The 288,358-nt window shown below is 43.6% G+C and overlaps 2 protein-coding genes across 5 annotated transcripts in view; both read right to left on the reverse strand.

Annotated features, from left to right (window-relative positions):
* Nucleotides 1-16,826: 16,826 nt before the first annotated feature.
* On the reverse strand, nt 16,827-157,780 carry CRMP1 (collapsin response mediator protein 1). Of its 4 annotated transcripts, none has more exons than XM_033949507.1 (14): nt 156,720-157,780; nt 112,982-113,070; nt 95,792-95,976; nt 91,124-91,288; nt 73,992-74,053; nt 71,755-71,835; nt 66,364-66,432; nt 63,057-63,177; nt 53,096-53,252; nt 46,173-46,314; nt 39,676-39,846; nt 31,498-31,677; nt 28,978-29,143; nt 16,827-18,138 (listed from the first exon to the last, which is right to left on the reverse strand). In XM_033949507.1, exons 1-14 carry the CDS (start codon nt 156,963-156,965, stop codon nt 18,047-18,049), a joined length of 1,926 nt encoding a protein of 641 aa, XP_033805398.1. In that variant the 5' UTR covers nt 156,966-157,780; the 3' UTR covers nt 16,827-18,046. The 4 variants fall into 4 exon arrangements, with proteins under 4 accessions (XP_033805398.1, XP_033805387.1, XP_033805416.1 ...); XM_033949496.1 differs by having other exon boundaries at nt 156,600-157,780; XM_033949525.1 differs by lacking the exon at nt 156,720-157,780 and adding an exon at nt 154,009-154,094.
* A 43,167-nt stretch (nt 157,781-200,947) lies between these two features.
* Nucleotides 200,948-288,358, reverse strand: part of C1H4orf50 (chromosome 1 C4orf50 homolog) — a 120,485-nt gene continuing 33,074 nt past the window's right edge. Inside the window, exons 8-14 of the mRNA XM_033959513.1 lie at nt 280,458-280,597; nt 271,873-274,635; nt 269,945-270,121; nt 247,082-247,448; nt 210,112-210,242; nt 207,232-207,285; nt 200,948-201,208 (exon numbers count right to left, since the gene is read on the reverse strand). Coding sequence (XP_033815404.1) covers nt 200,948-201,208; nt 207,232-207,285; nt 210,112-210,242; nt 247,082-247,448; nt 269,945-270,121; nt 271,873-274,635; nt 280,458-280,597 — 3,893 coding nt within the window. The remainder of the gene's footprint in view (nt 201,209-207,231; nt 207,286-210,111; nt 210,243-247,081; nt 247,449-269,944; nt 270,122-271,872; nt 274,636-280,457; nt 280,598-288,358) is intronic.

The following is a 288,358-nucleotide window of genomic DNA, read 5'->3' on the forward strand; positions in this document are numbered from 1 at the left end:
CATTTTAAAAGTAGCTCGCAAGCCCAAAAAGTGTGGGCACCCCTGATATAGAGCTTGCCAGGACAGGGAAAAATGCTTGAGTACATGAATAAATTCATGTAAACCCAGTGGTCTCAAACTCGCGGCCCAGGGGCCACATGCGGCCCCCAGGTACTATTTTGAGGCCCTCAGTATGTTTATCATAGTCACAAAAGTAAAATGAAACAGTTTCTTGATCATATGTCTCTTTAGCTATAAATTACAATATTATTACTATTATTATTACAAAATTATTATTACAATAATATTATAAATTACAATATTATTATTATTAACCAAAAGGAAAGATTTATAAACTATAAAGAGTTTTACCTCATGCAAAACTGTCATTTCTTTAATAAGACAACTATTTTTTCTGAGGCCCTCCGAGTACCTACAAATCCAAAATGTGGCCCTGCAAAGGGTTTGAGTTTGAGACCACTGATGTAAACCGGTCTGAGCTCCTTTGGGAGAATGATATTGAAAATTAAATTAATTAATTAAACAAACTTCACTAGGGTATGGTACCTTATAGTAACTGAGTTCAGTTACATGGTTTTGATAGGGAGCTTTGGTATCTAAAATGCTGACTCTAAGCTGCTCCATAGACTACTGTGAGGTACTTGGGCCCAGGGAGTCCTTCACATAAGATCCAGGACTGGAATTACCTTGTCTCGTAAGGTAAACTGATCCCAAAGACACACTCTCAGTATGTCAGTCAGATTCTGTAGTTGGTCAAAGGAGGACTCTAGGCAGGGCTGGATTAATGAATAGGCCCAGTAGGCACGTGCCTAGGGCCCGAAATAGTCAGGGGGGCCAATCTTCTTTTGTTTCATGTTGGATTCTTTGGTGGACTGCTTGCCTTGTTGTTTCATTGCAAGTTAACATACATGGAGTTGATACGTACTAGAGGAGTTACAGATTTGGTTGTTTATACATACATATGGGTTACAGTTGGTTGATGTAGAGTGAGGCAGTTGAGAGTTGGTTATTAATAGACTTATATTTTGGATAGTATTACTGCTTTACAAATATTTGAACACTTTTATATATGCATGGAAAGGGTTCAGAGTTAAAGTCCTGGGTAAGTAGGTGGGAAGGGAGGGAAAGGGGATTTGTTCAGAGATGTTTGGGGGTTGCATAGAAGAAAAACTGTGCATTGGTATGCTAATCTCTGTTTGTTTTGAATTTAAAAAAAAAGAAATACAAGTGGAAATAAAGAAGTAAGTAAGAAAACAGATAAATGGGGGTGGGACATGGGTATGGGTGGTGCATGGGTGGGGTAGGGGCAGGGCCAGGGGGGCCCAGTGTACTTGTGTGCCTAGGGGCCCTCGAAGAATTAATCCTGCCCTGACTCTAGGTACTAAAGCAGGAGCTTTACTAAAGTGGCAAGAAGAGGCCACAGGTTGATAGTACTACATACATACATACATGTTGAGATAACCTTTGCAAAGCTATGTGTTGCAGCAATTGTGAAGCTTGTAAGTGCCATAACTGAGATTTGCAGCAATTGAATTTGATTTGTGTTGCTTTTTACAGCTTTTATTTCCTTTTCCCCAATTCAGAATATCCAATGAAACAAAGAACCTAAGAATATCCTTACTGGATCAGACCAATGTCCATCAAGCCCAGTAGCCTGTTCTCATGGTGGCCATTCCAGGTCCCTAGTACCTGGCCAAAACCCAAGGAGTAGCAGCATTCCATGCTAGCAATCCAGGGCAAGCAGTGGCTTCCCCATTTTCGTGAGTTCTGATTAGGTGTCTATCTCCCCCAATTTCCTAAAGGATCTTTTTTCCTTTGTTAAAGTTTTCATTTACAGCACCAGCCTCTTTCCTGTACCTCTGAGGTATCCATTTGTGGCCATGCCCATTTGTGCCATAGAGGAGTGATGTTCTTTGTGCCCTTACCCCACGAGAAACTTAGTGCCCTGTGGTTCTGCTCAATACTGTGACTGGCAAGGGGTGACAAGGCAACTGACTCTGGCTGCACAAGCATGGGGGTTTCACTGTTACAAATAGAAAATAAGATTAGTGATTATGGAAGGAGGCCTGGTATCTAAAACAACTTGAAGCATTCAAACTGACAAGTTGTACAAAGAATTGTTTTAATTTACAGTTGTTACAAGTAGAATAGCTTGTCTGTGGTCCTCTTTCAAGCCATATGCAGAACAAATGCTGAACCTCAAGTCAATAGTGACCTCTTGTGGCTGCAGAGTTGGCTGACAACATTATACACCCAATCAGGATTTCATTCCCCGGATAGCATTTGGGTTTATTCATTCATATTTAAGGTGTCACAGATATATCATTCAGTATCAAATTAAGTTTGCAGTTTTGTTCTTATTGCCAGTGAAGTCCAGTCCTATACAATTGAGCTAAAGATTCTGAAATACTGTGTCTATTGCCACATCTAAATTCATGCTTTTCTGAAGTAGGCTGTGAAAACTGTAAGGCAGTTTACAGCTATTCTGCATGCTGTTTTAGATTCTTTAACGCCTCCCCCCCCGCCCCCTTTTACTAAGCCTTGGTAGATGATTCTACTGTGGCCCGGAGCACTAAATACTCTGACATTGCTCCGATGCTCATAGGAATTCTATGAGCATTGCTGTAGAGAATGACACGAACAGAATTTGTCACCATCCCCATCCTTGTGGTTAACCACAGGAAACCATCCCCATGTCATTCTTTTAGGAAATAGGGAAGAATCAGAGTATGAACTTTGCATTAAAGAATGCTGGTGTAGAAGGACTGAAGTTGAGATAGACACAAAAGAATGACTTGGATTGGTTTCCTGTGGTTATCTGCTGAGACAGTTCCGGGCCGCGTTAGAAATTTCTACCATGGCTTAGTAAAGGGTGGGGGGGGGATAATTTATAATATTTCAACTTGTATTTTGTATTCCTTATATTTTCAGTACTTTTTATTCATTCCTTAATTTTTATAGGGCTGCATTTTGATCAAAATCTGTAATCACAATTAATTGTGCAATTAAAGGTATGTTATTTATTTTTTTTCCCACTGCAGCTTTTTGTGACTGGGCAATGGAGAGTTAAGTGAGTTGCCCAGAGTCACAAGTGCACTGGGAAATAAATAAATAAATAACATACCTTTAATCTTGCGATTAAACACAAGCAACGTTATTCTCCTAACTCGGAATTCAGTAACGAAAGTGCTAAGCTGTGTGTTATGTTTTTGTAATTCTAGCAAAAGATAGGAGTGGAATCCTTCCTACATGTGTTTTTCGTGGAATAGTGGTTCTCTGTTTATATAAGGGGTCTATTGCATAAGGGGGGGTCTCCTACAAAACAGAGCAAGCAGAAGCAACTTTTTGCCCACTTTCACAGAGGTAATTTAATAACAGGGTATCTAGAATAAGTGAGCTGTTACCTATTAGTCATTTAAAAAATACCCTGCAGAAATTGTACTTACATTGCAGGTGTGTAACTTCCCCTGCTTAAAAGTAAGTAAGAGTAAATTCGATCACGTAGCCCCTCTGCTCAAGTTTGTAAGAACATCTCCTTCTCGAGACAACAACACGTTTTGGTTTTCATGATGTTTCTTGGGCTTTATTGGGCCTCCTTGAGCTTCATAGGCCCTGGAGCGATGTACCAATTGCAACTCCCTCTCCTCGGCCTGCTAGCAACTCTATTGAATGTCTGTGTCAAGCCAAACTGTCCATTATAACTTACTGGGTAACTGACCCAACCTCTTGTAATGTAATCTGACCTTGAACTGAATAGGTAAAGGTGGAACAGAAAACCTGATTAACATAACATATGGACTAAAATGACTTTATAAAATAATTGATGCTCAATTTGTTTATTCACTGTTAAGACCCAACACGTAAGTGTTTCGGCCGTAAGGCCTGCCTCAGGGGTCTTGTTTCCAATGAAGTACAACCTTTCGCATATATCTCTTATCTTAAAAGATGGTAATTAAGGCACTGTTAGAAACCTGATAGCTATACTGGCAACAATCTCATGCATACACTCAAAGTGAAAGTGGATACACATTTTTGTAGATATATTTTGTTTCATGAGTAAATTAAGGAAAATTTTTGTTGTTTACCTGCAATTAAGAACATAAGAAGTTGCCTCCGCTGAGGCAGACCAGCGGTCCACTCCCGCGGCGGCCCATCAGGCTTATTGCCTGAACAGTGGTCCCTGACTAATTTTATAACTTACCTCTAATCCTATCCCTATAACCTACCTCTACTCCTATCTGTACCCCTCAATCCCTTTGTCTTCCAGGTACCTATCCAAACCTTCTTTGAAGCCTTGTAGCGTGCTCCTGCTTATCACATCCTCCGGTAGCGCGTTCCATGTATCCACCACCCTCTGGGTGAAAAAGAACTTTCTGGCGTTTGTTCTAAACCTTTCCCCTTTCAATTTCTCTGAGTGCCCCCTTGTACTTGTGGTTCCCCATAATTTGAAAAATCTGTCCCTGTCTACTTTTTCTATGCCCTCACCAATCAGGAGCTGTTTTAATACGCAGCTCCTGATTGATGAGGCCCGACTTTAGTACAGGAAGAGGCAGTATACCGCGAGTATACCGCGAGTGTTTTCCTTCAATCGCTGGCACTCCGGCTGCCCTCTCCTGTCCGGTCATTCGCAGTTGGAAAATACCGCAAATGACCTGCACCGCGAATCATGGACCATAAATTTGCAGGGAAGCAGTGTATATCTGAAAAAGTTCCACAATAGAAAAGAAAAGCAAATAAATTAGAAGTAACTCAGATGAAATTTTTGATTCATCTGCATCATTATACACCACATCTGTGAAACACAATTTGTCAGAGCAGGTTTTTCCAATTAGGAAAGATTGGGAAGAAAGGGTCAGTAGCAGATTTACCTGAACCAAAACCTCAGAGACCTCAGAGAAGAAATTTACTGTACTATACAGGACCTGGGAGAGGGAGAGGAGGAAGAACAGTTCCACCGAACAATTAGTTAAGAGACCTCAACAGGCATTGGTAATAAATGAATCTCCCATACTCAGTTCTTCTTCACAAAATGAAAGTTTAAATGTTAATCCTTATTTACAAAAAGTCTTCAGTCTTTCAGATAGAGTTCTTACTTGTTCAGAAACCATGGTGTTAGAAAAAGACATGTCATATGTTCCTATGCCTAAATATAATGCACTTAATACTAGAACAGATTTATTCAAATTTACACGTAAATTAAGATTATGGACTATTTTTCGAACAATGGTGCACCACATGTAGACCTGTCTGTAGTTAGAAAGAATAGCACTTGGAAACCTCCAGGGTGTACTAATCCATTAATACAAGCTTATGAACAGATGGTCCTAAAAGATATAGGTCTGTTAGAGAAGGATCAACAACCTTTTTTTAACGAAAGGAAAGAAGAAAAGGTACCTTTATAATCTCTGAGAGAAGATAAAGATATTGAGGGGCATTAAAAAAAGAAAAAGTCTAAGGCTAACTTGGATGTTTCCAGCTGGACATCCCAAGTTGGAGGAACAGAAATGGCCATTTTCGAATGGCAATCTGCTGGACGTCCAAATATAATTATTTTTTTGAATATCATCTACTTAGATATCTTGGCCACTGGGACTTCTAACTAATCACTTTCTCCACTTGATTAGCAGTCTTCATGTCCTCACTGATGATCACCCCTAAGTCTCGTTCTGCTACAGTCCTCGCTAGGATCTCACCATTAAGGGTATAAGTCTTGCAGGGATTTTTGCTGCCAAGGTGCATGACCTTGCATTTTTTGGCATTGAAACTTAGTTGCCAGGTCCTGGACCAATGCTCCAATAGGAGAAGGTCATGCGTCATACTGTCAGGCATTAAGTTTTTGTCAGGCCCTGTTGTGCTCTTGCCTACTATATTGCATAGTTTGGCGTCATCGGCGAATAACGTTAATTTACCTTGAAGCCCCTCAGCCAAGTCCCTTATGAAGATGTTGAATAGGATCGGGCCTAAGACCGAGCCCTGAGGCACTCCACTGGCTTCTGGTGGGTTCCGTCCTTCATCAGTTGGTTCCTGTCTGTATTGCTGGGGATCCTGTACCTCCACCATCCTACAAGCCTCCTTGATGAATCTCTCGAGCTCCCTAACTTGCTCCTCAATGTGGTTCTCTCTGGTGGGGTCCTCAGTTGCCCAGCACGATTCTTCTGAAGTGCGGAGTCCCTCCAGCTCCTGGACCTTGACCTGCAGTCTCCCGACCTCCCTCCTCAGGCTTTCCAGTTCCTGACACAGACCGCATATGTACGCCCGCCTCCCGGAGGGGAGGTAGTCGTACATATGACACTCCGTGCAGTATACTGGAAAGCTCCGCTGGGTGCCTGCTGCCTCCATTTCTTTTTCTCCTTTCTTAAGTCTCCCGGTGTGTGTGATGCGTGGAAGTGGTGCCTGGCGTGCAGCTAGCTACTGTTCCTGCTGCTTTTCTTCCGCGCCCTCTGTGCCTGCCGCTTCTCCTTGTTCCTGTGTGGGTTTGGTCCCTCCTGGGCCTACCTGCTTCTTGTCTTATCGCCTGCTGTCTCCTTGCCCTGCTATGCCTGTATGTGGATTTTCTCCTTTGCGCCAACTACTCCTTGGAGGAGTTTTGTCTCGCGGCTACTTGGTCTTCCGAGAGTGCTTTATCTCAACATTACCGGTTGGATGTGGGGGCACATGCGGTGGATGCATTTAGTGCTTCGATTGTTTTGGAGGCGGTGTTTGCTTCCCACCCAGATTGAGGATTGCTTTGCTACATCCCATTGGTCTCTGGATTCATCTGTTGATGTTGCTAAGGAAGGAAAAATTATGTTCCTTTTTTTTTTTTTTTTTATAAATTTATTCATTTGTTACAACTTATAACAATTCCATGAAAAAGAATAATCAAGGAAAATACATCAAAATAAAAGAAAATCTAATTTAAGTCCACATTATATGCTTGTGCTATTGGCATCACCAAATCATAAGAAAAGATTAACAGGAAATAAATTATTCAATAATCTTCAAATCAGGCAAAAGAAAGAACTTCTATATTTCACTCAACCTCAATCTCTGTATTAGTTTCAGGTAAAATATTTACTTTGCTTTTATCTTGAAGAAAATTCTCTAAATGAGCTGGATCTACAAAAACATATCTAACATTTTGATAAGTCACCAAACATTTGCATGGGAATTTAAGGAAAAAGGAAGCTCCTACACCCAATACTCGAGTCTTGAGTTGTAGGAATTGTTTCCTCCTGTATTGTGTTTGTTTGGAGACATCTGGAAAGATGTTTATCTGTTGACCACAAAACAGGGCATTCTTATTTATAAAATATAATTTAAGAATGTCTTGTTTTTCTATGTCAGTTTTGAAAGTGACCAACAGTGTTGCTCTTTTGGCTATAAAATCCTTCGATGATTCCAAGAATTGAGAAATATTTAAACTGTCAGGAGACACTAATTGATCCTTATCCCCTTCTTCTGAAACCACTTTTACTCCACTAGGAATATAATAAAGATTATCTGGTATGAAAAATTCTATCTTAGTATAGGAAAGTATATCCTTTAAATACATTTTTAATAACTCCAAATGAGAAAGGTAATGAGATATAGGAAAATTCAGAAATCTGAGGTTCCTGGATCTCATAGCGTTTTCCATTTTTCCATCTGTAAGTGTAATAAAGTATTATCCTTAACATTAGAAACTGCACAAGATTGCATTACAGAAACAGATGCTTCCACTTTATCAATTTTCTTCTCAATTGAGGCCAATTGAGCATCATGATCAGTCACTTTACTTGTTATCTCAGAGGAAAATTGACATAATTTTACTACTGTGCCTTGTAATGAATTCTCAATTCTATTCACAACTGTCCAGACATCTTGAAGAGTAACCACTTTATTGCCCAACTCGGGCATAGAAACAGGAGATACAGATAACGATTGTTTCCCCTTTATTATGCTTTTGGCATCCAGTTCAAGTTCAAATGAGTGTAGAGGAGATGAATCCGAATCTACTATGGAATCAGAATCATCTTTCTCTAAGGAAAATTGAACAGGTTGAGGTGGAGGTGTGGGTTCCCCAGATGAGAGAGAGACAGATTGGGTCTGTAAATCAGGCTTACCTTCCAACACTGTTACAGGAATATGGCATAAATGACGATCCATTGGATCTAAATTTGTAGTAGAAATAATTTTTGCCTTTCGTTTGCCCATAACTTCTCTAATCTGCTCCCTGCTCCTCCTGTGCTCCGAAGGGGCTCAAAATGGGCGTGTCCTGCCCCTTTGGCCACGCCCCTTCGGACACATGGCCATGGGCCGCGTTCCGCGGCTCACAGCTGGTTTTAATCCTGGGAGCGAGGACCTCTCCTCCCGATGGCAGATGCCGGGTGGTGACTGCAGGGGTGCCTGACTGTAGGGAGATGTCGGCAACAGCTTCAGTCAGCCCTCTTTTCTCCGTGGCTCACAGCTGGTTTTAATCCTGGGAGCGAGGACCTCTCCTCCCGATGCAGATGCCAGGTGGTGGCTGCAGGGGTGCCTGATGAAGGGAGATGTCGGCAACAGCTTCAGTCAGCCCTCTTTTCTCCGCGGCTCACAGCTGGTTTTAATCCTGGGAGCGAGGACCTCTCCTCCCGATGGCAGATGCCGGGTGGTGGCTGCAGGGGTGCCTGACTGAAGGGAGATGTCTTCTCCCGATGGCAGGGTCCCTTGATTGGTAAAAGAGTTTTATTTTATTTATTTGAATTTTAATTTTGGTACAATAAATTTTTGCCTGCATCTTGTACACAGTCTGCAGTTTTATATATACTTATTCACAATAAACAAAAAACATATGTATGTACATAGCCAAGCCAATCTAGCAAGTACTTTTCTCATTTTGATCTGCATTAGAACTAGCATATCTATCCCATATCCTAATTAATCCGTGCTCCCCTTAGCTTGTACACCCCTTCAAGCAAATGACCACCTGAAATCTGACCATTGCCATGCTATCTGCAGCCATCAGAACTCCAGTCAGCATTAGTGCAACTCTACTGCTGGCTGTCTTGATCCATTCCCAACCGTCTGGGGTCCTCCCCCTTGAAGACTATAATGCAATGGAGAATAGCAATTATCAACAAGCTTTTCCTTAGCTTATGTTCCCTGCTACAGAGAAGAGGCAATGGACCCACTCAACTACTGATCCTCAAATTAAGCTTTAATTCTGTCTCTTGAACTAAATGCCAAGTGCTCTTTCTATAGACCCCTGAAGCTTGCCGGTAAATGTCAATCCCATTATTTAACAGGTAGTTTCTACCACGGTATGAGCTGGTACGAGCTTGTACAATTACTAAAGATCAGGTTGTGTGATTGTCAAGGCATCCAACAAAATTACTTTTTGTCCTGTGAATATTGATGCTGAAAAGTGTTTTTCCCTAGCAACAGCAGCGGATGAATCCAGAGACCAATGGGATAGCTCTCATCTACCAGCAGGCGGAGATAGAGAAACTGATTAACAGGTGGTCCTATTGGCTGGCACTCCTCCTGTTTATCTAGTATTCTCTATCTCCCAGCAGGAAAAAGTCGCTATTCAACTAGCTCCTGAATTCTGGCTGTGGCTGGAACTTTATTTTCTCCTGTTGAGGTTTCTCTTCAGCGAGACTGCCATTCTGTTTTTCCTGTTGAGATTTTCTCTTCAGTGAGCTGGCAATGCTATTTCTCCTGTTGAGATTTTTCTCTTCAGTGAGACAGGGGTGTCCGGCTGAACGGTGCCGGCTTTAGAGGTTACACTTGAGCCCCCCCCCCCTTGTCCCTGCCTCACCCTCCCTCCATTGCTAGAGGGTCTGACTGGGTCTCAATTTTTTTCTTCTTTCCCTTCTCTGTGTAAAAAAAAAAAAAAAGAGACCACAGTTGTTACATTCTGCCATGCTTTTGCTGCAAACTGGCTTCAACCAGCCCTAACAACTAGCTTGTGAGTATGTCTGGCTTTTACAGTTGTTTGAACTTCAGGTTCTGTTTGGGAGTCTTAGTACTGTGGGTTCGGTCATCGTACATTTAAGGCATGGATATTTTATTGAGGCTAAGTTTTATGACTAGAAATCCATGGAGGGAGCTGGGACTTCCCGCCCTTTGCATGCACGCGCTTGGTTTCTTTGTTGGTTACAGTACGGCAGTAGCGATGCGATTTCTTGCTCGCACTTGTTCTCATTGTTGGGTTTCAGTGCAGCAGTAGTCCTGTTTATTCTGAGGCTCTCTTTCATCGGTGTTTGTCACGGCCATGTGCAGCTGATTGTGCAGGTGCCGGTTTATAGCAGCATGAGATGGGACATGTTTTTTCCGGCGCTGTGGGCCGTTCTTCTGGTTATTCCCTGAGTCTGATTTTATTTCTATGCAAGCCGAGGCAGGGTAAATTTTGCGGGGCTTGAATCCAACTATGTTTCTAGGAGCACTGATGCAGCGGCCACGTGTCAGTGAGAATCCGGCGTGCGCTTGGGTCTCCGGCGATGGCGGGAGAGCTGCAGCGTTCCGGTAGTTTGTTTCCAGCTGACTTTGGTCAGGGTATGCCGGGGCTTCTCTCCTTTCCGGTTCAGACAAGTTGTATGTGTTGTCACCAGCTTTGGGACAAGCTTGGGCAGCTTTATATGTCTATGTCTGTGTTCCTGCTGTACTCCCTTGAAGGAAGCTGCTTGTTTAATCGGACTCTGGGGTTAGCACTCAGGGGGTTTACCAGAGAGACTCTGCCCTGTGCTAGGTCACCCAGTCTCGGTTTGTCTCTGGACTGGGGCGACATACGGCAACTCACGGCACGGTGAGATCAGCAGTAAGATAGTGCCCTGTATTTCACACAGGTATCTCATTGTCTCTCTTGGGGTCCCTGCAGATTGAGCCTTTATCTGTTGGTAATTGTCCTTATTTGGGCTTCTGTGCTGAGCTGCATGTGTCTAGTAGTGGCACAGAATATATATGCCTAAAGGTAGTACAAACAGTTTCCAAGTTCGGACTGTCTATATGGGCATAATGACACTGCGCATCTTCCTGCGGCCAGGACTCTCTTTCTCTATTTCTGAGGGGGCCTGGACTTCAGATTTCCATGCTTATCACGCTGGTTTCTCCTGTCACCATTTTCTCATGGCACATGCTAGACGGGTCCCCCGTCCAGACAGGAAGGGCTGTACAGTTCCTTTTAACCAGGAGCCAGTTACCTGTTCTATCAAACCTGCAGAGGATCACGCGCTATGTGTCTGTTAGCCTCATCCCTGAAGCTCTCATTAGCGATGTGAGCTTTGTCTGATACCTGTAAGGATGCTATTGTTTTCCACGGGGCGGTAGATGCAGCATCTTGATGAGTGTAGTATGTATTCACTTTAAAGGACATACGTATTTCGCTCATGTTACATGTGGTTAGTACTGTTTTCATGGTTCCAGTATATTCCTCTTTACATTGTGAAACTTGAATTTTCCTAGGAGAATCTTCTTGCAGATCCTACAGTCTCATCCTGCCATTCCCTGACCTTCTGCACTTCATTCTGAGGGGATCTTGACTTCTTTCAATGACTCTTCAGGCTTTCTCATGAGGGAGAAGACGCTATAATGTCAGGTCAGGGGGCTGTGAAGATTTTTTCAGGATGCTTGCATCTTTGCATCCTCCTCAGGTTTCCAGTTCGTTCTTGGAGTCTCTATGTTTTGTGTTTCCCTTTTCAGTGTTACTGGTCCTCAGGACAGTTCTTGTAGTTCTTCGGGAACTAAGGGACGTTGTTCCACTTACTGCATGGTGCCCGAGACGGGGGCATTGGGCAGGCTGGATCCCATTCTTCTGAATTAGTTTCTCGGGGTTACACATTTCTGCAGACAACATGGTAGTATATTTACATTTTCTCTATGGACTCCGAATCGGCATTGGGTTTGCCTGCCTCCCTTGGAGCAGCGCTTTCGGTTTTGGCACATGCCAAAGCCCAAGGCTTCACGAACGTTTTAGGTGATGTGGGCGGTGGTACCGTTTTGGCGCTACCAGGCGATTCATCTAATTTCTTCTTGACTGCCTGCTTGATTCGGACGACTTCCAGTCGGGCCATTTGACTGACACGAAAAGGGTGGTATCTTTTCCTCAGTTCTTTACACGTGCATCTTTGAATTTGCACAGCACTCTTTTCTCCTATACTATTTATAGGTATATCAGGGTAATGTTTTTATTCATATAGGAGAGACATGTGTTTCTTTCTGGAGACTTGGGCGTGAGGTCTCGGTCTCAGATTGGTATTCTTCTTCACTTATCATGACCAAGAGTATGGGATTCTGTACAGTTTCTGTGATCCATATTGCTGACTCCACTTGGAACTTCGGCTTGCTTTCCCCTTCTTATGCTACAGCAGTCGCTTTTGTTCCGGTGGTTCCCGGTATCTCAGGGCTCCAATTATTTGGTATGCTCCTCCTGCATCGCTCTGTATGATTTGGTGGCTCAGCGCGATTTCTCTTTTCAAGGCATGCCTCGTTCTTTGCTGGACTAGCTCATGACCACCGACCATCCCGGGCTGTCGGGTTAGGGAGCTCGGTGGCTTCCATCCTCAGCTCCAGAAGTCTGGTCTTCAGAGGCGACTCAGTACTTGTTCATTCTGCTACTCTTGAGTAGGGTCAGGCTACCTTTCTGGAGCTTCAGATCATTCTTCCGGATTGCCGCTGAAGGTCCTTTTGGTCAGTATTATGATGGGGGTATTTCTCTACATCTTGGGCAGTAGGTGTTGTACTCATTTGGCAGGTGAAGTTGGTCTGCTTCAATGGGTGGACTCTCATCTTCGTCTTCTGTTGGCAGATCCTTTTATGGATCAGGATAAGAGTTTGGATAGACTTTCTCTCCGCGGAATCTGAGGATGGCCCATTTCTTATATGTTACAGTGTACAGCGCTGTGTACGCTCTGGAAAGTGTGCATGTTAGTAATAGTGTAATCTGCATCCTGGATATTGAGATTTGTGGCTCAGGCGTTCTAGCTCTTTTTATGGACGTGAGATCTCCTTGACCTAGACCTCATGGCCTCGTCTCTCAAATTCTAAGCTTCCTAGCTTCTTCAGCGGGCCCAGGAAGTGGGAGTTAGAGGGGGTAGCTGCATGGCTCCTTTCTCGCCTCTGCCTTCTCTTTTTCAGTGTTTTCCGCTGGCTGATGATGGCTTGGATTTGCTATCTCGAGCTCGCTTTCCGGGCACAGTATTTGTAGAATCTCTGGATTGGCGGCGCCATCCTTACTATGCGGATTTGATGAGTCTTTCGACAGCCGGACTAAGAAGTTTCCTGGTATCTCCAGCTTTGCTCGCCTAGGGTCCGATCAACATGGATATTTGTACTACTTTAGTAATACGACCTAGTTTTTTGAAAAATCTTGGTTGACGTGTAAGGGTTATGCGAAGCAGGTTGTTTCTTCTCTTATCCAGGTGCTACAGACGTCTTCTCCTGTGGCTTCTGCTTCCTTTTGGAGGTTTTTCCTTTCTTGGGTGCTTCTTAACATTTGAAACACTCCAGAGTTCCTTTTTGGCACAAGTGTATTGCCGAGGGCTTAGCTTTCAATTCGCTTCAGCTTCTAATGCCATTCTTGGCTTATTACAAGGGCTAGGTATATTGCTCTTCGCTTACTTCTCAGCTTCATGTAGTTCAGTTCCTAAACAGAGTGCGGTATATTCATGCGCCTCTTAGAAAGCCCGGTTTGGAGTACAATCTTCACGTACTTCTTCTCAGTTTACCGAAGGCTTCATTTCATCCTTGTCTTTTGGGACTCTAAAGGGCTGTGCCGTTGAACATGGGGTTTCTTGTGGCCATGGCTTTAGCTCTGCAGTTTTCTATGTTGCAGGCCTTGTTTAACGGGGGATTCCTATTTCTGATTTCCGAAATATGGGGTATCAGTTCGGATGGTACCACTATTTCTTTCTAGGGGGGTGTCATCCTTTCTTTTATGTCATGCTCGCTTTTCCTTCCTTCTTCCTGGGAGGAGAAATTGGGAGCAGTGCTTTTATTCACTGCATTTTTTGATACGTACGTAGCGTTCTCCGCGAGCTCGGTTTCTAACGACTTTTAGTTGTTTATATCTCCTTTTTGTATTCTTCAAGGGACGCCTCAAACGTATGGCGGCATCCGAAGCCTCCATCGCTCAATGGGTCCACGAGGACATTCTTTATGCTTGCTTGCTGGCAGAGAAGCGGTTGGCGAAAGAACTTTATGACCATTCCGCCGGAGCGATGGCTACTTCTTGGGCTCGGCCCAGAAGTTTTTTCCTTGGAGGAGATTTGTCTCGCGGCTAATTGGTCTTCCAAGAGTGCTTTCTCTCCGCATTTCTGCTTGGATGTGGGGGTGCATGCGGTAGGGGCGTTTTGTGCTTCGGTTGTTGCGGAGGCGGCGTTTGCTTCCCACCCAGATTGAGGATTGCTTTGCTACATCCCATTGGTCTCTGGATTCATCTGCTGCTGTTGCTAGGGAAGGAAAAATTATGTTCTTACCTGTTAATTTTCTTTCCCTTAGACGCAGCAGATGAATCCAGAGCCCCACCCTTTCTGGATATTGTCTCTCGGTTTTTTCTTTTGCAACTTTCGCAGTTTGTTATTATGGCAGGTTGTTTTCTGCATTATTGCATTTTGAGATTTGTTATGGGAAAGAAGTTTTTTACATGCTATGCCTATTGATGGTTAAGGATGCTTGGGCAAGGAGCTATACTAGATAAACAGGAGGCGTGCCAGCCAATAGGACCACCTGTTAATCAGTTTATCTATCTCCGCCTGCTGGTAGATGTGAGCTATCCCATTGGTCTCTGGATTCATCTGCTGCGTCTAAGGGAAAGAAAATTAACAGGTAAAAACATAATTTTTCCTTTCTCCCTATGTTCAACAATAAACAAAGTTTTCTTTTTAAACTACTTATTGGTCCATTTTCCGCACACCTTGGTGTCATGAACAACCCCCTCTAGCTCACAGTTCAGTGCAAATGCTGGCTCTCCTTTCCAAGCTTAATGATTCCTCACATGGATGGGATTTGAATGCAGTTCCTGAGTCCAGCTCCTGCTGCTTGAACTGTGGATGCTGCAGAAATAGCAGATACAGTCCCTTTTTTTTTGGGGGGGGAACCCTACCAATCACTTCACATTGATGTCACACTTTGGACACAGTGGTCTCTGGCTGCAGGCTGTTCAAATATTCAGGGTAGAGACAGGAGTATAAGAACCCTGGGTAGTTGTAGATGAAGGATCATGATGCTATGTTGGAAGCCCAAAGCAGCAGGAGATAGCTGCAATACCAAAAATGTACGGTAATAGTTTTAAATAAATCCACATGGGCAAACAACTGTTTACATCATTATGGCCCTCTTTTATCATGCTGCGTTAGGATTTTTTTATCGCAGGCTGCTGCGGTAAAAGCTCCGACACTCATGGAATTCCTATGAGAGTCTGAGCTTTTACTGCATTACTGCAACTCGCAATAAAAAAACCCCTAACACAGCTTGATAAAAGGGGGCCTAAGTATGAAGCTGCACATTGGGGGGGGGGGGTGGCACAGTGGTTAAAGCTACAGCCTCAGCACCCTGGGGTTGTGGGTTCAAACCCACGCTGCTCCTTGTGACCCTGGGCAGGTCACTTAATCCCCCCATTGCCCCAGGTACATTAGACAGATTGTGAGCCCACTAGGACAGACAGGGAAAAATGCTTGAGTACCTGAATAAATTAATGTAAACCGTTCTGAGCTCCCTTGGGAGAACAGTATAGAAAATTGATTAAATAAATGAATCAATTTTGATCAAGTGAATTGAAGCCAGGCAGGAAAACTGTGGCACTGTAGGTATAAACCTTCCTGACAAGTGCACAGCCTTCATCCACATGCATTATCCTAAGCACAGCAAGAGAACATCAAACACAATCCTGGTGACCATCCTTCCATTTTTTTTTTTATTTTTTTTACCACCTTTGAATTGAGATTCACAACTAGTTGACTTAATACAGTATATAATAAGTAAAAATGCAGGTGATTAAAAAGAAAAAAAAAAACTTTGTACAAAACTTTAATCATACAGCAGCAGAATTATTTGCAAGTACCAAAATCCCTTGCACGTTGATAGCTCTGTCACCCAGATGCAGAGGAGAGAGAAAAAACCAGTAGTGAACGGGCATATTTGGATGAACATGCCTTGCTTTGACTAGAAAAAAATTGTAAAAACTCGTGACACGCTTGACATTTCCTGATGTACAAATAAGACACGCCGTCATTTTAGTTGTCTCTCACTCAGCCAAGAGGGGCTTCTCAGTTTATAACAAAGTAAACCCAGGAACCCACACTGCTTACACACGACTATATTCCTGCATATTGTGTAAAATAAAACTGTCCACATTCCTTCTCTTGCAGTGTTTTTAGTGGCATTTGTCACATATGGGCACTGATTGTGGCATTTGTAGCCATTCGGTTGGCAATTTACTCTAAATGAACTCACAAACTACAGTTTGCATTAACAACTCCGTATCATGCATTGACTAGGCTAGCACAACTAAAATGTGCAAAGAAAACCCCTTATCATTCAGTAACAAAACTAAAGCTAAAATCCATAGTCACTGAAAGCACAATTCTATAACAGGGTGCCACCAATGAGGAGCTTATTCTATATCAGAGCATGTGGTGGGTCCTTATTCTATAAGGAAAAATGAGCAACTAACTTCCTTCATAGAATAGTAGTATAACCGCGTATACTGTATATGAGTCGAGTCTCTTTCATTTGAAAGGAAACTACAATGAGAGGGCATAGGATGAAGTTAAGAGGTGATAGGCTCTGGAGTAATCTGAGGAAATACTTTTTTTTTACGGAAAGGGTGGTAGATGCATGGAACAGTCTCCCGGAAGAGGTGGTGGAGACAGAGACTATGAATTCAAGAGGGGCCTGAGTTAGGCACGTGGGATCTCTCAGAGAGAGACAGAGATAATGGTTACTGCGGATGGGCAAACTAGATGGGCCATTTGGCCTTTATCTGCCGTCACGTGTCTATATTTCTATATTTACACCCGTGCTTAGATGTGAGCAGATATGCCAGCCATATAGCTGGTGTAAATATTAATGCCTATGTGCTACAGATACCTTTGTACCTTATATTATTCTGTAAGTTATACAAGCAAGTTTCAGTCTTCTGATGTGTACACCCTCTTGCAAACACACAAGCCCTGATTCTATAAATGGAGCCCAGATCAGCAGCACCTAGACGATTTCTGTGCGGAACTTAAAATTTTTTTCATTGGAATCACAATTGAAAATGCCATTCAAAACCAATTCTTAAGAGAACCCTTAAAAATGATTAAGGTCCATGTGGAAATCAGCATGGCGCCTACTGGAAATGTAGGCATGGTTAGGGTTTGGAGTTTGGGCACGGAAAGCATTTGACTACTGGTATTTAAGGTCAGAAAAACCCTGGCCTAATATACCAGTGCTTATGTTGTAGACGCTTACCGATACCGAACTTGATTTAGGCGCTGGTAGGTGTGATTCTGTGTGTGGTGGCTAAATTTGATTGACATGTGCTAGGCACCATTTTCCTAGGCACCTAACAATTTAGGTGCCATTTATAGCATAACATCACATAATAGCCTTACTGGGTCAGACCAATGGGTCCCTCTAGCCCAGTAGCCCGTCTTCACGATGGCCAATCTAGGTCATTAGTGCCTGGCAAAAAAACCATATAGTAGCACTGTGTAAGTAATGTGGGTGTTTACAGAATAGCATTTAGGCAGGTAGGCAGGTATGCATTCATGTGCACACATAAATGCATAAAAGCCATTATTCCAAATATTCACATGCATAATTGGTCCATAACTGTTAGTATCTATGTTATAGAACTGCCCCCCAAAAAAGGCCATGGAAGCACCATGCTCAACAGTGACTATGGTGTGAAAGCACAATCGTGAGTTCCAAGCATTACACCACACTATTATCACCTTTTCCTATACAAAACAAAACAAACCCCCCTCCCCCCAGACAATTCATTTCTTTCTGTTTCATTTCTGCTATTGTCAAACAAACTGGGGATTTAAGAACACTGATGTGAGAAGGAGACTGCCATTGTTCCCACGATCTTTGCATCTTCTCTTCTGTCCATCCCATTCAGTCACCCAAGGCTGGTGATATTAGAGCGGCCACCAGGGGGAGCAACAATGCGATGTCCAGTGCGGCGTGGGTTGACATCATCTGCCTGAGCACCTGTAAGTAAAAGGGTAGTCAAACAAGGCTTCAGATATAACATATGAAAATAATAGCAAACCAAGACTGGTTATGTAGCATCTGAGAGACAAGTAAATAGATAATAATTATATTTTTATATCTGTTTATCAAGTTTTTATTAAAATTTGATATAATCGTTTATTTTGTTTTTCTAAGCGAAATACAATAATAATAAAAGTCATTAAAAGACACAAAAAAGAAAAAAACATACTATTACAATTTAAGAACTAAATATAAAATAGAGTAAACAAATCGCAAACCAACTAATATAGGGGCCGGAAGTACAATTTAGGGTTGTTTTTTTTAAAAAGTTCAAAAGAGTAACAATAGGGTAGGGGTTTGAAAAAGATTTTTAAAAAAAGGAAGGTAAAGAAGGAGAGGAAAGAAAGGAGAAATGAGTGGGAGAGAATAAAATATATTAGATTTAAAAAAAAATTAAAGGCTGAAAGCATCTTTGAATAAGAAATTTTTCAGGTTACTTTTAAAGCGAGTCAGGTGTTGTGGCATATATCATGACATCATCCACTAAATTATAAAGTTACAACTTTACTTTAAATAATGTTACTAGAAATTAACATCTTGGTGACATGCTGAAAACTCGCCACCTGTATCAAAAGTTATTTTTCTATTAATATATTAGATAAAGATGAAAGTGAACTAACAAATGTAGGTTAGTGAATGATATCAAAGTACTTGAAGTCACTCCAGCTAACTTTAAGCCCAATGAGATTTTCAGATGAGAACAGTGGCTTAGTTCAAAAGAAGAAATCAGTTGTATTGATCTCATCTGCCTTACAGCCCTATAAAGAGAGCAATTTATAAATGGGCAGTGTGAAGGAGTGTTTAGAAAGATGCTGGTCCCCAACTCTCCCTCACAGGGTCAATTTAAGAAGCCTTGGCCTAGGGAGCTCATCCTGGAAGGCGTGGTTTAGCCAGTGGAATTAAAAATCCAGTGCTAGCAGAAGACATCATAGCTCAGAGCAGGAAGAAGCAGACCTCTAAAATGTTCACACCAGAAGTATGTTAAAAACTAGGGTAACTGTGAGGTAGGAAGAATATTTTGTATCTAGTAGAGCTGGTGCACAATTGTGATTCATCTGTGGTCTGATAGGGACCAGACCTCATTTTTTATTAATTGAAATTTAAATTCATTTTTGTGTAATCCTAAAATAAGGGCATGTGAATGAAGCAGGCTTCAGTTTTTGCTCTCCTTAAACTCATGGCCTGGCTGTGTTTAAAGGCTCCCTGTCCTATGCTTGCTTGATCACCTACCTAAAAGGTAGCTTATAAATAGAATATAGAGGGGCATTTTCAATATGATGCCGAAATCTGATTTTGGACGTTTAGAGAAAAATGTCCAAAAATCCAGTAGAGAACATTACCATTTTCAAATCAGGAAAACGTCTTATCTTTTTTTTTTTTTTTTTCAAAAAATGGCCATTTTCTAGATGTGACTGTCCTCGGTGTGTCTATCTTTTTTGAACCATTTTTGAAAAAAACATCTAAATGAAAACAAAAAAAACCCCAACTTTTGGAACATAGAAAGAGCCATCATTCTTAGCAGACTGGTCATACAATCATCTTAGCAGAGCAGTGAGATCTCCAAAACAACCAAAACCTTCTGTAGCCAACAGTATAACACTTCAATACCCCTTTTCCTTGTCATCACCAGCAGATGAATCCAGAGACTAGTGGGATTACGTCCATCAACCAGCAGGTGGAGATAGAGAGAACTGAGTTGTCCTCAGCCTTATTGGATGCACAGCCTCCTGGCCAACCAGTATTCTCTATCTCCCGCAGGCTGATGGATGTGTTCTTCACAGCTCCTGGCTTCTGCTTGTGGATTTCGGTCCAGGCCGAGATATTTCAAAATGAGGGGTGTCTGGCTGAGTAGTGCCAGCTTTAGGGGTTACACCTGGGTCCCCCCAGGTCCCTGCCTCACTCTCTTCTGGGATACGCCTGTTCACCGCAGGTCCCTTTCCCTATCTGCTGTTGTGCCTTCTTTACTTATTTCCTTCTCCTTTCCCAGTTTAAAAAAAAAAAAAAAGAGAAGAAGAGGGACAGTTGGCTTTGAGTAGTACATCCACATCGGTTTTCTTCCTCAAGAGCTGGAGCTCCCTTTATTCTACCCGCATGTGTTCATGCTCCTTTGGTTGCCCTTCATTGTGGATTGTGGGTGAGTGTTTCAGTTCTCCCTTGCGTGGTGTCCATTTTCGTGCGGTTCGGTTTGGGCACCTGCAGGAGCTGACAAGGGCGCGGTTGAGCTTTTTGGCCTAGCTCCGTTGTAATTCGGGCGGGAAACTAGGCCATCTTTGATCCTCTATTGAGGGTGCTGGCGGGGGAGCTATGTGGACATTTCAGTTTCTCTACAACTGTCGCGTGGAGCGCATATTGTCGGCTGTTCACAATGGTGTTCAGGCTACTTTCCAATGGAGTGTTCCTGCCGGGATGCTGTGGTGGTTCACTTTCTAGGCGTCCTCGATGTACAGTAGTCAGGACACTAACTTGGGAGCTCTAGGGAACCGAGTATTCTCGGCCAGGAGTCCGTTTTCGGTGCTCTTTGGCACCGGATGTGACTTTGTGCCCTGACATAACAGCATAGTTTTCTTCCTCTTTGGGGAGCTGTTTGCTATGTTTCGGCCCTCCCTGTATTTTATACCGGGTTGGCGGTTTGTTTTTTGATTTTTATTATTCTTTACTGTCTTGACCACCAGGGTTCTCCTGTGGAGGTCGGGTGCTATTTCAGAGTCTCGGTGTGTGTTTTCACAGGTGGCTGGGGATATTTTTTGCTGTCTGCCTGGCCTCCTGCATATTCTGCACTTTTCCTGAGCCCATCCACTTCTTTTTGATTGTGGGGCTGTGTGAGCCCGTGACGGTCTTTTTATGATACTATGTGTTCATAGTTCGGGCAGGGACCGGCTATAAGTCTGGTCTGTTGTGACAACTATTGCCTGGTCTGGCCTTCATTGGGCCGCTTCCTTTCCGCTGCGATGTTTGCTGCTTGGAATGATGGCGACAAGTGGCCGGTTTTCCTGGAGTGGGGACCTTTATCCGGGGCACCCTTTGGTTTATGTTATGGTGCCAGGGGCCACAGTGTCGTGTCTCTCCAGTAGATGCGTTTGCTGGTTTGCTTCTTTCTGTTAACACAGAGAAGGGCCAGTTTCCCTCAGCGGTTGCTATTTTTCTGGGCTTTCTACCTAGCAAATCTCTGGCTGTTTCTGGGGACAGGGCTGTTTTCCTGTCTTTGCGGTTGTTGGCAGGGCTGCCTTGTGCACTGCGGGGTATGTGGCTTCCACATGCTGGCGCACTGCTGGCAGGTCTGTATATCCGATGGGTTAAGCCTTCCCTTTGGTCTTAGTTGTTGGTGGCGCTGTTTGGGGGGTCCTATTGTTTCCTCTTTTCTTTCAGACACTTGGTCCTTGGGGACTTTGGTGGATACCTTTACCCATAATTGCTCTGAGCACGCAGAGTAACTGGCTTTGGCATTTGCGCTCCCTTAGCGTCTATTTTAGCTAGGTGAGTGAGCATTTACTTTCTCTAACTATCGGCACTTTTCCGTATACTCTCACCTTTAATTATATTAATTTAATAACTTTATTCTTCTATACCACCCACACTCAAATGGCTTCTAGGCGGTTCACACAGAAGGGAATCTGCTTGGTTTACATGTGGGTTTCTTCTTTATGGTTTCCAGGGCTATTTTCCTTTGTGTCTTCGGGGGGAGCTTGGGCTGTCCTGTGTGCTGGTTTCCTGTTCTCTATTTTCAGCGTATCCCTTTTCTCTGGCTATATGATACTGCTCCTTTATAGACTGCTGGGTTCTAGAGCCTAATCGGGCTGCCTTATCAACATGGCACAGGAATGTCACAGCCTCCAGCTGTGGCCATGGTTGTATGCCGGGGACACCTAACTGAAAGGCCTGTAACTCAAGCGGTGTGCCTCAGTGGCACGCCAATGTCATAGTACGAGAAGAGGCATTGCAAGTCCCTGTTGCGGTGTGCCATCATACCCGTTTCTGACTCGATTACCTGTTACCCTGTATATTTCAACTTCTTTTGCCAGGCGCCGCTAGGCTTTGGGGTGTTCTGACTTCATACTCATTCATTGCTAAAAACAAAAACAAACCCCCCCCAAAACAAAACATTCTATTTTTCCCCTCCTGTCTTTCGACAGTTTTATAGAGGTCGTGGTTCCCATATAGAGGACTCTGAGATTGTTTCTCTGCTCTCGCATTGTCCCAGGTCTCTGTCTTTCTTTGATTCTGTCTAGTTGCTTGGTCAGGCAGTTTTCGCATATTGGGGTTTGGCTTTAGGTTCTATCCTTGTCTCGATATCGCCTTTCTGTTCTACCCCTTGGGTATTGTGGTTTAGTTGTAACTAGACTTCCTTGTTTCCTGCGATTGCAGTTGTTTCTTTCTGGCAGACTTATTTCTCTGTTTGCGTGCCTGGGGCTCGAGTGGTAGCTGTTTCTGATTGGTTTGTCTACTAGCCTGTTCTTCCTCCACCATAGGTGTGCATCTACCCTTATGCACATGTGGTCCATATGGGATTTCGTGGCTGGCGGTGACCTTTTTAGGCCACTGCCTGAGATCCACTTTCCCGTGCCTCATTTTTTCTATAGGTTGAGTCTCCTGTGCCACACTAGGTATGGTGCCTCATTTCTCCTTTTTCGGATTTGAAGGGGTTTCTCTTGAGGATGTGTCTCTTGGGACCAATCTAGGTGAGGTGCCTTGTTTCTTTCTTTTCAGGTATGAGGGGGATTCGCTTTTCGTCTCGTGTGTGCATTTTCATGGAATACCTGCAGTGCAGGCAGATGCAGAGCTATATAGTACGTGGACTGCATGTATGATTTGGCATGTCCTGTCGGGTTGCTAGCTAGCGCTCCCTCGACATAGTTGGAAGGGGAGGCAGCCTCTCTGGTTATTGCACATGTCGGTGGCTTTGGCTCTTTGTTTTCATTCTATCTTGGAGATATTCTTCCTGTCCTACCCTACTAGTCTGGTTTGCTTTCTTTTTTCCCCTCATACTCTGTTTTCAACTTTATTCATCGCATTAAATATAGGTTCATGTGTTTTGCTCAAATTTTCTTCATTATTTATTGAAAATTGTCCTTGTTGGCCTACCCTAGGGGTGGGCAGCGTAGTCCACTCTGAGTTCCGTGCTGACTCTTTGGGATGAGACCACTCAGGTGGGCTGGCGTCTTGCTTGGGTGACCCTACGTTCTCTTTCTTGCTCCAGAGGAAGTCACCACCACCGGTGTCGCTTTGGCCATCATACGTGGGGCTGTTGCAGCTCTGTAGGACTAGCTTGAATGGGAGCTGCTGGCCACTGAAGGGGACAAGGAAGATGATGTTATGTCTTCTGCAGCGGTTGGCCTCCGTTTATTCTTTCCACGCCTGTCGGGTGGTCTCATCTTTCTCTCTTCCTTTTATGGACTTCTGGTCCGTGAGTCTGGCTGGGTTTCCATTTTCTCTGCGGTTTGGGTCGGTTGCCCTTGGTTCCCGCATGTCTGTTACTATTTCGATGTGTTTTATGTAGGCCGTTCTATGGTGAGGGTGATACTTCCAGACTTTCTCGTTTCCTCTAGTTTGTCTCAGGTGATGGCCGCCTCTGCTGAGTGAGATTTCTCTGTCTGCCTATTGTCCCTTCCTTGCAGGGCAGTTTTTGCAGCATAGCCGATATCGGGGGACTTTCTTCTTCATTCTCACTAGGCTTATGGTCCAGTTCGTCTGTACGACTCTACTTGGAAATGCATTTGTTTCTCTGCAGTGGTGTTACCTGTTCACATTTCTGTTGATTTGGTTCCTCTATGTTCCTCCTGCTTTCTTCGTGATTTCTGGGGTCTGGCTTTGCACCCTTCGGGGGGGCCTCAGCTGCTAGAGGGAGGAGCCTGGCTTCCACCATGCCTCTTCTGTAGCATTGTATGGGTGTGTGCGTCTTTTCCTCTCTTCGGTGAGGATTTCTGCTTACATTTGTCCCGCAATTTATCTCTTTTAGGAGTACTCTTGGTTTGCCTTTGTCCTGGCTCTGTACTGGCTCTTCTTTAGGTTGTGGGCTTTCCTTTTTTGTGTTTCCAATCTCCATGCCCCAAGCCCTTGCAAGGGGTTGGGGGTCTGTTATGGTATGTTTTTTCATCCATGGCATGGCTTCCTATGGGCTAGGGCTAGGGGCCTTGCATGATATAGTGGATTCATTCCTCAGTAGATTTTTAAGTGTCATTGCATGTCATGCCTGTTTGGTGATTTGCACTCCTGCTATTCGTGCTCTTAGTTCCTGTTTGCGCCTGCTCACAGGTATTCTGAGCTTGGACCTTGTCTGCTTCTAGAGTTCATTCACTCTGTCCTTTTGCATTTCCTTGACATTTGCTGCATTGCATTGCTTGGAAAGGGAGATTTTTCATCGTTGCATGGTTCTCTGTCTATACACTATGGTGGTCTGGGTGTGGAGCTTGTTTTGCCATAGCTGTCGGTATGTTGGCATTTATGCAGTGGTGTTTGTTTCCCTCCCTCCGTTAGGACTGCTTTGCTACATCCCTCTAGTCTCTGGATTCATCTGCTGTTGATGACAAGGAAGGAAAAATTCTGTTCTTACCTGTTAATTTTCTTTCCTTTAGTCACAGCAGATGAATCCAGATCCCCACACTGTTTCGGTCTTCGTAGCTTTGTGCGTTGTTTGGATATGTTGATTATGCTGGATTTGTTTCTGTTTCGGTTGTTTGGGTGTTGGTTTTTCATGTTTCATATGTCTGGGAAAGGAGTTTCTTAAGTTTGAGTTTCTTTTTAGATGCTCTGAGATGACCTATACTGGTTGGCCAAGAGGCTGTGCATCCAATAAGGCTGAGGACAACTTGGTTCTCTCTAGCTGGTTGGTGGATGTAATCCCACTAGTCTCTGGATTCATCTGCTATGACTAAAGGAAAGAAAATTAACAGGTAAGAACATAATTTCCATGCCTGCAGGTGTCACCTATATGTTGATATAATAGGTTTTAGGTGGGTTTTGGAGGGCTCACTTTCCATCACAAGTTCGAGTGGAATATGGACCCCTTCTCTGCAGTCCACTGCACTGATCACAAGGCACTGCGGAGACCTGCTTTCTGCTGTAACATCTGAAACTATCATACAGGTTGGTATGTAATGTTTCATTCACATCCTTGGGGGGGTGGGAGGCGGTTAGTGTCCACTGGGGGAGTAAGAGGGCCATGCCTTCATACCTCCAGTGGTCATCTGGTCAGTTTGGGCACCTTTTGGCACTTATTTGTTATTGAAACAGGTCTAGCCTCAAACATCCAAGTTTTGCATTGGATGCTTTCTGTAAGGTTCCATTATTGCAGGAATACGTCCAGATCATAAGTCCACACTATTCCCTCCCAAAACATGCCCCTAACACCCCCCCCTCTTGAGATTTAGATGCACTGCAAACAAAAATGGCAATTGGATTTTGTTTTTAGCAAACAAAATAACTACATGCCACTTTATGCCATTTTTGGGACATTTTTCTCTTTTGAAAATGGGCCCCATAGTCACCTTTATGCCTTTACAAATTAGGCACCCTGAATCAGCCACAATAGTACATAAATCCTCGTATACAAATTTACACCTGCTCTAAGTAAGTTGGCCTGGGTTAGTTATTTTTTGCATATTCTCTATTCATGTATACATAAATTTTATAAAATACATGCAATATATTATAACTCAGCCCTCACTGCTCAAACTATGTTCTAACAAATGTCTATGAACAGTCACAGAAAAGTAGACAGAATACCAATATGCAATTTTGTAAGCATCCTTTTCTAGGTCTGAAAGCATGCTTTAGACATAGAGAAGAACTTTATAAATTGACGCCCCCACATCTGAGGATCCAGAATATTCTTCCATGGAAAGGTAATTTTATAACAGGGCATATATGTGAAAAGCCCCAAAAGGTACTTATTTTGTGAATATTTTATAAAAACATCATAGGCACCAATGTACCTTTACAAGAGACTCAGACAATGAAAATCATTCATATTCTCCAGAACAAATTTACATGTGCTCCAATGAAGAGCCCATTTGGGACACAGAGGGTAGTTCTATGTAGAGAATGACAGGGGGGGGTGTCAAATTTTTCCCCATCCCCGCGGGAACTCATTTTCTTGTCCCGTCCCCGTGAGTTCTTTTCCTGTGCCATTCCTGCAAGCTCCGTCCTCATCTGCACAAGCCTCAAAAACTTTAAAATCATAAGTGTTCAAGGCTTGTGCCATTAAGGCAGAGCTTACAGGAATTGGGCAGGGACAGCGACAAAACTCATGGGGAGGAATGGATAAATTGAGTTCCGACGGGGACATTCTCTAGTACTATGTGGCTAATGAATTAGTTTTGTAAATTGTAATACTCATGTACAAGCTGTATATCAAATACAATACAGAGAGGTACATGTACTACACGGTCTTAATGTTACAACTAGATGCCTTTGTGAGAAGTCTCCCCCAAAAAACAACACTTAGGGGGAAATTCTACAAATGAGAACTAAACTTAGGCCCCAGTTAATTAAGAAATGCCTTTTAAAACAGCAAACAAGTTAAAGTGCCTATTGGCACCTAAAAAAATCGGCAGCAGAATCATGACTCTATATAGACGCTGTAGGCCACCTAACGCCACTGTATGATTCACGACAAAGATAGGCACCAGAAATGTAGGCCTGAAAAAACCCTGGCTTACATTTCCAGCACCTATCTTTCCCGGAGGCACAATTCTGCATACGATGCAGTCGCTTGATATCGATGATCTTGGTGCTATATAAAGAAGCCGGGGCTTATTTTCTGCCTGTTTTATAAGGACAATATCAAGATTGCTCAAACATTTTCCTTTATTATCCTCCATTTTTCTTTTGTTGGATCCACCATTATATTTGATTCTTTAGGATTATAGAAATATGGATATGTTTTCTTTAACAGTGATGAGATTCTTATTTGGACTTCAAATTTTCCTCTTTTTTTGTGTTTCTGAATATAATCCTGTTGCTATTCAAAAGTTTCAAATCTCGAACAATATTACTGAAATAGCAGCATAAATCACTGTGAATAAATATATTAGATACAATAGAGGACCCACATTAACGTTTTTGATCGGGCAGGTTACACTCTGAGGCAGCCAAAGTGTGAAACGCTGGCCATCATTGGTGCACCGATCGTCTGTTAGAGTAAATTAAAAATGTCCTTACCTATCTCAATCATTGCACCGCACAGAGCCTTTAGATATGCCAGGGGAGGTTTTTTACACCAGTGTTTTTCAACCTTTTTTGGGCAAAGGCACACTTGTTTCATGAAAAAAATCACGAGGCACACCACCATTAGAAAATGTTAAAAAATTTAATCGTGCCTATATTGACTATATATAAAGTAATTCTCTTGAATAGGAATCAAATAAACACAAAGAAAGTATTTTATAATTACTTTATTATGAAATATTAAGTAAACAGAATAGTGAAAAATTATAAAATACTTTATTCAGTGCGAAACCTGGGCCTGTTTGGCTGAACACAAAGCTGATATTCTGGCTGGAATCGAAGAAAGACCCACACGTAGCTCTTCGTCAACAGCTCTCAGTCTCTCTCTGTATTTGGTTTTTATAGCATACAAAAATAGACAAATATACCCTCCATCCTTTTTATTAAACCACAATAGCAGTTTTTAGCGCAGGGAGCTGCGCTGAATGCCCAGCGCTGCTCTTGACGCTCATAGGCTCCCTGCGCTAAAAACCACTATTGCTGTTTAGTAAAAGGTGACCATATTGTAAAATATAGACAGCAGATATAAATTCAGAACTGTGCATAGTAAGTGAAGGGAAGTTTTCATCTCTGGGAATTTACCCAGTTAACTATTAAGTTATTTTGGGCAAATTCCTTTGAAAACTGTGGTAATACTGCCTCCACTTTGCTAAATTTAAAATAAAATCATTTTTCCTACCTTGTCTGGTGATTTCTGGATTGCACTTTCTTCTTCTGACTGTGCATCCAATCTTTCTTCCCTTCTATCAGCCTGTATGCTTTCTCTCCTCCACACCTCATTCCCTCCCCCAACTTTTTCTTCCTCTCTCCCTGACCTTTCTTTCTTTTTTTCTGTTTCTCTTCTTTCCTTCTGTTTCCCTGCCTGCCCCCTTTCTTTCTTTCTCCCTGCCGTTTCCCAAGCCACTGCCACTGCCATCGGGGAACAGGACCCACCAATGGATAACAGGCCCCAAAGCCGACGCCGACGCATGCTCTCCCTGACATCAATTCTGCAATCGGAGAGGAAGTTCCGCCCAGCCAGGCAGCGATTGGCTGGCCCGAACTTCCTCTCTGACTGCAGAATTGACGTCGGGGAGAAGAAGACTTATCGGCTCAATAGATTAGATCGCCAAGACAAAGTGAGTCCTGGGTGATCGACTCACTTTGCCTTGGCGAGCTACTGGCGCCCCTGCCTCGGGCCCCCTGTCAGCTCCGGGCCCCTGAATGCAGGACTGGTAGTACTGCCCTGATGGCGGCCCTGCGGCACACCAGGCAACATCTCGCGGCACACTAGTGTGCCGTGGAACAGCGGTTGAAAAACATTGTTTTACACCAATGAGGTTTTTGCCTGAACACCTTAAACCACTATTGTGGGGGTGGGAGAGTTTGTTTCTGAGGCTTTTTCCTCCCCTCCCAATCTTTGGCTTGTGCTTGTGTCTCTTCTTTTCTTCACCTTCCACTGTCCATGTGAAAGTGTTGTATAATATTACCATTTATGTGTGTTCCAGCCACCTAAAACTAGGGAGCTCCTTACAGAATTACTTTTCTGGCTTCAGTATTCTGGTATATCTTTACCTGACAAACTGAAATTGGATTGGTGAAGGTTTCTAATTGGTAGAGGCTGGTTCTTGGCAGGAGAAGATTTGGCTGAAGGTGCCGGAGTGGCGTATTTTGGGGTAACTGGAATTTCATGCACTGGGCCATCGTACATTCCTCTTGAGACCGCTTGCAATCCCGTTACCTAGTAAAGGAAAGCCATGGACGGAAGGGGAGCAGAAGGGAAGAGCTTAGATCACCATTGCAAATTTGAAACAGAAAAATCCTACTTCACATATTGTCTGCAAAACAGTTTAATGGGAAAATTGTGAAGGAAACAAGTAGAAAGAGCAAAATGTACTGGAAATCTCCTCTCTCAATCATCTGGTGAACTGATGCAGATCTGGCAAACTGCATGATTCTATTAAAGGCTACTGTGAATAAACTGGCAGGTCGGTGGATTTTTCCAGTTAATTGGACATTTTTTAATTTACAGGCAACACATCATTACTCCACAAGAATGACAACTTCCCAGCCACTGAGTCCCCAGCTCCTTACTCTTAATTAGTAGGGTATGCAGTATGAGCTTTCAAAAAGGACACAAACATGAAAAAAAATCTCTGAGAAGTAGAATGGGAAATGGTGGCTGGCCAAGCGTCACTTCTTTAAACTCTTATTTTGAGTTCAGTTTTTATTTATTTACGTGCTGCTACCATACACTATTAATTAGACGGGTTACAATAAAAAAAACTCATAATGAAATCAAATCTACATAACAATAGGCATACATACTGCTATCACAAAAAATCACTGCTCATGTCACTGGTTAAAATGTTTTAAGAAAAAGATATGGCTTCAATTATTTTCTGAAATGTAACAGATTAGGAATAAGTCTCAAGCTTTCAGGCACCTTATTCCATAAAAAAGGCCCAGCAATTTAAAAAAGAACAAGCTGTCTCTTACTCTCTGATCTAAATGCACAAGTTGAACATACGAACGCGATACTTACCATATATACTCGAATATAAACTGACCTGATTATAAACCAAAGTAATCTTTTCCCCCCCAAAAGGTTGACTCAAATATAAACCGGGTTGGGGAGGGTTAATATTCAAGTGCAGTGCCTTGTCTTGCACTGCCAGGCTCTACACCAGTGTTTTTCAACCTTTTTACACCTATGGACCGGCAGAAATAAAAGAATTATTCTGTGGACCGGCATCGGTCCGTGGACCGGCGGTTGAAGAATGCTGGGCTAAGTCGTGGGCCAGACCCCCCCATCTCTACCCAATCTCTACCCCAGACCCCGCCCTATAATAGTACTAATTGCACCTTGCACGTCCCATGCCTCATCTGGAAGCCTTTCCTCTGACGTTGCAATGTCAGAGAGAAGGCTTCCGGTTCAGGCGCAGGATGCCCATAGGAGCCACTGCCCGTGGCTTTGTACACTGAATCAGTTAGGAAGAGGGAGCTGGCTCAAAGATAACGCCGCATCAATCACACCGTAGACCAGCGGTTGAAGAACACTGTTTTGGGCCTGATGCACGTGCTGGCCCTGTGGACCAGCAGGAAATTTCTGTGGACCGGCACTGGTCCATGGACCGGTGGTTGAAGAACACTGCTCTACACCCTAATCCCCCTCCCTCACTGCTCTGCACCCAGCCCCATTCCCTCCCTGCTAGGTTCTGTACCCTGTCCTCCCCATCCTCCCGATGACTTGTAGGCCTCCACTGGGTCTGATGTGAGACCTGGTGGTCCAGCGGTGGCCGGGACAGGAGGGAGCCCTCCTGCCTCTTGTCCCAGCCAATTCCAAGGATTTTTACATCCCTCCCACCTCCCCTGTGTACCTTTAGTATCCCTGCTGGTCCAGCAGTGAATCGTGGCAAAAGCAACCTTTCTTTGCTCCTGCCCGTGCAAAGCCACTAGCTGACTGGCTGCTGTGAACTAGCGGTAGACAATCAGCTAGCGGCTCTGCACGGGCAGGAGCAACCTTCCTTTGGTCCTGCCCATGCAGAGTCACTAGCAGATTGGCTGCCACAAATTCTTATGAGAACTCGCAGCAGCCAATCAGCTAGTGGCTCTGCGCAGGCAGGAGCGAAGGAAGATCGCTTCTGCCGTGGTTCACTGCTGGACCACCAGGGATACTAAAGGTACACAGGGGAAGGTGGGAGGGATGTAAAAATTATTAGAATCAGCTGGGACAGGAGGGATCCCTCCTGTCCTGGCCACCTCTGGACCACCAGGTTTCAAGGCAGGCCCAGAAGAGGCCTGCATAAGGTTCAGGGGGGGGGGGGGTCAGCGCTGATCCAAATATAAACAGAGACATCCATTTTTGGGGCATTGGTAAGTTAAATAAAAAAGTGCCGTTCTAGCTAATACTTTATAAATCAAAAGTAATATCCTAAACCTAATTCTAGAAGTCATAGGAAGACAATGCAATCATTTTTACTTCCCAATTCCAATTTCTACAAAAACAAAAATTACAGAAAGCATGAATTTCCTGTATCCCATCAGCCTTCTACTCTCCGCAAATTTCATTTTCAAGCCAGCTCCGGTACCTACCTTGTTCCTTGTTTTGACACGCTGATAAATGTACTCAGGGAATGGTTTGCGAGGAATGAAACGTCCCATGCCTTGATTTACATGTAAATTCCCATCTTCAAACACAATTTTGCCCTGGCTTATGACCACTAGTGGAGCACCATGGCATTCCATTCCTTCAAAGATGTTGTACTCCACAGCCTAAGGGTAAGTGGTATACAGAATCACTGCAAAACGTTTTTGAGGATGTATGACATCATAATAGCAGGAGAATCTTTAATACATACTGGAGATTAACAAATACAAAGAGCATGCTATATGATTGGCTGCATAACAGTTTACATAGGGAGCAGTGCTACACATACTTTTTTATCTCTATTTAAAGGGGGAGCTCTGGGACTGAGCTGGACAGAAAACCACTGTTACACATATAGGACCAAATTGTATATATGGTGCCAAAAAAATCAGCACTGAAAAAATGAGTACTAAGATCCAATCTATATAATTGTACTCCAAGTTGGGTGTCATTTATGGAATAGCACCTAGCACAGGGATCCATGCCTAACATTTTGGATGCGAAGATTTACACCAACTGAAATTGGTGACCCATCAAATGCGCGCAGGACATACACACACAATGAATGGGAAGTTTGCCCCGACAGGATACTAATTTCAGATTTGTCGGTATACCACTGGAGAGGCATATATGGGGTAAATTCAAAGATCGGAACTGGGTAGAAACCAGCACACACTTCTTCCTATCTAGTGTTAGGGTTAGGTTTACAGCATGATTATGGGAACCTTTTTACTAGATATCTGGAAGGCCCTGATTTGCTGAGACTCCTCAGGCCCCATCATTTGGGAGGGGCTTGAGGTGCCTCAAGCCCCTCCTAAGGGACGGGGCCTGAGGAGTCTCAGCAAATCAGGGCCTTCCAGATATCTTTCACGGGTCGCAATTGTCCTGCACACACTTGTCCATGCGCAGAATTGTCGGGGCACATTTGTCTGAGCGGAATTGTCCTGCGCGGAATTGTCGGTGTACCACTGAAATCTGATGTAAACCCCCCACACTTAAATTAGGCACAAATCTGCCATATTCTATAACACTGAGTGAAAATTCTTGGACTGTCCATGACCCATTCATGCCCCTCCCTTTTCAGATCCATGCATTAGAATTTATATGTTCATCTTTATAGAATAGTGCCTATCAAACTGAGCGTGTAAATTCTAAATTTTATCAATTACCCCCAATTATCTTTTTTCTTGCAATTCTTTATAGAAAAATCAAATACATAACATGAAAGAAAGAGAACATTGCCCATAGTCATTATTACATCATGAGTAACAACACCACATGATATGCTCAATCAGTACAGCAGTTATCCTATGTTGCCAGCATCTAATAATACAATTGTAACTATACAAAATTTGCAAATTAACCCCTGTAGTCGTCCCCCCTGCTTCCCCCTCCCCAGTAACAGCTAATGAACACCAGCTTAATATAGAACATGTCAGACCAGAAGATATTTATATTTCCATACATTCATGGAAAAGAGAAAGCCGAGAGGGTAGAAGACAGTCCGTCATGGGGTACTAGGACTCTATGCAGGACTGTTAGCGCCCAATTATCAGTGCTAATTGATTCATTACTCAGTTACAGTGTGTTCACAAATTGAATGCAATTTTGTGAGGCTGATATTTAAAAGTATTTATCCAAGTAGCAGCACCTTCTACCCAGATAAATGCTGCTGAGACAGATAGTCAACATTACTATCTGGATAGTAATGCTGAAGATATCATCAGAATACCTTGTCGTATCCAGATAGTACCAGGATGGTCTTGGGGTGGACCTGGGTTAGAGACGCAGGTTATCGGGATAGCATCATTTTTTTCAGTGCTGCTATTTAGATAACTATCTGGATAACTTAGGATAGTGAAAACGCCTAAAAGTTAGGCGCACCGTTATGAATAGGCATAGGTATTTAGGTCTGGTTTTCATTGGCCTAAATGAGAGCACCTACATGTTAGTCCTGCGTACGGGCATTAAACATGATTCTATAAATTGCACAAAACCTCAGAGGCGTTTTATGCTGTTCTTTTTGGTGCTTTTTTAGGCCAAGGACACTGATCAAGGGCATTGTAATAATGGGATCGGGACTGAGTGGGAAATTTTGGGAAAAGGTCCTAAGGACGCAATGCAGATGCCCAGGGCCAAGGACATTGAACAAGGTCACTGTAAAAGAGGGCTCAGGGCTGAGTGGGAACTTTTTGAGGAAGGAGCTAAGGACAAATTGTAGGGGTCTAGGGCACAAATGAAATTGGCAAGCAGGACTAACAGAGAACAACGGAATCCAGAGGGACAACCAAAAATGGGGAAACAGGTTGAGGACGAAAAAGACACACCACAGGAGGAGGATGACCGAGACGAGGCTTGGGGACTGGCAACTCACGAGGGGGTCGCCAGGAGCGCCAAACCACGAGAGAAACCAGCAGGAAGGGCGAAAAACCGGGCCTTACATTGCCTATACACAAATGCAAGGAGCCTAAGGGCTAAGATGGGAGAGCTGGAAGTTTTAGCCAACAAAAAGGGCCTAGACATAATTGGAGTCACAGAAACGTGGTGGACTGATGACAACAAATGGGATGCGGCTTTACCAGGGTTCAAACTCTACAGGAGAGATAGGCCACACAAAAAGGGTGGAGGAATAGCGCTATATATAAAGGATTCCATACCTTCAACCAGGATGGAAACAACAGCAAGGGCAGATGACTTGGATCACTATGTGTTAAGCTATCCGGAGGAACTGGAGCAGACATAAAATTGGGTCTGTACTATCGCCCACTGGGACAAAAGGAAGAAACCGACCAGGAACTGGAGGCTGAACTGGGGCAGATATGCAAAAGCGGAAGTGTGGTGGTGATGGGAGATTTCAACTACCCGGGAATAGACTGGAATATAGGGCACTCAAACTGTATGAGGGAGACCAAATTCCTGGAGGTCACGAGGGACTGTTTCATGGAACAACTGGTCATGGAACCAACACGGGGAGATGCCACTCTTGACCTAATCTTCACCGGACTAAGGGGACCCGCTAAAGAGGTGGCGGTACTAGCCCCACTAGGAAACAGCGACCACAACACGATCCAGTACAGGCTAGAAATTGGACCATCAAAGGTGAAAAGAACTACAACGACAGCACTGAACTTCAGAAAAGGGGATTATGATGCCATGAGGATAATGGTGGGAAAGAAACTCAACGACACCGCAAGGAATATGGAGTCCGTAGAAAAAGCCTGGACCTTACTCAAGGGCACGGTGCACGAAGCACAAAACCTGTGCGTCCCCAAGTTCAGGAAGAGGTGCAAAAAAAATAGAGCAAAAAACCCAGTGTGGATAACAAATGCAGTGAAAAAGGCGATAAGTGACAAGAAGGTATCATTCAAAAAATGGAAAAAGGACCAGTCAGAGGACAACCAAAAGGAGCACAAAAAACACCAAAAGGAGTGTCACCGAGCGGTTAGGAAAGCAAAAAGAGAATATGAAGAGAGATTGGCGGGGGAAGCAACAAACTTCAAATCATTCTTCAGGTACGTCAAGGGGAAGCAACCAGCAAGGGAGGAAGTGGGACCCTTGGATGATGGAGACAGAAAGGGAGTGGTAAAAGAGAAAAAGGAGATAGCTGACAGGTTAAACGAGTTCTTCAGTTCAGTTTTCACGAGGGAGGACACAACCAACATTCCAGAATCGGAAGAGATCGTAAAAGGAGATCAGGATGGGAATCTGGTCCAACTAGAGGTGAGCAAGGTGGATGTCCTCAGGCAGATAGACAGGCTAAAGAGCGACAAATCGCCGGGTCCGGACGGCATCCACCCAAGGGTACTCAAGGAACTTAGGAACGAAATAGCTGAACCACTTCGACAAATGTGCAACCTATCCTTAAAAACTGGAGAGATTCCGGAAGACTGGAAAATAGCAAATGTCACGCCCATCTTCAAGAAAGGCTCAAGGGGAGACCCAAGAAACTACAGGCTGGTGAGCTTGACCTCAGTCCCGGGAAAGATGATGGAAGCGCTGATTAAAGACAGCATCTGGGAACACATCGAAAAAAATGGGCAGCTAAAGCCGAGCCAGCATGGCTTCTGCAAGGGCAGGTTGTGCCTCACAAATTTATTATACTTCCTTGAGGGGGTAAACAGCCAGGTGGATAAAGGGGAATCTACAGACATCATTTACCTTGACTTCCAAAAAGCCTTCGACAAGGTACCACACGAAAGACTGCTAAGAAAGCTATGGAACCATGGGGTGCAAGGGGAGGTCCACCGATGGATCAAAAACTGGCTGGCGGACAGGAAACAGAGGGTTGGAGTAATGGGCCATTACTCGGACTGGCAATGGGTCACGAGCGGAGTTCCACAGGGTCGGTGCTGGGACCGCTCCTGTTCAATATATTTATTAACGACATAGAGGCAGGAACAAAATGTGAGGTTATTAAATTTGCAGATGACACCAAACTATACAGCAGGGTTGAAAACACGGAAGACTGCAAAGATATCCAAAAAGATCTGACAGCGCTGGAAGAGTAGGCCAAAAAGTGGCAAATGAGCTTCAACATAGGGAAATGCAAGGTCATGCATATAAGGAAAAAGAACCCGATGTTCACTTATAAAATGGGGGGAATCACCGCTAGGGGTGAGTACCCTTGAAAGAGACCTGGGAGTGATGGTAGCTACATCATTGAAGGCGTCGGCGCAGTGCGCCACAGCCTCAAGGAAGGCAAACAAAATGTTGGGCATCATTAAGAAGGGTATCACGTCTAGGACGAAAGAAGTCATCCTGCCACTGTACCGTGCAATGGTGCGCCCGCACCTGGAGTACTGCGTCCAGTACTGGTCGCTGTACCTCAAGAAGGACATGGCAGTACTTGAGAGAGTCCAGAGAAGAGCAACTAAGCTAATAAAGGGTCTCATATACTGACAGATTGAAGAAGCTGGGGCTTTTCTCCCTGGAAAAGCGGAGACTTAGGGGAGACATGATAGAAACCTTCAAGATCATGAAGGGCATAGAAAGAGTAAACAGGGACAGATTTTTTAAATTATGGGGAACCACAAGTACAAGGGGACACTCAGAGAAATTGAAAGGGGGAAGGTTTAGAACAAACGCCAGGAAGTCCTTTTTCACCCAGAGAGTGGTGGATACATGGAATGCGCTGCCGGAAGATGTGATTAACAGGAGCACGCTACAGGGCTTCAAAGAAGGTTTGGATAGGTACTTGGAGAACAAAGGGATTGAGGGGTATAGATAGGAGTAGAGGTAGGTTATAGGGATAGGATTAGAGGATTAGTGGCAGTTACAAAGTTAGTCAGGGGCACTGTTCAGGCAATTAGGCCTGATGGGCCGCCGCGGGTGCAGACCGCTGGGCAAGATGGACCTCTGGTCTGCCCCAGCGGAGGCAACTTCTTATGTTCTTATATATAGAATATGGCCCTAAGGATTCCTGTTATAAAGACACGTTAGGCTTTTTTATCGCCAGCCACGGCGGTATTAGTTCCGGTGCTCATAGAATTCCTATGAGCGTTGGAGCTAACCACCACAGCCGGTGATAAAAAAAAAGTCTTAACTCGGCTTCGTAAAAGGGGGGAGGGGGTAAGTGAAGAAATATTTTATTCAATTTATTCTAAATGGGATTGCTTAGTGACTTCATTGTGTGCTTCCTTGTATTTTTAGAAAGAATAAACAAGTGATGCACATTTAGCCACTCCACTCCACTCATGAATATAGACATCTTTCATAACTCTTCTCCAAGCTGAAGAGCCTAGTCTCCTTAATCTTTTCTCAGAATGGAGATGTTTCATCCCCTTTATCATTTTGCTTGCCCTTCTTTGCACTTTTTCTAAATCAGGTATATCTTTTTGAAATGTGGAGAACACAATTGCAAACAGTATTTGAAGTGTGGTCACACCGTGGAGAAATACAAATGCATTATAATATTCTCTGTTTTGTTCTGCATTCCTTTCTAATAATTCCTACCATTCTACTTGCTGTCTTAAGTCACCTCTGCATACTGAGCAGAGGATTTCATTGTAAGAGTTCTAACTTTAGCACTGAAACCCTATTGATTTCTCTTTTTTCAAAAATTCAACAAATTCGTCTTCAAAATAAATATTCTATTCTACTTCAGTTTGACCTATTTGCAGCGCTTGATGTAGTTCATCATGATATTCTTCTTCAGTTACTTTCAGATATAGGTCTTCATCAGACAGTTTTGGATTGGTTTTCTAAATTTCTTTTGTATCGTTCCTATTCAGTGAACTTTGAAGGTAACATTTCCGACTTGGCAGCCTCCTTGTGGGGTTCCTCAGGGTTCCCCACTCTCTCCAATTTTATTCAATCTTTATATGACCACCTTGAACATCTTCAGGCTGTCAACTTGGGAAACTTTATTCACTTATGCGGATGATATCTTCATACTGATAGAGAGAGATCTGGCTATTACTGATCTAGTATCTAAAGTAAATCTTTGTATCTCTAAACTTCAAGCCTGGGCTCAGTCTGTCCAGATGACGCTTAAAACTAAAACTAAATTATTATGGTTAGGTCCAAAATTAGACTGTCTCCCTCTTTCTGTAGCACTGGTTTCTTGATTCTCTTTACAAATTGAGTTTTCTGCAAAGATTTTGGGAGTCCTTTTTGACTCCTCCCTTTCTTTTAAGGATCAAATTAACTCTGTGGTCAAGAAATGCTTTTTTAATCTACGTATGCTGAGGAAGTTAAGACATCTCTTTCATCAGCGATATTTTTCTATTTTAGTTCAGTCAATTATATTATCTCACCTTGATTATTGTAACGTTATCTACCTCAGCATTACAAAAAATTGCCTTTATATATTGCAATTGATCCAGAATACTGCTGCAAAATTGATCTTTGGGAAAGTAAATTTGACCATGTGACTCCGTTGCTCCAGAGCCTTCATTGGCTCCCGGTTTACTTTAGAGTTCAATTTAAATGTGCTTGTGTTGTTTTTAAAATTCTATATGGTATCTTTACTCCACTTATTCCATAATCTTGGAATGTTTATAGATTCTCTTTTGCAAGGGGCATACAACAATTTAAATTATCCCTTCCTTCCAGAAGAGGGATTACAGGAGTCAAGATTTTCAGTCAATCACTGATTTTTAAGTTTTCTCAACTTTGAAATGCTCTTTCATTCCAGTTCTGGTTCACTTCAATTTTTAGTAAATTTTTAAAGACCACTTTATTTGCTAAACACTTTGAAAATTAATCTTTTTGAAATTTTGTCATTATTTCTTAAGATTTTTTAAGTTAACTATTGTAAACCGAGTAGAGCTTTTTTGAATGATGACTTGGTATATAAAGCTAAGTTTTAGATTATATTAGATTACTAGAGAATGACATGGGGGCAGATTTTTCCCCGTCCCCACGGGAACTCATTTTCCTCTCCTGTCCCTGCGAGTTCTTTTCCTTTCCCTGCCCCATTCCTGCAAGCTTCATCCTCATCAGCATAAGCCTCAAACATTTTAGAACATAAGAATAGCCTTACTGGGTCAGACCAATGGTCCATCAAGCCCAGTAGCCCGTTCTCACGGTGGCCAATGCAGGTCACTAGTACCTGGCCAAAATCCAAGGAGTAGCAATATTCCCTGCTACCGATCCAGGGCAAGCAGTGGAGGAAAAGTCCATAGTCTGTGTGCTTGAAGCTTGTGTGATTAAGTCAGAGCTTACAGGAATTGGGCAGGGACAGGGATGGGGAAATTCAGTTCCTGGGGAGATGGGGAAAAATTGGTCCCCATGTCATTCTGTAGTGGGTACCTCTGAACTGGGCCATGAAGTCTCTTTAACATTACAACCATCACTATGCAAAATGTCTATTTTAAAAATATTTTTGCACATTATACTGCTAGGCATGTATGACATTGCCAGTTTTAGCAATATGTGAAATTGTCTTGTCTTGCAAAATTTAGCCTCAGAAAAACAGATAAGCCATAAATTCATCTGCTTTCCATAGCTAAATTTTTAAGAAAGGGTATAATGTGCAAACATTTTCACATGTTAGTACAAGAGGACCCGTATCATTTTTCATGATACCGGGTTAGAGGAGAAATACATTTCTGTAGTATTGTGGGATACATTTCTATGCCCCCCTCTCCCCCATTCCCCAAGAAACCTGGCTTCAACCTTACCGATTTATGGGTCTTGGCAGAAATGTTTTTCATCTTGTCAGGATCCCAGATGACCACATCAGCGTCTGATCCGACAGCAATCCGGCCTTTCCTTGGGTACAGGTTGAAGATTTTGGCAGCATTGGAGCTGGTGACAGCAACAAACTGATTCTCGTCCATTTTGCCTGTGGCCTGAAGTCATTAGAGAGAATGAGGTTAAAAATGCAGACACAGTACTGACACTGCCATCTTTTTCAAATTAAAACACTCATGTCCGGAAGAAATGCATTGGTGTTTTGCTTTACAACAATCACTGGTTATTATGATTTAACTGTAGATAAATCCAGGGAAATGTTAAATAGATTGTTTATATGCAACATCACTCTGATTCAAGGCCTAAGAGACAGACCTGAGAATCTCGGAGAGAACGTGAACTCGCAGGCCTTGAGCATGCACACCTGCTCAAGGCCAGCACAGAAGAGGAGGCCGACATGCCGGTGCTACATTAAAGTAAGAAGAGGGCTCTGGGGGACTTCAGGTTGCGGCGGGGGGGTGCCCGATCGCGGCGGGGAGGGGGTGCCCGATGGTGGTGGGGTGAGGGTGTCGGATCGTGGGGCCTTCGGGGGGAGCAATGCTGGTTCTCGTGGGGGGGAGCAGCGCTGCTGGCCTCGGTGGGGGGGGGGGGGAACCTATCAAAGCGAGTTTCCATTATTTCCTATGGGGAAACTCGCTTTGATAAATGAGCATTTTGGATTACGAGTATGCTCCTGGAACGGATTATGCTCGTAATCCAAGGTACCACTGTATATCAAAGCGAGTTTCCCCATGGGAACTAAGGGAAACTCGCTTGATATGTTCCCACACACCCCCACCCTCCAAGGCCAGCGGCGCTGCTCTACCCTCCGCCTCCCAGAACCGGCATTGCTCAAGGGTGCCGGTGGCCAGATGGGGGTAAGCAGCGTGTTTGGGTGGGTGCTGGGGGATTTCAGATCGCGGCGGGGGGGGGGTGCGACGTGAGCGGGGGGATGCTAGATCACGGGGGGGGGAGGGTGCCAGATCGCGGGGGGCGCCGCTCGCAAATCGAGGCAAGCCCGGTTTCCGAGGCGCCAATTTTGCAAATGTTTTGCTCGACTTGCAAAACACTCGCAAATTGGTGCACTCGTAAACTGAGGTACCACAGTATATGCTTAGTAACAGGCCATTTAGAGGTCAATCTACTCTACAAGGGCCTTCGGTGCCACATGACTTGGTTTACATAGCAATGAGATGTTTTGTAAACATTTGCATGCTTTGCATCTCATTACTATGTACCCCATGGTTCCCTAATATTAACACGTGTTTACCATAATATAATGCAAGTTATTGCCCTTTAACATGCACAAAGAAGCAAATAACATGTGTGAGAGCCCTAACACACTTTAATAATTACCCCCTCTTCAGTGTGAAACAGTGTGTGCTATCGGGACTTACATTGGTTCCCCATACCTGTTATCTCATTTCATGCTATATAATTCCGTAAGGGTAATCAGGAATTGCATACCCGAAGATTTTAGGCTGTAAAGTTAGGTCTTTTTTAGACAGGATGCTTGCATTTCAAGCAAGCAAACAACAGTCCTGGTTGGGTAACTATATTAGCGGAACCAGGTTATCTTATGGCACCTTCCGAAAATAAATTAAGATAGTGTTATTTGATAAATTTATCTCTTAATTCGATGTTTTTATTCTTAATAATAATTTTACAGTTTTTACTTAAACTTTTATTGTCTTTTTAGTTAATATGCTATATTCTCTTTTTAATATTGTACTTCGCTGATTGTCCAGTTTTTCTCTCTTGTGTAAACTGCCTAGAATTCTCTTGATTGTGGCGATATACAAAAGTAAAGTTATGTTATGTTATAAAGAAGAGAATATAATACAAGATAGCGTGCATGGTCCACAAAGCCATCTATGGCGATAACTCTGCAGGACTAAGTACAGACATTACCATTATTAGCTCCTTTTTCACCACCAGACCTCAAACTAGCCTTTCTCCCCCTCCCCTTCATACATACTTCGAAAGAAGGTGCATGAATCCACATTCACCAAGATATGGAACGACCTCCCTCTTCAACTATGACAAACACACACGTGCTTTATCTTTAGGAAAAGGTTAAAGATGCACCTTTTCTCCTCAAACCAATAACACAAACTCAGCACTCTAACTTTATTCAATGTTCATGTCCTCTGATTGAGAATCTTCTTGTTAACTGCATTGAATCCTAGTCGAAACTTGTGTTATAGAAGAAAAATGTATGGTAATGATATGGTATAACTGGGCACCTTTTTACAGAGACTATGAGTCTATTCTAACAGCAGTTCCATGTGTAATTACTATTATAGAATACTAGCATATTGATGGCAACAATACGCCAACATTTAGGTACTAACATTTATGTCTTTTCTATGGTTGGTGTAAATCTTAGCACCTAAATGTGGTATTTAGGTATTACACGTTAAGCACGTATATGTAGGCCATGTCCATGCTGTGGCAAGTCCGGCACTGCTTCCAACTTGCCCCATGGTAAAAGCAGGGAGAACAAGATTTCAGGTGGTAGTAAATTCCATCAGAGGAATTTCCCTAGCTTTGAGGCTGCCTATCCCAGTACAGAAATCTTAGAGGCCAGCTCTGTACAGAATGAGAGAAGCGGCTCTGCAAAAGGAGCCTATTTCAGACAAAGAATAAAACCTTTTAAAACTGCCTTTAAGCAGCATATGTTCCCTGACTGCTATTTTCATTATGGCCAAAGGGGGAGCCAAAGGCAGTACTGGCCCATTCCCATACCTCAGAGCCTGGGGCGTGGCTTGCCACAATATAAGCCAGAGCTTCAGACAGGGAAAGAGGAGGCTCAGGAAGGTGGATGGAAACCAGCCCAGCAGAAGGTGTCAGAGGAGCGGACCAGAAGGTGGAACAGTGCTCAGCCCAGGTCCAGTCCTGGTGAGGAATTAATGGAACTGGAGGAAACTGGACTTCCCACTCAGTCAACCTGGCCTACTCCTGAGGAATGTATGGAAGTGTGTGAAACAGTGCCTGCAGAAGGTGAGCTGAATGAAGATATGGACATTAGCTGAATGAACCCTGCTTATTGTTTTTCTTTTTCTTGGATAAGAACCCTGCTTATTGTTTTTCTTTTTCTCTTTTTGATTGCCTCATTGCAAAGGAATAGTGCAGGAAACCTTTATTGCTCTCACCTGAGAACAATCATCTTGAACTATGTTTTGTTTCATGGATGTTTTTTTTCTCTTCTTTTTGGCTGGGACTAATTGAAAGACTTTACTAAACTGAAACCTTTGCTGCACCCTACACACTGGGTGGACTTAACTAAGCAATACTTATATAGCAGTGTTGATAAATGAACCAGTGAAGTGGTGTTTGTATTTGGAACTTACTCAAGGTTATTTTTCTCCTCTCTTATGAGCCTCCTGATATCCTGGAAACAAGGCCTAAGCAGAATCTGGGCGTGACATCCAACCAGGCTGAAGAAATCCAAAGATCCACTGAATGCAAGCAGGCAGCCATTATCCATACCTGCCTATTGTTTTAGTGTTTGTTTCAAGTGTTGCATTATTTTATTCTTGTGCACTGCATATTTTCTGTTATACCTTTTTTGCTCTGTTTTGGAGGTTGATTTTGTCTTGCTGGAAAACTTGGTTTTTTTTGCAAAGACTGCATAATAAAAGTCTACTTTTGTTTACAACAATTAAACCTTGCCTTAGTGACTTCTGTAAGCTTTTCTGGGTGGTCTGTAAAGGTGCTTTGGCAAACCTTATTAGCCAGCACTGCCTGTAGGGCCTTCTCCCTATTGAGAGGCAGGCCTAGTACTGAGTGCCGCCTGGTGGTGGATCACCACTTTGGGACGGCCAGGCGCCAATGCCCCCTTTATGAGTGCCCCCCTTACAATTATGCACTAAGGTTCTGATTCAATCACCGTTTATGGCACCGTTAGGCACCGTTTATGGAATCACCCTTAGAGGCACTGGTAGACGTTAAAACCTCATGCTTACTTCCAGGCCTACTTTCTAGTAGGCACCTCAGAGTAGACGGCTACCTCAAAAGTGGTAGGTGCTTACAGAGTTAGTCGCCTACCAGATAATTAATTTGTTTAAACATTTTAAATTGTTTTTAATGGCACTTTCAATTAACAGCGCCAATTGAACTAATTAACCTTTTCCTATCGTGTGTCCCGGATGACGGGACATTCCAAAAATGTCATTGCCATCATGGATAAACAGTCTGTATGGACTAATAAGGAGCCAGGAACACAAAATATTTGAATTTACAGACTTATGACTTATTTACATTATGTTTACAATAGCCGTAAATGATAACGGTGAATAATACAAAACTTTGCTAAAATAATTACGATTGGAACCAGCGTAATGTAAAATTTATTACGATAGGAAAAGGTTAAGAAAATTAAGTTAGGCACCTAGATTGGCTAGGTGTGCCGATCTTGGCGCCTAAGTTCAGGTGACGTTTATAGAATCTGGGCCTAAGCCATTTTAGCATGTAATTATAGAATACAAGTTTGGTCAAACTACTGCCATTTACATGCACAAGTATACATTTATGTTCATAAACACTAGAATTCTATAAATCAGGGGTGTCCAACCTGCAGCCCGAGGGCCGCATGCAGCCCCGTTAAGTATTTTGTGCAGCCCCAGTCAAGGGCGATGCAGTGTTTTCCTCTGCTGCCCCCGGGTGTTTACCGTCTTGCCTGCTCCCTCCTCTGTCTTGCTGCAGCGTTTGCGCATTTGTGCGGCCCCCCGAAACAATTTTTTCAGCCAATGCGGCCCAGGGAAGCCAAAAGGTTGGAGACCCCTGCTATAAATTGAAGCAAACACCATGCACTTAAATTTGGGCAACCTGTTGTACAACCATGGGGTTAGTGTTTTGGCATGTGAAGCGCTATTAATGAAGTTTTGTGCTTGTTACTATACTGTCCTAGTATTCACCTAGGTTCAGGTGAAAATAATGACTAAGGGCTCCTTTTACGAAGGTGCGCTAGGACCTTAACATGCGAAATAGCGCACGCTAAATTGCCGTGCGCGCTAGCCGATACCACCTCCTTTTGAGCAGGCGGTAGATTTTTGGCTAGTGCGTACTATAGCACGCGCTAATCCAGTACATGCGCTAAAACCGCTAGCGCACCTTCGTAAAAGGAGCCTTAAATCCAGGCAACTAAAATCAGATTGCTAGGTCGGACTCTCAGCTGCAGCTGAAAATTGACTTTAACCCTTGTGAGTCAAATCAAGAATGATGTCTACTACTAGGGGAGAAAAAATCAGGAAGGGCATAAATTAGTCATAGTCCAGTTCTTCAGAAATCTTGGACTGTAAGTATTACTTTATGCATTCAAAAGCAGAAAATTTGCCAGTTAGCTTGGCCTCCATTTCAAATGTGTATGTAAGTCTTTTATAAGATATGATTTCCTGTTTTAAAATGCTAAACATGTTTACTCTAGGTATAAACTAGTTTAAATAAGGAGAAATTAAGTTCTTACCTGCTAATTTACTTTCTTTTAGCTTCTCCAGACCGGTAGAGGTCCCCACCCTGTCTATTGTTGTGTTGTTGGAGCTGTTGCGCGGGCAGTTTTGTTTTTTGCTGCGGGTTCTAGTATTTTTCTAGGGCCGGGGAGAATTAAAGAACAACGGCTGTGGCTCGGCTGGCGAGCTGTGGGGACATTTTCTTTCTGGTATCTCTCCTCTGCTTTTTCCAACAGCATTTGGGTATGTTAGTTATTGCTCCTGTTCGGAGTATTGTTTATTTCTGTTTCCAGTTCTTAGTTCTGCTTGGCTATTCGGCAGATTGATAGGAATAGGGGAAGGTATCTCTTATGTACTATTCCACAGTTTTGTTTTCAGTCTCCACCTGCTGGTCATGATTGGATATATACCCACTCGAAAAGATTAACCTCTACTGGTCTGGAGAGTGCTAAAGAATATAGATTTAATGAAAATCCAATATATAACACTTTCACATGGACAGTGCAAGGTAAAAGCAGTGAAAAAACAACACTGGCACAGGCCAAAACTTTAGCATGGGACTCGAAAACACATCTCTGTGCACAGTAAGACGCGTTTTCAAGTCCCATGCTAAAGTTTTCGATGAGGCATCAGAACTGTGAAACGCTGGCCACCGTTGGTGTACCGATCATGATGATAAGTTACCAATTTCTTTACCTACCTTAAATATTGCACTGCACAGAACCTGTAGTTATTCCAAGGGAGGTTTTTATGTCAATGAGGTTTTTGCCCGACCACCATTGTGGGGTGGGCGGGTTTGTTTCTGAGGCTTTTTCCTCCCTTGAGTTTAGTACTTTTGGCCTGTTGTTTTTTTATTATGCTAGGTATAAAAACACTTGACACCTTCCAAAGATTCCTCACCTCATGTACAAATTTCTATAACTTTCTTTTCAAAGAGAAAAGTGGTGATCTAATGAAAGATATTAATACTCAGCAGCAGTTGAGCAATCACTTACCACAGCCTTGTCCCAGATGATGGTCATTCTTTCCTCAATCCCATTGACCCCCTCTGGAATAAGAGTAAAGTTATCTTTTCCAATGGCTTTCTGTGCAGTGCTGTAGGAGCAATGTCCACTTCCTGTAACCTGCAAGTCCCCACTGAGAAGAGTTCAAAGACAGCATGTCAACATTTTTGTCTGCACTAAGGTCAGTCCATTTATTATCCAGTCTGGAAATATTTATTTCTGAAGCATGTAAAGCTAAATCCTATTTACGGGTATTAACACAGAGCAAGGGAAAATTGGTGCCTCCTGAAAAGTAGAGAATGACACGGTGACAAAATTCATCACCGTTCCCATCCCCGCGGATAACCGCGGGAAACCATCTTCATGTCATTCTTTAAGGAGAGAGGGAAGAATCAGAGTATGAATGGCCACAACCACTGACCCACAAACTTTGCTTTGAAGAATGCTTGTGTAGAAGGACTGAGGCTGAAATAGACACTAGAAAATGACATGGGATTATTTCCTGCGGTTATCCGCGGGGACGGGAACGGTGATGAATTTTGTCACTGTGTCATTCTCTACTGAAAAGTTAATAGCTTTCACTGTACTTTCTGATACAGCATGGCAAGAGCAGGAGAGAGAGAATAATTTTGGGCCCTGTATCTTTTTTGGAATAGAACTTGTGCAGCACAAGCAAAACTAGTGCAATGGTCAAGGTAGCAGGCAGGAAGCACTTCTTAGCACAATACTTGTTCTGGGCAGAGTTGGCCAATAAGCCACAAGACTAGAGAGAAGCAGCAGCATACAGAAGCTCCTCCTGCCCATTTTTACTGCTGCTCCAAATTTTGGATGAGAAGATGGAGATAGCAATGGAGGGAAAGAAGGTTCATCGGTGAGGCCCACATTGGGCATTATAATAGGCCTAGATCAGGTATTATATTAACTCTCAGAAATAAAAGCAAAAATGTTACCCCTCAAGGAGGTGTAGTTAAGTTTTGTTTTTTTTTGTTTTTTTCTTAAGAACATAAGCAATGCCTCTGCTGGGTCAGACATGAGGTCCATCGTGCCCAGCAGTCCGCTCATGTGGCGGCCCAACAGGTCCAGGACCTGTGTAGTAATCCTCTATCTATACCCCTCTATCCCCTTTTCCAGCAGGAAATTGTCCAATCCTTTCTTGAACCCCAGTACCGTACTCTGCTCTATTACGCCCTCTGGAAGTGCATTCCAGGTGTCCACCACAAGTTGGGTAAAGAAAAACTTCCTAGCATTCGTTTTGAATTTGTCCCCTTTCAACTTTTCTGAATGCCCTTTTGTTCTTTTATTATTTGAAAGTTTGAAGAATCTGTCCCTCTCTACTCTCTCTATGCCCTTCATGATCTTATAAGTCTCTATCATATCCCCTCTAAGTCTACTCTTCTCCAGGGTAAAGAGACCCAGTTTTTCAAATCTCTCAGCGTATGAAAGGTTTTCCATCCCCTTTATCAAACGCGTCGCTCTCCTCTGATCCCTCTCGAGTAACGCCATGTCCTTCTTAAGGTACGGCGACCAATAATGGACGCAGTACTCCAGATGCGGTCGCACCATCGCCTGATACAATGGCAGGATAACTTCTTTCGTTCTGGTTGTAATACCCTTCTTGATTATGCCTAGCATTCTGTTTGCCTTCTTAGCGCCCGCTGCGCACTGTGCCATCAGCTTCATTGTCATGTCCACCATTACCCCCAAGTCCCTTTCTTGGGTACTCTCATTTAATAACATGGCACAGAACAACAACAATAAAGAGGGTTAGTCGCCAGATCAGAATTGAAAAAAACCCCATATAAAAAAACAAAATGAAAAATAAGAACTCCGGAATATTATACAACAAAGCATAAGATGACCAGTAGAATGGTGGGGGAATGTAAATCATGTTTGTTTATTGGGATTAATTGACACTGTTTATGAAGAGATTCACCCAAGACAGACATGATTTCTGTTCGCCCCCACCCCCCCAGGGAAGATTGGCAGGGTGGTTCTGCTGGGTGTTGGCAGGAGGGATTGGGCATCCCTCCTATCGGTGAACATTGCGGGATGGTTCGAGGGATCACGGCAGGAGAGATTGGGAATCTCTCCTGCCGGCGATCATTTAGGGGGGAGAGGGGGGGAGTCAGTTCCACAATTATCTAACTGGTGCTTATGACAGACGCCGGTTAGAGCAGTGTTTTTCAACCGCTGTTCCGCGGCACACTAGTGTGCCGCGAGATGTTGCCTGGTGTGCCGTACGGTCAGGGCCGCCATCAGAGCAGTAGCACAAGTCTCGGGAGAGGGGCGGTCCGCCCCACGTGGACAGGAGAGAGCTGGACGGGGGACCCGCGGAGTTCAATACAACTCGAGCCGCGAGGCTCGTCTTCTGTTCCTGCCTGCCCTGCAGCTAACATATAGCCGATCGCAAGCGTTCCCCGATGTCAGCGCTGTCGTCGGAGGGAGGGCTTAAGCAAAGCCTGCCCTCCGACGTCAGCGCTGACGTCGGAGAATACTTCCGTTCGGCTATTTGTGTGCGGCAGGGCAGACAGGAAGCAGAAGACAAGCCTCGCGGCTTGAGCTTCGTTTTGCTGAGAAAGTTGCAAAGATGGGCTGGTAGGCAAACACGGAACACAAAAGGGGGGAGGGAGTGCGTTTTGGACACAAGGCATGTACTTGGGAGAGAGGAAGGGAGGGAAAGAGATGCTGAGGTGGGGGAGGGAATGGGTTTTTGGAAACAGAAGGCATGGACTTGGGAGAGAGGAAGGGAGGGAAAGAGATGCTGAGGTGGGGGAAGGAATGGGTTTTTGGACACAGAAGGCATGGACTTGGGAGAGAGGAAGGGAGGGAAATAGATGCTGAGGTGGGGAAGGGAATGGGTTTTTGGACACAGAAGGCATGGACCTGGGAGTTGGGAGAAAGGAAGGGAGGGAAAGAGATGCTGAGGTGGGGGATGGAATGGGTTTTTGGACACAGAAGGCATGGACTTGGGAGAGAGGAAGGGAGGGAAAGAGATGCTGAGGTGGGGGAGGGAATGGGTTTTTGGAAACAGAAGGCATGGACTTGGGAGAGAGGAAGGGAGGGAAAGAGATGCTGAGGTGGGGGAGGGAATGGGTTTTTGGAAACAGAAGGCATGGACTTGGGAGAGAGGAAGGGAGGGAAAGAGATGCTGAGGTGGGGGAAGGAATGGGTTTTTGGACACAGAAGGCATGGACTTGGGAGAGAGGAAGGGAGGGAAATAGATGCTGAGGTGGGGGAGGGAATGGGTTTTTGGACACAGAAGGCATGGACCTGGGAGTTGGGAGAAAGGAAGGGAGGGAAAGAGATGCTGAGGTGGGGGATGGAATGGGTTTTTGGACACAGAAGGCATGGACTTGGGAGAGAGGAAGGGAGGGAAAGAGATGCTGAGGTGGGGGAGGGAATGGGTTTTTGGAAACAGAAGGCATGGACTTGGGAGAGAGGAAGGGAGGGAAAGAGATGCTGAGGTGGGGGAGGGAATGGGTTTTTGGAAACAGAAGGCATGGACTTGGGAGGGAGGAAGGGAGGGAAAGAGATGCTGAGGTGGGGGAGGGAATGGGTTTTTGGACACAGAAGGCATGGACTTGGGAGAGAGGAAGGGAGGGAAAGAGATGCTGAGGTGGGGGAGGGAATGGGTTTTTGGACACAGAAGGCATGGACTTGGGAGAGAGGAAGGGAGGGAAAGAGATGCTGAGGTGGGGGAGGGAATGGGTTTTTGGACACAGAAGGCATGGACTTGGGAGAGAGGAAGGGAGGGAAAGAGATGCTGAGGTGGGGGAGGGAATGCGTTTTTGGACCCAGAAGAAATGGACTTGGGAGAGAGGAAGGGAGGGAAAGAGATGCTGAGGTGGGGGAGGGAATGCGTTTTTGGACTCAGAAGAAATGGACTTGGGAGAGAGGAAGGGAGGGAATGAGTGTTTGGACACAGAAGGCATGGACTTTGGAGAGAGGAAGGGAGGGAAAGAGATGGTTGTGTACACGGGGAAAAGAAGAAAGGAGAATTTTTGGTCATAGGGAGGGAGGTACAGATAGTGGAATACCAGGGGGGGGGGGGCGGTGTGCCCCACCCCGGGTTTACGTCCCAAGGGGTGCACAGCTGGCCACCCTCCAGTGTTGTCTCTAGGCTGGCAAACTGTGGCTCTTTAGCCACTTGAGTGTCACCGCCGCCAACGGTGTTGTTGGCGGTGGCAGCATTATAAAATACTTTCTTTGTATTTGATTCCTATTCAAGAGAATTACTTTATATATAGTCAATATAGGCACAGAGTTAAATTTTTTAACATTTTCTAATGGTGGTGTGCCTTGTGATTTTTTTTCATGAAACAAGTGTGCCTTTGCCCAAAAAAGGTTGAAAAACACTGGGTTAGAGAATCATGCTTTTAGGTGAAGGACTGGTCCCTCCCACACCTAAAAGGTCTAGTTTTGGGCGTTTGGGACTTGGTCAATTTTTTTTTTTTTCAAGAATAGGGCTTAAAGGTGGACGTAGTGGTGGTCTGGGCGATTAAACTCCAGAATGTACAGATAGGCCATTCTCGACCCCCCCCCCCACACACACACACACATTTTGGACATTTATTTTGAGAATGGACATTTCCTTGCTGCCTACTTTGTGCGCCTAGGGCCTTAGGCCAAAAGGGGACTTAGACGTTGTTTTTGATTATGCCCCTCCACAGGTTTTTCTTATTGGGAAGACTGGATGGATCATGCAGATCTTTATCTGCTATCATCTACTACGCATGTTACTATGTAATTGAGATGAAGAAACTAGCAATCAAAGGAGAAATAGCCACTTATCCCAGGATTCTAGAAAACCAGATGGCTTCAGAAGGGCTGACTTTCAATATATGGGCAATGAGCCAGCAGGCAATTGCATCCAAACAATTATTGAGGATAGAGAAGACGAGGACTCATGGTTAAAAGAATCAAGTATAATAATAATAATAATAACAGCTAATATACCGCAATACCGTGAAGTTCTATGCGGTTTACAAAGATTAAGCAAAGGTACAAATTGATTGACTTTAAGAGGGGAGGAAGAAAGAGGGTTAATAGGACAGGAAATCCATTTTTGAGGAGAGAGTGATCAATAGAACAAGTATCTGAATATAATCAGGAAATATATAGGCATTGAAACCTAGATCCTGGATCAGAGTAGCAAAGGAGGTAAAAAATATGGAAGACTAAGGGCCTGTTTTATGAAGCCGGGCTAGCGGCTGCGCTGCAGTAACGGCCCCGAAGCCCATAGAGATTTAAAGGGCTTCGGGGCTGTTGCTTAGCGGCTTCGTAAAACAGGGGGGTAAGGGGATGAAAATGGAGCCCTAGGGAATATCACAAGAGAACAGAGCCAATTAGAGAGACCATTAGACTTTTGAACTCTGAAGCTGTGTTCTGAAATGAAAGAGTACGGCCAAGCACCAATGCAAGAAGGAATGATCAATGAGATTGAAGGCAGGACTCATAATCCAAAAGAACTAAGAAAGCATGTCTCCCATGGACCAAGATACCTGAATTTTACTTACCTAGCCACTAAAGATGTTTCAGTACTATGCAATGCTTCACCCTATAACCAGACTTTGTAGGAAACAAGACACTTGTTTTCTCCAGAAAAGTGGTAATTCTTGAAAGATGATTTTTTCTTTAATTTTGTTAATACAAAGTAAATGTGAGATTGCGCACTAACAGGGCTGAGAGGGTCAAGGTTAGGTTTCTTAAGTTACGGCTATATCAAGGCTTCTTTCTATTTAGTGAGCAGACCCTGAGAAAGACTAACGTTAATGATGTGACAGACTGGAGGAAAGGCATTGGATCAAATAAAAATATCCATGAACAATAATTGTTATTAATTAGCACCAATAATTGCTTGTTAAAATGCCAATTTTAAGTGCTAATTAGCTTGATATTCAATTAAATTGCACATGCAATTTGGGTATGTGAGCATTTTTTTAATAGAATTAGAGGGTAACTGCTTAGCTAAGCACCTAAAACAGGTACCGTATTTGCCGGCGTATAAGACGACTTTTTAGTACCTTAAAATCCTCCCCAAAGTCGGGGGGTCGTCTTATACGCCGGGTACAGTTTACATGCCCTTACTTGCGGGGCTGGAAGTACTCAGTCGCGCGGCTCTTCTTCTCCCTACCTTCTCTGCTTGCAGCACAGAGCCGAACGGAAGTCTTCCCGACGTCAGCGCTGACGTCGGAGGGGAGGGAGGGCTTAAACAAAGCTTAAACAAAGACCTCCCTCCCTCCGACGTCAGCGCTGACGTCGGGAAGACTTCCGTTCGGCTCTGCTGCAGGCATGGCAGGTAAGGAGAGAGAGAGTACCAAGAGAGAGGGGCGGCCGCCCCGCCCCGGTTGCAGCACAGCCGGCCAGGTCCCCTTACTTTTGTGGCACTTCCCCGACCGACCGATAACAGCCCGGGTCCGACAATCCTCCCTGCCCTGTAGCCGCGAATCTAAATTACCTTCTTACAGCAGCTGTAAGAAGGTAATTTAGATTCGCGGTTAAGGGCAGGGAAGTTTGTCGGACCCGGGCTGTTGTCGGTCGGTCGGGGAAGTGCCACAAAAGTAAGGGGACCTGGCTGGCTGTGCTGCACCCGGGGCGGTAGAGAAGGGGGGGGGGGAAGGACTCTGAAAGCACTTGAAGACAGAGGAGGGAGAAGAACGCTGAAAGCACATGGGGGAATACAAAGGGGTGGAGAAGGAAGAAGGGGTCGTCTTATACGGCGAGTATAACACAAAACTCTATTTTTTAACTAAAAGTTGGGGGGTCGTCTTATACGCCCAGTTGTCCTATACGCCGGCAAATACGGTATATTCATGGATTCTGTCTCCTCTAAACTCTTGCACTGAGAGAATGCAGAGAGTTGCACCTGCATCATATTCTTCAGCATGTAGTCTTACAGTAATTAAGCATTATACCATGCCAGGAGGGAGTTCAGGTGATCAGGTGTGGTGGGATCAGGGCTCAGAGGCGGTGATGTCACAAAGGCTGCTGCCTTTGCCCAGTTTTTGCTCCAATAATGAGTCCCGTCTGTTCCCAAGCTTGCAGTGATCGGCTCTCCAAAAACCAACGCACCTTTCACAAACAAGAGCAGAGATAATTAACATTAGTGGGCATTAACATTTACCAATTTACCAAGCACGAACTGCAAGTCAAATCAGTGTCGCAAAGCAAATTACATCAGCGCAGTCACACCCAACCAAAGGTGTCTGTATTTTTACTTGACAAATAAAGACTACAAATGTTCAAATGAAAGATACATCAAAACCTTTACTATGGTTACAGAGAAAAGATCTTTGGGTCAATATTCAGCTGCCATGGTCAGTGATGCTTTTGAATGCCAGCCATGGTGGCTAGAACATTACTATGAATATTCAACACTAGATTGCTGCCAGTGCTAATTATCCAAGATAGCACCATCCAGAGAATGGCGATATTGAGTCCACTATCCAGATAAAGTTAGAACAGAAATTTTGTTAACCTCACTTTATTCGGGTCGTTATCCATACAGCAATCTGAATACACTTCTCCCTCCGTATTCGCTTATTATTCACGGTTTTTAGCTTGCTGACTCCTCCCCCCAAATGACATCAGCTTGCAAAGAGAAATCGCTGATTCCAAGCGTATACAGAGAAAAAGTGCCAGTCCACAGAAATTTCCTGCCGGTCCACAGGGCCCCAGACAGTGCTCTTCAGCTGCCGGTCTACGGTACGATCAATGCGGTGTTGTCTTCGGGCCGGCTCCCTCTTCCCCGGTGCTGCAGTGCACAAAGTTTTGGGCAGAGGCTCCTACGCGCATCCTGCGCCTGAACAGGAAACCTTCTCTCTGATGTTGCAACGTCAGAGGGAAGGCTTCCAGATGAGGCGCGGGACACTGCCCACGGCTTTGTGCACTACAGCACTGAGGAAGAGGGAGCTGGCCCGAAGATAACACCGGGGGGGGGGGGGGGGGGGGAAGGGGGCTGGCCAGAAGGCAAGGCACAGCATGGAGGGAGGGAGACAACAACGGAAGGGGGAATGATTTTATTTTTTAATTTAGTGATTGATTTACATCTGCTGTCTGTTCAGGAAGAAATGTATTTGTTTCTTTTCCTCTGGGGTTGTACTGCTTACAGAATCTTGCATCTTAGTGTTTGTAAATATTAGTACTTTTAGTTTTTGGTCCCGTATTTGCATGGGGTTATCTGTGTTCTGGTAGGAATGAATATTGAGAAGCATACAGTGTGCTTTGTATAGTTCAATTTTGTGGTTAACCATTATGTGTTGTTAATACGATTATATTGTGTGTGAGTGTGTGTGTGTGTGTGTATATGAAAAATGAGTGGAAAAAATGGTGTTACAATTAGTACTATTATGGGGGTGGGGGCAGAGATTGGGTGAAGATGGGCGGGGTCTGGCCCATGACTTAGCCCAGTGTTCTACAACTGCCGGTCCGCAAAATAATTATTTTATTTCCGCCGGTCCATAGATGTCAAAAGGTTGAAGAACTGTGGACTAGGTCATTACTGTCTGGTGGCTGGTGAGATTATGGCTTCTAATGTTAAGGCTGGTTGGCGGTATACAGTAACTGTGTTCAGATGTTGAATTCTGCTCATGCGTGTTGAAGTTAAAGTTAATAAAGCTGCAGCCCCTTTTGCTTTATAACCAACTTGACAAACCTTCAGTAACACTTTCTTTGCTTTCAAAGGACTCTCCAACTCTTCGGCAAGATTTTTTAAATATAAAAAATTATCAGGCCATCACTTTTGCATTCCAAGCTGTAAGATGTTGGAATACTCTTCCCCTTTTTATTAGGTCAGAGACATTTTATTTAAAGTTTAGAAAATTGCTGAAAGCTTTTTTATTTGGTAAGTTTTTAAATTATGATCAATTACCTTTTTTTTTTTTTTTTGTAAGTCACTGGAAATAGCTAGCTCCTTTTAATTATGATCTGCGCTGAGCCTTTTAGGTTTGCAATGCAATATAAATATTTTTATTGTATATTATTGTAACTGTTGTGGTGTGTCTAGTTTTTGCACTGATAAGGGTAAACTGTGACTGCCCCACATTATGCTAAATTTGTGTCCTGCACGCTTCACTGGCGCACCCAATCGTGCAGTTGTTAACTCTTTTTTTTTTGTCTTTTATATCTTTTGTATTTTTTACTTATATTACTTTTTTGTAATAATTTTTTCTGCTGGTAATCCAATAAATTAATTAAATAGAATAAAATGTCTCTTCATCAATTATCTCTACTGTTTCTTCAGGACGAGGAAAGTGCCATAACAACTACATTGCTTCTGCTCTTTCTGAATAGAAACTTTTTTTTTTTAACCGTTGGCTGGGTGTTTCTATTCAGAAAGAGCAGAAGCAAGGAGAAATTAGGTTCTTACCTGCTAATTTACTTTCTTTTAGCTTCTCCAGACCAGTAGAGGTTAACTTTACGATTGGGTATATATCTAATCATGACCAGCAGGTGGAGACTGAAAACAAAACTTTGGGACAGTATATCCTAGCCCCTCCTCTCTATTTCCCTCAGTCTGCCGAATAGCCAAGCAGAACCAAGAACTGGAAAACAACAGAGAGAAAAAACAATACTCCGAAAGGAGTAACAAATAACATACCCAAAAATGCTGTTGGAAAATGCAGAGGAGAAATTCCCGAAGGAATAAGGTCCCCACAGCTCGCCAGCTAAGCCAGCCGAGCCACAGCCGCTGTTCTTCAATTCTCCCCGGCCCTAGAAAAATACTAGAACCCGCAGCAAAAACCAAAAACTGCCCGCGCAACAGCCCCAACAACAACAACAACAGACAGGGTGGGGACCTCTACTGGTCTGGAGAAGCTAAAAGAAAGTAAATTAGCAGGTAAGAACCTAATTTCTCCTTCTTTAGCACTCTCCAGACCAGTAGAGGTTAACTTTACGATTGGGACGTACCAAAGCAGTCCCTCTCACGGGCGGGACCCCCGAAGGGCCGATACCAGAACACGCTCACCGAACACCGCGTCCCGACGCGCCTGAACATCTACCCGATAATGCCGAACAAATGAATGCAAGGAGGACCAAACCGCAGCCTTACAAATATCCACCGGAGGCACGAGCGACGACTCAGCCCAAGAAGCCGCCTGACCCCTAGTGGAATGAGCCTTGAGAAACTCCGGAACCGGCTTCTGACTCAGAAGATAAGCGGAAGCAATCATCTCCTTGATCCAACACGCAATAGTAGCCTTAGAAGCGCCAGCCCCCCGACGAGGACCCGCCAGAAGCACAAAGAGATGATCGGAGCTCCGAAAATCCCGGGTCCGCTGCACATAAGCATGGAGGACCCGACCGACATCCAACTTGCGCAGCTGTCGTTGCTCAGAAGAACCCTCCCGACTACCCAAGACCGGGAGGACCACCGATTGATTGACATGAAAAGGAGAAACTACCTTCGGCAGAAAGGAAGGAACAGGCCGCAAAACAACCCGCTCCTTCGAAAACTCCAGGAAGGGAGCCCTACAAGAGAAAGCCTGTAGCTCAGACACCCGTCTAGCGGAAGTAATGGCCACCAAAAAGACCGACTTCAGCGTAAGGTCCTTCAACGAACAGCCATCCAACGGCTCGAAAGGAGGGCGCACTAGAACAGAAAGAACCAGATTGAGATCCCAAGAGGGAATCGAGGGCCTTATGGGAGGCCTGATCAACTTGGCCGCCCTAAGAAAGCGAATCACATCAGGAATGGCTGACAACCGCTGACCTGTCACCAGCCCCCGAAAAGCCGACAGGGCCGCCAGATGAACCCGAAGAGAAGACCAGGCCAGGCCCCTATCCAGGCCATCCTGCAAAAACTCTAGAATGTTAGGCAGAGAAGCGCGAAAGGAGACCACTCCCCGCGCTCGGCACCATTCCTCAAAAAGACGCCAAACCCGTACATAAGCCCGAGAGGTAGAAAGCCTCCGGGACCCCAAAAGTGTAGAGATCACCTTGTCGGAATATCCCTTCTTACTCAGGCGGCCCCTTTCAAGAGCCAAGCCGTAAGACAAAAGGGAGACGGGTCGAACATGGGAATGGGACCCTGCGTCAGAAGATCGCACTCGAGAGGCAGAGGAAGAGGATCCGCCACCAGATGCCTCACCAGATCCGCATACCACGGACGACGAGGCCAATCCGGAGCCAGCAAGACCACCAGCCCCGGATGGCGAACAATGCGAAGCAGTACTCTGCCCACTAATGGCCAAGGAGGGAACACATACAACAGCCCCTCCGTTGGCCACGGTTGGACCAGAGCATCCAGACCCTCGGCCAGACCGTCCCTGCGACGACTGAAGAAGCGGGGTACTTTGGCGTTGCCACTTGTAGCCATCAGATCCATCAGGGGCTGCCCCCAAGCACGCACTAGCAACTGAAACGCCTCGGCGCCGAGACACCACTCTCCCGGATCCAAGAAGTGACGACTGAGGAAGTCCGCCTGAACGTTTTCTACCCCGGCAATGTGAGAGGCCGAGAGGTCCAGAAGATGCGACTCCGCCCAAACCATGAGCCGAGCCGCCTCCTGCGCCACCAGAGTGCTCTTGGTGCCCCCCTGACGATTGACATAAGCCACCGCCGTGGCATTGTCCGACAGGACTCTGACCGACTTGCCCAACAAAAGGGAGTGGAAAGCCAACAGCGCCAGCCGGACCGCCCTGGTCTCCAACACGTTGATCGACCAGGAGGCCTCCTCCGTGGACCAGGTTCCCTGAGCTGAGTGACCCAGACACTGGGCCCCCCAACCCAGGAGACTCGCATCCGTAAGGAGCACCGTCCACTGCGGAAGATCCAGACCCACCCCCTGAACTAGGTGAGGGGTCCGGAGCCACCAACGCAGACTGCAGCGCGCCAAGCCTCGCAGGGGAACCGGAACATCCATCCCGTGCCTCTGGGGAGACCACCTCCGGAGCAGAGCATACTGGAGAGGACGCATGTGGGCCCGCGCCCACCTCACCACGTCCAGGGACGCCGCCATCGACCCCAGGACCTGGAGGAAATCTCGCGCCCGAGGACACCGGGACGCCAAAAGCAGGCGAATCTGAGACTGCAATTTGCTCACCCGGGCCTCTGGGAGGAAGACCTTCCCCAAGGAGGTGTCGAACAGCACCCCGAGGTACTCCAGACGCTGAGCCGGAACCAACCGACTCTTGGAAAGGTTGACCACCCAGCCCAGCGACCGGAGAAACTCCACCACCCGAGCCGTAACCCGGGAGCTTTCCTGCAACGACTTGGCCCGAATTAACCAGTCGTCCAGGTAGGGGTGTACCAGGATGCCCTCCGACCGCAAGGCTGCCGCGACGACCACCATCACCTTGGTGAACGTCCGGGGAGCCGTGGCCAGCCCAAAGGGAAGCGCACAGAACTGATAGTGCCGACCCAAGATCGCAAAGCGCAGGAAACGCTGATGAGAGGCCCGAATAGGAACATGCAAGTAGGCCTCCGTCAGATCGAGAGAAGTGAGAAACTCCCCCGGCTGAACCGCCAGAATGACCGACCGCAGCGTTTCCATACGGAAAGAGGGAACCTTGAGAGCCCTGTTGACCCCTTTCAAATCGAGGATGGGCCGAAAAGTCCCCTCCTTCTTGGGCACCACAAAGTAAATGGAGTACCTGCCCGTGCCCCACTCCGGGGGGGGCACTGGAACTACTGCCCTGAGATCTAGCAAGCGCTGAAGGGTCTGGCGAAAAGCCTGCGTCTTCCCCGGAGTCTGACACGGAGAAGCGAGGAAAAAAATCCGGCAGAGAGCGGGCGAACTCCAGGGCATAACCGTCCCGCACCACCTCCAGGACCCACTGATCGGACGTGATCTCGGCCCATTTGGGAAAAAAGTCGCGCAGCCGGGCCCCCCACCGGAACCAAGGGGGGCGCCGGCAAGGCGTCATTGTGCAGGACGGGAAGCGGGGGAACCGGCGGAGGGGTTCCCTGCCCCCCGACGGGCCCCCCGAAAGGGCTGCATGCGCTGGAAGAACCGACCCCGGGAAAACCCCGGAGACTGGAAAGAAGCAGCCCCACGCCCAGGGCGATACTTGCGAAATTCCCGCAAACGCCCCCGGGCCGCACCACCCCGAGACGCCGGGCGGGCACGGTCCTCCGGCAAACGGGGAACTTTCGAGTCCGACAGAGTCTGAATCAACTTATCCAAGTCCTCTCCAAATAAAAACGACCCCCGAAAGGGAAATTTAGTAAGCTTAGCTTTGGACGCAGCATCCGCCGCCCAAGCGCGCAGCCACAACACACGCCTTGCGGCCACGCCAAAAGCCATGGACTTAGCCGAGATCCGCACCAAGTCATACAGAGCATCCGAGAGGAATGAGGCAGCCATCTCAATCTTCGCTACCTCCTGATCCACCAGAGACCAGTCGTCAGACTCGCGATCCAAGACCCGCTCCGCCCACCGAAACACGGCGCGAGCGACCAGTCCCCCACAAATAGCCGCCTGGACCCCAAAGGCAGAGACTTGAAAATTTTGCTTAAGGATGGTCTCCAATTTGCGCTCCTCAGAGTCCCGCAAGGCAGAACCGCCCTCAACAGGCACGGTATGCCGCTTGGAAATAGCCGAGACCACCGCATCCACGACTGGCGAAGCTAACGTAGCCCGATCCCCTTCAGGAATGGGATACAGGCGAGCCATGCTGCGCGCCAGCCGAAACGGCGTCTCCGGCGTTTTCCACTGCTCAAGAATAATATCCCGAATATCCTGATGCATAGGAAAAGAGCGGGAAACGGAACGGATCCCTCGTAACAGAGGGTCCCCCACACGCGGAGTCTCCGGCGGCGCGTCCTCAAAACGCAAAGCCGAAGAAACCTGTTGAATAAGGTCAGGCAGCTCATCTCTCTGAAAAAGGCGCACCACGGACGCCTCGTCACTGGAGAACGGGAAACCCGACAACCCGCCGCCAGCTTCCGTCCCCTCCAGAGGGTCCTGGAATTCCTCAGAAGGGTCCAGGTCCTCCTCCAGACCGACACGTTCCTCCGACCACAAATCCTCGTCCCACGACACCCGCGGACGCTTGGACAAGAGAGGCGGCGGAGGGGACGTCACGTCAGACGAGAGAGGCAAAGCCGCAGGGAGCGCGGAGGAAACCCCACCCCCCGAGACCCCCTGGGCGCAACCGGGACCCCCAGCCGCCTGAAAATAGGCTTTGCATAATGAAAAGAAAAAATCAGGGGAAAAACCCCCCGAGGGTCCCAAGGGACTCCCTGCCACAGCAGGGGACCCAGCAGAAACCTGCCCCTGCTTAGCCAAAACAGGGGGAAGGTCACCTGAGGTGGAAGACAAAATGGAGGGGCCAGACAGAGAAGATGGCGTCTTTCCCGCCAAAAACAGCTCCCTCCATAGCCTGCAGCGGCTGAGAGACCTGAATAGTCTCAGCCGCTAAAACAGGCAAGCCGGCATCAGCTGTCAAAATATCAGCTGAGAGGGAATCCTCTAAAACCCGACCGTCGGCGGCTCGGGGAATCCCTCCGTGGGCGGACGGAGAAGACCGGGCTTCTCCACCGTTCCCTGCCGACTCGCGAGGCACCATCGGCGGGGAGCTCTGGGCGCCTGCAGCCGCTGCCGACGGAGCTCCTCCACCGCACCGGCCTGAACACCGCTTGCACAGGCCGGCCGCGAGTGCCTCGCGTCTGGAGCACAATTAGCACTTTTTCCCTTTAGAAGTGCTCATTGCTCCATACGCGACCTAGCTGTAAAAAAGTGCCGGTTAGTTGAAAAAATACAGTAAAATACAGTTTTCTTAAAGGGATACAACCCTCCAGACCAGCACTACCTCAGGATTTTTTTTTTTTTTTTTTTTTTACACAGAACAGACTCCACAGGCTCTCGAAGCAATATGCCTTGCTTGATTTAGGGGGCAAGGCTTACTGCTGAGGCTCCTCTAAAAAAATATGGGGAGGTGGAGGAAGTGGGGGGAGGGACCCTGCTCGTGACCCGCCGGGTTTGACACCCCCGAGGTCGGACGAACCCCCAAACAGAGTCCGTCCAAGCTCCGTCCGGCTAAAAACAGGGACAATAAACCTCTAAACAAATTCCAACAGCCCTACCAAGGGAGATGGGTACAGATCACTCAACACCTGCTGGAGACTGAAAGAAGACTGAGGGAAATAGAGAGGAGGGGCTAGGATATACTGTCCCAAAGTTTTGTTTTCAGTCTCCACCTGCTGGTCATGATTAGATATATACCCAATCGTAAAGTTAACCTCTACTGGTCTGGAGAGTGCTAAAGAATGTAGTTGTTATGGCACTTTCCCCATCCTGAAGAAGATCCAGAACGCGTTTGTGGGGTGTAGTGTAACAGCAACATTAAATAAGCTAAGTTGCTTAATTCTTTAAGGAGATATGAACTATACAATGAATTATATAATGAATTGAAAGAGAAATGAAATGAAATACAAATATGTTGAAACAGTAGAGATAATTTACGAAGAGACATTTTATTCTATTTAATTAATTTACTGGATTACCAGCAGAATATTAGATTACCAGCAGAAAAAAATTATTGCAAAAAGTAATATAAGTAAAAAACTCAAAAGATATAAAAGACAAAAAAAGAGTTAACAACTGCACAATTGGGTGAGCCAGTGAAGAGTGCAACCACATTGTGCTGTATCAGACAGGTGGCGTTCTGAGATTCCCCACGTGTATTTAAAGTATTTTTTTATTAGATGGTGGCATGATATAGTGAAATAAATTTATTACTTTTAATGATTTGTAAAAAATTTGTGTCCTAGCATGTAGTTGCAAAGGAGCTGTACCAATGGGTGGAGCACAGGTGAGGCATGAGTGGGGTGCACACTTATTCATGTGCCTTGTACAATATTATAAAGGAGGCACATATCTTCTGCATTAGGTGCCCACAGGTCTATGGCTGGGGTAAGTGTCAGCACATAGATGTTGGGTGCAAATATACCAGCTTAGGCTAGTATGCCTTCCAATCTCTTAAAAGATTAATGAAGTAGAAGTGTAATTTCAATTGAACACTTAGAGGGGCATTTTCAATAGAACATCTAAGTCTGACTTAGGATGTCCAAAAATAGAGTCCATAATCGATAAGACGTCCAGGAAGAACAGGATGTTTCGAAAATCAAGTAACTAAACATCTCTAATATCATCAGATAAAAACCGTTCTACTGGATGTCCAAGAGATCTGATTATACGATCCCTAAAACATCCATGTTAGACATCCTACAAGTTTGATAATACAACCCACAAGATGTCTAAAGCAGACATTCCATTAGTTGTGCTAGAAAATGTCCTTGATGATGTCAAAATGTCATCGTAGTAGTAACAAGACGTTCCTGATGCCCTGCACGTCTATATATAACCCTGTACTTGGAATGACAATTCTTTGTAGATAGGAGTTTTTGTTTGGAGAGGAGAAAAAAATTGAAAAAAGTCAGAGTACTAGTGAGAGACAGAGGGAGTATAAGAGTGACAGCTAGAGCATGAGCGAGATAGAGAGAGTGAGAGACAGAGTGTGTGAGAGACAGTGATCCCTGAGTGTGTGAGCGAAGAGAGTGTGTGTGAGTGAGAGAATCTGTGACTGAAAGAGTGTATGATGGGAGAAAGAAGGGAGCCAAATTACTCCCCTTGGGAGATGGAGTTTCTTGTGAAGATGTGCTTCCATTACATACCCAGTGATTTTTTTCCTATTTTTTTTGTTCTGTCGGAAAAATACAAAACAAAAAATGTGGAAAATCACTGGACTAATTGTACAGTCCTCGATAGAGACTGCCCCAACTCTGTTGGTTGGGGTGAGAACTTTTCAGTGGCCCTTGTAGGCACATGTGGTTTTGATAAAATAATATGCAATAACAGTTGGCTGCATTGATATTAAAGTGTCATCATTTAAGAACAGAGGTACATAGGAACTGGGGCAATAAATACTGTACCTTTTTTTCTGGCCTGTGCAATTACATTTGAAGCAGTTTTGCTCATCACCTTGGTTACATACACTGGACAGTTGATTCGACTGGCTATAGTAATGGCTCGAAAAACAGCCTCTGCTTCAAGCTAGAATACAAAAAAAAAAAGTTAAAAATCTTCAGTACACCAGAGATGAGAGAAAGGGCGGTATTTTTTGTACCCATTGCAAATGTTAAGTAAATGTTTTATTACCCCCAAGGCTAAAACTCTAAGCTTTAAAGCCAAGAAAGCTTTTCTACATAGTTGATTTAGTCTAGTCACATCATGGAAAATATTGATTTGTTGTCCAAACAAAAGAGCATTCTTCTTGGCAAAACACAACTTCAGACTTGTATTTCTGTTTGAAAGGTACTGTAACTAACAAAGTTGCATGGGTTCCAATATTACAGTATATTAAGGTGACTCAAAGTCTGAAATCTAACTAAACTAAACTAAACTAAACCTTGGGTTTATATACCGCACCATCTCCAAATTTCTTTTACTAATGCGCAGTGTGGGTTTTAGCGCCGGCAGCGGCGGTAACTGTTCCAATGCTGATAGGAATTCTATGAGCATCGGAGCAGTTACCGCCACTGCTGGCGTTAAAACCCACGCTACGCCATGGAGACTTCAGGAAGTATTTCTTCACCGAGAGAGTTGTGGATCATTGGAACAGACTCCCACTCCAGGTGATAGAGGCCAGCAGCGTGACGGATTTTAAGAGAAAATGGGATACTCACGTGGGATCTTTAAGGGAGTAAACTCAGGGGGGGGGATACTTGGAATGGGCAGACTTGGTGGGCTATAGCCCTTTTCTGCCGCTTTTTCTATGTTTCTATGTTTCTATGTTACGCGTTAGTAAAAGAGGGGGCAGTAGCATAATAGTGTTCATAATCCCTTCATCAGCATAAGCTTATCTAGTTTCCTTAGGAATATAAAATAGGATTCTGTTTTAGACCCTCGTTTACTAAGCCGTGGTAGAGGTTTCTGCCGTGGCCCAGAGCGCTAAATGCTCCAATGCTCATAGTGAGCACTAAAAAAAAAAAGGATGACTCCCACTGGCTGCATAACACGAGGAAATTCTTCTTTCCCTAAAGACCTGATTTGCAAAAGAATTTCTATTAGATAGTGAAATTTCAATTGCCAGTGGCATCTGGAAATTTAGTGGCAAATGGATCAGTGGTATTGGCACTGTGATTGTACTTCTGCATGAATGGTGCAGTGGAGTCTAGTAGCATAAAACCGGTCTCTGCTAAAAGTATTTTACAGTATCAGTTTGTTTTTTGAACCCTTTCAGTTAAAAGTTTTCTTAGACTGTAAATAGTTAAAGCTAAATGTTTATCACTGAGTTGTTCTGAGGGTTGGGGGTGCTAATTTATGGTACAGTTTTGTGTATATATGCGGGCAACAAGTCTCACAGAATATTATTTTTTTCTGTTAGCTTCCTTTTTCATCTTGCTGCAGCGTTTTACATTTCTTGGACTATTCTAAACATTATTGTGGTTTTGAGGATGGTTGGAACTTGCTTATTCTTTCAGTATTGCTTTCTTTTTGATCGTGGTTGTTGTTTTTTTTGTTGTTGAGTAGATACTTTTTTAAATATCCCCCTCCCCACATACACACTCACACAAACTAATATTCAGGCTGTGGTGGTGAGCGTGTTATTGCCTGCCTCCAGTGTTATTCCCAGATATTTAATATTAGGCCCTGTCCTGGCTTCAGCATTGAATATTATTACACTATAGTGCATCTATCAGGTTGCCAGCAGTGGGGATGAGCCTAACAATGCCCTCTGCATACAATTCCAGACAGATATAAGAGTCCATACTTCTTTTCAACAGTTAAATAAGCTTTATTCACCAGTTTAAACTTTTCCTATTATGTATTCTTTCTATAAAATTGTAGTTCTTCCCTCTTTTCCCATTGTTTTCAAGTCATAAGTATGTTTGTTTAGTTCACGTATGTCTAATTAATTTAAAAATGTTCGTCTCCCAATTATTTTTAAATACTTTGTACAACACTTTGTACTTTTGGATAAGCGTTTAATCAAAACTTAAATAAATTATGAAACTATGAGTAGATTGTTACTTCTTTTAATATAGGTCACATCACTCAAGTTTCAAGTTTATTATAAAATTTGATTAATCGCCTATTCCAGGTTCTAGGCGATGTACATCAGCAATTACAAAATTATATATATTTATAACAATTTAAAACACATTAAAATATCCGAAGTATACATAACATAACTAGACAAACTTGAAAACAATAGGTAAGATGCGGAGTAGAAATACTCATGGAACAAATGTGATAACCCTACCAACAGGAATTGGATGTACACTTTTCCCTCCGTATTCGCGGGGGTTAGGGATGGAGCGGACCCACGAATATGGAAAAAACGTGAATAACTTAAGGGCAACAGTGCGTGCCCCAAGCTTTGCCCCTTATGGTCTGCTTCAAAGCGCAAGCTCCTCTGTCACCCCACACCTTTTCAAAAGATGTCTGCAGCCGTCGGAGCGATAGCTAGGGGTGGTGAGCCGGAAGTGGCGGTGGCCCTTCTCCTTGAGATTTAACAGAGTTTGTGGATCAGCACGATTCTCTCTTTGGTTTGTTGGGGCTGCTACTTTTATCTGTTAGACAGGGCCCATCTCTGGTGGTTAAGCAAGGTTCCTTCTCTGGTTGTAAAGAACAAACTGGCTATCTGGTTGGCTGGTATCCGGTGCTGGAATTAGTGTGTGACTCCGCCTTCCTGACTGGCACAACTTCAACTGCCTGCTTAGTATGAAGCCATCGTTGGAGGTAGACTATGGTCTCGCCTGCCTGTGGCATGGCTTCATCTCTGGATGTGGCCCTTCTGTTCGTTGTTGAGTGCAGGAGCTAGGAGGGAGAGGAGGGTAAACTGTGGTTCGTTGTCCTTAGCAACAAGGTAAGAAACTTCATGGGGAAAAGTGCCCGCTCGGCAATGCTGTACGCTGAAGAAAGTGCTGGGATGATGTCATATGGGGGGAAGGAGCCAGCATGGTAAAAATCACAAATAATTGAAACCACAAGTAATAAAACTGTGAATACAGAGGGAGAGCTGTATGTGATGCAGTGGCAGGAAAGAAAAATGGTTGCAATTACTGAACAAATAAGCAGCCCCGAGCCTAAGTTTCAAGGAGACTTTGCTCCAGCCCTCCTAGTTAATGGAAGAACTAGGGTTGCCTAAATATGTCTGGGGTTGGACATTTTATAAAAGAGAAGATAAAATTTGAAATATGCTACATCTTTATGAAGAGACAGAAGACATATTACCTCCTCTGGTCTGCTCAGAGCATGCCCCTCTGGTCCTGTGATTCCCATCTCCAATATCCGTTTTTGTTCCTGTAACAGATGACATCTAATGTTAATAAAAAAAAAAAAAAACTTTTCACAAAGCCATTAGCTAGAGACTTTCAATGGTCTTAGAGGAACCCAGTCATTTTGGTTTCCAAGAAATCCAAAATGAGCATGAGTGAGATATATCTGCCTACAATAACATCAAGCACGAATTAAATTGGTTTTTAAACTCCATCCATTAGCATAGAAACAAAGAAACAGAGAAAAATGAAGGCAGATAAAGACCATATGGCCTATCTAGTCTGCCTTTCCATGCCATCCACTATCTTCTTCTCCCTTAGAGATCCTAGGCACTTGTTCCAAGCTTGCTTGCATTCAGATACAGTCTTCATCTCTATTACTTCCATCGGGTGGTTGCTCTATATATTTACCACTCTTTCCATGATGAAGTATTCCCTTAGGTTACTCCTGGCTTGGTTTCCTTTCCCTATGTCCCCTCATTCCAGAGTTTCCTTTCAACTTAAAGAGACGGTGTCCCTTTTTTGCCTGTTGTTGAAAAGTTACAATCCTTATCTGTGTCCTGTGGTTGTGAGTTGTTATTCTCTTTACCAATAAAACAGAAATGAAAATAAAAGAGACTTGTTTCCTATGCATTTAAGCAACTGAAGTATTTAAACCATATCTCTCCTCTGCCACCTTACTTCCAGAGCATACATACTGAAATCTGTAATTCTGTCTCCATACACTTTATATTGAAGACCACTGGCCATTATAGTAGCCAACACTGGACTGACTCCAAGCTGCTTGTAAGTTTTTGAAGGTACACTGAATTATATACAGTATTCTAAATGAGGTCTCACCAAAGACTTAAATAGAGGCTTTATTGTCTCCTTTTTTCCTGCTGGCCATTCTTTTTCCAGTGCATCCAAGCATCATTCTAGCTTTCTCTGTCATCTTTTCTACCTCTTTGGCCACCTTACGATCATCACACATAATCATACCCAAGCCCTGTTCTTTCATACAGAGAAATACTTCACTCCTAAACTGTATCACTCTCTGCCTTCTTTTTAGCATTAATGACCCTGCATTATTTTAGAATTAAGTCTTAGCTGCCAAATTCTGGACCATTCTTGAAGCTTTGCTAGGTCCCTCCATCACCATCAGGGAGGGACTACACTATTGCAGATTTTAGCATCATCCGCAAAGAGGCAAACTTTACCAGACAACCGATCCAAGAACCAATCCTTGATCCTTGTGGCACACAACTTCTAGTGTAATACCCTGTTTCCTGAAAATAAGACCTATCCTGAAAATAAGCCCTAGCTTGATTTTTAAAGATGCTCCTAATATAAGCCCTACCCCAAAAATAAGCCCTAGTTAAGATTGACCCCTGAAGCACCCCTCCCTCCCGACACTCCCCAAATCCATCCCTGACACTAGTGCTGTCCAATTCGCTGAAAAAATCGGACTCATCAATTCAGTGACTCCCACCCCGGTGAGACCTGACATACCTCCGTTCTGAGGCGTCCTAAAGCAGCAGCAGCGCTCTGAACGAGCTGCTTCGTGGCCTTCCCTCTGCCTTGTCACTGATGATACTGCTGTTTTTGGAGGCCTCGGAGCAGAGGTATATCTGTCTCATGGTAGGAGGGTGGGTGGGGTTGTGTTGCACAGGGGGATGGGAGGGAGGGATAGAAAGATGTTGCACAAGGGGAGGAAATATGCTGCACATGGGGGGGGGGGGTGGAGTTAGGAAAGAGGAAGAATTGGGGTGGAGGAGAGGAAGGGAGAGATGATTGTTGTATATGGAAAAAAAATAAGACATCCCCCCCAAATAAGCCCTAATGTGTTTTTGGACCCAAATTAATACAAGACACTGTCTTATTTTCAGGGAAACACGGTATATCCAGCTTGGTATTAGGATTTCCTCTAGGATCATGCCAAAGATCGCTTCATTTAACTTTATGTTGGTAGAATATACTGTATTCTAATGAAATGTGCAGATTGATTAATATTACTACTGAATTCTTGAACCTATTGTGCTTGACATATTGTCACCAGGAAATAACTACAGACTTCTTATGTATTTTGAGCCCGATTCTAAAATGGCGCTTGAAGTTAGTTGGTGATAGGCACCCTACCGCTGCCTAACTTAATTAGTTTTAATTGGTTTAATCAGTGTACTAATTGGCTGCACCAATTAAAACTCAATTTTAAAAAATAGGAGGCACTTCCAAAAAGGCTGCTATTATCCTATCTATGGAGGTACCTTATAATGCCTAACACCACTGTAGGTGTGGTTAATGCTGGAAGTGGTGTTAGGTGTTATAAGGCGCCTCTGTAAGTGTGATTGTTGTGAAAGATAAGTGCTGGAAATGTAGGCCTATAAAACCCTGGCCTACATTTCTGGCACCTACCTTCATAAAATCAGTAAATAAACGACAAAGAAACAATAAACCCCAATGGTTCACCGCGGAGATCTCGCACCTCATTAAGGAGAAGAAAAAAGCGTTTCTCTCCTACAAGCGCACGGAGAAAAGAGAGGCAAAACTAGAATATAGGACCAGGTCTACAGCGGTCAAAATGGCAGTTAGGAAGGCAAAACTTCGAGTGGAAGAAATTCTGGCAAAAAACATTAAAAAGGGGGACAAATCCTTCTTCAGGTATATTAGTGACAGAAAAAGGAACACAGGCGGGATAGTACGCCTTAGAAGACCGGACAGAAGTTATGTGGAAGCAGATTCCGATAAAGCCGAACTACTGAATGAATACTTCTGCTCAGTCTTCACCTGTGAGGCACCGGGACACGGTCCGCAGTTGAAGGCAACACAAAGCACAGAAGACCCGTTTCAGAATTTTGAGTTCACACCAGGTGAAGTTTACAGTGAACTGGCAAGACACAAGGTGAACAAAGCCATGGGACCAGACCATTTGCACCCAAGAGTGCTCAGAGAATTGAGCGATGTCCTGGCGAAACCGCTGGCTGAGCTATTCAATCTCTCCCTAAGTAAGGGGAAAGTTCCCCTGGACTGGAAATTAGCTAATATCGTTCCTCTGCATAAAAAGGGTTGCAGGGCAGAGACTGCGAATTATAGACCGGTGAGTCTCACATCAATAGTGTGCAAACGAATGGAAACACTAATTAAAAGCAAATTGGACACGATCTTGAATGAAAGGAATCTTCGGGATCCCAGTCAGCATGGATTCACCAAGGGTAGGTCCTGCCAATCCAATCTCATCAGCTTCTTTGACTGGGTAACAAGAAAGTTGGACTTGGGAGAGTCTTTGGACGTCGTGTACCTGGACTTCAGTAAAGCTTTTTACAGTGTCCCACACCGCAGGCTGCTAAGCAAGATGGAATCGATGGGGTTAGGAGAGACACTAACTGCATGGGTCAATGATTGGCTGAGTGGCAGACTTCAGAGGGTGGTGGTTAATGGTACCCTCTCTAAAACATCGGAGGTGACCAGTGGAGTGCCGCAGGGCTCGGTCCTGGGTCCACTCCTTTTCAACATATTCATAGGGGATCTGACTCAAGGGCTTCAAGGTAAAATAACACTATTCGCCGATGACGCCAAACTATGTAATATAGTAAGTGAATGCAGTTTACAGAATTATATGGCGCAGGACCTGCTTACATTGGAAAGTTGGTCCTCAACCTGGCAGCTAGGCTTCAATGCTAAGAAATGTAAGGTCATGCACCTCGGAAGCGGAAATCCATGCAGGACGTACTTCTTGAATGGAGAAACTTTAACTAGGACTTCAGCAGAACGAGATTTAGGAGTAATCATCAGTGCAGACATGAAAACTGCCAATCAAGTGGAGAAGGCTTCATCTAAGGCAAGGCAGATATTGGGTTGTATCAATAGAAGTTTCATCAGCCGAAAGCCTGAAGTCATAATGCCGTTGTACAGGGCCATGGTGAGACCTCATCTGGAGTACTGTGTGCAATTCTGGAGGCCACATTATAGTAAAGATGTGTGCAGAATTGAATCGGTTCAACGGACGGCCACCAGGATGATCTCGGGGCTCAAGGGTCTCTCGTACGAAGAGAGACGGAACAAATTGCAGCTCTACACTCTTGAGGAAAGTAGGGAGAGGGGAGACATGATCGAAACATTTAAGTACCTCACGGGACGTGTCGAAGTGGAAGATGATATTTTCTTTCTCAAGGGACCCTCGGCCACAAGAGGGCACCCGCTCAAACTCAGGGGCGGAAAATTTCATGGCGACACCAGAAAGTATTTCTTCACAGAGAGAGTGGTTGATCATTGGAACAAGCTTCCAGTGCAGGTGATCGAGGCAGACAGCGTGCCAGACTTTAAGAATAAATGGGATACCCATGTGGGATCCCTACGAGGGTCAAGATAAGGAAATTGGGTCATTAGGGCATAGACAAGGGGTGGGTAAGCAGAGTGGGCAGACTTGATGGGCTGTAGCCCTTTTCTGCCGTCATCTTCTATGTTTCTATGTTACCTTTCACATAGCCACAACTCTGCAAATAGAAACATGATGGCAGATAACGGCCAAATGGCCCATCTAGTCTGCCCATCTGCAGTAACCATTATCTCTTTCTCTCTCTGAGAGATCCCAAGTGCCTATCCCAGGCCCTTTTGAACTCAGACACAGTCTCTTTCTCCACCACCTCGTCTGGGAGACTGTTGTGTGCATCTACCACCCTTTCTGTAAAAAAATATTTCCTTAGATTACTCCGGAGCCTAACACCTCTTAACTTCATCCTATGCCTTATCATTGCAGAGTTTCCTTTCAAATGAAAGAGACTCGACTCATGCGCATTTACATTACGTAGATATTTAAACGTCTCTATCGTATCGCTCCTCTCCCACCTTACCTAAGTGGGAACAGGAAGTCGCTGCAGAAAGGTGGCTTCTGGGTCAGGCCGGTGGCAGCAGTCTTACCTCGTTGCTGCTGCCGGCTGCCCAAAGATTCAATTACAGTGGCTGGCCCAGGGAAGAGGTAGATGGGGGAATCAGGAGAGCCAGTTAAACCTACACAGATGTCCCCATTTTTGAAAAACCATCTGGGCACCCAGACACTCCTCAAAAAAAGAGGACATGTACAGGTTTTCCTGAACATCTAGTAACACTAACATAAGAAGAACTGCCCTTATATGGCAAGCTTAACCATTTTGGAGCCCAGTAGCTACTAGGACAGAAGCAGGGAGGGACCATGCCCTCCCCGCTACACTAGACTTCAAGGAACCTTCTGGTAAGTCCCAAAGGAGTCACATCAGGATATGGTGTTTTTGACTTCTATTTGCTGACACGTATTCTGATGTATCTCTCATGGTTGCATTTCATCTCCATCGACATAGTGAGAAAAGTGTTAACAGAAACACAATTTACTCACCTGAGCTATCAAATCACCGTTTTCAGCGTGGACCAGGATCACAGCACCAAGCTCTTTTAGGAAGGTAAAGGCTTCATAAAGCTATGGAACAAAGGGCAGAGAGAAGACAATAATAAAGGCCATAATACTCTACATTATTTGTATCAGTATGCCCTGCCCCTTTAAAGTGGTATTGCCACATATTAAGTCAATTTTAGTCAAACTTCAATTTTAGTCAAACTTCAACAAGTAATATAAAGGGTAATTCTATAAAACAATGCCTGGTACTACTACGACTACACTTCCCCCTCCATATTCGCAGAGATAGGAGACCAGCATGGCTGCAAATACAGAAAAACTGCAAATAACTTTACATGATTTTCTCTGAGAGGATCGATTCTCTGTGCATAGCTAAGAGCAGCGACTTCCTGTGATAAAAATTTGGGGGTCGAAGCCTGCACACAAAAAAACGCGAATAACCGAAACCTCGGACAACAAAACCGCAAATACGGAGAGGGGAAGTGTACTACTACTATAACATGGCTTCCTAACCCACTAAAAAAAGTGATCGCTTGCGTCTAGACCCGACTATTTTTTTTTTTTTAAACTTTCATGCACGCCGACTCTCCTGTTCTCCCCTTCTAAGCCCTGCTATTGCTGCCTTCCCTGTAGTGCAGCCCCGCTTTAAACCTGTGGGCTCGCACTGCAGGGAAGGTGGCAGAGCCAGGGGGAGCAGAGAGGACATGTCAGGCAGGCGTTCGGGGCAGGCAGATCAGGGTGGCAGATTGGGGCAGGCAGATAGATCGAGGCAGGCAGATCAGGGCAGCGGGAAGCGTTGGAGCAGGCAGATCAGGGCTGCAGGAGATCAGGGTTGACAGGGCAGAGAGCAGGGCTTCAATAGAGCAGGAGAGTCAGAAAGACGTTTTTTACTGCTCCCCAGCAGTCGCTTCTTCAGTTGATAGGCCAGCCCAGTTGGATGTGAAATTTGTGTTATGAATCACGTCCCTGCCTACTTTGCATGTGTTTCCCCTCATTTGCATGCACGGATTGGAAGCGGATTGCAGGAGAGGTAAGTGAATCAGGCCGGAGGGAAATTTAGTTGTAAAGGGGTCGCAAACCAATTGGTACACGATCGGTTTGCTTTGTGAATCTAGGCCATTGAATGTTAAAAGTTAATGCAGTAGAAGCAAGAATTCTTGGATTTATATTTTAAAATAATAAAATTATTTGAAAATAAAATAAATAAATAAAAAATTCAAGCACCTTTCTAGCGACATTGTACCACTGTTGTGGCGCCTTGCTGAAGAGCTTATGAGCACATTTAAATATTTAAAAGCCTTTAAATGTTATATGAAGATATTATTTGAGAAACTTGCCCAGTATTGATGAGAGGGGGGTCTTTTGTGTTTTGTTGTATAAAGATGGATGTATGGCAGAAAGTGAAGTAGAGAAAACCAGCAAATCGATAAGGTGGCTCTGGATTCACAGTTAAGAGCACAGACAGACAGACAGAAGTGCAGCCAGATATTGGGAAAGATGATTTTGAAACCAAAATCACCAGACAACAAAGTTAGGGGAAATGATTTTATTTTCAATTTAGTGATTAAATTGTCTATATAAGATTATACTGTGTGTGTATATATGAAAAATGAATGGAAAAAATGGTATTACAATTAGTACTATTATGGGGACAGGGTCTGGGGTAGAGATTGGGTGGGGTCTGGGGCGGAGCTTGCAGGCCCCCCCAAACAAAAAAGCATTCCGCTGCCTATGCCTGCAAGCATATGAGCTATTATAATGGTGTATAGTTGAGTACAATACATATTTGCTATTCCTCTAAGGCTCACCATACAATATAAGGAGGTTAAAATGAAGGCCTAGGTCATTTAGAAATAAGTCCAAAACCCGGTTTGATTATCGGCACTTGGACGTCTTTCATTTATGATCATCCAAGTGCCAACTTAGGCCGGTTTTTGGATGTTTTTCTCTTTTGATTAAGAGCCCTATACTGTATTTCTGGTTTAAAAATTTACCATCATTGGCATTGGATTTATGGACGTTTTTTGCAAAAAATCCAAAGTCAGATTTGGACATCATATCAAAAATGCCTCCTCTTAACCTGATCAAAAGTAATTTCTTTCTGTGATAATCTAGTTTATCAAGAGAAATGTTACAGAATATTGAGCATGTATGACTATTGTATTATCCTGTGCTGTAAATTTGTTACATGTGAGGAAGAAGTAGACAGAACACTATACCTCAGTATCTGACATTTGGTAGAGATCTTTATATGCCATGTACACCAGGAAAGAATTGACACCTGTTGCATGAAAAACAAAGGACACTTTAAGTTGCATCAACAAGTATAAAATCTAAATTTTTGTTATAACAATGATACAGAATACTAAAACATTATTGATATACCGATGAGTTTTTAAATTTCTCCTTGAAAATCAAAACAACAGAAAAAAAAGAATATGCAATCCAGGAGAAATATCACTAAGAATACTGTTCTAAATAACTTTTTTAATACAGTATTTAAAAGGTTTACCATTGATATGTTTCAGAACAGTATTTAACCCCTCATTCTATCTAAGTTGTGTGCAGTTAGGTGCACAATCAGTTATACTATAGAATAACAAAAGAAAGGCAAAGCCAATATCACAATACAACACAAGGGATTTTATTGAAAGTTCCTATGGGAAATCCCAACTTTCTTTTAGCTTCTCCAGACCAATCTTTATGAGTGGGTATATATCCCCAATCATGACCAGCAGGTGGAGACTGAAACAAAACTGTGGAATAGTACATAAGAGATACCTTCCCCTATTCCTATCAGTCTGCCGAAGAGCCAAGCAGAACTAAGAACTGGAAACAGAAATAAACAATACTCCGAACAGGAGCAATAACTAACATACCCAAATGCTGTTGGAAAATGCAGAGGAGAGATATCAGAAAAAAAATGTTCCCACAGCTCGCCAGCTAAGCCAGCAAAGCCACAGCTGCTGTTCTTCAATTCTCCCCAGGCCTAGAAAATACTAGAACCCACAGCAAAAAACCAAAAACTGCCTGTGCAACAGCCACAGGGTGGGGACCTCTACCAGTCTGGAGAAGCTAAAAGAAAGTAAATTAGTAGGTAAGAACCTAATTTCTCCTTCTTTAGCTCTCTCTAGACCGTTAGAGGTTAATCTTTACGAGTGGGATGTACCAAAGCAGTCCCCATCATGGGTGGGACCCCCAAAGGGCCGATACCCGAACATGCTCACCAAACACCACGTCCCGACATGCCTGAACGTCTACCTGGTAGTGTCTAACAAAGGAATGCAAGGAAGACCAAACCGCAGCCTTACAAATGGAGGAGTGTGTGGCATAGTGGTTGAAGCTACAGCCTCAGCACCCTGGGGTTGTGGGTTCAAACCCCACGCTGCTCCTTGTGACTCTGGGCAAGTCACTTAATCCTCCATAGCCTCAGGTACGTTAGATAGATTGTGAGCCCACCGGGACAGATAGGGAAAATTCTTGAGTACCTGATTGTAAAACCGCTTAGATAACCTTGATAGGTGGTATATAAAATCCTAATAATAAACTTAAACTTGAAAATGTCCACTGGAAGCACAAGTGAAGACTCAGCCCAAGAAGCCTGACCTCGAGTGGAATGAGCCTTGAGAAATTCTGGAACAGGCTTCTGCCCCAGAAGATAAGCGGAAGCAATAGTCTCCTTGATCCAGCTCGCAATAGTAGCCTTAGAAGCACCATCCCCCTTATGAGGACTTGCTAGAAGGACAAAGAGATGATCTGATTTCCTGATCTCCTGGTTCCTCTGCACATAAAAGCTAAGAACCCAACCAACATCTAACTTGCGCAACTGCTTCTGCTCAGAAGACCCCTCCCAACTACCTAACACCGAGAGGACCACTGTCAGATTGACATGAAAAGGAGAAACTACCTTCGGCAGAAAGGAAGGAACAGGTCTCAAGACAACCCACTCCCTAGAAAACTCCAAGACGGGAGGCCTACAAGAGAAAGCCTGTAGCTCAGAAACACGTCGAGCAGAAGTAATGGCCACCAAGAAGACCGCTTTAAGAGTAAGTCCTTCAAAGTGCAGGTACCCAATGGCTCAAAGGGAGGGCACACTAGCACTGAAAGAACCAGATTCAGATCCCAAGATGGCACAGAGGGTTGCACGGGAGGCTTGAGCAATTTGGTCGCCCGCAATAAGCGAATCACATCAGGAATGGCAGTAAATGCTGATCTTTCAACAACCCGGACAGAAGACCAAGCCAATCCCCTATCCAGGCCATCCTACAAGAACTCTAGGATGTGATGCAGGGAAGCGCGAAAAGAGACCACTTCCCATGCATGACACCACCCCTCAAAGAGACGGCAAACCCTCATATAAGCCCGAGAGGTAGAAAGCCTCCGGGACCCCAGGAGAGTAGAGATCACCTTATCGGAATACCCCTTCTTACCTAGGCGACCCTTTTCAAGAGCCAAGCCATAAGACAGAAGGGAGTCAGATCGAACATGGGAATGGGACCCTGTGTTAAAAGGTCATCCAAGAGAGGCAGAGGAAGAGGATCTGCCACCAGATGCCTCACCAGATCCGCGTACCACGGATGGCGAGGCCAGTCCGGAGCCACCATAACCACCAGACCCGGATGGCGAACAATGCGGAGAAGAACTCTGCCCATTAATGGCCACGGAGGGAACACATACAACAGCCCCTCCGCCGGCCATGGTTGAACCAGAGCATCCAGACCCTTAGCCTGACTATCCCTGCGACGACTGAAGAAGCAGGGCAGTTTGGCGTTGCCACTCGTGGCCAAAAGGTCCATCAGGTGCTGACCCCAAGCCTGCACTATCAACTGAAAAGCCACTGGGCTGAGATACCACTCTCTGGGATTTAACGTGCGACAACTGAGGAAGTCTGCCTGAACATTCTCCACCCCGGCCATGTGAGAGGCTGAGATGTCCTGAAGATGTGACTCTGCCCATAGCATGAGCCGAGCTGCCTTTTGCGCCACCCAAGTGCTCTTGGTGCCTCCTTAGACTAAACTAAACCTTAAGTTTATATATCGCATCCTCTCCATGATTATAGAGCTCGGCACGGTTTACAAGAGCTTAATAAAGGAAAGTATAACACGTTGGGTTTGGAGGTTGAGTATAGGGGGAGGCGAGCATTACATTTTTGTGAAAAGCCTAGTTTTCAGGTGCTTACGGAATAGTTGGAAGGAGACCTGATTCCGTAGTGGGGTAGTGACGATTGACGTCACTACCCCACTACAGAATCAGGATATTTGGGATATTCCGTAGTGGGGTAGCGATGATTGACCGCTGTGGCATTGTCCGACAGAACTCTGACTGACTTGTCCATCAGAAAGGAGCAGAAAGCTAACAGCGCCAGATGGACGGCTTTGATCTCCAACACATTGATAGACCAGGTCGCCTCTTCTGTTGACCAGGTGCCCTGAGCTGAGTGACCTAGACACTGTGCTCCCCAACCGAGGAGACTGGCATTTGTGAGAAGCACTGTGCACTGTGGTAGATCCAGACTCACCCCCTGAACAAGATGAGAGGTCTAGAGCCACCAACGAAGACTGCAGTGCACCAAGCCTCGCAGAGGAACAGGGATATCCAAACTGTGCCTCTGGGGCAACCACCTCTGGAGCAGAGCATACTGAAGAGCACGCATGTGGGCCTGCGCCCACCTCACTACATCCAGGAATGCCACCATCGACCCCAAGACCGAAATCCTGCGCCTGAGGACACTGGGACGCCAAAAGCCAGCGAATCTGAGATTGTAATTTGCTTACCCGGACCTCCGGAAGGAAGACCTTCCCCAAGGAGGTGTTGAACAGAATCCCCAAGGTACTCCAGAAGCTGAGATGGGACCAACCAACTCTTGGAAAGGGTGACCTTCCAGCCCAGTGACTGGAGAAACTCCACCATCTGAGCCGTAATCCAGGCGGGTACGGTCCTCAGGCAGGCGGGGCACCTTAGAGTCCATCAGAGTCTGAACCAACTTATCTAAGTCCTCTCCAAACAAAAAAGACCCCCAAAAGGGAAATTTAGTAAGCTTTAGTTTTGGACATGGCATCTGCCGACCAAGTGCGAAGCCACAAAGTAAGCCCTGCGGCCACGCCAAAAGCCATAGACTTAGCCAAGGTCTGCACCAAGTCATAAAGAGCATCCAAGAGGAACAAGGCAGCCATTTCAATCTTTACCACCTCCTGATCCACCAAGAACCAGTCATCAGACTCACGATCCAGGACATGTTCAGTCCACTGAAACACAGCGCGAGCCACCAGCCCCCCACAAATAGCCGCCTGGACTCCTAATGCAGAGACCTCAAAATTCTGCTTAAGAATGGTCTCCAACTTACGCTCTTCAGAATTCTGTAAGGCAAAACCGCCCTCAACAGGCACAGTATGCTGCTTAGAAATCGCTGAGACCACCGCGTCCACAACTGGCGACTTTAAAGTAGCCCGATCCCCCTCCAGGATGGGATACAAATGAGCCATGGCGCGCGCCTCTGGCATATTCCACTGCGCCAGTACAATATCCCAAATATCCTGATGCATAGGAAAAGAGCGGGAAACAGTACTGATCCCTCTAAGCAGAGGGTCCCCCATACGTGGGGTCTCCGATGGTGCCTCTTCAAAATGCAACACCGAGGAGAACTGCTGAATCAGGTCCGGTAGCTCATCCCTCTGAAAAAGGCACACCACGGACACCTCTTCACCGGAAGGTGGGAAACCTGACAACCAGCCGCCAGCGGACATCCCCTTGAGAGGGTCCTGGAAATCCTCAAAAGGGTCCAAGTCCTCATCCAGGCTGACACGCTCCTCAGACTACAAATCCTCATCCCAAGCCATCCTCGGGCACTTGGACGAGGGAGGAGGAGGAGGGGACGCCAAAGGAGAAACATAGAAACATAGAAATAGACGGCAGATAAGGGCCACGGCCCATCTAGTCTGCCCGCCCCAATGACCCTCCCCTACCTTTCTCTGTGAATAGATCCCACGTGTCTATCCCATTTGGCCTTAAAATCAGGCACGCTGCTTGCCTCAATAACCTGAAGTGGAAGACTATTCCAGCAATCAACCACCCTTTCAGTGAAAAAGAATTTCCTGGTGTCCTCGTGCAGTTTCCCGCCCCTGATTTTCCACAGATGCCCCCTTGTTGCCGCGGGACCCTTGAAAAAGAAGATATCTTCTTCCACCTCGAAGCGGCCCGTGAGATACTTGAATGTCTCGATCATGTCACCCCTCTCTCTGCGTTCCTCGAGTGAGTACAGCTGCAACTTATCCAGCCGTTCCTCGTACGGGAGATCCTTGAGTCCTGAGACCATCCGGGTGGCCATTCTCTGGACTGACTCCAGTCTCAGCACATCCTTACGGTAATGCGGCCTCCAGAATTGCACACAGTATTCCAGGTGGGGCCTCACTATGGATCTATACAATGGCATAATAACTTCAGGCTTACGGCTGACGAAACTCCTGCGTATGCAACCTATGATTTGCCTTGCCTTGGATGAAGCTTGCTCCACTTGATTGGCAGTCTTCATGTTCTCACTGATGATCACCCCTAAGTCTCGTTCTGCTTCAATTCTTGTTAGGATCTCGCCATTAAGGGTGTAAGTCTTGCATGGATTTTGGCTGCCCAGGTGCATGACTTTGCATTTTTTGGCATTGAAGCTGAGTTGCCAGGACCTAGACCAGCGCTCCAGTAGGAGTAGATCGTGCATCATGTTGTCGGACATTGAATTTATGTCTGTTGTGCTTTTGCCCACTACATTGCTTAGTTTGGCGTCATCGGCGAATAATGTTATTTTACCTCGCAGCCCTTCTGCCAAGTCTCTTATAAAGATGTTGAATAGGATCGGGCCCAGGACCGAGCCTTGCGGCACTCCACTGATTACCTCCATCATTTCGGAGGGGGTGCCGTTCACCACTACCCTCTGAAGCCTACCTCCAAGCCAGTTCCCAACCCATTTCGTCAATGTATCGCCCAATCCTATAGAACTCATCTTGCTCAGCAACCTGCGGTGTGGTACGCTATCGAATGCTTTACTGAAGTCCAGTTATACGATGTCCAGGGACTCCCCAACATCCAGCTTCCTCGTCACCCAGTCAAAGAAGCTGATCAGGTTGGATTGGCAGGATCTCCCCTTAGTAAATCCTTGTTGACGGGGATCCCATAGATTCTCCTCGTTCAGGATCGTATCCAATTGGCGTTTGATTAGAGTTTCCATTAGTTTGCACACTATTGATGTGAGACTCACCGGTCTGTAGTTTGCTGTCTCCATCTTGGAGCCTTTCTTGTGGAGTGGAATGACGTTAGCCGTCTTCCAGTCCAACGGGACGTTACCCGTACTAAGGGAGAGATTGAAGAGCGTGGATAGCGGTTCCGCCAAGACATCACACCACTCCCTGAGCACCCTGGGGTGTAGGTTGTCAGGCCCCATTGCCTTGTTAACCTTAAGCTTTGACAGCTCACAGTAGACACCACTGGGTGTAAACTCAAAATTACTAAATGGGTCATCTGCGTCAACCCTTGTCTGTAGCTGAGGGCCGAGTCCTGGCGCCTCGTGGGTGAAGACCGAGCAGAAGTATTCATTTAACAGTTGGGCTTTTTCCAAGTCCGCTTCTACATAGTCTCCGTCTGGTTTCCTAAGACGTACTATCCCGTCTGAGTTCTTATTTCTGTCACTGATATACCTGAAGAACACCCCCCTCCCGAAACCCCCTGGATGCACAAGGGAACCCCAGTCGCCTGAATATAGGCTCTGCACAAAGAAAAAAAATCAAATGAGGGGCAAACCCCCCCAGGGGTCCCAAGGAACTCCCTGCCACAGCAGGGAACCCAGCATTAACCTACCCCTGCTTTTCCAATACAGGGGGAAGGTCACCTGAGGTTACAGACAAAATGAAGGGGCCAGACCGAGAAAATGGCAAAGTTCTGTAGGCCTGTAGCGGCTGGGACTGATCAGGCAAGCCAGCATCAGCTGTTAAAAAATCAGCTGAGAGGGAATCCTTTGTACCCTGACCGTCAGCGGTCAAGGGAATCCCTCCTTGAGCGGTAGAAAATTTGGTCTCCCCACTGCTCCTAGCAGACTCATGAGGCACTATCGGCGGGGAGCTCTGGGCGCCTTCAGCCGCTGCTGACGGTGCTCCTCTATTGCACTGGCCTGATCACTGCTTGTACAGGCCGGCCACAAGTGCCTCGCGTGTAGAGCACAATGAGCACTTTTTCTCCTGAGAAGTGCTCATTGCTCCATATGCGACCTAGCTAGATTTAAAGTGCCGGTTAGTGCAAAAATACAGTAAAATACAGTAAATTTAAAGGGAAACAACCCTTCAGACTGGCACTACCTCAGGATTTATTTTATTTTATTAACAGAACAGTATGCCTTGCTTGATTTAGGAGGCAAGACTTACTGCTGAGGCTCCTCTAAAAAAATGTGGGGAGGTGGAGGAAATAGGGGGAGGGACCCAGCTCTAGACCCGCCGGGTTTGACACCCCTGAGGTCGGATGGACCCCCAAACAGGGCCCACCCAAGCTCAATCTGGCCAAAAAAAGGGACCAGAAACCCCTAAACAAATTCCAACATCCCTGCCAAGGGAGATGGGTACAGCTCACACAACACCTACTGGAAACTGAAAGAAGACTGATAGGAATAGGAGAAGGTATCTCTTATGTACTATTCCACAGTTTTGTTTCAGTCTCCACCTGCTGGTCATGATTGGAATATATACCCACTTGTAAAGATTAACCTCTACCGGTCTGGAGAGTGCTAAAGAAATATGTATTGGTAAATGCTCCCATTGTAATTTTTTTTTAATTATTAAATTGTTTATTCATTTTATAAAAACACATCTTATAGTAAGTGTAACAGATTATTCATCAATAACATTCTTGAAAAACACTTACGTACTATACATGAATACAAAATAAAAAAAATCCCCTCCCTTCCCCCCTCTCTGGATTTGTATGTAGATCAAATTATAGCATATTCGGCTCATCTCCATAAATTAATGAGGCTGGGGTTTTCAAATTTAGAAAATATTGCAACTCTTGAATCAAAATTAATAGTAAGGTGGAGTCATGAAATTTTCAAAGAACAATGGCGGCTAAATATAAATATAACATGATAAGTAGCCAATTAACTAGGAAAGATCTCTTCCTACAGCAAGCGGTGCATTATGGTGGTTCAAATAAAGCAGGGAGAGTTCTTGCTAATTATCTAAAGGCCAAGAAACGTAAAGAAAAGATAACTGCTATCAGAGATGAAAGGGATAAAGTATATATTGTCACAACCCTAGCCCTAAAGCTCGGCTTGTGCCAGGTAAGGCTTTGGCTAAACCTAGTCCAGCCATTAAAAGAGCTAATCAGTGTGACAGGCTAGAGTCCAGGAATAGGGAAAACTCTGCATTCCCCTTTAAAACCCAGATTACAGATCCCTGGGGAGGGGAGGACTATGAGGGTAACAGCCTGGAACAGCCACAGAATCCTCCTCCTCACTCAGCTAACTCCCAGCTGCAGGACCTGATTAGAAGTTCTGGGAAAATTAGGCAGAAGCTGCAGGCTGCCCCTCCCCCCTCAGAGAACAGGGCGTGGTCGCCTCAATGCACTAGAGGCTGCTCTGAGGAGGAGGCAGGCAGTCTGCCCTGGGCCAGCCCAGGAAGGAGGTTTGCAGGACAGCTCTCCTGAACCTCAACGTTACCAGGACATTGAGATGGTGGATCCAGCCCCTGACCCTGAAGCTAACCAGCTAGCAGAACCAGAGCTCATGGACAGCCTAGAAACTGCCAACATTACAGAAGCTTGCCCCATGGAAGAGAGTTAAGTTTCATTGCTGGTTGTTTTCTGTTTGTATGCTCATGCTAGCAATCGTTTAGGCTTCTTCCTGGGGAACTCTTTGCACCTGTGAGAAGTAAGGGAGCAGTGCTGAGCTCCTTACTAGGTGCCTGAAAGTGGAAACCTTTTTGGTTAGGTTTCAATATGCTGGACTGTTTGAGTTTATGTTTTTCTTTTGAAAGCAAGAAAAGTTTCAATTTTTGATTGTGTGCCTGAGGAGGTAGTTTGGGGAAGAATCCACGCAATATCCTAGGTTGGGATTGTGGGGTCATTTGTGGCATTCTGTTGCTTACAGAAGAAAGTTAGTGGATTCGGCTACTCCCCTCCCCCACCAACTACTGTTAAGTTGGTTGGGGCCAAGCCGCCCTTTTATCTAGGCTTGGACACAACACTGTTTTCATTTATAAAGAAAGTGTGATGGTTGGTTACTGCCTATTTGCCAAAGGCAGAACGATTGGGACTACACTCTGCTACTTACCTGTGGCGCCTGCAAGAAAGGTGTGAGTTGTTGGTTGTTTGTTTTCAACTCAATTTTATTTTGTTCCATTTTCTTATGTTTTGGGAAAGAATGAACTGAACCTTGTTCAAGCTTCATTTCCACAATAAAGTGGGACTTTATTTTCTTTTGAAAGTGACTGTTTGAATCTTGTTGCTTTCTCATTGGATTGTGTGACCAGCAGGACTTCCAGCTTTTCTGGAAGCACGTAGGACGCAGGCTATTCTGGGTGCTGACCGGGGCCATAGCTCAAGCCGGCACCGGCATCGCCACATTTGGTATCAGGAGTGGGATATAGCGCCTCCTGCTGGACGTTTGGTGAACTTTGGGAAAAAAAAAAAGTTTTGGCTTTTTGGATTTTTTTTTGTTTTAGTTTGTTTGTTTGTTCCTGTCTTGGAGACTGGTTCCAGATTTGGCGGTTCGGGTTACCGGTCGGAGCGAAGGCACTGAGGAGGATATCCTGGTGGCTGAACAGAAGCAGTGTGAAGCACGCAGTCGGAGAAGCCTCGCCTTCCCTACGGTGGACCAGAGTCCGAGGGTGTCCAGGAAGGACCCGACCAGTGTTGAGAGGACAGAAATGCAGACAAGCGACTGGAGGCCAAGGAGGCCTACTAACCAAGGCGCAGACTCACCAATCTTTCTGGTAAGAGTACCTCGGCAAAGGGGGTTGGTGAGGGAGATAGTGGTGCTAGTGTGAAGTACTGCACTTAGTGTGTTTCTCCGTTTGTTCCTGTTCCAGGCCCGGAAGCAAGATGGATCAGCAGCAGCTGATGGCTTTCCTAGCTGGCGAAAGACAGAAACAGAGCGAAGACCTGCAAGCAATACTAAAGACCAACCAGGACTTGTGGTACCGGTCGCAGGAACTGTCTAGGAGACAGCATGATGAGATGGTATTGGCGATGGGGGAACAGACTAAGGTACTGTCTCAACTTTTACAGAGGCCCTCGCCAGCCACAGGCAGTGAGCCAGGACTGAGCTTTACTCAACCAACTTCAGGAGCAGCTAACCCGCTCGCAATGTTAAATCTATGTAAGATAACACCGGCAGATGCTCCGGATGAGTTCTTATCTGCCTTCGAGAGGGTAGCTACTGCTGCTGGTTGGCCGCAGGGTCAATGGGCTGTTAGGCTTCTGCCCTGCCTAGCAGGGGAAACATTATCCGCTTTTCAGACCTTATCCCCTGAACTGGCCAATGACTATCAGGCCGTCAAAAGCCATATTTTAGAGTACCTGGGGTATACTCCTGAACATTATCGGCAGAAATTCAGATCTACCATAATGCTGGAGAAAGAGAGACCTAAGGCTTTAGTCCAAAAACTATCTAAGCTTGCTGAGAGATGGTTGTATCCTTGGTTAGGAGACCCCAGGGCTTTAGTGTTAGAAATTATCAGGGAGCAGTTCCTGGAATCAGCCCCCCAAAATTTGAGAGGTTGGGTCCGGAGGCAAGGTTGTAAAACCCTGGTCCAGACTCTGGAGGTTGCGGAAGCATATTTAGATGCCCAGTGTGCTGCCGAAGAGGAGCGGGCAACCTCTGCTCAGAGTGCGGAGAAGGGAAAGACTCCCATAGGCCAAGGACAAGCTGGTAGAACCTTGGGGTATGTTAAACCTAAAGAGCCTGTTCCGAGTAAAGCTATCACATGCTATCGGTGTAGGAAGGTTGGACATACCCAGAGGTTTTGTGGAGTTAAGAAGGATTTTGTAATCACACGAGAAATAAGTACCCTGATCCCGGAGGCATACCTCGCGGTTGTTTCAGTCGCAGGTAGAGAGGTATCTGCCCTAGTGGATACCAGTGCGGACCAGTCCATGATATCTTCCCAGTGTTTTAAACAACTATTTCCTCAGGAGGTAGTATCAGGGAAGGGACACTCGGTCACTATAAAATGTGTGCATGGAGATAGGGTAAGATATCCGCGCCGTCCCACGACTATTCTGAGTGGGGACAGAGTTTATAAAGTTAAACTGGCGATAGTACCTGGAGCTCCCTGTGACCTGATACTGGGCCGAGACTGGGAAGCGTTGGAGGAATGTCTCAAATCCAGACAGGGGCTGGTCGGCACTCGTTCCCAAGGTCCGGTGACCCCTCAGGAAGAAGAGGAACTAGGGAGAATATTTCCCTTCGAGGGGGAGGTGATAGGAAAGCGTTCCCAAGGACCAAGTCCACGGTCCCGGGCCCAGAACCGTAGGCAGAAGCTACAGAGAAGGCAAGCCCTGGAAAAGGCCAGTTCCTCTAAGGAGATTCCCTGGCTCCCTAGGGAGGTGGTACAGTTATTCCCCACCTTCCTGGCTGAGCAGAAGGCCGATGCTTCCCTACAGGAAGCCTGGAGGCAAGCATCTATACCCACTAATAACCCGGTGACCTTCAAAGTAAAGCAAGGATTATTATATAGATACACAGCGGGGAAGGGGAAAGAACAAGTTAAGGAACAACTGGTTATCCCACAGGGATTTCGCAAAATCATTTTACAAGTGGCTCATGACCATCCGCTCTCAGGGCATAAAGGCACAGAAGCCACAGGGGCGCAAATAGCCAGTAGGTTTTTCTGGCCAGGGATGAGCCAGGATGTAGCAGCCTTCTGCAGATCATGTCCAACCTGCCAGAAGCTCTCCTTGAGTAAACCAGCCAGGGCACCGCTTATACCAATACCTAAGGTAGGCGAGCCGTTAGCGCGTTTAGCTATGGATATTGTAGGCCCATTAGAGAAAACCCCACGCGGGCATAGTTTCATCTTGGTTATCATGGATGTGGCCACTAGGTTTCCATGGGCTTTTCCCCTCCGTAAAACCACTTCAGCGGCCTTAATGAAGGAGATGATGGGACTCTTTTGTGTAGTCGGGTTCCCACGTGAAGTATTGACTGACCGGGGAACTAATTTCTTATCTAAAGAAATGGAGGATTTTTGGCAGGGATTTGGCATTCGACACCTTAAAACATCTGCATACCATCCACAGGCCAATGGTTTGGTAGAACGATTTAACCAATCGTTGAAACAGATGTTAAAAAAAGTAGGGAGCGGGGAAAAACGGGACTGGGACCTCCTTGTCCCGTTGGTATTATTTGCGGCTCGGGAGAAAATTCAAGACTCTCTAGGTATAAGTCCCTTTGAAATGTTGTTCGGGAGGACCCCTAGGGGAATATTAGATGTAGTTAGGGATCAGTGGGGCTCACAAGAAAGTGAAGAGACCAACGTGATCTCCTATTTGACCCAGCTGAGGAAAAGACTGGAGCAAGTCGCGCAACTGGGCAAACAGAATCTTGAATGGAGTCAGCTAAAACAAAAAAAGTACTATGATAAGAAAACCCAGGCACGTCATTTAAAAGTGGGAGATAAAGTGCTAATATTGGTACCTACGGATCCGCATAAATTTTTGGCAGAGTGGAAAGGCCCTGCTACTATTGTAGAAAAGTTAAACCCTGTAGACTATCGAGTCAAGGATGAAAGAAATAGAATTCAAACGTATCATGTTAACCTCTTAAAGCTATGGCGGGATCGTGAAATACTGACCATGATCTCGGAGCAAAAACCAGAGGATGACTTTGGCCCTCAAATAACGGAGATGAGTCAGGTTGAAGGGGTTAATATAGGGACAGAGTTAGCCGATGACCAAGCGGGGCAGTTGGAAGCCCTAGTGCAGGCTTTCAATGATGTGTTCTCCCCAATACCGGGGCGAACGGAGGTGGTGACTCATGAAATAGTAACTACCCCGGGGAAGGTGGTCCGGGTGAAACCCTATAGGTTAACAGAAGGGAAAAAGGAATTAGTACAGAGTCTGGTGCAGGAGATGCTATCACTAGGGGTTATTGAACCTTCACAGAGCCCCTGGTGTAGCCCCATCGTCATCGTTCCCAAAGCTGATGGCACGCCCAGATTCTGTATTGATTTCCGTCAGCTCAATGAAGTTTCCCAATTCGACGCCTTCCCTATGCCCCGGGTGGATGATCTGTTGGACCGTGTAGGACAGGCCCATTTCCTCTCGACCCTTGATTTAACTAAGGGTTATTGGCAGATTCCTCTGGCTCAGAGCGCTAGGCCAAAGACAGCCTTTAGCACGCCGCATGGGCTGTATCAGTTCACACGCATGCCCTTCGGACTTCATGGTGCTGCTGTTACATGTCAAAGAGGGATCACGGAGGTCTTAAGGGGACATCATCAGTATGCTGAAGCATATTTGGATGATATTGTGATCTTCTCTGCTGACTGGGCGCAGCACCTGAAGCACGTAAGGGCAGTGTTGGAGTCTCTTAGGAAGGCTGGTTTCACAGTCAACCCTAAGAAGTGCTATTTGGGGCAACGGGAGGTGAAGTATTTGGGATACATAGTGGGCCGAGGTCAGGTCAGACCCTTAGTAGACAAAGTACGCTGAGTGAGAGAGTTTCCTTTGTCCACATCTAAGAAACAGTTAAGAGGGTTTCTAGGGCTTCTGGGCTATTATCGGCGATTTATTCCGGAGTTCTCTACAAGAGCTGCAGTCCTCACTGACATGCTTAAAAAAAATAGACCGGATAACGTCCGGTGGGAAGAGGAGGGACAACAGGCTGTAGAGGACCTGAAGGAGGCCCTATGTACGAATCCAGTGCTCACAGCTATTGACTTTAGGAAGCCCTTGATTCTACAGACGGATGCCTCAGGAACAGGATTGGGAGCAATACTAAGCCAAGAGGTTCAGGGAGTTGAGCACCCAATTCTGTTCCTCAGCCGTAAACTACACCCCAACGAGCGTAACTACGCCACTGTAGAATTGGAATGTTTGGCGGCCAAGTGGGCCATGCAAACCCTAGAACACTATCTGCAGGAGCGCAAATTCACCCTGGTTACTGACCATGCGGCATTAAAATGGCTAAACACCATGAGGAACAATAATGCTAGGTTAACCAGGTGGTATTTGGCCCTGCAGACCTTCAGATTTAGGGTGGTGCATCGTCCGGGTAAACTCAGTGCCAACGTTGACACCCTATCCACAATTCAGGAGGATGTGGCGGGCACTCCGCAGACTAGGGTTGGGCAGACATTAAGGGTGAGGGTATGTCACAACCCTAGCCTAAAGCTTGGCTTGTGCCAGGTAAGGCTTTGGCTAAACCTAGCCCAGCCATTAAAAGAGCTAATCAGTGTGACAGGCTAGAGTCCAGGAATAGGGAAAACTCTGCATTCCCCTTTAAAACCCAGATTACAGATCCCTGGGGAGGGGAGGACGATGAGGGTAACAGCCTGGAACAGCCACAGAATCCTCCTCCTCACTCAGCTAACTCCCAGCTGCAGGACCTGATTAGAAGTTCTGGGAAAATTAGGCAGAAGCTGCAGGCTGCCCCTCCCCCTCAGAGAACAGGGTGTGGTTGCCTCAATGCACTAGAGGCTGCTCTGAGGAGGAGGCAGGCAGTCTGCCCTGGGCCAGCCCAGGAAGGAGGTTTGCAGGACAGCTCTCCTGAACCTCAACGTTACCAGGACATTGAGATGGTGGATCCAGCCCCTGACCCTGAAGCTAACCAGCTAGCAGAACCAGAGCTCATGGACAGCCTAGAAACTGCCAACATTACAGAAGCTTGCCCCATGGAAGAGAGTTAAGTTTCATTGCTGGTTGTTTTCTGTTTGTATGCTCATGCTAGCAATCGTTTAGGCTTCTTCCTGGGGAACTCTTTGCACCTGTGAGAAGTAAGGGAGCAGTGCTGAGCTCCTTACTAGGTGCCTGAAAGTGGAAACCTTTTTGGTTAGGTTTCAATATGCTGGACTGTTTGAGTTTATGTTTTTCTTTTGAAAGCAAGAAAAGTTTCAATTTTTGATTGTGTGCCTGAGGAGGTAGTTTGGGGAAGAATCCACGCAATATCCTAGGTTGGGATTGTGGGGCCATTTGTGGCATTCTGTTGCTTACAGAAGAAAGTTAGTGGATTCGGCTACTCCCCTCCCCCACCAACTACTGTTAAGTTGGTTGGGGCCAAGCCGCCCTTTTATCTAAGCTTGAACACAACACTGTTTTCATTTATAAAGAAAGTGTGATGGTTGGTTACTGCCTATTTGCCAAAGGCAGAACGATTGGGACTACACTCTGCTACTTACCTGTGGCGCCTGCAAGAAAGGTGTGAGTTGTTGGTTGTTTGTTTTCAACTCAATTTTATTTTGTTCCATTTTCTTATGTTTTGGGAAAGAATGAACTGAACCTTGTTCAAGCTTCATTTCCACAATAAAGTGGGACTTTATTTTCTTTTGAAAGTGACTGTTTGAATCTTGTTGCTTTCTCATTGGATTGTGTGACCAGCTGGACTTCCAGCTTTTCTGGAAGCACGTAGGACGCAGGCTATTCTGGGCGCTGACCGGGGCCATAGCTCAAGCCGGCACCGGCATCGCCACATTATACAGCAATCGGATATTTTATCCCAATTTCTTTTATATTATAAAAAGTTATACTGTATTGAAACTGGTTCTGGAAATCCGTTGAAAGGTTCAGAATTTCTGCAATCTATAATTGTACCTAAACTGCCAGATCACATAAGAGAATCCCTTGAAGCACCTATATCCTTATCGGAGCTTCAGACAGTATTGAGCTCAGAGTTGGATCTGCCCCAGGGAATGATGGGTATACAGTTGAATTTTTTAAAGCTTTCCAAATGCTACTATTACCCCATTGTAATTTATTTGATGGTTGTGCCTTAATGGTGACATTAGTGCATGGCCATTAAAACATAAAAAGGAAAGTTAGCTATTTTATTGTTGTGGTACAAATGGCCTTAGTGAGTGGGGAAAAAACCCCCATGTAAGGATGTGCTAAGGCCACTTTCTGCCACAGCTTAGTAAAAGGACCTTTTGCAACAAATTAGCAAAGGTAGCCTGCCAATTTGAACAGAGCTTAACATGAGGACCTCTAAATGTAGAAAACTGGAAACTAATTAGTCCTGTGAAAGGGTTTTCTTATAGAGAGGGGGCTTTGCAATTTGAAAAGCTAGTATCAGAACATAGTACACTTCTCCCTCCGTATCCACGGGGGTTAGGGGCAGAGCCGCAAATAAAAACCGCAAATAATATTCAGGCCGGTTCTGCCCCTAACCCCCGCTTCCCCCTGGCTATTTTAAGCCCTGTAAGCCCCCCCCCCCCTTAAGCCTTATCTGGTGGTCTAGCGGGTTTTTGGGACAGGAGCAATCTTCCAACGCTCCTGCCCCGTGCAGATTGCTCACAGAAAATGGCTCGAGAGACTACGGGAGTTCAAGGCAGCCATTTCCTGTGAGCGATCTGCACGGGGCAGGAGCGTGGGAAGAACGCTCCTGTCCCGAAAACCCGCTAGACCACCAGGTAAGGCTTAAGGGGGGGGGCTTACAGGGCTTAAAATAGCCCAAAAAATTAAAATGGGTTTTTGGGTTTAAAACCGCAAATAACCGAATCCGCGGATGCTGAAACCGCAGATTCGGAGGGGGAAGTGTAAATGAAGGCAGATAAAGACCTGAACAGACCATCCAGTCTACCCATTAGTTATTCTCTTTAGAAATACATGATTAAGTTAACTTGTCTCTTCTTTGATATTTCTGGGCCATAGACTAAAATCCACCTGGTAATGTCCTAGATTCCAACTTCTGAAGTTGCCGTCCAAGCTCACTCCAGCCTATTCAACCATCCCATTGTTTGCAGGATATCTAATGTAAAGTCTAGCCTGTAACGTCCTCATGTTCCAAGTTAATGGAGTTCCCATTGATGCCCTCCCCAGCCCATCCTACCTGAATCACTACACATGGGACACATATGTCACTGGCTGGTTTGTGCTCTCTGGAGTATGTTTGCAAAGATGTAAATTTGCCCCACTTTGTTTTTCATTAGGAATATGCACAGGAAAAATATTTTTGGTTTGTTTTCAGATTTTTCTCCAATTTCCTGGCATTTGTTTGGTACTTTAGAACTTCACAAGTCGATACTGTATATGTTAATTCACGGGTTAACATGCATTAAATCAATCTTGGATGCACAAAAGGCAAATGAACTGAATGCATGCTAATGAATGCATATTTCCTATTTTTCATTATTGTTGCTTTGGTGAGGGAGCAGTGAGTCTTACCAACCTTTGTCCTGCACCAGTATCTCCAGCTCTTCTCGGATCCCTTCATACCAGTTAGTGATGTCCACATGGAGAGAATAATCACAGCAGGATTTGGTGTCTGCTACTTCGTGCCACTTTTCAAATGAGGTCAGTAAGTTGGATCCAGGATCAGAGACTACATGGTCAACTGAAATGGAAAATTACTCAATGTTAGACCCTTTTATTTCACAAGTAACCTTTCATTTCACTTATATAGAAAATTGAAGGCAGATAAAGATCATATGGCCTGTCTAGTCTGTCTATTCATGCCTTGAAGATGCAATACCTTCTACAGACAGAACCAAAAAATGTTGTTAAATATTTTGCTCTCATTTGTTTTTAAGGTATTTCTATCCTGGTCATTAATGAATCATACATAACTATAGATTAGTCTACTCTCACTTTCCATACAGTTGCTCATCTATTTGTTGGCACCAAGTGTTGCATCAAGCAAACCCTTTGGAAAGGGAAAGGGGATGGGATTTCATTTGTAGGGGTTATCAAAATGCATTCTGGAGGAGAGGCCTAATAGTTAAAGCAGTGGATTGAGAACTTGGGGAACTGGGTTCAATTCCCACTGAAACTCTTTGTGACCCTGGCCAAATCACTTAACACTCTATTACCCCAGGTACAAAAAGAAACGTCATTTGAGAGCTTACTAGGAGCAGAGAAAGTACCTGCATGTAATTTGTACAGTGCTGCATACATTTAGTAGTGCTACAGAAATGATTAGTAGTAGTTGTAGTACAATGGCATGGAATAAGGCCAGAGTTCCTCCCCTTCTACTAAGCTGCAGTAGAGGTTTCTATCATGGCCCAGAGCGCTAAATGCTCCAGTGCTCATAGAATTCCTATGAGCGTCGGAACATTTAGCACTCTGGGTCGTGGCAGAAACCTCTACCAGGGCTTAGTACAAAGAGGGGTATGTTATACAAATTAAACCTTTCGTTAAATCTCATATAGCACTTTCATTGTCCTCAGAAATTTTAAAAGAGGACTAAACCTTTACTTTTTTTAAAGAGACAACCAAAAATATGTTCCAATTATTAAATTTTAGGGATCAAAATTCAGTAGCATGGCCATTGCTTAAAGTTGTTTGACATTTTCAAGCAGATTTTTAGTCAGCCTATCTGTTTAAGTCAGAACACTGAATATGTGGTCTAAATTAAAACAGGTAAGTTATCCATTTAATGTTACTGCTGCAGATAAAGTTATCTTAGAAACTGATAAAGTTATCTTAGAAACATAGAAAAATGTAGGCAGATAAAGACCATATGGTCTTATCTAGTCTGCCTAACCATGCCACCCACTATCCCCTCCTCTCTCTTAGAGATTCAGTGTACTTTCCCAAGCTTTTTCAATTCAGATATACTTGAGGGGGGAAATTATGCATAGGACGCCGGTTTCTGCAGCCGCCTAAGAAGCAGCTGAGAATCGCACACCGACATCCTATACAAAATTGCGTTTTCCCTATGGGACAGATGCCCAACTCTGCCTAACCGGCCTGCTTCTCTAACTGGCGCCCATGTCACAAGTGCCAGTTAGAGAATCGTGCCTGATCCCTTCCCATTAGCTGATCACGGCAAGAGAATCCCCCTGCCGTGATCAGCTGAGCGACTAAGACAGGGAACCTCCGAACCTCCTCCCACGAACTTGGCCGGCAGGAGGGATGCCAATCCCTCCTGCCACCACCTCTGAACCCCCACCTGCCACTGTCCTTCTGTCAGGAAGGAGTGGGCATCCCTCCTGCCAGAAAGTATTCAAAAGCTGTTATTAATCATATCACAGGCATGACAGACTTTACACATTGATCTTATATGCAGTCTAAAGTGTAAACAGCCTACCATGTGCACATAGATGGTACTTATCGGCCCACGGGGTCCACAATACATGCAGCTTCATTCCATCACAAGTTCAATAATAGTCCCATGTAAACAGTCCTAGTCTCAATGAAGGTCCTCATTTCATCAGTTTTGACTGTGTCAGGGGTTTAAATCATCATAAATCTCAAAAAATGGTGTCCTAGAACCTGTATCCACGGGACTGTTAATGAACTTTGTGACTGAATGACATTGCATGTATTGTGGATCCCGTGGTCAGATAAGTACTGTCTATGTTCAAATGGTGGGCTGTTTGCACTTCAGAGACTGCATATAAGGTCAATGGGTAGAGTTTTTATTATGTCTATGGGCAGACTAAATGGGCCATTTGGCCTTTATCTGCCATCATGTTTCTGTGTTTCTAACTTTCTAGAACTTTCCATCAATATAAATAATAGTACAGTATAACTGCAGAGATATTAAGCCCACCAGCTCAGTTCAGTTCCAACTGCCCACGTCAGTGTTCTTCAATGCAAGGCCCAGGATCCAATGGTGGCCCTTGGCTTTTTTTTCTGTTACTCATTGCTTCTTTAATCAAGCTAAACTAAACCTTAGGTTTGTATACCGCATCATCTCCACAAGCGTAGAGCTCGGCACGGTTTACAAGGTTAGGTTGAAAAGGAGCTATAATGAAGGGTTATAGGAAAGGAGCTAGGAAGATAAAAAGGGTCAGGGTACCAAAGAGCGGGAGGTGTTAGATTTTTGAAAAGAGCCAAGTTTTCAGGTGTTTGCGGAAGGATTGGAGGGAGCTTGAAATTCTGAATGGGGATGTGAGGTTGTTCCAGAGTTCTGTGGTTCTAAAGGGGAGGGATGTTCCTAGTTTTCCTACGCGGGATATATCTTTTGCAGAGGGGAATGATAGTTTCAGTTTTTGGGAGGATCTAGTGGAATTAGGGTTAGAGGAGTTCCAAAAGAGTGGGATAACGGGATCATGTAGGATCTTGAAAGCTAAACAGGCACATTTAAAGAGGACTCTGGAGTGAACTGGGAGCCAGTGAAGTTTGGACAGGAGTGGGGAGACGTGGTCGAACTTGCCTTTAGCGAAAATAAGCTTGGCCGCAGCATTCTGGATTAGCTGAAGTCTATGGAGTTTTTTTTTAGTTAGGCTTAAATAGATGGAGTTGCAATAATCCAGTCTAGAGAGGATAATGGATTGAACAAGGACGACGAAATGAGAATGATGAAAGTACAATCTCACTTTCCTCAGCATATGAAGACTAAAGAAGCATTTTTTTACCAAGAAGTTGAGGTGGTCATTGAAGGAGAGAGCTCTCTAGGAGTCTATGATGATGCCAAGGACTTTGCTTGAAAACTCAAGCTGAAGAGTGGAGCCGGAAGATAATGGGATGGAGGTGGGTAAATGGCCTGTTTTGTTTTGGACTCATGTCTTAAAGGAGAAAGTGGATGGGAGGTAAAGTCACATGCCTGAAGAATAAGGCATTTCTCAGTAGACAAAAAGAATGCATTTGGAAATACTTACCTCATTGAGGATACCCTTAATAAAAAGTCTGAAGACAGATTGGAGGGGTAAATGTTGTTGACACACACTGGTCAGCAGTGTCACAGCCTTACTTGGGAAGATTATTTTGCAGCTGTCCGTCAGCTCATTTGGAGCCAAAGTGGCTCCAATTTAAAAATTTGTGAAGACCAGTGGCCTAAGTGGTAATAACATATCTACATTGTTTTAGAAGACATCTATAGGCATCCGGTAGATGCAATTTGCTATGTATTGTATGCAGCCAATTTATGAAGACAAGAGGGAAAAAGTACTCCATAGAAGCATTATCTATGATATGCGATGCCTACAAGGCATATTTCAGCATGCCTTTTAGGGATCAAGACAAATCTTGGACACCCCACTTCACAGGAGGACAGGAGGAGAAAGCATCCCAGACAGAGGGAGTATCCAAGCCGCATGGCTAGGGAGAAGCCAGGGCTGAGGTAGGCAGCAGGAGAACTGCCACAAGCCATGTCTCCATAAGAGGCAAATGGAGACACTGGTCTCCTCAGGAGTAAGCAAATGGAGACCAACAAGTAATAGAGGACTGTTTGAACTAGCTTGAAGACTTCAAAAAGAAGGCCAGGGAGCTATGGTGCAAGTGGTCAGAAATATTTGCTGAGGCCCTTGCTGAGCTGGAGGCTGAGACAGGATTACTCGTGTTACTTGTTTTTCAATAAGGTTCTCTACATTTATGTACCATAACATCTCGGACCCCTGAGGAAGGAGTGTTTTCCGAAACACGGACCATGTCGGGTCCTGTGTCTTCACATATGAGAACCATTATTTGGATTGCTACATTGTATTTTTTCCAACCCTTGTATATTACATCTGCAGTTTTTTTAGCCTTGTTTTCGAGGTATAATAATATAATCACAAATCTTGGAAAAACTACTCGCTTCTAAATCTTCTGTGGTCATCTTTGTATAACCTCAACATAAATACATGTTAATTGCGATTCATATGTTGTTTTTTTATGACTTTATAAGAATGAAAAGATGAAAATTCTGTGTTTTCATGTTTTAAATAGGTAAACTGTGAAATTTGACTATCTTGGTCACAAATGCACAATTTTTATGAAAATAAAAGACATTTAAAAAAATACTTTTTAGGCATTAGCAATTAGGAAATTACACTTACTGCCCAGGAACAAAAATCATGTTGCATAGTGATATCAGGCCGGTTCCGTTTACCTTGACAAACTGGTGATACCTTTTGTGAGAATCTGAATCATTGGATGGCTAGAAATAGACCTGAGGTTGCATGATACTTACTGATCATTGTGGTACCTCCTGCCAAAGCAGCCTTGGTGCCTTGATAGAAATCATCCAGTGTTGTCATCCCTAAGTATGGCTTCTGTAAGTAGGTGTTTACATCAATTCCTCCAGGGATCACCATACGTCCATTTGCCTCAATGGTCTTCACACCACCAGGAACAATCAAATTCTCTCCTATTTGTCTAAAAGGAACAAAAATACCAGATTTTATTCTACTTGGGAGACTCAAAACACAAAGTGGCAGCTGAATTCTTTTACCCTCAATAACAAATTAATTATAGGGTTAATGGGGAAGGGACAGGATGTTGTGCCTGAGACCCTTCTTTTACTCCTTTGGACTTCGTATGGAATAGGAAACGTCTTCAGTATCATGCTCAATTCCTCTGCATGTACTGTAAGTCTGAGCAGCACTATCCAAATTTGTTAATCAGACACAGGTATTTTGTCTGACATTGCACAGTTCTACTATGGAGCATCAATTTGACCCAAGCTGCAATAACCTGAGTGTAAAGCAAGAAATCATATTAGATATCACAGTGTAATTATTGCCCTTTTGACCTCAAAAGTAAAACCAATGAAACAGATAATATGATGCCTCATAAGGACCTTTAGGCCATTTTGTCTATCCAATTTAATTCCTGTTCCATTGTGTTACTTCCAATTGATCTATCTCCCTGTTCAATCATTAATAACTAAGGATCCTTGAGCTCTTTTATAGTTTTTGTTTCCACCACTTCAACTGGAAGTCCATTCCATGCATCCACCACCCAAAATAAAAAATACTCAGGGTATAACTGTAACTGTCTGAGATGCATTAATATGAGATGTTGTAACCTACCTCAAAAACTAACTTGGAGGATTTGGTGGAATATATGACCACCAATAACATAACAATAGCAAAATATAGTTGTAGACCAGTGGTCTCAAACTCAACCCCTTTGCAGGGCCACATTTTGGATTTGTAGGTACTTGGAGGGCCTCAGAAAAAAATAGTTAATGTCTTATTAAAGAAATGACAATTTTGCATGACAATTTATAGTTTATAAATCTTTCCTTTTGGCTAAGTCTTAATAATAATATTGTAATTTATAGCTAAAGAGACATATGATCAAGAAAGCACAGTTACTTACCGTAACAGGTGTTATCCAGGGAAAAGCAGGCAGCTATTCTCACATGTGGGTGACATTATCTACAGAGCCCGGATGTGGACATCCTCGCAAGTAGACTTGCTTGAAGAAACTCAGAAGTTTCAAGTCTGCCGCACTGTGCATGCGCGAGTGCCTTCCCGCCCAGCACAGGGCTTGTCTCCTCAGTTCAGATAGCTAGCCAACCAGGGGAGGTGGGTGGGTTGTGAGACTAGCTGCCTGCTGTCCCTGGATAACACATGTTATGGTAAGTAACTGTGCTTTATCCCAGGACAAGCAGGCAGCATATTCTCACATGTGGGTGACCTGCAAGCTAACCAGAATGGGATTGTGGGAGTGTTGGCAATTCAGGAGAATAAATTTTGTAATACTGCCTGGCCAAAATGGCCATCCTGTATGGGGAAAACATCCAGACAATAATGAGAGGTGAAAGTATGAACTGAGGACCAGGTGGCAGCTTTGCAAATTTCCTCAATAGGAATGGATCTGAGGAAAGCCACTGAAGCCGCCATGGCTCTGACTTTGTGGGCTGTGACTCGACTCTGTAGATGCAGTCCAGCCTGAGCATAGCAGAAAGAGATACAAGCAGCCATCCAGTTGGAGATGGTTTGCTTAGAAATCGGGTGTCCCAAATTGTTTGGATTGAAGGAGACAAAAAGTTGAGGCGCAGATCTGTGTGATTTGGTACATTCTATGTAGAAGGCCAAAGCATGCTTACAGTCCAGGGTATGAAGAGCTGATTCTCCAGGATGAGAATGAGGCCTTGTAAAAAAATACTGGAAGTACAATGGATTGATTGAGATGAAATTCTGAAACCACTTTAGGTTAGGTAAGAATTTAGGATGAGTACGAAGGACCACCTTGTCATGATGGAAAACTGTGAAAGGTGGATCAGCAACTAAAGCTTGCAGCTCACTAACTCTTTGAGCAGATGTGAGGGCAATGAGAAACACCACTTTCCAAGTGAGATATTTCAGATGAGCCGTATCCATTGGTTCAAAAGGAGGCTTCATCAATTCAGCAAGAACAACATTGAGATCCCAAACAACCGGAGGCAGTTTGAGAGGAGGTTTGACATTGAAAAGTCCTTTCATAAATCTGGAAACCACAGGATGTCACACCCACGCTCTCTGAGAACACCTTGAGTCGTCGGGTAGCGACCTGAAGCTTGTTACTGGCGTGGTCCCTTTAGAATTAGGGTCACCTTTCAAGTTGGTAGTCCCTGGCAAATGCCCAACTAAGCTTATTCTCCAAGGGTTTTGAAAAATCACACTTTGTCAGAATGGCCTTGGTGAAAACATAAGCTTTTATTCGGCCACCGGCCGTGGAATTACTGTGCCGCTCCAGGTTTTCCTGGTAGCATGAACATCATACAAAAACAACCAAAAAAGTTCATTTCATTCCTGGTCACCAAGCAAGCAGCTCTGGACTTGATTGGTAAAACACATACAGTCCTTAATGTGCCATGAGGCTAGGCAGTGAAACAGTTAACCCAAATCACTTTCTCCTGTAGCTTTGACAGAAGTGACATTCCTGTTCGTGACTGAGAAATATTCTGTGCTGTCTTCCAGTGCTCTTACACTCCCCAGCTGGGGTAGACTTTCTCCCTAGTCCCGAGCAGGCTTTTCCCTGAGAGGGTTAATTTCCTTATCCCTACGAGGCAGGCAGACTAATTGAATTAGTTAGTTGCTAAGGCACTATCTTTACAGCTGGGCCCTTGAGTGTGGAAGTCAAGCAATTCTGGGCTTTAAACTAGCCATCATTACACCCTGGCGTTTGGTTCAGCTGTGAACATAACCTGAAGAGGAGATTACTGTAGCCTTTCCAAACTCCAGCAAAACAGCATGTAAAATTGCAGTACAGGATTATTTCCCTAGTAACTCCCACAGTCATTAGTTCACAGAGCAAGCAGAGAAATACAGCCAAGACAAAACCTCTGTTCGCAGACCTTTCCCAGGATATTCAGCTCTCCATTTCCTCTGAACAGCTTTCCTGTATAGCCCCACTTTCTTCCCATACCATGGGCTCTGGGGGAAGGAATTCAGTGGCCAAATTACCAGCCTGTTCCTCCGTCATTTCCTAGTCAGTGCTGAGGAACTGCTCAGCCCCGTCCTGCCTCTGCTCTACTGCCAAGCCTCGTTCGGCTCTTCCTCCTTCCTCTTTCTGCTCTCTAACGAGCCTGGCTTTAAGCTGAGGGGAAGAACCACTCCCCCTTGGCTTTGGATGGGGGAAGGGAATTCCTTCCTCAGCCCATGCCGTTTCTCTGAGGGGAAACTGCCTATGAGCTTTCTGCCTTACAGGCAATGGACAATAGCAAGGCAGCTTCTTCCTGCCTGGCTCTGGAACTGCTTCAGATAAGTCTAAGCCTTCCTGTTCTATTTCCATTTCATTGTCACTCACCAGGTAGTCAGCTAATTTATTGTCCTGGGCACTGACCTGGTCAGCCCTTCTGCACTGGGGTTTATATACTTTCCTTAATTTCCCTGTGGCAAACCTTGGGGAAGACGTCCGTTTGTCACAAGGATGAGCAGAAAGGGGTTTCCCTTCGATAGGCTGATGGAAAGCAGCAATTGCACTAAGATGGACTCGAATGGATGTAGACTTGAGGTCAGAGGTAGATAAGTGCAGAACATAATCCAAGACGGAAGGCAAGGAGGTATCTCGAGGCTCCTTCTTATGAGAGATGCACCACATAGAAAATCTAGTCCATTTTTGGTGGTAGCATTTCTGGAAGTGGCAGGCTTTCTGGAAGACTCTAAAATGTCCCGAACAGGTTGAGAAAACTGAAGGGGAGTTATGTTGAGAGGTACCAAGCTGTCAAGTGTAGAGACTGCAGGTTGGGATGAAGAAGAGATCCTTGACTCTGTGTAAGCAGAGATGGAAACACTGGTAGAAGGTATGGCTTCCTGCTGCTGAGCTGAAGTAGAAGGGAGAACCAGGGTTGCCTGGGCCACCGAGGAGCTATCATAATCATGGTGGCATGATCATTCTTGAGCTTGACAAGAGTCTTGAGAATGAGAGGGAATGGAGGGAACACATACAGGAGCAGATTTGCCCATTCCAGAAGGAAAGCATCTGCCTCGAGGCAATGAGAAGAGTATATCCTGGAGCAGAACTGAGGCAGCTTGTGGTTGTGGGGAGACACGAAGAGATCTATCTGAGGAGTCCCCCACTGAGAAAAAATGTGATGAAGAGGCGAGGAATTGAGTGTCCATTCGTGAGGTTGCAGAAGATGACTTAATTTGTCTGCCAGACAGTTTTTCTCTCCTTGAATGTAGACTGCTTTCAGGAAAGTGTTGTGATGGATCGCCCAGTCCCACACCCTTTCAGCTTCCTGACAAAGAGGGAGAGATCCTGTTCCTCCCTGCTTGTTGATGTAGTACATGGCGACTTGATTGTCTGTCCGAATAAGGACTACCCGGTCGTGAAGAAGATGCTGAAAAGCTTTGAGCGCGTTGAAGATCGTTCTGAGTTCCAACAGATTGATGTGACACTGACAATCCATGCTGGACCAGTGGCATTGAGTACGGAGACCGTCTAGATGAGCCCCCCAAGCGTAGGTCGAGGAATCTGTCATGAGAACTTTCTGATGAGGGGGTGTCTCAAAGAAATCGCAGACTGTAGAGCAAGCCTGGTCTTTATTCAAGGACACGGTGAGCGAGGTGCAAAATCTATATATCCCCAGATTTAGAAAAGGATGCAAAAAAAGCCAAACAAAAGACCCGGCGTGGATAACTAAAGAAGTAAAGAAAGTGATAGGGGATAAGAAGAATTCATTCCGGAAATGGAAAAAGGACAAAACCGAGGAAAACTGGAAAGAGCACAGAAAGCATCAAAAAGAATGTCACCTCGTGGTTAGAAGAGCACAAAGAGAATATGAAGAGAGGCTAGCCAGAGAAGCACGAAATTTCAAACTGTTCTTCAGAAATGTTAAAGGGAAGCAGCCGGCTAGGGAGGAGGTGGGACCGCTGGATGACGGAGATAGGAAAGGAGTGGTGAAGGTGGAAAAAGAAGTGGTGGATAGACTAAACATGTTCTTTTCGTCAGTATTTACAAAAGAGGACACATCCAACATGCCAGAACCTGAAAAAATCTTCAAAGGAGATCAAGCAGAAAAATTAACATCCATGGAGGTAAGCCTTGAAGACGTACACAAGCAGATAGATAGATTAAAAACTGACAAATCTCCAGGCCCGGACGGAATCCACCCTAGGGTATTGAAAGAACTAAAGGAGGACATAGCGGAACTACTACTGCAGGTTTGTAATCTGTCCCTGAAAACAGGCATGATCCCGGAGGATTGGAAGATAGCTAATGTTACGCCCATCTTTAAAAAAGGATCGAGAGGTGACCTAGGGAACTACAGACCGGTAAGTTTGACTTCGGTTACGGGGAAGATGGCGGAAGCGCTGATAAAAGACAGCATCGACGAGCATCTATAAAGGAATAAACTGATGAAAATGTTAGGTATAATCAAGATGGGTATTACAACCAGGATGAAAGAAGTTATCCTGCCGCTGTATCGGGCGATGGTGCGCCCGCATCTGGAATTCTGCGTCCAATATTGGTCGCCGTACCTTAAGAAGGATATGGCGTTACTCGAGAGGGTTCAGAGGAGAGTGACACGTCTGATAAAAGGGATGGAAAACCTTTCATACGCTGAGAGATTGGAGAAACTGGGACTCTTTTCCCTGGAGAAGAGGAGACTTAGAGGGGATATGATAGAGACTTATAAGATCATGAGGGGCATAGAGAGAGTAGAGAGGGACAGATTCTTCAAACTTTCAAAAAAATATAAGAACAAGAGGGCATTCGGAAAAACTGAAAGGGGACAGATTCAAAACAAATGCTAGGAAGTTCTTCTTTACCCAGCGTGTGGTGGACACCTGGAATGCGCTTCCAGAGGACGTAATAGGGCAGAGTACAGTATTGGGGTTTAAGAAAGGATTGGACAATTTCCTGCTGGAAAGGGGGATAGAAGGGTATAAATAGAGGATCACTGCACAGGTCCTGGACCTGTTGGGGCCGCCGCATGAGCGGGCTTCTGGGCATGATGGACCTCAGGTCTGACCCAGCAGAGGCATTGCTTATGTTCTTATGTTCTTAAAACAAGCCAACATGGCTTCTGCAAGGGAATTTTGTGCCTAACGAACTTATTGCACTTCTTCGAAGGAATTAACAAACGGATGGACAAAGGGGACCCCATAGACATCGTATACTTAGATTTCCAAAAAGCCTTTGACAAGGTACCCCATGAACGCCTACTACAGAAACTGAAGAACCATGGGGTGGAAGGAGATGTACATAGTGGATCAAAAATTGGTTGGCGGGTAGAAAGCAAAGGGTGGGAGTGAAGGGCCACTACTCGGACTGGAGGAGGGTCATGAGTGGTGTTCCGAAGGGGTTGGTACTCGGACCGCTATTGTTCAATGTATTCAAGTGCGAAGTAATAAAATGCGCAGACAACACCAAACTATTTAGTAGAGTTGGGACTAAAGAGGACTGTGAAGATTTACAAAGGGACCTGAACAAACTAGAAGAGTGGGCAACGAGATGGCAGATGAAGTTTAATGTAGAGAAATGTAAAGTCTTTTATGTAGGAAACAGAAACCCAAAGTATAGCTATACGATGGGAGGGCTGGTAATGGGTGAAAGTAACCAAGAAAAGGACTTGGGGATAATAATGGACAACACAATGAAGCCGTTGGCACAGTGCACAGCGGCCTCTAAGAAGGCAAATAGAATGCTGGGTACTATCAAGAAAGATATTACAACCAGAACGAAAGAAGTTATCCTGCCGTTGTATCGGGCGATGGTGCACCCGCATCTGTTATACTGCATCCAATATTGGTCGCCGTACCTTAAGAAGGATATGGCGATATTCGAGAGGGTCCAGAAAAGAGCGACACGATTGATAAAAGGTATGGAAAACCTTTCATATGCTGAAAGATTAGAGAAACTGGGGCTCTTTTCCCTGGAAAAGTGGAGACTTAGAGGGGACATGATAGAGACTTACAAGATCATGAAGGGCATAGAGAAAGTGGAGAGGGACAGATTCTTCAAACTTTCAAAAACTACAAGAACGAGAGGGCATTCGGAAAAATTAAGAGGGGACAGATTCAGAACCAATGCTAGGAAGTTCTTCTTCACCCAAAGGGTGGTGGATACCTGGAATGCGCTTCCGGAGGGTGTGATAGGACAGAGTACGGTTTGGGGGTTCAAGAAGGGATTAGATAATTTCCTGAAGGAAAAGGGGATAGAAGGGATAGAGGATTACTATACAGGTCCTGGACCTGTTGGGCTGCCACATTAGTGGACTGATGGGCGTGATGGACCTCTGGTCTGACCCAGCAGAGGCACTGCTTATGTTCTTATGAAACAGTAAACCTCTGGAGAGATTGGAAGAGAGCATCCACCAGTAGAGAGACTGCCTCAACAAAGGAGTGACTGTAATGTGGTGAGAGAGTGGGTCGCAAGACTGCGCCCACTGAGATGCCAGAGTCCACTGAGGAATTCTGAGGTGAAGTCTAGCAAAAGGAGTCACGTGAATGGTCGAGGCCATGTGACCGAGTAGTACCATCAAGTGTCTCGCTGAGAGTGAAGAAAGGGAAGACACTTTGCGGCAAAACTGAAGAAGAGCATCCAGACGCTGCTGAGGAAGGAATGCTCTGAGTTGGACAGTGTCCAGAACAGCTCCGATAAACTGTAGGTTCTGAGAGGGCTGAAGGTGGGATTTGGGAAAGTTGATTTTGAATCCCAAGCTTTGTACGAACCATGTAGTCCGTTGGGTCGCTACAATAACCCCCTGAGATGTTGAATCTTTGATGAGCCAATCGTCTAGGTAGGGGAACACCTAAAGACCATGGTTCCGTAGAGCTGCTGCCACTAGGCATTTGGTGAACACTCATGGAGATGATGCCAGGCCGAAGGGTAGCACTCTGTACTAAAAAAGCAGATTCTCCACCCGAAATGTGAGGTACTGACGGGAGGCCGGATAAATGGGGATGTGAATGTAAGCCTCCTTGAGATCTAGAAGGGGATAAAGGGAAGCCAGGGAGAGCATGCAAAATTTTTCTTTGACCAAAAATTTGTTGAGAGCCCTGAGATCCAGTATGGGCCGCAGATTGCTCGTCTTCTTCGGAACTAGGAAGTAACGGGAGTAAAAAAAACCTGCGCTGCTGTTCCAAGGGAACTTCATCGATGGCACGGAGATGAAGCAGAGCTTGAGCTTCCTGAAGAAGAAGGGTGGTCTGGGATGGATTGGAAGGATACTCTCTTGAAGGAAGCTCTGGTGGAATCTGAGTAAAATGAAGAGAGTATCTTTCCCTGATTATTGACAGCACCCAGAGGTCGAATGTAATGGTCTCCCATCGATGGTAAAAATGATGGAGATGACCTCCGATGGGAAGAGGAGAGGACAAAGGCAGATGGAGATTATGCTCTGAGACAGTCAGAAAGGCTAAGAAGCCTTTGAACATAAGAACATAAGTAGTCGCCTCCGCCGGGGCAGACCAGAGGTCCATCCTGCCCAGCGGTCCGCTCACGCGGCGGCCCATCAGGCATATTGCCTGAGCAGCAGTCCCTGACTAATTTTATACCTACCTCTACACTTATCTCTAAACCTTCCACTGCTCTTATCTGTACCCCTCAATCCCTTTGTCCTCCAGGAACCTATCCAGGTCTTCCTTGAAACCCTGTACTGTGCTATTTCCTATCACGGCTTCCGGAAGGGTGTTCCATGTGTCCACCACCCTCTGTGTGGAACACCCTTCCGGAAGCCGTGATAGGAAATAGCACAGTACAGGGTTTCAAGGAAGACTTTGGTACAGCAGAAGGCTGAGGTTTCTGTTGTTTCTGCTGTTGTTGCGGTTTCTTGGGAGGTGCTCGAGTGTAAGGAGCTGCCCTCGGAGGATAACGCCTCAGATAGGATGGAAGAGGTCGAGAAGGCTTGGAAGGAGCTGGCTTAGGCTTTGGTCTGACGATGGAAGCAAAAGATTTCTCATGTTCAGACAACTTCTTGGTGGTGGCCTCTATCGATTCATCAAAGAGGTTATTGCCCTCACAAGGAATGTTGGCCAGACGATCCTGAATGGTGGGATCCATATCAATGGTGCGAAGCCAGGCAAGGTGGCGCATTGCTACTGAGAAAGCAGTGACCCTCGAGGAAAGTTCAAAGGCATCATAAGATGACTGAAGAAGGTGTAACCTGAGTTGTGCTAAAGTAGCAATGACTTGCTGGAACTGTAAAAGCCTGTGTTGACCAAGGTCTTTAGAAAAACCAGGGAGTATATCAATAAAATACTTGAAATAAGTAGTAAAGATAAAATTATCATTTAAAACCCTGGAGGCCATCATTGAATTTTGTTAAAGACGACGGCCAAACTTGTCCATGGTCCTGCCCTCTCTGCCAGGAGGGACGGTAGCATAGACCCTGGAAGGATGACTCCTCTTTAAGGAAGATTCCACAAAAAGGGACTGATGAGATAGTTGTGAGTTCTCAAAGCCCTTGCAATGTACAGTTCTATACCTCGATTCCAATTTGCCTGGAACAGCAGGGACAGCATAAGGAATCTCCAGGTTTTGTTTGAAAGTTTGAGAAAGAAGCCTGTTAAGAGGAAGTTTGAGAGACTCCGCAGGAGGCTGAGGCAAACTCATTTCCTCTAAATACTCCTTAGAGTACTTAGAACCAGTCCAATTTAAGATCCAAGTCCTCAGCCATTTGACGGAGGAAGGAGAAAAAGGACAATTGATCCGCAAGAGGATGGCCTCGAGAGGGACTCGATGACCTCGAGGCACCTCGAGTGGAAAACGAAGGCGAGGCCTCTCTGGAGTATTGATATCCCAGCGAATAAGCAGACTGGGACGAGGCAGTGGGAGAAGCGGAGCCCTCAGGTTCTGTTATTTGTGTCCTGGATCGAGGAGTTGGATGCCTCGAAGAGGTAGAAGGCCTGGACGAAGAAGGCTTCTCTCTAGAGGAGGACCTGCATCTCGATGAGGGCCTTGACCGGCGATGAGAGTGCTGCCTGGAAGCAAGTCTTGTGCGAGGCCGAGGAGACTTCGCCCTATGCCTCGAAACGGGCAATGCCTTATGTGAGGGTATAGGGCTGGAAGCTGTAGATCGAAGTCCCATAGACTCTGTGGTCTGAATCGAGGTATCTCGAACCACTCCCAAAGACTCGGCTCCTTGAATGGAGTGTGAGGATTCCAGGAGTCTCAGCGGTTTCCATATAAATATATATAAAGCAAAAATGAACAAAGAACACTATAAATCATTATCCCAGGACAAGCAGGCAGCATATTCTTTACGCATGGGTGACGTCACCGACGGAGCCCTCGGTACGGACCTTTTTAACTAGAAAGTTCTAGTTAGCCGCACCGCGCGTGCGCGAGTGCCTTCCCGCCCGACGGAGTGCGTGGTCCCCAGTTTCTTCGTTTCCGCGGAGCAAAGAAGACGTGTGTTTTTCAACGTCGTTGAAATCCTCCTTTTGCCTTCCCGCTCGCGTTATTTTTTCGTTTTATTCACCTTCGGGTGCTTTTTTCTTTCAATTTACAAAAAAAAAAAATATATATTTTCTTTTGCTTTATTTTTCGTTCCTGCCCCGGCGGGGCCTGTTGTCACTATCCAGGCCTCGGGGTTTGATTTTGCGGAGGCCGTGTTCCCATTCATGCCCCCGCAGCCCGGTTTTAAGAAGTGCCAGCGGTGTGCACGCCCGATCTCCCTCACTGACCCACACAATTGGTGTTTACAGTGTTTGGGACCGGAGCATCGGGCGGACTCCTGCGCCCGCTGTGCCACTCTTAAGAAACGCACTCTGAAGAATCGTCAAATCCAACAAAATCTACTTTTCGGCACCGGCCCAACTATGGACTCGACTTCTTCACCTGCGGCACCGTCGAAATCGGCACCGACCACTTCGACACCGCCTGAAACGACATCGGTGCCACCGGCGCCAGGTAAGCCGGCTAAGAAGCCTTCCACCCTTGAGCGCCCTCCCACCTCGGTGACGACACCAGTCCTTTCGGCTCCACGCCGACCCAAAAAACGCTCCGCCCCGATATCGGTGAGTGCCTCGTCATCGGCCTCCTCATCGCCGGGGCGTAGAGCGGCACCCATGGAACCAAAGCAGAAAAAAGTGGTTCCGGTGCCACCCCTGGATGACCGCATTGCGGCCATCCTCCAGGATAAGTTGCAGGAACAACTCCAACAGCAACTTAAGCAGCTCTTGCCCTCTATCTTGGCACCGCTGCTTTCGGTACCAGACCGGCCCGAGCCCCGCACTGTCCAACCGGTATCCACTCCATCGGTACCTATGGACTCCTCCATGCCCATTCTCTCGGCGTCGCATCTCCATACCCATGCCGAGACTATCGCCTTGACGACGACCGATCCTCCTCGGGACCGAACAGGGCACCGGTCTTCCCGCGACCCTGACCGGCACCGTTCTTCCCGGGACCGAGACAGACACAGGTCTTCATCCCCCGGTACCGTCTCGGTACGCTCAGGCAAGTCTCTGTCTAAAACTCACCATACCGAGCCTTCCACTCCGGTCTCTCGACACGCGCACACCGATGTCAGAGACCCGGACCTATGGGAAGAATCCCCTCCCGGTACCGAGGAGGATGCATCGTCGTCGGACGAAGAGCCTTCGGCCCCCGATACCACATCTAAACCTGAACAATCTTCCTTTTCTAAATTCCTCAGGGAGTTGTCAGGGGCCTTATCTTTGCCTCTGGAATCTGACTCTAAAAAGTCACAAGCTTTCCTAGAGGCATTGGATTTCGATCAACCTCCCAAAGAGTTCCTAAAGTTGCCCGTGCATGACATCCTACGGGAAACTTTTTATAAAAATTGGGAGAACCCACTGACTGTCCCTGGGGCCCCCCGTAAACTGGATAGCCTCTACAGGGTTATACCAATCCCGGGATTTGATAAACCCCAGCTGCCTCATGAATCTCTCCTGGTGGAGTCCACCTTAAAAAAGTCTCAGGGCGCGAGTGTTTATGCCTCTACCCCTCCTGGCAGAGAAGGCAAAACAATGGACAAGTTTGGCAAGCGACTTTACCAGAATGCCATGCTTGCCAACAAAGCTAACAACTACTCTTTCCATTTCTCATTCTACCTGAAACATCTGGTCATGCAACTCTCCGCCATGCAGAAGTACTTGCCGGAACACAAGGTTCCATTATTCCAGCAGCATATCTCCAGCCTGCTCCAACTGAGAAAATTTATGGTGCGCTCTATCTATGATTCTTTTGAGCTCACCTCCCGTGCATCTGCCATCGCTGTGGCTATGCGCCGTCTGGCCTGGCTCAGGGTCTCTGATTTGGACGTCAACCATCAAGACCGACTAGCCAACGCCCCATGTCTTGGAGATGAATTATTCGGAGAGTCCCTGGATACCACCACGCAGAAACTCTCAGCCCATGAGACTAGATGGGACACTCTCATAAAACCTAAGAAAAAGGCTCCACCTGCTCGTCCTTACAGACCACAGGCCTCATATCAGCGCAGGTTCTCCGCTAGGCCGCTCAACCCACCTTCACAGCAACCTAGGCGGGCCCGTCAACACCAGCACACCCAGGCTCGTGCCCAGTCTAATCAACCGGCCAAGCCTCTTCCTCCTGCCAAACCTTCTCAGCCCTTTTGACTCCTCTCTCCAGGGCTTAGCCAGTCTTCCACCCTCATTGCCTCTTCCTCAGCCAATCGGAGGCAGGCTCCACAGCTTCCTCAGCCGTTGGGAGGTCATCACATCGGACCAGTGGGTCCTCAACATCATCCGCCACGGCTACTCTCTCAACTTTCAGACTCTTCCACCAGACAATCCTCCCGTAGAGTCTGCTTCTCATTCAACTCAAACCCCCCTCCTCCTGAGGGAGGTCCAATCCCTCCTTCTTCTCAATGCCATCGAAGAAGTGCCTCCGGAACAAAGAGGCCGGGGATTCTACTCCCGTTACTTCCTAGTTCCAAAGAAGACAGGAGACCTCCGTCCCATTCTCGATCTCAGGGACTTCAACAAGTGTCTAGTCAGGGAGAAATTCAGAATGCTCTCCCTTGCCACGCTTTACCCTCTTCTCTCTCAACACGACTGGCTATGTTCCCTGGACCTCAAAGAGGCCTACACTCACATCCCAATCAATCCAACTTCACATCGCTACCTGCGATTCCAGGTACACCACCGCCATTATCAGTACAAAGTGCTACCTTTTGGCCTCGCTTCATCACCCAGGGTGTTCACCAAATGCCTCATTGTGGTGGCGGCCTTTCTCAGGTCTCACAACCTCCAGGTGTTCCCCTACTTGGACGATTGGTTAGTGAAAGCACCTATGTCTCCACTTGTGCTACAAGCCACTCATCATACCATCTCTCTCCTCCATCTTCTGGGGTTCGAGATCAACTACCCCAAGTCGCATCTGCTTCCCACACAGCGCCTTCAGTTCATTGGAGCAGTTCTCGACACCACACTAATGAGGGCGTTCCTCCCCTCCGACCGTCAACGGACTCTGCTCCACCTTTGTCGTCAGGTGCTCCTTCATCACTCCATTTCTGCCAGACAGATGATGGTCCTCCTGGGCCACATGGCCTCGACGGTGCATGTGCTTCCCCTGGCACGACTCCACCTCAGGACACCTCAATGGACTCTGGCCAACCAGTGGTCACAGACCTCGAATCTTCTTTCTCATCCCATCTCTGTGACATCGTCTCTTCAGCGATCTCTACAATGGTGGTTGAACTCCTCAAATCTTTCCAGGGGCCTTCTTTTTCATCTGCCCCCTCATTCCATGATCATCACCACGGATGCCTCCCCTTATGCATGGGGAGCTCACCTGGCAGATCTACGCACCCAAGGTCTTTGGACCCCGCAGGAGCGTCTACATCACATCAATTTCCTAGAACTGAGAGCCATGTTCTACGCTCTCAAGGCCTTCCAGCACCTTCTCTGCCCTCAGGTTCTTCTCCTATGCACAGACAATCAAGTCGCCATGTACTACATAAACAAGCAGGGCGGCACCGGGTCTCGCCTCCTTTGTCAGGAGGCTCTCCGCATTTGGACCTGGGCCACGGCCCGCAGTCTCTTCCTCAAGGCTGTCTATATCCAAGGCGAACAGAACTCCCTGGCCGACAATCTCAGCCGCATCCTTCAACCTCACGAATGGACTTTGGATCCTCCCACGCTCCTCTCCATCTTTGCTCGCTGGGGCACTCCACAGGTGGACCTATTTGCAGCTCCTCACAACCATCAGCTGCCCCAGTTCTGCTCCAGACTCTTCTCTCCTCACCGTCTGGCCCCGGATGCATTCCTGCTCGACTGGACGGATCGGTTCCTCTATGCCTTTCCTCCACTACCTCTGATGTTGCGGACTTTATCCAAACTCCGCAGGGACAGGGCCACCATGATCCTCATCGCTCCTCGGTGGCCTCGCCAACACTGGTTTCCTCTCCTGCTTCAGCTCAGCGTCAGGGAGCCCATTCCTCTTCCTGTGTTTCCTACTCTACTTACGCAACAACGTCAGTCTCTGCTGCATCCCTATCTGTCTTCGCTCCACCTGACAGCTTGGTTACTCTCGGGCTGACCTCTCCAGGAAATCTGTCTCAGCCTGTCCGTCTCATTTTGGACGCCTCCAGGAAACCGGCCACCCTCCAATGTTACCATCAGAAGTGGACCAGGTTCTCCTCTTGGTGCCTCCGTCATCATCACAACCCCACCTCTTTAGCGGTGGAAACTGTGCTGGACTACTTGCTCTCCCTGTCCAACGCAGGCCTCAAGTCTACCTCAATCAGAGTCCATCTCAGTGCCATCACGGCGTTTCATGAGCCTATCCTAGGAAAACCTCTCACGGCTCACCCTCTGGTTTCCCGATTTATGAGGGGCCTCTTCAATGTCAAACCACCTCTGAAGCCTCCTCCGGTCGTCTGGGACCTGAATGTGGTTTTATCAACCCTCATGAAACCGCCTTTTGAGCCTCTTGCCACAACTTCGCTCAAACTTCTGACATGGAAGGTGCTTTTCCTCATTGCCATCACCTCTGCCAGGAGGGTTAGTGAGCTGCATGCACTGGTCGCCGATCCACCGTTCACTGTTTTTCACCATGACAAGGTGGTTCTGCGTACCCATCCTAAGTTCCTTCCCAAGGTTGTTTCGGCTTTTCACCTCAACCAGTCTATTGTGTTGCCTGTTTTTTTCCCGAAACCTCATTCACATCCCGGGGAACAGGCATTGCACAGTCTTGATTGCAAGCGTGCCCTGGCTTACTATCTTGATCGTACAAGGGCTCACCGCTTGTCCCCTCAGCTCTTCCTGACCTTCGATCCTAATCGTCTGGGTCGACCGGTCTCTAAACGGACGCTATCCAACTGGCTTGCAGCTTGCATCGCGTTCTGTTATGCTCGGGCCGGTCTGTCACTGGACGGTGCTGTCACTGCCCACAGGGTGAAAGCTATGGCCGCTTCTGTGGCTTTCCTCCGTTCCACACCCATTGAGGAAATCTGCAAGGCGGCCACCTGGTCCTCAGTTCACACATTCACTACTCACTACTGTCTGGATGCTTTCTCCAGACGGGATGGGCACTTCGGCCAATCTGTACTTCAGAATTTATTTTCCTGATGGCCAACCATCCCTCCTCCCTCTTTGTTAGCTTGGAGGTCACCCATGCGTAAAGAATATGCTGCCTGCTTGTCCTGGGATAAAGCACAGTTACTTACCGTAACAGGTGTTATCCAGGGACAGCAGGCAGATATTCTTACGTCCCACCCACCTCCCCGGGTTGGCTTCTTAGCTGGCTTATCCTAACTGGGGACCACGCACTCCTCCGTCGGGCGGGAAGGCACTCGCGCACGCGCGGTGCGGCCAACTAGAACTTTCTAGTTAAAAAGGTCCGTACCGAGGGCTCCGTCGGTGACGTCACCCATGCGTAAAGAATATCTGCCTGCTGTCCCTGGATAACACCTGTTACGGTAAGTAACTGTGCTTTCTTCAAAGTAATATCAAAACATATTAAAATAGAACCTATAAATTATTCAATAACATTTGATAAGATGTTACTAAAATGCTCAGACAACATTAGGAAAGACAAATCAAAAGTATGCGTCTACAAACAACTTGGTTTTCAGCATCTTCTTAAAGCTCTAGTGATCTGCACATAATCTTAGTTTGCCCAGTAAACTTGTTCCAGTATGACTGGAAAACATCTGAAGTTGAGTTGCCACTATTCTTATACATTGGCAGCTGTCAGTGCTACCAGTTTCATTTTCCCCTCAGTACGCAATGCTCTGCTTTTAATAACAGAAAAAGGGCTTTTCCAAACATGTCATTAAATCCAGCTATACTTCCAGCAATAAATTACAGAGCTTAATTATGGGCTCCTTTTACTATGCTGCGATAGCGGTTTTAGCGCGCACAGAATTGCCACGCGCGCTAGACGCTAACACCAGCATTGAGCTGGCGTTAGTTCTAGCCACATAGTGCAGGTTTAGCACGCGCTAAAATTCTGCGCGTGCTAAAAACGTTATCGCAGCTTAGTAAAAGGAGCCCTAAATGGGACATTTCTCACAGATAAGTGTTCTATTACTTATTTTTTGAATAATCTCTGGAAAGTGTAAGCGAACCAAGTATACTGCAGAATTTTGAGAATTAATGGAGTGATATTGATCCCTGGAAATACTGTGGTCTTTTTCTCCATTATTTTGTACATATTGTTATTTTCTGTCCCTTTCTCTGGTACAAAATAAATGAATATTTTTGGTAAATTTTGATCATTTTGGATATTCAGCTTGTTTAGTTTTTGTTTATACTGTATATGTGCCACTTCAAAGCGTTTACTAACACTCCACCAGGGCACAGTCACTGGAACACAACAGAGAGGGAAATCGATTCTACATGAGCTTAATGAGCATGGCAAACTCTATGCTCTGCTCTTTTCTTTGTCATGATACTCTGCTCTCATTGGCTAGAATCACTACAAGGATTGCATTGAATATCATTCAAGGGGAATGAGTCAAAATTTTGCATGCAGCATAGTGGATTAGTTCTGGTTTCAAACCTACTTTATCAGTCCTTCTTCTAGGTACATATCTGCATAGAAAGAATGGTCATCATTCACAATCCTTCCACCTTTAATGAGTAATCGGTCACTCTGGAAAATAAATAGTATAAGGAAATAGCTGTGAGTTAAACATACCTGTAAAATATATAATATTGTTCAAAACAAGATGAATTTTAGTAGTACCTCATTTGGATACTGGTGTAATATAAATGATAATTGCCTTTAGCAGTGGGCACCATTAAGCCATGCTAATAGATAGATCTTATGAGTTGAAAGCAAGGATATTAAATGATATGACAAGGATAATGGTATGATAATGTCCACAGCTACAATTTGAAAACAAACGCAATTATTTTTATTTCCTGATAACAATGTGTGGTAGGTATCCTAAGCACTGGAAAGGGAGGGGGAGGGGGCTCATGGCCTCTTACCTAGAATTATCTAAGTTTTGTACCTGGGGCATTGGAGACTTAAATGGCTTGCCTAGGATCCCAAGGAGCTGCAATGGGAATCAGGCCTGGTTCACCTGGCTTGCTAGCTACTGCCCTAATTATTAGACCACTCCGAAATGGAACTCCATTTCTTATTTCCTCTGTTGCATACTACCCTGCCTCATTTTGATGAAGGTCTCTTATTCTATTTAAGCTTAGTCAGTCTCTTCACTGAAACACTCCATGGCTGATTATCAGACTGTGAGAATTATTTATTTAATTTTCTCCCAGGGGAGCTCCGAACAGTTTACATAAATTTATTCAGGTACTCAAGCATTTTTCCCTGTCTGTCCCAGCGGGCTCATCTATCTGGTATACCTGGGGCAATGGGCCAAGCTGACTCCAACAGATGGTAGCAATCCTGGGCCATATCTGGCAACTGGCATTGAATTTATGGTCTGTTTTTAGCCGCTAAAAATATAGCTGACTAGGCTGATATTCACTGGCTGGCTAACTAACTAAGGGCTCCTTTTACTAAGGTGCGCTAGCGTTTTTAGCGCACGCAGCAGATTAGCGTGCGCTAATCCTGCGCTACGCGGCTAGAACTAATGCCAGCTCAATGCTGCCATTAGCGTCTAGCGCGCGGCATTGTAGCGCGCGCGTTAAAGCCCTAATGTAGCTTAATAAAAGGATCCCTAAGTTATAGCGGCCAAAGATAGGCCTGCTGTTTTTTGGGGTCTATCTGGTTGTTCAACTTAGCTAGTCCAGGCTAACTGCTGAGCACTAATATTGCACTGACTATTATTGCTGCTGGCTATTAGCGCCTAGCTGGCTATTAGCGCCTAGCTGGCTAAGTGCTGTTTAACTGGCCCATTAAATAGTGCTGAATTTCGGACATTCACAGTAAAAGTTTGACTTTCACTTATTCAATCTCTCTAGGCTGCTGAGAAGTTACTAAAGTGCAGTAAAATTTGTAGTTACCACATAATAACTGATGGGGCCATGCCAGCATCTCCTACACAGTTAGCGCAGACTATACACTTACATTGCAAATAATTCAAATACACTTAGGGGGAAATTCTACAAACGGCGCCTTAATTTAGGCGCCAGTAGGCACCCTACCAGCACCTAAGTTAATAGGGAAATGCCGTTTGAAACAGCAAGTAACTTTAAATTTAAAGCGCCTAAAGAAAAAGCACCAGAATCACACCGGCATCTAATGCCACTATGGGCGTGGTTAATGCCAGAAGTGGCATTAGGCGCTATAAAGCCCCTATGTAGGCGTGATTCACGACTAAGATAGGCACCAGAAATGTAGGCCTGGAAAACCCTGGCCTACATTTCTGGTGCCTATCTTTCCCGAAGGTGCAATTCTCTATACAGTGCTGTCATGTGATTGACACGCGATTGCTGGCTGCGTTTTAGGCAACCACCAATATCAGTGCCATATAGAGAATCCAGGCCTTAGCAGGGAATTCATCAAGCAGCATTAGGGTTTAACGTGCCTTTCACATGCATTAAGTGAATTAACACACACTAAATCCTAAAGCCCATTTTATACCTATGGGCTGTTAGCATTTAACACATGCTAATTCCCTTAATGCATATTAAGGTGTGTTAAACCCTAATGCTGCTTGATGAATTTTCCCCTTAATGGACCCTACTGAGATGCCCACTAATTGCCCACTTTATTGCTGCATTAATAGCTAACACGGTAAATTACCAGCACTGACGTCAAGGTGCAGTCAACGCTCATTCCCATATGCAGAAAGGCATTCTATGCTAAATAGCTAATACAGGAATAAGGGCAAGCTAAGTATCAGTCACTATGTTAAATATAAGTATGGGCAAGTGCTAATACACTAATTCTCACATTAAGTAATTATTGTGCTATAGTAAAAGGCACAGTAAGGCAAAGGCCGAGAAGAGAGCTTAGAGATGTAAATGGGATGAAATTAAGTTTGGAGGACAGAATGTCGACTATGCATGCTAGGATCGGAGCATCAATGATATCTGTGGCTGGCGTAGAACTATGGAATGCCTTGCCTGGTATCCTGCGGTTTTGTATGAGGATGAATTTTAAGAAAATGCTAAAAAACTCAATTATTTGTCATCAGTGCATGATTTAAAGCTTGCTTGTATTTCTGACTTGATTGAATTTGTGTTCTATCCCTATTATAACAGGGACGATTAACGATGTTGTTTAGACATGTCTATGTTATATGTGATAAGGGAAACAAAATTTTTATGGATGTGATATGGACACCGCATAGTTGTATGCGGTATATAAATTTTTAAATCCTGTATAATAAAACCCTAAGCGCGCATGCGCGCTTAGGGTTTCATGATCCCTACCACCATGCTGTGGGCCTCCGTGCCGAATTCGATTTGCGGTGCGTGGGGCGGCTTGCGACGCGTGGAGAGATTTGAGCAGCGGTGGCGGTTTGACTCCTGCACTGCCACTGCTGGGACGCCTCTTCTCACCCCCGGACCAGCAAACGCAGCAGCCGTAGGGCATTTGCTAAGCCGGCCTACTTTGATAATGTGAGGTGGGCTGGCCTAGCGAAAGCCCCAAGGCTGCCCGGACTAGCGGATGCTGGACAGGGGGAGCAGGGAAAGGAGAAGGGGTACTACTGGACAGGCAGATCAGGTAAGGGGTGCTGCTGGACATTGAGAGAGGTAAAAGGAAGGGAGAAGGCCTACTGCTGGACAGGGAGAGCAGGGAAGAGGTGCTGCTGGACAGGGGGGAGGTAAAACAAAGGGAGAAAGGCTGCTGCTGGACAGGGGGAGCAGGGAAGGGGTGGTGGTGGACAGCCAAGGAAAGAGAGAGATAGAAAGAAAGAAAGACAGACATACACATCTATTCTAGCACCCGTTAATGTAACGGGCTTAAAGACTAGTATATAAATAAAATGCTACTGTATAGATTCTAGAACACGTCAACCTTGGGACAAACGATCTTTTATTTCTATAAATTCAAAATAAATACAGAAACAGATGAATAAAAACACATGTATAAAAGTCCTATGAACGTGATGTCCTTGTAGGGTACACAGTGGTCTCCCTGTTTATTGAGTTCCATCCTTGGGCTTTTCTACAAGCATCATATACACTAGCTAACAGTCTTTTTAAAGGTTGTTTTAAAGTTTGTATTCCCAGCACTGGAGTCGGATCATCAGCTAGATCCTTTCAATATAAGGACATCACGTTCATGGGACTTTTATACATGTGTTTTTTATTCATGTGTTTCTGTATTTATTTTTTGAATTTATAGAAGTAAAAGATTGTTTGTCCCAAGGTTGACATGTTCTATCCCACTCCCCACATGTTCTCTCTTTGTTGGATTTTACGTGGGGTTTCTGTTCCCTTTACTTTGTACTGTATAGATTCTCACATTCCATCTGGGAGTCCCAGCAAGGCCCTACTTTACATGGTGCCACCTGCTGATTTTCTACCATTTGCCCACAGATCCCCATAAATATCTGCAAATTTTCAAATGATAATACATTTAAATCTAGCTTTTGGCATGCTTTTCCAGTACAAATAATCTCTCTCTCCAACAGACATAGCAGGTTTTCACGTGCATCATGAGATATTTGCTGCCAGACTTATCTATATATAATGCTTAAGCACCTGGCTAATTATAATTCTGTAATTATCAGTGCACAGAGGAGAATGAGCCAAGTCTCACAGTCAACACAATGCAAAGCAGAGAGAAGAAACACTTTCTGATCAGGTTGAGCACAGAGGAGAAGCAGAGCAAGCTCACGGGAATCTGACACACTAAGTAAATCTTCAGGATGCACCTCCCCATAGGGGGAAGGCCCTCCTTCTGCCATGTCCAGTATATCCCCTTTCCTTTGCTATCCAAAACACTGCTGTTAGACTAATCTTCAACCTGAGAAAATATGACTCGGTCACAGCTCTCACCAAACAACTACACTGGTTACCCATCCCATCACGAATATCATTCAGAATATCATGCATCATGCACCACATACTCCATGAAAACTCAGCGGCTCCCCTCATCCAGCTCTTCTCAACGGCATAGTCCAGTTCTCGCAGAACCCTCAACAGTATACTACTAAATCTTCCATCCACAAAAAAATCTTCAATACAAACGTGTTTTCCACTCCATGATTACCTTTCCAGGAGTACAAAATCTGGAATGGCCTCACAGAAGCGACCAGAACAGAACCTAGCTACACCATATTCCAGAAGAAACTGAAAACCCATCTTTTCGACACATAATCTCCTCTCTCACCTCTCTCCTTTCTCTCCCCTCTCCTACCTCCCCCTCCTGCCTTCCCCCTCCCTCTCTTGATGTCTCCTTGAGCCTGCATAGGTATGCACGACACACAAATAGATTAGATCTCTTCCCCCAAATGTGTCCACCTGCTCCCTACCTCTACTCTCCAAGATATCCAGTATCTCTCTTCTTCACCTCTGCCCCCATGTCCATCACTTCTCTCCTCCTCCCCATCTCTTAGGTGTTCAGCATTTCCCATTCCCTCTCCCCCTCTCAACCACGTGTTTGATGTTTTTCCTTCCTTAACCCCTCTGGGGCAGCAACAGCATGTATAAAAAAGATTCATCACTTTCTGCACGGGTCCTGCCCCTACAAAAAAAGGAATTTTGGAGAGGGTATGAGCAAGCAGCCCTTGAGAATGCAGAGATGCTCAAGGTCCCACCCCAGCAGTGATGAGTCTTTTGTAGACTCACTGATTGCCACCTCCTAAAAAACTGTGGCACCTTAGGTGGACACCTGGTGTGCCACTGCCTAGAATTGGGCCAGCCCTGTGGAAAAGAAGACATCAGGAAAAATATTCAGTTTAAGATACAGGGGTAAACCTGAGGGCAGTAGTGGCAGAGGCAAAAGAGAGTTAGCCTGCAATGAACATTATTGTCCAAAACTGAGGGGAAGCAAAGATACACTAGCTACAACAAATAAGTCCATAGAAGGTAATAGGACATAGAAAACAAATTGATAAAGGGGAGCTCATTTACTTAAAAAAGTTCTGCTAAACTTGAGTTTAGGATGTTAATCTGATTCTGCCAGTTCCACCAACCAACTACAGACAATTTTATTTGGAAACTCATAGAAGTGTCTGGAATATGGATGTTAAGATGGGGGCAGGGCTGGCCTTAGCTATTGCAGGGCCTGTGCAGACCAGTTTGGTGGTGCCTCCTGTCCCTGTCTTGTCTTCTCCATCACCTTGCCCCAACCCCTGTTTATAAGATTTTTTTTAAGTATGTCTTTTCCCACTCATTCCCTGCTATCTGGCACTTATTTTTTCTTCTTCTTCTCCCCCTTCCCTGGGTGCATCATCTATCTCTCCCCTACCCCTCACTGGTATATCATCCAGCCAGACAGCCCTCTTCCACCAATGCAGCATCCATCCATTCAGCCCTCTCCCCCGTGCACCATCCAGCCAGCCATTCCTCCCCCATGCACCAGCCAGTCAGCCTTCTCCCTCCCTTGTGCACCAGCCAGCTAGCTAGCCAGACTTCTCTCCCTCTTACACCATCCATCCAGTCACACCCCACCACCACCAGCATTCATTCAGCCCCCCACCCTCTCTATCTCCCCAGCCTGATGTCTGTCTCCCTTTTCTTCCTGTTGCCTCGGTGCTGCTGTCCTTTCAGCACCACTGCAGATAGGCAACCTGGTCGCCTGCTAGCCCCAGCTTTCCCTCTGTATTGGCCACCTAGGAGCAGGAAATGGAGAGGAAAGACTTCCAAGCCAGAAGACAATGAGGTTGCCTTGATTCTGCAGTGATGCTGAAAGAACAGCCTCACCGGATCAGCAGGGAGAAAAGGAGAAGATTCCAGACTACGGGCAGGTGGAGAGAAGAGAGACAGATGCTGGGCTGTATGAGGGGGAGGAAGAGAAATACTGGACCACATTCACATTGAGGGAGGGAGAGACATTTTGGACCATGTGTGCCTGTGATGGTCTAGGAGCATGGGGCCCTGTGTGACTGCCTCTGTCTCCTGCTTAAAACCAGCCCTGAACGGATCAGCCATGCTATAAGGTTCCAAGGGAATTACCCAAATTTGCCACAAAAATACTATGGCCAGATTTAACCACTAGAATTTAAAGATAAGTGTGTCACAAGAAATGTTTGGAACTTTGATGATATATGCATTTTATGCATTACTGTATCTGGATACATCTGACTATGCTTTTGAGTATTTGAAAATAGTTTTATTGACTTTTGGGCATTAAGACAATAAGAGGTTCGTTTACTAAGCTGTAGAAAGCTTACTTCAGCTTAAAAGAGCTTAACATGGGACACGCTGAGGCATCCAGTGGTAAAACCCCAACATGTGTGCACAAACCATGTGCTAAAATCAGTACGGCCACATTACCACATGCTAATTGATTAACATGGGATTAGCACATGAAGTCTTAACTGCCTACTTACAGGGTGGTGGTAAGGACTCACATGCTCATTTTTCTTAATGGCTGCATGCTAATGGCCAGAAAAACAAAGGGGTGAACAAAATCACAAAAGTCAAATCAAAAGTGCAAGGAGTGGAACAGCCACAAGCAACCAGAATGAGAGCAGGAGTCCAACATAAAATCATTTTATTAAAAGCACTATCTACAAAAATGAATCGGCAAAATCCAGATGAATGGACCCTAAGGATCCTACACGGACCGCGTTTCAGCAGCCTATACATTCATCAGGAGTTCGTATATAGCAATGTTACTTACCGTAACAGTTGTTATCCAGGGACAGCAGGCAGCTATTCTCACTAGTGGGGTGATGTCATCCGACAGAGCCCCGATACGGACATCTTGTAAGCATGTCTTGCTTGAAGAAACTCAGAAGTTTCGAGATGCCCGCACCGCGCATGCGCCCGATGCTCCGGGCGTGTCTCCTCAGTTCAGGTAGCTAGCAGAGAAGCCAACCCAAGGGAGGTGGGTGGGACGTGAGAATAGCTGCCTGCTGTCCCTGGATAACAACTGTTACGGTAAGTAACATTGCTTTATCCCAGGACAAGCAGGCAGGTATTCTCACTAGTGGGTGACCTCCAAGCTAACCTCAATGGGATGGAGGGAGAGTTGGCAACTTAGGAGAACAAATTTTGAAACACAGTTTGGCCAAACTGCCCATCCCATCTGGAGAAAGTATCCAGACAATAATGAGAGGTGAACGTATGAACCGAGGACCAAGTGGCAGCCCTACAAATCTCCTCAATCGGTGTCGATCTGAGGAAGGCTACAGAGGCTGCCATCGCTCTGACCTTATGGGCTGTGACCTTACAGGGAAGGGGTAATACAGCCTGGGCATAGCAGAAAGAGATACAAGCCGCCATCCAGTTGGAGATGGTGCGCTTCGATACAGGTCGTCCCAACTTGTTTGGATCAAAGGAGACGAAAAGTTGAGGAGCAGTTCTGTGTGGTTTGGTGCGATCCAAGTAGAAAGCCAAAGCACGTTTACAGTCCAGAGTGCGAAGAGCTGATTCTCCAGGATGAGAATGAGGCTTTGGAAAGAACACTGGAAGCACAATGGATTGGTTGAGGTGAAATTCAGAGACAACTTTAGGCAGGAATTTCGGGTGAGTACGGAGGACCACCTTGTCATGATGGAATACTGTGAAAGGTGGGTCCGCCACCAAGGCCTGAAGCTCACTGACCCTGCGAGCAGGTGTGAGGGCCACCAGAAAAACCACTTTCCAAGTGAGAAACTTTAGTGGAGCCTTGCTCAGAGGCTCAAAAGGAGGTTTCATAAGCTGAGAAAGGACAACATGTAGATCTCAAACCACTGGAGGCGGTTTGATAGGAGGATTGACATGAAAAAGTCCTTTCATAAATCTGGAAACCACAGGATGAGAAGAGAGAGGTTTCCCTTGTAGAGGCTGATGGAAAGCCGCAATAGCACTCAGGTGGACTCGTATAGATGTCGACTTGAGACCAGACTGAGACAGATGTAAAAGATAGTCCAAAACAGAGGATAGGGAGGCTCGCTGAGGCTCCTTAGAATTGGAAATACACCATGAAGAAAATCTAGTCCATTTTTGGGAGTAGCATTGACGAGTAGCAGGCTTCCTGGAAGCCTCCAAGACATCCCTCACCGCCTGGGAAAACTGGTGCGGAGTTACGTTGAGAGGAACCAAGCTGTCAGGTGGAGAGACTGCAGGTTGGGATGAAGCAGAGACCCCTGATGCTGAGTAAGCAGTGAAGGAAACACTGGAAGTAGGCATGGTTCCCTGCTGCTGAGTTGAAGTAGAAGGGAGAACCAAGGTTGCCTGGGCCACCGAGGAGCTATCAGAATCATGGTGGCATGGTCGGACTTCAGCTTGACCAGAGTCTTTTGAATGAGAGGGAATGGTGGAAACGCATACAGAAAGCGATTCCCCCAATCCAGCAGAAAAGCATCTGCCTCGAGGCGATGAGGAGCGTAGATCCTGGAGAAAAACTGAGGCAGTTTGAAATTGTGGAGAGCCGCAAAGAGGTCTATCTGAGGCGTTCCCCACTGAGCAAAGATCTGATGAAGGGGCTTGGAATGGAGTGTCCATTCGTGAGGCTGGAGAAGACGACTCAGTTTGTCCGCCAAGACAATGTTCCTCCCCTGAATGTAGACAGCTTTGAGGAAGGTGTTGTGGCGAACCGCCCAATCCCAGACTCTGAGAGCTTCCTGGCAGAGGGAGGCCGAGCCCGTGCCCCCTTGCTTGTTGACATAATACATGGCGACCTGATTGTCGGTGCGAATGAGGACCACCATGTCGTGAAGTAGATGTTGAAAAGCTTGAAGAGCATTGAAGATGGCTCTGAGCTCCAGAAGATTGATTTGATGGAGTCGGTCCGCACAGGTCCAGAATCCCTGAGTGCGAAGCCCATCCAGATGAGCCCCCCAGGCATAAGTCGAGGAATCGGTAGTGAGAACCTTCTGATGAGGAGGAGTGTGAAACAGCAAACCTCTGGATAGATTCGAAGAGGTCATCCACCAAAGTAGAGACTGCCGAAGAGCAGGAGTGACTATGATGTGTCGAGTCAACAGGTCTGACACTTGAGTCCATTGAGAAGCTAGGGTCCACTGAGGAATTCTGAGATGGAGCCTGGCAAAGGGCGTCACATGAACTGTAGAGGCAATGTGGCCCAGGAGGACCATCATGTGTCTCGCTGAGATGGACTGGCGAGAAGATACAGACTGGCAGAGACGAAGAAGAGCATCCATGCGCTGAGGAGGAAGGAATGCTCGAAGCTGGATGGTGTCCAGTACTGCCCCGATGAAGGGAAGGGACTGGGTAGGCTGCAGATGAGATTTGGGAAAATTGATCTCGAAGCCCAGGCTCTGCAGGAAGCAGATCGTGGTCAAGGTCGCCGAAATAACCCCTGGAGCTGACAGGGCCTTGATGAGCCAGTCGTCGAGGTATGGAAATATCTGAAGACCCCTGTTCCGGAGTGCAGCGGCCACCACCACCAGACACTTCGTGAAGACTCTGGGAGACGAGGACAGGCCGAATGGAAGCACTCGATACTGCAGATGTAGATGTCCCACCCGAAATCTGAGGAACTTGCGGGAGGCCGGATGAATGGGAATGTGAGTGTAGGCCTCCTTGAGATCCAGAGAGCATAACCAGTCGTTCTGCTCGAGGAGAGGGTAGAGAGAAGCAAGTGTCAGCATGCGAAACCTCTCCTTGACTAGGAATTTGTTGAGGGCCCTGAGGTCCAAAATAGGTCGCAGGTCGCCCGTCTTCTTCGGAACAAGGAAGTACCGGGAGTAAAACCCCTGGTTCAGTTGGTCCGTCGGGACCGGCTCCTGGAGCTTCCTGGAGAAGAAGGGCGGTCTGAGTCAAGTTGGAAGGATACTCTCTTGGAGGGTGGTCCGGAGGGACCCGATGGAAATGAAGAGAGTATCCTTCCTTGATGATAGTAAGGACCCAGAGGTCGGTTGTTATGGCCTCCCAGCGATGATAAAAATGATGGAGGCGCCCTCCGATGGGAAAAACAGGGGGAGGCAGAACGAGGTTGGTTATGCCCTCGATGAGACAGTCAAAAAGGCTGAGTGGTCTTAGGGACAGCAGGCGATTGAGACTTAGGCTGACCCTTTTGGGAGGCTGACGTTTCGCCGGTTGCCTCGCAGGAGGAGTTTGCCTCGGCTGATAACGCCTCTGATAAATCAACGGCGGATGAGAAGGTCGAGACTGCTGAGGCTTAGGCTTCGGCCGAAGGATAGATTGGAAGGACTTTTCGTGGTCAGACAACTTCTTTGTGACAGTCTCGATGGATTCGTCAAAAAGATCCGCCCCAGAACACGGGACGTTTGCCAGGCGGTCCTGAAGATTCGGGTCCATATCAATGGTCCGCAACCAGGCCAACCGGCGCATCGCCACCGAGCAGGCCGCCGCTCGGGCGGAGAGCTCGAACGCTCATAGGCAGATTGCATTAACTGAAGCCGAAGTTGGGACAGCGAAGCAACCACTTCCTCAAACTCAAACCTAGCCTGGGATTCGATGTATGGTGTGAACTTCCGAAGCACAGGTAGAAAAAATTCCAAGTAGGCTGCAAAGTGGAAATTGTAATTCAGGACTCGAGATGCCATCATCGAATTCTGATAGATGCGTCGACCAAACTTATCCATGGTTCTGCCCTCGCGGCCCGAAGGCACTAAAGCATAGACCTGGCCAGGATGAGACCGCTTGAGCGAGGATTCAACCAGGAGGGACTGGTGAGAAAGCTGAGGACCCTCGAAGCCTTTATGATGCACCGTGCGGTACCGCGCATCCAATTTGCCAGGGACCGCAGGGATAGAGTAAGGAGACTCGAAGCATCGCATGAAAGTCTGGTCGAGGAGCTTGTGCAGGGGAAGCCGCAAGGACTCTGCCGGAGGACGAGGCAAGTGCATGGTATCGAGGTACTCTTTGGAATATCGAGACCCAGCATCGAGAGTAATGTCCATGTCATCCGCCATCTGCCTGAGGAACGATGAAAAGGACAGTTGGTCTGCCGTCGCCGGTCTGCGAGACGGACTAGAAGAAGAAGAGGCTTCAGGCTCCAGAGAGGCCTGCGAGCAACAGGACGAGTAGAAAACCTCGGGGTCCTCGAACTCCGGGCCCGGAGGAGGAAACCCAGTCGAAGCAGCATACCCCAACCGAGGCAATTTCTTCTGAGGCGAGACGGTCGAGTGTCGAGAGGAATGCTTCGAAGAATGTCTGGATCGATGCCCCTCCCGATACCTGGAAGGGGATCGAGCACGTCTGTGAGAAACTGGCACAGACGCCTCCAAGGAGCAGATTGGACTCGATGCCGTCGATCGCAGAGGCGGCAGAGTCGGAGGCTCCCCCGACGACGCCCAGGTTTGATAGGGGGTTCGGAAGAACTCGTCCTGCTTCCTGCTATGCCCAGGACTGGGTGGCCCCGAAGGTGGACGCCACACTGAGTCATGGGGCGGAGTAATCAGTTCCAAGGGAGGCAGGTCACTAAACGAGGCTTTCCTCGAGGGGATGGGCTCCAAGGGAGGCATATCACTAAGGGAGGCCCTCCTCGAGGAAATCGGTTCCAAAGGAGGTACAGCGCTAACAGAGGACCTCCTCGAGGACCCGGACACCGCTCGCCGCTCCTCCTCGCCGAGTAACGAGGTAGTGCGGCGAGGAGGAGGAGGAGGGGACGGTCCGCCCCTCGAAGCCGAAGCTGGAAGGTCACCCTGGATGGTGGCAATCAGCCGAGGCCCCATGGTCTGCATGAGCTCCACGAACTGAGCCTCCAGGATGGACCGCAACGAAGCCGATATGGAGGGATCTGCACCAAAAGGGGGCCCTTCCGCACGGTCTCCGCGCTCCTTGGGTGCTACGTGCTTCTGCTTGCCAGTCTTCGGCACCTTGAGCACCACCGGAGGAACTGTCGGGGTCGATACCTGCTCCGAGGAGACGGATGAAGGCACCGGCACCGAAGCCGGGGCCGAAACCGGTGTGAACGACGCCAGTTTCAGGAAGCCCGAAGCAGCCGGGGAGGCAGAGGGCTTCGCAGAAGGAGTCGAAGCACCTGTCGATGTCGATGTCGAAGCTGCAGGATCCGATGAAGCTTCCATCTTGAACATGGACTCCCACAGCAGACAGCGACGCTTAAACGCTCTCGCCGTCAGAGTGGAGCAAGGCCGGCACGATTTCGGGAAGTGATCCGGTCCCAGACACTGTAAGCAGCGTCGATGAGGGTCCGTGAGCGAAATCGCGTGCTGGCACTTGCTACACTTTTTAAAACCGGTGATCGGCCGGGACATAGGCCGGAAAAGCTCCGCCGCAAGGTCGAAGGTGCGGGGCCCCAGCCACGCGGCCGACCCGGTATCGGAAGGAAAAATTTTTTATTTTTTTATTTTTAAAAGAAATCAAAGAAAGAAATAAATGCACAGGAGAGCCAAAAGAACTCAACCCGCGGCAAAAAAGAAGGCAAAAAAAGAGATTCAATGGGCGCAAATTGAAGATAGACTTCTCAGCTCCGCAGAAGAAAAAGAACTGAGGAGACACGCCCGGAGCATCGGGCGGGAAGGCACTGGCGCATGCGCGGTGCGGACATCTCGAAACTTCTGAGTTTCTTCAAGCAAGACATGCTTGCAAGATGTCCGTATCGGGGCTCTGTCGGATGACATCACCCCACTAGTGAGAATACCTGCCTGCTTGTCCTGGGATAACCTGTTGATATGCACAATCGTGTATTAGTCTCCTGCTAGTCTCCCTTATCTGGAAAAATGGAAAATCAGCCATGTTCCAGCTGCAGTGCCACAGTAAGGGGACGGAGGGAACAGACTGTCCCAGGCGCTGTCTTTGCAGGCAGTGCTGCCGCTGGTGCCTCACGTCCTCTCTGTGCTCAACCTGCATATCTCTTTAAATGCTCACTGGCAGGAGTAGCATCGTCCACTTGCTGTTCGTGCCAGCCTCGGCTCTCTTCTGACATCACGTCCTGATCATGGGACCAGGATGTGACATTGAAAGGGAGCTGAGGCCGGTGCAAAGAGCAGGTAGAAGATGCTGCTCGCGACGGCAAACATTTAAAGATGTATGTGGTGGGTAGGGGGGCACTCGTGTGGGTGGCGCAAGATGCTTAGATGCCAGGCACCACTACCCTAGGTGCCAATCTCCCTCATTAAGCCACTGCCCACATAAGGGAATGCTAAGGCCACTCTTTACTGCAGCATAGTAAAATAACCGAGCGCTAGATTCACTAAGCAAACTGATAGTGTACCAATTGGTTTACGAGCCCTTTGTGACCCAATTTCCCACTGAACCTGATTCACTAACCTCTCCTCCGATACAATCCCGATCTGTGCATGCAAATGAGGGGAATTGGCAAAGCAGGAAGGACGCGATTCACTAAACTTACCAACTGGCTGGCCGATCCAAAAACTAGCGACTAGTGAGGACCAGTCGCTTGTGCTAAAACCCTGCTCTCTGCCCCAGTTCTCCTGCTCTGGCCACCTTGCTCTTTTGCTCTTTGCCCCGACTCTCCAGCCCTGCTCAGCCCCGACTCGCCTGTCCTTTCCCGCAGTGCGAGCCCGCAGTTTTACTTGCAAAGTTAAAATAATATTTTACTTGCAAAGTTAAAATAATATTTTAAAAAAGAAAAAAAACGGACACAAAGGACTGCCAGTGTATGTGCAGACCATCTACAGTCTAGGAAGATGGTCTGCGCATGCTCAAGAATCACTCTGCCCTGACATGCCCCCCCCCCTCAGTGAAAACATTAAAATCACTGCTAGCAGTGGTGGTAACTGCTCCGATGCTCATAGAAATTCTATGAGCGTCAGAGCAGTTACTGCCGCTGCCAACACTAAAACCCGTGCTATGCATTAGTGAAGGAGGGGGTAATTTTTGTTAACGCCCCTTTACTAATGGCAACATTAGCATATGGCCATTAATTCAGAAAATGGAAAATCGGCCATTTTCCAGCTGCACAAAAAATGGCCTTAGTGCTCTAAGGCCACTTTTCAGTGCAGCTTAGTAAAAAGACCCTTTAGTTAGTGTCCTTCATCTCTAGCTGTTGTACTAAAGGAGCAACACAAGAACTAGTAGGATAAATATAAGAACATAAGAATTGCCGCCGCTGGGTCAGATCAGTGGTCCATCGTGCACAGCAGTCCGCTCATGCCCTAACTGAGACTAGCCCTGCCTGAGCACATTCCGGTTCAGCAGGAACTTGTCTAACTTTGTCTTGAATCCCTGGAGGGTGTTTTCCCCTATGACAGACTCTGGAAGAGCATTCCAGTTTTCTACCACTCTCTGGGTGAAGAAGAACTTCCTTACATTTGTACAGAATCTATCCTCTTTCAACTTTAGAGTGCCCTCTCGTCCTCCCTACCTTGGAGAGGGTGAACAACCTGTCCTTATCTACTAAGTGTATTCCATTCAGTACCTTGAATGTTTCGATCATGTCCCCTTTCAATCTCCTCTGTTCGAGGGAGAAAAGGCCCAGTTTCTCTAATCCTTCACTGTATGGCAACTCCTCCAGCCCCTTAACCATTTTAGTTGCTCTTCTCTGGACCCTTTCGAGTAGTACCGTGTCCTTCTTCATGTACGGCGACCAGTGCTGGATGCAGTACTCCAGGTGAGGGCACACCATGGCCCGGTACAGCGGCATGATCCCTTTCTTTATCATTCCTAGTATTCTGTTCACCCTTTTTGCCGCCGCCGCACACTGCGTGAACGGCTTCATCAACTTGTCGATCATAACTCCCAAGTCTCTTTCCTGGGAGGTCTCTCCAAGTACCACCCCGGACACTAAAATGCACCAGAGGAATCAGAACTAGACCAAGTCTACATGAGGTATGTAAAATTGTAGGCCTTTTTTGTCATAAGGCATAATTTTACAAGCATATTCTCTGTCATCGTGTTCTCCCCACACCCCCCGGGGATAATTTTATAAGCGGCCTTTAACGTATAAATTGGATTTATGTACAAAACTCCTTTATAAAATTGCCATCTAAATGCTCTATATAAAAATAACACTGGGTTTTACTAAACCACAAAAGAACTTCTTACTGTGGGTTGGTGAGGTAAATGTTTCAATGCTCATAAGAATTGAATGAGCGTTGGAGCTTTTACCTCGCCAGCCCATGGTAAGAAGCTTTTCTGTAGTTTAGTAAAAGGAGCCCTAAGTTAGTAAATTGAATGATACATCATTATTTACCAAATACATGTAAAAATGCTTACAAAGTTCAGGCCCCTTTGATTTTAGGATGCATTCAGGAGGGAGGCCCCACAGCAAGTATTTTATGTGAAATCCTTTTTTATTAAACAAAGAACACTACAATAAGAACTCCAGCTGAAAACCATGTTTAACAAGAGCGGACTCCACGGAGGACTTTGCTCTGATGTCCTCCACGGTTGCAAACAATATACCCTCTCAACCCCACAGAAGCCCCCTCCCGAACTCCCAAACCTCCCCCACTCCCAACAGAGAGAACCATTGTGCATAGGTAGCATACAGATATTAAACAGGTAAGGCAGAGTACCATTGTAAGCGATTCAGAACATGGCTACGACACAGTGGTGACAAGGTGTCCAAATATGGAGTCCAGGTGTCCACAAAGGCTTTACTGCAGCGGCGAGAAGAAGAAGCCAGCCGGGCCTCCCAGCCCATGAGTTCATGCAGCCTGTTTCTCCAAAACCAAAAGGTAGGCAGCTCAGGAGCAAGCCAACAACACAGGATACATTTTCCCCCCAAAATAAAACACTGAGGAACAATTTCTCTGAGGAAGAGTAACCTGAAAGCAATGGGAATTGTGCAAAAAGCATGGAAAACACGGAAACAGGCAAAGACACCCAAAGAGGGCCCTGCAAAAAGAAGGCTAGCGCAGACCAAAAGGCCTGGATCCCCGGACAACCCCAAATACCATGATAATAAGAATTGACCCCAGCAGAACATCTCCCACAAAGCTGGGTGTCCACACAATCCATATAATATGCCTGACACTGGGAGTCATAGGCTCGCAAAACAGTGCGAAGGTGACATTCCCTCAAATCTGCATTAGAGACCAGACTAGCGGTGCGTTTCAACACCCTCAACAAAAAGCCCTCCCCCAGAGCCCGACCCAAATCCTGCTGCCAAGCCTCCGAAAACCCTAGGAAAACCCTGTGCGGGCTCAGAGTCCAAAGCTGTTGGTGAAAATAAGAGATCGAGACCCTAGTGTCTGGATCCGCCACCAAAAAGGAATGGAAGATGGACCCAAATGCATCACCCAGGGACACCCTCGGGAGGGAGCCAACATAATGTGTTAGCTGACAATAAGCAAAGAAAAAAACGGATCCCGGAACCCCCTGGGCAAGTAAAGCCTCACCCGCCCGAATGGCCCCATCATGCTGCAGAACATGCTGTAAAAGCTCTACACCCCAGGCCTTCCAGCCACCAAAAACAGACGGGCCCGCCCCCGGAGGGAAAGCCAAGTTCCCCACCAGGGGTAAAAATACACTGACAGAAGGATCCTGATTCCATAACCGAAGAATCTGGTGCCATGCCCCCCTCAATGGACAAAAGAGAATGCTGCGCCTACAAGCCCCTGGCAACCACGACAAAGGAGCATGAAGAAGGTAAAGTAGATGAATAGGATAGAAATAGTCCCGCTCCAAGGAAAGATCCGTATAGAAGGAGGTGCCCAACACCCAATCCCCCAGATGACGCAACAAACAAGCTTGATTATACAGCCAGACGTCCGGCACCCCAAGACCCCCCTCAGAAGTCGGACCAATGAGCAAAGGCCAGCGCATCTGAGGCTTCCGTCCCCCCCAGCAGAACCGGGATAACATAGAATATAAGGCCCGGATATCCCTCTGTAAGAGAGATATAGGAAGTGTCTGGAGAACATAAAAGCCACTTAGGAAAAATAATCATGTGGAACAGGTGAATCCTACCAGACAATGATAGCGGGAGATCCTGCCATTTAACCAGTAAAAGCTTAGTATCAGAAAGGAGCTTATCAACATTAATGCGATACAGTTGAGCGGGATCCATGATGAGCCGGATCCCCAGGTACCAAAAGGAAGAGTCCGCCCAGCGTAACGGAAAACCACCCTGCCAACACCGGCGAAGAAGAGACGAAGAAGTCAGGACCTCCGACTTAGCCAAATTCAGGGTAAAGCCCGAAAAGTCGCCATACTCACGTATACTGTCCAGCAGGGTGGGCAGTGACCGCTGAGGGTCCATCAAAAACACCAAAAGATCATCTGCAAAGGCTGCCAATTTAAAATGAGAAGCCCCCAGGGCCAGACCCCATATATCCAGATTAGATTGAACTTCCTGAAGTAGAGGATCAAGGGAAAGCACAAACAGCAGCGGAGACAAGGGGCACCCCTGCCTGGTACCACAACGAATACAAAAAGAACCTGAGAGTTCCCCATTAACAAAAACCCGCGCCTCTGAATCAATGTACAATGCTCGGATCGCATTTAGAAAAAAAGGACCCAGACCATACTTCTGCAACACCGCAAAAAGGTAGCCCCACCACACCCTGTCAAAGGCCTTCTCTGCGTCAAAGCTAATAAGCAAGGAGGGGTTACCCTCCACCGTTGCCCACTCCAAAGCCAGCAAAATACGCCGAATGTTCTTGGCCACCGGACGATCTCAGACAAAGCCCACTTGAGACTCAGAAATCACTGACGGTAACACCCTAGCCAGGCGAGTCGCAAGAATTTTCGCCATAAGCTTAGCCTCATAGTTCAGCAAAGAGATGGGCAGATAGGAATCATGATAGTGGGGGTCCTTACCAGGCTTCAACAAGACAATAATTTGAGCCAAATTCAAGTAATGGGGAAGAAAGCCCTTGGCTACACTCAAATTGTAGACGTCCGCCAACACAGGAGCAATATCCTCCACCAGGAGCTTATAGAACTCACTGCGAAACCCATCCGGGCCTGGAGCCTTTCCCAAAGGGCTGATCCGTATAGCACATTCCACCTCCTCAGCAGCAAAGGGGCGGTCCAAAGCCTCGGAATCTTTAAGAGACAAACAAGGTAAATCCACACTATCCAGGTACACCCACCCAGCCAACCCATCCGCCTCCGGGGCTGCGTATAATTCCTCGAAAAAGGAACACAACAGTTCACAAATCTCCACAGGGTGATGACGCAGTACCCCACGAGAGTCACAGAGCGCAGTAATGGCTTCCCGACCACGATGCACCCTCACCATGCATGCCAGCAGCCGACTACTCTTATTAGCGAAACGAAACAACTGAAACTGGTAATAAGCTTGCGACCGCATTGCACTCTGGTGTAACAACTCATTTAATTCCTGTTGTACTTCCAAAAGTTGAGTCCGAAGTAGGGGAAGGTCCGCCGACCATACTGACGGCGCAACCAAGCAGCTCTTATGGATTCCAATGCCATAACAGACTGATGCCGCATTTTTGCCCGCCGTGCCACATAGGCTATGACCTCTCCCCACAACACCGCCTTCGACGTCTCCCAATAAAGAATGGGATCGTCCCTATGCTGCTGGTTATCATGTTTATAATCCGCCCACCTCCGAAGCAGGAACTCCTGAAAGCGAGTATCACGGTAAAGATAACACGGAAACCGCCACCCCCCGGACTATTCCGGGATTCACCCCACGACCAGCGAAATCCCACCCAAGCATGATCAGATATTTCAATGGGACCCAATTCTACCTCCTGCACCTGGGGCAACAAAACACGCGAGATAAGCACCAAATCGATACGGGATAGTGTCCCATGGCCCCGAGATAAATGAGAATAGTCCCGCTCCAGAGGGTGCAGTACCCGCCAAACATCCAACAACCCCAACGCAGATTCCAAAATGCAGGCTCCTGTACAAAGCTTAGCAGATTCCCTGCCAGTAGAAGAACGATCCAAACGTGGGTCAGGGACCTCATTGAGATCCCCCCAAGAAGCAGAGGAACGTCACCGAATTGCAAAAGTTGGTTGCGAAGACCCCGAAAAAACCGAGCCGGAGGATTGTTAGGGGCATAAACATTGCATAATAAAAGAGGCTTATTATGAAGTGTAACCAATGCAATGATACAGCGACCATTAGGATCACGGATCACACGGTGAGAATTAAAAGAAAGGCCCTTCCAATTCAGAATGAGAACCCCACCCTACCCCCCAACCGCAGGCGCCTCCAAGTGAGCTCCCACCCACCAGGTACAGAGCTTAGCATGTTCCACTGAGGACAACCTGGTCTCCTGCAAAAAAGCAATAGAGGTTTTAGAACGATTTAAACGTAAAATTTTTTTGTCGTTTTATGGGGGAATGTATACCCCCTACGTTCCACAAGGTTAACGTATACTCCAGAACAGGGTACTCAGAAGAAAAAGACTACCAAAAGATACCTCCCGTAGGGTGCCAGAAGGGTGTCCCAGCCTCCACCCCTCCAGCTCAGACCGTGCGCTCCCAAACAGCCCCCAAAGAAACTCCCTCCGCCTGCACAAAGCAAATGCCCCTCCCTCCACCCACTGAGATCCCCTCCCCTCCACCCCAACGAAAAAAACTCCCTAAAAACCCAGCCCTCACCCCCACCCCAGCCCCAATAAACCTCCCACTTCCCCTTCCTCCTACGTATGATGCCACCCCCCACCCTACTTCCCCTATCCCAAACCCAGGACATCTCCAAACTGGTGTCACTTCCAAGAAACTGTGTATACCCACCCCGGGAATCCCTCCATAATACCCCACCGATAGGCTAAGGCCCAAGCTACAACCAAGCTGCTCCTAAGTGAAAGGCAAGAAAGCAAGAAACAAAAAGGGCACCCCTAGAGCGCAACAAAGGAAGTCAATACTGAAGATAAAGAAGGAAGTCTCAGAAGCCTTCCTCCCCCCTCCAGCTCCCACATGCACACAACAAACCACCAAATCCACCCACCCCCATACCATACAAACATGTCCCAAAGAGATCATACTAAAAATGCAAAAAGAGCAAGAGACCATAGGAGGCCCCCTCAACAAAGTCCAAGGGGAGGAGGGCAGTCAGGACCCTCCGACGATCATGCCCTGTCGTCCTCTGTCGCCCGTCACACAGGGCCCTCCGGGAGCTGCTCCGTGAGGAAACGTTGCACCGCCTCCAAGGTGTCAAAATGATAGGCCCTGCCCTGATGCACCAATCGCAGACGGGCCGGGTACTGCAAGTAGAAAGGGATGTGGCGTTGGATGAGCCGAGTACAAAGGGGCAAGAATCGTCAAGCCTGGGAAACTTCTGCAGAATAGTCCTGGAAGCAGAGGATTGCTCGATTCTCGTACAACAACTTCTTTCCCTGCCGCAATGCTCTCAGGATCTCCACTTTATGGCGGTAATTAAGAAGGCAGCAAATAACCGCCCTCGGGCGATCCGCAGACTCCCAATGAGGCCCCAGACGATGAGCCCTCTCGACTCTCAAGGGACCCGGAGTCCGCAGAATGGACAGGGACTCCGGCAGCCAGCGCTCTAAGAAATCCCCGAGCTCCGTCTCCTTCAACGATTCGGGCAGGCCAATAAAGCGCAAGTTGTTGCGGCGCGATCAGTTTTCCAGATCGTCGAGCTTCGCCTGCAATGCCGCGATGGTAGAAGTATGCCCTGCCTGCTTGTGGGATATGCGCTGAATCGAGTCCTCCGTGGCGCTAACGCGCTGCTGCATCTCCCTACCTCCGAGGTGAGCGTTGCAAAACGCTGATCCAGCGTATCAAGTTTATCCAAGATACGCTGCAACTTATCTCCCAAGGAGCTCTCAATCACCGCCTGGACTTCTGCCGTGACTTCAGCCACCCATCCAGAGTTTGGGGTCTCTGGAGACGAGGGCGCCATGTGGTCCGCCATTTTGAGGTCCGGGTGTTTGGATCGCTCCCATGCCGGTCGGTAGAGCTTGGAGGCCATCGCGCGATCCGCCCACAATCGAGCCCGCACCAACGACTGGCGAAGAACACTCCGCATGACGCAGGGGGAAGAACACTCCACATGACGCAGGGGAAAGAACGGGGAGGCTAGATGCCGGTAAGTAGCAGATCCGAGGACGGGTGTAGCGGAGCCGCCGCAGCTAGCTGTTTACATCTCCATGTTTCCGCCGGAAGTCCTCACAGCAAGTATTTTAATTACTAATCAATTCAGTTGAAAAATTATATTGCTATTGCTAGTCAATGGGCTCCATAAGTCAACATTTTTTACTCCAAGAATAAATGCATAATGGGGAAACATGAACAGCACCCCAGAATTTGTGCTACTGATTCAGAGTTTTTTAAAGCGTATAATTTTGTTTTTAATTGCAGTAATTTCAATTCAGTTGTCTTCAAGCCAGTAATTTATTTTGATAAATGCAACACAGAAGGCAGCTGTAAAGCCCTTATCACTGTACCCATGAGCCAAAAAAGTGAAGATCTGAGAGTTTTCTGGTCTCATTCAGCTTCCTTTCACTGAAAATGGACTTTCTATGCAAAAGAAAACAATACCCAAATTCTCTAACCCTTCAACCTCTCTGTAATCTTACTGAAAGGATAAGCCCAATTTCCCCTGCTAGCAGAAGATTGACAGAGGGTCTAGACTAGGCTCAACCCTTCCCTGCTATACAAGAGCCAGTAGGCAGCACCCTTCTTAGCAAAGCCAACATGCATTACTTTTTCACATATTTTACCGGTGTCAGAATTATTCTGTGCATTCTGTACTACTGCTCCATCCGATGGCTGTCTCTTACTAATAAAGAAATAGATGGACAGGAAGGAACCCTAAACAATTCTTCATTTCCATTTTATGCTCAGGAGGGGATGCTACTCTGGGCTATACAGTATTTTCAAAAGCTGAAGTTGTAGACTTTATGCTTGAAAAATATGCATATTACCATATATATCTAGAAGTGGAAGAGAGATGAGGGTAGTACATACGCACCAATAATTATGCAAAAACTGAGACTACCTTCACCCAGCAGACACACTGTAATCCTATTGCATATAGGGGTCTTTTACTAAGGTGCGTAGCCGATTTAGCGTGTGCTAAATAGTAGCACGCCCATTATATTCTATGGACGTGTTAGCATTTAGCGCGTGCTAAATCGGCTAGCGCGCCTTAGTTTAAGGACCCCATAATAATGGTGGTTACTGGGCCACCACAGGCATAATTTGCCTGGTTTGTTTGTAGGGACATGGGGTAAGGGTGCTCAGATTGGTGATGGATGGGGGGAATGAAATCTCTCCCCTCCTGCCCCTTTGATATGCATGCTCTTTTTTTTATTTTTATTTTTTTTTACATATACATACACTCTTATCACCTTCTGCCACACCCCCTCCTCATAGGCTTGCTGCCACCAAGCTCATTTCCAATCTGTTCAGCTGTAGCTGCAAGCAACAACTCGGTGGGGGAGACGAAGAACCAAAACACTCAATGGCATTCAGCTGGATGATTTTGTTGCATAATCAGAAAACTCAACACAGATTTGTTCACTAAGCCTACATCAGGAATCTGATTTATTTTTGAAAGAATGTGGTCTATATTAAAAGCATCAATACCTGTTAAAAACGCCCAAATGTCTCAATTACTATGTGTAAAAAGCCACAGCTTGCAGATAAATGTGAACCAAATTACACATGCCCTCCTTTTACAAAACCATAGCGTGGTTTTTAGCACCAGCCATGGCGGTAACAGCTCCAACCTTTAGAACTTCTATGGGGGGAGAGTGTGGCGCAGTGGTTAAAGCTACAGCCTCAGCACCCTGGGGTTGTAGGTTCAAACCCACGCTCCTCCTTGTGACCCTGGGCAAGTCACTTAATCCCCCCATTGCCCCAGCTACATTAGATAGATTGTGAGCCCACTAGGACAGACAGGGAAAACTGCTTGAGTACCTGAATAAATGCAAGTAAACCATTCTGAGCTCCCCTGGGAGAATGGTATAGGAAATTGAATAAATTTAGATTTATGTTAATTTCTTTAGTCTGTCTTTGTTAATGTATCTTTTTTTCCTTTCCTTTCTAGCTTCAGAAAAGCTATTCTGTAAAATATGCCTACATTTGGATGTCAAAAGTATCCAGAAATCTATAGAGAACTAGCAGTTACATGCATATTTGATACAAACAAAAAAAAATCTATTTCAGAGACTGAAAGCGGTAAAACTAGAGGACATAATATGAGGGGTGGTAGACTTAGGAGTATTATCAGGAAATAATTCTTCACAGAGAGGGTGCTGAATGCCTTGAATGCCCTCCCTGTAGAGGTAGTGGAAGCAAAAACAGTGACGGGGTTCAAAAATGTGTAGGATAGACAAAAAGGATCCCTAAACAGAAAGAGGTTAGTATCGACACAAAACTCAGCAGATCAAAAATTATAACTTCATTTATGGTGCACGGGAGTGGTACTTAAATGGAAGCCCAGCAGCAGGGAACTGAAGATGATGTTGGATGGGCTTTTATGGTCTGTGTCCTGTATATGGCAAGATGGATCAAGAGAGGCTGGAGTTAGCTTTGATGGAAACTCCAGCAGTGTAGCCAGACAGTCTCCATCCCATTTTAAAATAATCGAGGTACCTGTTTCCCTCCAAGTCTTAACTTTAATTCCCCAGTCTCTCATTTCCACTTGTCTCTCTTTCCTTTGAAGCCTCCAATTCCTATATTTCAGACATTTTCTGGTTCCCCATTTCCTCTGTCATCATCCCCTCCCCAGCTTCATCCACTTCTGCCTCTCATCCCTTCACCAACCTGTTCCTTCCTCAGCAAGGTTATCAATCAACCACTAGGTGCTGCTTGTAGAATCCTGCTAGTGGCACTTAGACATGCTTAGGCATCGCTAGGCATCCTAGAAGTAGGTGTCAGTATATTAGGCCAGGTTTTACTTGGCCTAATTTACCAGTGCCTAACTCGGACGTCTGGTGATGCCTAAATCAACCATACCTATTCTCTGCCTCTAACCAGATCCACTGTATATATAGGCATCGTTATGCATCAGAGGGCATCTTGACTTAGGCTTTGCTAAGCATCCTAGGAGTTTGGCACCAAATTCTTAATTGTTAATTTAATTAATTTTTTTTTTTTTTTTTTGCGATTGGCTAAAAACTTGCACAGTCAATTACTATGCCAATTTAAAAGAAATTGCATGCAGATTCCAAAGTTAGGTGATACTACTCGTCCTTGATTAGGGTGCTTAGTGATGCCTAATGTAGGTGTCCTATACAGAATCTGGCTCTCTATGTCTTACTTTTCTATCATAGGCAAAAAAAACCTTTCAAAATACTTTAATATCTAAAAATACTTTTTTTAAAAATTGCACTTAGCTTAAACAATTTTTTTTCTCTCTCACACACAGATACACAAACACATGCACACATGGCAGGCAGTTGCCAAAAGTAATTTATTTTGGGGAATGAGGTATTTAAAAACTGTCAACTTCTTTGCATATAAAAGTACTTGTATTTAGTGATAGTTCTTTTGAGTAAGTGTGGCTATCAGAACCTATTGTTTTGCTTTGAGTGCAATTGCTCTGTGTCCTGCCAAGAAGCTGCCGCCTTAGGTAATAGCCTAGTTTTTCTATGGCCCTGTTCCAAGGATCAACAAGAAAGATGATGTAGAGTGCATGATATTTCTAAAACTCATGCATTTCTTCTTGTTACATGTGATCTGAAGAAGATATTTGTGCGTTCCTGAATTCCTATAGCACTTTTCTTGTCAGTCCTTAATTTACAAAGAATTCCGTTTCCTCTAGAACCAATATGTCTACTACTATGCTTTTCTAAAATAAAGAAAGCCTTATTTTCAATTACTACAAGGTAATTGGAAAAAAAAAGTCAAACCACCAAATTTGCCATCTAATTTTGTTGTTTGACAGCATAATTTTAGATAAGTTTGGTAATTTGTATCAAATTAAACATGAAGCAACATTTTGCATAACTGAGCACCAGAATAAATTATCCAAATTTGCTTAAATTAAGCTATTAAACAACAAGGTTAGATGACAAAATTTGGGGACTCCCTTTTTTTCCAATCACCATGTAAACACCATTGATTACATGTTTCTTATGAAACACTGGCAGATTATGAAGGTCATTTTAGAAGGCATGCATAGCTTTTACACTTAAAAGTGAATCAGGAAGAAATAGCTCAACAAAAAACTCGCTTCACAAAGGAGCGAATATCAACAAAATAAAAAAGTGACTATGCTATAACTTTGAGCAAAGATACTTCGCAACAAGTTGTGCACTTGTATTGATTGGTGTTTGAGTTTTGTGCTACAGATTGTAACCTTTCATCTTTTTATTTCAGAATCACATCTGAGCACTACCATACGGGTTCTTTGAGACAGCCCAGGCGAAACGCATCAGAATCCACAGTGTGTTTCTGAATCCCGTTCAGCTTTTTTTATCAGATAAGTTATAAGATTTTTTCACGTATTTGAGTTTTCAAGCTATCTGCTCTAAAAATGAAAAAATATATATTACCTCTCATGTGCTATGATTAGAAGGTGATCATCTCAGATGCTCCACCTATGCGGGTTCGTCCCGCAGTCTGATAACCCACTCTCTGAGCACGTTTGAGTTGTATGCATGTTTGCGAAGTATCTTTGCTTAAAGTTATAGCAAAATCACTTAATTTTTGGTTTTGTTGATGTGGCTTTTACATTTAACACATCAGCATTTTTATATGATTATATGTCGTATTTTACAATGGCAACATGCATTCCTTAAAAAATAGGTATAAGGTCATGTGATGCTATGAGCAGAGCAAGACTGGTTTTGAGCTACCTATGGCCTCCACATTCTATCCCCACCCATTGCTAGCTAAACAGTGAAAGAACTGCCCTAAGTTTAGGCTGGTTTCAGAAAAGACTGAGGAACAGGAGACATTGTTGCCAATGTTAGATAAATATTGGAGAAGAGAAAAGAATACCAGAAGCCCCTATACCTTTGTTTCATCGACTACAGCAAAGCTTTTGACTATGTGGATCATGATAATGTATGAAGAACTCTAGCACAAATGGGAATACCCAAACACATAACTCAGCTGATAAAGAGCCTCTATAAAAATCAAGAAGCTGCAGTGAGAACCAAATATGGCAACAATGATTGGTTTCCAATAAAATGTAGTGTCAGGCAAGGATGCATCTTGTCACTTTACCTGTTCAACCTTTACAGTGAAGCATCTTCAGAAAAGCAAATTTGGAAAAAGAAAGCATTGGTTTCAAAGTTGGTGGCGGAAATATAAACAACCTGTGCTATGCAGATAATACAACGCTTATCACCAGCAGCAAAGAAGACATGCTGTATCTACTGAGAAACGTCAAAAGCTGAGTCGTAACATGGGATTAGAACTGAACATAAACAAGACGAAGACCATGAACACGGGAAATGATGAAGATTTTGAGCTTGAAGGTGATAGAATAGAAGTTGTAAAGGATTCCAATCTCCTGGGCTCTTTCATATACAAAGAAGCAACTAGCAGGGAAGAAATACTCCACAGAATAGCACTTGATCGCTCTTCAATGAAGGCTTTGGATAAAGCGAAGATCACTCATTTCTCAGTGGTCAACTACAGATGTGAAAGCTGGACACTATGGAAACAAGACAGAAAGAAGATTGACTCATTTGAGGTTTGATGCTGAAGAAGGATTTTATGCGTGCTGTGGACTGCCAGAAGAACTAACAAATCGATTCTGGAATAGATCAAACCAGCTATGTCACTCGAAGCCCAAATGGTGAATTTATGACTGTCTATTCTGGTCACACTATCAGAAGAGAAAGATCATTGGAGAAGGACATCATCTTTGAGAAGATTGGAGGGACCAGCTGAAGAGAGCGACCCGTAACCAGATGACTGGACGTGTTGAAAACAAGCATGGGGATGACGCTGGAGGACCTTACTGGACTAGCACAAAACTGATTTCTTTTTAGATCTGTAATTCATCAAGTCACAAGGACTCGAACATGATTCGATGGCACCTAGCTAACTAATTACGGCTAGTGAATAGATAAGTTTGAGAGGAGGACTTCTACAGACACATCAGCTAAAAAACAGAGAAAAGGTAATGACAAGAGCAAACCACATCATGAGAAGGTGGTAGAAACTGCTGCACCAGACCTATCTGCAGCATCTGGAAAGATATTTGATGGCACACTGGATATATATAAAAGCCTCAGTAACTACTCTAAGTATGTGGGTAGTTGGAGGTCCATATGGGGATGATGGAAGATGGCCTTTGTGGAGTCACGGTAGAGCTGGTTACATTGTGATCTAAGATTGGAGCCCAAAATGAGAAAACTGATGATCTGGAGAAAAATCTCAATGCGATGACTTGTGATTTTTGGTCCCACCAGAAGTGATTGTAGTGTATTAACTGGTAGAAGTAATGGCATTTAACCAATAAAAAAATGAACTTCCACACAAATTTAAGTTAGCCATCACTAGGCATCCGTAATTAGTGTACCTAGCAGCGCCTAATGTAGGCACCATTTACAGAACCTGGCCCTAAGTGCTCATATTTTTAGTGCCCCAATTTAGGTGCCAGTAATGAACTGTGGTGCAAATGTAGAGGAAAAATGTGATGTAGCTTATGAAGGATAATCTACATCAAGATTCTCTGCCACACTGGCCACCAAGTGAAAAATATTAACTCTATTTGTGCATAGTTGGTGGAAGTGTGTTTCACCCTAAAATAGCTGATTTCATTTCATGTGCATTGTGTCAAGAAGAGGACGTCTTATACAGATGTGGAAGCTGCAAAGAGTGTTGAGTGTTGTGGTAGAGGATGAGATCAGAAATGAGGAAGAATACACACTGCACGTCCTTTGTTTTAATGCAGAACATGCCTTTTCATATTGCACCATGTGCAATATTATGTAACATTGACAACTTTAGTGATACGGCGGATCCATTGCTTCTTTATTCCATGAAGCTCAAGACTGTCTTTCTCGAATAGGTCATTATCTGCTAGGGTCTGGGTATGCTCCATTGCACCCAGATCAACTGACTTTCAAAGACCTATGATTCAATTATATGTGCTTGTGCTGGCATGCTTATATGGGAAGGTAAAGGCAGATAGAGAATGTATGGGAAGAGGATGCATGCAATCTAAATTTGGGCATAAAAGGGACTGAATTTAATTGAAATGTTATATGATGGGGAGGATGAGTTGTGGGAACCCATAGGCTTCAAGACTGACCCTCTACACACATGCCAAGGTGGGTCTAGTGTGTAATGATTACAAAAATATGGATATTGACATTTATACTTGGTCCAAGGTAGGTGAAAGTGTCAGCTGCTTCTGTGGACCTGGAGTTTGCACTAGTGTTTGAGAAGGCACATATGCTTCTCTCTCTGGAGTTTTATTTATTTATTTAAAAAATTTATATATGGCCTACGCTCTAAGCGGTTTCCAAGTAGCAAATATTCATAAAATTTAAATGACATCCAACCACCATTATCTACATTTAACATCTTGTCCACATACAACATGCATTATTTTCTGCAGCCTACAAGCAGGCAATAATGAACATCTTGCATAATAATGTTTCCAAAAATTGAAACAAATGGAACTTGCGGTGACCTCTATATATAAGCATCAACGAACAACTGAGTTTTTAATAATTTCTTGAATTTAGGGCAATTCTCTAAAGTTATTTCACCTGACTCAGTAACTGGCTAATCCTGAACATGAAGTTTTGTAAAATCCAGCCCTTACATGCTGCGGCTAGCTCTAATGCTTGCTTACCACAGTTTAAAATCCACTATCATGGAGTGTGATCAAGCATTCCGCAATAGTTTTAGGATCTGCACGCGCTTCCTGAGCACTAAAAAATACTTTTTAGTTTTTAGAGCTGGTGGAATGTTTGGGAACAGACAGTAGGCATACCCAGTGCTAATCGATTAGCGCAGCTACATCAGCACATGTTAACCGATTAGCACATGGTTAGCATGGAAGACCTTAAGGCCCACAAAATAGGTGTCTGTAAGGGATACAACACTAATAGCCAAGCACTAAGCGGGAAATTAGTGCAAAGGCATAAATTGTGTAAATAGAAAATGTGCCCATTTTACAGCTGCGCTAACGGTGGCCACAGCGTGCTGCAAACTACCACGCTAACAATAGTGCAGCTAAGAGACACCTAACTTTAGGCGCCCTTTATAGAATCAGCCCCTATGTCTAAATTCTGATTTATGCACATCTAAAGTCAGAATAATGCTTCTAAAATAAACACCATAGTCTCCTGGCTACTAAATTATAATTGTTGTATGGAACAGCTGATGTCCCTGAGTTTAATTTGTCATATTAATTGAAATAGAGACCAAGTCATATAGAAGTCTTTGCATCATGATGTACAGGTCTTCTTAAAAGGGTTTCTTACAAAAGTAATGGAAACCTCAGGCCCTGACAGTTTGCTTTTAAGTAAGTGCATTTTATTTAGCGATTTCATTGCCTTATATTTTATTCATTAAGTGGGATGCTGCCATACACAGTACAGTCATATTCTGATCTTTTAATAGGTTAATTCATTAATAGAACAGGCATTTGTTTTACTTCAGGGACACAGGTTAATGGAACCTAGTGTGTTTACCCTTGCTTGCATAAGCATTACTGTAGAAATCCAAGACAGCTCTTAGAATACCTTCTGCTTTTAAATACAGTAAATTTTAATATTAATTTAACTGTACTTCGCTCTTGAAATTTTAAATGTAGACAGTGCAGTAGTAATTAGAAGTGAACTTCCATCGGACCTGCCTGCAGGTCTAGAGAGCCCGCTCCGACTCCTCCCCACTGCCTGCCGGGAGAGGAGACTTTTGCAGCCATCAAGTCTCACCGAGTTTCGGTGAGATCCTGAGGGATTCCAGCCCACACCGCCGGAGACCGAGGACGACCATCGGACCTGCCTGCAGGTCTAGAGAGCCCGCTCCGACTCCTCCCCACTGCCTGCCGGGAGAGGAGACTTTTTTAGTCCCCCTAGTTTCTACTCTTGATCCCTGACCCAAGCCACTCACCCCCACTCAGCAAAATGGCACCCTCCACTACCAAACTCCTATGCATCCTGTTACTGCTTTCCCTACTCTCAACAAACTGGAAAACAGTAGGCTACCACTTTTCAACAATTCCAATAGTGACAACAACACACAGACAGACACATCCACACAAGAAACTTCAGATAGGAAATCTGATAGAATGCACAACAACCACACAAGAAAGCATCCCAACCACATGGAGACGAAAACCACCCCACAACACAAAGAAGTCAGGTCACAAACTCTCCCATACATCCAAGAACCTCCTTCACCCACAGCTTATTCCCAACATCCACAAGAATCATATCACAATCCCCTGTGCGTATATGAACATAAGATCAATCAGCCCAAAGGCAGACCTATTAGAAGATTGGATAGTTAAAGAACAGTTAGGCTGCCTTTTCCTAACCGAAACCTGGCTATCCTCCGACTCGGACCCTAGCATTACAGAATTCTGCCCTAAGGGATACAAACTCGAATTAGTCTGCCGAGAAAAAAAGCGAGGGGGCGGTCTGGCCATCCTAGTGAAAAACAACCTTACCATTACAGTCCTAGACAAACACTCCACCCCCCAATCAGACCTGCTTGCCTGTCAACTCTCCAGTAACTCACTCAAAGATACCCTAACTTGCATCCTCTGTTACATCGCTCCAGGAAAATGGAATGCCACAAAACATGATCTTGAAGATTTCATCTTCCGGAACTCATTAACCTTAACACACAACCTGCTTCTCGGCGACATAAATCTCCACCTAGAAGACAGCTCCTCCATACAAGCTGAAGGCATAATCTCATACCTCAATGCACTCTCCTACCAAATTCTGTATCCTCAACCCACACACGAAAAAGGCCACCAACTCGATATTGCAGCTTACATGGCCCAACACCCCCATACACCTAACATTCATATCTCCAATGGGGCCTGGCACCCCTCTGTATGGTCAGACCACTTCAAATTCACCTTCAACATCAACTGGACACAAAGCACAAGCAAACACGAAACCCACAAAACCTCCTTCAAAACCCGACCAAAAATCGACCCCTCTACATTCTGGACCACAGTAGACCCCGCAATCGCCTCCATAGACCACAATGTATTCATTCGCCAGTGGCACTCCCTGAGCGATACAACCCTGAATGGACTAGCCCCAGAAAAGACAAAACACAAACTCTGCAGATCCTCAGACAAATGGTTCGACACAGAACTTCTTCAACTAAAAAGACACTGCAGACAACTCGAAAGAGTATGGCAAAAAAAGAACCAAGAACTAACCAAAGTAGCTTGGAGAAACCTAATAAAACAATACAAAGCCAAACTTAGAGAAAAACGAAGAGCTTACTACTCCAAACTAATCGGCCCAGAATCCATAGACACAAAGAAACTCTTCCAACTTGTGAAGAACATCACAGACACTCAGCCATTCCTAGCCACTCAAGGAATCCACCCTCCAACGGCCACCCAACTAGCAGACCACTTCAAGAACAAGATCGCTACCATCAGAGCCTCCTTCTCCAATTCACCGACCCTCCTAGATGAGATCATAATAAACCCCACAACTGATGAAGCCACTGCAGCCGACAGACACTGGTCCAACTTTACAAAGGTGCAATGGTGGGACTTTAACCAACTCTACAATAAATATAGTCGAGCGTCATGCGACCTGAATAATTGCCCCTCATATTTACTAACAAATGCCTCCCCCAAATTTAGAGCTTGCCTATTGCAATGGATCCAAACAACGCTCACGGAAGGCCAATTCCCACAAGACCTAGGAGAAATCATAGTCACTCCAATACTGAAAGATCACAAAGGACCAATAGACACCCCTTCCAACTACCGACCCATAGCCTCTATTCCATTATATGTTAAACTAATAGAAGGTCTGGTTGCCCAGTACCTCACCAACTACCTTGAAGACCACAACCTACTCCACCCAACTCAATCAGGGTTCAGATCCAACCACAGCACTGAGACACTGCTAGTCTCCCTTCTAGATACAGCCCGACAATACCTTAGCAAAGGAAGAAGGATGCTGATAATTCAACTAGACCTCTCAGCCGCATTTGACCTGGTTGACCACAGTATACTTCTTCAGATATTAGAAGCAATAGGGATCTCAGGCGGAGTATACAACTGATTCCAAGGATTCCTCAAAACAAGAACATACAGAGTAAAAACAAAAGATCTAATATCGGAAACCTGGACCAATCCCTGCGGAGTACCTCAAGGTTCACCACTCTCACCCATGCTCTTCAATGTCTTCATTTCCTCTCTTGGTACCCTATTAGACAAACTCGAAGTAACCTCATTCAGCTATGCAGACGATATAACCATACTCCTCCCCTTTGACTCACAAGACCCCACTACAACAGATAACCTGGTAAAAACCCTAGAAACAGTGGAAAAATGGATGACAGAACACAAACTGAAGCTCAATCCAGACAAAACTAAATTTCTACTGCTTGAAAAAGACAAAACCCCTTCGATAACAGAACTAGAAATAAAAACCACCAAATATCCTATACAGCCCACTCTCAAACTCCTTGGAGTAACAGTAGATAGATGTTGCACTCTTCAGGTGCAAATCAACAAAAGCATTCTTTACCATGCGCAACCTTCGCAAAATTAGAAATTCTTTGGCAAAGAACAATACAGACTCATAGTTCAATCCCTAGTCCTAAGTCTACTGGACTATTGCAATATCCTCTACCTTCCTTGTCCCACCTACTTAATAAAACAACTAAAGACCGTCCAGAACACTGCCCTCAGACTGATCTATTCCCTTCGAAAATTTGACCACATCACCAACGCCTTCCTAGATTCACACTGGCTTCCAATACAAGCCCGCATCCAATTCAAGCTATATTGCATATTATTCAAAACATTAAACGGAACAGCACCCTCCCACTTAAACAACCGCCTAAATAGGAACCTCTCTTCCAGACAAAGGAGAACCCAGTCCCCTTTCTCCTACCCCCCTTATAAAGAAATTAAGCGCAAAAAGATGTACGACAACCTACTAGCAACACATGCAGCTAAATTGGACCCCTCCATCACCAACCTACTGACAGCTTCAACTGACCTCAAAGCTTTTCGAAAGAAATCAAAACCATACTATTCAAGAAATTCATCCTAATTTCCTAACCCCACTCTTCTCCCCTCTCTCCCCCTCTTAGGATCCTCCCTTCAAAATGTGATTTAGACCTAACGCCTTTAACTGTATTCCTCTTCCTGAAAACGTCCAGCTATCGTTTTGATGTATTAGGCCCAACGTCTTTAATTGTATTCCTCTTCCTGGAAATGTCCAGTTATCTTTTTGTTGTAATCCGCTTAGAACTGCAAGGTACAGGCGGAATAGAAGTCATTAATGTAATGTAATGTAACTTCTCAGTCTCAGTGAATGAATCCTAACAGGGTAGGAGGGAGGGCGTAAAGTACTTTGTTTTAATATTTGTTTGAAGATAAGTGCTGTTATTTTGTTTTGCGCTAATATAAGTTCTGAAAATGAATAAAGATTTAAAAAAAAAAAAAAAAACCTGACCTGAACAATATAATCTCATCTAGGATTTATGGATCGCTCTGTGCCTAAAAAGGTTCAAGGTGATTTATAATTACACAAGAGCCCATACAAACAAGGGGAGCTTACAACAGAGACGCGGTAGCACCCAAGTTTGGGCATCTTCTGTCGAATCTAGGGAATAGTGCCTAAATACTGTAGTGCACAGCTATATAGGGGACAGGCCCAAGGGTTAGTCAGAGGAATGTCTTGTGTGTGTATGTTACAGAAATCTATTGCTTACATACACAACTACCAACTTTAGGTGCTAGTATTTACATCAGCCTTTGATATGGTGTAAGTTCTTGTGCCTAAACTTAGCCATGCACACAAGTATATCCCACTGTGGTCTCAAACTTGCAGCCTGCAGGAGGCCCTCGGTGTTATAAAGAATGATTCTTTATGTAAAACATATGCCTTAAGTGTCCTGCGCTCACATCCACAACCGCCTTCAGCTCTCATCTCCTCCAGCACCGGACATACGTACAAGCTGCACTGCCTCCAATGGTTACCTTACATTCTGGAACGTTGCTGCAACCTCACGCAAGCGCTTTCCTGCATCTGTACGAGATTGCCTCTCCACTCCACCTAACAATCGCGTACAGTGGTGTGCCTCAAGGTTTTGTTCTTGGGCATGTTCTTTTTAACATTTTTATACATGATATTGCTGAAGGGCTGTCAGGTAAGAGTTGCCTCTTTGCGGATGATACCAAAATCTGCAATAGAGTAGACACCCCGGATGGTGTGAATAACATGAAGAAAGACGTAGCGAAGCTTGAGGAATGGTCTGAAATTTGGCAGCAAAAATTTAATGCTAAGAAATGAAGGTCATGCATTTGGGCTGCAAAACCCCAAAGGATTGGTACAGTTTAGGGAGTGAAGAACTTATGTGCACAACAGAAGAGCGGGACTTGGGTGTGATTTTATGTGATGATCTTAAGGTAGCCAAACACATTGAAAAAGTGACCGTGAAAGCTAGAAGGATGCTAGGGTGCATAGGAAGAGGTATAGCCAGTAGGTATGCCCCTATAAAAGACTCTGGTGAGACCTCATTTAGAATATTGTTAATAATTTTGGAGACCACACCTTCTAAAAGATATAAAAAGGATGGAGTCGGTCCAGAGGAAGGCTACTAAAATGATGCATAGTCTTCATCATAAGACGTATGGGAACAGACTTAAAGATCTCAATATATATATACTTTAGAGGAATGGCGGGAGAGGAGAGATATGATAGAGATATTTAAATACCTATGTGGCATATATGCGCATGAGTCAAGTCTCTTTCATTTGAAAGGAAGCTCTGGAATGAGAGGGCATAGGATGAAGTTAGGTGATCGGCTCAGGAGTAATCTAAGGAAATACTTTTTTACAGAAAAGGTGGTAGATGCATCGAACAGTCTTCCGGAAGAAGTGGTAGAGACAGAGACTGTGTCTGAATTAAAAAAGGCATGGGACAGGCACATGGGATCTCTTAGAGAGAGGAAGAGATAATGGTTACTGCGGATGGGCAGACTAAATGGGCCATTTGGTCTTTATCTGCCATTATGTTTCTATTTTTCTACTATTAGAGTGGCTGTTAAGATATGCAAGCTGGAAGCAGGCTACCATAAAACTGACACTCTAATTTCTCAGTTTCCATATTGGGAAGACCAGACATTTTCTAGGTATGTGTATATTTATGTAATCCCTTTTGCATCGAAGTTACTTGAACTTACTGTTCACCACCACTCTTTTGACTTTCATCTTTGATCAATTCTAATTTGCCTTATGCTCTCTATCTTCAATTGAAACAGTTCTTGCCAACATCTCCAGTGACCTGTTTCTGGCTAAATCCAAAGGCCTTTACTCAATTCTCATCCTCCTGACCAATCTGTTGCTTTCTGACACTGTTGTTCACCATTTATTCCTTGATATGCCCTCTTCAGATGGATTTGGGGAGCTCTGTTTGGTCTTGGTTCTTCTAATCTCTTCAATTATTCTTTTAGTGTATGCTCTGCTGATACCTCGGAAACATCTTCTCTCTATATACTTGTTCCCTTGATGCTCTGATATCTCACAATTTTCAGTACAAAGTATACACTGATGACTCCCAGATCTACACCAGGAATTCTACTGGGGATTCAGGCCCAAATCTCAGCTTCATTGTCTGGAAATCCCACCACGATCTAAAATGGAACATGGCCAAGACAGAGCCTCATATCTTTTCCCCAAACCCACCTTTCACCTTCCCACATTCTCTATTTCTGTGGATAACACTATCATTCTTCTTGACTCTTCAGATCATAATTTTGGGGTTATCTTTGACACCTCTCTTTCTTTCTCTGCACATAACAACATAAGAATTTGCCTCCGCCGGGTCAGACCAGAGGTCCATCCCGCCCAGCGGTCCGCTCCCGCGGCGGCCCTCCAGGTCTATCACCTGTGCTGTGGTCCCTGACTATTCCTATAACCTACCTCAACTCCTATCTGTACCCCTCGATCCCCTTATTGTCTAGGAACCTATCCAAACCTTCTTTGAAGCCCTGTAACGTGCTCTGTCCTATCACGGCCTCCGGAAGCGCGTTCCACGTGTCCACCACCCTCTGGGTAAAAAAGAACTTCCTAGCATTTGTTTTAAACCTGCCCCCTTTTAATTTCTCCATATCCAACAGACTGATAAAATCAGTCATTTCTTTCTTTATAATAGCACTAAAATATATCCCTTACTTTCTGAACACACTGCCACACCCTTTGAGGCATTGCCTACTGGTTAGTGCAGTGGCCTGAGAACCTAAGAAACAGTTTTTGATGCCTACTGCAGCTCCTTGTTAATCTAGGTAAATCGCAGGCAGAAAATAAGCACCTGTATATAATATGTGAACTGCTTTGTTTGTAACAACAACAACAAAGGAGACAGTCACTTCTTACCAGATGTTATTATATGATTGAGTAACTCTCTTGTGCATGTGCTGCACTATTGGTTGCTATTAAAGTGGGGTTTGAAGACCAGGATCGTTCTGCTCTCTTTTATTGGATTCTGCTTTGATTGTAACCACAGAAAGGCAATATATCAAATCCCATCCCCTTTCCCTTTCCCCCTCTCTTATCACCTCCTTCTGTGGCTTCTCAGGATCTCTCCTCTCTTATCTCTTGCTAAACCCCTTCCTGGGAATTCTGTCCCTTGGGTAAGTCACTCTGGCCAATGCTCTTTTCTTCTACTCCACTCCTTCTACTCTGCTGTGTTATATGCCTGAAATAAGCTTCCCGAGTCCATGTGTCATACTATATCTCTGTCTCTTTTCAAATACTTGTTAAAAAGCTCAACCTCCCTGTTTATTTAATTCCCTGATCTCTTATTTGTCCTGTTCGTCTGTCTTGAATAGACTGAAAGCTCTGCCAAGTAGTGGCTGTCTCTTATATGCTTATGAATAGCACTGTTTGAAATTATAAGTAGTAATAATTGTAATAGCAGTACTGTTAGAATTGTTTTAGAATTGTGTTGTATCCTGAGACTTCAGTCAAGATATATACTATTTTAAATGTGTTCCATGATTCTATATTAACTCTACAAAACAAATAACAACAAAAGGTTTAAAGCTGTATTATGTAAAGTCTAATTTTCTTCCTTTGCCCATCTGTATGTTTAAAGATATGTTTGTGAATAAGTAATTATATTCTCCTTGGGTTGTCTCCATATCAGAAACCTGTCCCAATCATACTCATTTCCACTTATTATTGAACTCTGATGTTCACATATTTATTTATTCAATTTTCTATACCGTTCTCCCAGGTGAGCTCAGAACGGTTTACATGAATTTATTCAGGCACTCAAGTATTTTTCCCTGTCTGTCCCGGCGGGCTCATGTAGTGCTTTCAGTCCCAGCTATCTTGAGATGGTGTTGGGAGGCTTTGCCTGTGTAGTCCCATTTCACTGTGTATTTTGCAGCATTCTGACTGAAGGGTATGGACAGCTGTTCCATCCACGACCTACAGAAATGTACCTTTGGCCAATAGGTGTTACATGATGACTGAGACTCCCTAGACCCTGCCTGACTGCCTCCACATATTAGAAGAGAAGAAAATGAAATGAACTTGTTTAGCAAGTTCTGCTTAGACTGAGGTCTATGCTTAAAGGGGGTCTTTTACTAAGGCACTCTAGCTGATTTAGCGTGTACTAAATATTAATGCACGCTAAATGCTAACACGCCCATTATATTCTATAGACATGTTAGCATTTAGCGTGCGCTAAATCGGCTAGTGCGCCTTAGTAAAAGACCTCCCAAATTTCCAAACATAAATATTTATCCTCTGGGTGGACAGGAAAAGTGTATCTGAATTCAAGAAAGCTTAGAACAAGTAGGATCTCTAATGGGGATGGGGTGGGGGGTGGTAAATGGGGCAGATTGGATAAGGTCATGGCTTCTATTTCACTTTTTATATTTTTTATTAATGTTACTTCCAACTGCTTTCCATCTTCCAACTTGCTGGACACCAAATATGAAGATGATTCCTGTGAAATGCACTGTACTCCCTTCTGAGATTCCTGTTCTGCTATTTCAGAGAAATGGTTAATCTTAATATAAAAGTAATTCAACGTGTTAAAACCTGAGGATGTATTCATCAAGCAACCAACCATTTCTGGTATGAGTGTATTTGCCTTATTAGAGTATCCATAAGACACTGATAAATGAAATTGAAGGAATAATATAATGGTTATTGCTTCTGGCTTTGATCCTGGTAAACTGGGTTCAAGTCCCACTGGTGGTCCTTGTGATCTTGAGCAAGTCATTTAACCCCCCATTACCCCAGGTACACAATATGGACAGAGAAAGTACCTACATATAATATATACAGGGCTGAATATACCTAGTAGCACAATAGAAATGAATGACACGATGACAGAATTTGTCACCATCCCCATGTCATTCTTTAAGGAGAAAGGTAAGAATCAATGTATGGATGGGCACAACCACTGACCCTCAAACCCTGCATTGAAGAATGTTGGTGTAGAAGGACTGAAGTTGAGATAGACACTAAAGAATGAGACAGGATGATTTCCCATGGTTATCGACGGTGATGGTGAAAAATTCTGCTACCATATCATTCTCTGAACAGTGCCACTCAATAGAAGTAATTTTAGAAAGGAGTTCCACATCTAAAGCATGTTTCACCTGCTCTTATAAAACAGAATGTGTGTACACATACATAGAGGTACACATGTCAACCATAGCACACATGATCTGCCAAAGGTGTTCTTAGGAACATAGTTTGTGGAAAATCAGCGAGGGGTTACGATATGTTCATGTATTTTATAAAACACAGCATGACGAGTACATGAAGATAGTTATGACTTCTTCAGAGCAGGTGTAAAATTGTGCCAGAGATTTATATACCACTGAGGGTCATTGTGGGAGGCTATTTTATAAAGGTACATAGTTGGCTATTAAAATAGGCAAAAATTGTTCATATTGTTGTTGTTTTTAATTGCTTAGGGGCTCTGTTATGAAATTAGCTTTCACATGCCTTTCTCCTTCAATCCTAATCTCATATACTGTTTGCCGATACCACAATTATATGTCATAGCCACAATCATGTGAAATTAATGAAAAAGCTCTATTGTATATTTATGGGTAAATTTGATGAATTGTATTTTAGAAGCAGATTGAGGAACTCTCACCTGCTAACTCCAAGAAACCAAGACTTGGCTTTTCATAGGAACAGATGGGTATATTTAAAGGTTTGTTGGGGGGGGGGGGGAGTGTTCCTACTGGAAAACAAACTAGTGCGTCTGGCCCAAAATGTTACTGCATAAGTAACATAGTTTAGCTGAGGACATTTTATCCAGACCTTTCACCCATTCTGTGTTTGAGGCAACCACATTTTTCACTTTGTTCAGATCTAATGTTAGCTCCAAAATCAGGTCAAGAAACATAGGCCCACTACCTGTTCTTTATGCCTTAAACCTAAAGTATGTTTGTTCCTTATCCACCCTGGTAATGGCTTTCATCTGAACCAATGTTCTAAACAGGTAAAGACCTTCTTTAAAAAAAAAGAACAAGATTATTATTTCCTAAGATTCCTTATTCACATAATGTTGGCTATTTAATGCATCAATAACCTTCTGCCTTCTACATTATTGTAAGAATTTTCAGCGCCTTACTTATAGATGGGGGAGGGGAGGAGGGGGGTGTTGTCCCTGTCATGGCGCTCAGTGCATCTCGGTTAAAAAAAAAAACAATCCTCTCAGTACTGAACTGTGCCGTGTTTCAGCCGTCTGATACCCCATTCCCTATGGGTTGACGAAAATAATCGCCTTCCTCCTCGCTTTGACACCTTCCCTGTAAAAACGGCGAATGGACATTTAGACGCCGCCACCTCTTTTGTTCCGCTCACGCTCTTCAGCCTTTTGGTTACGGCAATCCCGCCCCCTCTTGAGCACCTAACGGGTTCCGTTCAAAGAGAACACAACCCTGAAATCCGCAGCAAGATACACAGATCGGGCTGACATGTAATCAAACCATTTTGTGGTATCAATCAAAGGAGGAGGAAGGGATTGTCTAAGTAATAAATCCTGCCGCCCCATGCAGACCCCGCTCACATTAATTCCATTGTACCGCTTCGAGTGTAGCAAAAGCCACGGTGCGCCTCCTCTCTCCTTAGCCATTAGGGAAAGCGCATTGGTAAAACGCAATTCCAAAACCGCCCGTCCTTAAAAATCTGAGGTCCGTGCATCGACAAGCCCGCCTTTTACCTTATTTCACCCAGACCCGTATTCTGGGTCTGGGTGAAACAAGCTAAAAGGCGGGCTTGTCGATGCACGGACCTCAGATTTTTAAGGACGCGCGGTTTGAGGTCCGCGTTTTACTCCTTCCCGCCTGTAAATGTTTTGCGTCGTAGGGACAGGGGTTGGGGGTGGGAAGACATGATTTGGGATACCGGCTACGCCCCTATTGAGCACCTTGACCTAATGCTCTGGCAGCGCTATGGCCCCTGCAGACGCCGGGCTTCCTCGCCCCAATTTCAGCTAGCCCTTCCTCCTCTCGTCAGGCGAGAATTTCCAGCGCCTGCACACGGTCTCTTTCCTGGTTTTTCAGCTGCCGATGACGGCAACAAAGGCGCCGGGGCTGGGAGGCCAGACGCCCGCCCTGCTGTCACCCAAACACATCCTCCTTACCGTGATGTGTGGGATGCTCTTCTTGCCCTGGTAAGACATGGTGATGTCTCTTGTTGCTTCAGTGCACGTTCAAACAGACAAAAAAAAAAAACCCAACCGTACTAATAAATAATAATTCTGCTGAGGGCAATGAAGTGATAAAATGCTGAAGGGGATAAGTTTCCTTTCCAAAGGGATCCTCGTAAAAATGCTGTCACCTTATGGGCTGCAATAAAACAAGGGACGCGCCTCCGCTGGGTTGGGGGAGGGGGAGGGGGAGGCGGTGGGAGCGCCACCTAGAGACCCAGCCCGCCTCTGGAAGCTTGGCACGTCCTTTCTTATCTTGCTTAGCCTTCTTCTTATCATAGCGGTAGCCTCCCTTCCCAATCAAGACCAAATCTTGTTCTACTAGCTCATTTCAAGACATCTAAGGGTTGTCCTTTTTTTAAAGTCTCATTTTTATTGCCTTTTAGCGAGCTCCGATTAATCATTGGGAGCACTTTTTTTTTAAATACATGTTCTTCCACCCAGCTGCTACCTGCCTCTCCTCTTTGTCTGACACGCATGCGGACTACAGATCCCAGCATGCATTTTGCTGGGCGTTAAAAAGGCGATCAGCCTGCTCCAGGGCTAATAGCTCCTATATGTTAAATATATGTTTCCATGACCATAAAATGGAAGTAAAGAGACAGGCCGATGGCAAAGGTTTCCAATAGTTTATCTACGAGAAGCAAAGAAAAAGGGGCAAATTTCCGAATTCAGCCAGTGGTGCAGTAAGAGAAGTCTCCCGTTAGTCCATTACCATTGCTTTTTAAGAATAATCTTTCTGAATTTAAGTTGGGGAAGTGGATTTCTGAACAAAAGTTTTCTTGCAAGAGGGATGTTCCTAGCCACCAAAATTGCTACCCTCCCTAGATAAACTGAACTGCTTAGAAAGGGCGAAAAAGGGCGAAAAGCCCCAAAAGGCATTTTGTTATATACTGATATGATCTGTTTAAAAGCAAGTACAAGAAGAAAGAACGGTCGGTTTTCCTTCTGCTCATCACTGCCTAGAATAACTTTGCAGCAAACTCAGAGAATCGTGAGAGAATAGCTGACAGTAACTTGTCCTACTAACTGTCGGAATAGTGCACATAAAAGGGTCCAACATCAAAAGAATCTCTTACTGTTGAGTTGAATTTGTGACATAAACATATATAGGTTTATTATTTATCTATACACGGCCAAAAACACTAATCTAAGCATAAAAACGATAATTCAGAAGAATCGTTTTCATTATGGAGTCAAATATGTAGCAAACATGTATTAGACCTGCAAATTTTCGAAAAATTAAATCTTCAGTGGGCATTTCGCGGCTCTGCAACTTTAATTCATCGCAAATATATACAGTAAGAGGTGGTTCCGGATATCACACGAGTGTTTCATCTAAAGAAATGGTACTGGAAAATATAAAAAGCCAGTGTTGCACTGCGGAGGTCGATTTATGTCTGAGCTATGGGATGCAGGGACTGTATGCGGCTGCCATGCGTTCTATATGGTCTACTTGATTAGTGAACCCAGCTGGGTTTCCGATTTGGTTTACTGGACTTAAAGCTAAGAAACGTACTTAACTTGATTTAGGGTAGCCGTGCTCCAGCGACTTTCTAAAGAAGCTAGCAAACCGCTTTGCCTCTACCGAAAGAGGTTAACAGATTCGGCAACACAGATACAAGCAAACGCTGAGCTGCAATAGCCTAAAGCAGGGGTAGGGAACTCCGGTCCTCGAGAGCCGTACTCCAGTCGGGTTTTCAGGATTTCCCCAATGAATATGAGATCTATTTGCATGCACTGCTTTCAATGCATATTCATTGGGGAAATCCTGAAAACCCGACTGGAATAGGGCTCTCGAGGACCGGAGTTCCCTACCCCTGGCCTAAAGCATAGGAGGGGCTTTAGCAGGACCACTTCTTGTGCAGATATAATGCCAACCAGGGTAGATTGGGTGCTGGGAGAGAAACAGCAGCTGCTTCAGATATAGATCTAGTGAAATGTAGTGTGAAGCTGATGGGGAACACTACAATCAAGCCAGCGGAGCTTCCACCCCCACCCCCAGTCCTTTGTTATACTAGGTGGCTTTCCTCAACTGCTTATGAAACAGGAAGAAAATATGAGCAACAGAAGAATTTTGTGCAGCTTTCTCTTAAACATGCACATTTTATCATCCAATCCGTAATTTCCTTGTGCAGCAAGTTGCAATAGGGCAGTATAGGAAATTGCTCCCAGCGTTTGCCCTTGAGTAGCACCTATACTTCTTTTGACAACTCAAGGCCTAGTACGGTAAATGAGACTGAGGCGCTGGCGATCAAACAATATATATCTTTAAAAAAAATACACATAAGGAAAAATATTGTCTCTTAGCATTGTGAGAATAATAATTTGAATTGCAGTGTCGAGAAGCGATGCCTATTGGTCAAAGGCAGTTATGATCTGGTTGTCGACCATGATCGACAACTAGCCAAGAAGATACATCTCTAGTAACATAGTTAAAGCGTGCGGGATCTCCCAAGGAAAGAACAGCATTGTTTCCTATCCATGCCCTCGTCCCCTCCATCCCGTCTCTCCTCCCTCTTTACCTTCCCATTGTTATGGCCCTGCAGCAACTCCTTCCCCATCGGGTATCTGATCTCGATTCCAGGGGTCTTATCGTCCCTGTCCCCGGGGGAGCTGATGGCTGATCCGGATATCTCACTCACATCACTGGCTGTTTCGCTGAAAGCGTCCCCGTCCATGTCCGGCCTGCTGCCGCTCCTCGGGGTGCGGGAGCCCTTCTTCCCCACACTGTAGGCGTCGAAATCGATGGTTTTGTTCTCGTAGGCCCCCTCCACATTGGCGAACATCCCCCCGTATTTCACTCGGGGGGTCTGCGCTGCGGTTCCGGGTCTGGCTAGGTACACAGGCAGATCGTCTTCCTTATTCCAGTTGCTTTTTCTCTCAGCCATTATCCCCCCCTTCACCTGCTACTGCGATGTGCCGATCATAAAAAATGAATGACTGCAGCAGAGCTGTGGCCCCAAAGCCGATTTTATAGTGTTTTTGTAGAAATGTGAAATTTTTAAAAAATAATAATAAAAAAAACAACAACCCTTACACAATAAAATTAGCTAGATGGCAACAGGAGGTGATCGGGGGGGAGGGGGGGAACCCGCAATATAGGTAGGAAGTCAGACGCATTCACGTAATGGCTTTGATAGTTATTATGGGACAGCTGTGCATGAGATCGCCCCTATAAACATCGATCCAAAGGAGAAAACGCACAAGTCACTGCAGACTGGAAAGCACTGGTGGCTCTGATCCTGCTCGTCGCTTCTGCAGACTTGACGAAAAGACAAGTCGTGTTTTTGGAGAGACCAGCAAAAGATGAGTCCCGCTTCTCTCTTTCGGTCCCTCTCAGAAGCAGATCCGCAATCAGAGGATACTATGGACAGCTCTGCTAGGATTTACCGCAGACTAGCAGTCGAGAATCTTAACTGTAGATGTCCTGATAGGCTCGAGCCCTGCTGCAGATCGATTCCCAGGATAAGTGCAACTTTTTTTTTCTCTCCGAAACAAGTAAGACGACGAATTTATTGTGGGGGGGGGGGAACCTAAATGCGGTTCAGAGTACACGGAAGAACGCTGGCGAACGTCCCCGAGAGCAGCCCGGGTCCTCCCGAGTTTGCAGCCGCACAAAGGATGGCGAGGATCGATGATGGAGCCAGGAGACTGGGGCGATCCTTCCTTCCGGGCACAGAACCAAGTGCGAGAGTCCGGAGGCTCACGCTGAAGCTGGAGGAGATGTCACGCCGAGCTGCTGACACGGAAGTGAAACGCGTCTGCCCAACGTTTCTATTGGAACTCGTGACCAGCTGCAACTTGTGGGGAGCACCCAACCCTACGGCGAGGATGGTTTGTGCCAAAGTAGCCCGGAGGAGAGGGGGGGAGGGGAGAGGAGATGGTGTGTCTTGCAAAATGCAAGCGATCCATATGGTCTGGAACAAATTGATATGCAGCTCGTGACCCCGGTTTCCGGGAGCTGTTCTTTCAGCACTCTATGGCAGGAAACACTTGCTAGGAAATATAGGACACTGGGGTAACAAGGCATCGAAATGACTCCTTGGGCTTCATATTACGAACGCGTTCCCCCCTCCCCCCCCCCCCCCCCATTTTGTGCCTCTGAGGAAGAAAGATTAGAAAACCAGGCTCTGTATTTGTGACTGCAGGAAGAGAATGAGGAATTCTATTCCTCCTTGGTGTTTTCAGTGAATATTTTTTTATATCTGTAGGGAATAATTTTATGTAAGCATTTGGGAATTCTGGGGGGGTAGGGGGGGTTCCTTCTGACATTTAAAGGTATTCCAGCTGCTTTGGTGTAAGTGTTACTAGCAGAGTGCCTCTGTGATTGTCATTGATCATGGTATCAAGGGCAATTGACCCTGAAATACACTATATGGGGCATTTTCAAAATTGCAAAAGGTCCAAAACCCCAAATTAGTCAGCACTTGGACATTTTTCTCACTAAAACGTCCAAGTATTGATTTTTGAAACAAAAGTTAGACGTTTTGTGGACTGTTTTCTCTCCAGAACATCTAACTAGTAAATACAACTTATCCCACTTTAGAGTGTCAGATATGAGAAAGGAGGTTAAAGGGTCTCAGAAACCCGCTTGATTTAACACATAAATGTGTGGTATCAAGACTAAATGGGTTAGAGTCCTAATCATTGACCCTTAGTTCCACCTCCTTCCCAGTGTTTAACTTAAATCTTATTGTAATCTATATATCTACTCCAGTTTTTCAGAGAATTTTAACAGTAAGTATTTTCACTTATGTTTACTGTGCAGAGTCATTAATCTGACCCGATGGGACCCGTTTTGCCATGAAGTGGCTTTGTCAAGGGTTCTGAGGACACTCTGCATAATATCATGTTTCCCTGAAAATAAGACAGTGTCTTATATTCATTTGGGGTCCAAAAAAGGCACTAGGTCTTATTTTCGGGGTATGCACATAATCATCTCTCCCTCCCTCTCATTCACCCCAATTCTTCCTCTTTCCTTTCTCTCCCCCACAGGTGCAGCATCTTTCCTCCCCTCCCTCTCATCCCCCTGTGCAGCAGAAGTTTGCCCAGCTTCTATTCTTCCCTCCCATCCCTTATGCGGCAGAACCCTTGCCCACCTTCTATCCATCCTTCCCTCACTTCCATTCCTTGTGCAGCAGAACCACTGAGGACCACCACCCCCCCCCCCCCCGCCCCACCATGCAGCCGAACCCCTGCTGACCCTCCATCCTTCCCTCCCCACCGACCACAAATGAGTGAGCCCTACCTTCATCCGAAGCAGCCTCAGGCCGGCAGCACTCTGAACAGGCTGCTTGGCCTTGTCCATCAGGGATTTCACTCTGCTGCATTACTGATGACATCATCAGTAATGCGGCAGAGTGAAATCCCTGACGAACAAGGCCAAGCAGCCTATTTAGAGTGCTGCAAGCACTACACTGCTTTGGTTGAAGGCAGGGCTCGCTCGCAGTCGGCGGGGAGGGAAGGATGGAGGGTCAGCAGGGGTTCGGCTGCGTGGGGGGGCGGGTTGAAGAGTTGCCGGTGAATCCCAGGAATAGAGCTTATTTCGGGGTAGGTCTTATTTTGGGGAAACACAGTATAAGAAAAAATGTATTTAAACAAATTGAAGCATACACTAAATATACCCTAAAACTGTGTTAAAACTTCAAATAAATATTTGTATTTCATTCTAATTATTCTTAAAAGTGACTAAATTCATAAGTGATAATAATCACATATCGGGTAAAATCACTCATTCAAAACATTTTTAAACCCCATCTCGATTGTCATTGGGTTCAATGTTACTTAATTCATTACTCATGTTCCCATTGATATTCCCCCTAATGCCTAAGCTACCAGACTACATGGCCAAGTGAAGTTAATTAACAATTTTAAATTTCATCCCTTAAAATTTCTAAATTTCATAAGATATACCATTCTTAATGTAAAACCAATAATTCATTTAAAGAGGAGCTATTTAAGACTCTGCTACAAATCAGCTGCAGTTTGACTCACATTTTGAAGCGTCCTTCTTCATGGGCAGGATTGCAGCAGATTGAACGTCCTCCTGAGGACAACGGTAGCCTGCAAGGATTGCTTCAGCACCGTCGATCCTCTCTGTAATCTGCTTCTCTGCTGTAATTAAGTAAAAGTAAAACCAGGAGGCCAGGGGGGAAGTCTGAGGACACTGCAGCACTTCCCTACTGACCCTCCCCCCTTGCCCCCTAAAGCAGGAGCAGCAGCAACAGTGGACGGCCAGCATGAGGCAGCACTGCTGCTCCTACTTTAGGAGACCTGAAGGCACGGGGAGGAGGGTTGGTCACCGAATCGGCCAGGCCAATTTTTTAAAAATGAATTGATTCGAATCGATTCACCCAAAGTGATTTGGTGAATCAATTCGAATCAGAAATTGGGCAGCACTAGTACTCATCATACAGTACTTCAAGGTGCCTAGTAAGGCCTTGATGCTGTTGTAATCTTCTTTGAGGTGCACTGAGTGAGCCAGTAGAAGAGGGGTACTTGTTCCCATTATTGAGCAATATGGCTTTGATGCTGCTGGATGAGCTGTCAATGAAGCGATAGTACTCTTTTGGGTTACAGGTGATTCCAATTGCCTCAAACAGACTGGTCATATTGTGGCAGAAGCAGAGCCCATTTTGATGGAAAAACTTGGTGAAGCTTCCTCTAATCTGCTTCTTGCACACTTTAATCCAACAAGTTCCACTGCTTGAGCCTAGATGTCAAAAGTTATGCATTGGACTTGGTGAGACCAAGATCTCTGATCAAGTTGTTGAGGTTTTTTTTTGTTTGGGGTTCTCTCATCACTTGTACCACTGGTATTATAAACTGGATCACAACGTCTCCCTCACTCTCTGACTTGCTGTTGTCTTCTGAAGACAATTGCTCTCTCTCTGGTGGAGTAGGTATGGGAGCTCAGGGCAATGAGGCACAGGAACAATGGATGAAAGAATGTCTGGATATGTGATTGCAGATGCATGCTTGCAGTTCAATGTTTGGAAGGGTCCACAGTGCAGAAGTAGCAGTTGTTTGAGTGATTAGCGGGTTCCAATCAAATTCATGGGATAGTAAACTTCATGGCTCTTTTCCCTTCTGTACCATTCTGTCTTAGTAAAAGGGCCCCTAAGTTTCCTCAGCTTGAAATCAATCTGGAATGTTCTGCAAAAAGTTACATTTCAAAATATCAATGGCCTGGTCACAAAAGCAAAGTTTAAGGAGAATGATAGTTTTCTGTACTTTTGTGGCATAGACAATTAAGAAAGAACACTTATTACCCTGGAACAAAAATAAAAAATAAAATTTTGTTACTTTGTGATATCAGTAATAGCTAGTTGTTAAAAAACTGAGCTATTTCTTGACACATAATCATCTCTCCCTCCCTCTCATTCACCCCAATTCTTCCTCTTTCCTTTCTCTCCCCCACATGTGCAGCATCTTTCCTCCCCTCCCTCCCTCCCATCCCCCTGTGCAGCAGAAGTTTGCCCAGCTTCTATTCTTCCCTCCCATCCCTTATGCGGCAGAACCCTTGCCCACCTTCTATCCATCCTTCCCTCACTTCCATTCCTTGTGCAGCAGAACCACTGAGGACCACCACCCACCCGCCCCACCATGCAGCCGAACCCCTGCTGACCCTCCATCCTTCCCTCCCCACCGACCGCAAATGAGAGAGCCTTACCTTCATCCGAAGCAGCCTCAGGCCTATAAACAGATTGTAACTGAAAAACAGTGAACTGTTTCATGAGAAAATGCAAACCTTGTAGGGGCCGTGAAGCAATGCTAGAGATTAAAAATCAGGACCAGTATTTTGGTAAGTGATCATCATGATATGTGTAGACATCATTTTTATTTGAACATAAACAGTTACCATGGTTTTCAGTCAGGAGGATCTGATCCTTATTAAGAATTTGTATCTGGAGAAAGGTTATGGTTCTCATAGATTGGTTCAAGAGTTTCCAGAAAAGAGTTGGAAGAGGAAAAGTGTAGAATATGTTTTGAAGAAATTGCAAGAAATGGACCAAACTGATTACAAGTCAGGAAGCAGCAGGCCTAATCAGTTCTCAATGAAGAAAATAGTACAACAGTTGAAGAACTTCTGCTGAGTTAAGAGGATGCATCTAAACTGTTTGCTGAGTCAGGGTATCATTGATGCTGTGTTTGATCAGTGGAAAAACCAACTCCATGTGTGCCAACACGGGCCATTTTGAACATTTGCTGTAGGCTTATTGCAAATTTGTTCAAGATGATATGTCCCAAATTTCATTGAAATTGGTCAAGTTTTGACAGAGTTGTGCAAAACACAAGTTTGTTACAGGGTTTTTGGGGGGGCTTTTTAGAAATATGGAAGGGCATTTTTGAAAGGACATCCAAGTGAGAATAGTGTCATCCAAGTCAGAACATCCCAAATGGACATTCATCTCTCGTGTATTTTTGAACAGGAAATACATCAAGATTTCTTGTTCAAAAATATGTAAAATGGGCATCCATATGCTGGAAACATCCAGCATGAACATCCATTTTACAAACTGGAATGTCCAAATTATGAATGGGGAAAAGCAAGGGACATAAATATTTGCCTGGCAACATTCTTTGAAAATGTTCACACAGATGCCGATGCAAGCAGAGAAGCTGCCTAGTGGTCAGTGCAGTGGGCAGATTCCACGTACCTAGCTATACCCAAGTAGTAAAACAGATTTTATGTTGCTTAGCCCAGGAATAAGCAGGAGATTTCCCCAAGCCATCTCAATAATGGCCTATGATTTATTTGATTGTACTCTTTTTGTATTTGTTTTATGAGTTTTGAATGTTACATTTTAGTGTCATGATTTGCTTTTTATTGTGTATTATTTATTATATTTTGTGTTTACAGTTAAGTTTGTGTCCCTGATGGAACCCTTGCAGGATGAAATACGGCCATGTTGGTTGTTATTTTAAATTTGATCAACCAAATAAACTCTTCTTAAAATTGTATCTACTTTTCATCATGTCTGCTTTTAAAATTTCTTTCCATGGGAAGAGTTGATGCAACTTGATTTTGTTTCTAAATATAGAACAGTAATTTATTTCCAGTGCTAGTCTTGAGGCAAATTACAATCAATGGAGATACAAAACTATAGAGAACTGACTTCCTAATTAAAATAGTCCTAGAGTTCATTTTCTAAACATATAAAAGCTTGATTCGATGCTTTTATTTGTCTAGAAATGCATGCTAGGACATCAGTTTCCTCTTCAAGGGTATTTGTGGAATGTTATGAAACAGGTGAACAAGGATCTTATGCCTCACAGGGAAATGCACACAAATCGCTTTACATTTGCAGGAATACTAAAGAAGAGAATTGTTGACCAGTAAAATGAGTGTCTAGGAAATTACACATTTCAACTAGTACTATAACTGCCAGTTGCCCCATAGCACTGGGCAATTTTGCATGATAGTGATAAAATGAGCTAGAGCTAAAGTTCAGTTTCTTGAATGGATTTTATCAAGGTAATAACATTGAGCTTGCATCTCCTTTTTACTTCCCTAAGGCACAAACACTCAGCTTGAACACTTAAGCCAGCAGGCTGAATTAAAAATGTATAAACTCTAAATTTAAATCTTAAAACATGGACAGCATGAAATTTTGCTTCACTAAACAGGAAACAACCTAATAAGCTTATGGGCCTGTTTACTAAGCTGAGGTACTTGTTTAATGCATTGTAGATAACCCATGCTATTGTAATTCCCATGTTAAATAGCTAATATGGAAAATGCTATTTTGGGACATAGAATGGGTGGAACTGTGCCTTACGGAGGTCACTACTGTGCAGATAAAGCAAAGTATTAATGTTACCTCAAGAGGTATAGCTATCTGCATCAACCTAACAAACCTGTATTATTTGTATGACAGTGCCCAGAAATGCTGGGAATGCTCCAAGCAGTTAAAGCAAAAGTTTTGCAATTACTGCATGCTAATTTTCACAATACCATGCTCTAACCTCAAAACCTTACAGCACTTTAGTACATAGGAGTGTTAGTTAAACCTGCATAAGAGATTTAGAGGTCTTTTTACTAAAGCGCGCTAACCAATTTAGCGCGCGCTAAAGATTAGCATGCACTAAATGCTAACGCACCCATTATATTCTATGGGTGCATTAGCATTTAGCGCACATTAAATCGGTTAGGGCGCACTAAATCGGTTAGGGCACCTTAGTAAAAGGACCCCTTAGTCAGGAAAAATGCATCATGGGAGTTCTTTACTAACAGATAATGCATGGTCACACCTTATTAACAGTGTTAGCATATATTTATTTATTTATTTGGTTTTATATCCCATCCTCCCAGGAGAGATCAGAACGGGTTGCAAGTTTACATATAACAAAGTATGGTAAAACATAGCATGACAAACATGGTATGGTGAGACATAGTATGTCAAGCATTGTATAACAAAACATTGCATGGCAAACATTGCATGACAAACATAGGGCCTGTTTTACGAAGCTGTGCTAGCGGCTGCGCTGCAGTAATGGCTCCGAAGCCCATAGAGATTTAAAGGGCTTCGGGGCCGTTGCTGTGTGGCAGCCGCTAGCGCAGCTTCGTAAAACAGGGGGTTAGTATTACAAACGTGGCTAACATAGCATGGCAACCATAGTATTATATATACAAGCATAGCATGGCAAACACAGTATTATACATGGTGAACATAGTATTTGATATATATAAACATAGCATGGCAAACAGCATGGTAAATATAATATTATATATATAAATGTAGCATGGAAAACATAGCATGGTAAACATAGAGGGGCATAATTTAAAAAAACGTCTAAGTCCGTTTTGGGCCTAGGGTGCTAGTCACCCAAAGTCGGCAGCATTCAAAGTCCATTCTCAAAAAATATGGCCAAATTTTTTTTTTTTTTTTTTTTTGAGAATCGTCTGTCTGGATGTCCAGGCAATTGATCGTCCAGACCGCCAAGTCATCTATCTTTATACCGCATTCTTTACCAAAAATTCGTCCAAGTCCCAAACGCCCAGAACAAGACCTTTTGAACGTGAGAGGGACCAGCATTGTGATGGACTGGTCACAGACATGGCAACAGAGTAGTGGGGCACTTTACAGGGCACTGCTGTAAACTTTACAAAAAGGGTGCCACATAAACATCTCACCACAACTCCCTTATAGGCTATGGTGAGCCCCCCAAAACCCACTATACTCACCTGTCTACAACCCCAATAGCCCTATATGGCATCTATATGGCAGTACACTAGGTTTGGGGGTTTTGGTGGGCTCACATTTTCCACCATTAATGTTGTGGTTAGAGTGGCTTATGGGCCTGGGTCCTCCTCTCTGGTTCACTAGCCTATCCCCAAGGCTACTTAAGAGACATCTGTGCAAATCTATTAGGCTTTCCTGTGCTGATGCTGATGTTCCAGAGGCAGGTATGTACGTTTTTATTCTGATTTTTGTAGGGGTGTAATGGGGTCAGTGAACAGGCGCAAGTATGTGGGCGTCTTTACCTGGTCTCTGCAGTGGTTATCTGGTCACTTTGGATACCTTTTTGGCACTTATACCCGATTTTAGATTGCCTAAGTCACAACATATAAGTTCCATCCAGGAAGTTTCGTCAAACCTTCAGTTATCGCTGCAGGACGACTAAGTCTAGATCTGCCTACCTCCCGCCCTAACCACTCATCCAGAAATGCTCCTTTGAGTCTGAGGCCTAAAATGTCCCTGGATGCATCCAAAAAGCCATTTCGATTATCGGCACTTGGACAACCTGTCTTTTTGGTCATCCAAGTGCTGACTTGGGTGGGGTTTTTTTGACGTATTTCACTTTTGATTATGAGCCCCATAGTATACAGGTGTGGCTAACCTTGTATGACACAACAGTATGGCACTTAACATGGTAGAACCTAGTGCAGTGCACATGGGATGGTAAATATAGTAAGACGTAGTGGACATAGCACGTGAATTTGTAACATGGGATGGCAAATACAATGTATAGTATAGTAGAGTGGGAGAAAATGACAAAATGTGGCAACACATTGTATGACAAAAACATGGTGTGGTCAGACATAGAGGGCCATAATTGAAAGAAATGTCTAAGTCCGATTTGGACATAGGGTGCTAGTCATCCAAAGTCAGCAGCTGCAAAAGGTCCATTCTCAATAAGTACATCCAAAAATTTTTTGTAGCAAACATTGTCTCTGTACAGCCAGGCATTTGGTTGTCTATACCACCAGTACGTCTATCTTTATACCACATTCTCAACCAAATATTCATCCACAAACGTCCACAAAAAGACCTTTTGGATGTGGGAGGGGCCAGCAAAGTGATGGACTGGCCACCCAGACATGGCAAGAGAGCAGTGGGACACCTTACAGGGCACTGCTGTGAACTTCATAAAAAATGTGTCACATAAACATCTCACCAGAACTCCCTTATAGACTATGATGAGCCTCCCCCCCCACATACACACTATATCTACCTGTCTATAACCCTAATAGCCCTTATGGCTGCAGGGGGTACCTATATGGCAGGAAAGTAGGGTTTTGGGGTTTTTTGGTGGCCTGACATTTTTCACCATAAATACAGTGGTTAGAGTGGCTTATGGGCATGGGTCCTCCTCTCTTTGGTTCATTAGCCCACCCCTCAGACTACTTAAGCCACCTCTGTGCATCTCTACTAGGTTTTCCAATGCCAAGTTCTGATGTTCTGGAGGCAGATATGTACATTTTTATTCTGATTTTTATGGTGATGTAAGAGGGTACATGGGGGGAGTGTGTGTAGGTCTTTACTTTGTCCTTGCGGTGGTTATCTGATCACTTTGGATACCTTTTGGGCACTTATACCTGTTTTTAGATTGTCTAAATCACAACTTATAAGTTCCATCTAAGCAGTCTCGTCAAACTTTTGATTATCCCTGCAGTACAACTAAGTCTAGTTTGGTCCACATCCCACCCTAACCACTTCTCCAAAAATGCCCCTTTCTGCTTTGGGCATACAGCGAGATTCAGAGGCCTAAAGAGTCTCTGGATACATCTAAAAACCCATTTCAATTATCGGCACTTGGACGAATAATCAGCAGAAGAAGGGAGGTGTTGATGCCCCTATATACTGTAGGTCATTGGTGAGGCCACATTTGGAGTATTGAGTTCAGTTTTTATCTGATGAAGGATATAAAAAGACATGAAGCGGTCCAGAGGAAGGTGACGAAAATGGTAAAGGGTTTCAACCAAAAGAAGTATGAGAAGAAACTGGAAGACCTAAATATGTATACTTTTGAGGAGAGGAGAGACAGGGCAGATATGATACAGATGTTTAAATACTTGAAAGATATTAATATAGAACCAAATCTATTCCAGAGAAGAGAAAATGGTAAAACTAGAGGACATAATTTGAGGTTGCATGGAGGAAGACTCAGGAGCAATGTTAGGAAATTCTTTTTCACGGAGAGGATGGTAGATGCCTGGAATGCCCTCCCGAGGGATTTGGTGGAAAGGAAAACAGTGATGGAATTCAAAAAAGCGTAGGATAAACAAAGAGGATCTCTAATTAGAAAACAAAGGATGTAAATTAAAGAACTAAGGTTGGTACTGGACAGAATTGCACGGTCTGTGTCCCATATGTGGTGATTTGGTATAGGATGGGCTAAGGAGAGCATCAATGGGAACTCCAGTAACTTGGAACACGAGGATGTTACTGGCCAGACTTTATGGTAGATATCCTGCAAACAGGATGGTTGGATAGGCTGGAGTGAGCTTGGATGGCAACTTTAACATTTGGAACCTAAGACAATACCAGGTGAACTTTTACAGTCTATGATCCTGAAATATCAAAGAAGAGACAAGTTAATTTAAACATGTATTTGCAATGGGTATAACTAATGGGCAGACTGGATGGACTGTACAGGTCTTTATCTGCTGTCATTTACTATGTTACCTGTCTTTTTGATCATCCAAGTGCCGACTTGGGTGGGTTTTTAGATGAATTTCTGTTTCAATTATGAGCCCCATAGTTTATAGTAGATGATACGGTGGGATCTTGCTCAGTGATTGATAAACACACTGAGGACAAATGCATTCCTACTGTACTTGAATGTAACATGCTTTGAACTGCTACTGAATGAAAGCATGAGCAAATTCCAAATAAATCAATCAATCACTTAGATGCATATATTAAGGCACAAAGTACTGTGTATATCTTTCAAATCATTCTCCTTCCACTAGTCTCTTATATTTCCTCATCTAAGTAACATGTATAAGCCTTTGTCCTCTTAATTAGGTTGTAAGCTCTTTCGAGCAGGGACCATCTCTTGTGTGTTTGTTGTACAGAGCTGCGTGTGTCTGGTAGCGCTTTATTAAGCAAATAATAAATAGTAGTGGTAGTAGATTCATAGTGTACCCCATTGCCAACTAATAAGATGCAGAGGCATATATGGTTCTAATAACAGTGATATCACATCTGTGCACCCCTGACCTATACCCTTGATAAAATCCTATGACAACGGCCTGTAATTTTCCAGTTTCATAATGAATCTATGAATGTGGCTGTCTTGTAGTATTATGTTCCTCAGAAAAGAGAGAGAGAGAGAAAAGAAAAACTGAAGGAACTAGCAATTGAGCTCTTTTCATGGTGGAGCAGACAGTGGTGTAGCATTATGTGGCATTATATGCCTTTCCTTTGTGTTTATTCTGTATCTTCCATTTTGACCTGAATAGAAAAAAACTGAATGCATGTCTTATTCAAATAAATTTGTCAATTTGGCTCTGTGGCAAGTGCTGTGAAAGGCCTGGTTGATTCCCTAGGCTAGCTGAAACTGGGGATGTGACAGAGGCATGACCACTTTTGAGGTCTCTAGAAAACAACTTGTAAGGTATACCAGGGGATTGAGAGAAAGGGAGACAAGCTGAACTTTGGGGGTGTTGGAAGAAGAGATAGTGGACCACACACTGGGAGAGTGGGAGGAAGAGAGATTCTGGACAATAGGAGGAAGGAAAGGATGAAGGGGAAGCAAAGTAGGACCCAGAGGTGGAGAGGAGAGAGAGATACTGGGCAGGGTGGAGGAGGGAAGGTAGAGAGAGGGAGAGATGGACCCAGGAGCAGAAGGAAAGGAGGGTGAGAGGGGGAAAAAAGAAAGAGAGAGAGAGAGAGATAATGGACCCAGGGTGCAGAGAATAGAGGGAGAAATGCTAGATAATGGGAGGAAGAGTTGTTAGATCTAGCATTGGAAGGGATGGAGAGGTGCTAGACAGTTGTAGGGAAAGAGAGAAGAGAAAGGGAGAGATGTTGGACTTAGGCCAGAAGAGTAGGAGAGAGATGTCAAAAAATAGGAGGGAGAAACAGAAGAGAAAAGGAGAGATTTTGGACTACAGGAGCATCATTTACAAGTACATTGATAAGTGCTGGTGGCCACATTTTACCCAGATGTTCAATGCCAGTATCTGAGTACTGTATAGCTGGCCCGATTTTATAAGGATGCTTTATAAAATATGCAAACGCGCATAAAATAAACTAGGAAATTCAAGTGCACTAAATAGCATGTGTAAATGTGTGCATGTAAAACTTTCCCTCTGAAAATCAGTGTAACATATGCCCTGGTCAGCATGTTTAAATTACCCTCTTATTATCAACTATGGACTGTATACATGGTACATACAGCATGCTCTGTGTTGTGTGGGAGGGGAACAAAGGTGCTGAGGCAAAGCAGAGAGTGTAATAGCTCCTTCAGCTCTGCAGTGCCAGTGGTTGTGTTTACTCATTGAATGCTCTGCACACATGTATTCTAGGGCAGGACAAGCCCAGCCATGGGATATGCTCCAGTTTATGATCCTTTGTTTGCAGACAGAAATAATAAATCTCACTAAAAGATAATGAGATTCAGCCCATCCTAAATTCCCAAGAGAAGTCTTCGATTACATCTTAGAACAAAGGCTAAAGCACAAACATCTATTAATATAAAGAGTACAAGCCATAAGGGTTGATGGGGTTTTTTTTAATCGAGAACTTTATAAAACTCAATGACTGGCCATTTTATTTTGCATTTCCTTGTTACTGAATGGTCTCAAAGCATTTTTAAATTAGACACCTATTTTCTTCTGATGCTCTATGTCACAGCTCATTTCTGTTGTTCTTTTTGGTTTACTGTTTTCCTTCAGCTCTTTTTTATAGCTCTGTGTTGCATACCTGTGCATAAACATCTCTCCTTAGGTTTGATACATGTTTGCCTGTTTCAAAAAGCTGCTTCAGAGCTGTAATTCAGATTCAGCAAAGTAAAGCTCTAATACTGAAGATGGGGAGAAGAAAATCATTTTCTAATCTAATCTAATCTTTTATTTATGGATCACACTATACCTGCATAGATTCAAGGTGATTTACAAGTAAGATAACCCTTGTTAGAGCAGGGAGAACATATAATTGAAGGTCATATCAGATTTACAGTAAACTCATTATACAAACTGAATGGAGATTTCAACATAGGTAGAGACAAATAGCAGCAATTTTTTTTACAGTTTGATTAGATAGTTAAAAACCCTGCTAGTGGGTTGGCTTGGCAGCTCTATGGAAATGTTGCATGATGGCACATAGAGGCCTGGGGTTGGATTTTTAGCCCAGCAGTCTCAATAACAGACTATGGACATTTCCTCCAGGAAGTTATCCAAACCTTTTTTTACAACCAGCTATGCTATCTGCTCATACCACAACCTCTGGCAACACGTTCCAGAGCTTAACTATTCTCTGAGTGAAAAAATATTTCCTCCTATTGGCTTTTAAAAATATTTCCCTATAACTTCATCAAGTGTCCAGTGTTCTGTTGGCAGGAGGGAGTGAAGATAAGAACATAATAGCCTTACTGGATCAGATCAATGGTCCATCAAGTCCAGTAGCCCGTTCTCACAGAGGCCAATCCAGGTCACTAATATCTGGCCAAAACCCAAAGAGTAGCAATCGATCCAGGGCAAGCAATGGCTTCCCCCATGTCTTTCTCAATAACAGATTATGGACTTTTCCTCCAGGAAATTGTCCAAACCTTTCTTAAAATCAGCTACACTATTCACTCTTACCACAACCTCTGGCAATGCATTTCAGAGCTTAACTATTCTCTGAGTGAAAAAATATTTCCTCCTATTGGTTTTAAAAGTATTTCCCTGGAACTTCATCAAATGTCCCCTAGTCTTTGTAATTTTTGACAGAGTAAAAAATTGATCCACTTATACCTGTTCTACACTACTCAGGATTTTGTAGACTTCAATCATATGTCCCCTCAGTTGTCTCTTTTCCAAGTTGAAGGGCCCTTTTGGTCTTTTCTCATACGAGAGGAGTTTGATCCCTTTTATCATCTTGGTCGCTCTTCTTTAAACCTTTTCTAATTCTGCTATATCTTTCTTGAGATAAGTGACCAGAACTGAACACAATTCTCCAGGTGAGGTTGCACCATGGAGCAATACAGAGGCGAAATAACATTCTTAGTCTTGTTAACCATCCCTTTTTAAAATAATTTCTAGCATCTTGTTTGCTTTTTTGGCCGCCACCACACATTGGGTGGAAGGTTTCATCATATTGTCTATAATGACACCCAGATCTTTTTCTTGGGTGTTAATCACCAAGATTGACTCTAGCATCTGGTAACTATGATTTGGGTTATTCTTTTGTTTCATTATTGCTCTGTTCTCTACTATGTAATCAAGGTTACCTTTTTCAGTTTATGGCAGGTGTTCTCAACCCAGCCCTTAGGACACATCCAACCAGTCAGGTTTTCAGGATATCTACAATAAATATGCATGAGACTGCCTCCATTGAATGTAAGTCTACCTCCAGTGGCATACCTACACTGATTGCCACTCTCCAAACAGTGGTGGGTGCATGCTGTGGTTGCCGAGCCACAGTTTGGTGAGCGCGCTTAGCTAGGGATGGGGGGGGGGGGGGCAGCAGAGTCCATGGCCATATACATCAGACCACAGCACTAAATATTTGGATATTTTTAAATGCTGTGCCCAGTATTTAAAAATGCCTGTTGATCACAGGACATAAATATTGACCTGATAATGTTTCATTTTGTGTACTAGAAGTCTCTGGAAGTTGCTTTCTTATTTTTCTTTCTTTTTTTTTCTCTTTCTGTCATTCTGTGCCATGCTTTTGTTCTAGTGCCAGGACTATCTGAAAAGTCTCCTTATTAGCCTCAGGTTCTAGATCCTTCCCATTACATTGTGGAGTGCCACAAGGCTCTGTTCTTTCCCCTTCCTCTTTAACTTTTTCCTAAGCCCTTTGGCAAATCTTATTCGGGATTCCTCAAATTCAGCCTACTTCTAGGCAGATGATGTACTTCTGGTTTCGATCCAAGATCCCTACAACGCTAGTCTGTCTATACAACAGACTTGTCTAGATTGTGCTGATGACTGATCTTCCCACAAGCTTCTACTCAGATAGCGTTTATCCAGAGAAATATATAAAGGAAGATATAAAAAGAACTGCACAAGGCATTTCCTACTATGTTTTAAAAGTAGAAGGAATATTGATAAGATTGTGACAGTCTATATTATGACAGTCATATGACATAATTAAAACATTGATAAAGTGTTTGTGAATTATACAGAACATAACACAAATTGAAAATAAAGATCTAATTATTGCCTTTAAAAGTTCTAAGAATTTAAAAGACATTTTAACACCTTCAGCACTCCCCGTTCCAGGTACTAAAGACAAGGTCTAATGAATACTCTCCATGTTTACATTGCTCTGTGTGCCATGGGAATATGAAAACAAAGTTGTTTATTCATCCAAAAACAGGAGAAAAATATGAATTGAGACAAAACTCTAATTGTCAAACGACGCATGTCATTTATGTGGCTGTATGTCCTTGCAATTTATTGTACATTGGTAAAATCAAGAGAGGTTTGAGTAAAGGAATTATTGAACCTCGTAGTACTATAAAAATGAATTGAATGGATAAACCTTTGGTTGAACATATGAAAGAGAAACAGCATATTTTTGATGAGTTATGTTTTATGGTTTTACAGAAAATCAATTCACACTGGGGAGGTGGTGTGACACTGACAATTTTATTACAGACAGAACAGAGATTTATTTTTAAATTTGACATGATTAAATATAAGGGTCTTTATATGAAATAGATTACTCCATCTTTTTATGATATCATATTTATGCCTTATCTTTTTAGATAAAGACCGTTTCAGGTTTTTTTCCACACACAGTTTACGTGTTTAATTATTGTTCTCACTTCTTTATATTTTTTGGTTATGATAACAGTGGCTACATTATTAAGTATAGCCCTACAGGCAGTCAAAGTCTTTGATTATTTTATTTTTATGATTTATACAAAGCCTGAACCCTTTCACTGTTGTGATTTATAATTAAGAAATGTAACAAATTTGATTGAATTTCTCTTTAACAATACTAGTTTTTTTCCAGTTTAATTTTTAGAAAAATGGAAGGTTTTCTTTGGAGAAATGATCCCTTGACCAGTGCCTATGTCGGCAGCCAAATTAAAAGCTTTTGCCGATCAGGTCAGTCATGACAGTTCCGGTTCGAGAATTGTGCCTCAAGCGCCTACGTAGGCGCGATTCACACAAAGATAGGCGCCTATCTTTGCCAGTGGATTCACAGCCTGCCAAAAGCTGGTCACAGTCCTGCAGACTTAACTGATCAGGGATTCCCCTGCTGTGATTAGCTGAACCTGCAAGGAGATCCCCAGATTTCTCTCTCTTGCCTGCCCTGCTTCCCACCGAACAATCCTCCCCACTACCTATCCAAGGAGAGACCCCCTCCCCCTCTCCCAACATCCCCACTCACCCACCTTGTACCTTTTATGGAACATCGGCAAGAGGGATGTTATAATGCCTCTGTGTCGCTCCATGGTGCGACCTCATCTGGAGTATTGCGTTCAATTCTGGTCTCCTTATCTCAAGAAAGATATAGCAGCACTAGAAAAGGTTCAAAGAAGAGCGACCAAGATGATAGAGGGGATGGAACTCCTCTTGTATGAGGAAAGACAAAAAAGGTTAGGGCTCTTCAGCTTGGAAAAGAGATAGCTGAGGAGAGATATGATTGAATTCTACAAAAATTCTGAATGGAGTAGAATGGGTACAAGTGGATCGATTTTTCAAAAATTACAAAGACTAGGGGACACTTAATGAAGTTACAGGGAAATACTTTTAAAACCAATAGGAGGAAATATTTTTTCACTCAGAGAATAGTTAAGCTCTGAAATGCATTGCCAGAGGTTGTGGTAAGAGTGAATAGTGTAGCTGATTTTAAGAAAGGTTTAGTCAATTTCCTGGAGGAAAAGTCCATAATCTGTTATTGAGAAAGACATGGGGGAAGCCATTGCTTGCCCTGGATCGATTGCTACTCTTTGGGTTTTGGCCAGGTATTAGTGACCTGGATTGGCCACTGTGAGAATGGGCTACTGGGCTTGATGGACCATTGGTTTGACCCAGTAAGGCTATTCTTATGTTCTTATCTTCTCTCCCTCCTGCCAGCAGAACACTGGGATCCCCTACCCCCCGACAACCCCAACAGCTCCATGCCCCCCCTTAAAGTAGGACAGTAGGAAGGATGCCCATACCCTCCTGCTGGTAGGCATGCCTATTCAAAATGGCAAGTCTTCCCCTTCCCAGTGCATTGTGGGATATACTAGGAGGGGACTAAGGTCCTGAATGGCTCTGATGCCTAAGGTCCTTAGGCAGCTAAGATGTAGTGCTCTAACCTAGCGCATAAGTTCCTTAGCAGCTAAGATGTAATGCTAAGAAATGTAAAGGCATGCATTTGGGCTGCAAAAACCCAAGGAAATGGTACAGTTTAGGGGATGAAGAACTTTTCTGCATGAAAGAGGAGCGGGACTTGGGAGTGATAGGATGTGATGATCTTAAGGTGACCAAACAGGTCAAAAAATTGAAGGTGAAAGCTAGAAGGATGCTAAGGTACATAAGGAGAGGTATGACCAGTAGGATAAAGGAGGTATTGATGCCCCTTATAAGACTCTGGTGAGACCTCATATAGAATATTGTGTACAATTCTGGAGACCACACATTTCAAAAAGATATAAACAGGATGGAGTTAATCCAGAGGAAGGCTACTAAAATGCTCAGTGGTCTTCATCATAAGGCGAATTGGGATAGACTTAAGGATCTCAACATGTATACTTTGTAGGAAAAGGGGGTGAGAGGAGATATGATAGAGAAGTTTAAATACCTACATGGCATAAATGCGCATGAAGGGAGTCTCTATCATTTGAAAGGGTGGTAGATGTGTGGAATTGGCTCCTGGTAGAGGTGGTGGAGACTAAGGCTTTGTTTGAATTCAAGAAAGCATGGGACAGGTACGTAGGATCTCTTAGGGAGAGGAAGAGATAGTGGATGCTGTGGATGGGCAGACTGGATGGGCCATTTGGCATTTATCTGCCATCATATTTCTATCTTTCTAAATTTATCTCATAAGTGTTCTGAAGATTCAACTGCCTTAGCTATAACCAAAACAGAATACAGGGAAACTTATAATTGTTAGCTATAACCAAAACATGTCTGGGAACAAAGCAATTCTGCCACAAGACACTGAGTGGTATGAGAGCCCTTGAATCATCCCATGTTACACATTGACACTAGAAATGATTCAGCAGGGTTAAGGGTGAAGGCAGAAAAAAAGAGATGATTGCACATGAAATATACAGGACATTGCAGATAAAAGCATGATACCCAGGACCAAATTGCAGTGAAAAGAACTCAGTGCATCAGGGGTAGAGGTGACAATAACATGCTCTGGCACATTTGATTGTCTTAGCAGGATATTGGACCACCTCAATTTCATTAAATAGCCATGTGTTTACTTCTTAACAGGAGCTGTTCAGAAGAAGAGTATCATTTTTTTTCTTTCCTAATCACAGTCCTAAATTACTATTCATTTCCCTAGGACAGAATTTTATTTGGATAATAATATACCCAGTTAACATAATTTGCATAGTCAGGGCATCTGCATTTTTAACGCCTCTGGTAAGTCTCTTGATTGCTGTTTTTGAATCTGGTTGTGATATCCTACAATATTAATACTGAATGCAAAAACTGAAAAAAAATTATATTTCAATTATGACATAAATTTTAGTTTACAGTTCTAGCAAAAACAGGTAGTTAAAAATGATGGAGTGGGACATAGCTACTATTATCAATTAAATTAGCCAATTCATCAGGCAAGTCACCTTTATATATGCCCTTCTGCACTGCCAATTCTTCACGCCACACTATTCACCTTACTGTGGCATATGTCTGGCACAGACTTCCTGAGTTGATGTATCAGGTTATATTTCTGGTCATAATCAAATCAGGTCTAAATACTCACCTCTTTCAGGCTGCTTTTTATAACAGTATTAACCACATCTCTATAATAAATACATTTCCCACAGAATTGTCTGTCTGGACTAGAATGTAAGCTCCAAGAAGCAGGGACTGTCTATATAAGAACATAAGAATTGTCATACTGGGACAGACTGAAGGTCTATCAAGCCCAGTATCCTGTTTCCAACAGTGGCCAACCCAGGTCACAAGTACCTAGCTAGATTCCAAGTAGTAAAACATATATTTTATGCTGTTTATCCTAATAATTAGCAGTGGATTTTTCCAAGCCATCTCAATAATGGCCTGTGGACTTCTCTTTTAGGAAATTATCCAAACCTGTTTTAAACCCTGCTAAGCTAACTGATTTCACCACATTCTCCAGCAACAAATTCCAGAGTTTAATTACACATGTGAAGAAATATTTTCTACAGTTTGTTTTAAATCTACTACTTAGTAGCTTCATCACATGTCCCCTAGTCCTAGTATTTTTGGAAAAAATAAACAAGCAATTCACATCTATCCTTTCCACTCCACTCAATATTTTATAGACCTCTATCATATCTCCCCTGAGCCATCTCTTTTCCAAGCTGAACAGCCCTATCCGCTTTAGCCTCTCCTCATAGGAAAGTCGACCCATCTCTTGTATCATTTTTTGTCACCCTTCTCTGTACCTTTTCTAATTCTGCTATATCTTTTTTGAGATATGGTAACCAGAACTGCACACAGTATTCGAGGTTTGGCCATACCATAGAGTGATACAAGGGCATTATAACATTTTCATCTTTGTTTTTTATTCCTTTCCTGATAATTCCTAACATTCTATTTTCTTTCTTAGCAGTCGCCGCACATTGAGCTGAGGGTTCAACGTATCCTCAACAATTACACCTAGATTCTTTTCCTGGGCAGTGACTCCTAACACAGAACATAATCACATAGCTATAGTTCGGGTTCCTCTTTCCCACATGTATCACTTTGCACTTGATCACATTAAACGTCATCTGCTATTTTGACACCCAGTCTTCCAGTCTCATATGTGCATCTGTGCAGTGTTGCACACTGTAAAAGTTAAGTAGCAACAGTGATAGAAGATGGCATAACAGTGTATTCATATATCCCATGAAACATGCCTGATGCCTGATGTGGATTGGGACATGCTTTCCTCTGCTTCCGGCAGCAGCAGGAGGCTATTAAACTCTATGAAGGGAGCAAGACTCAGGCAACTGGTGTTGGAACCAACAAGGGATCAGGCAATACTGGACCTGATACTTACCAATGAAGAAAGTGTCACAGAGGTCTCGGTGGGCGACACATTGGCCTCCAGTGACCACAACATGGTATGGTTCAATCTCAGGAAAGGTTTCACTAAATCTACCACACTGACTAAGGTCCTCAAATTCAAGGACACAAACTTCAAAGAAATGGGAGCCTTCGTTCACCAGGCGCTACAAAGCCAAGCAGAAACCGATAACGTGGAAGAAATGTGGTCGACTTTGAAAGCCACCATACAAGAAGCAACAAACCGCTATGTTAAATCAGTAAGTAAACGGCGAAGGAACAATAAGCCACAGTGGTTCTCTGCGGAGATTTCGGACCTCATCAAGGAGAAGAAAAAAGCATTCATCTCTTACAAACAATCAGGGAAACAGGACTCTAGGGAAGTCTATCTGGCCAAGTCAAAAGCCGTCAAAATAGCAGTTAGGGAGGCCAAATTCCACATGGAGGAGTCTCTAGCGAAGAACATCCAGAAAGGAGATAAATCCTTCTTCAGTGACAGAAATAAGAACTCAGGCGGGATAGTACGTCTTAGGAAACCAGACGGAGACTATGTAGAAGCGGACTCGGTAAAAGCCCAACTGTTAAATGAATACTTCTGCTCAGTCTTCACCAGCGAGGCGCCAGGACTCGGCCCTCAGCTACAGACAAGGATTGACGCAGATGACCCATTTAATAATTTCAAGTTTACATCCAGCGGTGTCTACTGCGAGCTGTCAAAGCTTAAGGTTAACAAGGCAATGGGGCCTGACAACCTACACCCCAGGGTGTTCAGGGAGTTGTGTGATGTCTTGGCAGAACCGCTGTCTGCGCTCTTCAATCTCTCCCTTAGTACGGGTAACATCCCGTTGGACTGGAAGATGGCTAACATCATTCCACTCCACAAGAAAGGCTCCAAGATGAAGACAGCAAATTACAGACTGGTGAGTCTCACATCAATAGTGTGCAAACTAATGGAAACTCTAATCAAACACCAATTGGATACGATCCTGAACGACGAGAATCTATGGGATCCCCGTCAACATGGATTTACTAAGGGGAGATCCTGCCAATCCAACCTGATCAGCTTCTTTGACTGGGTGACGAGGAAGCTGGATGTTGGGGAGTCCCTGGACATTGTATACCTGGACTTCAGTAAAACATTCGATAGCGTACCACACCGCAGGTTGCTGAGCAAGATGAGTTCTATAGGATTGGGCGACACATTGACGAAATGGGTTGGGAACTGGCTTGGAGGTAGGCTTCAGAGGGTAGTGGTGAACGGCACCCCCTCCGAAATGACGGAGGTAATCAGTGGAGTGCCGCAGGGCTCGGTCCTGGGTCCGATCCTATTCAACATCTTTATAAGAGACTTGGCAGAAGGGCTGCGAGGTAAAATAACATTATTCGCCAATGACGCCAAACTAAGCAATGTAGTGGGCAAAAGCACAACAGACATAAATTCAATGTCCGACAACATGATGCACGACCTACTCCTACTGGAGCGCTGGTCTAGGTCCTGGCAACTCAGCTTCAATGCCAAAAAAAGCAAAGTCATGCACCTGGGCAGCCAAAATCCATGCAAGACTTACACCCTTAATGGCGAGATCCTAACAAGAACTGAAGCAGAACGAGACTTAGGGGTGATCGTCAGTGAGAACATGAAGACTGCCAATCAAGTGGAGCAAGCTTCATCCAAGGCAAGGCAAATCATAGGTTGCATACGCAGGAGTTTCGTCAGCCGTAAGCCTGAAGTCATTATGCCATTGTATAGATCCATGGTGAGGCCCCACCTGGAATACTGTGTGCAATTCTGGAGGCCTCATTATCGTAAGGATGTGCTGAGACTGGAGTCGGTCCAGAGAATGGCCACCTGGATGGTCTCGGGACTCAAGGATCTCCCGTATGAGGAACAGCTGGATAAGTTACAGCTGTACTCACTCGAGGAACATAGAGAGAGGGGTGACATGATCGAGACATTCAAGTATCTCACGGGCCGCATTGAGGTGGAAGAAGATATCTTCTTTTTCAAGGGTCCCGCAGCAACAAGGGGGCATCCGTGGAAAATCAGGGGCGGGAAACTGCACGGGGACACCAGGAAATTCTTTTTCACTGAAAGGGTGGTTGATCGCTGGAATAGTCTTCCACTTCAGGTTATTGAGGCCAGTAGCATGCCTGATTTTAAGGCCAAATGGGATAGACACGTGGGATCTATTCACAGAAAAAGGTAGGGGAGGGTCATTGGGATGGGCAGACTAGATGGGCCGTGGCCCTTATCTGCCGTCTATTTCTATGTTTCTATGAAACACTTAAAGAGTGATTCATGGGATTTTGAATTCCTTCACTTGGCACAGTTTTCAAATTGTATTCCATATTTTCCAATCCCAAATGAACACTAATTCTAGATTGTTCCTACCAGTAGGCAATCTGGTAATTGCAGTCCTACTTTTCTGAATAAAAGGAAGATGATTTAAAACTTTTCTTTCATCACTGATCTACCATGCAGAGATAATCAAGCATTACTTCTTTACCTTTCATAAAACCTAGTAAGCTTGTGTGACCCCAGAAGTCACTAAGGAGCTGATTCTATAAAAGGTACCTAAAGTTAGGCGCCTCTTAAGCACCTAAATTAGGGGTCCTTTTATTAAGGTGTGCTAACCGATTTAGCACACACTAAATGCTAAGGCATCCATTTTATCCTATGGGCATCTTAGCATTTAGCATGCGCTAAAGCGCACCTTAATAAAAGGACTCTTAATTGGCAAAATACCCTTAATAGCCTCAATAATTGGGGGGGGAAAAATGAATTGTGTGATAAGCGCCTATCCGATTCTATAAAAGATAGGCATCTATTGCATGATGCTTAGTATAGCAGTAATCAGCCATCATACTCTCATTCCAGAAACCTTGGTAGTGACGCTCCATTAACTGAATGTCCTGGTGAAAACGTTCTCCTTGCTTATCACTTACCATACCAAGATTTTCCGGAAAAAAAGTCAAGATATGAGTGCAAAAAGTGTATTTTTAATGACATGTGACAGCCAAGTTTCTGATATGAGTCAAGGAGATTCTGAACTCCTTCCTTGTATGAAGGAGACTTATGGTTGCCCAGAAAGTTTTCCACTAACCACTTGAATGCTTCCCAAGCTTCAAGCTCAGCTGCTGAGAGTGATTGCTTAAAATCTTCATCCTGCATAACGAACTTGATCTATGGGCCTATAAATATCTCTTCCTTCAGTTTTACAGTCCGATTCTTGGAAATTTCTTAACAAGATATTGAAAACCTGGTGAGTTTGCTTTACCCATGGCCTTTACCAGGTTCTTCATAAACCTCAGCTTTGATATGAAGAGGTGGAAGAAATATGAGGATCCACCAATGGCATAGATTTCACACTGCTTGTCCCTGGGTTATAGGTATTCCTCAGCTGCCAGGCATGCTTGACATAATGTTCAGCTGTAGATCTGCTATCCCACAAGCACAGGAAACAGCAGTATTTAGTGAATCCTCCTTGCATTCCCATTAGCATGCCAATGACCTTCAGATCACCACAGATGTTCCACTGGTGTGTTTTATAACTGATTGCTTCTAGTAAATTCTTCATATTCTCATAAGACTCCTTTAGATGAGCAGAATGGGCAATTGGTATACTTGGTTTGGAATTTTCATTGTGTAGTAACACTGCCTTCAAGCTTCTCTGTGAAGAATCAATGAAGAGATGCCATTCATCTGGACAATGCACTTGTGACAAAGTATTGAAGAGCACGTTGATGTCATGACAAAAAGCACAATGAGCCATTTATAGTGAAGAATGGTGTTAAGTTATGATTCCTTTTTCTGTAATGAGTTATATTAGCATCTTTTGCAAGCAAGTGATTTTGCTTAAGCCTTGAAGCAAGAAGTTCTGCTACATTTCTCATCATGTTCCAATGAAGCAAGTCCATCTTATGGAGGTACAGGGACAAGAAGTGAGTCATCATGAGGAGCAGAAACCAGAGTAGGATATATCATTTTGTGCTTAGTTTTAGCTGAGAATCCACTTATGTTCACAAGGCAAAAGTAGCAATCTTTAATATGATCTCGCGGTTCTCTCCATATTATTGGGATTGCAATTGACATTGCTGCCTTTCGTCGACTCAGCCAGTCATGAAGTCTACTGAACAACTGGTACAGATGATATGTGGAGCCCAAGACTTATCCTGGTCACCCAGTGGACAGTCAAAGTACAAATTGTATACCTTCTTCAGATCTATGGTAATTGGGTGACGTTATGCTTTCGTCATGAAGAATCACAGACGTAACAGAAACTATCTGGATGATTAGTACAATGTCTTGGCATGATAAAGACTGATATTAATCACCGTCTGTAGCATAAAAAAACAAAGACAACTGTCGTTAACCTTCCTTATACGTTTATTCTATAAACGCATGATATATCATCCAATTAATGTTTATAATTATATATAATGAGCCTCATTACAGAAATGTGACTTGCTTGTGAAAAACTAAACACAGATTTGAAATCAGCATGAAAAATACTACAAAACCCACCGAACATTAACTCTGGTGAAAATGATGTGTTGACCTGTGTTATTATTTGAGATTTCCCACTAAGGTCACATCATGTGCCCCTGAAGCAAGTCTTAAGGCAAAATATGGCTGCTTCGGGCAGGCTATTCTCACATCCAGCAAATGAGTTTTAATTGAATAAAAGAACATTATTTGCATAAAGCCATTGCTTGTGGATGCTCTCCAACAGTCTTTCTAACCTGAGGACTGTTTGTTGGTTTTTTGCCTCTTCTTTCAACTGCTAAATACAATGGGGTCAATATCAGCATGGTTTAAGCAACTCATTAACAGGAAATTACAGTAATCCAGTTTATTCATGATCAGTGAATGGATAAAGGTTGCCAAATCTTGTCTGTCTATGAAGAATGCCATTCATTGCTTTATTTGAGATTTTTAGCTAATCTAGAATCAACCCCTAGGTCATGAGCTCAAAGAATCTCTCCATCTGGATTAACTAGGCACTTTCAGCCAAAATAGTTTTCTGATCCATAGTATCTCTGCCTTTGCAGGATTTCATTTTAATCTATTATTTGCAACCATAGAGAAATTCTTATGAGCTATTTAAACTCTGTCACATCCTGCCTCCCATATAATATATCTACGAGTAGTTCTATCTTCTATATTACTAGTGTTTAAGCCCGTTACATTAACGGGTGCTAGTAAAGCCTCCTTCTCTCACATGTCCCCTATTTTCAGCCCCAGCTCCAGCTTTAAACCCATTTTTACCCCCCCAGCCCCCTTCTCCCATCGTTTCCCTTTCAGCCCCAGCCCCCTTTTCTCACCAGCAGCATTTTCCTCCACACCCCACTTCCATGTGCAGTGGCAGCAGAAACATACTCTCCCCTCCTTTTCCATGTGCAGCAGCATTTCCCTCCCCCACCCCACTTCCCTGTGCAGCAGCACCTCTTCCCTGTTCCCCCAGTCCAGAAGCACCTCTTCTCTGCTCCCCCTCACTGCCTTCCATACTTTGTCCCACCCCTACCCTCTGAAGCCAGCCTGCCTGCCTGCCATCCCCCTGTACAATAGAACCCTCCCCCCCCAACCGCCACTATCGCCGCCGTGCAGCCAACCCCACTGACCCTCCCACTGCGAGACAACCGTCAAACCTCCTGGCTCCAGCAGCAGCCGCATCATACTAAAGACGCTGCTTCGCGGCTTCCCATGCTCTGATTTCCTCTGCCGCGTCTCTGATGATGTCATCAGAGATGCGGCAGAGGAAATCAGAGCATGGGAATGCCGCAAAGCAGCGTCTTTAGTGTGATGCGGCCGCTGCTGGAGCCAGGAAGTTTGTGCATCTCGCGGTGGGAGGGTCAATGGGGGTTCGTGTGCGCCGGGGAGGGACACACCAGGGGTGGGGGGGAGGCTACAACGGTGGCAAACTGCTTAGACAAAATTGCTGGAGAGCAGGGAGGGCTGTTTTTTAAAATTTCTCTGCCGGCAAGTGGCACAGGTTGTAAGCGTGTGGGGCCGTAGTAAGTTGTGTCGGGCTGTTGTGTGGTGCCGTAGTAAGCGCGCATGCACACTTTTGCCGGCCATGGACCTACGGATCTTGGAACATGCTGGTAAGAGTGCGCATGCGTGCTTAGGGTTTTATTATAGTAGATATATAGTTAGAATTGCATATAATGGCTCCTAGGTACCTAAGTTCCATTATAGACTAACCTGGTATTGGAACACCTGCCATCTAGGTACTCACACTTAAATCAACCATAGATCTAGCTTAAAAATGACTGCCTAAATTCAGCAGAGATGCATATCACTTACAGTATTCTATAAATTATGTAAGCAGGAGCCCTGTCTATGCCCCACCCACAGGTAAAAATGACTTAAGTAGTGATCCAAAATGTTGAGACTGGCCAATTTTTTATATCATAGGTTCATAAGCAGTCTGAGAAAGTTATGATTGAACTTCTGTAGCTTTTTTAATTTTTTACATAAAAGGATGGGGTTTTGACTGTTGTATTACAAATTGTTCACTCTAACAGAATTCATTAAAAGCTCATTTTTTTTGTTTCTAGTGATTTTAGTCACCTTTTCCAGAGATGGTCATATATATGTTATTCTAAACATTTCACATATATAGGACAAAATTCTATATAAAAATGATGCAAAAAAAATGAGTGCTGAGTGCTATTTATTTATTTAAAACAATTATATCCTGCATATCCATAAATCTATGTGGGCTACAAAAAAAAACAAACCAACCCAGTCATAAACATTTTCTGTTAATGCTTTCCCATCCTCAAAATGTTTTTATGAGATTTCGTCTTTTCATCTTGTAGGATGAATTCAAAGGAAGATTTTAATAATGATATAAAGTTAATGTTTTATTGTGTTTGTCTTGTTGAAACATGTTTAGCATTTTTAAATAGGTATGCATGTAATTTTCTAAACTGCAAAGTTTTTAAGCAGTATATAAATTTTTAAATAAATAATTATACAAATAAACCCTGACATCCCAATACTAACCCATCATACTTAAACTTTCACAAAACAATGAATCTTACATGATACCAAAATACTCCCTCCCCCCCCAAAAAAAAAAGAGAAAATAGTGCTGTGTATATAGAATAGCACGTTCTGGAATCTAAATCTAAATTTTAGGCACAAGGATTTTCACCAATTGAAACCTAATGCAATTCCCACAACTAAATTATGTGTAGATCGGGTATATTTTGTAAGAGAGTGCACAAATTTTTGGATTGCATGCCCCTCCCATGGCCACACCCTCTTTGCAGATGTATGCACTAGAATTTACATGCACATCTTTATAAAATACACCTAGCAAGATGCACATATAAATTGATTATTCATTCAATTAAATTGCAAGCAGAATTTGGGTGTGTGCCCAAATTTCCATGTATAATTTTGAGTTCTAGATATAGAATCCAGGATGAAATGCATATGTAAACCTAGGCTATAGAATTGCCTTTATAAAGCAAAATGGAAATAAGAGTAGCATATGAACCAAAGATCCATTGATACTGAATAAAGTTATTATGACTAACCTTAAGTAAGAAAGAAATTTCAGCATAACATGGGTTGACTATAAGAAAGATTCCCCTCCCCCTTTCTACCATGGCCCAGAGCACTATATGCTGTGGCACTATTAGGAATTCTATGAACATCGGAGCAGCTTCAGAGCATTTAGGTCTCTGGGCCATGGTAGAAACCTCTATGCAGCTTAGTAAAAGAGGGCCTTAAAATATACAGAGTGATTAATTAACCTCTCCCTTTTGCTAAGCTGTGGTAGAGGTTTCTATTAGAGAATGACACGGTGACAAAATTCATCACCGTTCCCATCCCCACAGATAACCGTGGGAAATAATCCCATGTCATTTTCTAGTGTCTATTTCAACCTCGGTCCTTCTACACCAGCATTCTTCAAAGCAAAGCTTGTGGGTCAGTGTTTGTGGCAATTCATACTCTGATTCTTCCCTCTCTCCTTAAAGAATGACATGAAGATGGTTTCCCGCGGTTATCCGCGGGGACGGGATCGGTGATGAATTTTGTCACCGTGTCATTCTCTAGTTTCTATCGTGGCCCAGAGCACAAAGGGCCTGATTCTCTATAGGACACCGATCTCAGTGGCCGCCTAAGAAGTGGCCACTGATCGTGTGTCAATCATACATAAGCATCCTATAGAGCCAGGCTGCCCAATTCCGGTCCTCGTGATCTACTGGCAGGCCAGGTTTTCAGGATATCCAAAGTGAACATGCATGAGAGAGTTGCCTGCACTGCCTTCATGGTATGCAAATTTCTCTGATGCATATTCATTGTGGATATCCTGAAAACCTGGCCTGCCAGTAGATCTCGAGGATCGGAATAGGGCAGCCCTGCTATAGAGAATCACTTTTACGAATAGACGTCTTAAATGTATGCCAGCTTTTCACAAGCCTACATTTAAGGCATCTGTCTTGCACCTACATAGACACATAGGGATGTTTATGGATGCCAAAGGCCACTTACGGTGGAGACCATGCTCATGCCACACCTTACACATGCCACACCTTACACCTTAGGCATCTATAAGCGTCTCTATGCATCTTCATAAATGTGTGACACATGCCTACAATGTAGGCGTCCTTCCCTGCCTGCATTTTATTTAAAATGTGTGTCCTGATTGACTGTGAGATGGCAGTAGGACAACGACAGCCACCTACAATTGGGACATCCATTTGGAGAATCAGCTTCTAAATGCTCTGACATTGCTCTGACATTCATAGAATGAGTGTTGGAGCAGTGTCAGAGTATTTAGTGCCCCGGGCCATGCTAGAAACCTCTACCACAGCTTAGTAATAGAGGGCTTAAGCACATCAAGTTTACTATGAAGAACCATAATAAAACTTAAACTATCCTTCTCTTCACTGAAAGGCATAGCCTCTACTGGCAAATTGGGGAAATCTCTATCTTTCAAAATAACTGAATTACAGAACAATATTCCTTTGTGGTTGAGAGATCTAGGCTCTCTTCAAATCTTTCATAAACATCTAAAAACTTGGTTATTTTCCAAATTGTAAAATCTTTTTCTCCTCCTTTTTTCATTTCTATTTTTATCTACTGTAAACTGAATCGAGCTTTATTTTTATAGAGAAGACACGGTCTATAAACTTAAGTTTTAGTTTAGTTTAGAAGAAAGACAGTTTTTCATTCTTAACATCAACATCCAGTGAAGATGATTTCAGGAAATTTCCCTGTCACCACTCTTGTCTTATAAAAGAGAAGTTATCATTCTGTTTTTCTTGTAGCCTTCTGTTTACCCTAGTTGGACTCTGTAATGACTTTCGCTGAACAATATTGTATCTGATTTGTTATCATGATATCAGCTGATATTCCCCTTATGTAGTTTATGGCCTTACTTATCATATATTTGCTTTAGATGTCAGTTCAACTTACATGAAGTAGTGTGGTTGATACATTAATCTACTTGAAAATATGGAAATTCAAGCGGTCCTCGAGTTACAGACACCTGACTTAACTATGACTCATACTTAAGAACGTGGTTGCGGCTTCATTTGATTTCACTGAGCAGTATTTCCAGTGGCATAGTGGCATACACTTCTCCTGCAGCAGATTCAGGAATGATGCATGGCCACATTAAAAACAGTGTGTAGCTGTGATGCTGTACCTTAGAGGGAACACTAGTAGGGACAGTTGAACTTTTTGTCAGCTGGGAGCAGAGGTAAGCAGCAAGAATCTTAAAATCTACAAGTTCTGAGTTGCATACAAATCTGACTGAAGAACAGCTTTAAAAACGTAACTCATTCTTAACCTGGGAACTGCCTGAAAAGTTAATAACAAAATGGAAAAAAACCCAACAAAACCCTAAGGTAATAGTTTTTTCTTTATTTTATATTGATGCAATTTTATAAGAAATGTATACAAGATTAATACTTGAACAAGAAATATCAGGGCTATTTCAAGTAACTCGGTAAAAGTAAATGTAACCTTGCAAAATATGAAACAATAATACCTTTCTATCAGACTAACTTGATACATTTTTTACTATTTTAAAGTCAGGATGGAATGAGCAAAAGATGACCAAGTAGAGCTGGGTTGGGTTGGAGGAAAGAGTGTATGCAGACAGAAGAGAAGACAAAAAAAACTGGTAGAAGACGTGTGAATAGGCTGGCTAGAGTTAAGGGAGTGAGAGTGTGGTCTGGAAGGGCTGAGGAGAGAAGAGACTAATCTGGGATGGGACAGAGAAATAGGCGAGAAGAGGATAGAGATTAGGATGCTTTTCAGTGCTTCCCTTCCTCTACTTGTGATCACAAGTTCTTTCAATGTCTGTTTCACCTACACTGGTAAGCCACACCCAGAGCACACTCTGCAATGAGTTCCCCTTGTAAAATTATTATTATTACTTTTGCAATTCTGGTATTGGATTGTCTTCTCTCTATTTTAGTTCCCAACCCTGCTTGCCAAGTGAGAAAAAAGATTCTCCTGCTAAACTGCAATGCCAGGACAGAAATTTTTAAAGGTGCTACATTTAATGGATTCATTTGTGTAAACCACTTTGATTGTAATCACAGAAAGGCAGTATATCAAATCCCATTTCCCCTTAAGAAATAACTCTTATATTCCACAACTCCGATAAGTAGATTCCAGTCATAAAGTACAAAAATTACATGTGAAACAAAAAAGTAAAACAAGATATGCATATGACCTAAGCTTTCATATTCTGTGGGATGAAATCTTTGTGGGATGTGCATAGGACAAACATTTTCAGTTTGATTTGCTTTATCTTTGGCCAGGTACTAGGGACCTGAGTTGGCCACCGTGAGAACGGGCTACAGGACTTGATGGACCATTGGTCTGACCCAGTAAGGCTATTATTATGTTCTTATGAACCTTTTTGATTTGTGTCACACATTCATGTAAAAGTAATTTAAATACGTGTAAATAACTTTTGAACATGTGCAAATCTATTGCAATACATCAATTTGTAGGTTAATGCATGTTAAATCAATTTTTTCTGCCACTTACATTACTGAAGCCGTCGGCACAATGTGCGGCAGCGGCAAAGAAAGCGAACAGAATGTTAGGAATGATAAAGAAAGGAATCACGAGCAGATCGGAGAAAGTCATAATGCCGCTTTATAGAGCAATGGTCAGACCACACTTGGAATACTGTGTCCAACATTGGTCTCCCAAACTAAAGAGGGATATAAAACTGCTGGAGAGGGTGCAGAGACGAGCAACGAAGCTAATAAGAGGTATGGAGAACTTGGAATATGAGGAACGACTCAAGAAACTAGGACTGTTCTCCCTTGAGAAGAGGAGGCTGCGAGGGGACATGATAGAGACGTTCAAAATACTGAAAGACATCGATAAAATAGAGCAGAAAAACAAATTATTTACACTGTCCAACGTGACACGGACAAGAGGACATGGTTTAAAGCTAAGGGGGGACAAGTCCAGGACAAATGTCAGGAGGTTCTGCTTTACGCAGCGAGTGGTGAACGCCTGGAATGCTCTTCCACAGGAGGTTATTAAGGAATCCACTGTGCTAGGATTCAAAGGCAAATTAGATGCACATCTCCTTATGAGAGGCATAGAGGGATATGGGTGGTAAAACTACATCAGGTGTATACCTGACTGGGCCTCCGCGTGTGCGGATCGCCGGACTCGATGGACCATGGGTCTGATCCGGAGATGGCAGTTCTTATGTTCTTATGTACATTTATAAGCCATGTTAGCCAAATGAATATCTATTACCTTTTCATATGAATAGACTGAAAGAGAGTGACAATATATTATTTTATTAATATTTTATTGCTTTTCAATTTATAAGAATTCATATGGGGCAAACTGCCAATTAACCAGTTAACAGTAAATTGGGGGGGGGGGGAGTGGGTGTAAAAAGACTTATCATTCATCAAGAGCCTGCAGCCTAGAGTCCTGCCCATTTCCTGGCAGTAGGTTTCACAGCCAACAACTTTACAGGAGGCTAAGCACAAACAAAGCCAGCCTTGAACTCTGAAGAAAGCAAGAAACTGGAGTTGGGTCTCAGATAGGCCTGGCTTTAGAATGAAGTCATTGTCTCTCTCTCATTTAAAAGGAGATGTCTGACAGCCTGAACAAAGCAGGTGGCAGAACATTCCTCTTTTTCACTACTCTTACATAAAAGAGAAACGCAGGACATGTCTTAAGAACCGAGTCAAGCTCTGGGAAGAAGAGAGAAAAGAAAGAAACTGGAAGGATATATGTTATTCTACATTCACATTAGCAAATTGGCCTATTCTTAATTCCTAGCTAACACAATTTATTTTTCTATGCACTAGTCTTAATGTAGAAAATTAAAACTTAGGGGCCTTTTTACTAAAGGGTGTTAAACTCCAACATGTTTAGTGCATGAAAAAAAGTTTACCACAAAGCATGACAAAGCATTTTGTAGTAATTTGTCAGTTTATATGCACTAAGGGGGAAATTCTAATCCATAATTAGTAAATTGGCTTCAATAATGAGCTTTAACAAGCTCATAATTGAAAACATAAAATTTAATTGGGAGATAGGCACCTATTTTCATAGGCATGATTCTACAAAAGATAAGTACCTATCACATGGTGCCTATCAGCGCCTAACACCAAAGTAGGTGTGTGTAGGGGTAGAAAAAGAATTAGGTGCCGCTAGGTGTGATTCTCTAAAGGACATAGGCACCAGTAATGTAGGCTTATAAAACCCTGGCCTACATTACAGTAATTCTGTACTGGGTGCCTATAGAAACTGTCCCTAATTGCGCACTTTTTAAAAATATTTTTGGGAGGGGCATCTCCTGGGCAGAGAAGGCATGGAAGCATTGCCCAGCTAGCATGTGCTAACTAGAAAATGCAGACAAAGTGGGAACACTGATTTCCTCCTACATAGGAGGCGGTAAGTGCCCTCCATGTTGTTGGGTTTGTTTGTTTTTCAAATTCCACTCACTAATGGAAATAGAAACATAGAAACATGATGGCAGATAAAGGCCAAATAGCCCATCCAGTCTGTCCATCCACAGCATCCACTATCTCCTTTTCTTCCTAACAGATCCCACATACCTGGCCCATGTTTTCTTGAATTCAGATACAATCTTTGCCTCAACCACCTCTACTGGGAGACTATTCCACATATCTACCACCCTTACTGTAAAGAAGTATTTTCTTAGATTACTCCTGAATCTATCACATCTTAATTTCATCCTATGCCCTCTCCTTCCAGAATTTTCCTTCATTTGAATAAGACTCACCTCCTGTACATTAATGCCACAGAAATATTTAAACATCTCAATCACTTACAGGGTACACATATTAAGGTCTCTAAGTCTATCCCCATACACTTTATGAACTAACCAATTTTGCAGCATCCCTGTGGATCGACTCCTTTTAAATTTGAGCTTAGTGGGTGGGAAACACCTGCACTAAAATACACTGGGGTCGATATTCAGTGCTATTTAGAAGACTGGGAACAGCTCCTGGCCATCCTAAATAGCACACAATCGGCTATCTGCTGATATTCAGTGGGGAATAGCCAGCTATCTCATGTTGGCTATCTGGCTTAGTGGATTGGTCGGTGACTGGCTATGTCGCTTGATATAGCAGACTAAGTATGAAGTTCTGTTTTAAATTGGGTAAGACAGCTACAGAAACTTATGAAATGTTGAAAGTGGCTTATGAGGAACATGTCATGAGTCATGGAAGGTGTTTTGAATGGTATTCACGTTTCAAAAGTGGTCGTGAATTAGAAGATGATTTGTGAACTGGAAGACCATCAACGTCAACTGATGATGATCATGTTGATCAAGTGAGAGTTCTTGTGCATGCTAATCAGTGATCAATTGGTAGAGAATTAGCAGAGGAATGTAACATCTCCATTGGATCATGCCACAATATTCTAACAGAGAAGTTGGGGATGTATCGGTTTGTGGCAACGTTTGTTCCACAGTTGATGACTGATGACCAGAACAACCTACATCATCATGATCTATCAGAATCTTCTTGAGCAGGCAAATGAAGACAAAACATTTCTTGATAAAGTGATAACTGGTGATGAGACATGGGTCTACAGTTATGACGTGGAAACCAAAGCTCAATAATTTCAATGCAGAACCAAGACATTGCCAAGATTGAAAAAAGCCTGGCAAGTTCAGTCGAACGTCAAAGTGATATTAAGTTTATTTTGACAGTCGCAGCAGTGTTCACTATAAATTTCTGCCACAAAGACAAACTGTCAACCAAAATTACTATCTCAAAGTGTTGAAATGACTCCGTGAGAGTTTGGAGACGTACTGGAGGGGATAGGTGCCTGTGAGGGAGAGAGGAATCTCCCTGCCAGGTCAGCTAATCCTGGCAGGAGGAATACTCATCTGCTGAGCTGGCAGGAATCCCTGAAACTGTTTCAGCTGATGGGGATTCCCCTGCTACGATAAGCTAATGGCAAGTCCTCAATGTACTGTTTCTTCCCCATCTTTGGGTGGTGGAAGGGGGTCATTGATCACTGGAAGAGTAAGGGGGAATCATGCCTTAATCCCTCCAGTCAGCTTTGGACAGCTTTTGGGGTACCTATATGCAACTAAAACAGGTCTAACTGCTGGGGTCTAAATTCCGTATAGCATGTCCTAGGAAAGCTTTTATTATCGCTGCAGGATGTCCAGGTCTAAGTTTGCCCAATGTCCACTCACCTCCCAACATGCCCTTTTGAGCTCTGGATGCACAGCAGCTTAAAAGTGCTGCTGGATGTCCAGAAAATCAGTTTCAATTATCAGCACTTGAACATCCTGGCTATTAGGACGTCCAAGTGCCGACTTGGACTGATTTTAGGATGTTTCAAAGTTTTGATTATGAGCCTCATAGGGAAGGGGAGTACTTTGAAGGGGACTCAATGGAATAAGTTGTAAGACTGTTTATTAAATTTTTATAAAATCAGTCTTAGAACTTTTTAAACAGACCTCATATTAACTATTTTTATTATTTTTAATTGGCTTATTATTTAGAGCTGTTTGTTTTGGTCTTACTTCAGTTATCACATCTTATACATACACCTTTTCAGTTTGATTTGATTTATATTAGCATTGTTCTTATAATTAATTGATTATGATTTATATTAACGTTTGTTTTATCTGTTACCATTTTTCTGTATGCGCTTGACCTAGCCCTTGCGTGGGCAAAACACTGCCGTGTCAGGCAAGTTGTTTTGTTTGAAGTTGGACTTTTCCTTGATGATCTGCACCTTGTGTTTGCATCACTTAAAATAAGTGCATGATACCCTACTCATTCTCACAAAAAATAGCTTCATCCTAGTACAAAGCAGCTGAACTTGGGTAACTATAGCAACTTCCATGTGACTTGCACATATGTGAGAGATGAGCAGAGTGATTAGCTCATTTAATAGAGTTAGGTTAATTCTCCAAGGGATTTATATATGCTATTTTTAGGAGGTCATTATATATGGCCCTTTATTCTCTTTATATTTTATTAACTAGCAGAATTATTTGTCCTTCAGATATGCTTGTGTTCAAGTATGTGAATGCGTGGATGCGCTTGTGGGTGAATTGTCTGCTTGTGTACTATATGCATGCCTTTGTGTGTTTTGTCTCTGAACGTTTGAATGTTAGAATCTGTGTGCAAGATAATGTGCTCTCAAGTATCCATGAATTCCCACTAAAAATAATGGTGCCGACTCATCTAATATGATCCCTATCCAAATACAAAATATTAGCACTCTCTTTCTCTCTTTTTGCTCTGGTATAATTAAAATAATTTTTTGTTTACTTTGTTGTACTTCGATGTATGGTATGATAAAGATCACCTGGAAGAATTAGATATTTAAAGTAAATGTTCACTGTTCAGCTTGTTTGATCTTCCCAGAAAAATTGCCCTCATTGCTTTATATATCTATATAAATATTAAATTTTGTTGTACAGTACATGTAAATGTGATAAGCAAAGTTTAATATTTTAAAACATGGTCCCATTATGTTTTTACAAAATTGTTCTGGAAGAAGTGGAGTTGGGTTGATTATGATGGTTGAGCTTAATTATCAATACCTGAGAGGGGGGATCTAGAAAATTCATCGGAGGAGGCAGAATGATGAAAGTTTGCCTAGAGCACCTAATACCTTTGCCCTGGTCTTATGATGACAAATTCAAGATGAATCTTAAAATCTTTTCAATGCTGCCTTTTGTTAGATCCTGCTGCCCACTCTTCCATGTGAGCTTGGATGACACTAAGCACCATCTTAGGTTTTGCTTTCCCCAGTATTCTATATTGCCTTTGTAGTTCCACCGCCCTCACCTTTGCGATGTTGTCCATGCCTCTCGCTCTACTCCAATTTATGTTTTTAGATTATAAGCCATCCAGAAGGTCTGTACAGTGGGCGGGGTAGTAAATTCTAAACAAACTTGAAAACTTGGAAGTTATTTATTTTCACAAAGTGGGGTGAGTGGCGCCCGTGTTATATGCACGTCCTCATTCTGTATCACTTGCTACCCTAGCAAAAGAAGCAATGAAGAGAATCTACCACAGAAATGGTTCTGAACAGCCACCGCTAATGTTTACTATTGGCTATAACTCAAGACTTTTATGTCACTTAAAGCTTCTTTCTGGGCCTCAGGAATCGGTGGCCACCTGCTATTCTGGGTTTATTGCTTGCTGATTTCAGTGGTGCTGTTAAAATTAGCACTGGCATGGAAATGGCATTCTAAATGAAGTCCAATTAAAAGCACTATAATTCCAGCATTCTCTTTTGCATTGCTCTTGTAACATTTATACATTCCAAGTAAGCATATTTAAGAAAACAAAGTCTTGCTTAGCGTTTCATTTGGTTCTTTTAAATGTATGCATTCTTGTTTTGCTTCAAGTATAACCATCATATGTTCTTAAGGGTGTTGAATGAGCTTCTCATTGCTTATTCTGCATTACAAGGGTAAAGTTGGCCGGTGTAGATTTGTTTTCCTTCTGTGGGGTTGTGCCAGATCTTCCATCAACAGTTGCTATTCACAGTTGCCATTAAATTACTACCATTACTTGGAAAGGAAAAAGAGGAACTATATGTCAGTAGGACAGATTTTCTGGGTATCTGTTTTTAAAGGACGTGCTGCACTCATCTTTCATGTAGCTAAAGGAAACATTTTTACGATTCAGCTTTAGTTTGACTTTAATAGTTGGAGTTTAGAAGGTCAATTGTATAATTCTATGAGAGGCCGCTGAAACCCAAAAGAGAATGTTGTGGAGCCATGAAACTTACAAGTTATTCCACACTTTTCTTGACACTTTTCATTTCATATCATTGTAGACAAAAATGTATTATGGCCTGGCTCAAATGTATTAGTGCTCTCCCTAATATTAAATTTCCCAACAAAGGCCCTCATTTCACCAGATGGCTGACTCAGGGAAAATTCTATGGTAACTTCATAAAACGTTGACTCCCTGATGCAGTAAGGCTACAATAGCTCTAGTGACTATATTGTGCTGCTTTACCACTGATTGTTATGTACCTTGACCTGTTGCTTTTAAGTATATCAAAAAATTTTCTACTAAACATTTTTTAAAAAATGTATATTACACCCAAATTCTTGTCCTTAAAGAACTATTTGTATAATATTATTAAAATTTTTATTTAAGAAGAGTGATTAGTAAAAGCGGGGAGACTAAAGTGGGTGGGGCCATGGATGGGGGCCTGAGTCTATAAATACAATGTATCAAATACCAAAGAATAAAGTGGCAAAAAATTAAATAGTGTAAACTTCAGTAGATATATATAGGTCTCTTAAGCAATTGAATTAAAGCGGATTGAAAATAAGCATTCATAAAATCACTTTAGGACATTTGCATAGTAATGAGATGCAAAACATGCATTTGCACGTTTTGCTTCTCACTACTTACTAACACGCAGAAACTGAAATATTGCCATGTAATGTTTAGAAAAACAGTATTAGGGCTGTTTAAGTTGTGGTATGGGCCAATTACTGTGACTTAAAGCTCTAACCCCCTCCTTTACAAAGCCGCATCAGCGTTTTTAGCACCGGCTGGGGAGGTATCAGCTCTGATGCTCATAGGAATTTTATGAGCGTCGGAGCTGTTACCGTGGTGGTCGGCGCTAAAAACACGAGCACAGCTTCGTAAAGGAGGGGGAAAATGTTTCTTGATGAATTTCCCACTTACTGCACCTTAGAGCTTAAGGCCCTTCAGTAAGAGGGCCTCCAATTTAAGTAATAGGCATAGTTAAAAATATAGCTCCCTTATAAACTGCTCAGTGAGAAAATATCAGGGAAGACTGTACTGTGTGATTTGCAAATTATGCTTAAATTCTGGATGTCTTAGAATGTTAAAATATCCTTTTCTCCAGGGACCTTAAGAGGGGGAAGGGTAATTCAATAAAGTAGGTGTTAACACTTGTATGCTAGTTGTGCAGGTAAATGTTTAGAATATTGCCATATATGCACATATGTGTGTACATACTGTAGTCCTGGATTCTCTAACTGGCACCAATTTTTTAGGCACTGTAAAAAAAAATTGCTCATTTAAAAATGTCATTTAAATGATGTTTTTAACTGAGTTTCAAGGCCCCTACCAACACTTAAAAAAATGACACCAGAATCACGCCTCCATAGGCGCTTTAGGCCACCTAACGCCACTGTGGGCGTAGCTAATGCCAGAAGTAGCATTAGGCAGTCTAAAGCACCTATATAGGCGTGATTCATGACAAAGATAGGCGCAAGCAAAAACCCTGGCCTACATTTTGGGCGCCTATCTTTCCCAGAGGTGCGATTCTCTATACGGTGCCATTGCATAATTGACAAACGATCAGTGGTTGCTTTTAAGGCGGCCACCGATATCAATACTGTATAGAGAATCCAGGATAAAGAGGCTCATTTTCAAAGCACTTAGACTTATACACATCTATGTGCTAGATATAATTATGTGCGTATCTCCAATAGTGTGTAGTTGCAAATGGGTATACACATGGGTTATCTGGGTGGAGAACAAAGTTCTGCGCATAATTTTTAGACTATTCATATGCATATCTGTGGAAAACTTCTCGTATATTAACTCTATGGTTGGTGTTCAAGCTCATGCCTAGGCACATACATGTCTATCTATTTGCTAAGCTAATATTCTATCCTATATAATAAACCCCTAAGGGTTTCGTGTTCCCTGCCGCTGTGGTGTATGATCCGTGGCCGTGTTCCATTTTAGAACCCAGCAGCAGGGAACACTCTGGCCACTCCCCTCCTCCCGCCCTCACTCACCAAACGCTGCTGCTGGAGGAAGCTGCAGGCAAGCTCTCTCCCAGCGGCGCCAGAGCCGCATCATCGCCGCCCAGTACCGCTGCCGACGCCGCTCTTCAAAGGAGCCTGGTGAGAATAGCGGCCACCTGAAACAAACTTCGCAGGCTGCTCAGCACCTCAGTAGCACGTTTCCTCTGACGTACGTGATCGAGTCAGAAGGAACTTGCTACTGAGGTGCATAGCGGCCTGCGAGGTTCGCTACAGCTGGCCGCTATCCTCACCAGGCTGCAAACGAACATGCTGGACAGAGGGAGCAGGTAAGGGGCGCTGATAGGCCGGGGAGCAGGGAAGAGGGACAAGGGGAGCACGGAAGAGGGAGCAGGGAAGAGGGACAGGGGGAGCACGGAAGAGGTGCTTATGGACGGGGAACAGGAAATAGGGACAGGGGGAGCACGAAAGAGGTGCTGATGGGTCGGGGAGCAGGGAAAAGGGACAGGGGGAGCACGGAAGAGGTGCTGATGTACAGGGGAACAGGAAAGAGGCTGCAAACAAACATGCTGGACAGGGGGAGCAGATAAGGGGCGCTGATGGACCGGGGAGCAGGGAAGAGGGACAGGGGGAGCACGGAAGAGGTGCTGATGGACTGGGGAGCAGGGAAGAGAGACAGGGGGAGCACAGAAGAGATGCTGCTGGACACAGGGGACATAAAAGGAAGGGAGAAGGGCTATTGCTGGACAGGGGAAGCTGGCAAGGGGCGGTGGTGGACAGTGGAGGAAAAAGAGACAGAAAGAAAGACAGACAGAAAGCAGCCAAGGAGAGAGAGAGAAAGACACTATTCTAGCACCCGTTAATGTAACGGGCTTAAAGACTAGTAAAAAAATAATTAGATACAGTAGTTTTGGGGTTGTTTGTTTTTACTACTGGGCATCTGCGGGCACCTTGCATCTCTAGCTCCACCCCCTAGCCAATCAGATATGTTCCTACCTTAGGAAGTAAGTTGGTTAGAGGGGATGGAGGGCATGCAAGTGTGGCTGCATTCCCCTGCTGTCTGAAGAACACCCGTTACAGGTAAGCAACTTTGCCTTATCCGAAGACAAGCAGGGAAATGCAGGCACACTTGCTGGTGAGTCCCTAGCCTGAATGAGAAATGGGAGGAAGCAGAATTATTTAAAGCGCAAATAAATTATGGAGGACTAATTGTCCAAACTGAACATCTTGTGCTGAACTCTGGTCCAAACAATAATGCTAAGTGAACGTATGAACTGAAGACCAAGTAGCTGCTTTATAGATATCTTATAAGGGGACTGCTCTCAAGTTTGCAATTGATGAAGCTGTCGCTCGTACTTGATGTGCTCCAATTTGTCCAGGAGGAGCTATGGAAGCTGTGTTATAACAAAAATAAATGCAATGAGCAATCCAGGAGGATACAGTATGAGTGGCTGTATTTTACTGTGGCTTGAATGGTAAGCAAGTAAGTTAAAATGTGATCAATAGGGCAGCTTGTGAGCTTGGCCATATTGAAAAACGTTTCCATTTCTGCTGACAGAATTTTCTCATAGATGGCTTTTTTGCTGCAAGAAGTATCATTTTTACTGCCGACAAGACTGGAGCATCAGCGAGGAGTGTCCATTCAATTTCCAAGCTGTGAGATAGAGGCTGCGAAGATTGGGATGCAGTAGGTGAGTGTTCCCCTAGAAAAGAAGAGACAGATGATCCCCTAATGGGATTGGATGAGCATCCAGAAGGTCCAGAAGAATGGGATACCAAATCTGTCTGGGCCATGAATCGCTTTGGGAACAACAACCTCCTTATTTGCATAGGTGGACAATTTTATACATGTCAGCAAGGTGTCTGAGATCTTTGCAAGATTTTAGGCATGTGATGCCCCCACTTACCAAAGTGCATTGGGCAGCCAGTAGAAATAGAGCTTATTTCTGGCTTGCTCCATCCAAAACCAGAATTTATGCAGTGTACAGTACAATATAATTAAGAAAGGAATGCCATTGTAAATATATTGCAGGATAAAAACATTAATTCAGAAACTCACTACTATACCACATACCGTGGCCCAGACACCAATTCACAGCTGTTAAAAGCGGATGTCAGAGCTAAAAAGCCTATTGAAAATGTAGGTCTGTAAGAGGGATTGAAATTTAGAATAAACAAAAAAATTATTCACTGCAAATATCACCAGGGGAATTATTCTAGAGTTTAAGGAATTAGTTTAAAAAACAGGCAGACTGGAGAGTAGACTCATAATTAGTCAGTCTGCGGTTAGAAAGACAGACATACAATTTCACTTGCAGAGGATCAACTCCCCAAAGCTAGGAGAAAAAGGCTTTCTTAGATCAATATAAAGATAATATCTTATATGTCTCTGCTTCTTGACATTTCTGTGCATTCAATTAGACTAAGGGCTCCTTTTACAAAGGCATGCTAGTGGTTTTAGCACGCGCTAAAATGCCACGCGCGCTAGCTGCTACCGTAATTTTTCGGCTAGCACGCGCTAATCTTGTGCGTACTCTAAAAACGCTAGTGCACCTTAGTAAAAGGAGCCCTAAATGCAGTTATCATACATTTCAACTTGCAAACATTACAACTTCAGTGACTCCAGTCTCTTCATTGTACACAGATTCCAGTATTTATTTTATATTGCACACATATATCACATTTCAATAAGATCATTACTCTGTTGGTGCATCTTATGCATATAAACGTTTTCTTTTTTTTTTTTTTTGGATATCAAAATTTTTTTTTTTTTAATTATTTATTCATTTTCAAAATTACATTAAGTGTTAAATATATTCATTCACAGTAAGGACATAAGAACATAAGCAATGCCTCCACTGGGTCAGACCCGAGGTCCATCATGCCGAGCAGTCCGCTCATGGGCAGCCCAACAGGTCCAGGACCTGCGCAGTAGCTCCCTATCTATACCCCTCTATCCCTTTTTTCAGCAGGAATTTGTCCAATCCTTTCTTGAAATCCAGTACCGTACTCTGCCCTATTACGTCCTCTGGAAGCGCATTCCAGGTGTCCACCACACGCTGGGTAAAGAAAAATTTCCTAGCATTTGTTTTGAATCTGTCCCCTTCCAATTTTTCCGAATGCCCTCTTGTTCTTATATGTTTTGAAAGTTTGAAGAATCTGTCCCTCTCTACTTTCTCTATGCCCCTCATGATCTTGTAGGTCTCTAACATGTCTCCTCTGAGTCTCCGCTTTTCCAGGGAGAAGAGCCCCAGTCTCTCCAATCTTTCAGTGTATGAGAGGTTTTCCATGCCCTTAATCATTCGTGTCGCTCTCCTCTGGACCCTCTCAAGTATTGCCATATCCTTCTTAAGGTACGGTGACCAATACTGAACACAGTACTCCAGGTGCGGGCGCACCATTGCCCGATACAACGGCAGGATGACTTCTTTTGTTCTGGTCGTAATACCCTTCTTAGTAATACCCAACATTCTGTTTGCCTTCTTCGCGGCTGCTGCACATTGTGCCGTTGACTTCATTGTTGTATCCACCAGTACACCCAAATCTCTTTCAAGGTTACTTCCCTCTAATACTAATCCCCCCATTTGGTAGCTGAACATCGGGTTCTTTCTCCCTATATGCATGACCTTACATTTCCCTACATTGAAGTTCATCTGCCATTTATTCGCCCACTCCTCCAGTTTGTTTAGGTCCCTTTGTAGGTCCTCACACTCTTCCGTAGTTCTAACCCTTCTACAGAGTTTAGTGTCATCCGCAAGTAACAATAAATATATCACTTATAAACAATCATTGATACATTACATAAATTCTTATCCCTTTCCCTTTCCTATCCCTCCCAACCATATATTCCATTACCATATAAAATATGTAATAATAAAATACCCCCCTCCCAACACCTTAAACTGATAAATATAAACATATAAACATTTTCAATATCACCTATCCTAGTCATTTAATAGATATGAAAATCTATATTTATCCTGGGCATTAGTATGCAAATAAGCTCATAAAGTCTCTTTCATTCCTGTGTCCAGTGGTGCTGAAATTAACCACTTCCACAATTAGAACTCGAAGTGGCCCCATCTCTTCCACTTAGCACATGCCGTGATAAATATACAGTTGCTGTTACCTCATAAATGCTTGTCTGTATCTCTTCAGGATATGCATTTTGAGTTGATAAGCTTTCTTTATTGGGGAAATGATTACAAAATTGAACATGAACCTTTTCAGAATCCAGTCCACTAATACCAATTGTCTGAACACTGATTTGAAATGGCGCAGAGAGATCAAGATTCTCTAGGACAGTCTGGAACAAAGAATACATATTTTTTTAAAAAGACCATGCCGAATGTATATATTTATGTGTATGTGCACATGTGCATGCTGATGCAGTAACTATAGTGTCTCTGTGTGCATGCATACGTACGTGCGCATGCAGTGTTGTATAGTTACTAAGTAAATGTTATTGTACTTAGGGGTCCTTTTATCAAGCCGCGCTAGTGGGGTTAGCGCGTCTGACATTTCATCACGTGCTAACCCCCGCGGCAAGCAAAAAAACTAACGCCTGGTCAATGGAGGTGTTAGCGACTAGCGCAGCATGTGGTTTAATGCGCTGCATTCCATGCGTTAAACTCCTACCACGCCTTGATAAAAGGACCCCTTAGTTTTGTTAATGTTGTAAAGAAATAGAGGATAAACCACAGAAACACTGTGGAGTGACGATGTTCCTTAAATGGACTTTATTAAGAATGTCAAAGTTCCAAAAGTACAATAAAATCATCCACATAAATTGTTACTTTTACTGAAGTAATAATTTCCTAATTTTTACCACTTTTACTCAGTTATATCTGATGCTTGCATTCTCTCCCACATCATCATTTTGAAGCAAACTGTTGACCTTCTAGTATAGGGATTTACAAACTCGGTCGCTGATGACATTGAGGAGCTTATGCATTTAAAGGTTCATTGTTGTTTGGCAATCCTGTGGTGGATAGTGGGACTGCCATAGACTATCATAGCACAGCAAAGGAAAAAGCATAAAATAGTTAATATAACCCGACCCTCTACAGGGCAAGCACTGCTTTACTTTACCCACTAATTCGTAGTTGCTTAATAAGCCAGTACCTCAGGCAATACCCCTCTCTAGAGGATGAGACACAGTAAAATAGGGAAGGAGAACAGGAAACACAGCAAAAATATGACAATAGCTGACTGTAATCCAATTATGCCAAAATGTAACCCCGCCTACTTCCAGAGGCTAAAATCCCAGGAAAATTCTTAATAGTTAGGGCTGAGGACTACTGGAATTTCACCTCAGGAAAAAGACCAGAGTTACATTTAAAATTTCCTTTACCTATATATTTTAATAACTGGGTAAATTTAAATAAAAAAATTAGACTCTTGTTAAGAATAAATAAAACAGTTTAATGAGTACTTAAGATTAGGTACTCAAAATTACAGCATATTACGAGTTTCACAGCTAGCTTCTTTCACGGTTTCAAACACATGCTAAGTTCCTTTGTCAACTTATAAAAGTGTTCTATGTCTTTTGGATAGGTTCTTATCAAATCAAACAGCAGACTTCAAGCAGAAACTATCAGATAAGTTAGCTTTCTTCTACTTCTTCTGAATAAATTCTGTTTCAATTTTGTTTTAACTAATGTTCTGGATTTTCAGGAGCTCCACATCACTCAGGTAAGTATTTTCTTCTTTATGGTGGGTACCAGGTTGTTGCACTGTTGATTGAAGATCTAATGAAATCCTACTACTCTGACTAAAACAACTCAAAAAGAAAATCCTACAGCCCTAAAACAAGGTTCAATCAATTTCTTTTTAGTGTTTCTACTATTATAAAACAAAGGATAATTGAGTTTCCCTAAACTAAATCCTTCCTACAATTAAATAGAAACTCTTCACAATAGACAATTTTCTTTAACAAACTTTGACAACCATTCTGCCAGGAAAAAAACAAACTCCTTCACAGCAGAGCAAAAGTATGCACAATTAACAGCAGTCACTCAGATTTATCAGAGAAAGTTGAGTACAGTATTAAGTAATAAAAGCAAAAATACAGAATTTCCTTATTCTGTCAGATCTGTAAAATTCTTTATTGAGTCATATACCAGCACTCAAGACAAATAACCAAATTCAAAAGACAACAATTAATCTGTCAGTTACAGCTGATAAAGTCACAGATATTGATTCCACCTTTCACCTTAGGTGGATATCAAAAATGGGATTTTTCACACCGTAATCCTCAGAAGCACAGAAACACACCGCTGTCACACAAAATATTATAGAATAACCAGAATCTCTAGCACTAAGAGAATAGGAATCTTCTTCAAAAACTAGGTCTTACCTCAAAAACTTACTTTAACTTACAGAACAGAGGGTCTCTTCTATCAAACATCAACACTAAGGGTCTCTTCTATCAAACTTCGCTAGCAGTTTTTAGTGCAGAGAGCCACGCTGAATGGCCCACGCTGCTCCTGACGCTCATAGGAACTCTATGAGCGTCAGGAGCAGCGTGGGCCATTCAGCATGGCTCACCGCGCTACAAACTGCTAGTTCAGTTTGATAGACGAGGCCCTAAAACTTATCCAATAACCAACTTTACAGTAAAATCACAAATCAACAATTTACTTCCAAAATTACTTTTCAATAATGAACAGCTCTCACACAGAACTGTCCTGAGCCAGGAACCCACCCAAGTGTCAAAAATGATAGTTTAGAATCTTGAGAGCTGCTGCTGACTTCTGCACAACAGGATCCGGTCTCGTAGGTGTAGCAATGCGCTCCAAAGAGGGCGACCTCGAAGATGAGTATTCCCTACTCTTGGAGGCACGCTTTGGAGGAGGTCTCAACGAGGAGTCTGGTGGCTTCTTAGGCACGGTACCTGAAAGAGACAAAGGAGACTTACCCAGCAAGGACATTTTCACAGGAGGCAACGTCGAGGCCTTCAAGACCGAAGTCGAGGCCTTAGCAGGGAGGGAAGTCGAGGTCGAGGCCTTCGAGACCGAAGCTCCAGTCAAAGCCGAGGTCGAGGCCTTCGAGACCAAAGCAGGTGCCGAAGTCACGGTTGAGGCCTTTGAGACCGAGGTCGGGGTTTTCGAACCCAAGTCTAAACCCGAGACCGAGGCCTTGTCCGAAACTGGTTCCATGCCACCAAAAAGTTGCCGGAACTGGTCGCACCGATGACGAAAGGCTCTATACTGAAGAGTCCAACAGGATGTACACTCCTCAGGAAAATGAAAAGGCCCCAAACACCGAGAATGAGGGCCGGTAAGGGAAATTGTCTTTTTGCACTGGCAACAGCGTTTAAACCCGGTAAGGGGCCTGGACATAGAAAAAATAAAGTCCGTGTCAACCGAACAAGCGAGTGGGCCTAGGCCCAAAAGCCCGATGACCGGACAAAAAAGTAAAAACAAGAAGTAGGTTTTGTTTTGGTTTTTTTTTTTTATTTGACAAGAAAAGGAACAGGAAACGAGCACAGCGACCGAATATAAAACAAAAAAACCAGCCGCGGTGAAAGAAGGCAACGATGCTGCAGAGCGAAGATGAAGAAGACTTCTTGGCTCCGTGGAAAACGTTGAACTGAGGATCCTCACAGGAGATGCGCCCCCTAGTTGGGCGGGAAGGCACGCGCGCATGCGCGGTGCAGCACTCGGAAGCTCTTATAAAGATCTTCAAGCATGTCTGCTTTCGAGGCATGTCTGCTGCGGGGCTCCATCGGTGACCTCACCCATATGTGAGAATATGCTGTCTGCTTGTCCTGGGATAATGACAGTTTAGAATCTTGAGAACTGCTGCTGACTTCTGCACGAGGACACAAGCTCTGTGCAGAAATCAGCAGCTTACAGTCACAAACTGCAAGATACAAACTACTTTTAAAAAAATCAAACTTCAACACCAAAGAACACATTTTAAAAAACCATATTCATACCTTAGAAGATCTTCTTTTTACTTTAAAATACCTTTAAAATACTTCTTTTATCTTCTGCTGTAGCTCCCACACGCTGACAGCAAACTCTGGCCACAAGCCCGGTCGGGTCCCTGTCTCCAAGGTGATTGCCCGATGCTGTTCAGCACTCCTCGTGAAACTAATTAAAATAAAAACTGACCTGCGGTGATGATCTTCGGGAAAGGCTTTCCGGAGCTTTTCTCTACTCCTTCCAGTCCTCCACGGCTTCTCCAGCACTTAAAATTAACTTTGTTTTCAGGCCTTTTAGCCCTGCTGGCATCTAGGGCTGTCCGCGCATGCCCGGACACACACTATTGTCAATGCGCACAAGCAATGATGTCACTAATGTGCGCCACAGATGTGAACCCTGCCAGCAACAACCATGAATATGGCCAGCACACTCAGCTTCTCCGGCAGCCGCCTCCACACCCAGGCTCCTGGCGCCACAATTCTGCCTCCCCTAATAATGAGCAGGGCCGTGGCAAACAGGTGACCCTGCCACTGCCCAAAACTTTCATGGCCCTCTCCAAAGCTGTGTCCTGTTCCCGGCAGTCAGACCATACTCAACAGCCACACAGCAGCCAGGTCCAACAGAGGACACACTGACCTGGAACTTCTCAACCCCGGCTCTCAGGTAATTTTTAATATTTTTTTTAACCTTGGTTACATTTAAAAAAAAAAAAGCTAAATTTTTTTTTTTTTAAATAAATAGATCTTTTAAAACTTTTTTTCAGCTTTTTTTTTTTCATTCACAGTGCTGTACTGGTCTGCGACAGTCTCACTGTCCATTACAGAGTTGCCTAGCAAAATATACCTTTAAATCATTCCCTCTAACCACACTCAGGCTTGGCAAAGTTTTTATAGGCTTCTGAATGCCATTGCAGAGAGCAGCTTGTTAAGATTCTTCCTTCATTCTTCGTAACCTTTTAAAAATTGTTACAATAATTAATCTTGGTAAAATGAATTAACAAACTAAACTAAAACTTAGTTTTATAGACCGAGTCATCAACCAAGAGGAGCTTGACTCATTTTACAATAATATAAAACATAATAAATAAAGTTGACAAGAAAAAGTAGGCTGAAATAGTTAATTTCCAAAATGTTTAGCAAACAAAAAAGTTTTCAGAACTTTCCGGAATAAAGCAAAAGAACCTAAACTTCTTAATGTAAGCAGTAAAGCATTCCAGAATTCGGTTAATTTAAAAGCAAAAGAATAACCAAGGGCCTCTTTTATAAAGCTGTGTTAGCGGCTGCCATGCAACAACAGCCCCAAAGCCCTTTAAATCTCTATGGGCTTTGGGGCCGTTAGCACAGCGCAACTGCTAGTGCGGCTTTGTAAAAGAGGATGTAAATCTCTTAAAGGTTCTTTTTTTACCACTGAGAGAGGGAAATGTAAGTTTTAATTTTTGAGAACGTCTGGGAAGATGAGATCTATGAACATTCCAATCTAAAGGAATCAGTGACAAAAATGCTAAGTAGGATCTTAAATGCAATACAAATGCACTTAAATTGAATTCTGAGATATACTGGAAGCCAATGTAATTCCTTTATATGATCAAATTTACTCTTACCGAAAATAAGTTTAGCTGCAGTCTCTGCAGACTGGCCGTTGAAAGACCCAAATACACTGAATTGCAGTAATCCAGCCTTGACAATAGTTTGGTATAGTAAAGTGTCTTTTCCTAGTTCAGTGGGAGCAGAGACTGGTGTCAGGACTCCAGCTCCAGTTAAGTAATGTGGAGCTAACCCTCACAGTCGAGTTAAGAAAGCAGCAGAGCTGGACTGAGTAGGAGGAAGTGTGTTAGGGTCTGGGGAGGCAGAGAATTCATGGGAAGGCTGAGGGAATGAAAAGAAGGCGCCATGGAGTATAGGGAATTTTTCTTTGCTGGTGCGTTAAATCTTGTTATAATGATTAATCACAGTAAAATGATTTGGCACATTATTAACCAAATAAATTCCTACCTCTGGTTTTTGCCCATGCTTGCACTTTGCAGTTTGTAAACTACTAATTAGACATTTTATTAATATATGCAAATCAACCATACTGTATATGAGGAAATTCATAGGGTTAACATGCATTAAATTGATTTTGCATGCACTAAAAATTTTAAAGTATATTAATAACTAAAAATGCATGCTAAGAGGTGCACGTGCTAGACTTTTCTGGTTAATATAATGGCCAAAATTCTAACGCCAGCAAAGTGCCACCCCAAGCATGAGCCTGTTTTTGACACATAGAGCCAGACTTTCTTTTTACTAAAATCATTAAAAAAGGAAGGCATAGTGTCCAGCTTCAGAAAGTAATCAAGGTTGTGTAATTTTAAATCCAAATTAAATACTTAGGTATTCATATCTGACACTCAAGTTACCTTAGTGCATGCAGAACTCATGATACTCTTGTGGAATTGTCCGTTGATGAATATCTAAAAACAAAATCGAAGATATATATGTACGTGAGCCAGTCTGCTGTGGAAAACACAGCTTACTATGAGTAGCTCTTGAGACTTAGGGGCAGATTCTCAAAACTAAAATCTGCTTTTAACATGCTCGCTAAACCAGTTCCAGCCGGTTTAGCATGCATAGATTTTAGCGGCAGATTATCAAAACAGCTTACTGAGGTCTTTTCCGAGTTTTCTAGCAGTCTCCAATACTGCCATGCAAATGTAGTACAGTGTTCCCCCAGTCATTTGCGGTTCGCGGTCCCGGTCATTCATGGTATTCTCTGACCAGGACTTCATGTGCTAAAGTCGGGCTTCACCAATCAGGAGCTGCATGTCAAAGCAGCTCCTGATTGGTGAAACCTGACTTTAGTGCAGGAAGAGGCAGTCGGAGCATACCGCGAGTGATTTCCTTCACTCGCGGGTGCTCCAGCTGCCCTTTCCTGCCTCCCCAGGTGAAAAACCATATTCGCAGTTTTTCAATATTCGTGGGGGTTCCTGGAACGGAACCCCCACGAATATCGGAGGAGTACTCTATAACGAGGTCATTAATATTAAAATGATCATTCCAAGTGATTCTCTATAATCACCGAGTGATTCTCTAACCTCGTTGTGCCACATTTGTGGCCAAAATTTGCCAAGTTCTAAGCTGTCATTGCCTTACTTTATGATCAGTGCCTGAGCGCTGATTGGCTCAGGCACTGAAAGGAAAGTAAGGTTTGAAAGCTCAGAACTCCCCTCCCCCCATGGGGGGAGATTCCCACAGGAGAGATGCCCAATCACCCAACACTGCTAACAACCCCTCCCTGCAGTGGGAGAGATGCCCACTCCCTCTCCCCCCTCCCGCCAAGCAATGCCCCCCCTGACACCTCTCCCAGCAACAGGAGAGATGCCCACTCTTTCCCACCACCACGCAACACCCCCCACCACCTCCCACCCAGCAACAGGAGAGATGCTCAATCCCTTCTGCCTCCATACTACCCCCTTACCTTGCTTATGATGGCTGACTAGAGGAATACTTCTTCCAGCCATCAGGCCTGCCTCTTCAATATGGCAGGCACACCTGGGATGTACTGGGGAGGGGCCTAAGGCTCTGATTTTCTCAGGTTGTTTAAGGCGTCTTCCATGGGAAGGGTCTTAAATAATCTGGGCCAATCAGAGCCTTAGGCCCCTTCCTGGTGCATCCGGGGAGAGGCTTAAGGCTCTGATCGGCCCAGACACCTAAGGCCCCTCTCATGGGAGAGGCCTTAAACAACTTGGGCTAATCATAGCCTTAGGCCCCTCTCTCATGCATCCCAGGAGGCACCAGGGAGGGGAAGGCCTGCCATTTTGGAGCAGCAGGCCTACTGTCCAGAGGGTGTATGCATCCCTCCAGCTGGACTTTCATCTTAAAAGGTACGGGGTGTGTGTGGGTCTACCAGTTAGGGGGGCTCTGGAGGAGAAGGTATTGCCAGGGGGAGAGGAGTGGCTATCCCTCCTGGGGAAGTTCAGGGGTGGCAGCAAGAGGGAGTGAGTATCTCTCCTGCCAGCCAACTTCGAGGGGGGGAGGGGGGATCACAGGTTCCCTGCTGCAGCTGCTCATGGCAGGGAGATTTTCTTGCTGCAATCAGCTTAGTGGCCATGTCTATTTGAAATGTTGGTTTGGGGGGTGGGCAGGTTGCCGGGGCTGCTGAGCTGATCGCAGCAGCCACGATCAGCTCAGCGGCCCCTATTCGGAATTTATACCCGTTTTGACTTGGTTTAAGTCAAAACGTATATGTTCCGACTGGGCAACATGCTCAAGTTTTTAGTTATATTTGCTGTACGACTAAGTCTAGGTTGGCCCACCTCCTGACCACCTCCTGCTCTTTCCCCTCCTCTAAAAACGTCTCTTTTCACTCTAGCCGTTTAGAGGCAGGGGAAAGGTCTAAGTTGGTTTTAGATATATCTAAAACCAGCTTTGATTATTGGTACTTGGACAATCTGGCTTTTTGATCGTCCAAGTACCAATTTAGGCCACTTTTTGGACGTATTTGTTGTTTTGGGTTTTTTCGTTTTTAAAAAAAATTATGAGCCTCTTAGGATCCAGTGATGATAGGGGCTCATGCAATTTGTGCATGAACAGTGAATAAAGAGCCTGCTGAGAATCTACTGAAATATTTAGTTGACTTATTCTGTAACATTGCATTCTAGGAATACCCCTGATCTGCCCATTCCCTGCCACGGCCATGCCCCTTTTCAGATCGACGTATAAAAATTTATTCATGCATCTTTGTAGAATAGTGACCCTAAAAACACACACATAAATTCAAATTACTACCAATTAGCATCAATAATTGATTGTTGGCATCCAACAATTGGTACAAATTGGCTTGTATGCAATTAAATTGCATGCACAAATTGGGTTCAATTTTGAGCACCATATATTCGAATTAGGGAGATAGTGTACTAGAGTGGTTTCCAGAATCTCTTCCAGTGGTAATGTCCATTCAATAGCATCCAAAATTAATCTGTCCGCAGATTCTGTAAAGGTCACTTAAATTTGGGTGCACTGGGCATATGCACGTGCAAATTAGTTAATGAGCAGCTATCAAGTACTGGTATTGGACTTAATTAAAATTTAGGTGCCTAAATTTAGATAAAGGATGCATTCCTAAATTTTACATAAAGCATCAACAACAAGGATGCAGAAATGGGAGGGATCTGGGGCATTGCTCATATTTATAAACATAATTATAGAATAAAGGGCATCGTCATCTACATACTTTAAATATTTCTTGAGTAATATAATACTTCAATTTTATATCTAAATATCCCAAATAGTATGCATACCCTATAGCCCTTAATGAAAACGCCATTGCTACACCCTAATTCATCCAGCATAGGTCTGTCCCAACCAATCATCAAGCTTCTCTTTCCAACAGATTTAATAATATGGACGGAGTGGACTGCTGCAGGGAGCTCTGGAAAGAAAAAGGAGGACAGATTTTATATTAGCAAAAAAGCAGCATGCAGTTTTCTCATCTCCTGATATCAAGGTCTTTTCACTACTGCTACCAGATGCCGTTTCTGAAGATATGGCACACTTGTAAAAAGAAATAGTATTGATACATTAAACATCAGCAGCGCTGGGTGAGATTTCTTCTGATGGCCTCAGGTACCTTTTTAGATTGTAAGCTCTTCAAAAAATGGACATGTATCTGAATGCTTATACACAAATAAAGGAGGCTACAAATTGGGGATAAATTTTGACACTGAAATACACCCTCTCTTTTACAAAACCATGAAATTGTTTTTTAGCGTTGGCTGGCACGCTGCATGCTCTGCGCTGCTCCCGACACTCATAGAGTTCCTGTGAGCATCGTGAGCAGCGCAGAGCAATCAGCGTGCTGGCCTGCACAAAAAAAAAAATGCTTTCATGGTATTGTAAAAAGGGGGGATAGTTACATTTGTAAAAGGGGGGGATAGTTACAACAAGAAGTGGTATTGCTTAATATGCAGAAGAAACATTGACACCAGCAGAGAGAGTGTAACATATTGTATTCATTAACAAATGTGTTTGGTAAAGAATGAAAAAAAGTGATGGTAGGGTTTGGGTGCTATTGTATCATGATATTTGTATCTTAAATGTTTAATGTATAAATTAATTATGTATGTTATCTTTGTAACTTTATGAAAAAAAACAACCCCACTTGAATAGCTGCTCTGGCACAGCACAGAAAATCAATCTTTAATGGAGGGAAAAGCCTCAGATATGAAGACAGCAATCATTAGCTCAAGTTTCAAGTTTATTTAAAATTTCTTTTACTGCCCAATCAAGCCTTCTAGGCGGTGTACCAAAACGCTAAAACAATGTGCTTACTAAAATACATTTTAAACATAAACAAACCGGGAGTAGCAATTGCTAAAGACGTTGACAAACGGGAACAAATGGGAAGGAAGAGTTAGGGGGTTAGGGGCAGAGCCGGCCCACGAATATGGAAAAACCACAAATAATATTCAGGCCGGTTCTGCCCTTAACCTCCACTTCCCCTGGCTATTTTTAGCCCTGTAAGCCCCCCTTAAGCCTTACCTGGTGGTCTAGCGGGTTTTCAAGCAGGAGTGATCTTCCCATGCTCCTTCCCCGTGCAGATCGCTCACAGGAAATGGCTGCTTTGAGCTCCCGTAGTCTCTCAAGCCATTTCCTGTGAGCGATCTGCACGGGGCAGGAGTGTGGGAAGATCGCTCTTGCCTGAAAACCCACTAGACCACCAGGTAAGGCTTAAGGGGGGTGGGGGTTTACAGGGCTAAAAATAGCCCGAAAAATGGAAAAAAAAATTCTGGTCAAAAATCGTGAATAACCGAATCCATAGATACGGAATTCGCGAATACAGAGGGGGAAGTGTACAATTGATAGAGAGAAAGGGGAAAAATAACAAAAGGGAAGGGGAGCTTGAAGGTAAAAACCCCTCTTGGATCTAAGTCGCCCTTAAAAGGATAGTTTATATTATAAAGTATCGTGAAAGAGAAATGTCTTTAACTTCTTGAACATCACTGGCTCAAAAAACCTCCAGAATGTTGTGGGAAATAATTGAGGGTGATGTGACTAAACAAACACCAGTTAACAGGGAACCCGAGTTTCACGGCTGCCTGCCGCTTCTTCAGGGCAATGGGGCATAGCTGAGTTGCTTCTGTTTGTCCCTCCTGTAACTTCTACCATTTCAAGTGGATTTGTTTTTTCATAGACGTTGAGTTTTCTTCCTCCATTCCTTTTGTTGAATGTTATTTTTGTAAGCCACCAAGAACATTCAGGATTGTGTGAGTTAGTAAGTGTTATAAATAACATAAATAAACCTACAAAGCCAGGTTTCCTTACTGCCATACACGTTTGCAGTATTAATAACCAGAGTCATGAAAGTGCATCTTTTTTTTTGGACTTTAACAGTAACATGGTCCCACATTTTGCATTTCTCTTTATCTGCAGTTGTTAAACCTTTGGTTTCTGACTTCCACTCTATAGATTATGCAGAAAAATACCAGCTGACCTTTCCATACTGTAAGGACATTTTGCAACTCTCAGCCATAGAACATTACCATCTGTATGACTCTTCTATGAGAGTCTGAGCTGTTACCACCATGGCTAAAAACTACACTATAGTTTTGTAAAAGGGGGAGGGGTTAGTTTGTGATTACATATTATTAGCTCCCTCATTCTATTATCTCAGGCAGAAAGGCATGAAAATCAGGAAATTGATTCAGACTCAGCACTCTTCCCCTCCTTTCCAGCCTCACATGTCTCCTACAGCCTGCCAGACAGACCCTGCAGCACGAAAGCCTGTGCTTCTGCTAGAATATCTAATTATTTCTGTACTTGCAGCCTATTGGGCAGATTCCCCTGCTAGGTAACTCCATTATTGCTGTCTGCCAGGCAGAACCAGCAGCATGTCATAGTGTACTATTGGCTTGCGATTCAATTCACACAGGCTTTTGCTTTATACCATTCTTATTGCAGTTTATCTTAAACCTTATCAACCATGGACCCCTGAAGAAGGTGTGTTCTCTGAAACACGGACCGTGTTGGGTCCCTGGGTTTTTAATAAGGTGATATCAGTAACTGCATTAACATTTGGTACAATAAACATAGCCTGCATCTTGTACATTTTGAGCTGCAGTTTTTCCTTTGTTTTTTGCTTGTGCTTACTGTACTGCAGATCCTGTTGGATTTTTTGTTGTGGTTTGTAGGATATGTCTTCCCAACATTATTTATCAGCATTGTATTTGTTTAAATATTCATTTGTCAAGATATTTTATTCTCAGAGTTTTTCAAGAATTGTTCTATTTGAAGCAGATCCCAAAAAATATAGTCATTATTCTGTAAATTAATTAAACATTTACAAGGAAATTTCTGAAAAAGTAGCCCTCAGAGCAACCACCCTAGGCTTCAAAGCCAAAAAGACCTTATGCCTTAACTGGGTTATTCTGGCTACATCTGAGATCTATAAACTGAGAAGAAAGCTTAGAGATGTAAATGGGATGAAATTGTTTGGAGGGTAGAATGCTGACTATGCATGCTAGGATTGGAGCATCGGTGATGTGGCTGGTTTAGAGTTATGGAATGCCTTGCCTGGTATCTTGCAGTTCTTTATGGGGAGGATGAATCTTAAAAAAATATTGAAAACTCAATTATTTGCCAATGCTAAGATATATTTCAGTTGACAATCGCCTTTTAGAATTTTTTTGACAGCAATGTATGATGTAAAGCAGTGGTCTCAAATTCACAGCCCGGGGGGCCACATGCGGCCCGCCAGGTACTATTTTGAGGACCTCAGTATGTTTATCATAATCATAAAAGTAAAATAAAACAGTTTCTTGACTATATGTTTCTTTAGCTATAAATTACAAAATTATTATTAAAACTTAGCCAAAAGGAAAGATTTATGTTTAAATCATTTTTATTAAAGATAAGCAAAAACTCACTGCAATACATTTCTCAACAAGAACAGATTTTCAGCATAACACAACACTAATCCCCCACCCACCCAACCACCCAACCCCTCACCCCCCACCCAACCCGGGTGGCAGCAGCGGCAATCAACTCAAGTTATAAAAGAAATATAAAGGGGAGAAAGAGATATACCAAAGGGATTCTAAGCATCCCAAAGTTGTTGTTGAACATAAGAGGTAAAAGTTAAACTAAAAGGCAACCAACAGAGGCGGAATAGCCGCCCAGCTTTAGAGGACATATCAGCAATGTCTCTCCGTTCCAGTAACATTTGTTGTAACATTTGTGTTCTCCATTGAGCAAGAGAAGGAGGCTGAGGTGAGAGCCACTGTAACAGAATACACTTCCGCCCCATCAACACTGTCTTCCGGATGAAAGACGAACATCCAGGTCTAGGAGGATGAAGCCTAATCTGTAAAGTGAAGAGAAAGTTCGGATGTAGTCGCCAGGAACACTGCCAGAGTTGAGCCACAGAAGATACCACCTGGTGCCAGTAAGAAGATATCAAGGGGCATGACCAGAACATGTGTCCAATAGTTGCCAAAGGTTGAGAACATTTGCCACAACCATGTCCCGAACCAATCCCCATCAAATAGGCTCTCTTTGGAGCGTAGAACGCACGTAAGAGAAATTTATAATTTCTCTCCTTCTCCACTGATGATAGAACAGCGGTATTGCCCATGCGAATACCCCTACGAAGCATCTCATCCGAAATGGGTATCCGGAGATCAATAGTCCATTTCTGAGCCAGAGTAGCACAATCCAAGGTACCAGATAAGTCCAGTAAGAACTTATGATGAAACTTCAAAGGTATAGTGTCCTGAGCCGTGAGGCAAAGAGCCTCCTGTAACTGATCATAAACTTTCTCCATCAGTATGCTCGGGGCCAAAGTTTGCAAATAATGTTGAAGTTGTCTATAGGCAAACCAGTCAGTAGGACGAAGATGAAACGTTGCCTGTAGTTCTGCGAAGGAGATAGGATGACCCTCACGAGTTACTGCTTGAGAGACATACTGTAGGCCTGTCTTGGACCAATGACGAAACAAAGCAGAGTCCAGTCCAGGCTTAAAGTCTCCATTGCCCCATAAAGGAAGGCAAGGCGTTGTTCGTGGTGGAATCTTCAATAAGCGACACAACATCCGCCAAGCTACACGCATAGCAGGTAGTAGAGGGTGTGTAAGCAATTGAGGCACATCAGGCAAATGAAGAACATGTAAAAGGTAACTAAAATGGTATGGCTGAAAAGGAAAACATTCAATTTCAGGCAAGGAAAAACAAGCAGTATTACAAAACCAATCATGGATATGACGTAATTGACAAGCAAGGTTAAACCTATAAATACACAACAAGCCCAATCCCCCCTGCGCAATGGGAAGCATCAGTTTGGTCAAAGATATCCTAGCCCGTTTACCCTGCCATAAGTAGGCCGAGAGGGTAGATCTGTGTTGAGATAAATGTCGTTTCGTTAACATTATAGTTTGTAATAAGTAAAGCCATTGTGGGAGAATCATCATATTATAAAGGGCTATACGACCAGAAAGAGAGAGAGGGTAATTCCGCTAGTTCTTTAATGTTGTAGCAGTGCGACTAAGTAAGGGCAGAACATTATCAGTATAAAGCCTATCTAATTGTTGTGGAATGATCACCCCTAAATAAACCAGATGGGAGGATGCCCATTGTAAGGGAAACTCACCATTCCAGGTCTGGCGCACCTCTAGCGTAGTGGGAAGAGCGATTGATTTTTGAATATTAAGGACCAGTCCCGAGTATGTACTAAATTCATCCAGGATTTCCAGTGCCTGATACAACGAGCGCTGAGGGTTACCCAAAGCAAGCAAAAGGTCGTCTGCAAAAGCCAACACCCGCAACTGAGACGGACCCTCGGGTAGTCCCGTAATCTCATCATCCCCCTGAAGTGTACGTAACAGCGGGTCTAAATAGAGAAGAAACAGGAGAGGGGACAGCGGACATCCCTGACACGTCCCTCTACCAATAGAAAAAGAGGGCGATCTTGTGCCATTGACTAACACAGAGGCGGTAGGTCTCGCATAGAGCGCCTGTATAGAAGCAAAATAACTAACGGGAAATCCCATATACTGCAAAAGCCGAAACAAGTAGTGCCAATTAACCTTATCAAAGGCTTTCGCCGCGTCAAGCCCAACTGGTAAGCCAGGTAAACGCAACTGTTGAGCACGAGAAAACGCTAGGAGTACCCTTCGTACATTCAGCACAGAATGTCGAGTTCGAACAAATCCCACTTGGTCAGGAACAATAAGTGATGGTAGCAGAGGGACTAACCGATCCGCCAGTATACGGGCAAAGATTTTTACATCTACATTTAATAACGATATCGGACGGTAGGATTCCAAGTCAGTAGGTGGTTTGGCAGGCTTAGGGATAAGAGTAATCAGGGCCTCATTGGCATAGCGAGGGAACATGCGTTGTGTCTGAATGGTCGTGTAATAAGCTAGAAGGGAGCCCCCAATAGAGAGCGATAAGATCTTAAAGAACTCAGGGGAGTAACCATCAGGCCCCGGGGCTGTACAGGGTTTTAGTTTCTGAATCGCCTGAAGCACCTCCTGCAGATGTAACGGACGATCAAGGCGTGAGATCTGAGCAGCCATCAAGCGAGGCATACCCGCATCTTCCAGGTAATCATTTACATCTGGGCCTGTATACGAATCCGGGGACGCGTAGAATGCCTCAAAATGTCTATAAAAACTATCAGAGATAGCCCCTGCTGAGGTTAGTATGTTCCCTGACCTATCATGTATTATTTGGATATATCGAGAACCCTTCCAACTTTTAGTAATGGATGCCAGTAACTTCCCCGCCTTATTGCCATATTTATGAAATTGAAATTTACGAAAAAACAATAGCTTTTTCGTACGTTCATGTATAAGGGAATTTAAGGCCACCAACACTGAGTGATACGCCTCACGACTAGCGGCAATGGGACTACGCAGCAATTCTCTTTTTAATAACACCAGTTGTCGTTCAAGCGTTACAATACGATGTGCTATGCGCCGCTGCGAGTAGTAACGTATGCGATAAGGTCTCCACGGAGTACAGCTTTTGCTGTATCCCAAAACAACACCAGTTGATCAATATGTTGGGCATTAAAGGAGCAATAGGATTCCCACTTGTCAAGTAAGAACTTTTGAAAGTATACATCCTGATGTAAATAAGAAGGAAATCTCCAGCCCGTCCCCGGTCCTACTGGTCCACCCACCGCAACATCAATCCAAATCATAGTGTGGTCAGACACCTCCAAGGGGCCTATAGTCGCCTCCGTAACCCTTGAAAATAAAGATTCTGACAATAAGGTGTAATCAATCCGCGAGAATGACCCATGTGCCCGGGATTGGTGTGTGTAATCCCGCTCGGTGGGGTGTAGCAAGCGCCAGGGGTCAACTAGCCCCAAAGCCCGACAAAGGTAAGGGACCCCTTTAGTATGTCTCGTCGATGATATACCCGACGTCCCGGATCGATCCATGGCTGGGTCTAGTACTTGATTCAGGTCACCCACCAAAATCAAAGGACTATCCGAATCTTGTAAACAGATATTAACCAAATTTTGGAAGTATGAATGTTGATATCCATTAGGGCCATAACCCACCAACAATCTAAAAATCCCCCCAGGCCCCTCTACCTTCAGTAAAAGATAGCGACCCTGGATGTCACATCTCTGTACCCGAACCGTGCATGCTAAGCCTTTTCGGATAAGTATGGCCACCCCAGCCCTCCTCCCCGGGGCAGATGCATAGTATACAGTTCCAACCCAGCCTCTCTGGAGCTTCTGGTGTTCTAAATCAGTAAGCCTAGTCTCCTGGAGACAAGCGATGTCTGCTCGATGGTGTTTCAGTTGGGATAGTAACTTAGTTCGTTTAGTAGGGGAGGTGATGCCGGACACATTCCAGGAGATTATACGTAACGTCCGGTCACCCATGGGACACCCCACTAGAGTATCGCGAACAAGTCAACCCCCAAAGAAAATGGGTCCCAGGGTGCCCAGCCTCACCCCAAGAGCCCCTGCATTCACTCCATACAAACCATTCAGACCTCCCCACAAAGATAAACTCCCAACAAAAATTAAACAGAAAAATAAAACCCCAAAACCATGCCGCCGCTACCACCCAAAAACTAAACACCCCCCAATCCCCCCAAACAAACCCAGAAGTCCCTACCAAGAGGGACCAGAACAGGTTACAAAGGACACTTGGCCCGGGGCCGCCTGGATAACAGTAAAGAGCTCCTAAAGAGCCATCAGGACTAGAAAGTGCTCCAACAAACAAGTTATCTGATCAAACAGGAATCAGTGCAATAAACAGTGGTCTATATAATCTCATAGTGCAGTCAAGACTCCCCAGTCGTCGGGTTTTCCAGGAGTTTTATGAAATCTGCCACTGCATCAGGTGATTGGAAAGATTTCCAGACTCCATTATGTTGAACTCGAAGCAGAGCAGGGTAGTTAAACTGGAACCTTCGTTTAAGCTCAGCCAGTTTAGTGCAGAGCGGGTAATACGGCTTTCTCTTTTCCTGTAAAGCCACCGAGAAGTCCTGGCTTATGCGGACCGAGGTGCCATTATAGGTGAGCGCATCCCGTTTGGCTCTATATTGTTGTAAAAGTTCCACCTTGTGACGAAAGTTTAACAGCTTAAGAATAACCACCCTCGGGCGAGTCTCCAAGCCCAGTCTGGATCCCAACCGGTGAGCCCGCTCCAATCTCAGGGGACCCAAAGAGGGTGGGAGAGGTAGTTCGTCTTGTAACCAGCGCTCCAGAGTATCCAGCAAAAGGCGATCCGTGATTGTCTCAGGAATGCCCATAAGCCTCAAGTTAGAGTGACGGGAGCGATTCTCCAGGTCATCCAGTTTTTCTGCCTGTAAAGAAACTTGGGCCTGCAGCGTGGATATATCTGTATCTCTAGTCACCGAGGAGTCCTCCAGCGTTGAGACCCGCTGTTCTAATTCAGCGGTGCGGACCGCTGCTGCCGATAATAAATTTTCAATATTTGAAATTTGTGTAGAAAGAAGTTCCATTTTGGGACCCAGGACCTGTGCTATCGCCTCCTTAATATCCCCCAGCGCGGTCTCAGTAAGATGAGAGACCGCTGCTGCAGGGCTCGACGCCATCTTGGACTCCACAGGTCGCACACGTTCACGCTCCTTTCGGGCTGATTTGGTCGTCATGGAGTCCTGGGATCGCGTTATATATTTGTCCATAAGGCGACACACCGATTCGGGAGCAGCACTAGCGTCGGAAAGTAACTTTTGTCCCGCAAGTTAAGAACGGTAAATCGGGCAGCCCCGGAATGAGCGAGGAGACGTCTTCACTCGCTCATAGTGTCACGTGACCTCCGAAAGATTTATAAACTATAAATAGTTTTACTTCAAGCAAAATTGTCATTTCTTTAATAAGACATTAACTATTTTTTCTGAGGCCCTCCAAGTACCTACAAATCCAAAATGTGGCCCTGCAAAGGGTTTGAGTTTGAGACCACTGATGTAAAGCTTGCTTGTATTTCTGAATGGATTGAATTCGCGTTCTATCCCTGTTCATAACAGGGACAACTATAATGTTTTTTAGATATGTCTATGTTATATGTGGTAATTGTAGAGAAACAAGATTTTATGTATGTGCTATGGAAACTGCATAGTTGTATGCGGTATATAAATATATTAATAAATAAATAAGTTACCTTAGCTCCACAGAAATTATCATTTTTCTTTTTTAAAGTATAACTTCATTATCATAGGTTTATCACCTTCAGTAAGACAGGTTGTTTGTATCTTATCATGAGAATCATCTAAAAAAGCAGTGAGATCTAATTCTGAAGGTACTAGACGATCAACTCCTTGATCATCTGGGAGATTTTTGTTATCAGGAATATAATAATAGCATTTAAAAAAAGTCATAGTAGCAGCGTTTTCCATACCTAAAATCTCTTTGAGGTATTTCCTCAATAGGATCTCAGGTGAAAGTAAATATTGTGGCAGGGAAGACCCCCATGAGTGTTGGGGAGTTGTGAGAGAAAACAGTAACAGAAGTTCCTACTGAATGTTTAATACACATTTCTGCACTGCAACAATAGAAAAACTGTGTCAAAGAGAGAAATAATGCCCCCAAGCACATTTTTATATCCCAAACAGTGCAAAGGTTTTTGGGTTGGGGTTTTTTTTAAAAAAAATCTACACAATAACAAAACTGCTAGTCCATACATACACTTATTTGATATGTTCCCATAGCAACTCATTTTGTTATTGTGTGGATTTTTAAAAGAACCTTTGCACAATTTGGGATATAAAAGTGTGCTTGGAGGCATATTGAAACATTGGATGGAGAAAACAATTGCAGTGGTCTACTTTTGAAATCACATAAGAAGATTTTTATTACCATAAATTCAACATAAATATACTATGAGAGGTCCCATGATGTTCTCAGTGACCATACCTGTATGGAATAAGGTCGACAAATAAGGTCCTGGTTAGGGTATCTGTTTTTCATATTAGTCATATTTTTAGGGCACATCCTTGGTTGATACAGATTTAAATTGTTGCAACTCCTGGGACATAACGATGAGCCAATGATGACCTTCTTGTACTTATAACTATGTATTTGTAACTGTGACAAAACTGTATTATTAGTTGTACTGATCTACATGTACTAGCAACCCTATTGAATATCCACGTCAATCTGTCCTTTGTAACTTCCTGGGTAACTGACCCAACCTCTTGTAATGTAATCGGACCTTGAACTGAATAGGTAAAAGCGGAATAGGAAACCTGATTAACATAACATTATACTGACTTTGTATTTATCTTATACAAGAGTGCCAAATAACCTTTTCACTATTATATAATTCATTTTTATGTATTGGTTTCTTATGTAGAACTGGAGAAATTCAATAGAAAGAGATATTCTTCCTTTGGGCTTCTCTCCTTCCTAGAAGCAGTGAAAACTGCCAGTTACTGCCAGCCTAAGAAGTCAAGCCAGGTTTGAGAACTGAACTTAGCTCTCCTACATGAACTGTAACAGAGGGCACAGGGCCAACTCCTGGAGAAACATTGTTATGCAAATTTTCTCAATGCCTGATCATCACTGAAAAGGAAAGGCCTTCATTTATTCACACAGTGACTTTGTAAATGTAGATTACAATTTTTTTTGGATGGCACATCTGGAGACACGTGCAATCAGAACTAAAACATGAAGCCAATAACTTATTTTGCACACATCACTGAACAGTCATCAAATGAAAATAAATCAACTTCTGATTATTAATAACCAGGAATAGATTTAAACTGGAAACCTACATTTGTAAGATTCTGAATCTGTACCTATCCAGTGAACCATCTGGTCTCCCATGGAGATATTATCCAGATATGCCTGTCTGGGAATTCAGCCCTCAGCAAACATCAGATGTTAAGGCAAGGTCTCCTGGATATCTGTGCTTATGACCATCTGTCGGGAAGGCAGAGTACCAGCTCACAAAGTAGTATGCCTCTTTCAGTACAGCAAAATTGCCAAAGCATAAGTTTACATGGGAGAATACAAAGCATCTGAAATGGCTTCATCTGTCATATTTTTACATTTGATAATACCTGTTGACATTAACATTACTTGTAGGCTAGACCACCCTTTACTGAAGGCAATCATGCCTGTTGGCTTTTCAGTACTATTACAATGAAAATGCATGAATAGATCTGAATACACGAGATGTTGACAGTAAACAGATCTATCTCATGCATATTAAGATAGATTCAAGAAAGTGCACCAAAAATTAGGCCCTGATTGTATAACGGATGTCTAAAGTTAGACACATAGCCAATCTAGGCACCTAACTTACCCCCTCTTTTACTAACACGTAGCATGGGTTTTAGCGCTGGGTATGAGCGTCGGAGCAGTTACTGCCTCTGCCGGTGCTAAAACCCACACTACGCGTTAGTAAAAGAGGGGGTTAATTATTTATAAAGCTTAATTGGCACCTCATAATTACCTAAGTCAGTAGGCGCCTAGCAATTTCATAAAAGCACCTAGTCCAAGGTGCCTACCAGAAAGTAGGTGTGGTTAAAGACAGATTGTGGGCAGACCATGGGCTTTTATGCATGTAGGTGCCTAAAACTAAATCCTCTTCCCCTATTGGCAAATGCTTTTAACTTGGAGAAATAACATAACACACTCTCCAATAAGATCCTCACAAGCAAAGAATTCAATATATATCCACCAGTTCCCAGGACCTCAGCGACATCATTCAGGAATCAATACACTTTCAAAGCCCTAAGCTTTACTTGCCAACTCTTCATTGGTCCTTATATATCTTCAAGTCTAAAGAGAGAGTGTGTAAAATTAAACCCTGGCATAAATAGGATGCACCTAAGGTTCAGACACCTATGAGCGCCTAAGTCCACATTAGGCACCGCCAGGCACGATTCTATAAACAGTGTCTAACTTAAGACTGACATGCACTATGCCATTATTTTATTTATTTTATATTTAAAACATTTTTAATCTGCCTTTATCCAAGGTGGCTCACAAAGTTCCATACATAATAAAATAAACATATTAAAAGGAGACATACATCAATTAAAAGAAAATACAAAGTCACAATCTTATATCATCGTGTCCTCAACAAGATTGCATCCAAACTAATTATCAAGTAATCACCATTCTTCAATTTAGTACACTGTTTTTCAATAAAAACATAACTCAAAGGATGTTTTATATTCACTTAAAGAAGGCTTGAACAAACAGATGGGTTTTACGCAACTTCCTGAATTGCAGGAGATTTCTACAATAGCACAACGTTCCGGACAAGGCTTTCCACATCAATGGTCCAGCTATGGAAAACCAAGGCTTTGTTCGTACATAGCGAGTATTATTCTCCCTCTTTGTATCCAGCAACCTATGATTCTCAGATCTCAACTTCTGCAATGCCAATTCTATAATGGCAATTTTAGACAAAATTGCCATTATAGAATTGACTCAAAACTTATCAAGCAACAAAGAACAGAAAAAGGTAAGGCACTCAAAAATTAACAAACACCTCCAACCTTTGCTCAGTTGGTGTCCATGGCATCCAAACCCTCATTAGGCAAAGTTGGTTCATCAAAATCCATCAGTTCACAGCTTTGCAGTTGTCTCTCAGCTGTAGTCTCACGCACCTCTGACATATCTATCATGTCCCAATCGTGGCTCAGCTCCTCAGGATTCAGTTGAGGAGCAGTGCGCTCCCTCTCGAGCTCACACTGAAGCCTCCTCGGCTCCTCCCCTTTGTCTCTCAGCTGCCCTGCTTTATCAGTCTTCAACTCGCCCCTCCCTGTTCTGAAGAGGGGGAAGGGAGAAAACTCTCTCTGCAGCTGAGCCTGCCTCTGTGACCACTTCCTGTTCTGACTGGCCTTCTGGGAGCCGTAGTTTCTTAGCTCCTGAGTTCCTTGGAGCCCTAATAGCAGGTTCTGGAGCTTAACCTGACATAGGACTAAACTCCCCCTGGTAGTCCCTGTCTGGCTCCTCAAGGTTAGACCAAGGGAAGTCAGCGCTTCCATAATCAGCAGGGCCAACCTGGTCGGCTCTCCTGCATAGGGGTTTACTGAACTCCTTATCTAATCTTGTGCCAAAGCTAGGAAGAGAGCTAGCTTTGTCACAGTATATATAATTTAGCCCACAACATTCTAAGCTAGCACTTGGAAAACTATGTATAGTTTTCCGTCTGGAAAATCTGGACCCCCTAGGCCCGCTCCACAGTTCTGCCCAGTCCAACCTATTTACACCCCGGCTCCGCCCCATCATGCCCCCGATCCTGCCGCAGCCCTGCCTCCAATCCCGCCCCCCGCTTCTGCTCTCGTCGGGTAAGACATCCGCACATGCGCAGATGCCCTCCTGCCCCCCCAAAAACTTTTCAAAACCCAAAGTGCTGGGTTTTGAAAAGCCGTCTAGACCCCCGGACATGTTCTCAAAAGGAGGACATGTCTGGGGAAATCCGGAAGTCTGATAACCCTAACTATGTAGATATCTAAGCTGAATAAAGGATAACCACCGAGATTATACAGATGATGAAATCTAACATTTTAATAAAAACACCATTGTTGTTGGTGAATTTTAAATGAAATTTACTATAATGAACTTTGAAGTAGCAAAGCTGAACACTTAACTGATGGAACATTTTGTCAGAGCACTGGAAGCTTGTAGTATGTGTATCTTTCACCAGATCGATGAGGAAGGCTTTGATGTTCGTGACTTGCCATCAGCAATAGGATCCAGATGGTTTGAATTGATAAGCACAGCTCTCTTGAGCCCCAAAATGCTGGTGAATTGAGTGCTTAATGAACTACTGATGCATTTTTACTGTCCTGCTTTTGGCGAGTGGGAGACTCAATACTACTAGATTAATTTCTCTCCAGCTGTTAAAAGGACGAAGAAAAGGAATAAGTCACTGTTTCACCATCATTACTACAATTTTCCTAAAGGCACTTTGGAAGAAATTCTATAAGAGGCGCCTCAAAATAGGCAGCTGCCTTAATTAGTAAATTGACTTCAAATATGATTTATAACAAGCTCATAATTGGAAAAAAATAAAAATTAATTGGGTGACAGGCACCTATCTTCTTAGTCCCAATTCTACAAAAGATAGGCGCCTAACTCTAAAATAGGCATGTTTAGGGGCATAGAAGGACTTAAACGCCACTATGTGCAATTCTTTAAAGGACTAAGGTGCCTATAATGTAGGCCTTTAAAACCCTGGCCTACATTATAGGTGTGATTCTGTAATAGGAGCCTATGTGTGATTGACGAGAGATAGGTACCTATATAATTACTGCAGTGCCCATAGGGATTTAATAGGCATTGGGGCATTTGCCACGCAATAGCTGCTACTGTGGCTTTGTAAAAGGGGGAGGGGCAAATTTCTTATTTACTTATAATGAATGCAAATAGTTTCAATATCTATTTAATGGGAGAAGTGGGGCTGTGGTCATGGGCCATCCTGACATGAAACAAGCAGAAGTATATACAGTACACTCTAACTTTGGGGCTTAATAAGTGTTTGTGGACAAGTCCCAGGGCAGAGTGGAGATGGTTAGTGGAACATCTACAATGGTCCTTCCTTTTCCTATCCACTCTAACTATCTTTACTCCTCTCTGATGAATAGCTATCACCACTCTAAATTTCGGCTGGATATGACAGTGACTATCCACATAAATCCAACTACCTTGAGATATCTCCTCATTTGAGTCCAGAATGCTGGGTGAGTTGAGCCCTTATGGGTCCTTTTACTAAGCTGCAGTATAAAATGGTCATTAACATACCCTTATGTGGGCTTTTCCAGTGATCTAATGACATTTTTACTGCAGCAGTAAAATGTCTGTTTTTCAATTAATAGCATTCACTTCATTTGCATGCAGCCAACAAAAAAAAATTAATATGTAAGCTCTATTCTTTTTTTTTTAGTTCAAATGTTTTATTAATTTTAGGCTATTCATTAACGAAGTCCCTGATTAGCTCAGGCGCCTCAGGCCCCTCCCAAGGGAGGAGCCCGAGGCACCTCAGCCAATCAGGGCCTTAGGCTCCTCCCCATGCATCACATGGTGCACCGTGCGGGGCCTAATGCCCAGATGCATCGCTGGAGCCATAGGAGCAGAAGGAGTGAACATCACTCCATCTCCCTTACAGGTATGGGGAGGGTGGAGGGTAATGGGAATGGGGCATCTGGTGGCAGAAGGGAATTGGCAACCCTCCTGCTGTTTGGTTTTTTTTATGCGGGAAGAGTTGGCCCAATGGCAGGAGGGAGAGGAAATCCCTCCAGCCATAATTTGGAAGCGGCTGCGATGGTGGTGGGCATCGACATGGGGGGCATTTTTTTTTTGTTCGGGGGCACTTTTGTCGGGAGGTGGAGGGCTTTTTTTCTTTTTTAATCGGGCTGATATTTTGCGTGTGTAATACAGGCAAAATATCAGTGCCATTAAAAAAAAAAAAGGGAAAAAAACCCGTAGAAGCCCTGACAGCAATGACAGGAGGCTGCTTCTCCTGTCACTACTGTCAGGGCTCTGCCCCGACTCAATCTCTTTGAGTCGGGAGTTTGCATGCAAATGACTTGCACCTCCATGCAAATCATTTGCATGCAAAAAAAATAGTGAATCAATTGCTGCTTTAAAATCGGCCAAGAATCATCCAACAGCGATTGACTCCCTATCTGTAGTGAATCTAGGCCTTAGCTGGCTAGCACATGTTTCCAATGTCCAATCACTGCTCCCTGATAAGTAAACATCTCCCCTCTCACATCTCCCCCCCCCCCCCCACACACACACAAGTAAAGAACTCTCCTCCCCCTCACCCCCAGTCAGAATATTCCTCCTGGGTACACATGAATTCCCTAATGATCCAGCATGGTAATGGGACTAGAGCAAACCCCACTCACTCTTGCTCCTAGCGGCTCCATGATAAAAATGGCCACTACAACTTCTAGCGGTAACCTCATGGTATTACTGCTAGTGGCAGGAGTAAATGGAGTTCGCTCTTGCCCTGCTGGGTCACCAGGGAGTTCAAGTAGGGCATCTATTCTGGCTGGTAGGAGGGAAAGTCATGACTTGGAGGAGTTGGAAGGAAGGACCTGAATGCAAAATTTATGAAAGTCAGGTTTCAGGTTTATTTAAAATTTGATATACCGCCTTAACAAAATTCAAAGCAGTTTTATATAATATATAAAAACAGGGTTTAATAAAAACGTACATTAAAAACAAATAGCAAAACAATGTTTCAAAGGATCAGACACACTGACAAACATTGACTTACCGATATAGGATGGAAAATGGGCAGAAATACATTACAAGTCCTAGTCAATATTCAACTGGGACCTGCATAACTTACACAGGTCTGGCTAAATATGGTCCAGGACCTGCATAAGGGCCAGAGGCCTGACACACTCTAGTCATCCACCGATATTCAATGGAAATGCCTGGATACATCCTGGCATTTAATCCTGGGGCCTAACCTTGCCAGCAGCGTCAATATTCAAAACAATGCTGACTGCTGCCTACTGAATATTAACCAGATGATTAATAGCTCCTGCAGCTGGTTATGTTAAAAAGCTCAGACCTGGTTGTGGGGTTGCACCCTACTAAGCAATTTAATAAAACTGTAGCCTACTTAATTAAACTCCATTATGTGAGCTGATTGTTGGTTTGAAGTTAGAAAGGGACATGAAATGGTGGGAATTAACACATTCCCTTTTTAGTTACAGTTATTTTATTTGATATACCACCATTATTAACAAAACAAAGTCAAATCAAAACGGTTGACAATAGATAAAAATCAAGGGAAATAATTTTAAAAAACAACAATAAAATAAACACAACAGGGAAATGTATACTGTACAATTAACAATACTAGACAAAATGGCAATGAAGGGCAGGAAAGGTTTACAATATCAAGAGGTAAGAACAAATAAGGTAAAAACAGGAGGATAGGGGGAAATGCGAGAAGAAGAAAGCAAAGGAAGAACTAAACTGAAGTATTAAGAACTAGGGTCAAACGCCAGTTTGTAATAAAGGCTTTCAAATGTGATGTAAATGATTTAAGAGATTTTTCTGTGCGCAGAAATAGCGGAAGGGCGTTCCAGCACTTTGGGGACATTACAGAGAAACTAGAATCTCTGTAAATGTCTAGAGAAAGCTGCCTAATTGATGGGATGGTCAGTAAGGATTGATTGGCGGAAAGCAGCTCCCTTCTAGGAGAGTATGGAAGCAGATGAGAAAATAAAAATAGAGGAGAACCAGAATCCAGTATCTGAAAAATAAGTACCGGTAGGTTATATTTATGAAGAATCCATACTTCTTTGCTTTTAGGGAACCTCTATGCTTTTCCCCTACTGTTTTTAAAATCTGTTACTGGTTTTGTCTCCACAACCTCCCTTTTCATGCTTTTTAGATTACGTTTCTCTCTGTTTACTCCCTCAGGCAGATCTTAGTGTCATTTGTAAAAAAAAAAAGCAGCCTTTGCTCACAGAAATATTGAACAGGATCTATCCCTAAGGCAGTCTACTATTCATCCTTTTCCCTTATGAGTGAACACTTTTATCATTAACCTCTGATGTACCACTCAACCAGTTTCTAATCCAGTCTATCATCTTGGGATTCACTCCCTGGACTGCTCCAGTTATTTATGGACCACCTATGCAAGACAGAATTAAAAGCTTTCCTGAAACCCATGTAAACCACATCCAGTGTGTGCCCATTAAATTTCCAACTGGTTTAAAAAAATCAAGCTTGAAAACATTCTGAATGACCATTAGCTAGCACAGAACCAGGCTCATAATCCAACTCTGTCTCCAGCTCACTATGTCATTTTTTTTTTCAGTCCTCTGCTTCCATTTTGAAAATGGCAATTGAGCAGCAAAATAAAAATAATAATATCGATGATCTTTCTGCTCTCTCCCTACTGCAGATATTTTTGAATATGTGAGTACAGAAAATGGATGTAACCTTGTCTACCCAGGAAGTGATAACTTCGTGTATTATGCATTGCTGGAATCCCAAGATGGTGAGACACAGCAGGATCTTTCTACAGATGAAAGGTGCAACAAAATGGAAATAAATCTACCTCCTATGACAGAAGTCCATAATCCTCTGCCCATACTGTTTCTGAATACCATGCTTTTAGCTATCTGCTCCATGTCTCCCTCCTCTCAGCAGCAGTGTTTTCTTTGTGGATTAGGGAGGCACTTACATTGCAGGAATCCTGCTTTACAATAGCATGTTCAATTTTTGTGCTTCTTGATTAGCTTTTAGAGGATTAATGTTTTAAATCATATATGAATATGTATGAGTGTGGGGAAGGAGGGGGGTCCAGAATTCTTTTTTTAATTCAATACTATACAGAGCTTTTGGTCTCCATATGTGAACTAATGAAAATGCATTCTTTGGCAAGTTTTGTCTTATTTATGACACCTCTTGCTGTCTTATACATCTCTTGGTCATATATTATGGCTGGAAAAGAATTGTCTGAAAACTTTTAATTGAATATTCATTTAATCTTGGAGACTTTGTTGAGTGCTCCATCAGGCAGGCAATAGCTACTAGGTTAACTGTATTTGTTGAACCATTTGTTAGGGGAAAACTCTTCCCTTAATATTTATTTTTGCCATCGTCAGCTGTTAATGTCTACCCTGGAAGCCTTCAATTGATTTATATGCAAGCTTAGTGAACAGGCTGAAAGCTTCTAGTACCAATATTTCCTCTTTTACAACAATGAGAAACTATCGTGTATCCAATTTCACTGAGGCAACTTTAGAAGGAAATATTTCAGAATGAAGTGAGCACATCATTACTGATAAATGCCCGTGGTCGTAGAAATAGCAACAGCAGTGAGGACCAAGTTCTGTAAATGGTGCCTAGATTGCGCCTACCTGTGCCTAAATTAATTACATGAATGATCCTTAAAACAATTAAGACCTGGCATTTGAAGAGGTCTATGGAAAGTCAGACTAGAGCCAAAAGGTATCTCTTTCCAACACCATGCTATACTGAATGATTGTTATAGATCTCTTATGTTGAGTGACTTTCTACTTATGTGTGAATTGTGTATTTCTTTCTTTTTTTTGTATTTTATTAGCATTGTAAACCAATTTCTGCAACTCATTAGAAAAAAATGGTATAGAAAGTCCTGAATGATTGAATAAATAAATACCCTCCCCCTTTTACAAAATCACGATAGCAGCATTTAGCACAGGCTGGCATGCTGAATGTACTGCGCTACTCCTGACATTCTTAGAGTTCCTACGAGCGTTGGGAGCAGAGCAGAGCATTCAGTGTGCTGCCCCAGTGCTACAAACCGCTATAGCGGTTTTGTAAAAGGGGGGGGTAAATAAATAAGACAGAGATCTATATACTAGACAGCAATATTCCCTTTAAGGACCAAGGTCATATGAGCAATTTTTTTTTTTTTTTGCAAGCAAAGGACCTAGTTCATGTGAGCAAAAAGATTTTTCACAAGCAAAGGACTGAGCTCATGTGAGCAATGTAAGTTACAAATTAAGAATTTAAAAATATAAATTTAAAAAATGGAAAATAAGATAATTTTTTATTGAAAGGACTTACAACTTTTTTCAGTTAGCTCTCAGAAGCCAACACCTCCTTCCCCAGGTCAAGACAATAAGCTGTCCTGACCTTAGAAAGGAGGTTTTGGTCTCTGACAGTTAGTCAAAAATATATTAAAATTAGTTCAATGAAAAGATATCATAATTCTATTTTCTATTTCTATTTATTAACCTTTATAAACACTGATACCACACTACTTTATCCAGAGTTAGAAATAATTTTTTTTCTACCTTTATTCGCTTCTCTGGTTTCTGCTTTCCTGTCTTAAGTTTCTTTCTAGGATTTTTTTCTCCTCCTTTTTCTTTCAGCTTCCTGTAATTTATTTTTCTACCTCTATATCCAGATTTAACTCATTCTTATTACCTGGTCTTCAAGTTCCCTCTTTTTTTTTACAGTCTACTGGCAGCTTTCCATCTCTTTCCCTTACCCTGGCTCTCCTATTTTACTTCTCCTTATTCCCAGTCTTTCACTAATTCTGCCCTCTTTCTCTCCCCCTTCTATATAGTGTTTGCCCCTATATCTGCCCTTTCTTTCCCTTTCCATCTCCCTCCTTTCTTTGTCTCCCCCCCAAATATCTGCTCATTTCTATCGCCTTTTCTATCCAGCAACTACCCCCGTCTATACAGCATCTGCCTCCTCTCCGCTTTTCCATCCAGCATCTCCACACTCCCTCTCCTTCCATTTGTATCTCCCTCCTCTGTCTCTTCCCCCTTCCATACAGTAGAAACATAGAAACATAGAAGATGACGGCAGAAAAGGGCCACAGCCCATCAAGTCTGCCCACTCCAACAACCCTACCCCCTTGAATTTACCCCCCTAGAGATCCCACATGTGTATCCCATTTCCTTTTAAAATCCTTCACGCTGCTGGCCTGAATCACCTGAGGTGGAAGTTCATTCCAACGATCGACCACCCTTTCGGTGAAGAAGAACTTCCTGGTGTCGCCATGAAATTTCCCACCCCTGATTTTCAGCGGATGGCCTCTTGTGGCAGAGGGGCCTTTAAAAAAGAAGATATCATCTTCCACCTCAATACGGCCGGTGATATATTTAAACGTCTCTATCATGTCTCCTCTCTCTCTACGTTCTTCAAGTGAATATAGCTGCAATTTATTCAGCCTTTCTTCATACGGGAGGTCTTTGAGTCCCGAGACCATTTTGGTGGCCATTCTTTGAACTGACTCAACTCTCAGCACATCCTTTTGATAATGTGGCCTCCAGAATTGTACACAATACTCCAGATGAGGCCTCACCATGGATCTGTACAATGGCATTATAACGTCGGGCTTCCGGCTGATAAAACTTCTTCGGATGCAACCCATCATTTGTCTTGCCTTTGATGAAGCCTTCTCCACTTGATTGGCAGTCTTCATGTCTTCGCTAATGATCACCCCCAAATCACGTTCCGCCTTGGTCCTAACTAAGGTTTCACCATTTAGTGTGTAAGTTTTGCATGGATTCCTGCTGCCGAGGTGCATGACCTTACATTTTCTAGCATTGAAGTTTAGCTGCCAAGTCGAGGACCAATGTTCCAATAGAAGTAGGTCCTGCGTCATACTGTCTGGTAAAGTGTTCTCACTTACTATGTTGCATAGTTTGGCGTCATCGGCGAATAATGTGATTTTACCCTGAAGCCCCTGAGTCAGATCTCCCACAAATATGTTGAAGAGGATCGGGCCCAAGACCGAGCCCTGAGGCACTCCACTGATCACCTCCGACGTTTTTGAAGGGGCACCATTTACCACCACTCTCTGAAGTCTACTGTTTAGCCAATCACCGACCCATGTAGTTAACGTCTCTCCCAGTCCCATTGATTTCATCTTGTTCAATAGTCTGCGGTGCGGAACGCTATCAAAAGCTTTACTAAAATCCAAGTAAACGACATCCAGGGACTCACCCACATCCAGTTTCCTTGTTATCCAGTCAAAGAAACTAATCAGATTGGATTGGCAGGACCTGCCTCTGGTAAATCCATGTTGGCGGGGATCCCGTAGATTCTTCTCGTCTAGGATTGTATCTAATTTATGCTTAATTAGTGTTTCCATGAGTTTACTCACTATGGATGTGAGACTCACAGGTCTGTAATTCTCAGCCTCTGTCCTGCAGCCCTTTTTGTGGAGTGGGATTACATTGGCTGTTTTCCAGTCCAAGGGGACTTTTCCCGCCTTCAAGGAAAGATTGAAGAGCACAGACAATGGCTCTGCCAGGACATCACACAGCTCTCTAAGCACCCTGGGGTGTAGATTGTCCGGTCCCATGGCTTTGTTCACTTTGAGTCTTGATAGCTCACAGTAGACGCTGCTGGGTGTAAACTCGAAATTCCAGAACGGGTCATCTGAGCTATGCCTTGCTTGCAACTGTGGACCGGACCCTGGCGCCTCGCAGGTAAAGACTGAGCAGAAGTATTCGTTTAGTAGTTCGGCTTTATCGGAATCTGATTCTGCATAAGTCCCGTCTGCTTTCCTAAGGCGTACTATCCCATTTGTGTTTCTTTTCCTATCACTGATGTACCTGAAGAAGGATTTATCCCTTTTCTTAATGTCCTTTGCTAGATTCTCTTCTATCTGAAGCTTGGCCTCTCTGACTGCCGTTTTGACAGCTTTGGACTTGGCCAGATAGTCTTCTTTTACTGCTCCTCTTCCTGAATGTTTGTAGGAAACAAATGCTTTTTTCTTTTTCTTAACGAGGTCCGAGATTTCTGTAGTGAACCACTGGGGTCTGTTATTCCTCCGTCGTTTGCTTGTTGTTTTTATATAGCGATTTATTGCTTCATGTAGGGTAGATTTCAGGTTTGCCCACATAGCCTCTACATTATTGGTTTCGGCATGGTCTTGCAGTGCCCGATGGACGAAGTCTCCCATGCGTTTGAAGTCAGTGCCACGAAAATTTAGGACCTTTGTTGTTGTGGTCGATCTGGAGAAACCCTTCCGAAGGTTGAACCAAATCATGTTATGGTCGCTGGAGGCCAGCGTATCACCTACCGAAACTTCTGATACGCTGTCTCCGTTGGTGAGTACCAGGTCTAGTAACGCCTGGTCCCTGGTGGGCTCCAATACCAATTGTTTGAGCTGTGCACCCTTTATGGAGGTTAACAACCTTCTACTGCCGCTAGTTTGTGCGGTAAGTGCATTCCAATCTGTATCGGGCATATTAAAATCCCCTAACAGTACTGTGTCCCCACGCAAGGTGATGTTTTCAATGTCTTCGATCAGTTCTATGTCCTTGTCTTCCTGTTGTCTAGGAGGTCTATATACCACACCAAGGTATAAGCATTTTTCGTTCCCTCTGGCCAGGTTCACCCAGAGGGATTCCCCGGAGTATCTAACATCTGTGATTCTGGTAGTCTTGATGTTTTCTTTAATGTATAGTGCTACCCCTCCTCCTAACTTTCCCTCTCTGTCTCGACGAAGCAAGTTGTAGCCCGGTATAACCATATCCCACCCGTGTGAGTCCGTGAACCAAGTCTCAGATATTGCCACCACATCTAGGTCTGCGTTCATTATTTCAGTCTCCAATTCCAGAATTTTGTTGCCCAAACTGTGTGCATTAACATACATTGCCCTCCATACCTTATTGTTGTTAAGTCCCTGTGAAGAGATTCCCTTCTGATTTAGTGTGACTCCCATTTTATCTTGTATAGTATGGGTACTTACCTTGGACTCAGAAGTGTGGTTGTGGCTCGCCACCTCAGGATAGTTTCTTACTGTACGCAGAGAAAATGTTAATTATAATTTATATTCGTGGGGTTTTTTCAAAGAGGTCAAAAATAGACAAATATACCCCCTCACTTTTTACTAAACTACGATAGCGGTTTTTAGCGCAGGGAGGTATGCTGAATGCCCCGCGCTACTCCCGACGCTCATTGGCTCCCTACGCTAAAAACCACTATTGCGGTTTAGTAAAAGGGGGTCATAATGCAAAATATAGACAGCAGATATAAATTCTCAAAATGGACACATTTTGATCACTACATTGAAAATAAAATCATTTTTCCTACCTTTGTTTTCTGGTGATTTCATGAGTCACTGGTTGCACTTCCTTCTGACTGTGCATTCAATCTTTCTTTCTTTCTTCCTCCTGCATGCTTCCTCTCCTCCAGACCTCATCCCAACCAACATCTCTCTCTGTCCCTCCATGAGTCCAACTTTATCTTCCTCTCTTCCTGCCTGCCCCCTGCCACCCAACACACTCCATTCCCTCCCCCAACTTTTTCTTCCTCTCTCCCTGCCCCCCCTTTCTTTCTCCCTCTACCCCTTCTTTCTTTGTCTTTCTTTCTCTCTCCCTGCCCCCTTTCTTTCTTTCTCTTTTGTCTCTCTCCAGAGAAGGCCGCACTGTTAGTTGGTGAATGGAGGAATAGCAGCCAGGAACCATGAAGCTCTGTGTCTTTCTTTCTCTCTTCCTGCCCCCCCTAAGCCACTGTCTTTCTTTCTTTCTCTCTCCCTGCTTCCCTGATGCACAAAAGCCAGGCCCGTGCAGCCATTACACAAGAGTTCCCCCCTTTCCCCCCCACCAGGCAGCGATTGGCTGGTCCGGAACGTCCTCTCTGACATCAGAATTGACGTCGAGGGGGGAACACTTGTGTAGTGGCTGCACGGGCCTGGCTTTTGCGTGTCGGGGAATCAGGGAGAATGCAAAGGCAACGCGAGTCTATCACAGAGCCCGGGATGGGCTCCGTGATCTACTCGCGTTGCCCTTGCGATCTACTGGTTGATCGCGATCGACCGTTTGGGCACCCCTGTCTTAGAGAATGTTGGCATGTATTTCTCTGTGTTCAGAAGCTTCAATTACTATGTATGCTCTGATTCATTTATATGTGATTTGGAACAACTGAGTCTAAGGGCTCCTTTTACAAAGCCGCGCTAGGGCCTTAACGCGCGGAATAGCATGCGCTAAATTGCCATGCACGCTAGCCGCTACCGCCTCCTTTTGAGCAGGTGGTAGATTTTCAGTTAGCGCACGCTATAGCATGAGCTTATCCAGTGCGTGCGCTAAAACCGCTAGCGCACTTTTGTAAAAGGAGCCCTATATTTCTCTGGAAATAATGCAGAATTTATTGGGATCACTAGTCAAGAAGAAACACTGCTTTCTTTATAGAAGCACTGCCATCTTGCCCATGGTTCAAACATAAATAAATCCTGCGATTTCTACATCTGATAAAGAATCCTGCTTTACCATCTGCAAATTACACCTGACCCGGAGGTTGCACTTGAAATAGTGACCAACTCAGAAAGGGTAAAGGCTGCAGGTCCTACAACTTTCATGCTATAAGCTGTTTAGTATGATAGTCCCATGTGTCAGTGTCACAGGGTTCAAGAGGCCTGGAAAATGAAATGCCCTGCTACAGCAGAGTTTTCAAAGAAAAGTAATAGATCGCAATTTAGATACCGTCAGTCCTGATTCAGACCTTGATTACCATGCCAAAAAGGAACATCCCACGAGGATAGCTGAAGTGATCTATTTTAAAATAAAAAGGGTTGTTGAAGAGCCCTGGGTGCAGGTTTTGAAATATAATTAACCCAAGCTAAAAGAGATTACTGTTCCTTATAGTATACGTAATTTATAACTTATATCAAAAGCAGATTTCATTAATGTTTTGAAAGCCAAAGGACAGAATTGCCAATAATAACAGCAACCTCATCTTCCCTTCCTGTATCAATTTTAGGTGAGAAAAATCTAGAAGGTTACAGTAATTAGTAATGGGATGAGAAAACATTTAGGGCAGAAAGAAGCAATTCTAGTTCACTTCTCCACTAACAGATCTACGTTAATTATTATTAACAATATCTACAACATTTACTGGTATTCAAAACATCTTTGGCTCCCTTAACTTAAAAATTATGGGGTCGATATTCAAAATAGTTTAACCAGGCAGGAGAGACTCCTGCCTGGTTAAAGGGTAAGCAGCAAAGCCAATCAGGACCACTAGGACACTTACACATTAAATACCATACTGTTTAAAGTGAAAAAACACTAAGGGCTCCTTTTACTAAGGTGCGCTAGCGTTTTTAGCGTTCGCAGGATATTACCTCGTGCTATGTGGCTAGAACTAACGCCAGCTCAATCCTGGCGTTAGCGTCTAGCGTGCGGGGCAATGTAGCGCGCGCTAATGCCCTAACGCATCTTCGCAAAAGGAGCCCTATTTAAACACTCGATAATAATAATGTGATGGCGTATCCTCAGTGCGACTAGACTAGCAAGAGGGGTAGTAAAAATCTACCGTTCCAGAGCTGGTTAGATGGCCAACAAACAAGACAAAAAGCCTCATTTAAGCCCGCACACCATCACAGGATGCGTCCTGTATGCTGTGATAAATGCCATAAAGCAATATAAATTTTAGTGCAAAAAATTAAACACAACTGCAGTACGGTAATTAAACACACGTAAAAGAAATGAGAAGCTCCCAATCAGTCCTGGCCTCCTCCGTGATGAAAATGGTAACAAAACAAGCACTTAGCTGAATCAAGTAGCAAGTTCCAAAAGAGCAGCGTTGTAATGGCTGAGGTTACTTGTCACGATCCAGAACCTCATAGTGGGTTCGATCGAGCTGGTTTCAGGCCAGAAGCCCTTTCTTCAGGAACCAACACTGTTCAAAAAATCCCGAGCAGTCGCCAAAATCAAAACAGCTGGTGGGTACGAGAAGGGGGCATTTTTACCACCATTTTAAAAGCGAGTACAATGTGGCGTGGAGTGCTTAATGCTGGAACAAGGTACTTCTTCCTTTGGGGTTATTTTCCTTGAGGATTTTTTTTTTTTTTTAATTGCTGTAGTGCCTTTCTTGCATTTTGTACTATTTGTGTGCCTGACCAACATAGGGCTCCTTTTACTAAGCTGTGCTAGCGGTTTTAGCACATGCTAAATTGCTGCACGCGCTAGACGCTAATGCCACCATTGAGCTGATGTTAATTTTTGGCGTGCGGCAATGTAGCGCGTGCTAAAAACGCTAGTGCACCTTAGTAAAAGGAGCCCATAGTATCATAAAAGTAATCATCTTTTGTAGTATGGATTTTCTGCAAGGCGGGTGAAAGCTCTTAACAAAGCTTAAGGCGGGTGAAAGCTCTTAACGAAGCTTAAGTAAAGCGGGTGCTCCGATGAATGCTAGAATGTCCTGCATGCTTCACCCCTGAAGAAATGTTATTAAGTGTGAATTTTGCACTATTTAACAATTTCACTCAAGAGAATTGTAAATATTTGAGGAAATAATTTGTATTTGAGGAGGATTTTCTGATTAGTAATGGGTTGTGATTTTTACCCGTGTTGGTGCACCCCTGAAATCTTTTTCTCCTCTTACATAAGGACTATATTACCATTATTAATGTTTTGTTTGGTGTTTTTGACTTACTCTTAATTTGGTATCACTACTTTTTGATTAAGTCGGTCTGTTTGGTTTGTGAGTTGTACTTAAAATGGCTTCTGGTTCCTGGCACTTTGCATATGGATTTTCAGCACAAGAAACAGAAAATTTACTTCAAGATGTAACTATTTTTGATTCTACATCTGACATTGATAACACAACAACATCATCTTTAGACATGTCTAGTCTATTATTCAAATTAAAATATATTGCTACTGTAAATTAGAACTTAATGGGGCTGCTTTAATTAAATATTGTAGAAAAGAGCAAATACCCAGAGGCTTATGTATGAATGTTGACCCACAAATTTTTCACCAGGATAATGAATTTTTAGAAAAATAGAACATGATAATCTCTACTCATTGTATCTTATGTTATTGATCATTGAACGTAGTAAGAAGGAATGTTTATTTAACCCTTTATTTGGCATTGTTGCTCAGAAGCAACATGTGTTGTCTATGGCTCTTATCTGCATCTTCAAATGCCTGTTACTTGGCACTATTGCTCTCGTTCAACATCAAGTTACGTAAAAAGCAGCCGTTTTCACCATCTGCCAATTAAAAGATTAAACAAAGTCTGGTAGAAAAAGAGACTCAGAAATAGAAATCTTACTGAAACAAAGAATTTGATGAACATTTTCAGACTTTGACATCATCAGTAGATATATATACAAGCAAGAATACACTTCAAATTTTACTACCCACTATTTAAAAGCAATAAATGGAGACAGCCCAGCCTATTGGAACAATCGACTAGTTCAATCCACCTCAACCAGACATAGGAGAACCCACGCACCATTCACACACCCTCCAATCAAAAACATCAAAAGAAAAAAACTGTACGACAACCTCCTACCCACTCGAACTGCAAAACTTGACCCACAACTCTACAACCTATTGACCACAACCACAGACTACAAAATCTTCAAAAAAGAAATAAAAACCCTTCTATTCATAAAACACATAAAACCGAACTAACACAATCAGAAATGTCCCAAGCATCACCTGCATCTACTACATATGAACTTCTAATATCATGACAACTCAGATGTAATCCTTAACAACTCAAAGAAATGTACAAACTACTCCATAAATACTTCTAATCTCCGGACAAACCATTTGTAATCCGCCTTGAACCGCAAGGTAATGGCGGAATAGAACCCCTAATGTAATGTACTAGTAAAAACTATGTTAGAAAACAGAAGATTTGAGAGCTGATCAAGATTATCAAGAAAAGAAATTGTACCGGTGTATGTTTGCAAAGGATACTATGAAGCAGTCAGAATTAAATGACACATTATCATCACTTAGCTCTTCTAATACAGTAGATTCAGATAGGAATTTTTTTAGCTTTGATGTTGATGAGGTCAAGGAGGGAAGTTCAACAAAAGCTCTAACCACTAGGCCACTCCTTCCTCCAAATAGATACCTGAGAAAAAGAGTCAGGTGTAACATGCCATATTCTGTTCATGCCCCACCCATGTGTTCGTAACCTTGCAATTATGCACTCCTTTATATATAGCATGAAGTGTACTTGTACACATAAGTGCAATTAAGGCACTACTTACACTTGTAAGGCACCCACTGATAGAATTGCTATGCTCGAGTGCACTCACATATTTCACCTTCTTCAAGTTTATTTAAAAGTTTGATTTGATCGCAATATCATAATCCAATGCGATTTACAAATAAAATCAGGGTAAAAATAAAAAACAACTAAGAATAAAACCACACAAATTAATAAAGGTAAGACGCTACAGGACACAAGAGGAAGATAGGTTTAAATACAATTCATAAACAAATAAAATGAACATAGGTGTTGAGACAATAGGATGGGAAAGAGTTACCCATTCAATTTTCATTTAAAAAATTTTTTACGCTATAGGATGTTTGAGTTATATAAAATTTGAGCATCTCAGTTGAAAGTGTCCTTAAAGAGCCAGCTTTTCAGAAGACCTTTGAACTTACTAAGTGATTTTTCTTCCCTTATATAAATTGGAAGCAAGTTCCAGATTTGAGGTGCAGTAACAGAGAAGATCATGTCTCTTCTTGAGTAAATGAATCTTAGTGAGGGGACTAAGAGGAGAGATTTGTCCTCAGATCTTAAAGATCTTGTTGGAACGTAAGGGATTAGAAGCCTTTCCAAGAATGCAGGAGCTTTATTCATTAGCATTTTGTATGTAAGTAATGCTATTTTGTATGTAATTCTATAATTTACAGGTAACCAATGTTTTTCCTTTAATAGAGTCACATGATCAAATTTTTCCTTTTGGGAATTATTTTTATTGCAGTATTTTGTAGGATTTGTATTCTACGTATTTCTTTTAAGCTTATTCCCTTGTACAAGGTGTTACAGTAGTCTATTTTTTTATATGACTAATGATTGTATTAAGATATTCAATGATGATTCGTCAAGGAATGAGGATAATGATCTAATCATCTGTAGCCTATAAAAACAGCTTCTAATCAGTGAACTTATTTGCTCGTAATAATTCAATTTCTGGTCCAAAATGATCCCTAGTATCTTAACCTTTTACAACTTCCTTTATTATTGTTTTGTTTATGTTTAACACACAACAAACAGATCCAACAAAGTCTGCAGTACAGTAGGCAAGAGCAAAAAACAAGAAAAAACTGCAGATCAAAATGTACAAGATGCAGGCTATGTTTATTTGCACCAAATATTAATGCAGTTACTGATATCACCTTACTACAAACTAAGGGACCCAACATGGTCCATGTTTCGGAGAACACACCTTCTTCAGGGGTCCATGGTTGTTAAGGTTTAAGATAAACCGCAATGAGAATGGTATAAAACAAAAGCCTGTGTGAATGAAACACAAGCCGACAGTCAGTGCAATGCCAAAAGTGCCAGTGTAGTAAGGTGATATCAGTAACTGCATTAATATTTGGTACAAATAAACATAGCCTGCATCTTGTACATTTTGATCTGCAGTTTTTTCTTGTTTTTTGTTTATGTTTATGCAGGATCCTAGTTTATGTCCCTCCCTACATGGAAAAAGCATAACCTCTGCTTTAGATATATTAAGAGCTAGTTTGTTATTGTGTAACCAATTGTAAATTTTCAATAATTTCTCATTGACTGATAAGATTTCTTCGGTTGAGCTTGAATCTAGGGGATGCAAAAGTTGAACATCATCAGCATATGCAAATGGTGTAAATCCAATTGACTGACTAAGAGTTAACTAAGAGTTAACAGAGGAGCCAAAATACGTTAAACAATAAGGGTGATAAAATTGAGCCTTGAGGAATCCTGAAACTTGTTGAGATTGTATTGGAGCAAATATCAGTTTAAGTGCTGTTGGTGGTGCTGTTGGCAAGTCACCTACACAGGCGACCTCGGGCCGCGTGGGAGCCCTGCTCCGCCCCCCGAAACCACAGCGACACCACTACTTACTCAAAAGCAGCTCCTCTGCCACCGGGAGCTGCTTCATCTACACAGGCGACCTCGGGCCGCGTGGGAGCCCTGCTCCGCCCCCCGAAACCACAGCGACACCACTACTTACTCAAAAGCAGCTCCTCTGCCACCGGGAGCTGCTTCACCTACACAGGCGACCTCGGGCCGCGTGGGAGCCCTGCTCCGCCCCCCGAAACCACAGCGACACCACTACTTACTCAAAAGCAGCTCCTCTGCCACCGGGAGCTGCTTCATCTACACAGGCGACCTCGGGCCGCGTGGAAGCCCTGCTCCGCCCCCCGAAACCACAGCGACACCACTACTTACTCAAAAGCAGCTCCTCTGCCACCGGGAGCTGCTTCACCTACACAGGCGACCTCGGGCCGCGTGGGAGCCCTGCTCCGCCCCCCGAAACCACAGCGACACCACTACTTACTCAAAAGCAGCTCCTCTGCCACCGGGAGCTGCTTCAGACTTTCTAAAGGACTCGGGCCGCGTGGGAGCCCTGCTCCGCCCCCCGAAACCACAGCGACACCACTACTTACTCAAAAGCAGCTCCTCTGCCACCGGGAGCTGCTTCACCTACACAGGCGACCTCGGGCCGCGTGGGAGCCCTGCTCCGCCCCCCGAAACCACAGCGACACCACTACTTACTCAAAAGCAGCTCCTCTGCCACCGGGAGCTGCTTCAGACTTTCTAAAGGACTCGGGCCGCGTGGGAGCCCTGCTCCGCCCCCCGAAACCACAGCGACACCACTACTTACTCAAAAGCAGCTCCTCTGCCACCGGGAGCTGCTTCACCTACACAGGCGACCTTGGGCCGCGTGGGAGCCCTGCTCCGCCCCCCGAAACCACAGCGACACCACTACTTACTCAAAAGCAGCTCCTCTGCCACCGGGAGCTGCTTCAGCCACAGCACTACCTAGCTCGACCGGGCCGGCGTGGGAGCGACTGCAGGGACGAATACCGAACACAGAAACTGCCAATATCACCTATCTTAGAGGTGAGTGAGAATAACCACCAACACCACCAGGAATTCACTCTAGACCACCAACACCAAAACCTAAATAAACAATTACTAGGTGACCCAACTACAAACAAGAACTCAACCAGCATATATACCGAGACCCTACAAAGTCCCAGCAAATCCCACAACAACTTCTCTCAGCCACACACAGAATGGATACAAGCACACCCAAACTCATCCTTGCTATACTACTACTATCCCTCTTCATAGACAAATGGAAAACAGCAGGATACCACACACAGCCAATCCCAATCATTACAGTACCACACAAATCCGTCATACAAACCAGGAAACTCCAAACCCCTAGAACCTTGATCCTCTGCTCACCATCCAACCAAGCAAGCATACCCACAATCTGGGGAAAAAGACATACAACAAAACCCAAGATAAGCTCTCAAAGACCTCAGACATCACAAAAAATACAATCAAACATAGCTCCTACCCCCTTCCCATTCACAAAAATCTCACAAATAGCATGTTCATACTTAAATATACGATCGGTAGGTCCAAAAACAGAACTAATCAAAGACTGGCTAATCAAAGACAACTTAGGATGCCTCTTCCTTACTGAAACCTGGCTCATATCCGACACAGACCCTCACATTACTGAAATCTGCCCCAAAGGATACAAAATTGAACTAATATGCCGAGCTAACAGAAGAGGAGGAGGGCTAGCAATTATAGCAAAAAACAACTTCAACATCAAAGTCCTAGCCAAGCACTCCACCCCCCATTTAGACCTTCTAGCCTGCCAACTCTCTGACACCACCCTTACAGGAAATCTAAACTGCCTTCTATGCTACATCACCCCAGGAAAATGGAACAACACTAAACACGAGCTAGAAGAGTTCATCCTCCAGAATTCTCTTTCCTCTACAAACAATCTGATCCTTGGTGATTTAAACCTCCATCTAGAAGACCACACCTCAAAACAAGTAGTAAATATTATATCTTACCTCAGTACTCTATCGTACCAGATCCTCAATCCGGAACCAACACATGAAAAAGGTCATCAGCTCGATATTGCAGCATACTCATCCCCAAACCTCAATTCACAAAACATCCAAATCACCAACGGCACCTGGCAACCCACCCTATGGTCAGACCACTTTAAATACAACTTCACTATCAACTGGGTACATAACAAAAATAAACCCACTCCCCTCAAAACAAGCTCCATGACCAGACAGAAAATCGAACCGAACACATTCTGGAACGCAGTAGACCCAGAAATAGACTCCAGCAACCCTAGTGAATTCATAAACACCTGGCGTTCTCTCAGCGAATCGACCTTGAACAAACTAGCACCACTAAAAGAAAAAAAACAAAATACACAGACAATCAGATAAATGGTTTGACACTGAACTCCTACAACTAAAAAGGAAATGTAGACAACTAGAAAGGGCATGGATAAAACAAAAACAAGAAATTACTAAAACAGAATGGAAAATCCAAATCAAACAATACAAAATCAAATTGAAGGAAAAACGCAAAGACTATTACTCCAACCTCATAGGCACCGACAAACCAGACACAAAAAAACTATTCAACCTAGTAAGAAACCTTACCGACACTAAACCTTGTCTAGCCACCCAGGAAAACCTAACACCTACAGCCTCTCAGTTAGCAGACCACTTCAAAAATAAAATCATCTCAATTAGAACAACATTCAACAACTCACAAAACAACACAGACAAGATTCTAATAAAACCCACATCAGATGAAGCAATATCAGCGGACAGGTTCTGGACCGACTTCCCTACAACCCAGTGGACTGAACTGGACAGACTATACAATAAATATTGCAAATCATCATGTGACCTGAATAACTGCCCACCATACCTACTAGCAACAGCTTCCATAAACTTCAAAGCTAGCTATACATTATGGCTACAAACCACACTCAGGGAAGGCCAGTTCCCACCAGAGCTCGGAGAAATTATAATCACGCCTATACTGAAGGATCCCAAAGGTCTAACAAATAACCCATCAAATTACAGACCAATCGCTTCTATCCCAACATACGTCAAAATAATAGAAGGACTAGTTGCACAACAAATGTCCACTTACCTTGAAGCCCACAATATCCTACATCCATCCCAATCCGGATTCAGAACCAACTACAGTACAGAAACTCTCCTGGTATCTCTACTAGATATAGCTCGAAGTCACCTCAGCCAAGGAAATAGACTGCTAATCATCCAATTTGATCTCTCAGCTGCATTCGATCTAGTGGACCACTCCATTCTTCTCCAAAAACTAGACGCAATAGGAATTTCAGGTAAAGTTCATAACTGGTTCCAAGGCTTCCTTAAAACTAGAACATACAGAGTCAAATCTAAAGACATTCTATCAGAACCATGGTCCAATCCATGTGGAGTACCACAAGGCTCTCCCCTCTCTCCCACACTTTTCAACCTATTCATATCCTCCCTAGGCACCACCCTAGACACCCAAAATATTACTTCTTTCAGCTACGCAGACGACATAACCATCCTCCTTCCATTCGACATACACAACCCAATCTCCACAGAACGCTTGAAAACTACATTAGAAACAGTGGATAAATGGATGACAGATCACAAGTTGAAGTTGAACTCTGACAAAACCAAATTCTTATTACTAGAGAAGGACAAAAAACCATCCCTAACAGAACTGGAAGTAAACTCAATCAAGTACCCTATACAGAACTCCCTTAAAATCCTAGGAATACATTTAGACAGATGTTGCACAATGCAAACACAAATCCTAAAAGTCACCCAAAAAGCATTCTTCACAATGCGAAATTTAAGAAAAATCAGGAAATTCTTTAACAAAGACCAATTCAGGATCATTGTCCAATCCCTTGTGCTAAGTATTGTCGACTATTGCAACAGCCTCTACTTACCTTGCCCGACCAACACAATAAAAAAACTACAGACCATCCAGAACACAGCCCTCAGACTCATATACTCACTCAGCAAATACAACCACATTACCAATGCATACCTAGAATCTCACTGGCTACCAATAAAAGCAAGAACACAATTCAAACTCTACTGTCTCATTTTCAAAGTAACCCATGGCACGGCACCCAATTACCTAATTAATCGTTTCCATCACTATCAATCACCAAGAAGAAGGAGAACACAGAACCTTTTCACCTATCCACCACTCAACGGAACTTGTCGTAAGAAACTATACGACAACCTCCTGGGGACACAGGCAGCTAAAATAGACTCTGACATCTCAAAATTACTGACCAAAACAACAGACATAAAAGAGTTCCGCAAAGAAATAAAAACACTACTGTTCAAAAAATATCTCCCATCACCCTAACCACCACCCAATGAGTTCCCAACCAACGACTTCGGAAACACCCATCTATACTATCTCTTTGTCTGTGACCTAAAATGTAATGTAACTCTTCTACTTTACACCAGATTTAAACGATCGAGTTGCCATGTATTACCTCTGCAAAATACACTATCTTCTGTTATATGTAATAACTTATGTGACAAGTATTATCTTCTGTGAACTTGAAGTATCATAACTCTTTACTGTTACTGTAATATACTCCTATCCTGAAATGTAATTCTACTGGAAATGTCCAGATATCTTCTACAATGTAATCCGCCTAGAACCGCAAGGCACAGGCGGAATAGAAATCCCTAATGTAATGTAATGTAACTTAATTCTTCACTGTCCCAGGTACATTAGATAGACTTTGAGCTCACTGGGACAAATAGGGAAAATGTTTGAAGTACCTGTACGTAAACCACTTTGAGTGTGGTTGTATAATACAAAAAAGCAGTATACAAGTCCCAATCCCTATATTGGTTTTGTGAGATTGCATATAAAATTAACAAAAAACCCCAGCTATTTTATTAAGGCAGGTAAACCTAGCTCGTAGATGTCTTATCGCCTTTATAAAATAGGTGCATTTTTTTATTTTACATAGGTGAGCTCTTATGCTTATACATCACTTGTTATTGTGCCCTTTATTGCGAGAGTGGTATATGAGAATATTGAAATAAGGAAAGAAAAAGAAACAGAAACATGAGAAAAAGGGTCCGGTGTAATCTGCCACATTGGTTAAAAATCACTCATCCTCATAAACAAGGTTGGCTGGTCTGTTGGAAAAATTAATTGTTTACTGGTTGTATTAGAATTGGTATGCTCTGTATATTGGAGGGTGTGGCATAGTGGTTAGAGCTACTGTCTCAGCGCCTCTGAGATTGTGGGTTCAACCCCCCTGCTGCTCCTTGTGACGCTGGACCCCCTTCCCTGGGGAGGAACTCCAGCTAGCTGATTTTCTATCTGACCCTGGCATGTGTCATCAAATTCAGGCACTTGGTCCATCCTCCACAACTGGCTGGAAGGGCCTGAAGGTTCTGCCTTATCGCTCAGACCCAGCATTTAATTCTCCACTGTCCCAGTAGATAGACTGTGAGCCTACTGGGACAGGTAGGGGAAATGTTTGAAGTACCTGTACGTAAACCACTTTGAGTATGGTTGTATAACTACAAAAAGGTGGTATACAAGTCTCAATCCCTATATTGGTTTCATGAGGTTGCTTATAACACCCCTCTCCCCCAAAAGCAGCTAAAGTTGAAACTGGGACTTGAATCATATGTAAGAAGATACTTAAGCAAGCAGAGTTTTTGGTTGCTTTATGGTGAACCATTTCTGGAATAGGTATAAATAAAAGATGACCATTATGAGAACGCAATACATATAACGGAGTATGAGGAATAGGGACATCCAATAATACTGCATGATAACCAGTCATCAAGGCTTTGAATACATACATCCAGGGTGGGTGGGATTGCATTCTTATTCTATATAAGGAAAAGTTAGTGAATGATTATTTGTATTATATGTATTTGTGCTTTTATTGATTGGACGGGTGGGTGGGTTAAAATGCTTGCTTGTAAGATAAATGTGCTTTTATTGTTTTATTAGATGTTCAATTGATTATTTGCACTGTTCATATTTGGAAAATCAATAAAGTTTAATTAGAAAAAGGCTTTGAAAACAAGAAGTAATATGTTAAAATTAAAATGAAAAATATTACCCCTGTTCTGTATAAAAACGGACACATGAAAATATGAATCTTGCAGTTCAATACAATGTAAACTATGGTAGTTCACAACCAAAACACCATACATGTTTGCAAAATACCAATTAAGGGCTCCTTTTACTAAGGTGCGCTAAAGATTAGCGCACGCAAATCACACACTAAATGAAAAATACTAACGCAAGCTCTATGGAGGCGTTGGCGTTTAGCACGTGCGATATTGTAGCATGCACTAAAACCGCTAGTGCACCTTAGTAAAAGGAGCCCTAAGTTTCTGAACAGAAAGTCCTGGATAGATTATGGTTTGTTGGAAGATTGCAACTTTTTTTTTTTTTTTTAAGAAAACAATCTGCTTGAATGATAATGCTGAAAGTTCTTAAACATACCTGGCTTTGTTTTGGTAGCTCGCATTGTTTCCATTGCAGTTGATTTTGGCTTTTTCCTACTCACTGACAATTTTGATAAATGGCTTTCGGCAGATGTAGCTGAGGCTGAGCCATCCGTTTGCTCACCTGAGAACCATGTGCCCTTCTTAAAGGTATCAGTGACCCCCCTTCCTTGGGGAGGAGCTCCAGCTAGCTGATTTCCTATCTGACCCTGGCATGTGTCATCAAATTCAGGCACTTGGTCCATCCTGGAAGGGCCTGAAGGTTCTGCCTTATCGCTCGGACCCAGCAAGATGGCAGGACAAGAGATGGTGGATAAGCTGCAGACATGTCTCCTATCTGAACCCAAATGAGTACATGAAGATATCTTAGGAGACAGGAAAATAGAAAGAAAGCAATAAGGAATATTATTATATCATTATATAATGTGGTCAATAAATTACAAGGGACCCTTTTACTAAACTGTGCTAAAAAGAGGCCGATGCTATCACTAGCTCTTTCTCATGTTACAAGGCTTTAGTGCATTGTAAAATGGTCGCATTTTCCAGTTCCTCTATTAATGACCGCATGCTAATTTCCCCATTAGCCCAGGAGCACTTCCCGATACTTATTTTCTAGATGATAAGAGCTCTCGTATTAATGCACTGAGGGGCATATTCTATAAATAGCGCTTTAAGTTAGGCGCTGGTAGGTGCCCTACCAAAGTATTACATAATTGGCGAAGTCATTAAAAAAACAAAAATGGCACCTTCATCGCATCTACGGAGGCGCCTTAGAATGCCTAAGATTGAAATAGGCACGGTTAATGCTGGAAACGACCTTAGGTGCCTCCATAGACACGAGTCACATCAAACATAGGCACCAGTAATGTAGTCCTTCAAAACCCTGCCCTACATGTCCAGTGCCAGTACATGTTCGAGATAGCTGTGATTCTGCACATGGCGCCGTTGTGTGATTGACTAGTGATCGGTGACCGTTTTTTAGGTAGCCGCTGATATTGGCGCTATTTGTAGAATCCGTCCGTAATTGGTTGGCACACAGCAATTGGTTAGCACAGAACAAACCTACTCTCCACCCACAAATATGCTCCCAGTGCTAAAAAATAAAAAGTATTTTTAACACGTGGGAAGCATAAAACTACCACACAATACCTGACTGCATGCCACGATAGTGGTTTTTAACCTGCAATAACAACACTTTAGTGCTTGCTACAGCTTAGTAAAAGGACCCCGTAGAAAGGTGAAACAATATAAAAGAAAATTCAATTTTTAATGTGAATAGTTACATAAGTACTGTATGCTTTTAAAAATTCAACACACAGGGTTCAGTTCACAGAACTACTCTTATTAAGATGGATATGTGTATTTTAGCATAGATGGGCCCAATATTTTGAAAATGCTGACGGCTGATCAGCTCACGGCAGTCAGAGATTTTTATAAAAATTGACTGCTGTGGCTGGATTTAGCCCCAGATATTCAATGTCAGGACATGTCTGGGCATCAGTATTAAATATTTGGCCTAAATATATGTAAGGAAGCTGCCAAGGCTTATTCGGATTCTGGCTAATATTAAAACACTTATGTCAGCCCCAACTGAATATCGGCCTGGATCTGCATAAGGTACTCTCTACTCCTCTGAATCCTCCCACCCCACACAAATGTTAAGGCAGCTCGAGTCCCCACCCCTGTAGCCTCTCCCAGGCCTACTCATAAATATCTGGTGGTCCAGTGGGGTCATGAGGCAGGAATGATGCCTACTTGGTCCTGCTAGCCATGGCTAGCAAGTACTACTCAGCTTGCCATTAGAGGTCAAGGAAGTCAATTTACAAATCACTGCTGCAACAGGTAAGAGCAAGTGGGCATTGCTCTTGTCCATATGACCCCTTTGGATTACCAGCTATTTACAGGTAGGCTCCGGTGGCCTACAGGGGTGGAGGTTTAGGTGCACTTCAGGCTGTCTTAAAATACATGTGGTGTAGAGTGGAAGGGAGGGGAGGGGGAATCAGTGTTACAGAGGAGGGAGGGACAGCAGGACAGCTAATGCCGCAATCTAGAAGCTAACTGGATACAGTACAGAAAGGAGGTATTACAGCATCCCCATCTGGGAGGATTGCAATATTTCTGCCTGCTCATAGTCTGGATAGAGATTTTGGTGGTTTTTGTGTTCATGGCTCAGCCATTAGGCCTAGTTAGTATCCAGTATCTAATGTAAGTCTTTGCCTTATATATTGAATCATCTCCTACAATAGGAGTTCGATTCAATTTACATAATTAGATCACGAAGAAAGATCCATTAACATTCATTGGAGCTATTGCCTAAAAAGCGATGAAACAGTAGTTTTTAAGGTTTTGCTAAAGATCTGAAGAGATAAACTTGATCTAATTTGAGGAGGTAGTCCATTATATATCGCAGTTAGTAAGTATGGAAAGGAGTGTGAAATTTTATAATAGACTTGATTCCTCTTAATGATGGAAAAGAGAGTATATATATATATATATATATATATATATATATATATATATATATATATACAGTGGAACCTTGGTTTACGAGCATAATTCAGTCCAGAAGCATGCTCGTAAACCAAATTGCTCGTATATCAAAGCGAGTTTCCCCATAGAAAGTAAGGGAAACTCGCTTGATTCAGGCCCCATACCTCAGGGAGCCAAAGTTCCTGTGCCATGCTGGAGTGTCGACCCCACATCCCTCAATGATCAGTGCTCGATGCTGCTGGATGGTCGGTGGTGCTCCCTCTAGACCATGGGTCTCAAAGTCCTTCCTTGAGGGCCACAATCCAGTCAAGTTTTCAGGATTTTCCCCAATGAAAATGCATGAGATCTATGTGCATGCACTGCTTTCAATGCATATTCATTGGGGAAATAATGAAAACCCGACTGGATTGCAGACCTCAAGGAGGGACTTTGAGATCCCTGCTCTAGACATTCCCTCCTGACCGTTGGCGTGCCCTCGATCTCCCCAGCTGACCATTGCCTGGGTAATTTCTGATGGCTTGTCGCTGGATGCTGCTGAGCTGGACACTGCAAGACTCTCCCTGGGCTGGCCGATCTGCGGCCCCTGCTCCAATCTGACCACACAGTCTCCTCCCTTTCTCCACTGGTTGCATTCCTATCCCTGTTTGGTTCCCCCCTCAACCCCTACATCTCCTCTGCCCCTTCTCTCTCCATCCCCTCCCTCCCAGGCAACGGCCTTGTCCATTTTGTCACTGCTGCCCCTCCAGGATGGGCACTTGGTCTTTCTCCTTATCTTTTCTCCTTCCATTTCTCCTTTAATCTTCCATTGTCCCTTTCCCCTCACCCCCCCCCCCCCCCAGTCTTTAATCTATACTCTCTTCCAAAGAGGATTTGGTTGTAAACAAGCAGCATTATACAAGAAAAATTTAACTGCTCAATTTCATCTCTTTTCTTCTGACCTATTCATCTGTGCTTCAAGCAGAACCCTAGAGAAACTTCCTCTATTCTAGAAGGTATGGCTTATGCTTCAGGCTATCTGCCCCTACAGAATGGTAACGATCCATTAGCAGCATTTCCTTCCCCCTTACCCACTAGAAACACCGCTGGTGAAGGTGAGGTAAATGCATTTGCGGGATGGTAATAGTAAAATGTGGAAGCTAAATTAGCCAGTGGATTGGGATTTAGTTCATGTCCTCTTCAGTGGCAGCCCAAGGTTAGTTACATTCATGAACAAAGGGTATCTTCTTATCCTAGGAAGACTCACAAGCTAATAGGACATTTCTATGACTTGAGGCCTCCAGTTAGATGTGCTGATTCCATGTGCCGAGCATCTGTTCTATAACAGCTTCTGCACATCAAGACACCATTTTAGAATACTAAGATAAACCTGAATTAACCATTTATGCCAGGTCAATGGCAGGCATATATGGGCATTAAAATGTGTCATGCAAAGTGTGTAACTTATAGTATCCCATAAGCTGCATATATTTGTCAGAGACATGCCCATGCCTCTCTCTGCAGTTTCATTTTATAGTACTTATGCACTACCTTATAGAACAGTGCATATTGCACACGCACCTATAAGTGTTGCATCTGCTCAGTTGTAATATTGACTTTCATGTTTGGTTTTGGGCAAGAGAGGGTTAAGTGATTTTCTAAGATCGCAGTCAGTGCAATTTGAGCCAGGCTACCCTGGTTCGCAGTCTGTTGCTCTAACCATTAGATTATTCCTTCGCTCCAGATTCCCCCCCACCTCTGCAACTCCCCCACCAAGCCCAAACTGCCTCAACTCAGAATGATGGAAGAGCAATGAAATTAAATAAATCTGTTATATGTAAACATTAGATCATCCCTCCCCAACACTCCTCTCACACACATACATGTATGTATGAACGAATGCTGTTGATAAAAACTAAAAAAAGAGAGAGAGAGAGAGAGAGAGAGATGGGCCACAGTGGAAAAGCCAGCCCTTCCCTCTGCAAGTGAGCCATAATGATGCTATTAATCTCAGGTGTCAAGAATAGCTGCCAATGCAGAACACCCAGTAGGAAAAAAAAACACCAAAGAGGACTCTCACCAGGCTTTTTATTAGTCAGTAACTAATAACCCTTCAACATTTACGAAATGTGCTAATGCTTAGGGTCTTATTTTGGTTTTCTTCTAATGTACCTAAAAGTGTGATAGAAAATATATTTAAGTCCAGGGCCTGTTGTTTGATCACATTGCCCATGTCATTCTGCAGTGGAGGTTGCAGCTTCAATTGAGCAAACTAGAGCTCCATGGTCATACTCAGCCGATTACTTCCATTGGTTCCCCCTAAAGCACAGCTTTCACAGTGTTTCATGTTGCACTGTGAGATTTAACCAGTGGCTGTGTTGCAAAGGAAGTCAGATACACCTCCTGGGACTCTGGCTGCTTTCTGCTGCAGCAGATTGCTTTACGTTTTCTATTGATTGGTACTGACCTCAGCAACATTGCTTTACTTAAAGAAATTACTCTCAACAGCTCCGAAGCACAAAAGAGAGCTAAATCATTAAAACAATTAACGAGGAATTGCATTCATGCTTTAGAATATGGTTTACCAATTCATTTCAGAGGTAATACTTTATCCCAGTATCTGCCAAAACTTGCAGTAGAGGGGATGACGGTTTAAATAAGCTACAGATATAAGGGATGGACAGTCAGAAAACATTTGTGTCTTTTTTTTTCAGGGCTTTTCATGCTGGAAAAAAAATGCTGAGAAGTGTAAAGAGTGTGCACGGTCCCTCGGATTCTATATAACACGACTAAAGTTGTGCATGAACAAATCTGTACACGTTGCAGATTTCTGCACGCAACTTAATTTGTTAACAAGGCAATCCTCGCTGATAATTGCCAATTAACAAGCAATTATTGGCGCTAATTGCCACTAATTAGAATTTGCATGCACAACTTTCTAAGCATAAAAGTGGTGTGCACCAATTCTTCTGTGCGGATCTCAAAAGAGGGTGTGGCCAGGGGAGCGGCATGGGCAAGTTGTGGTCAAGTTTCAAGTTTATTAAATGGCTTGATTAACCGCTTAAACCAAGTTTCTAAGCGGTGTACATTTAAAAAGTTTTATATGTTGGGTAACAAAACAGTCCATACAATTAATAAATAAACTTATTGTACTAAAAATTTACAATGTTAAACACAAGGTAAGGAGGGAAGAAATACAATTTATAAAGAAAAGAGGAGACATCAAAGGAAAATACAAAAGGGTAATAAGACATTAAGAGGGAATAAAATAAGCGAAGCAATTAGTTAAAAGATTAATCTGCAAATGCATCTCTAAAAAGGAAAGTTTTTAACTCGTTTTTAAATTTTACAAACTCTTTCTCCTCCCGTAAAAACATAGGGAGGGCGTTCCATGTCTGCGGTGCTGTGCAGGAGAAGATAAATTGTCTCCTTGTATTAATGATTTTTAGGGAGGGAATAGATAAAAGATTTTGTTCGCTTGATCGTAAGGTTCTCTTTGCAGAATAAGGGATAAGTAATCTAAATAAAAATGCTGGGGTCTTATTATATAAGGTTTTAAAAATAACTGTACATAATTTATGAGTAATTCTATATATAACAGGAAGCCAATGAGCCTTTTTAAGGAGTGGTGTTACATGGTTAAAACTTTTTGGATTTTGTTATTAATTTAATTGATGCATTCTGAATAATTTGTAGTCATTTTATTTCTTGTAAGGCAATTCCTTTAAATAGGGAATTACAATAATCGATAATTATACGGATTGCTATAGAATTTGCCCTAATGGGCGTACAATTTAGGTGCAGGTATTTACACCCAGTTTCAGTCAGCTTAAATGGGCATGCCTAAATTTTAGTCAAATGGATGGGTTCTTTGCATATTCTTTACGGAGAGGGTGGTTGATGCCTGGAATGCACGCCCAAGGGAGGTGGTGGAGAGGAAAACGGTGACAGGGTTCAAAATGTATGTATTTATTCAAATTTTCTATACCGTTCTCCCAGGGGAGCTCAGAATGGTTTACACAAATTTATTCAGGTACTCAAGCATGTTTCCCTGTCTGTCCCGGTGGGTTCACAATCTATCTAACGTACCTGGGGCTATGGAGGATTAAGTGCTGAGGCTGTAGCTCCAACCACTGCGCCACACACTCCTCCTATTTAGAAATGATCTGGAAATTTGAACGACGAGTGAGGTGATTAAATTTGCAGATGACACTAAACTGTTCAAACTTGTTAAAACGCATGCAGATTTTGAAAAATTGTAGGCAGGCCTTAGGAAATTGGAAAACTGGGCGTCCAAATGGAAGATGAAATCTAATGTGGACAAATGCAAAGTGATGCACATTGGGACGAATAACCTGAATCCCAGTTACCGGATGCTAGGGTCCACCTTGGGGATTAGGGCCCAAGAAAAGGATCTGGGTATCATTGTAGACAATACGATGAAACCTTCCGCCCAATGTGTGGCGGTGTCCAAAAAAGCAAACAGGATGCTAGGAATGATTAAAAAAGGGATGGTTAACAAGACTAAGAATGTTATAATGTCTCTGTATCGCTCCATGGTGTGACCTCATCTGGAGTATTGCATTCAATTCTGGTCTCCTTATCTCAAGAAAGATATAGGGCTCCTTTTACAAAGGTGCACTAGCGTTTTTAGCGCATGCACAAGATTAGCACGTGCTATAGCATGCGCTAGCTGAAAAATTACTGCCTGCTTAAAAGGAGGCGGTAGAGGTTAGCACACGCTAAAACCGCTAACGCACCTTTGTAAAAGGAGCCTATAGTGGCACTAGAAAAGGTTCAAAGAAGAGCGACCAAGATGGTAAAAAGGATGGAACTCCTCTCGTATGAGGAAAGACCAAAATGGTTAGGGCTCTTCTCCTTGGAAAAAAGACGGCTGAGGGGAGATATAATTGAAGTCTACAAAATCCTGAGTGGAGTAGAACGGATACAAGTGGATTGATTTTTCACTCCGACAAAAATTACAAAGACTAGGGGACACTCGATGAAGTTACAGGGAAATACTTTTAAAACCAACAGGAGGAAAAAAATTTTCACTCAGAGAATAGTTAAGCTCTGGAACGCGTTGCCAGAGGATGTGGTAAGAGCGGAGAGCGTAGCTGGTTTTAAGAAAGGTTTGGACAAATTCCTGGAGGAAAAGTCCATAGTTTCTTATTGAGAAAGACATGGGGGAAGCCACTGCTTGCCCTGGATCAGTAGCATGGAATATTGCTACTCCTTGGGTTTTGGCCAGGTACTAGTGGCCTGGATTGGCCACTGTGAGAATGGGCTACTGGGCTTGCTGGACCATTGGTCTGACCCAGTAAGGCTATTCTTATGTTCTTATGTTGCCATATAATATTTGATGAATTAAAGCACAGAATTTAAATGCAGACTGGGCCTTTATTAGCAACCAATTAACTTTCTCATAACGAGAAGGTCTGTAAATCAAAAATAAAGACAAAAAAGAAGATCCAACAAATCTGCAGTGAGGAGTGATAAACCAAGGACTGTTGACAGGTGTAAAATAAATTTTGCCTGCATCTTGTACACCTGTCTGCAGTCCTTTTTCTTTGTCCTCTGTAAATCAAAAGTGCCATTGTGTTCTGTGTTGTCTGAAGTTTCTTTAACACCGTTACTGACCCATTACTAACTACTACTACTACTACTATTTATCACTTCTAAAGCACTGAAGGGCGTATGTAGCGCTCTTCATTTTGACATTAAATAGATTGTAAGCTCTTCCGAGAAAGGACTATCTAACTTGGATAGACAGACATGATATGTAAGATTGGGGAAGCAGAACGCAAGACTATAGACTATACTAATAACTAAAATATCTCGGTAGAAAAACAGCTCTAATTTTCTTCACTTTCCATAATACGAGTATTCTAAACATTTTGGTTGTTACAACCAATAATTGCTGTTCAAATGTTAAGTGTTGATCAAAAATCACTCTTAGTATATAAAGTGGTACCTTGGATTACGAGCATAATTCGTTCCAGGAGCATGCTCGTAATCCAAAATGCTCGTTTATCAAAGCAAAGTTCCCCATAGACAATAGTGGCAACAGCAACAATTGGTTCCAGAACCCGGGGTATGTACCTGTCGGGGCTGGGTGCTGCAGTCTCCTCCATCCGCCTCCTCGTATGCCTCCTCCGTCCGTCATGAAGAACAACCCCACAGTGCCGCTTCGGGGGGGATGCCTTTAATGTGCCAGCCGCCGGAGAACCCGCAGTGCCGCTTCAGAGGGATGCTTCCTCCATCTGCCAGCCAGCCCTCCACATCGGATGCCCCTTGCATGCTGGAGAGCCCCCACCCGAGCCCACGCAGCCGAGCGCTGCCCCACCCATACGCCGTGGATGACACGTACAACGCCGATGATTGACGCTGTGCGCGTCACACGCAATGCGCAAGGGGGACGGCACCCGGCCGCACAGGCCCAAACAGAGGTCCTCCAACCTGCGGAAGGCACCCGAAGTGAAAGGCCGGCCGGAAGACGGAAGAGGAATCCCCCGAAGCGGCGCTTCCTGGACTGTAAGTGCTCGTTTATCAGGGCAGTGCTCAGTTTGCGAGTCAAAAGTTTGCTGAGTGTTTTGCTCGTCTTGCAAAACACTCGCAAACCAGGTTACTCGCAAACCGAGGTTCCACTGTATTCTCAAGTTGGTTTCCACTCCTGTACAATGAAACAGGGCTAAAAGTGCTAGACATAATTAGAAATTTTGTTTCATCCCTATTGAGTTTCAGTTTGAATGTTGAAGCCCAGGATTCTATAATATCCAATCCTCTCTTTATAATAGCCAAAATATCACAAACATCTTTTTCAAAAGAAATATAAACTGTTACAACCTCAGCACAGAAAAATGGTTTGAACCTCAGCTCTGCCAATTTTCTACCCAGCAGAGCTATCATAATATGGCGTCTAAGGTTGAGCACCCAACTGTGGGCATACTTTCAAGATGCGTGTGCAAATAAACTGTATAATGAGCTCTGAACCATCAATAATTGGGTGTTACCAACTAATTATTGAAGTTAATTGGCACATTTGAATTTTTATGAGCATTTGGATGCATGCTAATCTATAAGGCAGGTGCCTAACTCCCATGGCGCATATCTCAAAACTGGGTGTAGCTATAGACATGTAAGGGGGAGGGGGAGGCATTCCGAAAAGTTGCATGCAGAATTACAGAATACTGTTAACTGTGCCTAACTTGGGTGCCAGCATTTAAACCGGGTTTTAGCACAGTGGGGAGATGGACTGCCCCGGGTGTCGGCACCTCTCAGCCCCCCATGCCACGCTCGCGTTCTCCCTTCCTACCCCACCCCTTCCACGTACCTCTTTAAATCTTCCCTAGCAGAAGCAAATTCTCCAGCCGGCTTCTCACGCTAGCCTGATTTCCCTCTTAAATTACTTCCTGGTCACAGGGCCAGGAAGTGACATCAGAGGGAAAGCCAACACCGGCGCTAGCAGCAGGCTGGAGAAGCTGCCCACATTGGTGAAGATTTAAAGAGGAATTGGGGGGAAGGGAGGGCGTGAGTGTGACAGGGGGGCACAGAGGAGGTCACAAAGGAGCGCCACCAGGGCAGGATTAACCAATAGGCCAAGTAAGAACGTGCCTAGGGCCCGAAATGGTCAGGGGGGCTCAATGAAGAAAGGCATCAACATTGTTTTTTCCAAACGGCGATGGGCCCCTCCAGCATCGATCGACAACGCGGGCCCCACCCCGATTGGCACCCCCCCCCCCATCGACGGAAAGTAAGACAAGCAAGCAACGCGGGTAAGAAAGGCAACGGGAACTGTAATTGTGCAAGCGGTGCTGCTTGCCCAAAGCTTCCTTCTGACGCAGCTTCCTGTTTCCGCCTGGGCACATGGTGGGGTGGGGCGGGGCAGGGTGCCCAGTGTACTTGGGTGCCTAGGGGCCCTTGATGAATTAATCTTGTCCTGGGCGCCACTACCCCTTGCGCCTCCTACCCTCGCTATGTCACTCTTTCAGCGATAAGTCCTTAGGCGCCCAACAGTTAAGCACTGGATCCACACTAAACACCATTCTATATAAGGCGTGCACCCTTTATGAAGCTGACTTTTATTGATGCCAAATCGCCTAAAGTTATGCACTGGAATGATGTGTGCTAAGTGTGAATTCTATAATGGTAATTCTGCATACAATTGCCATTAGAGAATACTGTACTAGCATAAGTCCTCATGCGCTCAACTTTAGGTGGGAACAGTTAAGACACATATTGTAAATGTTAGGATTCTTTAACCTGTGCATGTAAATGCCATGCCTCTCTTGCAGTTTCACAAGATGGATTTTGTGCATCAACTTATACAGTGGCGATGAATGGCAATTATTCATGTAACTTCTAATTGGTGCCAATTAAGACCAACCATAGCCAATAATTGGCTATTAATGCAAATTAGCATCTAATTATTACATTAAATTACAGCCACTCTGACACTATTCTATAAATTGCATATACAAATTTGCACGCTAAGCCTAAATTTGGGTCCAAGAGTTCATAGAATTAGAGGGTGTGTGCAAAGAGTGTACACACGCTTTCCTAATAATGTACACATGTGCAAAATATCATGCAGGCACAAACCAGTGTGCTTTCTTTTCACACAGTGTGCACTATTATTGCCAGACAACATTTCCTCACAAACGATAGCCCATCCCTAATAGATATTAGCAATATTTTAAATATAGTATGGTACACTACAACTGTAATTAGTTTAGCTTACAGAATTTGTCCACTGTAAGCATCCTTAGTACAATGCATGCACTGTACACGAGAACCTGTTGAATTCCTCAGAATTTTCACTTCACTTTACAGAAGGCACTGTGAAGCATCAATGTAAGCTCTAACATGAGTCAGGAAATGCATAACTAGGGAAGAGATTGATTAGCCTGGTGCTGCCCGAGCTCTTATTGAAAAGCTACCATTCTCTCTGGGGCCATTAATTGTAAAGAGGGACTGGTATACTTCATTTAAGGGATGGATATGAATGCAAATGCCACCAGAAAGGTGGCTAGAACTAGACCCACCTCCCCTTTACTTCAGTATAGTAGTTCCCTTGCTTATCTGGCAGTACAAGGACTTGTTCAAGGTCTACGGATAAAAGAGGCAGCTGTAGCAAAGAATAATGTCACTGAGAAAAGAGGTTATACATTTTTTAGCTTCTAATGTGAGTTTGGGCATTTTGGGTTTTTTGTTGATTTTTTTCTAATATATTTGAGAGTCATAAACAGTATACAATCAAATTAATTAAATTGTTGATCTAGATGCAACAATCCATTGACAATAGTATATCACAAAGAATATTATAAATTATATTATACAGTCACAGCTCTAAATCTTAAAACAATCCTCAGCTGAGAAATAAATTTGCTGGGGGGGTTACCACATCACGTTTTCTGCATTTTCATTGCCTTCAACTGAGGCAGTAGTGGAATGCTCTAGAAACTCCCATCAGACTAGACACTAAGAACTGACAGAAGGTTTCAAGGCCAGTGCCCTACACAGAGTAAATCATCTGAACAGAGCCGGATTAATGAATAGGCCAAGAAGGCACGTGCCTAGGGCCCAAAATAGTCAGGACAACTTACCAGGCCATTTTTTTTAGAGGGCAGCAGGCCCCCCTCTTCCCTCCCTCCACTGCAACGGGCCCCCACCCGATGACAACAACACCAACACCCCCCGTCATCAACAAACGGTAACCACCAGCAAACTGCCAGCATCAACGGTAACGTGGCCAATGCAGCTCCAAGAAGGTCCCGCAATGAAAGCGTCTGCCAGTCCATCCCCCTCCGACGTCACTTACTTCTTCCAGCAGACACAGTCATCGCGGGATCTTCATGGAACTAAGCCAGCCACATTAACGTTGATACCAGAGGAAGGCCGAGTTGCCGTCCATCAATGCCGGGGGGTGGGGGGCGGTGTTGTTGTCATCATCGATGCCGGGTGGGGGCTCGTTGCCCTAAGGGGGGGCCCGTTGCCATTGCTGTGTGGAAAAGGTGGTGGAGGGAGAGAAAAGGGGAAGATGCTAATGGTGTGCTGGGAAAGGGGGGAGACATAAGGGGAAAGGATACTGGAGGGAATTGGGTTGGAGGGAAAGAAAGGGGGCAGATGCTGATGGAATTGGTGTGCTGGGAAAGGGGGAAGACATAAGGGGGAAGGATATTGGATGGAATTGGGTTGGAGGGAAAGAAAGGGGGCTAATGTTGATGGAATTGGTGTGCATGGAAAGGGGGGGAAACATAAGGGGGAAGGATACTAGATGGATTTAGGTTGGAGAGAAAGAAAGGGGCAGATGCAGATGGAAGTGGGGGGAAGAGAGAGGAGAGAAAGAAATGCCAGACCATGGGGGTGTGGGTGTGGGAGAGGGAAGGGAAGAAGAGGAGAGGAGAGAGATGCCAGATCATTGGAGGAGGGAATGGAAGAAGATGGATACCAGACCAATGAGGGTGAAGGGAAAGATGAAGGGGGAGGAATACAGTTTCTGGAAGTGGCATAGAAGGACAGATGAAAGGAAGAGAGTGACAAGAATATGAGAAGAGCAGAAACCAGAGAAGACAAAGGTAGAAAAAAAATTCTATTTATTTATTATTTTGCTTTAGGGGACATGCATCGCTGTTTCTGTGGTGTTGCATTGTATGCAGAGTCCAGCTTCTTGGTGGTTCAATTTAACCTTTGTCTATGTATTTCTATTTTATCTCCCCTTTTACAAAACTGTAGAGCATTTTTTAGTGCTGGCCATGGTGGCAACAGCTCTGATGCTCAGAATTCTATGAGAGTCTGAGCTGTTACCACCATGGCTAAAAACCACACTACAGTTTTGTAAAAGGGGGAGGGGTTAGTTTGTGATTACATATTCTATACTAGGTGAAGGTGTTTTCTGTGTTCTATTTGTATGAAAGACATGGTTTTATGTTAGCGTTGGCTAGCCTTGTTTGGCGAAATGCATTGGGCATGGTTCTTGGGAGCACCTTGAATTAACCTGATTTGATTCTCCTTATTTTCTGCCAATCTTCTTTTGTTTCATGTTGGATTTTTTGGTGGACTGCTTGCCTTGTTGTTTCATTGCAAGTTAACATATATAGAGTGGAACATAATAGAGGAGTTACAGATTTGGTTGTTTATACATACATATGGGTTACAGTTGGTTGATGTAAAGTGAGGCAGTTGAGAGGCGTTGTAAACTTGGTTATTAATATAGACTTATATTTTGGATAGTATTACTGCTTTACAATATATTTGAACACTTTTATATATGCATGGAAAGGGTTCAGAGTTAAAGTCCTGGGTAAGTAGGTGGGAAGGGAAGGAAGGGGGATTTGTTCAGAGATGTTTGGGGGTTGCATAGAAGAAAAACTACGCACTGGTATGCATATCTTTGTTTGTTTTGAATTTTAAAAAAGAAATATAAGTGGAAATAATGAAGTAAATAAGACAACAGATAAATGGGGGTGGGGTATAGGCGGGGCAGGCCCGGGGGGTCCAGTGTACTTGTGTGCCCAGGGGCCCTCGAAGAATTAATCCTGCCCTGCATCTGAATGCATTATGCACATGTGGGGGGCTGACAAAGTTGGCAGATTCCAACAAAATAGAAGCTGTAAAGGTTGAAAATCCTAGAGGGGGCTGAGACTCTAGTTAAAGACAAAGGAGGAAATTATCAAGGTTCTTTTTCTACACCTTGATTACCACTGGAGTCGTGAACCTGCAACATAAGGTTCCTTTTACTAAGGTACGCTAGCGGTTTTAGCGCGCACTTAGCGTGCACTACAATGCCCTGCGCGCTAGATGCTAACGCCTCCATAGATCTTGCATTAATATTTTTCATTTAGCGTGGGGTTTGTGTGCGCTAATCCTCAGCGCGTGCTAAAAACACTAGCGCGCCTTAGTAAAAGGAGCCCATAGTTTCTTTGGAAGAGCCACTGCTTCACATGTTTTTAGTGGAGTGAGGATGTCCCATATCTGGTGTGCTGTGCAGGGGTCACTGGAGTTTTGGGGAATGGTGTGTGTAGGTTCTAGGGTGAGGTATGTTTTTTTTTTTTACTTCTGTTTGGACTATTCTGATCTTATTGAGGAAGAAGACTGCATGATCTAGGGCTGTCAGTTGGGACTTATGTTCATAGGTGCCCTTTTCCAGTGGTGCTGTTAGGTTGCATACAAGGCAAAATAATTTCTTGTTCTCAAGGGTTTTATTTTCAATTTCTTGGACATAATAGTTTTTCTTAGCCTCAGCAATATTAAATTTATATTCGTTAATCGCTGCCCTCCAAATTATTTTGTGGTCAGACCAGTTCCGGATGCTAGCAAGGAAGCTGAAGACCAGAACGCAGAGGATAGCCCAGGGTCCCAGGACAGAGCAGTGCTGAAGCCTAGGGGGCACCTCAGGGGTTTCAAAATATTTGAAAAGCCACTCGTTGATTAATTTGACTGCGATGTTTTGAAGAAGCTGTAGTCTTCTAAACTGATATCTGAATAGTCTAATTGAGATAAACCTAATGAGTCGACTAGCAAGTGGAGGAACTGAACTAAAATTCAAGCCACAAGGCAGCCCAGCCTCACAAAGGGGGGAAAAACACACCCTGAAAATGCAGAAGCAGGGAGCAGCTAAGGGCAGAAATCATTTAGTGGAGCTGAAACAACTTTCATGGCAAAGACAAGAGCTCCCATTTTTATACAGACCAATAGAGCTAGGAGGTTTTCACAACAGAGATGTAGCTGGTATGTGGTTACAACGCAGAGTTTCTTCCCAATACAGGAAGGTAGGGCATTTAAAAACAATTTACCAGCGGAAACAAAATAAACTGTTAAATGTCTGAAAATCCAGGCAAAATCTGAAGCAAACACTGAATAGCTTTGCAGCTGCAGAATAAAAGTTATTTAGGAAAACAGCCTATCTGACTGATATATTGATTCAAGAGCAACAAGCCACGTACTAAGTAATAAAGAACTTGTCACAGACATTGATTACAATATGAAAAATTATGTTTTCCTTGCAGATGGATGAGCAGTAACTGTAATGAGAAAAAGGCAAGGGTGATTCAGATGCATCACCATTGCTAAAAACAGGTAAAAATAAAATTCCAGTGAAAGAAGTGTTCTGTGTACCAAAACTAAAGGGGAATCTACGTATAATAAAATGCCTGACAAGCTTGGGTTTCAGTATATGCTGTCAAAAGAATGTACAAACAATTAAAGGGTGCAGATATCTTAGATGACAGACTAGGCAGGATCTTTGGGCCAGATTCTATAACTGGCGCTGTAATTGAGGCCGCTTAGCGATGCCTAACTAAAATTTGTGCCTAACCTAAATTACATCAATTTGCTTAAATAGCGTGGTAATTGACCGCGCCATTGAAATTAGTTGAATAATTAATCAAAAAAATTAAAATGAAAAAGTTAGGCATGGAATTTCACACGGCACCTAATAATGCCTAAGTTGAGGCACCTACCAATGCCGAAGAGAATAGGCACGGTTTACTTAGGTATCACTAGGTGTCCGAGTAGGCACCAGTAAACTAGGCCTGGTAAAACCCGGCCTAATATACTGGCACCTACCTTCAGGACCCTAAGCATGCCTAGGCACCACTAGGCAGGATTCTATAAATCCCCGTCAACTTAATATATGCACAAGGTATGTCAATTACTCCAAAGATAAGAGAAGAGTGCATACAGCAATCTATATCAAAGATAATCACACTCCTCTAATTTTACCATAAATGTCCATTCAAATATATAATGATTATATGTTATGTATACTTGAATGGGCATTTAGAAACACCATCAAAAGTGTGGAGGACAATGGCGTGCCAACAATTCCACGCCAACATTTGAGCGCAGGACAAATGAGCAATGCAACTTCCGTCGCTTTGATGCCTTCTGTTTTATGATCTGAGGGGGGCTTGGAGGGAACCCCCCCCAACTACACTTAGAACTCCTCATGCCCCTGTTTGGGGGGTTGGGGGAACTCCCCCCAGTGCACTGAAAACTCCTGTTCTCCTTCCCGTTTTTGCTCTTCTGGAGTTTGCAGTGTAGTTGGGGGGGGGAGTCCCCCCACACATACTCCCAACAGGAGTGCAAGGACTTTGGGGGTGCCCTTTCCTACACCCCTCCCTTAGAGCGTAAAAGGGAAGGCCTTAAAGCAGCAGAAACAGTGGTGCACATTTGTCCTGCGCTCAAATGTCAGCATGGGACTGTCAGTGCACCGTTGTCCTCCGCGGTTTTGATGCGTCACTGATATTTATGGTAAAATTAGAGGAATGTGATTATCTTTGATAAAGATTCTATTAATGGCACCTAATGGTTGATTAACAACCGCACCAAGCGGTGTCTTTAATGAAAGTGCCACAAGGGGCGCTGTTTACAGAATCATTCCTTTTGTGTATAGATGTGTTATCCAACTTCCATGTGAAAAATGTGGGCCCTTAGGAACTGATTCCATAAATAGTGCCAAACCACTCCTAACTCCTTGGAGCCGATTAGCGCGGTTGTCATTCTACTGCTAGGCACTGTCCACAGAATGGTACCTAGTAGCGCTTAAGCCAGCTTAGGTGCCGCTAGGTATCCTAGGGGTAGGCACTAGTATATTAGGCCAAGGTTTTCCTGGCCAATTTACCGGCACCTAACACAGGCGCCTAACACCATCTAAGTAATACCACACCCAATCTCTGCCCCTAATCCCCCTTTCAGTCCACCCCAGGTGCCATGTTAGTGGGAGCGCCGGCACCCCTCCTCCTTTCCGCCCCCGCCTCTTCCCATTTCTCCCCTCCACGCGTGTGCCCCTTCCCTTTCCCCATACTTCTAGTTGAAGTTGTTGTTTACGGCAGTCAACAATGTGCTCTTCGCGACCCCCATCAGCTCTCCCACTGACTTCACTTCCGGATGCCGTGCATAGGAAGTGATATCAGAGGGAGAGCTGACGGGGTCATGAGGAGCCTGTTGACTGCCATGAGCAACAACTTCAACTAGGGGTTAAGGGGAAGGGAAGGGAGGGGAAGGGGGCGGGATCAGGGAAGGAGCAGGAAGGGCAGAGATGAGGGCGGGGGAGGGGCACCACCACCCCGGGCACCTCTCACCCTCGCTACACCACTGCTGCTGAGGTGCCAGTTTAGATGTGGCACCAACGGGGCAAAAGCAAATGGGATCCTCTCATGCCCGGAAACCACTAGACCACCAGGTAACGGAAGCCGTGGGGAGAGAGTAAAGTTTCAGGGGGGAGGATTGAAAGAGAGGATGCTGCCTGAGGGGGGGAGGTGTGAATTTGGGATGGGAGGCTGAATGGGAAGGCCATTACAAACAGCCATGTGACCCTGTACATCGGGCTGCAGCTTTGTGGCTCGATGCTCCTGGTTAATAATAATAATTTATTTTCTTCTATACTGCCCAACCAGTAGTTCTGGGTGGTTCACAACAGGAGAATACTGAGACATTTCAGCACATGGTACAGTTTCATAGAACACACTATCTACGTACAATCTAAAATTATATAATAAAAGTAATACAATTGTTAAAAACATTCAAGTACTATATTAAAAATTATTAAAAAATTAAACATACTATGACAATAAGAATAGAAACAGAAGGTCTCATTAAAATATATCAAAATTAATATTCTTATTTGTCAAATAAATAGGGCTTTAATGATTTCCTAAATGTGAAGTAAGAATTAGATTGAACCCTGCTGATCACTTATTGTTTTGATTGTTATAAACTGCTGTGACAGGTCTCTCCAAAACATTAATAAACCTGAAACTTGCCATGATTTCTGGGCCATAATACGACTTACGGTGTATCGCCATAAGTTGTCTTGAGGTATTTACTTAAATATCACTGGGGTAAATTAAGTTAAGCTGCCTTTGGGCCATTTGTGTTATAGGGCAAACACATAATCACACACATATCTTTCTTCAAAATCAGTGCATGTGCTTGCTTCGTGCTTACTTTATCAAACTGATTCCTTAGCTTAAAGAATTAGATACAAATGTAGGATGTTAAGTCTAAAGTCTTGAACTAATAAAAAGGTGTTTTCAAACTGGAATGGAAGAATATGTTCCACTGTATTTCTACTGTATTTGAACAATGATTCTGAAAATAAAACCCAGTTTTATTTTCCCTTCCAGTAACATGGAAGTCAAACCAACTGACTTGAATAAATGAGAAGTGAAAGGATTGCATGAATCACATGGCATCACATAGCCCCAAAACAGAACTGTGTCCTTTATGTAAGGTTGCCATCTGGTGGCAAGTCCTATGATAACACCCTTAGTTACTACATTATTTCCAGTACCTACGTAAAGATAACAATGCTTATTCATATCTTATTTTAGAGTCATGAACTAAGACAGACATCACAGTGAAAACCCACAAAATATACAGGAGAATAGAAAGAGATATAAAGTAATCTGGATTGAGTGGATAAATGAGTAGCCATAAGACATGAGATGATATGGTCAGATACAGGAGATGCAGAGAAAGTGCATGAGAGACAGGAGTTGGTTTTAGAAGACTTTTCAAGATGTTCATTATAAAAGATTGCTACTGTATTCTGCTATCGATTGGTACAGTTTTGGAACTCTTTACCTAGACTTGAAATTGTGGAAAAAAAAAAATAAATAAATAAATACTATTCACTTACAGAGTCGAGAATACAAAATTGACCAAACCATAAAGATACTGGGGGTAACCCTTGACAAACACCTAACAGTGGAAAACCACACAAACCTATTGTTTAAAAAAAGTATTTCGGTTCTATGGAAACTTTGCACTATTAAAAAATTCTTCGACGAAAAGTCCTTCCGTTTACTAGTACAATCATCCAAATAAGCACTCTAGATTACTGTAATATCATATACCTAGGTGCTTATAAAAAGAACCTAAACAAACCGCGATCCGACTAATCCACGGTTTTAAAAAATGGGAACACATTACCCCTTACTATCAGAAACTCCACTGGTTACCCGTAGAATCCAGAATCATCTTCAAGTTTACTTGTATTTGTTACAAAGCTCTCTTTGGGATGCTTCCAACTTACCTAATCTCCCAGTTCTTTCTCAACGGTTCCAACAAGAGCACTTGCAGAACAAACCTATTTAATTACCCCTCCCTGAAATCTTACCAATACAAAAAGTTTTTAGATAGAATGTTATCTTTCCAGGCAGCTAGGCTGAACACTTGGCTTGGAAAACCCATACTTGAGGCCAATACATACGCAGGCTTTAGAAAATCCCTGAAAACTCGATTGTTTAACAAATTCTGAATGCCCAACCTCCTCTTCCTCGCTACGGCACTCCACTCTACCTCGCCTTCCCAATTCTAGATTTGAGACTAACTCTTACCCTCTCTCCCCTTGCATAACACATCCTGACAAAATGTATCTTTATTGTAAACCGTTTGTATCCCATGTACTGTAAAAATGTATCTTTACTGTAAACCGCTTTGAACTTCACGGTATAGCGGTATATAAGAAATAAATTATTATTAAATTATTATTGTTATTATTTGTTTTGGAAAACTTTGAAGGCATATTTGTTTTTTTTTAAAATCTTTCTTAATATCTTCATTGTTATATTATTGTTCATAGAATATTTTCTGTGGTTCGTTATCTGCTTTGAACCTAAACGGGAGTTAGTAGAATACAAATACTAGTATCATATTGCATTACATTTGCTCAGATTGAAAACAGATCTATTGTATATGTATAATTTGACCTATATGTATAAGTGACAATTTTAGAAAAGACGCTATCTACAGTATATTTGTACATGGCAGTGCTCAGGCAGCAGTGTGAATTTCACATAAGCAGTTCTTGCAGCGCAAGAGACACAAGGGAAGGAAGATGGATCCTTGTAGCCAATCCCATATCTTCTAAGATGGACCCCTCCCCCCCAACTTGGAACTCTTTAAAAAAAATATATTTTAATATTTTGTTTGAGGAAGTTTTATTTGAACTTCTGCGAGGAATGGAGAGGATGACAGGTGCTGGTGCTCCCACCAAGATGGCATCTGGGGCGGACTGCCTCCCGTTACTATGCCATTGCATGTATGCTTTTCCCTCCTAACTCTGGGCACAAGTACTTACACTTGCCAAAAGATGGTGTGAATGCTCATGCCTAACTGATGGCAGTTAGACATGCAAATACAGGAATTCCATAACATTGCACCTAATTTAAGGGAATGATCCTCTTCCACCCATTGCCATACCCTCTTTTGAGCTGTGTGCTATGAAATTTAAGTGTGCGTATTATAGAATAGGGCTGATCCACACATGACTTCTAATTACTACTTGTTAACTCCAATAATTGATTGTTATTGCTTACGTGACTAATTAGTTTGCATGTAGATCTGGGATCCATGACCAAATTTGGGCAACCAGAATCTGGGGGATAGAGGAAAGAGAGCTCCAAAGATGATGGTATAGCAGGAACAATGATGGCACTGAAGGGAATAGAAAACAAGGAACTGGTCTTTGTGACATTTGGAGCATTGAGATACAGCAGCAGATTTCTGTGTCTCAATGGCCACAAATTTGGACTTGAAGGATGAGATGTATGGCGTCTGCATCTATGAGACAAACATGGTTTTTCTTGTTACATAGAGCTTTTTGGACCCCTGTTCGATTTCAGAAATTAGATAGTTCCAAGTCTAACAGATTCTGGCACTGTCATCTCGATGTAGGGTCATTGGATCATCTACTTTACTATTGTCCCTTGATACTTAAATTTTGGAGATCCATTTGGGATCAAGTAAATAAAATATTGGAAAATCCAGTGGCATTGACATATGATACCGTGCTATTTCGTACATTAATGAGGGCTAAAAGCCCAATATCTTCCCATAATAATAAATTTCTCTTTATTATGACGAGAGATGCCATACAACTCATTTTGAAGAACTGGAAAAATGGGATCGGTTAAATTATAACTTCTGGTGGGAATCTTTATGCCACATTTTTAAAATGGAACATATGATTGCAATACAGCAGGGACATTATAGGAAATTTAAGGAGGTTTGGAAGCCATTGACAAGATTCTGTAAGGAGTGATTGTTGATTTTGCCTTTTGAATATACACGTCCAGGGTGGGGAAATACTTTTAATTTGAGTGCAATTGTTGGATATGTAGAAGGGGGGGATGATATATGTATTTGTCATGAAATATAAGTTGATAGAATTTAAGGGCTCCTTTTATCCAGGTGCGCTACGGGGGTTAGCATGTCGGACATTTCATCACGCACTAACCCCCGCGGCAAGCCAAAAACCTAACGCCTCGTCAATGGAGGTGTTAGCGACTAGCGCAGCAGGCGGTTGAATGCGCAGTATTCTGCGCGTTAACCGCCTACCGCACCTTGATAAAAGGAGCTCTAAGTGTTGTTAAAGTGTAAAATGTCTGTATAATATGTTGCACTTATTTTTACCTTTAAAATGAATAAACATTAAAAAAAAGAAAACAAGGAACTGGGGGTGAAAGAGTATGAGGAACGATACAGTAGAATTATAACATTCTTAGGGCTCCTTTTACTAAGCTGCGATAGCATTTTTAACGTGCACAGAATTGCCGCACACGCTAAACTCGCGCTACGCGGCTAGAACTAATGCCAGCTCAATGCTGGCGTTAGCGTCTAGTGCAGGGGTAGGCAATTCCAGTCCTCGAGAGCCGGAGCCATATGTACGAGATGGATTTGCATGCACTGCCTCCTTGAGATGCAAATCTATCTCATGCATATTTATTGTGGATATCCTGAAAACCTGACCTGGCTCCAGCTCTCGAGGACCGGAATTGCCTACCCCTGGTCTAGTGCATTCAGCAATCCTGCGCAGCTTAGATTCGCAGCTTGATATCGCAGCTTAATTTCCTTTTTTGGCTGCCACCACACATTGGGTGGAAGGTTTCAGCGTATTGTCTACAATGATAACCCAGATCTTTTTCTTGAGCGCTGAACCCCAAGGTGGACCCCAGCATCCAGTAACTATGATTTGGATTATTCTTCCCAGTGTGTATCACTTTGCATTTGTCCACATTAAATTTCCTAAGATCTTCCTGCAATTTTTTTTTACCCCAGTGCAATTTTCTTATAGCCCATTCTGCATGTAAAATATACGGCCTCTTTTACAAAGGCGTGCTAGCTGCTGCGCTGCGCTAACGGCCCTGAAGCCCATAGAGATTTAAAGGGCTTCGGGGCTATTGTTGCGCGGCTTTGTAAAAAAAGCCGATAGTTTACACAAGAAAAATACTTTATATAAAATTGCCTCCTTTCTGAGCAGATTTCTATAACCATCTGTGTTATTATTCAATGGTGGGTATTGTAAATTAGATGTAAACAAAATAAATTAAAAAGCTGCTATTTTTTTCTTGACCGAATTAGAATGAGAATCAGAGCTGCTATGCTGTACCTTGTCAGTGAGTTGAGCCCGGAGAGCTGCCACTTCTGTTTGAATATCCCGAAGCTGCTTCTGTAAATCATCCTGGTCCTTGAGCTGGGATTTCAAGGTCAGCACTTGCTGCTGTAGGACTTTATTGAATTCTGTACACTCCTTCCGTTTCTGGGCTGTGTCCTCTGTTCCTTTGAACTGCAACATGGAATGAGAAGAAATAGCAAAAACAACAACAAAAAAGCTCCATGCACTAAAATTCCCAGCAGATACTGCAGCTTATCTTCTGACCTCCAAACTTTGTATGTGGCGCCTAAAGTTGTGTGCATGCGTCATGCACGTAGGTGATGTATGCACACAACTTAATTGATTAAGTGGCCTAATCAGCCCAGATAATTGGCAATTAACACATATATGGTAGTAACTGATGTTAATTGGAGTTAACTGAAAGTTTGTGTGCATAGCACAGTGCCATGCATTATGTCCAGAGGTCATTTCTAAAAGTAAGCGTGGTTAGGGACGGATCATAAGAACATAAGAGTTGCCATACTGGACAGATCGAAGGTCCATCAAGCCCAGTATCCTGTTTGCAACCGGAATAGGAATGATAATTAACAATTCTATGTGTACAGTGTGCGTTGTGTTTTTTTTAAAATTTTATTGTTGGTAGATCATTTTGACTTGGTCATTTTAAAAGTAGCTCGCGTGTGGACACCCCTGGTATAATAGATTACTTTTATCAAGGACACCAAAGGACACCGAAATTGTAGGTTTTATTCAATTGTTCACAAATGCATTTTGGAAAGTCTTGTGCAGTTAATTAATTGGGTCCTTTTTGGATGAAATATCAATACCATTTTAAATTCTGCCTCTTGTCTAGCCAACCAGTTTGAGGCTTTGCTCATAAGTGGGAACTGAGGTTTACAACTATTTCATGATACACACATTACTTAAATGCTAGCACGTTTCCCCTAATCAAAGGGGTAGAAAACAAAAAATTAAGTTTTTCTTAATATAGTGCTATTTGTCATGCTCTATAAAAATGTTATGTTCTATAAAATGTTCTTAGGATCTTTTGAGACGCGAGTGGCGTCCGTATGAGAGTGTGATCGGATTTGTTTACACCCTGAGGCAGCTTGACAGTGAAACGCTGGCCATCGTTGGTGTTCCGATCCTTAAGGAGAAAGTTAAGTTATTATTATCTTCTTCTACATCACTCAATTCTGAAAGCAATTTTTTGACACATTGCTATGACCATTACAGTAGGAGGTTTTATGCCAGTGAAGTGATCGCCTGAACACCGTTATTCCACCATTGTGGAGGTGGGTGGGCCCCTGTCTGAGGCTTTTTCCTCCGCTTTGCTTGTGTCTTTTGTTCAATATACCTTCAATATTTCCTTTTGGTGAAAGTGTTTTTTGTGATGTTCTATAAAATGTACACCTTTTGTGCAATGTAAAAACTTTTGCATAGTCAAGGTTTTACTGAATGCCAACTCATGCATGAAATGAACCTGGCATCCAGAAAAGGTGGCTCTTGTTATTTTCTGGTTTTCATCAACATCCGATTTTTACTACCTGCACAGAATAATTTTTTGCCTTTTTTGAGGTTTCGAGGTCTTCTTTCGAATTAATATCTATGGGCTCCTTTTACAAAGGTGCATTAGGGCTTTAACGCGCAGACTAGCGCGTGCTGAGTTGCCCCATGTGCTAGACCTTAGCGCCAGCATTGAGCTGGCATTAGTTCTAGAAGCAAAGCGCGGGTTTAGCAGGCGCTAAAATCCTGCTTGCGCTAAAAACGCTAGCGCACCTTAGTAAAAGGAGCCCAATGATTTGGCTACTATCTTTCATTTTTTCTTAATATGCTCGTTGACGTTTTCCTGTTTTGAACATTTGCTCTTCTATGCATGACATGCCTACTTTCACTTTGGGATTATTTTGGGAATCTGGTACCTGAACACCTTTCTCATCTGTCGCATTCCTGTCATCCAGCTTTTTGATTGTTTCCAATAGCTGTTCTTTTTCTTTTCTGAAGAGCTCCACTTGATTGACGAGCAAGGTGCTATCTGCCTCCATTTCATATATTTTGTGTAGTAGAGTTTCATTTTCTCTCTTGAGACTCTGCATCATGTCTTCCAAGCCTGACACTGTATCTTGTATCAGACCTTCATAGCTGCTTTCCAAATCAGAGATCACTTCCCTCAGTTCACAATTTTCTGAAATAGCATTCTGAGTGATTTCATCAGATGTCTTTAGTCTTTCGGAAGTCTCCACACGGAATCTGTGAAATTTATTTTTCAGGCTATTATTTCCCTTTTTCAGTTTTGAAATCACTGTTCCAGATTTTTTGTTGCACTGCTGAAGCTCAGTAATCTTTGTTATATGTTTATTTCTTTCAGCGGAGAGATCAGATACATTTCTCAAGAAACATTCCTTCTCTTTTTCCAGTTCAGCAATTGTTTGACAATACCCGTCTTTTTCATCTTTTAGTGCACATATATTTTTTAAATATGCATCCTTCTCTTGTAAGAGTTCATATATTTGTTTCAAGTACCTGTCTCTCTCCTCATTAAGATCTGAAACTAGTTGAGAATCTGTGATCTCGTCCTCTGGTATAGTGATTTCCATGCAAAGCTTAGTTGATTCTGGCAGCATTGACACCTTTCCAGTGCTCTCAGCCTTTTCTACTAAATCATAGCATTTATTGAAAAAGACATTATTCGCTTGCTCTGTTATAAGTATTTTGCTGGGGCAGTGAATCTTTTTTCCTGCTACATCGAAAGCATTTTGCTGATAACATTCAACACAGGTTTCATCCACTGGCAATAATGTCTGGGCACTGTCAACTTTTATTTCATCTGATGCCAACACGTTTTGGGAACATTTCTCTCCCTCTGTTTCCAGGTCGTTTACTTCTTGAAACAACCCCTTATTCTCTTTTTCTCGTGCATCCACTTTCAGTGAAAAAATATTATTCTGTTTCTCTAAAATGGACATTTTCTGAGAAGAGTTATTAGACTTTCTGTGCAGCACATCTAATGCCTCTGAACAACTCTGCCACTTTTCTTCTTGGAAATAGGTTTGCCGCAAATGGTTATCATCTTCTTGCTTCAAAACAGTTGTTTTCTGACGGTACTCTTCTTCTCCCAGAGATGAATTTTCAGAGCATGTATCATTTTTTGGTTCTAGTATAGGCTCTGCATTTTTGCATCCAGTTTTCTCTAGTTCCAAAGGTTTTTGATTCAAGGTACCTGGTTCCTTACCTATCATTAACACAGAATTGTGTTCATTTTCTTGCATTCCAACTATCCCTTGGCACCATGTGTTCCTCTCATTCCGCTCACATTGCAAAGAATTTTTAGTTCCTTTTATATCATAGCTTTTTCCATAACTCATTAGATCTTTTAAGTTTGATGGGTCTGTTAACTTCTCTTCACCTTTATCAGGGATTTTTTGTACGCATTCTTGGTTTGTATGAACAGTCGTAGAAATTGTTAAATGGGAGTCTTGTCCTTTTCTGAGTGAAGAAACTTCCTCAGGGCATTGCTTTTTGTCTTCTAGGCCAGATTTTTCCTGAGAAGACTGAGCATTTTTGCAACCAGTTTTCTCTAGTTCCAAAGGTTTTTGATTCAAGGTACCTGGTTCCTTACCTATTATTAACACAGAATTGTGTTCATTTTCTTGCATTCCAACCATCCCTTGGCACCATGTGTTCCTCTCATTCCCCTCACATTGCAAAGAATTTTTAGTTCCTTTTATATCATAGCTTTTTCCACAACTCATTAGATCTTTTAAGTTTGATGGGCCTGTTAACTTCTCTTCACCTTTGTCAGGGATTTTTTGTACACATTCTTGGTTTGTATGAAGAATCGTAGAAATTGTTAAATGGGAGTCTTGTCCTTTTCTGAGTGAAGAAACTTCCCGAGGGCACTGCTTTTTGTCTTCTAGGCCAGATTTTTCCTGACAAGACTGAGCACTTTCTTTGAGAGGCTGAAATTCAACAATCTGCTTCTCAAATTCATTTGCTCTATTTTGCCCAATTGTAACCAAAAGCACGTCATTCTCTTGGTTAAGAAGATTGTTTTCCTTGCTCTGAAGCATCTTCTGTTCGTCGTTTACTACCGTTTGAGAATTTTGTACTAAAATTAGTATCTGATGTTTTGCTTCCTGCAGTTCTTCCTGCAGTATTTTCTTATCCTCCGAGGACTGTTGTAGCTCTTTTTCTTTAGTTACCAAGTATTTCTCCAGTTGGTATTTTTTAACCTGGAGTTTTACAGTTTCTATTTCTAGGGAATAAATTATTTCATGTAGAGCCTTCATGTCCTTGTCAGAAGATACGCCTTTCAACTGTTGACAAGTGTTTTTAGAAATGCATGCCTTTGGTTTGCTGCTTACATTCTTTTGATTTATACTTAAAGATTTATCTATGAGTGGAGTAAATTCTGATCCAACACTTGGTGTCTTATTTTTTTCAAGTTTTAGCAAGTATAGATGAGGTTGATTCATACTAGTCAGCACTGAAACAGGTATGAGATTGCTAGTACGTTGTGGGAAGAATGAGGAATTGTTAGCTTTGGCGTCTTTAATTTTCCCCTCTGTGTTGAGCATCTGCAATGAAGACAAGGGGAACTCTTCTATTTCAGAGTGGTTAGTAGCGCACCCAAGTTGACAAGTGAACTCCTTTTTGCCATCTGATCTCTGCGTACCAAATATGACCTGGGTAATAAAGAAAATATATTACTTTGTACAATTAAATAAATGTGATAATTCTTTTAAAATACACATTGAAGTCGATATTCAACCAGTGGTAATTAGTGTTTTGCTAACCACTTCTAGTACTAAAGTTGGAAACTGAATGCTGGTCCATGACAGGGCACCAGCATTGAATTTCCAAGTTTGGGGACTGGCTAGTACATAGCCGGTTAATTCAACACTCAATTAGCTATGGGTTACCACTTAAAGATAGAACCGACTTTTATGCTGTTAACTTGGCCAGTTAAGTTCTGAATATTGTCACTTAACTGACCAAGTGCCAACTCCACCCCAGAGCAACCCCAAAATAGTGAGTTTTGAGTTTGGCGTTAACTGGTTATTATTAGCTCACTAACCAGAAATATGCCACTCAATGACCCTAAGCAGGTGATTTAACCAGCCAGGAGCAATTCTGGCTGGTTAAATCATACTGAGTTAGAGAATGACATGAGATCTCAATCTTCCCTTTCCATCCCCACAAGTTCTGTCCCTGTCCCATTCCTGCAGGCCTGGATTCTAGTAATGGCATCCCGAAGTTAGGCAATGGTAGGCGTCCTACCACTGTCCCACTAACTAATCATGATGCTGCATTAAAAATAAAAAAAATTTTGATGTGGTGAATGGTGCCTATTTTAAAAGGCGCCCTTCGTGCACCTAAGGAAGCATCTAGGCATGCCTAAGGACACCTGAGGCTGGCATGAGCATAGTTTACACAGGAAGTGGCCTTAGGCATCCTTAGACGATCCTAGGTGCCTAAAGCATTCGATAGCGTACCACACCGCAGGTTACTGAGCAAGATGAGTTCTATAGGATTAGGTAACACATTGACGAAATGGGTTGGGAGCTGGCTTGGAGGTAGGCTCCAAAGGGTGGTGGTGAACGGCACCCCCTCCGAAATGACGGAGGTGATTAGTGGAGTACCACAGGGCTCAGTCTTGGGCCCAATCCTATTCAACATCTTTATAAGAGACTTGGCAGAAGGGCTTCGAGGTAAAATAACATTATTCGCCGATGACGCCAAACTGAGTAATGTAGTGGGCAAATGCACAACAGACGAAGATTCAGTGCCCGACAACATGATGCACGACCTACTCCTACTGGAGCGATGGTCTAGGACATGGCAACTCAACTTCAATGCCAAAAAATGCAAAGTTATGCACCTGGGCAGCCAGAATCCATGCAAGTCTTATACCCTTAATGGCGAGATCCTAGCAAAAACGGTAGCAGAACGAGACTTGGGGATAATCGTCAGTGAGAACATGAAGTCTGCCAATCAAGTGGAGCAGGCTTCGTCCAAGGCAAGACAAATCATGGGCTGCATACGAAGGGGTTTCGTCAGTCGTAAGGCGGAAGTCATTATGCCATTGTATAGATCCATGGTGAGGCCCCACCTGGAATACTGTGTGCAATTCTGGAGGCCGCATTATTGCAAGGATGTGCTGAGACTGGAGTCGGTGCAAAGAATGGCCACCCGGATGGTCTCGGGACTCAAGGATCTACCATACGAAAAACGGCTTGACAAATTACAGCTATACTCGCTCGAGGAGCACAGAGAGAGGGGGGACATGATCGAGACGTTCAAGTATCTTACGGGCCGCATCGAGGCGGAGGAAGATATCTTCTTTTTCAAGGGTCCCACGACAACAAGAGGGCATCCGTTGAAAATCAGGGGCGGGAAACTACGAGGTGACACCAGGAAATTCTTTTTCACTGAAAGAGTGGTTGATCGCTGGAATAGTCTTCCACTACAGGTGATTGAGGCCAGCAGCGTGCCTGATTTTAAGGCCAAATGGGATCGGCACATGGGATCTCTTCACAGGGCAAAGGTAGGGGAGGGACATTAATGTGGGCAGACTAGATGGGCCGTGGGCCCTTATCTGCCGTCTATTTCTATGTTTCTATGTTTCTATGTTAAATGTAGGCCTGTAAAATGCTGGCCTACATATAAGGCGCCTGTTTTAAAAACAGTTGCGATTCTATGAACGGCACCAATGCATGATTGACACAAGATCGGTGGATGTTTTTAGCCAGCCGCCAATACCAATGCCGTTTATAGAATCTGGAGTGCAAGCTCTACCTTAACCACACAAGCCTCAAACATTTACGAAAAGTATTCAAGGCTTGAGCAAATGAGGACAGAGCTTGCAGGAATGGGACAGGGGCAGAGTTTGTGGGTTTGGGATGGGGATAAACAGATCCTGTGGAGATGGATCCCCGTGCCATTCTCTATACCGAATATCGATTCGTTCAGGAAAATGAATTCTACCTCAAATACGATCGCTTTATTGTGGATTTATCTCTTTATTAAACAATCATTTCTTCAGTAGTTTGATGATGAGTACTAGAGTGTATGCAAACATGATCACAAATGTGCACCATCACAGAGACTTATGCTCTTTTACATGTACACAGACCCTACTTAAGCACTTCTCCCAATCTGAATACATTTAATCAATCTCATCATTTTTAGAACCATGACATAACCCCTCTACCTTACACTTTTCCCAACTACTCCATGTCTCCCAGTCTTTTTTTTTTTTCCAATATCATATAATATTTGACTTCTGTCATTATTTAGAACCTAAGGGACTCTGTTCACTACATATATATATATATATATATACAGTATATATAAATATATATATATATACATATACAGTGGTGCCTCGCACAGCGAACGCTGCGCACAACGAACTTTATGTCTTGATTCGTACAACGGACTTCGTTTCACACAACGAAGTCCGGGGTTCCTGCGGGGTTGGATCGCAGCGGGGTTGGTCGAGCCGCGAGGGTAGTCTCCTTCTCCTTACCTGCCCTGTCGCAGCACACAGCCGAACGGAAATCTTCCCGATGTCAGCGCTGACGTCGGAGGGAGGGCTTAAGCAAAGCCCTCCCTTCCTCCGACGTCAGCGCTGACATCAGGAAGACTTCCGTTCGGCTGTGTGCGGCTGCGGCAGGGCAGGTAGGAAGAAGGCAATGGCGAACGAAAGAGGGGGGAGGGAGCGGTCCGCCCCGAAGAATGTGCACAGCTGGTCAGGTCCCCCGATCGACCGACAACAGGCCCGGCCGACAAACCTCCCTGCCCTGTAGCCGCGAATCTAAATTACCTCTTACAGCAGCTTCAATAATCCAGCTGCTGTAAGAAGGTAATTTAGATTCGCGGCTACAGGACAGGGAGATTTGTCCGACCGGGCCTGTTCTGTTGTCGGTCGGGTGCAAAAGCGCCACAAAGGTGGAGGCAGGGAGGGAGGAAAGGTGGAGTGGAGAAGAAAAGACGCTTAAGGGGGGAGAAGGCCGCTGAAAGCACATGTTGGAGCAGGGGATGAGAGGGAGGGAGAGAAGGGGAAATATTGGACAAGGGCAGAAGGGATGCTAAATCATAGGGTGACAGGCAGAGAGAACAACAGGAAAAAGAGTGGAAGCAATCTTGAACCCTGAGGGTGAGGGCAGAGAGAGGTGGTGAGATGATTGATCATGGGGAGAGGGACAAAAGGGAATAGAGATGGGATAGGAAGATAGTGGAAGTAAAAGGACAGGGAGATGTATGTTTTTAGATGTATCTAAATAAAAATAATAACAAAAAATTTATCTTTTTTATGTCATCTTAGCATATTTTATGCTGCAGAACGAATTATTTTTTTTTACATGTATTCCTATGGGAAAACGCGTTTCACATAACGAACGTTTCACATAACAAACTTGCTCCTGGAACCAATTAAGTTCGTTGTGTGAGGCACCACTGTATATATATATATATATATATATATATATATATATATTTATATACAGTATATGTATGTGTGTTATTCAGGGTTTATACCACTATGGGATTTAATAAATTGTGGAACTTAGGTATCACACTTTTATGAATCCCGTGGAATTTTCTTTTGGTAAAATGGTACTTTTATATGCTGTTTTATCGCAGAATAGAGCCATCCTTCAATATTTATAGTATATATAAAGAGAATCTCACTCTTTACACCAAAACAGTTCACTCCAACTTAGATAGTATAGTAGCGCTGGATAATATATCAGCGTTTTATAAATTCTTTCTTAGTCCAGTTTCTTTCTTTGAATAGCTGGTTATACTAGGAGAAGCTATGCTGTAATGTCCAGTTCCCCCGACCTTGACAAAGTTCGGCAAAACGCGTCAGGAAGGGGAATGGATTTTGAATAAGCTAAGTCTATTATTTATTATATTTATATAAAATAATTGAAATAAGTAAATAGTTGGGAAATAGTACTTGGAATCATGAAGAATCCCATCACCTGTATCTATTGATAAGGGTGGATATCTGAATTCCTAAGATGTAAAGAAACTGGACTAAGAAAGAATTTATAAATCACTGATATATTATCCAGCGCTACTATACTATCTAAGTTGGAGTGAACTGTTTTATCGCAGAATATACACCAAAGCACCCCCACATAATGATCTGCTTCTCAAGGTTCTGCCACTCCAGCAGCCATTAAAGATATGTGTCACATTAAGCCTCACCACATTGCTGATAACTTGTCCCCTCCTGTTTACCCAATTATTGGTCAAATGATTCTTCTGGTGTCAAGCATGACTCCTACTCTTTTCTGGCTCACCAACATTATCTGTCTAGGGCACAGGTGTCAAACTCAAGGCCCACAGGCCGGATCCAGCCCGCCTGGTCGTTTTATGCGGCCCGCGGTGTGATGCAGTGTTTTCATTGCCGCCCCATGTTATCTTGGTCCTGTATTTGCATAGGGGTTATCTGTGTTCTGGTAGGAATGAATGTTGAGAAGCATACAGTGTGCTTTGTGTAGTTTAATTTTGTGGTTAACCATTATGTGTTGTTAATAAGCTTATATTGTGTGTATATACATGAAAAATGAATGGAAAAAATGGTGTTACAATTAGTACTATTATGGGGGCAGGGTCTGGGGTGGAGAATGGGCGGGGTCTGGCCCGCGATGTAGCCTGTGTTTTGGATTTCGGCCCCTTAATATGACTGAGTTTGACACCCCTGGTCTAGGGCAAGGGCAAGCAAATTTTTTTAAAGACAGGGCTACATTAGTAAAAATGCTTATTATAGATGCTCTAGCTGGGTTTTACATGTGCATAGTCATTTATATTGCATAAACATTTAAGAGGGGAAGTTGTCAATGTGGGCTACTGTTAAAACAGGTTATTTTACTGTTAACCCAGATTATTAGTAACTAGGACTCATTGACAAAATGAGACCTGTGCTAAAATAGCAGGGTTTGTTGTTTTGTTTTGTAAAACAACCCATCTTAACAGTAGCCCACATTGATAACTTTTCCCCTTAGTGGTAAAATAAATCATCTTAGGTGGGAAGTTATCAAAGTCATGCCATTTTAACATAGGTTCTTAACAAATAAAATGGGGCCCTGTGCTAAAATAGGATATAATAACCCATATTAGGGGGAAGTTCTCAATGTAGGCTACTGTTAAGTTGACTTATTTTACCTCAAGACATGCTATTTAAGCGTGACTTGTGGTAAAATAACCAATTTTAATAGCAGCCTATATTGATAATTTTACCCCAAAGTTGGATTTTTGTTTACCACATGTGGGATTATTTTACCACATGTTTGGATATTTCAGCACAGCTTCTGTATTTATCCACAAAAAAAGTTGTCCCTTTCAAATAAATTCTGTTCTGGGCATTTTGTTTTGGACGAAAGAAAAGCGGAGAAGGTGGGGTGGAGGAAGTGGGGTGGGACGTCTGAACTGCACGAATGTGCTGATCATCTGGCTGTGTTTTAATTAACAGGGTAGTCAATAAGTCTCCTACCTGTTCATTAGCAACAGCGCTCATTTTCTCAGTGAATCCTGCAATGGCACTAGGATTGCATTTAAATGTTAGACGGTGAATGTCCCTCTGTAATGCAGTCACATTACTACGATAACAAGAACCATTTCCGGATGCTTTCTCTGTTATGACAGATAGCAAACAACCATATAAATATATATATATTAACTGGCAAAAGACAGCTAAATACTATAGATGCATGCACCAAAAGAAGTAGGACCTGATATTCAGGGGAAAAAAAAGCTCCTAAATTTATGCTTCTAAGTTAGGTTCCTAAATTTGTGATTAATTTCCAGTCAAACTTAGGAGCCTAAATTATCAGCTGAAATTCATCTTAATTTAGGAGCTTAGAAGCTATAGGCTTGCCATTCATTTGCCTCACTTAATGAGCCTAATTTATAAGCCCAGTGCTGAAAATTAAAATGCTGTACGTGCCGGCCTCGGCTCCCTTCTGACATCATTTCCTGGTCATGGGACCAGGATGTGATGTCAGAAGAGAGCCGAGGCTGATATAAGCAGTAGGTGGAAGATGCTATTTGCGCCGGCGAACATTTCAAGAGGAATGTGGGGGTGGGGGGGGGCGCTAGCGACCCGAGGGGGGGCGCTAGCGAGCCAGATGGATTAGGTCGCAAGCAGCATACGCTCCGGCGATAAAATCAAATATAGAATCATAACAGCACCTATACTTGCCTAATTCCGCCTGAACTTAGCTGATTCTGCGGGGGGAAATCGCGCGGATCCATGGCGACGGGTAAGCCCTCTAAGCGCAAAAGCGCCGAGCCAGCCTCCCCTAGTAAAGCTCCCGTTGCTAAGACTGACGATGCGGCTGCGGCCGCCATCTTGGACGAGCTCCGATCCATACGGGAGCTCCTCGTGGACACCAGACAGGATATAAATGATTTGCGCTCTGATTTTGCCTCGCTAAAAGAGGACTTTGCCACCACTCAAGGAAAAGTTTCAGATTTAGAAGCTCAGATGGTGGGAGCGGAATCGACCATCAAGCATCTTCAAAAGCAAACTGCACGTATACCCGCGCTCGAAAGAGCGCTTGAGGCCGCTGACAACCCCGTGCGCCAGAACTGCTTCCATCTCCTGGGATTACCGGAGGGTCGGGAGGCCTGCGACCTCAAAGATTTCCTGGCTGCGCTCTTGCCTCAACTTTTGAAAATGAATGACGATGTCAAACTGGACTTTGATTATGCTACTCGATTACCACAACCTAATGCCATCCATAAGAAATATCCAAGACCCATCCTAGTATCTCTTTTAAAACATCACCAAGTTCTTCAAATTATGCAGCATGCAAAATTGCATGCTCCACTCACCTTTGAAGGAAATAAGATTCTCATACTGCCTGATCTGGCTAAGGAAACTGCCAAAAGAAGAAAGCTGCTCCTCTCATATCGCCCTCAGCTTAAGTCCATCGGAGCCAAATTTGGAATGTTTTACCCTGCTCGCCTTCGTGTGACCCACAATAATGTGACTAAAGATTTTCATTCCCCTTCAGTGTTAGCTGACTTCATCGAATCTGTGAATCCAACTCTGATTGATAAAACATGATAACTTATGGTGTCAATATCTTTATTAATTGGTATCACACAAATGATGCTCTGTATCATTATTTGTTTACTGCCAGGAGTGTTACTGTTCTTTTGCACTATCTCCTTCAGCTCACTGACCCACAGTATGTTTGATATTTTTCTGTTACCTTTCTATATTGCAGCAGTGCCTTATGAGCTAACCTTTGCAGGTTTTCTGTGTTTGCTGTTCTGCATTCAGAGGTTGAAAATGTATTTCACTGTTTCATCTAGTCTTTGCACTTACCTAATGATGTATTGTTATATTATAGTCATATGTCTTTAACCTGTTTTTCCCTGAACGTGAAGGGCTTCAACAACCCGATCAAACGCCACAAAATTCTACGATACACTGAAAATCACCACCCTGATGTAGTTTTTTATCAGGAGACTCACCTATCAGCACTAGAAGCCTCTAAGATTGCACCAAAATGGGCACATGCACCTATATTTTCTCCTGCCTTGGGTCGCAAAAATGGTGTTATTACCCTGATTAGGAAAAGACCAGATCTTCAAATAATTTCGTCGGCTCATGATGCAGAGGGCAGATGGATCCAAGTCAAACTGTTGATAGGCAACTCATGCTTATACCTCTATAACATCTACGCTCCTAACCAGGATTATCCAGAATTTTTTGAGTCGCTAGCCTCTGAAGTTGGCTCCTATTCAGATGGTCCCTGTGTGCTAGGTGGGGACTTTAACCTCATTCTGAGCCCAGAAAAAGACAGAAAATCATTGGTGCCGTACAAAAAATCCAAGGCATGGTATTGCCTTCAAGATCTAATCTTCCAATTGAAACTACTGGACCCTTGGCGTCTGCTATATAAAGAAGATTCTAACTTCACTTTTTTCTCTGCACCCCATGCCTCTTATTCTAGGATAGATTTCTTCTTAATTAGCTATTCATTGGTGGAGAAATTGAACACCTCAGACATCTTGACATTGGCGGTCTCGGACCATTCAGCTATTGCAGTGTCATTCCATGACCTTCTACAACCTACAACACAGAAAATGTGGCGGTTCAATTCCACTTTACTGTCTGACCAGTTGTTCGTGGAGCATGTTAATCATCACATTAAAGAATTCTTTGAGCTGAATCACGTGTGTGACACCTCGTGGCAAATCACCTGGGACGCCTTCAAATCATATATAAGAGGCCAGATTATCGCTTATGCATCAAAAAAGAGGAGAGATGACAGACAATGTTTGAGGGATCTTGAACGAAATATCTCTATACTGGAACAAGCTCACTTTGTGGACTTAACAAATCCTACCATAATTGAACAGCTTGGCAAGCTCCGATACGAATACAATCTTCAACTTAGTACTATTGCTTCCGTGGAAGTATTTCTTCAAGCGGCCTCTTACTACGCCACTAACAACAAAGCTGGACATCGACTAGCTAATTACTTGAAGATTATAACGGAAAAGACTCAAATCCCCGCTTTATGCACAGATACTGATGTTACGTTGACGGACAGTATGGAAATATGCAACCATTTTCAAGATTACTATAAGCTGCTGTACTCTACGGAGATGCCGAATCAATGTCAAATTCAGGAATACCTAAACAAGATTACTGGTCCGAAGCTAGATGCCCAAGATAATATTACCCTCGCTCAACCTTTTCAACTATCCCAACTAACTGAAACACTACAGTCTATGGCTAAACGAAAAGCTCCAGGGCCAGATGGCCTAACGGTCAAATTTTATCTGGCATTTCGAACGCTTCTCCTCCCAATACTGTTGGAATACTTTCAATCTCTCATACAACAAGGTTTTGCCAAGGGCTCATTTACTGAGGCTGTGATTATTGTCATTCCGAAGCCTGACAAAGACCCACAGAGAGTACAAAACTACCGTCCTCTCTCGCTCATCAATATAGATGCCAAATTATATGCCAAATTAATTGCTCTCCGACTGCAATCAGTTTTACCAAAACTAATCAGTATGGAACAGACTGGCTTCCTGAATGGGAGACTATCAAGTGACAACACCCGGCTCTTTTCTCATGTGTTATCGCTAGCCCCGACTTATCTGCCAGAGGGAATAACTATGTCACTGGACGCCGAAAAGGCATTCGACCGGGTGGAGTGGCCTTTTCTGTTTCAGACTTTAACATGGTTTGGCTTTCAGGAAGATTTCATCACAATGATTAGAGTCTTATACTCTAATCCATCTACCCGTCTTCGTATCAATAATGTCTTTTCAGACTCCTTCACACCATCCAGAGGAACCAGGCAGGGCTGCCCCTTGTCTCCGCTTTTGTTTAACCTTGCCTTGGAACCTTTACTATTGGCTATGAGATCTGATCCCTGCATTCGAGGCCTATGTATTGATGAATTACATATCAAAATGACGGCGTACGCCGATGATGTCCAATTGTATGCCTCCTTGAACTCCCTGCCGTTTATCATCAATGCAATAACGGATTACTCCTCAGTGTCAGGCTACAAACTGAATAATTCTAAGACAGAGGTCATGTACCTGACTGGGCTTCCTTGTGGAGATGTAGTCAAACAGCTGAATCTGAAATATGCACCTGAAAAACTCAAATACTTGGGGGTATATTTTGGAGTTTCGATTGAGGAAACCTTGTCACTGAATACAACACTTATACTACAGATAATCAACTCCACCACTTCGAGATGGTCACCTCTCAAATTATCTTGGTGGGGTCGTCTAGACTCTCTGAAAATGGTGTTGATCCCGAAAATCATATACGTATTATCAATGATACCTGCTCTTTTTCCTTTACCTACATATAAGAAATTCGAATCGCATATGTCTCAATACTTATTAAGAAAGTTCCGCGTATAGCGTTAAAAAAGCTGAAATGTCCTAAAGAACGTGGTGGGGTGAACTTTCCTGACCTGTATTGTTATCACCTGGCTTTCCTATGCAGGCAAGGTTCACATTGGTTGGCGGAACCGGGAGATGACCCCCTCCCTATCTGGCTGAAGTTGGAACGCAAATTATATGATGCACAGTACCTGAAATTTTTATCGTTTCTGCGGCCTGATCATGCTACATCGATGAGCCCAATTCTCAATGCAACCAGGACAGCCATTCAAATAGTGGATGATCTTGCTCCTTCTCCTTGGAGAACCACTCTGTCAGTACCCATCTGGCGCAATCCTCATCTGAAAATACAAGGTCAATACATCGAATGGAAGACGTGGCGTCGTCTGGGTTTGTGGACCATTCAACAACTTAGAGATGCTGACTGCTTCTTATCTTTTCACAGGTTAGCTATGACATATGGCCTACCAGCATCTCAACATTTCCAATGGTTGCAGTTAACACACTGTCTAACCGATTACCTCAAACACACCTCACTCTCAAAGGACCAACCTACCATCCTACAATGGGTGACCCAGTTTCACTCTCTTCCAGGGCAAGCTTCCAGCTGGTACAAACTGATACACAAGAAAAGATTCTCCTCCCCTGCCGCATTATATGACATTTGGGCTCAAGATGTCCTTCAACCAGAGTGTATTCCTGATTGGGAGAATATATGGTTGACGTCCTTCAAAGCGATGAAATCCTCGGCGATGTTACAACTAATCCTTTTTCTCTATCACAGAGTGTATTGACTCCAGGCAAATTACATAAAATTGACTCTTCCATCTCAGATAAATGCTGGTCCTGCTCAACGCAAGTTGGTACTTATAAACATATGATATACCATTGTTCCTTTTTACAACATTTCTGGAATGAGATTTGGATTACTATTTGTAAGATACTTCACATTGACGAACCCATTTCTTATCAGACCATTATTTATGGGGCTTCTGTGCTTAAAACACAATTGGATAAATTTGAGTCTAGACTACTTGCATGTTTAATTTTAATTGCCTTCAAGTCTATTTTGTCCTCCTGGAAAGATTTCTCAGTTCTTTCTCATGTCCACTGGTGGAACTCAGTTTGTTTATACTCTAAGTTTGAGAAAATAGCGGCAGAGAAAACTAACTCTCTTCCGACCTTCCTGAAAGTATGGACTCCTGTAATGGACTACTGTTTGTATTAATTATTTAACTATTTGATATATTACACTGAAGCCTTTAGGGTTTATATGACATTTAACACACGTTTCATTTTTGACCTACTTTACCTGCTAGGTACTTACGTATATGTTTTGGTTCCCCTATTCTTGGTAACTGCTAATTTTTACTCAGATGGATATGGACTGTACCTTTTCTGCTGTTGTACAAGTTGTTTATGTTCTGGTTCTATTATGTTTTCTAAAAACTTTCAATAAAAAGATTGAACTGAAAAAAAAAAGAGGAATGTGGGGGTGGGGAAGGGGGGTGCACAGTGCAGCAGGGAAAAGGAGGAGGCACAAGGTGCCAGTGGCATACCTAGCTTATGTGAGACCTGGGGCCCATCATTTTTTATACACCCCCCGTCCCTCTGTATGAAAACTTGCTTTTTAGTAACAATCTACACGTCACACAAGAGTGTACCTAGGAAAAGACAACATCTTACATACTGCAGTAGAACATCAATTCACCAATTGTAAAACTAAACAAGCCAGACTAGTACAGATCGATCCTGCACAATCAATGCTAACAGAGCACCATGTCTTTCATACACACAAAACACAGAAAAACCGGCCACGGCAATAAGAGTTTCGCTGCTCATAGAATTCCTAAGAGCGTCAGAGCTGTTACCACCATGACCGGTGCTAAAAACCATGCTACAGTTTTGTATAAAGGGGGGAAGGGTAAAATAGAAATATGTAGGCAAAAGTTAAACTGAACCACCAAGAAGCTGGACTCTGCACACAATGCAACACCACAGAAACAGTGATGCATCTCACCTAATATTGTGCATAATATAAAGATAGTAGATGTAAATTTGAAAAAAACAGAGAAATAGAAACATAGAAACATTTACTCATTAACATGCCTAGGAGATATAGGGAGAACAAAATTTTAATGGATACTTGGAAAACGTTGAGATATACTAGCAATTTAACACCTATTCCAATTAATAAATCAACTAACCAATCCTTATGGATAAACTCCAAGATTAAAATCGGCGGATACCAAGTCCTCTGGAAGTACTGGATAATAGCAGGCATTCAAACTCTAAATGATGTTATTTCAGATGGTAAACTGCTTGAATTTTCACAACTGCAATATAGATTTGGTCTTAGTAAAACACAAAGTTTTAAATGGTTGCAGTTGAAGCAGGCTATTCAGGTGGGGTTCCCTGAATGGAAAACTCTTAACAATCAATATAGTCTGGAGTTCCTATGCTTCCAAGCAGACTTCCTAGGACATCAAGCCGCATTGTGGTATAAATTATTATCTGGATATTTGAATAAAAAACCAAAATGTGGTCTTAGAGATATTTGGAGCATTGAGATTAAGCATCAGATTTCTGCATCTCAATGGCCACGAATTTGGTCTTGGAGGATGAGATCTACAGGGTCAGCATCTATGAGGCAAACTTGGTTCTTTTTATTACATAGAGCATTTTGGACCCCTGTTTGTTTACAAAAATTACACAATAGAGTACATACACAAACAGAATCACATACAGTACAACAAATCGAACATGAATAAAACATAATAGTGATAATATAAAGCCTTATAAAATTACAAAGAGGCTACCAGTGCCTCGCATAAAAAAAACTATAAATCAAGTCTCATATTTCATCTTACAGAAGAGGTGTTTCATCAACGTTTTCTTAAAATTACTCAAACTTGTTTGCTGTTGTAAATATCCTGGAAGCTTATTTCATTCCCAAAAATATGCTAGCTCTAGACACAACTGGCCGCAGCTGTTCCACTGTCGGAATATGTAGGTCATTGTGAGTCACCGAGCACAACATCCGCTGTGGTTCATATGGCAGAATGCTATCCATTAAATGTTTCAGTGCCTTATTATGTATACAAAGATGCACCATGACCAGTAATTTATAAAGGATTCAATGTTCTAATTTTAAACAGTACAAAGATATATAGCATTCTGTCACATGATCACTCTTTCATAATCAAAACAGAGACAACACATTTTTCATTGGACTAATACATTTTTCAATTAGCTATCAAAGGCCAGAACCTCTAATCTCAGGTCAGTAAAGTATACTGCTGTTACAGTATCCTGTCCTGACCAGAGGAATAGGGCTTTGGTCTCTGAATTAGTCAAAAATGTATTAAATTAATATAGGGGTGTCAAACTCAATTACATTAAGGGGCCGAAATCCAAAACACAGGCTAAGTCGCGGGCCAGATCCCGCCCATTCTCCGCCCCAGACCCCGCTCCCATAATAGTACTAATTGTAACACTATATTT

The sequence above is a fragment of the Geotrypetes seraphini genome, chromosome 1, assembly GCF_902459505.1.
Source record: "Geotrypetes seraphini chromosome 1, aGeoSer1.1, whole genome shotgun sequence".
Classification (NCBI taxonomy): Eukaryota; Metazoa; Chordata; class Amphibia; order Gymnophiona; family Dermophiidae; genus Geotrypetes; species Geotrypetes seraphini.

Excerpts from the sequence above, each read along its gene's own strand:
- CRMP1 (XM_033949496.1), bottom strand. The coding sequence starts at position 156,965 with ATGGCTGAGAGAAAAAGCAACTGGAATAAGGAAGACGATCTGCCTGTG. Across the intron at positions 95,977-112,981 it reads CTAGAAGAAGGACTGATAAA|ACAAATAGGAGAGAATTTGA; the intron begins GTAGGTTTGAAA and ends TGTTCCTTTTAG. Across the intron at positions 46,315-53,095 it reads CTGAACTCCCTCCTGGCATG|TGGGGACTTGCAGGTTACAG; the intron begins GTATAATGCTTA and ends AACTCTTCTCAG.